Source organism: Xenopus laevis, chromosome 5L, assembly GCF_017654675.1.
Source record: "Xenopus laevis strain J_2021 chromosome 5L, Xenopus_laevis_v10.1, whole genome shotgun sequence".
Classification (NCBI taxonomy): Eukaryota; Metazoa; Chordata; class Amphibia; order Anura; family Pipidae; genus Xenopus; species Xenopus laevis.
The window spans coordinates 78,908,163-79,183,640 of record NC_054379.1 but is presented as its reverse complement, the minus strand read 5'-3'; the positions used below and the strand labels follow the sequence as shown (position 1 = coordinate 79,183,640).

The 275,478-nt window shown below is 37.3% G+C and overlaps 5 protein-coding genes across 7 annotated transcripts; 2 read left to right on the top strand and 3 right to left on the bottom strand.

Annotated features, from left to right (window-relative positions):
* Positions 1 to 15,327: 15,327 nt before the first annotated feature.
* On the bottom strand, positions 15,328 to 18,212 carry LOC121393709 (serine/threonine-protein kinase dst1-like). The gene is made up of 4 exons (XM_041562983.1): positions 17,590 to 18,212; positions 16,690 to 16,768; positions 15,977 to 16,128; positions 15,328 to 15,604 (listed from the first exon to the last, which is right to left on the bottom strand). The coding sequence occupies exons 1-4, from the start codon at positions 17,606 to 17,608 to the stop codon at positions 15,591 to 15,593; spliced, it is 264 nt and encodes an 87-aa protein (XP_041418917.1). The 5' UTR covers positions 17,609 to 18,212; the 3' UTR covers positions 15,328 to 15,590.
* A 28-nt stretch (positions 18,213 to 18,240) lies between these two features.
* LOC108716162 (serine/threonine-protein kinase mig-15-like) lies at positions 18,241 to 23,381 on the bottom strand. The gene is made up of 7 exons (XM_041563747.1): positions 23,322 to 23,381; positions 20,407 to 20,442; positions 20,228 to 20,293; positions 19,896 to 19,952; positions 18,925 to 19,047; positions 18,574 to 18,684; positions 18,241 to 18,449 (listed from the first exon to the last, which is right to left on the bottom strand). The coding sequence occupies exons 1-7, from the start codon at positions 23,379 to 23,381 to the stop codon at positions 18,351 to 18,353; spliced, it is 552 nt and encodes a 183-aa protein (XP_041419681.1). The 3' UTR covers positions 18,241 to 18,350.
* A 14,576-nt stretch (positions 23,382 to 37,957) lies between these two features.
* On the bottom strand, positions 37,958 to 185,443 carry hs3st5.L (heparan sulfate-glucosamine 3-sulfotransferase 5 L homeolog). Its single transcript, XM_018263288.2, has 4 exons — positions 185,242 to 185,443; positions 113,745 to 113,876; positions 42,932 to 43,070; positions 37,958 to 39,638 (listed from the first exon to the last, which is right to left on the bottom strand). Exons 3-4 carry the CDS (start codon positions 43,036 to 43,038, stop codon positions 38,708 to 38,710), a joined length of 1,038 nt encoding a protein of 345 aa, XP_018118777.1. The 5' UTR covers positions 43,039 to 43,070; positions 113,745 to 113,876; positions 185,242 to 185,443; the 3' UTR covers positions 37,958 to 38,707.
* A 13,850-nt stretch (positions 185,444 to 199,293) lies between these two features.
* Positions 199,294 to 205,862, top strand: LOC121393708. Of its 3 annotated transcripts, none has more exons than XM_041562982.1 (3): positions 199,294 to 199,797; positions 200,392 to 200,666; positions 205,325 to 205,862. In XM_041562982.1, the coding sequence occupies exons 1-3, from the start codon at positions 199,448 to 199,450 to the stop codon at positions 205,372 to 205,374; spliced, it is 675 nt and encodes a 224-aa protein (XP_041418916.1). In that variant the 5' UTR covers positions 199,294 to 199,447; the 3' UTR covers positions 205,375 to 205,862. The 3 variants fall into 3 exon arrangements, with proteins under 3 accessions (XP_041418916.1, XP_041418915.1, XP_041418914.1); XM_041562981.1 differs by having other exon boundaries at positions 199,307 to 199,797; positions 203,984 to 205,862; XM_041562980.1 differs by lacking the exon at positions 205,325 to 205,862 and having other exon boundaries at positions 199,307 to 199,797; positions 200,392 to 203,934.
* A 6,331-nt stretch (positions 205,863 to 212,193) lies between these two features.
* On the top strand, positions 212,194 to 216,028 carry LOC121393902. The gene is made up of 2 exons (XM_041563746.1): positions 212,194 to 213,041; positions 215,562 to 216,028. Exon 1 carries the CDS (start codon positions 212,194 to 212,196, stop codon positions 213,037 to 213,039), a length of 846 nt encoding a protein of 281 aa, XP_041419680.1. The 3' UTR covers positions 213,040 to 213,041; positions 215,562 to 216,028.
* The last annotated feature ends 59,450 nt before the right edge of the window (positions 216,029 to 275,478 follow it).

The window sequence follows — 275,478 nt, the reverse complement described above, 5'->3', positions numbered from 1 at the left end:
TTTGAGACGATGATGCCCTGTAGTCCCCCTCAAAAGGCCATCTCTATACATTTTAAGAGAAGCACTATTAACTACTTATGCTAAACAAGTTCCCAAAAAGTGACCATAATCTATAAAGGGGATATCCACAAATAGTAAAAGAAATGTCATTGTCAACAGAGGAGTTTGCAGAGAACTCCTCAGCTCCCCATTCACTTTGAATGGAATTTTTAGTGCCATATGTAACAAAAGGTAAAAAAAAGCTTGCTCTATTAATTTGGAATGTTGTCTGAAGGAGAGCTGACAACCCATACAGTATGTCAGTGGTATGGGTAGGAGGGGTGAAACTGTATTGTAAGAGACCGTCAGAACAGCTTTCAGTTGCAATTACATTACAATAAAATAAGTGGAAATTATGGTCAGTTCAAACTAAATTATACTATACTATCCAATTTATAAAAAGCCTGAAAGATCATTTTTTTGCATTAGGACTGACTCTCATCTTAATCTTAACTGACCAAACAGCATAGTAATTGAAAGATTATTTTGGCCATTAGGACTGACTGATTTACTGACAGATATAGTACAGATACCAAAATTACCAATGCGATTTCTATTTTATCTGTTCATGTACAGGAAGCCAGGGTGTTCTGCGACCTCCATTTATATTATTCCTGTTTGACTCAGATGCTAAAAGGCCACACAACTAGGATTGCCAACTTTGACTTGTGCAAAAATCGAACAAGGCGTGGGATGATGGTATTGGGTGGAGCAGTGACATATGGGGGTGAGGTTATGATATTTGGGGCATATTTGTGCTTTATGTGGGCTAGGTTTTGACGCAGAGTTTATTGGCCAGATTATTGTTTGGGTTTTACAAGGCTAAAAACCCAAACAGGCAGTTGTAGCTTGAACACCCCTAGGAAAAAACAAACTGTTCAGGTCAAAACCAAACAGGTGGCAACCCTACTAACAACTGTTACCATCTTTCATATATAAATATGGCCAGGCTGTTGTACCTACCAGTTTACATATGTAGGTGCATCTGGGGCCCGCAGTTATACAGTATTAATGATCCCAAGTTCATTTACCTTGTCTGTCTTAATATTTGGGTCAAGCATCCCCTTTACTATAGGGACAATTTCCTATTGAAAACGAGGTCCATAAATGTTTTCAAACCAATTATTGATTCATAGTACTTATTCCCAGACTTAATTGGGGTCCCCTGAGAAAAAGATTAAGAACCTTGATATATTCTCTATTCTTTCTATTCAACTCTCCCACTTCCACATTTTGCTTTGTACTGTTTTACTCCCTGTCCTATTGTTCAGTGCTGATACCTCATTTTCCCCTCAAGCAAGAGAAGGGACAAATCAAGATCGCTGAATTTGGTTCGACTGCTGAGAATGTATTTGGAAATAAGACCATCGAATGATTAGTAGGGACATTAGACATTATGGCACCTAAAGTAAGAGACCAAGTACCAATATATTTATATAAAACAGACTTTAGTAATGGGATGTATGAAAAAAATCTTTTTTAATGTGGCAGCACACTCTACATTGTGGCTGAGGAAAAGTATCCAGGTTTTTGGTTTGGGTGGTTGGTTTAGGATGGCCTGGGGATTGATCAAGGTCCTGCTTTGCTCCAATGATATGCAAATGTTTATTCCAAAATCAACATTGGATATGTAACTGTTTGCTTCCAGACACATTGGGTCCCATAATTTCCCATAATCCCAGCGTAATTGAAGGCCGCAAGGGGGGATGTGCCTGAAACATGTGCTCGCATTTGGGTTTGCACTTTGACATAAATTAAACACAATTGCGCAAAAATAGGGGCAATGGCACACAATTTGGGAACAGAGCAACTTTGAGGAGGTTCAAGTAATGACTTTGGTTGCAAGTATCTTTATTGCATGATGCCAATTTGCTCAAGGACTGCAGACATTTTTGGGAAACTGCATTATGAATCCTATAATCTCTCTCTAGATCAAAATCTGTTCATAGTCACTGACCAACCACTGGGCTAGTGTGTGGGTTACATCTTAGTATTTTCTATAGCACGCAAGAAAGGTGTCACCATTATTATCATTAGCTGGTATTTATAAAACGCCAGTATATTCTGCATCACTGTACTGTACTGTATATTGAACATATAAACTAAGTACAAAAAACAACAACCAATACACGAGTTGTAGAGGGCCCTGTCCAAAATAAAGTTCATTACGTTTTTCCAAAAATGCAGCAATTTTTCATTAATTCAAAGATGATTGCTGCAATATTTTACAAGCTTTCTATAATATTGTTTATCCTGTTTGTTAATATTGTGTGACATTATGGGCATAACACAAGATTTTGTAGGCACAAAAAAGAGTGTATGTGGACCCAGTGAACAAAGGGGTATGTGTACTTGTCAATGGTAAGAACGACATAAAAATGGCATAATTTTTAATACTCTTTTTCTTTGAGAAACTTCCGCCGGAACTTTCTTATAAAGGTCTGAAGCAAAGTAACATAACATTGGCAAATCTGACATTCGCATGGCGTAAAATAAAACACACCTTGATAAATGCGCCATTTATTTTACACAACTTTTACACCTTTCTTTGGTGAATTTCAAGCAGCATAATAAATAGGCCCCTTAAAGGAGAATTTAACCCTTTAAGAAATAAACCCGTACCCCCCCACCCCACGTAGACCCCCCCTCCCTCCTCCCCTACAACCTAACTGCCCCCCTGGGGAAATGCCCCATACTTTATACTTACCCCTAGGCGCAGTTCCTGGCATTCAAATTCCATGCAGCCATCTTCCGGGTCTTCAGCAAGCTGAGTGGGAGATTGATGTATTACATTTTACAAATCCTACATTTTAATAGGGAATAAATGTATTACAGGAGTTATTTGGACATTCTGTACATTTTACTGAATCTGTTGTTTCTATCCAAGATGCTGTTATGTGGATCCTACAATTTAGAAGATTGGTAGGCATTTGGAATTATCCTGTGCAAAATGGCCACCGGAAAATCACCTTTCTATAGCTGTCAGCACAGCTATGAAGAATGGCTAAACACAGAAATTCAAGATCTTTCTTCTGGGGAAGGTGGGTGCCAGCACATATTATTGCAAATAAGTGACTATTAGAATGCATGTTCCTACTATTCCTTATGTGCATATTTTGGCTGCTTGGCTTATTTGTAAAAAATCTGCCTTTCTGGGATGCCTATAAGACATTTATGACCTGTCACTACCTACTACACAAACTTATAGTTTTTAGATGCAGTTTTAGATACAGATTTAATGCACCTGTAGCTCCTCAAGAAAAAAACATACAAACATCAAAGTCCTTTAATATATTTATTAATTATGATGGAATATGCCCCATTGAGGTCCTGTTACAAGCATTGAAACACAATTGTGCTCCATTTGAAGAGCAGTTTATACATTGTTCCATACTGGCTATAGAGTCCATGTCGATAGTGATGCGCATCAGTGATTGGGTGATGGAACGCTAGTGCGTTTCACTTTCGTATGGTGCTTATTGGGGAGAGACTGGTATGGATCAGGGATGTGGTTGTGCAAGCAACATACATTTATTTTCATTAGGGCCCCACAAACTGAGGATGCCCAGGTAACCAGTAGGCTAACAATTGGGACTCACTGGTATCCCCTGATAATGATGGTGACCCCGGTACAAAGCCTGCTGATTTGATTGCTCCCAATATTACATTTTACATATAACTTATTAAATGAAATTTATTTTAAAGTTTAGACAGCATCTGAAGTTGCTGATCACCTAAATGCTGATTTGCAATGAATAATACTAAGATGCTGTATGTCGGGATGTGCAGGAAAACATGCAGTATATATATATTTGTATTTATTAGAAATAGCTTGCTAAGATGTTTTCTGCTGACAGCTTCCCTCAGTCTTCAGCTTGATGTTTCTTGTACATTATCTCTGTAACTTTTCACCCCACTATCCTGGAAGGAATTATTACCTAACTCATATTCTTTCTGAGATAGGATCAACAGGCAATCTGTCACAGAGAATGCTGACTCCCTGTCACTCTAAGAATACGCAATTAGAGGAATATCTGTGCCTTTCACGTTCGATGAGGCATAAATTATTTGTATCCACAAGATGGCAGCTCTACACTGCAGGCCAGGTAAGCTGTTCTTTCTTCTTCTTGCCATCTTCTTAGAAGGTAATAGTAGTTTACCACACAGCACCCGGCTCTGGATTAAAATGTATGTAAAGAAAAGATGATGGGTAGCACCTTCCACTGTGTGAGACATGGAAACAAGTTAGTGGTGTGCAGAGTCACAAAGAATATAAGTAAATAGGAGAGAGAAAGTATGTCCCATTAGTTGCACCTACCCACAAACTCCCACATGTGCTGATATTTGTCCTAACAACAAACATTAAAGTGTACTACTATTATTTAACACGCCGTTTTGCCCCCATCTGGCCGCATCATTGATTTAACAGTGACTAATTTAACTGCTACAATCAACCCAGCAATATATAGTGAATAAAGTACCCCCTCTTGTAAAATATAAAGATATTATAAGTTACCGAGGAGTTTCATGACCATATAAAAACACGAGGCCGAAGGCCGAGTGTTTTTATACAGGTCATGGAACTCCGAGGTAACTTCTAATATCCTCATATTTTACAACTGGGGGTACTTTATTTATTATAATACACAAGTTTCAGTGAGTCATGTGACAGAAATTACATCAGAACTCACCGTTTATAACTGATGACATCAGAACTCACCGTTTATAAGGATATAATTTACAAGATATTCATGGCTTTTGTGTATTATATATGTATTTACCATCTATAAACTGACGACCTTGTGTCTTAACAGCTTCTTCCTCCTAATCATTCTTTTAAAGGGGTTGTTCACCTTCCAAACACTTTTTTCAATTCAGTTGTTTTTAGATTGTTCCCCAGAAATAAAGACTTTTTTCAAATACTTTCCATTATTTATTTTTTACGTTTTTTCCAAAATCTAAGTATAAAGTTGAATGTTTGTGTCTGTGGTGTTTGAGTCTGGCAGCTCAGTAATTCAGGTGCAGACTCTGAACTGTTACAATTTTGCAACATCGAGTTGATCCATTTCTCAGCAGCATCTCTGGAGTATTAGCAACAATTGTATCAAGTCTAACAGCTGCCTGTAATGAAACCCAGAGATTCTGCTCAGCAGGGACAAAGATAAGAAATGTATCAACTAAATGTATCCATTTAGAACAGTTTACAGGATCGGCAACCCCCCTCCAGAGCTGCTTCAGAAGGAGAGAAATGACAATTTACACTTCAATATTAGAAAAACCATCACACATAGAAAATAGAAAGTCATTGGGAAAAGTCGTTATTTCTGGTGATCTATCTGAAACCAACTAGTTGTTTGAAGGTGAACAACCCCTTTAAGGGGAATAAACTTCCCAATCATAATTAACCATTACAATGCCGCTGCTTTGGAACAAGTTAAATCTTGTTACACACTTGATATAGGTAAATGTTGGGTATAAATTGAACAAGGTTATCTCTATCCTGTGACAATCCCCCAAATAATGGGATCTCTAACACCCATTTAAGCATGTAAATGTAAACCATGTCCCACCTATAGCATCCCATGTATTGATAGCATAGCAACTAAAAGCGCCTGTGTACCCCGTTAAATCTCCTGTGACCCCGTTTCAATGTTTGAGCGATTAAATTTGCATTTAAAGCTTTTTCGATGGGGTTCTTATAGACATGTACCATTTCAATGTCTGTATAAAGGGGGTACTACAGTCCTTCTGTGATCTTCAACAGCAGATGCATCTTCCTAAAAGTGTCTTTTATCAGTATCTTCAAGGTGGTATTTCACTCAGGCCCAGATTTCCTTTTTCGGCGCTCCTAGGCTGCCAGGTCCTAGCGCCCGCCCTCTTTTACATGCACCCGATACCCCACCACCACGCAGGTGTGCGCACATGTGGTGGGTCACTGGAGCTCCTCAGAATGCGGCTGAATGGTATGCCGCCCCTTAAATATTTACCGCCCTAGACCCGAGCCTTTGTAACCTTGCCACAAATCTGGGCCTTATTTCACTGTGGTATTGAACACTATTTCCCTCCTTAGAGAACAAGGAGCATATGTATAAAAATATACCCAATACTTGATGGAAAGACTGCCAATATAATTTGCATTGTGTTCCATTCCACCTGCATTTTGGGCTTGGATGCACCTTTGTTAGTACAGGCCCATAAGAAAGACTAGGCTGTGTTTTGTCCTGCGGTGGAATGCAGGAAAATGAAGGCACTAGCACTAGCATTTGATTTTTATTTGTTTAGTAATGGATGAATTCTCATTTCTACGGAAGAGCACTGGGGCCAGCAAAAAAAAAATCTAATGAATTATGACTTTTAAAACTCATAATTATGATTTTTAATCTCATAATTATGACTTTGATTTTTAATCTCAGTTAACAAAATTATGTATACCAATTACCTGCATTTATGTCATTTATTCATTAATGTTTACTTCAGCTCCTTATACACCTTGCCAGTAAAATTACTCCTTGTACATTTAGATCAGAAAAGCCTCTGCACCCCTCCTGCAAGGTCCTAATCTTACAAAAAAATCATACAAAAAATGTGTTTTGATTCCCTTACATTATGAATTTGCTCACAAGAGAGCGAGATACAATATTAGGAGAAGAAGTTGCAAAGAACAGGGGGTGTAGGGGGTAAAAGTGGGGCCACCATCAGTAATCATTGGGCCACATACTAATAATGTAGTAGGGACCACACCCTACAGTGGCCCAATTATTAGCCCACTAGTCTCCTAGGCCCCCTGGATGATCTGAATTTCCAATATATACATGCAGAATGGGGCCTCAATGAAACATAGGATTCCCCTCATATCTATGGCCATGCCTAGATCTACTTTGGTCACCCCTGAAGTATGATAAAACTCCACCCTGCACCGCCCAAACCCTTCCCATTGTGCTTTTTACCTTTGGGCCTCTGTTTGACTGACCCCTGACTGCAGTATCTCCTGTACTCCCCTGATGGTGGCCCGGGGTAGAAGAAAGTTGTTGTTTTTTAAAGGCACAAAAGCACTTTTCACCTTTCTGCTCAGACAGAAACAGGACAGTGCAGGCCAGCAAACAAGAACTAATTGAGCCTTCTGGCAGGTTGTAGAGGAGTTGGCAGAAGGGGCACTGAAGGAGCACAGGAGTAGGCATGGCACAGTGATGTCAACAGTGGGATTTCATGGGGGAGAGGATACTAGTCTTTTAGGCCCAAGGAAGGGAAGGCACTCACTCTTAAGCCATAAGCCAACAACTTCCTGTGGATTTGGTCTGCTGGCATATCTTCCAACTGTTCCGATTTTAACATATCAGCACACGGTCCAGGTTTGTTACTGAAATGTCCTACATTTCCCTTTGATCTCCTGCATTGAACAGCCAGAAAAAATTACAATGTTTCTGAAACGTAATTAAATAAGAAGCTTTTGGCAGAGAGCACAGAATACGCAGCACCTGCATTTAGATACAATTGTAACTATTTAAGATAAGCAGGTCTTTTGGGAGAACAGTGACTGGTAGCTTTAAGGGGACTCTCACCTACATTAACTGTTATAACACATAAAAAATGTACCTAAAATCCAGAGAAATTTGTTCAAACTTTGTATAACCTGCCACAGTTTATAAAATGGCCATGGTATTTAGGGGGCGTGGCCACAGATCTTTTTGTCCCTCTTTCCATTTTTCAAATGTGGGGAGGTATGTGCTGGATTCGGGAAGTATCAGAGGTTCTTGATTATTCTTTTTTTTTTACAGAACAGAGACAACAATTCTCTGGGTCAATTAAGGACGGGAGTGCAAGTTAGCAACAACTGGCATATCCTAGAAACAGTAGTGAGTAGTCATGACGACATGTAGGTAACAGCGACCCCTTGGAAGGTCAAGATGAAGCCACTAGCAGCCATTAATATTTAGGTGTAGAATTGGTACTTGGTTTTGACCTGGACAACCCGGTTGCCTGGATTCCCCTTGCTACATGTTACGTTGATCAGAGGCAGGCCCAGATTTGTGGAAAGGCAACCTAGGTCTGGGCCTAGGACGGCAGGATTTTAGGGGGGCAGCATGCTGTCCAACCACACCCACATTGGTCCAGATGATGAAAATTTGCACGAAAAAAGGGGAGTGGATAGGGGCGACAAACGACAGTGGGCCTAGGGGTGCCCACTATGTAAATCCGGCCCTGATCAGAGGGAGCTTCTTACTACTATATTTAAGCTACTGTTGTGCTGGGGCTAGCAGGCTCATCCATTTCATGGCTACTAGTTTTTTGGCATAAAACACTGACATCTTTAGTCATCACCAATCCCAGTAAACACACCACAGGGACATTGCTGAGACAGCCAGGGGTGTAACTACAGAGGAAGCAGATCCCACGGCTGCAGGGGGGCCCAGGAGGTATAGGGGCCCCATAAGGCCCTAATACATAAACAAGTCAACCTCTAGACATTTTAGGGGCCTAAAACATAATTTGCTGTGGGGCCCAGTAATATCTAGTTACGTCACTGGAGACAGCGCAATGTAATTGTAAATACTGGTTTTGGCATTTGGAGCCATTGATATTTGGCTTATGCACCATCGCTTTTAGTGTTAAGGGTGGTACAGACTAGAGTTCAAACCACAACATTGTCTCATTATCTGTGTCTAGTGGAGGAATCAAAGTTTCTCATTTGCTTCTTACCTGTCTGTGATTCATTTTACATTTTTTTAGTAGAGTGATGGTACGGTGATCAGCATTACTGAAAGATCCATTATCAAAAAAAATGTCAGTTCCCAAGCATTCCGGATAATATTACCCATACCTGTATTTCTTAACAGATAAACACATCACAAAATGGTAACGTGACATGATACTGCTACTGACACAAACAGGACAGGTGCTGCTTTAGTGCCCAGGTTTGCTGCCTCATACTGTAGATAGCACCAATCTTAATTTACACTATAACTTAACTAGGTTAAGTCTGGCTACTTATGTGTCATACTTTACTACAGTCAGACTGGGGCACGTAGGGGCCATATAGACCTATGGTGGGAATAAGAAAAAGCTGATGGGAATTGTCCTTGGGTGGGACACACTGGGAGATCTCCAATACTCTCGCAAGGCCAGTAACGGTTTCCAAATACATAACCTTTACAGATTAAGTTTGTAAATCATTTTAGGGACCAAAAAATGGTTAGAACCATAAATGCAGCATGTTTTCTAGGAAGAAAGGGATCTTGGAGACTCATGTTTGGTTGCTGTGCCAAAGTTTCAGAATCCCTGCTCATTTTGATTAAAAACCAGTCCACAACTTGAATCATGTCTGGCCAATAACTGCTTGCGTGGAGCAAAATCTTTTAGCTTCCAAGTTCAAATCAGCTGAAAGAGATGGGTGGTAGGTAGCCATCATCTGAGCAAAATGTGGGTTGTGATAAAACAAAACACACACAGACACACTGACATGATTGCTTTAGAGCAGGAGTCCCCAACCTTTTATACCTGGGAACCACATTCATATGTAAAAAGATTTTGGGAGCAACAAGCATGAAAAAGTCCCAAATAAGTGCTGTGATTGGCTATTTGTAGTATTTATTCTCTCTTTCTCCGTCTCTCTTTTTCTCTGTCTCTTTCTCTGTCTCTATCTATGTCTCTCTGTCTTTATCTCTCTCTCTGTCTCTCTCTTTCTCAGCCTCTCTGTGTAAGTGGTATTTATTCTCTCTCTCTCTCTCTCTCTCTCTCTCTCTCTCTGCATCTCTGTGTTATGGGTATTTATTCTCTGTCTTTAGCTGTCTCTCTCTCTGTCTCTCTCTCTCTTTTTCTGCCTCTCTGTGTTAGACGTATTTATTCTCTGCTGTCTCTCTCTCTGTCTTTCTCTCTTCCTCTCTTTTTGTCTCTCTTTCTCTGCCTCTCTGTGTTAGGGGTATTTATTCTCTGTCTTTACCTCTCTCTCTTTCTCTGCCTCTCTGTGTTAGGGGTATTTATTCTCTGTCTCTCTGTCTTTACCTCTCTCTCTCTCTCTCTCTCTCTCTCTCTCTCTCTCTCTCTCTCTCTCTCTCTTTCTCTGCCTCTCTGTGTTAGGGGTATTTATTCTCTGTCTCTCTGTCTTTACCTCTCTCTCTCTCTTTCTCTGCCTCTCTGTATAAGGGGTATTTATTCTCTGTCTCTCTTTCTTTCTCTGTCTCTCTGTCTTTATCTTTCTCTCTCTCAATTTCTGTCTCTCTTTCTCTGTCTCTCTGCCTTTCAACAGGATCACTTCAAGCACAGAGCTGGGGTTTCACCGTGAAAGGCTTTGGCACCATGAAGTGGTGGGGGGAGCAGTATATAATAAGGCTTATTTGTGTGGGGGAAAAGATGTAACGGTTTTGTGGTCCCAATTAATGTTTTCAATAGAGCAAATTAACTCTTTATTGTGGGAAGATCCATAAGGAATCATGATTGGTCGTTTGTGTTGCACTCTACGTCTGGCAGGAGTCCGCCTCCATAACGGAAACCGTCTTAAAACACTACGTTAAGATCTCCCCGCAATATTTTATTTCCTAATTTCTCACTGATTTCCTGCGAATCCCATTATTTTATTGTCCATGGAATGCACTAGGTTTTTTTTGTTGATATTTAAGATGTATTTTTTTAGTTTTTTTTCTGTGATTCTATTTTAGCCCTAATGTAACTGCTGCTGACTTTCCCAAGCAGAGGATGATGACATTATATTGGAATAAATTATTTGTACAAATAATAATGGCAGGGCTTGGAGTAAACAAAGAGCAATGAAATATATAAATAAATATAAGTATATCTTCTCTGGTGGCCTGGGGCTGGAATCACTAGGCAAACCCTGCTCTCGTCTGCTGTTAATGTTACGTTCTTTTGTTTGATGTAGATTTCACTCTGTACAGATATTAGTGTTACATCACGGATCGGCCTCGTTTTGCCTAAGGAAAGGGAAAGTGATTGGGAACTCCCGCTACTCTGAATGGTGCTCCGGCAGGAAGGAGGTAACGGTTGCAGCTGACAAGCATTCCTTATTGCAGTGGATGTAGAGATTGTAAAGTTTTCTATGTAAAAATTCTGTACAACTTTCTGTACGATATCGGTTCTCATCTGGCATATTATAATCAGGTTGTAGGTCAATAAAGTTTTTGAATTCTTTCATCATTGCAAACTCAACAATGCCCCAGTTTCTCATGTATGTATATAAATATGTACAGTGCAACCACCACCCGAGAGCAGGGGACCAGAAGTTAAGCGGCAACATTATTACAGGGGGTAGAGCCATATTGGTGGAGAGGGGGCAGTGCAGGGGACTCTTTGTCTTTCTTTTAAATTAATTCTGTCATGAGTTAGGGAGCTGCTATCTGGTTACCTTCCCATTGCTCTGTTAGGCTGAGGGGGGGGGGCTTGCTGTAAAGAGTGACTGAAGTTTATCAGAGCACAAGTCGCATGACTGGGGGCAGCTGGGAAACTGGCAATATGTCTAAACCCATGTCAGATTTCAAAATTAAATATAAAAACATTTGTTTGCTCTTTTGAGAAACGGATTTCAGCGCAGAATTCTGCTGGAGCAGCACTATTGACTGATCCATATTAGGGGGAAAAAAACATTCTTTCCCATGACAGTATCCCTTAAACTAGGAAAATTCGATCATACTTTTTGTATGTAGTGTAATTTCTCTTTCCGGGATTCTGGAGAAAGGGCAGACACAATGGACTGATCTCCACTTTCAATCTTCACAGTTTCAAATAGAACAGGCTGCCTTCCTTTCCCTCATTCCTGCTATGCATAAACAGCATGCACAATAGAAATTACCAAAATTAGTTTGGGATTGGAAAAGGGGTGAAGTTCCGCACAGGCCAGATTATTGGTTAAAATCTGAAATCTTTATTAATCCATATTAAGAACACGCTGCATGGTTAACTTGACGTGTTTCGGGCACAGCTGCCCTTAATCATAAGCACAATTATTAGTGTATTCCAAAAACATATCCAGTTTAGCCTGTGATCCACGACATATAAATATGAGGTAATCAATGTAGCGACCGTACCAAATGATACAGTCGCTACTGGGATTTTCATCTCCAATGACCTGGATCTGTTCCCACCAACCCATGTATAAATACATTTCATATGAATTACTTTTTTGCATTTGATTCCCGAGAATTTTTAATGTGTGTGTAACTAATCATGTTTCATTGTTTTATTGATAATATGGTTGTACAGTGATTTTGTATCCATTCACATTTCCTTTTAGAGCAGGTAGATACATTTTGTAATGTAATACCTAATTCTGCCATTGGAGGTCACTGTGAGGTCTAACGATTTAAACTGATGTTCTTACCGTTGCTTAATTTTGTGCTTATGATTGAGGGCGAAACGTGTCAAGCTAACCATGCAGCGTGTTCTTAATATGGATTAATAAAGATTTCAGCTTTTTACCAATAATCTGGCATGCAGAACTTCACCCTTTTTTCTTCAACTATTTTGTGCGGCCTGAGACGCCAACAGTTTCCTGCACCCAGATAAATGCTAAGTGCTGCCGGCCTTAAACCACAAGATCGCGTTGAGTCAAAGTGGTTATGTCTTGTCTTAGCTTGGGATTATACTAAGGGACAGAGTATTGGACAGAGTATTATTAACGTTGTTTATAGAGAGAGAGAGATGAATGTGTCTGTTCAGGACCGCGTTGCAGCTCTACTACCACCTCAAAGGAACCCTCCTCCCCTTTAACTACCCAAGAAGTAAACATAGCACTGACTATTAATTGTGCCCTTACATCTGATTAGTCTAGCTGACACAATAACGATGTAGAAAGTTATGTCCCTTGGTAACTTAGTGTGAACATCTTGTAATGGTATAGTCGAAGTTCTGGTAATAACCTAAATATTGTTATCAAGTCCCATGGAGGCTTTAGCTTTTCCATTGTCATGCCAGAATTTTTAATACGTTCGGCGGTCAACAGACTTTTGTCTGTTTTGGCAAAAATTCGTAGTCTCTACTCTAAAGGCACCTGTAATAAGACCTCCATCCAGACCGGATTGTACAAAGTCTATAAATCCTATGGTTTCTCACTTAAATGAATTTCTTCCCGAAAACCATTCCACCAATTTGTTCCAAATTCTGTAGCATGTATTTCTAGAAGTTCACTTTGTAGCTCAGAGAGTCAAAATAACCTACTCATTGAACCCTTGTCTCACCGTAAGTCTTGCAACTTGCAAATGATATGACTGAGGATCAAGATGGAGAAGATGAACTTGGAGTAGAAGTTGGTATCCAATCATTATATTGGAGGCTTGGGAGTCTACATTGTCAGCCACCAATATGGCACAGAAATTTACTTGATGTTTTGCAAAGTTTACGACAAATTAAGAATCCTGCTTTTTGGACCATAATATTTCCATTTAAACATCTTCATTTATGTTTTCTGTAGCTCAGGGGTCACTATGCTATGCCTCTCCGAGTGTTACTGATTACAGTTCATAGGATCCTAGATCAACTGTTGTAAATTTCTCTTTTTAGTGCACTTGTTTCACTTAAGAACCATTTTGTTGGTCCTTTTAAAATTTACTGCCACCTAAAATTTATTCTACAGGAAAAACTGTACACGGTGACCTGTCTCTTGCCGGAGTTGACTTTACAGCTAAACAATGTGTAAATGTTTAAATGCAATTGCTTGGGTGGAGAGCAAATGTCCTTTCCAGACACATCTGTTCTCATTTTATCCTGGCTTAAATATTGTATAGGACAAAAAAGCTTCAACCAGGGCTTTGGAAATGTGGATAATGTAAATTGGTTCAAGAATCCACTTCAGCAATCTTATTCTGATTTTTGGATAACCTAAAAGCAAATTTTTCACTGTCACAGATAATTCACCTCAATCGAGGGATGGTAAAAACATGGGTTTTTAGTTACTCTCACTGTCCACAGCATTACAATAGTGCTCTCATCAAAATGTACTTAGGCTGTGTACATTGTATTGTAAAGAGTGAGGCACAATGTGCTCCGGCTCATTGAAATCTTACACCTAATACCTGCCTTGTCCATCTGCCTCATTAAATACAGGGCAGGGTCTCGTTGCTTTCATTACTGTAGGGGGTAGATATGTTCAAGCCTGGTATAGGGCAGGCTACAGTGAACACAGAACCCTGGGGTAAAACCAGACCTAAGTGAAAGCCATGGAAATCAGAACCCGCTGAATGAGGACTAGCTAATGGTAGGATCTTATAAGACATATTTGTACAGAGAGACTATTGGTATCTCTTGATCAGGGACTAATTTACATGTTTTGCGCAGTACTGCAGTTTGGTCTTTAGAGCTTCAAGTGTAGCAACTAAGTCTGTTATGAGAAAACATAAATTAAGTTTGTTTTTTGTTACTTGTTTTTTGCTTGCTGCCTCCAGAGCCGCTCCTGCAATGAGGCAAGGTGAGAAACTTGCCTCAGGCTGCATGGAATGGCCAAATACCAGGGGCGGCAAAAAGCCACCTCTGGTAAATTTAAGATCCAAATTTCTGTTTTTTAACACAGACATTCGGCTCTGCTAGGTCAGGGGGTGGTGGCATCTCAGCCCCTGAAATGCTGCTGGCTGCCTCCCAGTGTGGGAAGTGAGACCCGGTATATACAAGTAATTATGCCCCATAAAATCTTATTTGTATTTTTCCATGATAAATGATGCCATCCTGTATGTTTCAGTCATTGTATTAAGAGGAGCTGCCACTTTGCACATAAAAGTGTTGTATCAACACTTTATCTACCTATTTGTCATCTACCTATTTTGCCTGTATACCAGTGCCATCAACATGTGTTTCTTTCATTCATTCATTGGGTACTTTCATAACATTTATTTGTCTGACTGATTCTTTAAAATTATACTGACAATAAAAAACTACACTTCACAATATTAATTAAAATAAAAGTCATGTTGCTTGTTTTTTTGCTGATAGGTCTGACAACCTTACTGTCCCTTCTCAATCTGTCAGTTAGAGTTTCTAATGCAAATGGACCACTGCAGCACAAACATTACTATATAATTTACAGAAGGTGTTTAAAATCCCTAACTATCATAAGCTGTTGAAAGTACAACATTTTCCCGAAGATTATAAAACAAGTACTAGCAGTTGTTTATATCCACAATAATATTCTCCTAATTGATTTTTTCCCAGTTGATATTTTCTAAAACATTTCCCTCTCCTGTACAATTAATGCAACTCTTCAACAGCCCATTTTCTTACACTATATATTAATTATTCAAACGTCAAACATCAGCTTATCTTTTATTATTTTTTATTTATTATATTAATATATAAAAATAAATATACATTTAAATAGATTATATAAAAATAAACATTTGGTAAAGTATCCAAAGTAGATGGACTGTGGCTCCTACATTGTGTTCCCAACCCTTTCCCTCCTTTCCCTTTTGGGAATATAATGAAGGAGCCACATTTCAGATCTTGCAAGGGTAGAATCCATTTTGGGATTTATATATTGTTCTTCCATTTCCTTCCTAAGTCTTGACAAAGTCTTCTTAATGAGGTGTTGCGAGAGAATCTTTAACTTGAATGTCTTATTTCTTTGCTCCTAGGAGAAAGAAAATGTTTTTAATGTTAGACAAGAAGATCTGTGTTTTATATCTATGCACATGATAGGGCACTGTAAAAATGGTTATAATGTGATTCCTTAACTGGCTAGCTAAGTTAGTAATTGATAGAAACTTTCACAATTTAATGCAGAACTGGTTGGAGCTAAAACCATTAGTAATTAAAAAAAACTAATTACACCTGAAAATGAAAATTCCCTCTGAAAATGAAAATTCCCTAAAATCCCTAATTTTTTGGATAGTGATCAAAATATGAATCCTTAAATACATAAAGCCTTGAATAACCACATAGGCATTAAAGATTTCCCAGTCATTGCTTTTCGATTGTAGAGAATATGAGTCATTTGCATTACCTTTCTGTATATGCTCTGCTATGCTATATTGCACCTCGTCTTCATCTCGATTATATGTGATGAATCGGTTTAATAGGAGTTCCTTTGCGAATGGTCTTTTGGCTGGATCCTTCTGAAGGCATTTATTAATAAATCTGTGGAATTTATTACTCCTGGGGGGAAAGAAACAAGGCAGAAGTGTTACTGATGATGTAATAAAACACAGAGCCAGAATTATTCAAAAAGGACACTGAAGTCTGTTGGGTGATAGGGAATTAAAATGGGAGATGTTTCTTTTCATTGAATAATTTGGGCCAACAAAGTTTAAGCTCTTGAATTTATAAAAAGCGTGATGTCTCTTAAAGAATACTAATAACTTGAACACAGCCCATCATCACAGCAATGGATAGAGTGGATACAGTAGTAACATTTGAGCTCATTGAACTTATCTCTTTTCTTAACACCTTCCTCGGCCTTATGATTCAGTGTCTCTTTCCCCATTCCCCCACCCTCACTGCTTAAGGTGGCCATAGACGCATCAATAATATTGTACAAAAAAAATTCTGGTACCATATTCGGTGCGTGTATGGTGGGAAACGAGCCAACCGATATTGGCAGAAGACTTGGATATGGGTTGGCTTATCGATCAAAAAGATCTTTTCCAGGAAAGATTGTAATTGTAACATCTATGGCCACCTTAAGTCCTATTTCTGTAAAAAAAAAAAATGACTCACCATATATCCTCTTTTAGAGCTGGAGCTGGACCATTCATAATCCTTTCGGAAAGCTCAGTACCACGGAGTTTAATGTGTGCTGTAAGTGTAAGAGAACACAATATTATTATTGTTATTCTTACAAATTTACAAGGGGCCAACATATTTTGCTGCATTGTACAGTAGAGGGTGACTACATCAAATATTCTGATGAGTTTCTATTATCAGAACCAATCGATGATTTATTTTAACTTTTTGAGATAATAATTTCCTTTTTTAAGGGTAAGGCCACACTGGCTTTGTTTTCCAAAGTCGCCCGAAGGGTGGAAACTTCGGGCTACTGCGAAAAATGAATTAGCGCTGGCATTTTTTTATTTTAGCCGGCGCAGAGTGAGGGAAGGCATTTGGGGAGATTGGTCACCGCAAAGACGAGGCGATTAGTCGCTAGGCGACCAAATCTTCCCAAAATTCCCAGTGTGGCCTTACCCTCATACATAACAAATAAACAAATGCAGTCTGGTTGGAATTATTGTAGCGTGTGCAAAATGGCAGACAGATATTGGACATATAGGGCAGTATATAGCTGTATCTGCATTTTCTCAGCAGCAGAGAAAACACATTATTTGCCATTAGCCTACTAAGGGGATACAGGAAAGACACAGTCTATATCTTTTATCTGATTGCTCCTGTCTCTGAAACAAGAAGTTATATCTTGCTTTCCAGTGTATCACTAAAAAGAAAAGTAACTAATGCAAATTACAGAAGACACCATTATAATAAAAGCACAGAAAAGATTCTCTGATTCATGGCCAATTTATATGTTTCATTGTTATAGTATAGGTGATACCCCCTGACCTTCCTAAAAACACTCCTCCATAAATGAACATAAATGCACGCAAAATGTTATTTAAGATTACTTACGAGGATTGTATTCTGCCATTTCTATGGCTGTGATTCCTAAAGACCACACATCCACCTAGAAAATAAAAACAAAAAGCAACACCCATTTAGCAAACAAATTATAATCATTGTTAGAGATGATAAAGGTACTTCTACTGACTATCCCTCCTCATCCTGTCTCAGGGTCAATATGGGATGCTAAATGACTAATACTTTAGAACCAAGCTACGTTGTATTACTATGAAACATTTCCAGTAGCCGACTTCAACTATAAACATTTATGATTTTACATTTTCAAGAGTCTCTACTGGGAGAAAAAAGCTCTACAATTTACATTTGGCATGGATCTGTTATTCCTGCCTTAAGAGTGCATTTTGTTTAATCACTTTAATGAAAACTGAACTAAATGACAACTATTTTATTAATTATACCTTGTAGTTATAATGTACACTTCGTGTAAAACATGCATGGACTTCAGGTGCCATCCAACAGCGGGTTCCTGCATTACTTGTACTGATGGGCCCTATTGTGGCAAGGCCAAAATCAACTGAAATTGAAAGAAACAAGCATGAATTTACTTTGTACAACACAGTAATAACATCTATGACAATACAGAAAGGTGCTACAGTTATTACAAATGGAAATATATTTGTGAAGCAGTATTTTTTGGGTAGAGATCCCCTTTAAAGTTTTATGATGCCTAAGAAAAGCTAGGCATTGAGATGAGCAATAAATGTACCCTTTGCTTTTGTGGCACCCATTCTTCCTATAGATAATAAACGTCACTTACTTATCTTCACATGGGCCGTAGAAGTTAACATTATATTGGCGCCCTTGAGATCATGATGTATCACGTTCAGTTCCTGTAAGTAATCCAGGCCCTAGAAAGATGAATAAAGCAAACATGATGAACATGTATATATTTTTATATTCTAGAATTAATAGGATACAAAGTCGGTGAGCAGAGATTATGAAAAACAATGAAGGGGTTAATATCTGTCTTACCTGTAAAACTTTCTTGCATATGTATGAAATCCAGGTCTCTTCCAAGGATCTATTGGGCGTGCTCCTAATTAAGGCGTCTACGGAGCCACCAGCACACATTGTCATAGCAATCTAGAATAGAAATAAAATGTTTTTATTTATAGTGTATAGAAATATTATAGTGTATATATATATGTTGCCTAAAATCTATCTATCTGTCTGTGTGTCTGTGTAACATTCCTAGTAATCAGTAGCAGTAACGGATCTGAAATAATCAGTGTTATATTTATTAACTTTGATTGAGATTTTCTCCTTCTTGGCATGTGCAATGCAAGACCATTGTGTGCTTTTATTTAAGAAGTATATCCTTACCCATAGCGCCTCTTCATTTGAAATGCTGGGCCGTAGATAATAGGCTCCATAAAAGGCAGGGAAGTTGTCGTGGCCAGAAACGCGTTCAAGTACGTACAGTTCAGCAAGGATCTCTTCATTATCCTAGATACAGAAATACTGATCATTAAATTATTCTTGATAACTATTTAATCCTTGTTGTAAAACATAGAATTCATTAGTTTGCCATCAGTGTACCACAGTGCCAACACCACAGATACTAACTTCCCAAACAAACTTGATAGTAGGGATGACCTCACCGGATCAGAACTCGAGGAAACCAAACTTGGATAGAGCCAGTTAACTTTATTAATCCATGTTAAGAATACAAAAGTGTAAGCGGGCAGGGGAACTAGCTTTATGCATTTCGTGACTGGAGTCACTTCATCAGAAGCTTCTGAATGCGTAAAGCTAGTAAAGGTTATCAGTTCTCTCAAGTCTCTCTGTGATGTGCTGTAATGGCGTCCACTCTCAATCATAGATACTAACTTCCCCTCTTTCTCTTCTATGTCGCTCCATGTGTTTACTTGCAATGTGTTGAACTGGGTTATGATTTTTTTGTTATAATTTGGTGTGATTTAAATCCCCTTCTGTTAGGGGTGGTTACTTTATAGCATTGTTACATAGAGATTAATGAATATAAGTCTCATGATTGCCTTTTATAAGCTGCAAATATTACAAGCGGATGATATAGTTAGTTTTGCATTTATTAAATAATTAAACCTCCAGTGAATATTTCACTGGGCTGAGCAGAGCTTGGGGCATTTAAAGAAGTCCATTTCTAATCATTACAAATTCCATTTTGCATTATGACTATCCATTATATAAGGGGGCGACTTGCTAATCATGGTTTATAAAGTCTCTTTTTACTGGTAGTTGATTTGTATGTGTAACACAACACTTTCTGCAATATTCTCATTATAATAAATTAAATAGTAAAAAATATACATTACCCTAAGGTCTTTTATCACTTTTATGGCCACTTCTTTCTTTTCCTTAAAATGCCATGCCTGAAAGAAAACAGATTTGTGGTGAATTTTGACTTGAATTTGATAAAGTACATGGGTCTTTGCAGTCTCAGAAACAAAAAACAAACTCCAAAAGGAAATATGAATCCTGCTTAAAATGTGGCATATGTGGCAATTTAGTGATACATGACATATGTATGAATATTTATATACTAGATAGATAAATATATACAATATATAGAATTACATTGAGATGTTAAGGGCCACAAAAGGTAGGTCATTCCTGCACCTTACAATCTTAAAATCTCATATCTGACCTTATGGATTACTCCAAATCCTCCTGATCCAACACATTGTTCGAGGTCTATCCAGCCAGTTGGGTCCTAAAAAAAAGTAAAATTTGAAAATAAGACAATATAATGCTAGGTGGTGGGGGGGAGAATAGAGGGAGAAGGCTGAAAACAGGGATAATAATGTAAACATTTTTTTTGCTTACCGGGCATAGTTTGTCAAATCCATGTTCATTGCAGACCTGGTAAAGGAAAACATTATTTTAGATTAACTCAGTAAATAGACAAAAAGAATAAATATTGCAAGCTTTTCTTTTTAGTTTGTTGCTCATTTAGTTTGTTCAGGTTGAGAGGCATCCCCATAAGATTCCTCACTGTGTTCCTTGTTAAGCAGTTTTTTAATTTATATTTAGTATAGCAAAGAGGCCTTGTGTCCAAACAGTGTTGTTAATGGTGGACATAACTATTACAAAGATTATTATTCTTATGTATATGGGTTATGGTTTGTCCTAATAGAACTAATGTGTGTGAGACTTTTAGTGGGTTATTTAATAAAACTCGAATTTCTCATATTTGTATTAAATCCACAATTTTATCTTATTTATCAATAAAATAACTTGAAACAGTCAGGTCGGGGAAAAAATTGCAAAAAACGGGGAAAACCCCAAATTATTTGGATTTGAATCCTGAATTGCTTATTTTTTTCAGGTTATTGCCTGAAAACCCCAATTTTTTTGGTTTACCAGACAAAATCCAATGCAGACCACGATACCTTCAAATTGTAAAAAGGACATCTCCCATTGACCTATATACAACAGTGACAGGTTTGAAATGGTGAGCGTTTTTTTCTCCTCCTTAACATTTTTGCCCAAAAAAAATGAGTTTAGTAAATAACACCTTTAAACTTTGTGCAATGTATTCCAGAGCTGTAAAGAAAAAATGACCTATTTGTGGGGGTCCCCATGTAATGTGTGCAGCATGGTGTTGTAGTGATAAGCTACAAAGGCTTCCCTCTGGGCACTGCAGTTTATGTGGATACTCCAAAAACATTAGTTCTTAAAGGGGTATATTTATCAAAGAGTGAAGTTCCGCCACTAGAGTGAAATTCCGCCACTATCCATTCATTTCTATGGGATTTTTATAGGCGTATTTATCAAAGGGTGAACTTTCACTTCACCCATTGATAAATATGCCTTTCAAAATCCCATAGCAATGAATTGAGAGCTGCGGAACTTCACTCTTTGATAAATTTACCCTAAAGTGTTTTAGCATAACCTGGACTGGTTATTTAAACTGCAGTTTGGTTTTTAGGTTCCCAGACATTAGTGGGCCTAAACGAAGCCATACTAAATAAACATTATGCTAAACATGTCCCAATAAATCAATCCGTTCAATGCACAAAATGTCTTAATGTCCTTGATAGCAAATCATACCTCAAGTGATGGAAACAGATTATCACTATTGCTTTCTTCTTCCCCACTAGATATAAGCATGTCATCACTATTGTTTTCTTCTTCCTCTTGTTCTTGTAGATTATGTTCTTCCTCTGAGGCATTACCCTGGCTGATCTCTGTGCCAGGCTCCTCAGGTTGCTCCTGGAAATGGCCAATATTTGTCTCAGGATTTTCCTGGCAATTGTCATGGGCAATGATTTCCTCAGGTTGTTTCTGTTTAAGAATAAAAACATACAATTAATCCATTTGTTGCTATACTAATATATATATTACATATGGCAATGTGACACAGTATTGGAAAATAAAGTTAGTAATCTGTTATGTGAATATCTTGTTTGTAGGGGTGGGCAAATTTGACCCATTTTGTCCGTCAGTGAAAATTTACCAAAATGCATAAAAGTCGAGGGCTTCAAAAATGTGCTCATCCCTACAATGTCCCATGTAATTGTGCAGCATGATGTTGTAGTGATAAGCATTGATGGCTTCCCTCTGAGCACTGCAGTTTATGTGGATACTCCAAAAACATATAGTTCTTAAAGTGTTTTACCATGAGCTGGACTGGTGATTTAAACTGCAGTTTGGTTTTTAGGTTCCCAGACATGAGTGGGCCTAAACAAAGCCATACTAAATAAACTTTATTCTAAACATGTCCCAATAAATCAATAAGTTCAATGCACAAAATGTCTTAATGTCCTTGATAGAAAATCATACCTCAAGTGATGGAAACAGATAATCAATAATGCTTTCTTCTTCATCACTACATATAACCATGTCATCACTATTGTTTTCTTTTTCTGCTTGTTCTTCTAGCTTTTCTTCTTCCTCTGGGGCATTACTCTGGCTGATCTCTGTGCCAGGCTCCTCATGTTGCTCCTGGAAATGGCCAATATTTGTCTCAGGTTCCTCCTGGCAGATGTCATGGGCAATGATTTCCTCAAGTTGTTTCTGTTTAAGAATAAAAACATACAATGAATCCATTTGTTGCTATACTAATATCTATTGCATATGGCAATGCGACACAGTATTGGAGAATAAAGTTGGTAATGTGTTATGAGAATATCTTGATTGCAGGGGTGGGCGAATTTGAACTATTTCACTTCGCCAAAAATTGCCGGCAGTAGAAATTGGCCAAAATATATTAAAGTCTATGGGCGTTAAAAATCCTCTCATCTCTACCGTATGTTTTCCTCTCAAGCATCAATACTGTCATTATCTGGTTGATGATGGTTAAGAGAGAGAGTGAATGACAAAGATCATTTCAGATTAATTCTGATTTATAGAGAAGTTTAATAAAAGTAAAATGTATTTTCAAAGTTTTCAATGTATTCCAGAGCTGCAAAGAAAAAAATATGACCTGTTTGTGGGTTTCCCCATGTAATGTGTGCAGCATGGTGTTGTAGTGATAAGCATTGATGGCTTCCCTCTGAGCACTGCAGTTTATGTGGACACTCCAAAAATATATAGTTCTTAAAGTGTTTTAGCATGAGAGCTGGACTGGTGATTTAAACTGCAGTTTGGTTTTTAGGTTTTTTTTTAGGTTTTTAGGTTCCCAGACATTAGTGGGCCTAAACAAAGCCATACTAAATAAACGTTACGCTAAACATGTCCCAATAAATCAATCAGTTCAATGCACAAAATGTCTTAATGTCTTTGATAGTAAATCATACCTCAAGTGATGGAAACAGATCATCACAAATGCTTTCTTCTTCCCCACTAGATATAAGCATGTCATCACTATTGTTTTCTTCTTCCTCTTGTTCTTCTAGAATTTCTTCTTCCTCTGAGGCATTACCCTGGCTGATCTCTGTGCCAGGCTCCTCAGGTTGCTCCTGGAAAAGAGATAGAAGATTATTGATCACATGGATCACATGATTGATTCTGTTAAGCAAATGTAAGATAATTAATTGAGCTCTATAAAGAATGAAAACTTTATAAAGAAGGCTTTAAAATATATTAAGCAAAAAGCCATGTATTGTTGGGGAAGAGGCATGTTGTGTTTTTTTTTTAATTCATTTAAAACTACTTACCTGATAGCTGTGATGGCTAATATTGTCTTCAGGTTCTTCCTGGCAGATTTCATGACCATTGTTTTCATCAGGTTCTTCTTGGCAGCTGTTATGGCCAATATTTGTCTCCTGGTAAATGTCATGGGCAATGATTTCCTCAGGTTGTTTCTGTTTAAGAATAAAAACATACAATTAATCCATTTGTTGCTATACTAATATCTATTGCATATGGCAATGTGACAAAGTATTTTCAAAGTTTTATGTTTTCCTACTTACCTCACTGATATTAACATTGGTTTCTACTGGTTCCTAGTTGAAAGAAAAAAAAAATGAAATCAAATATTTGTTGGAAAATGCGAAAATATACTTCCCATGATAATATGGGTTTGTTTTGTTTTAATTGTGTTAGCCTCTTTAAAATATTTACCTGGCAGAGGAGATTGCCATATCCAGTCTGTTGCACCTGTTTAAGCCAGCAAAGTAGAACAGTTCATATATGTAATGTTGCTTTATTTAATTTAATATTATTTAAATATAACTAATAATAAACTATTATTTGCTTACCAAACAGGGCATTTCTGTGTACATCTTCGGTAGTACCTGTTTTTTAAATAAAAAAAGGAGGGTAAGAGATTATTGATCAAGATAAATAAAGGCACATTATACTATGAGATATAGTTTTGAGTATAAATGAATGCAGGGTTGGCATCTATTTTCTCATAAAAATGCAAGGGGTTACTGGACTGCCCCTTGCTGGAAAAGAAAAGGATAATTATAAATTAGCAATGAAATGGGTTCTTAGCAATCAGGTCAATGTTGGTATGTAAGTGGCAATGGCCAATCTGTAAATCAACTGAAATGTTAGATACATTTGTGTAGAGTTGGTGTCTAAGGCTACTGATCCACAGATAAGTCCGATTTGTAATTTAACAAAATCTAATTAACAAACTGAACAAATGTGGCCCCTTGGGAGTAACATATGCTAGGCTATGCATCATAGTTCAAGAAGAGTGTGATATCTGCTAGACGGTTTGGAGTGTTTTAAGTTTTATTATATTTTACGACATTGTTACATTATCCTCCATCTTTAACAAAACGTATATGTATGACAAGTTTCTCTACTTACCAAAATGACTTCATTTTTCTCTTCTTTAACTTTTTTAACCTGGCAAAAGAAAATAGGTTTGAATATTAGAGGCAATGATCAAGGTGTAACTAAATGAATAGGTCCATTAGAAGTTAGAATTAGGAAACATAGCAGTTCCCAACCTCTAAGACCATTTTCCTTATAAAGCAATGCAGAAAACAAGGTATGATTTAATATTAGATATGCAGAAAGTGTACAAAATATAAGGCTATTATAAGCTGTTTCTTACAGTGAGTAATGAAAGGATTTGGTTTAGATCTAGCCAAAACCAACGATATATGAAATTTGTAATTAGAGATGCACCAAATCCACTATTTTGGATTCGGCCGAACCCCCGAATCCTTTGTGAAAGATTTGGCCAAATACCAGACCGAATCCGAATCCTAATTTGCACTTGCATCTATATATAATTAGGGGTTGGAAGTGGAAAAAAAATTCTACTTCCTTGTTTTGTAACAAAAAGTGATGCATTTTCCTACCCCGCCCCTAATTTGTATATGCAAATTTGGATTTGATTTGGCCAGGCAGAAAGACCCTGCTGAATCTGAATCTTGCTGAAAAAAGACGAATCCTGTCCGAATCCCCAACCGAATCCTGGATTCAGTGCATCCCTATTTGTAATATTATTTTTCTATTAGATATGCAAAATTATCATAAAGTAAAGCTACATCCCACCATGGAGCTGTTATAGCTTCAACATGGGGAAACAAATTCACTAAATCGATCAAAGAATGACGTAACTTTCTGGCTCCGGGCCCCCCTGCAAATAAATCTTTGGAGGGACCAGCGCAGAGCTATACCTACCCAGAAATACCCGCCCACCCACTCACCACCCCTGGCTGACATTTCCTGCCACCACTGATGTCCCCCATCCATCTGCTTCCCCTGCTCCCTGGTTGGAAGTAGGAGAGCGGCTGGGGGATTACTTCGGCCTTAAACAGCTATAGAGAAAGAGGACCCCATGGTCCGGGCCCCCCCTGTTCCTTGGGCCACGACTGCGGGGTCTGCTTCCTCTATAGTTATGCCAGTGAACTCAAATTTGAATCTGTTAACACAGGGGTCCCCAAACTTTTTTGGCCCGGGGACTAAAAAAGAGGCAATTTTTTTCCAAGTATGGAGGGGTCAGGGAGTGGTCAGAGGGGTTGTGAGGGGTCGGCGTCCAATTTGGGTACGCCAGTGTCCTATTCGGCTCGCTGGCATCCAATTTGGGTGTGGGTTAATTATTCAGCGGGCCAGTTCAGGTTGGGGACCCCTGAGTTAACAGGAAAATAACATTTATAGCACTTTCATTTTCAAAGGTATATTTGATGAAATTTTCATTTTCATCACATGCATTTTAGTTTGTCATTAACAGTTTACACAGTTTTTCCATACAAACTAAAAATCTAGGATATGAGTATAAAAAAAAACCTTACTTTCTTAAAACAATTGAAAATACTGCATATGCGTCGAAACATGATGGTTTTTGTATGTCGATAAGTCTTTCTGTTGATTTTTATGTCAAATACTCTTTCTGTTGATTTGTTTGTCACTCTTTCTGTTGATTTGTATTTCAAAAATTCTTTTTGGTGATTTATAAGTAGAATATTCTTTCTGTGGAGAGAGAAAAATCATTGGTTACACACTATGTAATAATCCTATGAATTGGTTATAAATAAGGTTGGTAACTGAAAATGAATGGCCAGTAACATTAAAGTAACATTAGAGTGACAATTAATGACTAGAAAAAACTATCAGCATTTTGAAGCACACTAATATCTTTTCAGATCCCCATAATTACTCCACTAGCAGAACTTAGGCCTATACAACAACTATATCCAGCTATATTGCTATATGTAGATGAAAATAGAGAATGTATAATATATGTACATATGTATACCATTAGTAAAGGGAATGCGACCATAATTGTCTGTAGGGCCAAGCACTTCATCCCCTTCAAACTCAAATGGTTTGCAATTACCCCACTAACAGCTACTAAGCCCTACTCAGCAGCTATATGAATATGAATATTAATTTTTCTAACATTTTCCCCAGTGTATGATGATGAGCTCCACTCACCTCAGTTGCCTGATACAGAATGAGGCAGTTAGAGCTTGTTTTCAAACATTAACTCTGTGTGCACTGTGACATCACAATGTATCATGTGTCCCATTATGACATCACACCTGCAAACTACAGTCAGCGAATTCAGGTTTAGCAGATAATCTGCTCTTTTAAGGACAGTTATAAATTAATAGAAAGACTGTATTGAGATATGTTGTTTGTTGGCGGCGCTATGATATTATCATAACTCTATTGCATTGCTATATGTATGTTAAATGAAAATAAGGAATGTGCTAATATTATATATAGGCTATTAGTACAGGCAATGCCACCATTGTTGTTTGTTGGGTCAAGCAACCCCCCCTGCATTTACCCCACTAGCAGACACTAATAAGGCCTATCCAGCAGCTACCTTTATATTTATATTAATATTGTTATTTTAAAAATTTCCCCAGCGTGTCATGAGCTCCACTCACCTCAGTTGCCTGATACAGAATGAGGCAGTTAGAGCTTGTTTTCAAACATTAACTCTGTGTGCACTGTGACATCACAATGTATTATGTGTCACATTATGACATCACACCTGCAAACTACAGTCAGCAAATTCAGACTTAGCAGATAATCTGCTCTTTTAAGGATAGTTAGAAATTAATGCAAATAGAAAGAATGTATTGAGATTGTGTTTAAAATGGAATATGTCTTTTGTTGGCGGCGCTATGATATTATAATAACTCTATTGCATTGCTATATGTATGTTAAATGAAAATAAGGAATGTGCTAATATTATATATAGGCTATTAGTACAGGCGATGCCACCATTGTTGTTTGTTGGGCCAAGCAACCCCCCCTGCATTTAACCCACTAGCAGACACTAATAAGGCCTATCCAGCAGCTACCTTTATACAGTATTTATATTAATATTGTTATTTTAATATTTTCCCCAGCGTGTCATGAGCTCCACTCACCTCAGTCTCCTGATCAAGAATGAGACAGTCTGGGCTGGTTATGAACAGCTGTGATAATGTCCATTATGACATCACAATGATATGTCACATGACTAGCTGCTGATCAGAGGATACAAAATGAGCATAAAAACTGTACATAGTTCTACAATTATTTCAAAGAGATTATGGTTAAAATGCTGTTTGTTTATTTTTTGACCCTTTTATTTTTATGTAGACAGTGTAAATATATGAATGTATAATACACTGGTATAAAGTATGGAGGTATAATACATAAGTAACACACAGGTATAGAGAATGGCCCAGATATTTGTACAGCATTCGAAATATATCAATAATGATAATTGCACCATTACTGTATGTGCTCTATACTATATCATCAGAGGGGATTCATTCATTATTATGGGTATCAGTACAGGGAATGACATTACTGTATGTATAATACATCATTAAAGGGGTTGTTCACCTTCCAAACACTTTTTTTAATTCAGTTGTATTTAGATTGTTCCCCAGAAATAAAGACTTTTTTCAAATACTTTCCATTATTTATTTTTTAAGTTTTTTCCAAAATCTAAGTGTAAAGTTGAATGTTTGTGTCTGTGGTGTTTAAGTCTGGCAGCTCAGTTATTCAGGTGCAGACTCTGAACTGTTACAATTTTGCAACATTGAGTTGATCCATTTCTCAGCAGCATCTCTGGAGTATTAGCAACAATTGTATCAAGTCTAACAGCTGCCTGTAATGAAACCCAGAGATTCTGCTCATCAGGGACAAAGATAAGAAATGTATCAACTAAATGTATCCATTTAGAATAGTTTACAGGATCGGCGACCACCCCTCCCAGAGCTGCTTCAGAAGGAGAGAAATGACAATTTACACTTCAATATTAGAAAAACCGTCACACATAGAAAATAGAAAGTAATTGGAAAAAGTCGTTATTTCTGGTGATCTATCTGAAACCAACTAGTTGTTTGAAGGTGAACAACCCCTTTAAAAAAATTCCGGTTTATTTCTATTATATTTTAACTATTAAGAAGTAAAAGTTAAGTTTTATTTCATCAATTTGAGAATTTCAGATTGAGTTTGTGGGTAGGTGCAACTAATGGGACATACTTTCTCTCTCCTATTTACTGGATTAAAATGTACCCCCCAATTTATTTATATGGGTCCTGGGGGATAGCTCTTATTTTTATTATTTACCAAGAAAAAAAAATATGCAGACAGGCGGAGAACATACAAACACCAGGAAAATGGTGCTCCGGCTGGAATCAAATGTAAGACCCAGTAGTAGTAACAGTAGGGACGCAGGAACAGGTAATTTAGATTGCAAGCTCCACTGGAGCAGGGACTAATATGAATGACCAATCTATCTAAAGGGCTGTGTAATTTGTTGGTGCTATATATATAAAATATAATATTGGGCTTTTATTGGCAGAGGTTGACAAGTGTGTTTGAGAGGGTTAATTAATCAAGCCTGTGTGTTTTGAGACTTTTAAGACAGTAGAAATTTTGCAGCCTCATTAGAAGGGGGGGATCAACTAGTTTTCCACATTTACTTTTTCAAGTTTAGTCCTATGAAATGAATCAATTAATGTGTTCTTTGTTAATCTATGATCTATTTGTAAAATAAATTAAATAAACCAGATAGGCTGGTTTTGCTTCCAATAAGGATTAATTATATCTTATTTTGGACAAATTACAATGTACTGTTTTATTATTACACAGAAAAGGGAAATCATTTTTAAACATTTGGATTATTTTATTATAATGAAGTCTATGGGAGACAGCCATTCAGTAATTCGTAGCTTTCTGGATAATGGGTTTCCGGATAACGGATCCAAATACCTGTACATGATTAAACTGGCAGAACACAGGGGCATACATATAATCACATAGTACACAGGAATGCAATTAAATTTTTTTTATAAAATAAAGCAAAACAATGTGGCATAATTAGTGTAGTTATAGCATAAATGGCAGCTTATTTGCATAATGCCCAGGTAAATTCATTAAAATTGGACTTAGACGACAGAAAATAACACTTGGGGGCAGATTTATCAAGGGTCGAATTGAAAATTTGAAATTCAAATTTTCGATTTTGATTTTTGTTCTATTGGGGAGTTATTCAGATTAGATTTTCAAAAAATTCTAATTAGAGTTTCAAGATTAATAATACTCTGGCCCTTTAGCAACTCAAATTCGACTATTTGTCAACAAAAACCTGCCGAATTGCTGCTTAAGTCAATGGGAGACATCCAGGGAGTTGTTTGCAGCCTTCCTGACATTCGAAATTCGAAGTTTTTTACATTCGAATTCTTCACTCGAATTTTGTAAATCTGCCCCTTGGAGTTGTTTGCAGCCTTCCTGACATTTTTCAGAGAAAAAGTTTTTAACATTCAAATCTAATCGATTCGAATTTGATTAGAGTTTTCAGGTCGATCCTATTCAATCGAGTTTAAAAAATTAGATTTTTATAATAAATTTTGATTGGTCAAATTTCGAGTTCATGGGATTTTATGGGCGTTTTCAAAAACTCACATGAATTCAAAATTCGACCTTTGATAAATTTGTCTCCCAATATGCAAAGGGGAACATAAATACAATGCTCTGCCCTCCACAGTGTAACAGCATAGATTCTCACTGATCTTTCCACCACCCATGTCTCCTTATAACTGCTCCTCTCATAGTTACATATTTGAGTTAAACAAGTCTATGGAGTTCAAGCTTTCTAAATAAACCCCAGTGCACATATATATACATATACTTATACAGACCTATCTCTATACTGAGATATATACTAAGCTAACTTCCAGTTCCTTAAAGGACAAGGAAAGTTAAACTTAAGAAGTAGGTAGAAATGTTTTACATTATGTTTTGGGTTTCTGTACCAGCCCAAGGCAACCATAGCCCTTTAGCAGTAAAGATCTGTGTCTCTAAAGATGCCCCAGTAGCTCCCCATCTTTTTTTCTGCTGATTCACTGCACATGCTCTGTGCTGCTGTCATTTACGGAGCTTAGGGACCCACTCACAATATACAGTACACATAGAATAGAAATGTCACAATATAAGGTTGATTAGTAATTAATACAGATAATTACTACATGGCAGCAGAGAAACCAGTGCAATTAGCATCAGAATATAATAATCAGCCCTGTAGCATCATCTTATATTACAGACCAAACTCATTTTTGCTTGCTAATTAGTGACAATCCCTAATCTTAGTTTCTGAACAGCTGCTCAGAGCCCACTGTGAATGTGAGTGTCAGAGACACTTTCCAAGGTGGTGACCTCATGTGATAAGTTTGAAGTCCTGGATTGTTGCTGCTATTGAAAAGCTAAAACTTTAGGTTGGTACAAAAAGTTCAGTAATTAATATATGGCATTTTTAGCCCTATTCATTCTTAGGGTTTAGTTTTCCTTTAAGTCTAAAGGGTTGGCCTCTGGTGCATTGATCCTTTTTATGGGAAAATATCCCCCACTATCTGTCTGTAATGCCCTCTACTTGTAATCATGTAATCATGTCCCCTCACAAACATCTTTTTCCCAGAGAAAACACCCATAACCTTGACAGTCTACCCTCATAATTTAAGTCTTCCACCCCAATTACCAGTTTAGTTGCACATCTCTACACTCTCTCCAGTATCACTCTTAAGGCCTGGAGCCCGAAACTGCACTACCGCCTTACATACTCAAGTTACTTATAAAGTGACAAAATAATGCCTCAGCAATTTTCAAAGGTTTGGTTCACCTCTAAGTTAACTTTTAGTATGTTATAGAATTCTAAGCAACATTTCAATTGGTCTTTATTACTTATTTTTTTTATAGTTTTTGAATTATTTGTCTTCTTCTTTTGACTCTTTCCAGCTTTCAAATGGGGGTCACTGACCCCATCTAAAAACAAATGCTCTGTAAGGCTACACATGTATTGTTTTTGCTACTTTTTATTATTTAAAACCACAAATAATAAATAATAAAAACCAGTCAGTCAGTTGATTCAGTTGTCCAAAGATAGTTCTGTACATCTTCTGCTAACACACTATATTCATTTACAACAAAACATTAAAATAAAGCTGCAATCATGCAGCCGCCATCTTTTCTAGATCATCACTTCTCCTTGCCAGCAGATTTGTCCATTTAGCTGGGACCGAGACATCCAGTGCAATGGCAGATGAACTGTTCATTCAGAGGACTTGGCTGTGGAGCACTGAGCATGGTTCTCGTCCAATGAAGGGGTGGTGGAAACCAGATTCCTAAGTGGGCTGACGTCCCCAAACAATAAACAAGGCAAATCCAGGAACACAGTAGTACTTTACAAGGAATGAGAGATTCACAGGCACAGTGAGTTAGGAAAGAAAAAATGGCAGAAACCTTTTAGATCAGGAATACATCTGAATTACATTCCCTAGTTCTTTAATAAAATTACTATATCTTATGTGTCCTTAGCCCATTTATGGATAGATATGAAATATCAATGAAGTTTCAGATTTTTTCTCCAGAACCAGAACATCTCAAAACTGCTCATCTGCTGTCAGGTCTATAACCAGGACTGTATTTAAATATAGACACCCGAGGACATGTGCCTAGGGAGTTAGCTTTAAAGGGGCAGTGCCCCTATATAACAATTTAAACTTTTTTTAATAAAAAAAAATCTCCCATACGTGCCAGAGACTTTTGGGCAAATCCAGTGGCTAAAATGGGAGATTAGGAGCACAGATTTTGTACTTATCTGCGGAAGTGCCGTCATATGTCGTGCACATGATGTCACTTCCGCAATAGGGGGAGCGCTGAGGTCTGGTGCCTTGGGCAGCACTGAACCTAAATACAGCGCTGTCTATAATCACCCAGTTTTAATGAATGGTGTTCGATTAATGAGGCCAATTAAAGACAGAATCGGTTATAGTTTTCAATAATCATTCATCCAATGAAATGTCTCACAGCTACATCTTATATTTATTCCTGTAATGATCCTCACAAACTTCCTTATTGGAACTATACAAAGTAAAAAGTGTTTAAGAATATTTCATTCTGCTAAAAATGACTTAACCATTAATAAAACCCAATAGGATTGTTATGTCTCCGAAAAGGATTAGTTTGGCTTAAGTACAACAGAGTTTTATTATTTCAGAGAAAAAGGAAATGCTTTTAAAAAAAAATAATTATGTTATTATAGTGGAGTCTATGGAGATGGCCTTCTGTAATTCTGAGCTTTCTGGATAATTTTGTTTTAGATAACAGATCCCATACCTATATTATTTATATTAGTTATTTTCTCTAATTATGTTCAATCAGTTCCATTGTGCTGCTTTTCAAGACTGGATATAGAGCAGTACAGGAACATAAGTTGTGGCATACTACAGCACTGTTCTATAAGCATTTGTAAAGAACTAATATGATTATAGCTCATTTAATGACATTTACATGCTAAAGCAGGGCTTTCCCATCTTTTATTTAACCCAGGTATCACCTACTTCTCATTATTATCGCCCAGTCCTCAGAAATGTCTATATTATGTATTTGTAAGCATTGCCTACAATTATAATTATTACAGGGTAAATTCTTTTGAACTAATTCCAGTGTAAAAATATTAAAGTAGAATAAAAACCTAGAAATGTTGTATTTTCATATACTGAACTTGTTGTACCAGATCAACAATTCACACATTTTATTGAAGTTATACAATACTAAGACATGAAAGTTTAGGTGATGTATATAACACGTAGTACCAATAAACAGTGATTTAAATGACACTGTGGGGCAGATTTATCAAGGGTCGAACAGGAAACTTGAAGTTTTATCAAACCTTTACTCTGGGAATAATTCGAATTCGACTATTCGCCACCTAAAACCTGCCCAGTTCATTTATAAGTCAATGGTCCAGTGACCCATTTGAAGATGTTAATTGCCTTCCTGACATTCAAATTTTTTTCTGAGAAAAAACTCGAATTGAGTTTAGTAGAATTCGAATCGGATCTGATTCGAGTTGGTAAAATTCGTTCACCTTTCAGACGTTCTAATTTTTTCTTGAATAACCCCCCAATCGAATTTCGAGGTTTATTTGAATTTATTAGAGTAAAAAAAATTCACATGAATTTGAAATTTGACCTTTGATAAATGGGCCTCCCCATTTGATAAATTTTCAAATTAGAGGAATAACAAAAAGATTAAAAAGAGCTCAGCCATTCAGTAGCCCTATAACAGTATCTACACAGCTTCCCATCCTATGATTTTGTTGGATTATCTTTTGATTATCAGTGACACTGCACATGCTCAGTGGGCTCTGGGGCACTGTTATGCAACTAGGCTTAGGGATCATAGCTGACATTAGGTTACATCTGTCATTGTTAATCAGTTTAGATGAAGAAGTTTCTATGCTGCAGTGCAATGTGCATCCTCCTTTGGAGGGCCTCCAATTGGACAGCCCTGATCTACAGTATATTGTTTTTCAACTGAAAATGTTATGCTCGTCCCCTTCCAGTCAGGCCTTACCAAAATTGCACGGGAGCCTCACAAACAAGGATATACTTATAGTTTGAGAAATGCTGATCTAAGAGAATAAATGGAGCTAATGTTTTGGACATGAATGTATTACACATCGGTGTTCCCCAACCAGTGGCTCATGAGCAACATGTTGCTCATCAACGCCCTTAGCTGTTGCTCACAGTAGCATCAAAGCAGGTGCTTATTTTTGAATCCCAGGTTTGGAGGCAAGTTTTAGTTGCATGAAATCCAGCCATTATTTGACACCACCAGGAATATTATTTACTCTTCTGTTTCTCCTCAATTTTTTTTCAACTGAATATTGATCACTGGAAAAAAAACATTTGGTAGCCTGACTGTACACCATAACAGGAGACACCCAGGAGAATCCTTCACTATGTAAAACAAGAGCTTGATCCTATGGGCTACATATTGGCATGTGGAGAGTGTTAAGACTTTGTTTTCTCCTTGAATACATATATACCGTATTTACACTCTCCCACCATAACATATCCATATAAGGACTTTCCATATACTGCTTAGTCCACTACATTCCAGATGGTGTATGTCAATGAAGGTGTGGAATGGCCAAAGGCCGGGTCCGGTACCAGCGGAATACCCACAAAGTGGTTGGGTTAGGGCAAAAGGTCCCAGATTACCTGGCCGTGTGGGCAGTCCGCGGGAAACTCGGCTGGATACCTGGCAAAGGTGCAGACTTCAGCTTCAGTGCTTTTTCTATTTTCTTTCGGATTTCACTCCAGAGTAACGTCACTTGCGGTTTCATGTGCCCCCGGGTTGGAAGGTAACTTGGCCTATTGGCGGTGGGGTAGCAGATCAGGGGGGGAAAATTCTGGGTTGCGGGTCAAGGGTATTAGTCGGGTACGGGTATAAGAAAATGGGCCCGTGCAGAACTGCATTGAACCCATTCGGCCCTGGTACATGTATATAACCTATACCTTATATACTTACTTACCTTTCTACTAATAGCAGGGCAAAACTTTACTGGTTTGACCTTGTGACTAATATCCACACAAAGTTGTGTGCTGTTTTAGTGGATTTTCCTCCTTCCTTGCTCAAGCCTAAGATTCATATTTTCAGCCAACTGATTTGTTGGATGGAGACTGGTCTACTTTTCTTTTGTTTTTGAAAGTATACAGTAATAACACTTCTGGTTCAAACCAGCAAATCCTTAAAACATGCCCAATAATATTAGCAGGAACTGAAGATGAGACACTATAGTGTAGACGATCACACCTCCAAAATCATCAAGCCCACACCAAATTCAAAATAAATAAAGAGCCACATTTAGTGATTTTTAATTCATTCCATTTTTAAATACCACAATAAAACTTTTCACAATAATTTAAAGAGCCATACTCAGTTTACAAAATATAGGTACTTATTGTGAAACCAGTATGTACAACAAAATATACATTATTTACAGAATGATCCTTCTCACAAACATAAGGGGAAAATGTATCAAACTTCTTATTTTGCTATTGTCAGCATGCTAAGAGTGACAAATACATGTGCAACAAATTAATAGTGCAAATTCACCACCATAACTTTGGAATAACATTTTTAGAATTAGAATTTAGTAGTTTTGCAATAATATGAAATTAGTTCAATTAGCTTTTTTTGCCCAGAACAACAGTTTTGGATACAGACTGGAAAACAGAACTGTAAATGGTTACATCTGCTTGGTAAATTCACTTTTGTGCTGTAGTGTGTAGATGGCACAAGTTCAAAACTGGGAGGAGTACAATATGAAATGACCTGGGATTATAGTGCATAAATGGTACCTGATGCTCTTCTATACGTTTAGGCTTTAGGATTCATTTGCAATAAAGGCGGCTTTTCTTTTCATGCATCAAAATATCAGTGGCCATCAAAGTGGCTAGCCTAGGAGCTGACTTTTTGATTCAGATTTTTGTTCTATTTTATCGAGTTTGTCCCCGATCCGAATAAATCATGCTTTTTTATTAATAAATAAGGTCACATCGTAGATTCTAGTTTGGCCGGAAATTTTTAATTTAAATACTAGGATTTTGATTAATAAGTGCCCCAAAAGTCAAAATTCTTTCTTAGTGGAGTGGTAATAGCGTTACTTAAATGATGCAGTTATTTTTTATGGCATTATAAAATACCCCCTTGGACCTGGCATAACCCACTGAAGTCGGTGGATTAAATTATGAAGTGGTGTTAAAGGCAGTTTTATGCAACTTTCTTCAAACTAAAACTTGTTTTGTTTACTATAATTTTACGCTGAGCTACACATATGCATAAAATCATAACACGGCTTTATAAATATGCATGATGTTACATGGTATACCATGCCATTAACTTGTATTTCAACTCTGTCTTAGCCCTGATAAAGTGACCTTCATTTCCAGGATGGCTGCAACGTTTCTCTGTGCCTGTTCTGCAATGGTTTTATTTTCAGACAAAATTTAATAATAAACTTAATAGCATCTTGGATCAATAGCAAATATATAAACTAAAATCTATACAATCTAAATAAATACAAATCTACAAAACTGATTGGCCAAATTTGTATGTGCATTTAAACATAGATTTAACATTTAAGAGATTTCCTGCCATAAAAGCTAGAACTGAGCACCAAGAACAAGACAACGACCATTTTTGACAGGATGTTCAGATGCAATCCCAGCAGAGTATATCTGATGAGTCTGTATACCCTCCTAGCTTATTTATGCCAATCTGGAGTAGAACGGGGCTACACTGCCCATAGTCTAAAGTCTGAATTGGATCAATTCTTCCATCCCCACTTGTACAGTCATTTGAAAAATTTTGGGAACCCCTCTCAGCCTGAATAATAATTTACTCCACTTACAACAAAAAAGATAACAGTGGTATGTCTTTCATTTCCCAGGAACAATTTACACAAAGAACATCTGTATGGCAGGGTGATGAGAAAGAAGCACAAAGTGCTTTGGACTGATGAAACAAACATTTAGTTATTTGGTCATAACAAAAAGGGCTTTGCATGGCGGAAGAAGAACACCGCATTCCAAGAAAAACACCTGCTACCTACTGTCAAATTTGGTGGAGGGTTGTGTGGCTAATTCAGGGACTGGGGCCCTTGTTAAAGTCAAGGGTCGGATGAATTCAACCCAATATCAACAAATTCTTCAGGTTAATGTTCAAGCATCAGTCACAAGTTGGAGTTACGCAGGGGTTGGATATTCCAACAAGATAATGACCCTAAACACACTTTTAAATCTACAAAGGCATTTATGCAGAAGGATAAGTACAATATTCTGGAATGGCCGTCACAGTCCCCCGACTTAAATATCATGGGAAATCTATGGGATGATTTGAAGCAGGCTGTCTATGCTCGGCAGCCATCAAGTTTAACTGAACTGGAGAGATTTTGTATGGACGAATGGTCAAAAATACCGCCATCCAGAAATCCAGACACTCATCAAAGGCTATAGGAGGCATCTAGAGGCTGTTACATTTGCAAAATAAGGCTCAACTAAGTATTGATGTAATATCTCTGTTGGGGGGCCCAAATTTATATGCACCTGTCTAATTTTGTTATGATGCATATTGCATATTTTCTGTTAATTCGATATACTTTATGTGGCTGCTGAAATACTACTGTTTCCATAAGAAATGTTATATATCAAAAGGAAGTTGCTACTTTGAAAGCTCAGCCAATGATAAACAAAACTCCAAAGAATTAAGAGGGGTTCCCAAACTTTTTCATATGACTGTATGTGGCCCAAGCATATGCCATGCAGGCCGAATATCAGATATTCCAAAAGTAAACCCACTTATGGCTTTCTTAATTGCTAAGCTGACATTATTTAATGTGTGGCTAGCATATTAAACCAAAACGCACAAATAGGTTTGACCAGTGTTGCATAATCAGTTACAGTTGATGTTGTTTGTTGAATTCACCGTGAACATAAAATAAATATTTATAACTATACTCATGTTAAAAGGGAAGGTATGAAGGACCAGTGGCGTAACTACTGGGGTGAATACCCCTTGGGGCCCATTGCATCACAATAAGCATATCATGGGCAATAGGGCAGGGGAATTCTTTTCACAGCCTGTGTCCAGAGGGTGGTGGGCGCAGGTTCTGAGGGAAAAGGGATGGACCCGGGTTCACATCATGCGCTCAGGCCCGGCTTTGGCTAGTTAGTTACGCCACTGTGAAGAACTATTGTAATGCTTATACTACAGGTCTATTTACTTCTCAGTAGAAAAGGAAAATTGATCCCTTCCTTTATTTGGTCACACATATCTATGTATATTTATATATAATCAATATATATGCAACAAATAAAATAACATTAGCAACAGGAAAGATATCCCAGGAAAAGTGCATAATCATCCGATTACATTACAGAAAGCAGTGTGCAACACATGGTGTTGTAGACAATAGTAACTATGGCCAATTAAATGTCCTTCCAGTGATCTGGTAAAACTTTTGATTAAAAGGATGAAAGAATTTGTGCAATTTGGTAATGACCGAGGGATCGACTTCCGGATGTATACGACCCTTGCTGCCTGCCAGGCACTTGTTGAAGACAATGTTAAATCGCAAGCAGTAAAACCCTCTGGTCGAATTAAAGTACAGGTTGTATTGACTTATCCTGGGTGGAAGATTGAGAAATTTTTCCACCAACTGAAGCTCTGGCAATGGCTCTGTGATAAGTCGATCCCCATCTACAATGTGGAACTGTTCGATGGGAAAATATTTCAACCATCTTTCTAAATGTTTGGTGTAGATACTGGTCCTCACAGCCTTGTACTTGGTGTTCACCTCATAGGTGTTAGAATCCACGGCCATTTTCTCAAATTTATAGTAGGTTTTATTTTTCCTTTCCTTTCCCTCTAGCACCTGGGTGTAGTCAGAAATAGCTCTGGTTGTTGGTTCTCTAACAATGATGAGCAACTTAATTGAAGAGTTCATTTTGTAAATCCTTTCAGGGACCTCATCTGTTATGAAGTATGCTGGGCTCTTCTCAATTGTTATTTGGTGCGGATGGGAAAAGGGCATTTTTTTCCTGTACCATTCAATTCCTTTTGCGTAGTTTTCATCATTATCAAAAAAATGAATTTCTTGGGATGCCTTGACCACAGCAGGATGTAAATTTAACATCTCCAGTAGTGCTCTGGTTCCTCCTTTTCGCACCCCAATGATAATGGCCTTTGGAAGCTGCTGAACCAAATTGTGAAGTCGGATTTGCTCTTTAGTGGCATTGCCTTTCCGAAATTCATGGAGGAGTCCTCTCTTAAACTGCATAGCTCTGAGAGTGATTGCATCCTGGCTATGTGATCCAAATCTCCCTTCAACTGGACATATCGGTGGCAGTCTGCAAGGAAAACACATGAAAATGTACGAATATCGCCATAGCTTTTTCCTGGAGTCAGCTAGTTATGCTTAACACATGCCCTTCCATGCTTTTCTTAAATAAATTTCTCCCCTTAGTGCTACTGTATCTCCACTTGTACCATGCCAGCTCTTCCTATGTTCATTAACTGGACAACACAATGGCATCTCTTCAGCACTTGTATAAACTTAAATAATTTTTTTTGTGAAAGGGGTGGTTCACCTTTAAATTAACTTTAAACGTTATAGAATTGCTAATTCTAAGTAACGTTTCAATTGGTTGTCATTATTTATTTTTTTATAATTTTTAAATTATCTGTTGTCTTTTGACTCTTTCCAGGTTTCAAATAGGGGTCACTAACCCCATCTAAAAACAAATGCTTTGTATGGCTACAAATTTATTGTTATTGCTAATTTTTGTCAGTCATCTTTCTATTCAGACCCACTCCTATTCATATTCCAGTCTTTTATTCAAATCAGTACATAGTTGCTATGGTAATTTGGACCTTAGCAACCAGATGGCTGAACCTGCAAACTGGAGAGCTGCTGAATAAAAAGCTAAATAACTCAAACCACAAATAATAAAAAATGAAAACCAATTGCAAATTGTCTCACTCTACATGATACTAAAAGATCATTTAAAGGTGAAAAAATCCCTTTAAGTCATGGTGCTATCATATATATATATATATATATATATATATATATATATATATATATATATATATATATATATATATATATATATATATATATAAATACTGTATATATATATGTAAGTATATAGGATAACTCATGAAAGTAAAAGAAGCACTACAAAGGGTTGCAAATAGAACAAAGCCACCACTAAAATGTCATTGGTAAAACCCATTACATGAATAGATATAGACTAGGATAAAAAGTAAAATACAAATACTTATAAAAATAAAATACATGCAGCCATAGTAAGCTCTTAAAAATAGCATGCATTAAAATGATCTATAGATCTTATCACTAAATAGATGCCAGTTGGAGCACAGGCGCCCGGAGCGGTGCCTACAGATGAACCACAATCAGATTAACAATAAGCTTATCATAACACAGACAAAAGCTTCACAGCAGCACTCAATGTTAGGTAAAGCAGCAGGAGGGGTGTTACTGACAGCAACATAACAGGCATTCATACAAGTAAAACACTACACAGCTTTATACACAAGAATAATGCTATTAATTTATAACTGCAGTTCAAAAATGAAAATAAAACATAGACAACAGAGGTATATGAGTGCATGTCCATAATTATAATAGTCATTCTCTGCTCTATTACAACACTATACAGAGAGTATTAAGTATAATGTGCAAGAGATCCATGGTGATGAAATTACCAAGGGGTTTATTATCCTGAGTGCTTAGGGTTTTCTGCATAAAAAAATATCATAAATAAATATATATACAGTATATATATATATGATTAACAGTCCCAGGGTTACGTATGAGATAGGGTCTGTAGCAGTGTAGGTTTGTTCTTAAATTGAATTTGTATGTAACAAATACGTTTACTCATGCAATAAGACAGATGTGGTGTGTGTGTGTGTGTGTGTGTGTGTGTGTGTGTGTGTGTGTGTGTGTGTGTGTGTGTGTGTGTGTGTGTGTGTGTGTGTGTGTGTGTGTGTGTGTGTGTGTGTGTGTGTGTGTGTGTGTGTGTGTGTGTGTGTGTGTGTGTGTGTGTGTGTGTGTGTGTGTGTGTGTGTGTGTGTGTGTGTGTGTGTGTGTGTGTGTGTGTGTGTGTGTGTATATAATTTAAATATATAAGTAGGATATATAAGTAGGATCAAGCACAAGGTTCTCTTTGCTCTTTTACTATAGACAAAAAGTAAATAAAACAATTAAATATTTGCTTAACATGAACTCTATCAGTATATACAGTATGTATAAGTTATACATATAGACTTTATATATATATATATATATATTTCTGTCTATATATATATATATATATATATATATATATATATATATATTTATATATACACATAGAGAGAGAGAGAGAGAGAATAAACTTACACAAAAAGAGGGAGAGAAAGAGAGTGCATGTGTATAAGAGACAGAAACAGTAGACTTACAAGATTTTATAGAGAAGCCACATCGGGCAATCTATTTAAACACAAATTTACTCATTGTGGCCCATCATATAACTGGCCTCAGGGTGCAGTGCTGGGCTGAAACTCATAGATCCTCCATGTTTAAATAAATTACCTGGCCTGGCTGTTATGTGAATCCCACGAGTGTGGCTCCCTCTGTACATATTTTCAAACCCAGACACATGCACACTGTTACAGAATATGCTATTCATTTAGGAGCAGTTTCTATTTCAAAATTTTCAGAATTTCCTATACATATCACAGTGTGGGCTTATGAAAGCCTTGTTTCCTCATGGGTTCTTATATTATTCTATAATGAAAAGGGCAGAATAACTATATAAATGAAATCAAAACAGGTTTCTGCTTTGTTTGGCCAACAACAAAATGTCAATGGGCATTGCTTGATTTTTCCTGCAAAGTAATGTTTCCATTCCGTACATTCAAGGCTCTCAGTATTCGAGTCTGCTCAAGAAACTCCTAGGTAATTAACGTGGCGAGAACTCTCAGAGCCCGGAGCAATCTATCAAGTGCAATAGGAATTCAGAACTTGATTAGCTACTCAACAGATTTATGCATAATGTGAAGTACAGCTAGAGCACAGTAATTGCCCACTTGTATATTTCTCAGCTCTATAAACATGACCACAGCTTTCCTGGCCATGAGCACGGGGTCAGCCTGTTCTCCAACAAACAATGCTGCTTAACCTGTTTTCTCTTTACATTGTTGCCTGTGTAAATGTTCCATATGTGCTACAGAAGTGAAATAGAATTCCATTGAAACATCACAAAATTAAATAAAAGGTATGGGCTGGAAGAAATAGCACACTGATTCTGCAATACAGGGCAAGCAGAAGATGCATGTCTATATTACTAAATAAAAGAGCAATAATATCAGGAGTCACATTCAGTTTGGGAGGAAAATGTGCCCCAAACATGTGTCTCTATCTATCTATCTATCTATCTATCTATCTATCTATCTATCATCTAATCTATTAAGTTATGTATCTATCAATATATCTATCAATATATCTATCAATATATCTATCAATATATCTATCAATATATCTATCAATATATCTATCTTTCTCTGTGCTTTTTCTCCATGTATATGTTTAAATCAACACTTAATACAGAACGTGCCATTTGAATGCACTTACCTATCCAAGCTCCCAACTCTGGCAACTAGATACAGGAGGCTTCCAACAGCAAGACTGCCTAGAACAAAGAGCTTCTGTCTCAGCAACGCCTGCTGTTTGAATAGCATGGCCCTCCATCAATCTTCAGGACTTCTTCAGTCTGAGGAGAACACCACACATAAAACAGTCCATCAGCACAAGCAGCAGTATGCAAGCTAATGTTTATTAACAGGCAGGCAGTCAATTCTTACAAGTGATTAGGAAACCCTCAGAAGACAGAATTCTGTGTGCAGTCACTGCCATTCGACAGATGTTCCTCTATGAACAGACTGAAACTATTGAGATCAATTGAATATTGTTTTATGGAACATGAGGTTAAATTTAAAGCTGTATGTAATAATAGCTAAGGACACATGACATATATTACATAGATTTTTTCCTTTAGTCTCCTAGCACTGCTGTGATGATAAATTGAGTTCAGCACAGTAGAACTCTTTATGGGTGGGATTTTTAGGGGCATCTAAATAAGTGGATGAGCTCTATTTTTTCTTATTTTTTGAAAATATGCCCCTAAATAGCATATACAAGTGAATACAGAGCTGGGGAATTCTCTGCTGGTCAACTGTATTAAGCTCTATTTTCACTCTATGATAAATATTTTTATTTTATGGTGTTATAGTACGTGAAGAGTTGCCAGATATGATAACTCTCTAGAATGTAAGCAATCCATTAAATGGTGTTTCATTTTTTCTTGTGCTGCACCTATGACACAAAGGGCAAATTTGGGGTTCCAAAGTGTTACTTATCAATTGCTTGAAAGCTCCAGTACTAGAAAATTTTCTTGTGGCCATATGGTCTGGATTTAAATAATTAACCACTTACGAATCCCACTGCCTTCCATAACCAGAACCTTTTTGTTAATTTGGGGCTTAATTTCCAAAGTTCTCTTAACTTTCTCACCTTGCCAGATGTCCCCCATCAGATCTAATCTTCATGTAGTCCCTCCATCACTCATAATCTGCACTATCCTCCTCCCATCTCACTCCTACAACACACATTACCTGCAGGTACCATCACCAAGGCAGATCTCAAACTTATACATACTACAGGGCCACCTCGTTACATACAAGGAACCAGAATTGTATTGTGTGAAAGGTCAACATTTTCCAATTTCAGCTCTTGAAATGTTGAAGTTCGTGTGAAAACCAAATGTCTCTCTTAAAAATGACAGATATAGCATGTCAGTCATACTTTGATCTATTGCTTTTAATTTCAAACCTGTGTTCATCATTTCACATACTTGCTGTCATTTTTTGGCATCAAGTGTGATCTTGCTTTCTATATGAACATAAATCACATTCTTTAAGGCTGGATAATGAACAGCAAGGCATGCTGGTAATATGCAACGTTCTAGGTATAGAATTATTGACTTCTCAGTAAAAAGTTCAGCATGCTGCATCACAAATATACTGTTGCTAACTTTCTAGGGAAATCAACATCTCTTATACAGGTGCGGGATCTGTTATCCAGAAACCCATTATCCAGAAAGCTCAGAATAACAGAAAGCCCATCTCCAATAGACTCCCATTTTATCCAAATAATTAAAATATTTAAAAATTATTTCCTTTTTCTATGTAACTATTAAACAGTACCTTGTACTTGATCCAAACTAAGATATAATTAATCCTTATTGGAAACAAAACCAGTCTATTGAGTTTATATAATGTTTACATGATTGATTTTCTAGTAGACTTAAGGTATGAAGCTCCAAATTACAGAAAGATCCATTATCTGTAAAACCCCAGCATTCTGGATAACAGGTCCCATACCTGTACTTAGTAATATATTTTATAATTTATTTGTGAGTTCCTCAACCAAACATTTTCCTTCTGGCTGAAATCAATACACTCATGCTGTGAGTCACTGACAGATTTCCCTTGTTCTAATTGGCTGATTCCAAAATGAGTAAGCAAGTCTGCAATGCACTACATGGCTACAGGTGCTGATATGCTGTGCTCTTCACTGCTGGATTGCTGTATTTTTGCATTGGGGTGCAAGTGATCCTAGAATGAGCACTGAGGGTTGCACTCTTGCATTTGCGCCCAGTGTTGGACGGCCACCAGGATACCGGGAATATTCCTGGTGGGCCCAGCCACCAATGTGTCAGTGGGCCTTCCTACTCTTTGGACTATTTCCTGGTCATTACCTATTATTACATGGAAACAAAGAGAAGAAATAAAGTAAATAATAGATTATAATATGTGCATAAAAGAGACTGGCCATTTATTGTAGAAAAAAGAGGCTGAGTAGGGGCAGGAGGAGAAATGGTTTAGAGACTGGTCCTATGGTCCAAGGTTTTCTAGTGGGCCCCTGGCATCACAGTCCGACACTTCTTTCACCACTCTGACCCCTATTCTAGAATGACCCCTGTTAGGTTAGGTTTGGTTTGGGAAGCACACACATAAACCGTTTATATCTCTAAAACAAACAAACAAGCAAAAAAACGTATTTCTGAGAAAAACAAGAATCATTATGCATCAATAAAAGTCAGTGGAGTTTATATAGTAGCAATGGTTTCCCTTTAATAAAGCACCAGATCGCATACATCCGCCATATGCACTTTTATAGTCTTTACGGGTTATGGGTGATGTCCGAAAATATAATCTGCAACTGCATTGGAGAGTTTTTTATTACTGATCTTTTTGTGTCCATCAAAGACAAAGAGCATGTTAATCGTTGAGATATTGCATACAAACTGCCAGCAATGAATTTGTTAACTCACAAATGAGGGACTAGTAACATCGACAAGGTATTCTCTGATAGCTACAGGAAAATGTATTTCGGCAACAGATGGAACAGTTGCAGGTAACAAGGATAGGATAACCTTTTTGAAGTGATGTTAATGAATCCCAGAGCTGGTTCCGCTGCCAGAGGTGATACTGATACAGTGCTTCCCTGTTAAAGGGGACCCGTCACCCAAAAAAATTATTCAAAATACCATTTTATCACATTAGTAAAGCAAAATGAACTTTAATTACACAATATAAATTATTTGAATCTTGCTTCCTTCAGTCTGGGATTTCAAAATGATAGCAAGCAGGTAGCAGCCATTTTGTGGACACTGTTATTAAGACAAGCCTTGAATCATCTCAGAATCTTGTTTGTGCACCAGAATGTGGGACCCGATGTCCATCCCCATGACCTGGCTACGCAATTAAATGGTAAAGAGAACGGGGGAATGTGGGGAGACCAGTGACATCTAGGAAGTGTTGAATGGAAGGTGAAAATAATTGTCTGCCCCGCCTCTATGCTACTGGCATAGAGGAGTGGCAGACAATATTTGATTGACAGCTGAGATTTTTAAACAAGCTTACAACAGCTATGAATGCTTTAATAAAAAATAGAAATTGGATTTCATGTTTAATTGGAAAAGGACTTTTATTATACAGATTTTTGTGTCTGGGTGACAGGTCCACTTTAAGCATACAAACCAACCTCACCAAAAGGGATATCATTGTATACCACTTCCTAGAAATAAGTTGCAGTAAAGAAAAGTTGTTCATTGTTAAAACGTAAGTAGGCTATGTAGTAAAAGAAGCATAAACCCTCTTGCTGAGAAAATGCTTTGTCCAATATGTCAGAAAAGAGAGTAACCACAGTTAGGATAATTCACCAGCAGGGGTCACTGAGAAACTACTACATAGTCTGCATTCAATTTTTTCTAAAGCTGCAGGATCCTAATTTATTATAATATATAACAGAGAATATACATAAAAAAGTAATTGCATGTAGCTATATGTCGGGATAGACATTATATCAGAATAAGGTGTAAGTTCCACCCACCCATTCACTTTCATGAAATAAATAAGCCTGCAACTAGAAACACTCTCTCTATGCCTGCTCAAAATATAACATGTTTAATTAGGAAGTAGCCCTAAGCACAGTATGATACATTGAGCCAAAGTCGTTTCATGGCACTTTGCTTAAACTTTTTAAAATGATATAAGATACAGGCTGTGCCTTAGGGTTGAGTATGGTTCAGTAAAGATGATTTTGAGGAAACATTCAGAAAATGTTCACAAATCACCAAATAAACTTATTGTGGATTTCCTCCCCTGGGACGTCCCCATTTTTATGGCTATTGGAGTTCATATGGGACCTCTGCAAAAACCCTCAGCAATGTACAAGTGATGCCCTGCCTTCTAATGAAATGGGTATCAATGTGAGAGCTTCATGGCGAATCAGGAAGACAAAGGTGATATGCAGATGCCGTTCATTTAACCTAATAAAAAGGTTTTGCCTTTTGCCAGCAAGGAACTCAGTGTTTCATTTGTGCATGCTAAATGCCATGCATCAAGTGGTTGAGCCTTTGTATTCTGCACGCCATTGCACCTATTAATGCTACCAATGCAGTTCATCTAAACAGAGGTGCCAAAAGCACCCACACAAGTTTTGTGTTCAAATCACATTCAGCACCCCGTTTAGCCTATTGGTTTTATGTCAGTTTTTTCTGGATTAATGCCTGCCAATGCAGCTGGATGCTGCAGCACTATAATGCATTAGAACTGGTAAACAATATACCCAGCTATATTAATCAATGCTAATACATTTATGAGAGAGACCCGACTAGGTACTTATGTAGAGCTGGACATAGAAATTTACAGCGTGCAACAGTTAGTCACTTGCTTAAATAAAGTCATTCCACAGAAAGGGTGTAAATGCTAATGGTGGGAATGGCTTTGGAGGCACATTTCTAGAATAATGACCTTGGTCAATGTCTCTCTTTTTCATCTATGCTGGGTATATACATATAAGAGCTTTAAGTAAATGAAGAAATTGCTTTCTTTTATTCACGGTACATCATTGCTGGCAAACCTAGCTCCCTATACAATGTATGAACCTATATTTGAATCTATGATAGAAATGATCTTCTAGCAGAAATTGTAGGTACATGAATATTTAGCAGTACAGGTATGGGATCCGTTATCCGGGAACCTGTTATCCAGAATGCTCCGAAGTATGGAAAGGCCATCTGCTATAGACTCCATTTTATCCAAATAATCCAATTTTTTAAAATAATTTCTTTTTCTCTGTAATAATAAAACAGTAGCTTGTACTTGATCCCAACTAAGATATAATTAATCCTTATTGGAAGCAGAACCAGCCTATTGGGTTTATTTAATGTTTAAATGAATTTCTAGTAGACGTATGAAGATCTAGTAGTATGAAGATCCAAATTACAGAAAGATCCGTTATCTGAGAAAACCCCAGGTCCCGAGCATTCTGGATAACAGGTCCCATACATGTATTCCAAAAATTATAATGCTTTGTGCTTTTTAAGTTAATGCAAAAACTTCACCAGAACAAATACTGTAATTCTAAATGATAAATAAAAGCCACTGTATAGCAAGAGTGATGTAAATATTCTCTGTTTATGTTGCAAGAAGAGTTGTGCTATACAGGTCTAGGGATCTATTCTCCAGAATGCTTGGGGGCTAGGTGTTCCAGATAAGGGATCTTTCTATAATTTAGATCACTATACCTAAAGTCTGCTAAAAATCATTTAAACATACTATTTATCATAGGTTGAATTATAGAGTTTTTAGACCTCTAGTTTAAAGAAAAAACTTGAATGGAAAAAAACACAAATCAGCAAGTTGGGTGTTAACAACACGAAAACACGATTTGAGTTTTCAGAGTTTTCGGTGAAAAAAATCAGTCAAATGATTGAGTTTTTGGGCAGAACCCTCCCAAAAAAACTTCATGCAGGCTATTAACATCTTCAATAGGTTCAAGGGACCTCTACCATTGACTTCTACATGACTTTGACAGGTTTTAGATGGTGTATTTTTAGATTTGAGCTATTTCCAGGGTCGGGATGTAACAAATCTCAAAAAGTTGAGGTTTTTTTTTTAACCTGAAAAATACCCTCGAAAACTCAAATTTTTCGTGGAAAACACAACTCGATCTTTGATAAATAACCCACTAAATATACCCAATAAGATTGATTTTCACCAATATGAATTCACACAGCTTATTTACCATCAAGTACAAGGTAAAGTTTTATTATTACAGAGTAAAAGTAAATTGTTTGCAAGTATTACAATTGTTTGCCTAAAGTGAGCTCTATGGAAGATGCCCTTGCAGTGTTATTCTAAGATTTCTGGATAACATGTTTCTGGATAAGGAAACCCATTTTATAGTAGAGGGTTTTGCTTTCCCCCTCCCCCTCATCTTATCCTATTGTCAGTGACCCTAATAGATTTCTATCATTGTAAAAAAGAAAAAAAAAACATTAAAAATTGTTTTCAATTACCATTGTGTACACATCTTAAAGGTTAGGTGTACTTTTTCTTTAAAAACCTCGGTCATGTGGCCCCTGGCTATACTGACATTTTCATATTACATGTACTAGTTTGATGTCTGCCGGGAATGGCTGCATTTATACAGACAGAGGTCTGTATTAGTCATGCAGAAATCCCACCGCAAGGAGCTACAAGGGCAGTGCACTGGCTGGCGAGACTAGTCCTATTTGTATGCACAGCTCAGGTTGTGGGCCTTTGACCCAGGTCCCTCGGAGGATCCTGTCTGCATAATCGAGGAGCTGTTTGAGCTTAGCTAAATAAATATAACTGCAAAAAGAATAATAAAAAAAATAACTTACTGCAAAAGAACTAAGCAGATATTAACGGTCTCTTATAGATATTGAAGAGTGGCATTTCAGGCAGTTTATATCTAATATTGCACAAAGAACTGACAGGAATACTAACACAGACTTCCTCAGTTCCCTGTAACAGATCTAATAAATGCTGAGAGAATGTGTTGCAGAGAAGTTTACTAATTCATATTCAATATATATGTAAAAAAGGAAGGGAATCCGTGGCAGGAGCCATTTCATAAGTTTAAACTAGGTTGGCACCGAATAACTAGCTTCCTTTGATTCTAATGGGCAATGCCAATTAGTTGGGCAATGCTACGGAGGCAACAAAAGTCAAATCCACTGAAACACTGTCATGTGATATTGGCAGTTGCAAATGGATTTCCCAGCCAACTGAGAAAAAGAGCTTAATATTGTACTGCCCCATGCACACTGTAAATATACCCCTGTGGGGTTCTTTGGTTGCTGTCTAAAAAGAAAATGCTGGTTTTCTGTTTTTCTACATCTATCTATGAAGCTGTTCTTTCTGCAGTGTGGGTACTGACATTATCAAGATCATGCCAGTAGGCTGCCCCCAATGCAAGTGTATGAGATGTCAGCACAGAGTCATGAGTCAATGTCACGGTGACTTTGGTTCACATTTTATCTATTTTAAGCCCCATTGTCACCAGAGCTGATTTTCTGATAGCAGGTCCATATATCCTCTTCCTGCTTAATACTGGATCCCTATTGTTTGATTCTTTCCTATATTTTTAAAGGAGAACTAAACCCCCTGATATATACAACACCCCCCCCTCAACTGCTCTCAATCTGCCCCCTTTGCAACACGGAGTCTGTAGGCGCAGTTGAAGCAGATCCCTGACTAGCCCAAACTGTGCATGCGCCTGAAGACTCCGTGTTGGCAAACAGACCTGAAGAGGATACAAATGGACAGAGGATGGCACAGAGTGGCTCTGCTGCTCTTTTTTTTTTGATCTCAGGAATCCAAATAGGAGCACTAATCTAGGTAATACACTGCGCAGGAAGGGAGAGGTAAAGGGGTCAGATTGAGAGCAGTTTAGGGGGGGCTGTTGTAAATTGGGGGGTTAAGTTCTCCTTTAAAGGGATTTTGTCATGGGAAAACAAGTTTTTTACAAAATGCACCAGTTAATACCTCTCCTTCAGCGTAATCCTGCATTGAAATTGATTTTCAAAAGAGCAAACACAATTTTTTCCCTGGTGCCCCCATTCATGTGACTTGTGCTCTGATAAACTTGCACTGCAAGTTGGAGTGATATCACCTTCTTCCCTTTCCAGCAGCAGCCTATCAACAGAACAATGGAAATGTAACAGAACAACAGCTCCCAGACACTTGCATTGCTAAAAATGCTCTGATGCCCCTAGTAGTAGATATGAGGAAAGCAGCACTCAATAGTAAATATCCAAATCCAGCTAACCCAAGTAGACTTCTTCAGTTAAGGTAGCCGTACACAATAAGATTCACTCATTTGGCAGCCTTTCGGATCTTGATATGCCCACCAAAGGCAAGGTGATATCGGGTTAATCCGATTGTTAGGCACTAGGGCCAAATGATCTGAGTACTTCGAAACGCCCCATACACGGGCAGATAAGATGCTGAATTGGTCTAAAGGACTAATATCTGCAACATTAATCTGCCCATGTATGGCCACCCTTACACTGAGTATGAGAAACAATAGCTTAAGCGCAAGCAATTCCAAAGTAAAGTGCTGGCTCTTTCTGAAAGAACATGACCAGGCACAATGACATGAGATGGCTGCCTACACACCAATATTGTAACTAAAAATCATTTATTGGTTCAAGAATAACACTTTAAAAGGTAGAATGAATTACATGCAATGTACATAGTGTAATTTAATAATGAAAACTGTACCATATCATAACAGAATCCCTTTAACCTTGCCTGGACTTTAAATCAAATCTATATCTATTGGGAAGCATTTTGCTATGCCAGTATTTCAGGTTTGCTGAACATGATGTGAGTACAGCAGCAAGCAGGAGGATGTATAGTAAATTCAGAGGTTTGCATAAACACAAGCAGAGTGGGGAAACATGCAAGTGGTTAAGATAAAAGGTATAATTAGAAGTAATGTGCGAGATTTTGTAAAGGCCAATTAGCCTGACTCGAAAGATATGCTTGTTAAATTGCAAAATAGCAAAGTGCAAAGTATGCAAATTGGCTGTTGACAAAGATACAGTAGTTATTACTGTAGTATATATTGCATCAAGCTGATTAGCGATGTCATGAGCTAGAATTTTTTTTATATCATACACAATAGCAGGGATAAGTGAATGATGTAATCGAGGAGCAAACTGGGGAAACATAATTATTGAAGCAAATTAACTAGCATAGATTCAATTTGGCATCAATGCAGTAACTTGTAACTACCAATCAGCAGTTGGTTTGATTATTTTAGTGTAGACAGAATAATGAAAATAAAATATCTGATTAGTTGCCACTGGTTGCCTCACTCGTGCAAATTGCACATATATTTGTGATTTCCCTGCCCTGTTATATGGATAAACACATAATGCCTGTACCTTTATAAACTTCCTATTTTACACGAAAGCAAAGTTTTACTCTATCACTGGCTGAATCTGCCCCTGGCCCCATTCCCTCACTCAGCACATGGCCTACATTATATGCATCTCGTACAGGGAGGGGGCAGATCTTATCCACATGGTGCTGTCAAAATGGGACAGTAGAACAGGAGCTAGAGCCTATGTCCCTGGTAATACTGCAGAAATAACAAGATCATCCATTCATAGGAAATATATGCCATCCGGTTAAAGATTTCACGTACAGGAATTAGAGGCTCTGACTTAAAGAAATTCATTAAAAACTAGAAGATATATTTCATTTCAAATTGGTATGTCAGCTACAAAATGATACTGCACTTCAGTATTGCTCTCTGTGATATGGGACAGATTGATTGCAAATTAAACACACACAGTTGAGCTTGCTTGTACTTGCATTCAAGGAAAATCTCCAGTTTGCCTTAGAATTAACACAGAAGAGATATAATACAGCTACTGGTCAAGAGGGGAACGGATGACAGAAAGATGATAAATGTTGCACTTCATCATTAGAGCTTTTAAAGATCAATTGCAAAGGGATTATGTCAGCCTGAAAAATGTCTACAGCTCCTGCCCAAAATCTTGGCAGATGGCACCGTGCACTGTTCCCTTTCTCGGAGTACTTGTAAATGGCTATTTTGCATTTCTGAAGAAAATTAGTGTGTTAGTTTCAGTCTTATCTAATTCACTGCTTGCTGCTCAGTGTTAAATGTTGCATGTTAAGGGGAAAACATTAAAAAGCGAATTTTTCATCATTAGAGCAGATATTTTTGAAGTATCTTTTAAAAGGTGACTCAAGTCCTTAAAATGTTGGCATATTTTGATAAATTGCCCCCTAGCGTTTGTTTTCTCTTTTATAAAATCAATAGCTTTTCTGAGACTCTATGCTATATTTCATGGCTGAGTCTATTCCAGTTTCTCAGTAGGTTAAGGTGTGACATATATGCAGCATGAGAGACATGGAATTCAGTCAAACAACCACTGGAAAGCACCTATAAAATTGCTATACTGCATTGATGCAAAAGAGTACTGTTCCTAAATCAGCTCCATTGTCTCCATTTCAGTGTTTATTGCAAATTATATGTGTTTTTGTATTACTGTGTACGTACAGTGTACTTGCATTTTTTTTAATGACAGCTGAAGCCTTCCCCCTTAACATTTAACTTTACCTCTATACGTAAGAGGAATTATCACTGCAACATATAATTGCTGTTGTGTAAATATATATATATATATATATATATTGTATTGGGATTGCCATTCATTTTTGCTTGCCAATATCAGACCTTAGAAGGAGGTATATACTGTAATGATGTTAATGTGTTTAGAACTAGAAAAAAGGAGTTCAATGCATTTGCCTATGATCATGTGAAACCAAGAAGAGAGATAAATGTGAATAGAAATTGTCATTGCAAGATACTGTTGCACAAATCAGTCATGATTTGTGGAGTGTTGCTTTAAGATTCCATTACAATGGCTGCTGGACTACAGTTCCCATCAAGCATTAACTCACAGTGTTATTCACTATACTGAAGAATTGAGTGTCAGATTATAATAAAATGAAATAATCTAAAATGGTCAGTGGAGCTCAAGACAAGAGTCCTAAAAGCTTATTGGCAGGCCAGCTGTGAGCCTCTAGTTAGACAGCCGCGCTTTAACTCATAATAATATGATGTATAATGAGAACAGCAGTTTAAAGGGGACCCGTCACCCAAAAAAATTATTCAAAATCCTATTTTATAACATTAGTCAAGCAAAATGAACTTTAATTACACTGTATAAATTATTTGAATCTTGTTTCCTTCAGTCTGGGAATTCAAAATGATAGCAAGCAGGCAGCAGCCATTTTGTGGACACTGTTTTTAAGGAAAGCCTTGCATCATCTCAAAATCTTGTTTATATACCAGAATGGGGGACCTGATGTTCATTCTCATTCACTGGCTGCACAAATAAATGGTGAAGAGAACGAGGGAATGTGGGGAGAGCAGTGACATCTAGGAAGTGCTGAATGGAAAGTGAAAGCAATTGTCTGCCCCGCCTCTATGCCTAGGCATAGAGGAGGGGCATACAATATTTGATTGACAGCTGAGATTTTTAAATGAGCTTACAGCAGCTATGAATGCTTTAATAAAAAATAGAAATTGGATTTCATGTTTAATTTGAAAATGACTTTTATTATACAGATTTTTGTGTTTGGGTGACAGGTCCACTTTAATAACATGATATGATATAACTGAGAACTGCAGTCTAGCAACATTTGGGAGAGTGCAGAGGCGTGCAACTAAATTGGTTAGAGGGATGGAAGACTTAAATTATGATGGTAGACTGTCAAGTTTGGGGTTGTTTTCTCTGGAAAAAAGGCACTTGCGAGGGGACATGATTATACATTAGAAGTACATTAGAGGACATTATAGACAAATAGCAGGGGACCTTTTTACCCATAAAGAGGATCACCCTACCAGAGGCCACCCCTTTAGACTAGAAGAAAAGAACTTTAATTTGAAGCAATGTAGGGGGTTCTTCACAGTGAGGACAGTGAGGTTGTGGAATGCACTGGCGGTTGATGTTGTGATGGCTGATTCAGTTAATGCCTTTAAGAATGGCTTGGATGATTTTTTGGACAGACATAATATCAAAGGCTATTGTGATACTAAACTCTACAGTTAGTATAGGTATGGGTATATAGAATTTAATTAAATGTATGGAGGGGTGTGTGTATGGATGCTGGGTTTTCATTTGGAGGGGTTGAACTTGATGGACTTTGTCTTTTTTCAACCCAATTTAACTATGTAACTATGTTATGGTTGTTATATTGCCCCTTTTATTGAAATGTTTTTCTTAGGGTTACTGTATTTGCCTGGAGGTAACACTGCCCTGTGATACTAAATAAACCCCCCAACCCCTAACCAGAGTTTTTTGCTTCCAATATTTGCAGTGCCCTTTCCATTTCTTTGCCACAAATTGTGTCTGGATCTATTATATAAACAAAGTATTCATGAATTGACAAAGATTCCTTGCATTACTTACAAATAGATCATTCTGCTATTAAATACGTAGCTGCATCAACAAAGGGGGGACATGTGGGGAACACAAGTGAGCTTGCACTTTCAGGCTGCATACACCTATACCTCAAGCTGAATACAGAAGCTTTATGAAAGATACAGCATAATACGCTAAGCAGAATGTAAATGTAATGCTGATATTGAAGTATTATGCCTCTCTTAAATATACATTCTTGCAAATCAGTATTCTTTGTACTCAGACCAAAATTTTGTTTGAAGAAATGAAATATGTCTTGGAAATGGAAATTACATAAAGAATATGTTAAGGCCTCAGTCCCTGGTGCTTTGTCCTTTTGGGTGTTTGAATTTTTATTTCTTTAGAAAAAGAGGACCAGATTCACATTTCAGTGCCGAGCCAAGCCAACTGGGCGCCCTAGGCAACCCGGCCGGCCTGCACGCTTCAACACCCTCCCTCTAAATGTGAGTGCGCCTGACTGAGACCTGAGAGTATTTTCAGAGGCAAATGCGAGGAGGGCATCTGATAGGAGGGGAGCGTCGTAAGGGGTGGGAAAAATATCTGATGGGATGGGAGAGCCACAGAGGGGAGAGAGGAGAGCGCAACACAGGGCAGTGAACAGGAACAAGAATCTTCTGCCTACCTACTAGAGGTAGGCATAAGATGGTTTTAGAGGTACGTGTATGGCGCCCCTCTGTGGTTGCGCCCTAGGCTGGTGCTTCTTCTGCCTACCCCTAGTTCCGGCCCTGCCAAATTCACTTACTGTTTCTGAGGCACCAAACTAACTGTATGGATCAGGCATGGCCATTGAGAGTGATGAAAGTAAATTGTCTTTGCTAGTGTATGCATAGTAACAATGGGAGTTGGATTCACATTCAGAAAATGGATAGTGGGATCCCATCACATGGTTCCATGATATTGTTGTTCAGATTTTGTAAATGTCATGTTCGTTATATTTCCCTTTTTGTGTGTGTTTCTGATGCTTGACCTGGACACTCAACATTCAGCTGGCAGCATCATATGCAGTTTAGAAACAATGTGGTGATGTTCTGTCAGTGATCAGACCTCCAACTGAAAACTGTATCACTGTCAATCTATCCTGAGACTTGTTAGGTGCATGTCAGTGTCAGTTGTCATGGGCTGTACTTCAAGTAGGGCACCATACTGATTTGTGATTGAGAGGCTATACAATATATCTCCTTAAATGCTGTAACAGGAACAGTGATTAGCAATGTAATGGCATGTGTGCAGGAATCTGGTAAAAATACTGTGATATGTATGATTTAAGAACTTACTGCAGAAAAGACATTTCCATAGTCACAAAGAGTCTCAGCATCATAATTTATGGGGCTGGCACCATTCAAAAATGTAAGTCTAATATTTACTTTGTAGGTTTCTTTTTTTTAATGATTTTTATAGAAAATATTACCCGTGGGCATTTGGAAACATTATCATTTTGATTAAATAGTACTCACACTTAATCCCGAATAGTCTAAGGCCAGCTTTCCTATACCTGTTATCTATGTTTCCTATAAATTATATTGGCACCAAGCACTATTTTTGCCAATGGGCTAGGTGGTGACTGTCTAAGCAAGAACATAGCATCCACCAGTCTGGGTTCAAAACTTCAATTTCTTTGAAGAATTTGCATATATGTTATGGATGTGCTAATTTCCACTTTCAAGATCATTTTTTTTCTTTAGGGTGCAATCTCAGTCCTTCATTAAACTGCTGTACACTAGCCATGTCTTAATGTAAGATTCTCTGATTATTGAGCATCCATTATCTATTTAATACACTTTAGGAGAGCAATTATAAATCTGAACAAGGTAAATAAATAGAAGTAAATTAAATTTGTCAAGTCTTATAGAATATTGCTAATTTACATAATCAGTTTGATGATTCAACACAGGCCATTCTTTTAGCCAATTTAAAAAGCCTCCTTAGTAAATGTGTGCACTTTGTTCAGGAAAATGCAATTAAGATTCAGTGCAAGTATATTTAAATATTAATGACTCCTCCTAATGCATGTTGTCCTCTGAGGCAGATTGAATGGCTGGTGTTCGATATAGTAAGTTTAATGTATAATCGCAGGCATCTTACACCAAAGGGATTTAAACACATGATTGTCTCAGTTTTATTAATTAAAATACATGCATTACAGCATTGTAACTTTTTTAAAATATTTATCCAGCATTTAATTGAAGAGATAGAATTATGTTTTCTATTATTAGGGAAAAAAGTATTCTTTGGGTTGACATTACCTTTAATGGTAACAAAGCACTATGAATCCATATTGGTGGCAAAACAATCCTACTGGTTTTATTTATTGTTTAAATTATTGTAGCGGACACAGGGGCCCGTTTATTAAACATTGTTTTCTTCTGGTTGAGGTTTTTAGGGGGCAAGCACACATTTTTCTTGGAAAAGTAAAAACTTGAATCTTTAGAGATTTATTATACTCCAAATCTGCTGAAAATCCAAATCTGAAAATACAAACCTCAAACCTGTCGGGGTCATGTAGAAATCAATGGCAGATGTCCCTGAAATTGTTTCTGGGCTGAATTTTTTAGAGAAAATGTATTGATGAATGAGTTAAAAATCATTGTGGAAGGGAGTTTGGTTTGGACTTTTTTTTTTTTTTTTTTAAAAAGAGAGATTCATTTTAGTTTTAGTAAATGTGCCCCTACAGGTATAGTGGAAATCCCCAGGTTCCAAGCATTCTTAATAACATATCCCATGCCTAGTGTAGTTGAGTCCATATGTACAAGTCATTATTCTCAGAAATTAATTGATCATATCACACAAAGTATTTTGGCAGCCACTGTCAAAACTCCCATCAAGGTTACCAGCACTATTGGGGGCAAATTCACTAAGATCCGAAGTTGCGTGAGCGACCACTTCGCCGCACTTTGCCAGGTGTAGTTTCACCAGCGCTACGCAATTTCACTAAAATGCAAGGTTGCGCTAGCGTTAATTCGTCAAGCAAAGCGAAGTTACGCTAGCGATGCCTAATTTGCATACAGCGCCAAGTTAAAGTACAATGGACGTATATGCAGCAGCAAATACATTACACTACACAAGCCTGGAAAGCTTCATAAAATAAAATAGAGTTGTTATTTTGCCCTATAAATGTGCCCACTGTATAGTTTAGGTGCCATATGTTATGAAATGTAGGGGGGAAGGAGGGTACCCCCAAAAAAATTTACGATCTTTTTCAGCCTATCACCCTTAAAAAAGGAAAAGACGACAGCGTTTTTTGGGACTTTTGATAAGCAATCCCTATCTACTGTGTTGCACTTCGCCTGGTCTGAGGTGGCGAAGGCAAGTCTGGCACAAAAGGTAACGTTCAGTAAAATGCGCAAGTTAGCGAATTTGCGTAGTAGTCCATTCGCCATAGCGCAACTTCGCCTGGTGTAAGGGTGCAAAGTAGCGCTAGAGTAGGTCCACTTCGCTAGCGAATTCACGCCAGCGCCCCTTAGTAAATCAGCAAAGTAAAGAAATGACGTCACGCTGGCGAATCTGCGCTAGTGTTAGCTGCTTCGCACTTAGTGAATTTGCCCCTTGGTATTTAACTTATGGAGATTACTGCGCTACTTAACAGTCCAATCAAGCTGATGATGATGATGATCATGTGGGTAGTAACAATGTTTTATAGAAGCTCTGTGCTAGAACTTTACATTTAATGTTTCCAACTTCAGTTGCAAAGAACAGGGGAATAGTTGTACACAAAACTGATAGGCTTGCCACTGGAGCTCACAAGGAATGTGGCATGGAAGAGCTTGGGTACATTTTATCAAGTAATGTTGCTGCGTGTTTGTATTCATCCCTAGATCAATGGTGTTTATATTTTCTTTAGCTATAAGGAAAGAATGTTTGAGTGTTTATGTGAAGGAAAGACAGTTTGAGTGAGATGTTGGGTGCAGTTTAGCTCTAGAACAGATTGCTTGGAGCAGTGCTACAAAAAGAGAGAGCTTCATGCATCCCCACTGCTAAGCCAAGGAAATAGGACCCCAGTATATAGATGGACCTCATGTGGATTCTCCATTTAAAAACAAAACAAAATAACATTGTACATGATACGGCCCACAAAAAGAAGTATTTTTCTGAAACACAATTTTGTATAATGGACAGGACCTTCTCATAATTCTAAACAGGACCTTCTCATAATTCTAAACAGGACCCTTAAGGTTGAAACTGCTTGGGTTTGTGTGCACATAATGGTCAGGACTTTGTTCCTTAATAACAAAATCTTTCAGCAAAAGTTCTACTTTTCTACTACGTTGATTTTTGTTTGAAAGCCCTTAGCAGCAACCTTCCCCTCAATCTATTTTGAGTGATAAAGTTTGTCCTACAATAAATATACATTTTCTTCTTTTTTGGGGGAGGGGGTTGGCGAGGTGATTGCAAACATTTAGCTCATTTTAAAGACATTTAAAAATATAGTTACAAAATGATTAAAGCATTTAAAATAAGTAGAAAAAATATTAAAACATTGGGGTCTAACAGAATACGAGAGTGAACATCTGTTTATAGCTGGACATAATGTATCGTTATTGAAAAATATGAAAAAAAGACTATTTTATCCACTGACAAGGACTGGCTCTATGGTCAGCAGGATTTCCCAAAGGGTTATCTTGTCTAAAAAAAAAAAAGAAAGGAAAAAAAAAATCAATATTGACTTTTGACACATTTCATTTACATCAGTGCAGGCCTTTCAGTCTGGGCACAAATCAATAGGTAGCTTTTAAAGCTACTCAACTGGTTTATTGTATGTAAAATAAGAAAGCTCTGTTTTACAAAGCTCAGATTTTAGGTGCCCACTATTGGCTTGTTTTCTTTTTACTGGGAGTGCACTTTGGTTTTATTCTTTATGAGTGATCAGAACGGTCCTTGCACTGTTACAGCTATGTAGTCAGTCAAAGCAGTTGAATAATTTGGCACATGAGATTTAAACTAAGAACCCCCATCCCCTATGTTATGGAACAAATATTAGTGAGTGAAAAAAAAAAAAAATGATTACAAGATTTGATACAAAAACATATGTTTGTATACATGTCACAGTAAATAAATAAATTTTTCCTACATATAAACATAAACATAATTTATTATATAGATACTGTACATAATATATAATGTATATACGCACAACATTTTTTATAGGCAATCATGTTTATACTGATGAACAATTACTAATTATACAGTAATAAAGGGGTCTGGCAGTAAGAGGTCAAATATATTGGTTTCAAAACTCACCTGATGTTTGCTAGTTATAAGTACAACTAAAGAACCTGTTATCCAGAATGCTCAGGACCTTGGGTTTTCTGGATAAGGGGTATACTAAAAATATTTTCAACATTAAAGAAACCAAATAGGATTGTTTGCTCCAATAAAGTTTGAGTATATCTTAGTTGGAATCACGTACAAGATACCATTTTTAATTTTACAGAGAAAGGTTAAATCATTTTTAAAAAGGAGAATTGCAAATAATATAGTCTATGGGAGATGGCCTTCCCGTAAAGCAAAGCTTTCTGAATAACAGGTTTCCGTATAATGGATCCCATCCCTGTACCAGAATAAAATGGATTGATTGTCCTTTTAAATTATAAGATGCATGAATTCTTCAACAGGTAAAGCTTGGTACTCCTCCTTAACTAGACAGGTGGGATTAAAATACAGGGGTTGAACTACCAGCGGTGCAGGAAGGGCGATTGCACCAGGGCCCGCACCCCCTCAGGGCCTTTAGAACGCTCGCAACGGCGCAAAGCCACTTGAAAAAATGCTTCCAGAGGGGGGGGGTGGGGGGCCCGGATGCATGGCCTGCACCCAGGCACAGAAACTACTTGTCCCATTACTGCAGACGCCTTTAATATAGCAGTTAATAAAGTTTAAAAAAATGTTGGGGTATTTCTTAAAATGCTTCAAATTTGGCTTCCATTTTTAAATAAAGGCAAAAAAGTTAGAGTTTATCTTATCTTATGCATATTTGGTAAAATAAGGGAAATTATACATTTGTGGAATACAAAACTAAAATAAGTAAAATGAATGTTCAGCTGTAGCTTTAATAAATGGCTTTTATTACATGATTTTTTTACAATTCAAATCCCAGGAATGTCGTAAAGGTGTCAACAGACCCGTGCCTTGCTACCATTAAGTCACTGACAAAGTTATGTATTTTGTGAAAGTGAGAAGATTAATTGTGGATAACTGCTTTGTTATTTAAATTGAAATAATTGATCAGTCTGTTAACTCTCATTTTGTTCAAGCCTATTGTGTTTACTGTACAGGGGCATCTACTGTATGTTGCACAGCCCTACAGAAAAGATAAAGGCTATTTAAATGAAAATGTTTTAGTTTTTAGAGCACATACAGTAATATCCATTAGGTTATTATACAGAGAAATATAAGAATGTTTCTTACTTTGAAACAATACTGGGGAATATTATTTAGGGTGCTTGGGCCCTAAGCAAAACTATTTTAAAGTCTCAAAATTTGGAAAGATGGCATATCAAAATACAGGACCCTTACACTTATACCCTTACACTAAGGGGCACATTTACTTAGCTCGAGTGAAGGATTAGAAAATAAAATACTTCGAATTTCGAAGTATTTTTTTGGCTACTTCGACCATCGAATTGGCTACTTTGACCTTCGACTACGACTTCGAAACGAACGATTCGAACTAAAAATCATTCGACTATTCGACCATTCGATAGTCGAAGTACTGTCTCTTCGATCAAAGGAATTGCGGTAAATCCTTCGACTTCGATATTCGAAGTCAAAGGATTTAACTTCGATGTTCGAATATCGTGGGTTAATTAACCCTCGATATTCAACCAATAGTAAATGTGCCTCTCACACTTTTGGGCCCATCAGTGATTGAATAAACATCTAATAAAAAATGAGGTTACATTTTTAAAATAAACATCTATGATTGTTTTTTAGGTTATTTGTGATGAAAAAAGTGGTGGTGCTCTGCTTTGAGTATATCACATGTAACATATATATATATATACACACACGCAAATAATCTACTCCTCTGTGTCCAAAAACAGAATCCTGAAGGCTCAGACCAAAATGTTAATAGTCAATACTGTTCAGATGGATTAATTCCTAAACATTCCTTTAAAGCACTTATGCTAGGGAAACCTGCGGTAGAACTTTGATAAATCAGCCCCATAGTTTTTTAACCAACAGAAACAATATAAATAATTTGTGTATTTTTTTGTTTGTCCAACAAATAGAGAACAATTCTTAACATTGTATAACCAGATAAGAGAAAACCAGCAGAACTATGTCATTTTATTGAGCACTTCAGTATAAACACAATGGGGCTTATTTATCAACACTGGGCAAATTTGCCCATGGGCAGTTACCTATAGCAACAAATCAGTGATTAGCTTTTTAAAGCCAGCTGCAAGTAGAACAATGAATGCAGCAATTTGATTGGTTGCCATGGGTTACTGCCCATGGGCTAATTTGCCCAGTGTTGATAAATTACCTCCAATATATCTACTGAACTGAAATGAGAATTTAATATTATAATCACTTTATATGCAGAATGGCCCTCATGCCCCCATACTGAATACGAAACAAACCATAAACTATAGAAATAAACTATAAACATATGTATAACTAATATAACTGTGTCAAAGAAATATTGTCACAAATGTCCACTTTATAGTCCATGCATCTACTATTTCCATGGCTGGGATCTATTCTACCATAGTTAAAAAACATAATTGAAGGCAAACATTTCCTTATTTATTCATGCATCTTCACAAACATTCTTCTAATCATTGTTCCATGTGTCCATTACTTCTGTGAAGTAGTAACAACTGCAGTGGGTCATGGCTGGAAGCTAATGTGTCTCTCTTGACCTGTGGATCCAAGCTATGGATCCTACATGTTTCAAGTTCTACAGTTTAATCCTCAGGGCAAAGTGCACTTTAATGTCAACTTGCCAAAAATGTATAATATTACATTTACAGTGCTGCACTCTTATATTATTTCAAATTAAAGTAATAAAATACATCAAAGAGCACATGCTGCTAGCATTTGTTTGTTCTTTGGATCTGCATGCAGAGAGAAGAAAATGGCATCAGCCTCCAGCTGTTCCCTGCTGCAGAGACAGAGCAAAGGTAATTGGACTGTTGTCTATGTACACTTTATTTATAACGGTACACTTTATTAACAAAAATATACAGATATCTGCCTGTTCATTATCAAATAATAGAATCCTAATGGATTTCAAACCCAAAAGTTATTTTAACTAATTGTCACATTTATCAAATCAGTTTGTCATAGCTAATTAGGCTGTTTGAACAGACACTTTCAATCCTTTGTTATTGGGAGTTTATTGGCAGTTCAGAACTACAACCGCACAGATTCAGTAACTCCTTAAAAATGGCTTGTCTATTGGGGACTAACTGAATTAGTACAGGTATGGTATCCATTTTACAGAAACCCATAATCCAAAAAGCTCAGAAATACGGAATGCCCGTTTCCCATAGACTCAATTTTATCCAAATAATCCACTTTTTTTAAAAATGATTTCCTTTTTCTCTGTAATGATAAAACAGTACCTTGTACTTGAGCCAAACTAAGATATAATTAATTCTTATTAGAAGCAAAAGCAGCCTATTGGGTTTATTTAACATTTACATGATTTGAAGATATGAAGATCCAAATTACAGAAAGATCTGTTAACTGGAAAACCCTAGGTCCCAGGCATTCTGGATAACAGGTTCCATACCTGTACAAATTATATTCTTCTTTACTACAAATTGGTATTGATTTGATTATTGCTGTGTAAAATTTAATCTCATCATCATTTATATATACAGTATAGTGCCAGCAAGTTATGCAGCGCTTGACATTACATTTATAACAAACAGGGAGGGGTCCCGAAACAAGCCTTGAGACCAATAAAAGAATTTAGCAGCAAAGCTTCGCAGATTGCTCCCTTCATTCTTTGCTTTGATGTTATACTGCATATTAAAATGTAATATCTTTAATGACTTATAATCGATCTGATATTTTAATATACTGTAATGTTTTCATTTTAATGGCGCCGCTACAGAGAAACAAAGAAAAAAGGTTGATAATTTACATCAGAAAAATTGCCATTTCAAGAAAATACATTAAAATGCTTTAAATGCTGTATGAGTCAATAGGATAAATTAGTTGGGCCTATATGAATCACTAGGGATGGGCGAATAAATTCGCCAGGCAGGAATTTTCCGGTGAATTTCCATGTTTCGACGCCAGTGAATCAATTCAGAAAGTCAGAATAGTCACGCACATAAAATTGTTGCGTGTCTAAATAATTCGGACGTCAGTTGACTTGAATGCATTTGGACAAAATAGTCCCGCGTATAAAATTTGAATCTCGTGTCAAAATTGATACGTATCAAAACTAATTTGACTCCCATTGACTTCATTTTTTCACCGAAGCAAAATGGCACAGATTCACCCATCACTATGAATCACCCATCTAAAAAAACAGCAACAAGAAGAGTAAAAATGTCAGTGTTAAATTACTTTTTTGGATATCTGAATTTGGACACCAAACAGCTGAAAGTAGCAAATACAATGAATAAATAAAAGGATGCTAACAGTTGCCTTTAAAAAAATTGTTGGGCAGGTGTCAGATGACTGAAAAGAGAAAATTTTAAATTGCATCCTATACATAAAAATTTTAATTCATAACATTTGTAAAAAGAGAATATAATTTATTCCCAGATTTCTCACTTAAATTTCTCCAGTTCCGCTCACTATTTGCTTGTAATCGTAATCGTGAAACAGCTCATTTATATCTCATACATATTTATGTGTACTGTATGTGCATGTTGTTACCCTTGAACATGCATTTATTAAGATTGCCACGTGTACAAAGATAATAAAGTGTTACGTTACAAAAAGACAATATACTTTAATTGTATTGTCATGATAAAAGGACTTCCCATTTATATTGAGCAATTTGTGATGAATCAAGCTATACTAAAATCGATAAACTTTTCCCTAAAACTTAAAATGATGGTACATCCTAAATAAAGTGCTTTATATGTTAATCATAATGACTTCACCTCAACATGTCAAAGTAAATATTTCTATTTCATTGTGCTGAAAGCAGGAAACATGTTCTCAGCTTTGACTTTGTATTTAATTATTCATTTACTTATATAAGATCTCATCTATTTAACATGGTTCTCACCATCTGGGTGCATTTACACACTTGACATGACTTTTAGGACTGAAAAGTCTCAAAGTGCCAAATTAAGCATGCTATAGGAACGTCACATACTTATTGCCCAAGTGCACACATGAAAAGGTATGTAAGTTCAATCATAAGGCGTGAAAGCTCACTTAGGCAGCTGTTTAACCTCTAACTTATTTTGTAATTCAGATAAATAACATTTCTTAATGCAGGTCAATTACAACTGTAGAAAATTATCCTGCAACATCCCAATGTTAGGGCCTTATTTATGAAAATAATTACATTTGTGTAATTCTAGTTTATTTTACCGATAATAAATTCACAATTCTAGAAAACACAAGTGTCTGCGTATTAATTTAAAAAAAATCTATATATAAAAATACAAATGAATTAAAGTGTTGAACAACATTACAAGCCAAAAGAAACCCCAGAAAAACAAAGAACATGAATATTTTACAATTAGTCAAGGACAGGTCCCATTGACATCTACATGACCTCACTTTATTTTAGATGGCATAGTTTATAGGGTTTTTTCGGGAGTTTTACACTTAATAAACTCGTGGTTATTTAAATTCATGATTTTTAGAGCTACAAAGTTTAATTCTCTGAAAATCAAAATACAAACATGAATAAATCGCCCCTTAGGGGGTTATTTATCAAAGTCCAATTTTATCTCAACATTTTCTGCTACAAACTCAGATCAAATCCGCTTGAGTTTTTACACTTATTTATTATTACATTTTCCTGAAAATTTGATTTGCGTGAAAAAATCAGATATAACGATTTTTTCAGATTTTTCACCGAAAACTCAGATTTCTTATGCTCCGAAAACTTCTGGGTATTGCACGAAACCCAGTACACATCAAAATCATTAGGACTTCTCCCATTGACTTGTATGCAAACTCGACAGGTCTGAAATGCTGAATTTTCTGATGTGGACTTTTCCATCCTCTGGGCTTAATAAATTCAGAAAAATTCATGATTTTTTAAAAGTCTGATTTTATAAAAATAAAAAATCTAAATTTTTTCGGGATTTTTGAATTCAGAGTTTAGTAAATAACCCCCTTAATGTCTTGTATATGTGTGAGCTGGGTGTTTATATTTAAATTATGGCATTTAAACATTGCAATATTGGAAACTAAACTAATTTATCCACTAATACATTTTGGCACATGGTTGACTTGTCCACAGGGGAGTAAAGAAAACGTGTCCCTTGAGTAAATGTTTTACACTTCTTTTTACTCCAGAATTTCTTCTCAGCTCCATTGACTTTAATGGATTACACCAAGCTCTGTGGTGGTGTAAAGTGACAGTTTACATTTCTGGAGTTAATAAGAACACCCACCTTCAAGTATCACCACTTTGCAATGGATTCTGCCTGCTACTTTCAAAAATGGTGATGGATGGTGTTAAGTCATGAGCGAGGAGAATAGCACAGCTCAATAAATATCACTTTTATTTTATTGCCTATAAAACCTCTGTTACTACTTGCTTTAAACTACCACAAGGGACTGGGAGATCAATGTGGATTTTAATAGTATTACATAATATACAAAGATCAAGAATTTATTGATAAGCGATTTGTAGAATGTGGTAATCAACGAATGATCAGTTGGAACTATCATGAAAGCTAATGACCATCTGCAACTATGATGAGCATAGGCATTTTAATATTAATATGTTACTGAAAACCATGGTCCATGGTGTTATAATAAGTGATTCGTACCATGTGCCTATCTTAAATCTGATGACCAACTGCAATTGATAATGATTATTATCAGTGCCCATTTACAAATGATAGTTAGACATTTTTTATGTATACAAATTTGTTGTTGTACAAGTACAATCTGCTACTGAGATTGCATTCTAGCCCTGAAGACATGCTGGCTTTTGCACAGTATGAAACATCATGATTAGGCACGTATGTATTAGATTTTTATAGCAGTTTGGTAGCGGTGAATTCCTAGTTATCAGAATCAGAACTTTAATAAATAAAAGTAAATATAAAGGGATTGAAAGGGAAATGACCCTGGATTTCATACTTCAAAATCCAACCCATCATCTGGTGTTTAGGGAAACTGGAGTTTTAGAATTATAGGACTGCAGGTTGAATAAACATCATTGTTAGCATAAATTCCAAAATATAAACCAAACCTTGTTAAATAATGTTTAATCCACTGTTTATTAAAAAAATATTTGTTATCTATTTACAAATATGCACTTAAAAAGCATAATTTAATTAAAAGTGTTATTTGCACAGCATGTCACGGTAGTGAAGAGGTGATATTTGATACAATTATCAAGTTGGATAGTGAACAGGTGTTAAATGTACAGAAATATCAAAGATCTTGAATATGAATCATATAAATTTGCCTATTAAGTCATTGCTCAGAAGCAAGGAACGTTTAAAACATGAGATAATTTACACACAGTATATGGGTAGGTGATCAAAACTGTCTAGAATATGCACAGGCCCATAAATATTGATGGATATACAGTCATATGAAAAATTTTGGGAACCCCTCTCAGCCTGCATAATAATTTACTTTCAACAAAAAAGATAACAGTGGTATGTCTTTCATTTCCCAGGCACATTTGAGTACTGGGGTGTTTTCTGAACAAAGATTTTTAGTGAAGCATTATTCAGTTGTATGGAATGAAATCAAATCGGAAAAACTGGATGTGGGTACCCTTGTAATTTTGCTAATTTAAAACATGTAACTGCTCAATACTGATTACTGCCAACACCAAATTGGTTGGATTAGCTCGTTAAGCATTGAACTTCATAGGCAGGTGTGTCCAATCATGAGAAAAGGTATTTAAGGTGGCCAATTGCAAGTTGTGCTTCTGTTTGACTCTCCTCTGAAGAGTGACAGCATGGGATCCTCAAAGCAACTCACAAAAGATCTGTTGGGCTTAATGAAGTCGTTTGCACATGGATAGGAAACTGGCTAAAGGATCGGGTACAGAGGGTGGTGGTTAATGGTACATTCTCTACTTGGAATAAGGTTCTTAGTGGGGTCCCTCGGGGCTCGGAATTGGGTTCACTTTTATTTAACTTGTTCATTAATGACTTAGGGGAGGGTGTTGTAAGTAATGTATCAGTGTTTGCAGATGACACAAAACTATCCAGCCCAATAAATTCCATCCAGGATGTGGCATCCTTGCAACAGGATCTTGACAAACTGGCAATCTGTGCAGCTAAGTGGCAAATGAGATTCAATGTTGATAAATGTAAAGTCATGCATCCACTTTCTACCATCAAATCTCCAACATAGTAATAGGTACCAAGATAAAACATCCTAAATATTAATGCCAGAGGTCCACTGAACAGTTTCATGCTCATTGTGGATAGGATTACCAAAGAATCTGGAGTTTAGAGACCCCAAAATTAAGTTAGCGCATACAAATTGTCCTGGAAATCACTTCAGCTACTGAATATTCAAATAAACTGCAATTTTAGCAAGGTAAAAACACAAAAAATATAATAACCCCCAAGGTACCAAGTGAAACCTCCCCAATCCCCCAAAATGTGTTGTGTGTGTGTAAGTGTAAATATGTGTATTTTTGTAAAAAGTGTGTGATTATGTATTTTGCATTTGTGTTACACTTTTCCCCCCCCTCGGCTTATTGTCTAGGGGCTGAAGAGAAAGTGCATACAAAGCGAGCAGCTTTAAAATACGATCTTCTGCTGTGTTCTGTGGCACTTAAAGGATTAAAGCAGATAAATACATATTTTGTTCCTATTTGTTTGGAACTAAAATCAAGATTGTAATTAATGGAAATACTATATGCTTTACAGAATATCTATTTGTTCAACATCTTCTTGTGCATTGAACACATATTTCCTGTTGTGTTAATTAAGACATATTTATGTGTTTTTGTCATTTCTTGTACTGAAATGGTTAAATTGTTACAGTAAAATTTATGTAGAATCTCGTTGTTTTTTAGAGCAATTGTGAAAGAGAGAGAAGCTAGTACATCAAATTACCAGCACACAAACAAACTCAATGTATAATAAACCCCTCCATTTCTGTAAAACCGAGACTAAACCTGCAGTTGGGGGAAGGAGGGACCTTTTTATGGGGCTTGGTTGTCATCATTATCCAAGCAAACTCTCTATGCAGGGGGGTTCTAAAGGTAAAAACAATGATTACCTGGTGCTGTTATAATAAAGAAAAAGAAAATAAGGATGTTTTCAATGGAAATATTAGGCAGAATTGGGCAGAATACTACAGTTTGCAACTGAATCTGATAAGTTGACAAATGACATCTGGTCCAAGTTTTGGAAATTTCTGAATCAGCCCTGCTTCTTCAGATTCTGCATTAATTTAAAACCCTTTCGAGGGAATGTAATAAAAGTCGCAAAGAGCAAAACAATTTGCACCAATAAGAATAAAAATCCACTCTCGCCATATAATATTGTTCCTTAAACTGTTAATAGATCACAAATTTTAATTGCGCATTGCGAATTTTAATTGCGCATTCTTCAGAAGTGCTTGAAGGTGGCGTAATCTTTTGGAGCAAACATAACTTTTTCAGTAAGAAGTTTTATTACATTGACTGCGCATTGGCGCAAACTATAAGATTCGCAAATGGTCTTCCACTGTCGGAAGTGGTCGCTAAACAGTTTCCGTGTTCGCAAAAGCTATAAATAATATAAATGCAAGTTATATACTAAATGGCAGTGTGTTGGGAGTTTCCTTAACTGAGAAGGATCTAGGGGTTTTTGTAGACAACAAGTTGTCTAATTCTGGGCAGTGTCATTGCTACTAAAGCAAATAAAGTTCTGTCTTGCATAAAAAAGGGCATTAACTCAAGGGATGAAAACATAATTATGCCTCTTTATAGGTCCCTGGTAAGGCCTCATCTGGAGTATGCAGTGCAGTTTTGGACTCCAGTCCTTAAGAGTGATATAAATGAGCTGGAGAGAGTGCAGAGATATGCAACTAAACTGGTTAGAGGGACGGAAGACTTAAAATATGAGGGGCGACTGTTAAGGCTGGGGTTGTTTTCTCTGGAAAAAAGGCGCTTGCGAGGGGACATGATTACACTTTACAAGTACATTAGGGGACATTATAGACAAATGGCAGGGGACTTTTTTACCCATAAAGTGGATCACCGTACCAGAGGCCACCTCTTTAGACTAGAAGAAAAGAACTTTGATTTGAAGCAACGTAGGGGGTTCTTCACAGTCAGGACAGTGAGGTTGTGGAATGCACTGCCGGGTGATGTTGTGATGACTGATTCTGCTTTTAAGAGTTTGGATGATTTCTTGGACAGACATAATATCAAAGGCTATTGTTATACTAAACTCTATAGTTAGTATAGATATGGGTATATAGAATTTACATGTAAAAAGTATAGAGGGGTGTGTGTATGGATGCCGGGTTTCAATTGGAATGGTTGAACTTGATGGACTTTGTCTTTTTGCAACCCAATTTAACCATGTAAATATGAAGGCAGGGTATACATACCTTCCAATACCTTCAGTGAGATCAGTTTCAAACAGAGATTGCCTGTTATTCTGGTGAGTAGTAGACAGTACAGCCAGCAGTCCTCATAGCAAGAGGATCAAAATGTGTTTGGGGCATGTGGCTGATTGGACACGATGTTTTATGATGAAAATATATTAAATAAATAATGTATATTACAAAGTGCATTGCTTTAAGTAGCGCAAGCAATACAGCCTATAAATCCCCTTTAAAATAATTACAAAAATGTCAGTTATCTCCCATCAATCACAATGCAAAGTTTTAATCTAAAAATTCTAATTAGCAGTAACTATTAATCTTGCCATAGGCACTGTCTCTCTCTTAAGAAGAACTCACAGTAGCAGAAAAATAACATGTCTGAAGGCTTCTAAATAATGTATGTATGCATCTTTAAAGCAGCTTCTGTTTACTCTGGGGAAGTTATAAAATATACTTAAGCTTCATGTATTCCAGTACTTTAAAAAAAGATGAATTCTTTTTATGTTACAAGGAAGCCTTTCTTACATCATTTCTAGTCTAGCGTTTGTTCTCACCGAGTATTAAAAGCCTGTATTACACAGCTGAAAGAGTTAATGATGTGAAGTGCTTGTGTACTGGGGATCTTGATATGGAGTGCAATTTGCATGGTGCCTTCATACATTAAATTGCTCTTTTTCATTATTATACGTGGAAAAGGAATGAGAAATCCCTGCTCTGGTAGTGTTGTGGTGGTAAAGCTGCACAATGTACTCAGAGCAAGAGAAAAACGTATTCTATTGAGTAAAAGTTTGAGTTTAATTGCTACACAATTGCACTTTAAGTCAGCCAAGAAGGGGGGGTCACAGGGCAGCCACACTTAAGTAACCCCATGACTTCCATTTTTCAAACTGACAGCTGCATTAATCATTTTCTGTACCTTTTAAATGTATCCCTCCCTATCCAGAATGTTGCATGGAAAAGTTTTCTGATTATTACTTAGTTCACACTGGAAATTACAGTAAATTTGAGGGCTGTCAACCCTGTAGCCCTCTAGCTATTGAACTTCAGCTAACATCATGAAAAAAACAACTTCCAGAAGAGAGAGATTTTGGAAGACGTATTTCTTAAACATCTTGTAGGTGTCGGCTGCAAATTACTAAAAATAACTAAACTAGTGTTCATTAAAAATCATTAAAAATTAAGATTATTTTCCATGCCTCTAGGATTTTTTATTCCATACCAGTCAAAAGATAACTTTCTTGGATTGGATCGATATAAGCGTTGATCGAATACACTGTACTGGAGGGACAAACATTGGTAAGATGGAAATCAATTTGTATTGGTAAAATTATATCAACACTTAATACACTGATCCAATTAATTATAGGTCAATTTTGTGGTAATAAATACCAGTGATTGTTATGGACCAAACACCATCATTCCATAATGATAATTAGTAAATCTGTCCCTGACATTTTTAAACACAGGTTTACTGTAACTGAAGAATCTGGCACACAGAAACAACGCAATATTTTTCCATCTCACATATAGGTAGCAGCAGATTGAGTAGGAAATGTAAATTTATATATACAGGTAAGGGATTCGTTATTCGGAAACTCGTTATCTAGAAAGCTTTGAATTACAGGAAGATTATCACCCACAGACTCCATTTTATCCAACTTATCCAATTTTCTTTAATGATTTCCTTTTTCTCTGTAATAATAAAACAGTACCTTGTACTTGATTCCAACTAAGATATAATTAATCCTTATTGGCGGCAAAACAATCCTATTGGGTCAAATTAATATTGAAATGATTTGTTAGTAGATTTAACATATGGAGATCCAAATTATGGAGACACCTATTATCTGGAAAACCCCAGATCACAAGCATTCTGGAAAACAGGTCCCATACCTGTGCATGCAACATAGAAGTGACTCTCTTGGACTCATGTGATGCTTAATTTTTCATTCATTTACTGAGCCCACAGCTCATAGCAATGGTAAATGAGCCCTTGTGTATGCTAGAGCGGGGAAGGAGAAAAACAATCAAGGACCAACATTAACAGAACAGAGGTGGAACTGACAGATAAAGCAGAGTATAATCAGTGCAAGGAAGAATTGGAAATCCTAATAAATTATTAACTAGCAATTATAAGGCACATAGTAAATAGTATGTATTCTAGGAAACTGGCTCAAGATCCTCTACTGAGAATATGTGTATGGGGAGATAATTTGCTCCACCTCCACTGTAAGATAATATTTGAGTTGCAAACAGCTGTAGCTAAATAATCATTATAAGCAAACATTATCATGCTTAGTTTGTTTTTATAGAATATTTTGTATCTGATTTTTATCTAAATAAAAAGGAAGCCACGTTCTCAGGTTCAACTATGCCGTTCCCAATGCCAAAATATCAGATCTGCACTATTTTATCCCACTACACAAACAATGCATCAGAGCTGTTACAAAAATGATGGTACCAACGTGCAAGAAATACAGTGAATTCCTGATGAAACCAGAACTTATTTACAATGCTCATGACACGTGCATAAGATGCCTTAATACCAAAAAGTAGAAGTTTTAACCCTCAAAAGGAATTATGGGCAATAATATGCAAATTACCTTATATCCATCTGACCAAGTATGCATCAAGAACCACTGGATTATGAGCACAGATACAGCATTTTAATGCATAATCTTTTTACATCTCATCAGTTTAACATACTGAACATGCCTTCTGAGGAGTAGGGCTTGGTGATCAACCAAATGGAAAAGATATAGGTTAGTGAAAGAAGGGATAATAAGAGCCGAAATTCCCTCCACAATGCAAGAAATGCAGTGAAACACTTCCTATTATAGAAATACATAACATGTTTTTATTACATATATTGCATTAAAACCAAAAATAAAAAGGCTAGTTTTATCCCAGTTTTAGTTGGTGATATGAAAATAACTCCTTTAAGGTAAGGTCACACTGGGAGATTCGGGGAGATTTAGTCGCCTGGCGACTAATCGCCTCTTCTTTGGGACGACTAATCTTCCCGAACTGCTTCCCTCTGTCTTCCACCTGCTAATGACTTTGGAAAACGAAGCGACACGAGTGCCATGTTGCAGGCGATTTTTCATTCTAGCAGGCAGAAGACAGGGGGAAGCAGTTCGGGGAGATTAGTCGATCTACATCGTGTGACCTTACCCTTATATCTCTGAGACTAACTATCCATCCAGAAGAAGTGCTTTTACAGCACAGATTCAGCCTTAAAATTCAGAACCATAAAGTCAATAAAAAAAGAATAAACTACTGCTTAAGTTCCTCCCCTCTTGTATACGTCACCAGTCCCACTTAGCCCATCTCCATCATCTAATTTTTAATTCCTAAGGCAAAAGTAAATAAATGAATGCTGTCACAAGGAGGTTAGTTAATAGATCAAGGAGCTGTCATATGTAATGGATTTCATGATGGGGCTCATTTATGTCTCCAAGTGCAGTTGCAGCCAACACAATTTCCCCACAGCCGGTTTTGCTGAAAACCACTTTCAAGATGCACTCCGTGAACTACCTTACAGTTGAGCTTGGCGCCGCTCAGTCCTTCCTGCCTTCCATTTTGAATTGAGCGGAGCTACCACCACCTCCAGACCAGGCAGTAGCACCATGGTTCTCTTCGTTCCCAGCATCAACACTTGCAGCTAACAAATCAGACTTTAGGGGGACTATTGCGACTAAATGTGTGCTGTGTGCACAGCTCTGTTAATTTTGGTGAATGTAACCCAGAGGCACAGTGCAGACACTTGAGCACCTCACCCTCTTGCGACTGCAATGACACTGGAATTCTGGGAAAAAACCATTGCAATATTGCTCAAAACTGCATTTGCGGATATAAATGTACCCTTATATCTATTAATAGCATGGATGTATTTGAACAAAATGTGAAGAAGTTTCTTGGTGGAAAGTCTTCTATAATAATTACTGCAGCCTTTTTATGCACTCACTCAACATAAACTGTTTATATCTTTATCGCCAGCAATATAGTTTTCTGTTTTACAACATCGAGTCACAGCTTCTTGCTAGATAATAAAAAGAGATCTCTTTCGAGCATTCTTTATGATTGGATTATGAAGACATTTACTTTTTGTACAACTATAAATACTCTGGGGTATCTTCAATAAAATCACAATGTGGTGCCTGAAATATTCCTAGTTGTTAATTCATAAGCACTGACAGTAATTTCACCATCTAGTTTTTAGATGAAGTGGTTAGTGACTAAAGATGGGGGTTTAGTAAAGTTCAAAATCTTTTAACTGACTCCAGGAAGCTGGAAGTTCTCATTAATAAATTCAGAAAATGAATTTCAGTCCTTTGAAGGACTCGAACCAAATAAACCATTTATGTCAGCTGACTTTAAAGCGCTGGCCAACAGAATGTTGCAAATTTTAATATAAAGATCATGCCAATTTTTGGATTTTACAGAAATGCACGTTATGGGTCAGAGTAACTGATATTCAATTGAATAAAAATAAATGTGAATTTGATGAATTGGTATTTACAATATGATGTGATATGCTGTATATTATTATATAATGGTTCCTTGACATGTATTAAAGCACTTGTGCCTTTATACTGTATACTGTATGTGTGTCTATATATAGTATAGCAATAAATCCAGAAGCACTCCGATAGGTGAATCAAATGTTTATTTGTGCCACTAGCAAAGCAACATTTCCGGCTATTCCATCCCTTTATCAAGCCTTGATATCAGGCTTGATAAAGGGCTGGAATAGCCCGAAACGTTGCTTTGCTAGTGGCATGAATAAACATTTGATTCACCTATCGGAGTGCTGCTGGATTTATTGCTATACTGTGGATACATTCCTTGTCAGAGAGGAACACAGCTGTGCACCCAATGCTTCAAAAAGCGATATAGTGTGGCTGATATACTGAATTTATTATTGCGTCTATATATATATATATATATATATATATATATATATATATATATATATATATATATATATATTGATAAAGGCCCTAGATTGAGAATTTGGAGTGCTGGTCCATTTTGAACATATATATATATGTATATATATATATATATATATATATATATATATATCTGATTTAACAACGGTGGGTGCATTAGTCTCTGTATTTTAGGGAACATTAAATATAAAATATCACTGTATTATGTAACATAGTTACAAGTATGATTCATAAATATATTTATGATGACATTGGCTCACAAGGTGATCTGATAGCTGCAGTATCTAAGTGAACCACAGCAGTCACTACACAGCCACAGGCAAATAAATGCATGAATCTACAAAGTCTGCCATAGGTAGTTGAGTACAGATCTTTTTGAGAATAAGGCACTGATCAATAGCCTTATGAAGTACACATATGCAGTACACATATAAAGTGCACACAAATACTAAAGGGTTTGTTTACAAATGCAAGAGCGGTTGTGGTATTTCTTCATAGTTTTGTGAATAAATCCCCATTCATTAAGACACTCACATCAAAATAGGCTCCTTGCACTTCTGTATGGTTACTCTTGTCCTTCATGCCTCCTGTTCCGAATTCGAGCACATGGGAACCATGGAACTACCTCTGGACCAGGTGGTACCTCTAGGTCTCCCTCAGCACCCTGCTTCCATAGGCAAAGCACAATTGCGCGTGCATGCATCACTCTCATGCTGAACACCGGAAATGATGCCAACCAGATTTGGAATACTTTTAGTACAATATTGTCCTGTTATGGCAAAGGGAGGGCACAACTGCGTTCATTTTGACACATGGGGGTCATTTATCAACACCGGGCAAATTTGCCCATGGGCAGTAACCCATGGCAACCAATCATATTGCTGCATTCATTGTTCGACTTGCTGCTGGCTTTAAAAAGCTATTCACTGATTGGTTGTTATGGGTAACTGCCCATGGGCAAATTTGCCCAGTGTTGATAAATGAGCCCCAATATTATCTGCATTTCTGTCAGGTGCAGTGTTCCCTTTGACTGTAACAATGTAGAGATTATGGAAAACTGCATTATGGGAAGAAAGCATGCTGATTGCACTTACAATTGCCATTTGCTCACTGTAAATGAGCCATTTAATGTTGGGAGCATTATATGGACTTACAGTGGCAAAATTTCAAAATAATGCTGATACTGGACACATGACCATGTCCCTATAAGTCCAAAAAATGCAAGCAAAGCCCTAACCTACTGGAGGAGATGTGATTTAGCCAGTTTTGCTGTTTGTCAGGTCCTTGTTTGTTGTATAATTTCAGTGAATCTGAACACTGTTGACTAACTGGAGAACCCAACTTAACTATGTTTAAGTAGAGCAGTGTACAGATTTATGCTTCCAACCAGGAATAAAGTTACCGTCTGTATGTTCCTGTCACTAAAGCTAATGATGCACACACTGTCAGATTGTGAGACAGGCTCATTACAGAACAGTTGTTGCAGAGTAGATTAGAATACAGCATGAAACAAATTAAGGGGAAAAGAATATGCACTCAATTACAAACAATCTACTTTACTACACCTTTCAGAATGTAGTTATTGAGTGGGATAGTTGCCATATTGTTTTTTCTGATAAAGTCAAATTAAAAAGCATCTATACCCAAATTAAACACTACCTCCTAGCAGCAAAATTACCATAAAAAACGCTGAATGACTAACCATAAAATAACTTATGTTTAAGGTTAGTGCGCCTTTAAACTGGGAATGGCACGGTTTTGTTTGATTTGATTGATTGGTTTATAAACATAAGCTACTAACTTTTCTAAATTGCTCTGAAGTCTTGCAAGCTAAAACCTATGCTTACTGCACATTCCAAGCGTTTAGCGAGAACACTTTGAGGTAAACTGCAAATGTAATGAACTGATTGGTAAATGACTGCTGCATTACACTGGCTAAATCACTTCCCAGGCTGTTGAGAGAATGCATATCCCTCTAATCACCTTGTGCACAAGGAGTCTGCTGAGGATGCATTTTTGGGTTTAACTATGTCATGCCAGACTATGGGAAATTTTAATTTCTTGCTACAGAAGGGGATAGCAAAATTCACGAAATGCAGTTTAATGCTTATAATTGGTGTTCTGTGATGATTAGCACTGCGTGCATTATCACAGAATCTCATTTTGGGACATTTTATTCAATCTGGCAGTTATAATTATAATAGTTATAATTATAATCTACAGGCATAAGGTAACTTGCCCACCTGCATTCCCCTGTGCCCCACTGACCTGCTCATGCTCTCATTAAATCCATTTTATAGTTTCTGATTAAAAGGAAAATGACATTTTAGTATAATAATACAATTTGTAGTTAATGTTTTTCTATTTCTTTTTGTTTTCTTTAATGTTTCACCTTTCTATTCTGCCTCACTTTCACCTAAAATCGAAAATACTGGGGCCAGCAACACCTCTAATCAGAAAGCAAACGGCTTCTGAGGCTTTTTTTATTATAATTTTTTATTATAATTTTTTATTTTTATTTATCATTCTAGTGAGATCCACTTTTTATTCTTTACTACAGTCATTCTGTCCTCTTCTTGGTTGTTGGAGTCAGAGTGACCTTAGCAATCCATTAAGGACCCATTTATTAAACCTTGATTTTTTTCTGGTCAAGGTTTTTAGGGGGAAACCTCAATTTTTTTCTTGGAAAAAAAACTTGAACTTTATACTTTAGAAATTTATCATACCTTGCTAAAGATCCTAATCCTAAAATCTCAAACCTGTCGAGGTCATGTCGAAGTTAATGGCAGATGTCTCTGAAGTTGTTTCTTGACATTGTGATCTGCGCTGGATAATCCAAAAAAGTAGGGGCTTTCGGCCGATAATCCGTTTATAATAAACGATAATAAGTTTATAGTTCCTCAGCTCTTGCTGAATAGTTACCAGACTAAGCATTTTTGAGTGGTAGACCTTGGCTGTATGTTGCCTATTTGCCAACAAAGTTAACTCGGCTCAGATATGTATCCCAGTGATAAAACTTTTGTAATGATAGATTAGTGGCTGTGATATTTATAAAACGTATATATATTAATATTATTATGATTAAATCAGAATGGGCCACAGTAATTTTTTGTATGGGATGTCCCCATATTAATCAGTTAAACTAAGCTTTAGTGCTCAGTTAGTGTTACAATAAAATCTCGTTATGGTCACACGTGTAGTAAATGATGGGTTTGTCATAAAAACTAACTGTTCATTAAGAATGATTATGCTTACAGACCACCCTGTCTATGGACTTGAGGATGACAGGAATCCCATTTCTGCAAAGTCAGGTCACAGTTGGATAAATTAATTGCCAACAATGGAGAGTCACATCATTGGCATTTTAATGAAATGTCCTCTTCAGCAGTGTTCATTCTAGACAAGAAGGTCAGAACTCATGACTTCAATTAGAAGGTCTATAAATTTATCGGTATATTCAAATTTTCTGTCATTGTGCTGAACATACAGCAGGAGATCAGAAGACAGCCTCGGTCCTGTAGAAGTTCAATTCTAAGATCAATAGACACAGGTCAGGAAGGAAGACATTTCTTGACAAGCCATCACCTATATATTTATTTTGATTTGTATGATCAAAAACAAAAAAGTTCAATTGCCGATGCAACATAATGCTCTCATTATTGCATAGTTTAATGGTGAAGTTTTTGACCCCCTTCTTATCTCAAGGATCTGTGAATTAAAAAAATACATTTGGAGAAACAATTCCCTTGAATAAATATATTTATCCCCAATAGTTACAAGCAGTATTATTGTATAGCAACTTGGTGACTTGGACACTGTTCATCTGAATAAAAACAGTGCACCCAATTCTGGATACGGTACAACCCCATTTATGGGTACATTTGTTACTAACTATATAACCCACTTTCATTTTTACTTTGTCCTCAGAATGACAGTTCAGAAACAGGCAAGTATTACAAAGTGATGCACAAATGCTATCCTCGTCTGCCAATGTTATGGCTATCGTCTACATACAAATAACATATCCACAAACCAAAGCCCCCTCCACTGCCCTCCATCGGCCCCTTTCACTGCACTGCACTAAATAGAATAGCATCCTTATTTGTGTTACTTCACGGACAGACAGAGCCTGGACTAGCTGCAAGTTTGCATGCACCAGAAAGCACTGTGTTGGTGAAATCTTAGGTCATCTTTTATGATGATCTGAAATATACTATTATTTTATTCATTATAACATTTTAATCTGTTGCAAAGAGCTATCACAATAAATACAATAGCTGCTCATTACATTTAATAAATTGTGCAAGGTCACATTTGGGTACACTGAAAATGCACTCCAACTCTATCTAAACACATAGGGGCAGATTTATCAAGGGTCGAATTTTGAGTTCATGGGAGTTTGTTTGGTGGTAAGAAAAGAGGCTACAAATGTGTAAGGACTGCAAAAGGGCTTATTAACAGTAAGTATGGGAGTTTGTTTGGTGGTGAGATGGGGTAAGAAAAGAGGCTACAAATGTGTAAGGACTGCAGAAGGGCTTATTACAGTAGGTAGCAGCCCAAGCATGAGTCCAAGCAATGTATGCAGTCCTATATATAAACAAAACAAAAGTGTTGTTCAAGAGAAGGGCCAATAAATGTTGGCAGCATAAACACCAATCACTAATAATCTCCCATGAAATGTCTTTATGGGATACTTGTGTTACTTTTTTACTATAGTGATAAATTATACAATATGATAAAATGTTACTTTTAAAAATGTTTGTTATATATTAAAATAAATGTTACTTTTATAAACATACAAGCTTTACTGGGTATGAGAAAATGTTAAACTGAAACATGGTGTATTATCTTTTACTTGGACACAACAATTATTGGATAAGCGATTTTCACTTTTTGTCAGACCTATATAAAGCCCGAAATATTTTCTAGATTTGCTAGTTTTCATTCTCTGTAAGGGCAACTCTATGGTTAACATAACCACTTCTAAATTCATGACTTACAAACTATCTCAAGGGCAGAGCTCATCACTAGGTGCAGATTTACACCTTCGGAAAAAACACTGACCTCCACCTTTTACTTTATAATAGCACAAAAGATCATTCAAAATAAAAGCAGTTTAATGAAGTGTATTAACTGCTCATGCAGAAGCGGCACATCAGTCTATGGTGTGTAATATATACCTATCATCAGATACACTTCAGGCTGCTTTGAGCATGGCAGATTTGTCAAAAATTCAATAGGCCTTGGCACAAATAACACACTAGTTGAATGGTCTCAGTAATCGGCTTTTCATGCACTGCTTGTTTGCTCTATAATCAAATTAACACTGGAAAGCCATATTTGCAGGATTTCCAGAACTAAAACATTATTCTCCTATATTTAAAACAGGCAGCTGCGGGTTATTAGACAATTACAGAAATAAAAACATGCATTTTCACTAGAAATCCAGTTACAAGGGTCTGTTGTATATTAATGCTGCTTTTATATGAATATATTGGAGAAAGCTACAAGCATATATGTTTTTATTTTAATTTAAGAAATACATTTTATACTGCTCTACTTTCTCTTTTCTGTAGTAAATTCTCACTTCTTTACTCCTCTCTTTGCCATAGCCTCTAACAGGGACACTGAATTGTAATGATGTCTGTACATATGGAGGTCTATTTATCAAAGGTTGGATTTTAGTGGTTTTAGAGGTTTTTGAAACCACAAATAAACTCACAAACTCTAAAACTATGAATGCCATGACATTTATCAAAAGATCAGAATAAATGAAGTTCAAATGGAAAATTACGCTGAACAGTGCGCTAAAAAATACAAATAGCTCTAAAACCTCTAACATTTTGAGTCAATTCAGACAATTACTAGAGAAAAAAAATCCAAAACCCGAATTGATTTCAAATGGTCCAACAGGATCAGCCCAGCTCCCATTGACTTCTATAGGAGCTTGACAACTACCTGGCAAAGCTTTGTATTAGCGGTTTTCATGTTTTTCACACTTAATAAATATCACATTTTTTTTAGCTTTTGGAAAAAAAATAGGAAAACCACATATTTTTAGAGATTCATGGAAAAAAATAGAAATCTGATTAGTAAATGGGCCCCATAATCTGTACTTTTAAAAAAGGTGATGTCATATACAGGTACAACTCTGGAAAATCAATAAAAATACAGTTTAAAAAAATAAATAAATACATTTTGGTTTAGATTAGTTGATTCTCGATTCTCAGTTCTAATATATTCACAATCAATATGCAACAAAGAATCAGATCAAATTTGTTCTGGACCAGTCTAATTCAGATATCTCAACTAGAAACACAAATACCTGCAGTTTAGTTTGATCAATATCAATACGGATGCAAAAGTGAACAGGTAGAATAACAGAGATAAAGGTAAGACAGTATGGGGCATATTTATCAAGGGTTGAATTTCGAATTGAAAAAACTTCGAAATTCTAATTCAAAAAGACCAACAGAAATTAAGCCGAAGGTTTTTTTTTGGTCGAAGAGGTCTGTTTTTGATCAAATAGGTTCACATTTGGCCAAATTCGAATCGTGCGAATCACAAAGTCCACCAATTGACTCCAAATAAGTTCTAGGAGTTCCCCCATAGGCTAAAACAGCAATTCGGCAGTTTTTAGATGGCGAATGGTCAAAGTAGAATTTTTAAAGAAACAGCACATGATAAATTTCAATATTCGAATTATTGAATTTTTTTCAAATTCGAATAAATTAGGACTATTCCCTAGTCGAAGTACACAAAAAAATAGCTCAAAATTCAAATTTTTTTCATTCGAAAATTCACCACGACCTTTGATAAATCTGCCCCTATGTATTGCACATAATTCAACCCTGGGTTTAATTTAGAAGATCACCCTTGAGTTACTGTTGTGTCACCATCAACTAAGGAAAGCTGCATACTTACATAACTTACTCTGTTAACATCAACAATTGACCAATAAAATTACTGTAGCCCTTCTTAAACTTTATCTATATATAAATATCTCACAGTGTCAGACAGCAGATTCATAAAACGCACGTTCTGAAAAATAGATTCTATTTTTCTGGGACCAGTACATAACTCTGTTGAAAAATAATCTATTGGCCATTCTCCCTAACGCCTCAATATTATGGTTCAATTTCTAGAAAAGCTGTATTGAAATATAATAGCTTTATAAACTAATTTATCATAATGCGCAAAAGAAAACCAATGGGAAGCGTTGCAATAACTTTTCAAACCCAACAGCTTTTAAAAGTATTAATTTCTGCTTCAGATAATTGGATAGGACGACTAGATCGCTGTGCTATATATTTTATAGGATTGTTCTGTCAGTAGCACAGATTGTCTTTGGAGGCAGGAACAATTGCATTGCACTGAATGACAGTGAATCTTGCAAATCGGTCTTCTGTGACAGAATTTCCTATAAATTCCTAAACTGAACTTCACTCCCAAGGTCAGTTATAAAGGGAGGCAGGTATGAAATGGCCTCTCTTGAAACCTGTAGAAAGCTATGGGCTTCACAGAAATGAGCCTTGGTTGGATGTCATAAAATCAGCTTAATAGGCTGACAAAATAAATTACAGTCCAGCGTTGATGGTGCCTTCCTCCGTATACAGTAGCAGAACAAATGGAATATCTGCTTTTCGCCAAGGCAATGGAAGAGATAATGGCAAAGATTTATATGTGCACAATTGTAGTTTTCAATATTGTCAGTTTGAGATTAGCTTTTCCGCTAAATGTGGAATCATTATTGTGGCAAATTAATGATCATTGGTAAAAAGGTGTGCTTGCTGTTTAACATGACATAGCATGAAGATCAAATATACTGTGGATTTTATATATCCCTACAAATGAAATTAATGATAAAAGTCAGTCAAATCAATTAAAGATCTGAAACAATAACATTAATGCTACATTTTATAAAGCATATGTTACAGATATGAAAACCTGTTATCCAGAAAGCTCAGAATAATGGTATGGCCATCTCTCATAGACTCCATTTTAATCAAGTTTTTAAAAATGATTTCCTTCCAATCTGTAATAATAAAACAGTACCTTGTACTTGATCCCAACTAAGATATAATTAACCTTTATTATAGGCAAAACGAGCCTATTGGGTTTATTTAATATTTAAATAAATTTTTTAGTAGACATGGGGGGCAAATTTACTTATGGTCGAATATCGAGGGTTAATTAACCCTCGATATTCGACTGCCGAATGGAAATCCTTTGACTTCGAATATCGAAGTCGAAGGATTTACCGCAATTCGTTTTTAATCCATCGATCAAACGATTTTTCTTTGACCAAAAATACTTAGAAAGCCTATGGGGACCTTCCCCATCGGCTAACATTGACTTTGGTGGGTTTTAGGTGGCGAACTAGGGGGTCGAAGTTTTTTTTTAAAGAGACAGTAATTCGACTATGGAATGGTCGAATAGTCGAACGATTTTTAGTTTGAATCGTTCGATTTGAAGTCGAAGGTCGAAATAGCCAATTCGATGATCGAAGTAGCCAAAAAAACATTCGAAATTCGAAGTTTTTTATTCTATTTCTTCACTCAAACTATAAATGGGCCCCCTTAAGGTATGGTGATCCAATATATGAAGATATCCTTTATCTGGAAAACCCCAGGTCCCAAGATAACAGAACCAGTATCTGTATAACATTTATAGATATAACAGTTTGAATTCTATCATTGAACTTAATAAAACTAGAGCAGTGTTGTTTTTTTTCCATGTGGTAGGGTAATTAGCCACTAATTTTAGGTAGTTGGGATACGATGTTGATGATAATATCAAGTCAATGGATACACTGCTGTCAGTTTCATCAGAAACTAATGATCCTGTCAAATGTGAGAGGAAAGCCACACAGATGGGGGGGAGCATACAAACACCTTGCAGATAGTGCCCAGGCTGGAACAAATCTAAGGACCCCAGCACTGAGAGAAGGGTGCCCACCAAGCCATCATGCTGTTGAGATAACTCCTATAGATTGATTTAAACCCTAGGCAGCCCTGAATTTATTTAGGTTAATTTGCCTTGCAGCTTGATGGGTGTTTGCAGTGGAGCTACACCAATGAGGCAAATTTAAAAAAAAAGGTGGCAGAGCTGATGGGTTACCAGGGGTAGCAAAAAAGCCTATTTTTGCTCCACACTCTAGACGGGCAAGGGGGGGCAGCATTGCCTCAAATACCCCCTGGGTGTTTGTGTTCAGTCTTAAAGAAATAAAGTGAGAATGTTGAACTGTCTAGTTTGGTTATCCTGAATCCATGTGATATGCATCTAAGCAAATTATTCATCAGCTATATACAACATGGATTTTTTCATATTTCAATGTATAAAACATATCAACATTCTGTAAGGAAGGATTAGTAATCACCTATAATTGACTTTTTATAGTGGGTTCATGCCATTCATTAATATCAGTGACTTTACAACCATCCCTCAGTTTCTCTTTCAAATCTCACTATATTACGGCATTTACACAGAATTAGCAACACGGGATTTGATTTACATACTATCATTAATTTTTGATATTGCCGGTGAAGTGAAATGCACAGTACTTGCTGTTTATAGTCATATTTTGAAAAGCGTTGCTTTAATCCAGCAGCGGCTGAGTAAAATAAATTAGCAGGTATGTGACATTCAAGTAACCAAGTTAGAGAGCAATGAACGATGCTCATTAACTGTGAGATGCAAGACAGGAGATGGAACTAGAAGTGACTCCGCTCATTTATTGTATATTGAGGTGAGCTGATGATCACTGACTTTGAATCAGTTCTTTTTGCATGCCTTCAGCATAAATAATAATGAAGTGTATCTTAATTGGTTTTGTCCTGTAAGGCATTTTATATTACAGCAACTAAACTACTGTATTTTGCCTAAAATCATGGATTTTGTGTTTCAATCTATAAATATGCAGCCCTTGTGCGTACGATTGGCCAATGGGCACTACCTTTGCTAATGTAGCATAAAGATTGAGCATCCTAATAAAGAATGCAAAGATAAAAAAAAAAGTTTAGCAAAACACTATGGGGCTGATTTTCCCACAGAAAAATTCACTCACGTTCTATTCATTTCTATGGGAAGTGTATTTATGAGTGGGTGAAAGTTAGAGAGTTCACCATTTGATAAATACACTTCTAAAGATCCCTATACCCTAGGGATAGAAATGAATAGAAAGTTTTTTGGTATTAAACTTACATTTTGATAAATCAGCCCCATATAGTGTTTTGCTATTATTTCTTTTTTCTTTGAATTTTTTATTAAGATGCTCAATCTTTATGCTACATTAGCCCCATACACCACCTATGTGGTGGCCACATTTTGGATAAGTTTTAAATAATAAAATATATAGTACCAAGGTCAAACAATGGTAGATGTTTCAGATCTTTAGCACAAGGACAGAGAAGCAAGGTTTAGGGTGTGTCTATGCTGTCATGGTTTTATGGTGAACAAATGTACAGGCCATAGCTGTGCCTCAATATTGTTCTGGTGTATACTGCTTACTCCCCCAACTTCTAGTGTTATCTACTGCCTCTTTTGCTGGGATATGTGCATGAAGAGGGAATTGGCACGGTAAGTCGGAGGATATAGCTGCATGAGCACCACCATTGTCTTTCTGCTGCATATTCTAATCAGCTACCCTTGCTGTCTGTTAATCTGGCAGTAATTCCACCTGGCAACTTTGCGCTATAATTATTGGCACCAGTGGCAGCTTGTCCCAAGCCAAAGTGGTGTACTGTGATGGGGGTGGTGCTGTGGGTTATGTAGTCATCAGGGAGCATGGGGCAGTGATCCTTGCCTGCACAAGCATGCCAAATTTTTTCATATTGACGATCAGCACCCTACTTAGAAGGTTACTGAACATGTGTAAATAGACAGTTAATATACGGAGATATTCCCTTTCATATCAAAGGGGGCATACACCTTTAAAAAACACATAAACAGTTTTGCTTCACCCAAATGTTTCAACTTCAATATAAACCAATGTATGGTAAGAGTTAAAGCATGCTGGCAACTAACAGAAAGAGAAAGTATGACAAGAAAAACAGGGCTATCCAGCACTCAGAGGAACCCACAAGGCCCAAGGGCTACCCTTGGGGTAAAAATCGCATTGGGCCCATGGAGATGTAAGAATATTTTTAACTTTGACTAATAATTTTTTTTTAGGCCTTGTGGATTCCTCTGAGTGCCGGATAACCCTGTTTTTCTTGTCATACTTTCTGGTTTGCCATTTCCTGAAGCTTAGGGTCTGGGGCTTGAGCACCTGGCCCACATGATCTACTTGCTGAGCTATTTACATTGATGTTCTGCAGCACACTTTTTTTCCTCTTGTTGCAGCTAAAGTCCAGCAACATCAAGGATAAATTCAAAAAGCAACTCTACACATTAACCAGTCTCAGTTTTCAAAGGCCAGTGACACAATTCAATATGATGTTGTCTGTTTTGTGGATTCCAGCTCCCTATTCTTTGCTCATACAATCTTCACTTTAGGCATGACATTTTTTTTTGGTAGGAACACTCAGCAGTACTTTGTCTATCCTTCCAAGTTTGATTACAGTGTAATATCAACAAACTGTAATATTAACTGGCCAGTAATCTACCTATGTTAGATAACAGCAAGATTATGGATGTAGTGCTCGCAGGAAGGATTCTCATAGGATCTATAATTCAATTTAGGCTGCCTACTTTGAAGAACAATGGAAGGTTTATGACTAGTTAAATAGGCCGAATGCTGGAGATTATGTTATAATGTCCTTGAGGAGTACAGAATAGAAATGTGGTAACAAGAGCAGCTTGGTGGCTCAAATGAAGACAGAGAGAGAATTAAAAAATTCACTCCCTGTAAAGAAAACAAAAAAAGTGTAGGGAAACATTGTAGGACAAGGGCTCAACAGAACTTCTGTATGAGTCTGTGGGAAACCTGATGTGGTAATTAATTCTAACTCCCATGATGCAATTAAATGTACAAGCCTATATACATTAACATACAGAAACACTATAAGCTATGACCTACAGCTGACTTACTGAGTCCCTTCCAAGTTGAAATGTAAAGCACTTACTCTGCCGAAGTAAAGCAAATTTTGATTTGTTTCTTACTAGTAAGCATCAGCTAAATGTTTTTTTCTTTTGTAATTCTGCACATCCACTAAGAGTACAGTTCAACTCTCTTATTATTTAGATAAAGATATATCAAGTGTAATTTCTAAAAGATGCTTTACCACGAATATATTTATTCAAGGACAATATATACACAAATTACTCTGTTAGCCCATCTAGGCTGCCTGTTTCTATGTGTTCATTATTATTAAAAAGATGCAAATAATTATAATACAGCCCAACTTTGTCCCAATTATCTCTGAATCAAAATATATAATATTTCCATTTATTTCACCTAAAATAGTAAATTATGAAAGTACAGAACATTCCTTCTCCACTAACCTACAAATGAATGGGATGTGCCATTTTGCTTTCTCAGCAGAGTGAGTCTCCTTGGGCACCACTGAAACAGTATTCGTGGTCATAATGAGCTGTTGCAATGGAGCCTAGGGAAAATGCTCTTCAGAGGGAAGAGATGAGATTGACCCATATACATATAAAGGCAAATAGGCAAAGACGCAGGGTATTATTTTGTACTGTAATAGTGTTCCTAAGATGTCTGCTAGAATTTATTAGAATTGCCTACAACCCTTTCATTACATTCTTTCATTCTAATATTTGTATTCTGTACTACTTCGGCCTAAATTACTAGCCAATAAAATTTACTTCAATGCATTACAAAGTAAAACGACCTGTCCTGAGATATTGATTATTTTAAACATCTTTGTCAATGGGATTTTGAGATTCCTGCATGTTCCTTCACATTTTCTAGTTTCCAGGCTGTGCTTAGAGAAAACCAGTGCAATATTTTAACAATGTCCATCTACCACAACATGTCATTCTTACAAGGCTGTGATGACACATTATAAGGCTATTTATCAGCTAGAGGAAAAGTAAACTCCTCTAGGTCGGATGAATAAGAATAATAAATAAGAAAATGTCAAGGTCAAGCTACTTAGTGATTGATATTGGTAAAAGGACTGGCGGTGAAGGTTGTGCCTTTCTAACTAACAGTGGTATGTAAAAATCTTACTTGAATTTATAATGGCTTTAATTGCTATTGATCCCAGACATTGCTCATGGCATGGTACAAATTATGCACATTTTTATTTTTGAGAGTAAAATATGGGAGCATGTAATAAAAGTTGTAAATGAAAAAAATATATGCAATGCAAACAATTTTTCCTTTGTCCATATTATTGTCTCTGCCAGAGAAATAAAAATTGTGTATTTCATATTATGCACCAGTGCGTAAATTCTTTTTATGCTAAAGAAATATATCTCCTTCAAAAAGGTTTAAAAAAATATGCTCTGAAAAATTCCATTTGCAATTTAGTAACTAATGAAGAATATTACACAGCAAAATCAGAATTTGTTGCTAATTTTGAGAATTTTGTTTCAGTTTATGATATTTCTTCATGCTAAAAGTCACTAAAGTCAGAATGAAGATGGTACATTAATTCAGTGTGCATGGGAATCATCAGATGCTGTAGCACAAAAAGCTTTTGGTGGGTCCAATTTAGCCAAATCATATAGGCCTACTTCCTTCTCATTCATTTAGAAAATACAACTACTTCACCTACTGTACCCTAAAACAGTACCCCCTAATACTTATTAATCTCTCAGCTGCTTTTGACATTGTGGATTAATGTGGATCACCCTCTCCTCTTCCAGTCCCTCCATTATTTTGGCCTTCATGACACTGCCTTGTGCTGGTTTTTATCTTAACTCACAAATATTTATTTTGGTGTCTATTACAATAGAGCATCATTTTCTTCCTGTTGGAGTGTCTGGTTTTGCCCATTCCCACATCTTGTGTCTCAACTCTCAACCCCTTCTCCTTTTAGACTGCAAGTTCTTTTGGGCAGGACCCTCTTCAATTCTTGCATTGGTTATTGGTTGCTCGGTATGTAAACCCATTTATTGTACAGCATAGCAAAATATGCTGATGCTTTATAAATAAATGTTAATAATAATAATATGGACATTAATGGGATTATTTACTAAACCTCGATTGTTTCTGATTTGTAATGCCCCAAAGATGCAAAAGGTCAGAATCTGAAAATTCATCATCTCAAACCTTCCGAGGTCATGTAGAAGTCAATGGCAGATATCCCTTTTACATTATGAAGATATTGTGATCTGCATTGGGTTTGGTCTGGTTATCCAAAAATTTCTGTTTTTTGGCAGATAACCCAAAAAAATCAGGCAATTCGGGAGGCAAATCCAAAAAATTCTCGACCCAAATTTTTTGAGTTATTTTATTGATAAGTAACATAAAATCATGGATGCGAGTTTTGTCGAACTTGGTTTAAGAAACATATGTGATAAATTAGATTTTTCGCAAATAACATGGACAATTCACCGTCTATCAAACTGATGTAGGCAATGAACTATAGAAATGTTCACAGGTGAAATAGAATGTTTGATAAACTTGATAAACATATACTGCTATTTCTCTTTTTCTTCTGCTATTTCTTTTTTTTGTTCAAATGTAATGCAAAATCGATTGCAGGAGACACAAGAGAATTATTTAACACCCTCTTTTTTTCTGCAATTGATTATTCTTTTTTCTTTGCCCAGGATTACTTTTAACAATCTTTTTAAAAAAAAATAGAAAGTTTGCCATATTCTATGTAGCAAGCTTATTCTTTTTTGAAAAATCACAATTGTGCAAAAAAAAGTATCACACTCAAAAGGAAAAAAGCAATTGGCAATAGCTAAAAAAGCCATCAAAAACACTTTTTTTTGCAAGCATTTACACTAAATTGGGTAGTCATCTGGCATTCTTCTGAGACATCTTCTACACTTGTATAGAATAATCTCCAGAGCTGTGTTATTGATTCTTCAGCAATCACCACTTTATTGTAAATGCTTTTTATAGTACAGGTATGGGATCTGTTATCCAGGATGCTCAGAAACTAGAGTTTTCCCAGATAATGGATCTTTCTGTAATTTGGATCTTCCTACCTTAGGTCTACTAGAAAATCTTAGTTGGGATCAAGTACAAGGTACTATTTATTACTACAGAGAAAAATGAAATCATTTTTAAAAATTTGGAATCTTTGGATAAAATGGAGTCTATGGGAGACAGCCAATCCCTAATATTTTATTAATGTGCGAGCAACCCAACCAGTTATCTCCATTATACTACAGTGTCTGGAATATTTCACTTTAGAGATGGTAAAATATGTCAGCAAATAGCATAGTAATACAAAAATAGCCATTGTGGAATGTTGTCAGATATATGATTTTGTTGCTATGAAGGCTTGAAGTTTTATTTAAATTAAATCACAGCACCAGAGGTTTCTGACAGTTTACATTTCCTAGCATACTGAACACAGGTCAATGTTTCTAAAGGCTGCACATGATTTCATGACTGTTCAGACCTGAGCTAATCAATCAAAAAACAAGTTGAACCAAAGATGTTGTTTTGCAGTGTATTTGTTATTGTACTGTTACAGCTACATTATTTTTGTCCATTAATTTCCAATAAATCAAATATAGGATTAAAGAATATTAACATTCTCAAGTTCTAAATCCAAGTGCTTCTTCACATATTAACAAACAACCCTGTCATAATCATTGTCAAAATTACTGAATAATATGCAATGCATTTAATTTATAGCAACCATCTTTGTTTATCAATATATACAACAATATTCTATAACCAAAATTTACATCATTTTCTTTCATCAGCCCCATAATTGTATGCATTGCCAAGACAATAGAGCTGGAATAACCAGAATTATCGAGGATTACATTTGCGTGTTCTTGAATCATTAGTGGAGAAACTATTATTATTTTAGTGCAGGAAAATCAGACAATTGTTGGACTGCACTGCCCAAAGTGAGATTTTCCTCAGTAGAAGCTAACCAGGCATAGGAATAGAGGAAAGGGCATGCTTCAAGTAGCTCAAATACTAGACAAGGAACACAAATATTCAAGGTTAAATAAAGAATTTGTAGTAATGGTGAATGTAGCAATTCAGTTATCTGCAGTACAGAGGATGCAGTAGGAGATTTTAAAAGAGGATAAAATAACAAAATAAAAAATTCATGGCAGTAAAGAGCTTAGATAAAAAAAAAAGACTCTGGCCAAGTGTATTTTTATGTAAAGAGGGTCACAGGCTTGGGGGTAGAAAAGTAAATAATTGAATTTACTGGGTGTCTAACAATTTGTCATTCCCTCTGTGAATTGGGCTTCCTTGTTAACCTTATATTTCTCCTGACCTTCTCATGCTGAGAAACATTACATTACATAGATCCATAGACCTTAACACAATTAGGCCTCAGTGTAGTCACACCCTTTTATTTATAATACCTGTGCATAGCAGCAATGATAAAGTCTAACTTCAGTAAAAAGTTTTTTCTGAGAACACACACATCCTTTTATTTTAACACTTTAGCATTCAATTACATACCCCCAACTGCCATTTCTTCTTATGAGCACTTAAGAACTTACTTAAGATGCAAAGTATGCCTCCAGCTTTAGGCTGCTCACTACCACTTATAGAGAAAATTACAACCCTTCAATGACCTCTTTGGTTATTAAAGGTCTTTCTACTTACACAGTAATTTGACATAATTCCTTCCTTTGTAAAAAGAAAAACAATTTTATGTCATGACAACCATCAGCACTACACTTTTAACACAGTTATATATTATGTATTATCCAAATTCCCAACAAAGCTCTATTAAAATTATTAATGTTGCGTCATGCTTTATTTTTATGTAACTGAGCATTCAAAATATGTTCTTATGTTAATCGATCTCACAATTTCTTTATTTCTTATCATGTAATTTGATAGATATGAGTACATTTGCAGCACTAAAATATTTAAAATGCCATATATTCTCACTCATGAAAATGCCACTTATTCTGTAAATATTTAGAACTTGGAAAATCCAGGCAAAATCTGTGCTGTGAAATTACTGTAATTATACATCAAAATCTGATAAAATGGATTATAAACAAAGCACAGAGGGCATCATTAACTTCATATACCAAAAGCAAACATTAAGAAATGCTAGAGCAATTCATAGATATGCAATTTAATACAATATATTTCTTCTCTTTCTTTTCTTTTTACATTAAGAACAAATAGCAGTAGATCAGTGAAATACTAAAGCCATATAAATGCAATTTCCCAAACAATATATTTGCTCTATCTTCTAACATCTACTCTTTAGGATGAAACAACTTGCTTTCTATTACTGGCTAGGGACAAATAACTTATACCATACAATGACATGGTACTGAATTGGTTCATTTTCTCCTGCAATTGTAGGTCACACAATTGCCAGTAAGACTGAATACCTGCCGTGCGATAGAGCACTTCACTTAGCTCTATTGTATGGCATTTGTCATGTTTTATTTTAATCCAAAAGAAGCGTGACCCTGAACAAAAGAAGCTAATTGTGTGTAGCATATCTTGTTATGTCCCATGCAAGCATTTTTGTCTTGGCCAAGACTGACCTTATAAGCAATGATTCAGATGAATAAAAAGGGCAGAGCAATTTTAACTGAATATTTTTCACCATGGTATAAACCAGTATGCTCTTGTATTGTTTAATACATGAACACCATTTCAAGTCTCAATACCATGTGCCAGCATGGTTTTATGCATACAAGATCTTGCCAGACTAATCTAGAAGCCTTCTGTGAGGAGGTGAGCAGAATCCTAGACTCTGGGGTGGCAGTGGATGTAATCTACACAGAAGGTTACTGATTATAGTAATGAATATTTGGCCCGGAACATATCATTTGTACTTGGATAGAGAATTGGCTGACGGGTACAGTTTGTGGTGATAAGTGGAACATTTAATTGGGCCAGTGTTGTTAGTAGGGTACAACAGGGGTCTGTCCATCACCCTTTGCTTTTTAACTTGTCTATTAATGACTTGGAGGTGGGCATTGAAATCAATTTCTCTATTTTTGCTGATGATACTAAATTGTGTGATCCTTTTCAATTATGAATTACACATCCAGTCAATCCAGCCTTTATACATTACATTTTTGCCTAACTATATTAGAAACATTTTTTATTTTGCACAGTTTTTATTTTAACACTGAACTGTTCCTCTATGAAAGAAAACATAATTCTGCTTTATGGGTCCCTTGTTATGCCTAACCTTCAGTATGCAGTGCAGTTTTAGGCTTCAGTCCTTAAAAAGGAGCTAGAGAGAGGTGCAGCTAACCTGGTAAAGAATTAAAATATGATGAGAGATTGTCACGGTTGGGGTTGTTTTCTTTGGAGAAAATGCACTTGCAAGGGAACATGATTACACTTTACAACTACATTAGAGGACATTATAGACAAATAGTGGAGTATATTTTCCCCCATATAAAAGATCAAAGAACGAGAGGCCGCCCCTAGACTTAAGGAACTTTTCATTTGAAGCAGCGTCTCTAGCGCTACTTTGCACTCTTACGCCAGGCAAAGTTTTGCTCTGGCGAAAAAGAGCATTACTTCTCAAATTCACTAAGATGCGCATTTTTACCTGTTCCGTCAGACTTGTTCAGCTCAGACCAGGCAAAATGCAATGGAATGTATAGGGCTTCTACAATTTTAAGTTTGAAAATTTTCCAAGTCCCAAAAAAACGCTGGCGTCTTTTAGTTCTTTCAGGGTAATAGGCTGCAAAAATCTGTAAAAAAAATTTTGGGTACCCGGGCTCCCCCATACATTTCCTACCATATGGCACATAAACTATAGACTGGGCACATGTGTAGGGCAATATAACAACTCTATTTAATTTTATTAAGGTTTCATTGGGCTTGTGTAGTGTAATGTATTTGCTGCAACATATACGTCCATTCAACTTTAACTTCCCACCATATGCAAATTAGCCAACACTAGCACAACTTCGCTTTGCATGGCGAAGTAACGCTAGCGCAACTTCGCCAGACTTAGGTGCCCTGGACGCAACTTTGGATTTTAGTGAATTAGCGTTTTCCTGGCGAATCTATGCCTGGCTAAGTGTTGCAATTTGAGCGAAGCCGTTGTTGGCAAATTTACGGAGGTTAGTGAATTTGACCCATGCTGGGTGTATACAGCTTGTATATGTAAAGGTATAGATAGGTCTAAAGATGTGTGTGATACTTGTGCATTGGGGTTCATTTATAGAGGGTATGAAACAATGACAAGTATTTTGCTAGATTCTGCTCTGTCTAAATGGGTTAGAATAAACAGGTCATTCTGTAACTTAAATACTTGAAACAGTGACACATAGCAAGCAATTCATATGTAGCATTAACTAGTCTGTTGTTTGAAAGTATTATGGGAAAAGTAGTGAACATCACTGGTATCCAATAAATTGTAAAAAAAACGTATTACATTACCTTACTATGTACCTTTAATCCTTTGAGTGTCAACCACCAGAGCTGGCACTACTTACTGCCTAGTACTGTAAGGGAAATGTAAACTCAGAGCTGCAGTCAGAGTGGTACTTTGATGACAGGCCAGTCATTTCTAAGATCTATGGCACATACTGTAAAAGGTTTAAAATGAAAGAAAAAGCAGGTGCTAGTGATATTTACAGTTAAAGGTTCCCAGGTGCAATCCATATATTTTGTGTGAGAAGCCATTGATCAGTGTGTTAACACTGGTGTTGAACACGTTTAAAATCAGTTTGTTTTTATTTCCCAGATATTGTATATTCCGCCAGTTAATTATTCTTGATAATAACTAAAGAGGGATAAAATTTTACATGAAAATACTTTTACAGTTAATCGAGGTGTGAAAGGGGCTTTGTTTAATATGTTATATTGTGCCTTTTAACATTAAGTGAAGTTACAAACAATTATACTGTGCAGCAGAGATACGCCAGAGATGTTAATGTCATGATGCTTGCATTTTAATTAGCATGGAATTATTCATTCAAACTCTGTTCTGCAATTTGTAGATAGTACAGTATATCCCATATTCCCAAATCAAATTTTTCTTAAGGTATATTTGCTTTGTGCAAAAGGAAAGCCATGATGAGGTACTGCTGCATGTTACTACAAAGAAGCAAACTGACCAGGGCATTATGCATTCAAAAGAACACAATTAAGGAACTCTATTTATTTCTCTGTATACTTTTTAAGTAAAAACTTACTTTTTAAGTGAACAACTTTGTTTTAATAGTAACAGTGCACATAAGTAAAGTTAGTACAAATTACTGCTTTATTATTACAGATAAAAGGACATCTTTTAAATGTTCAATTATTTTATCAAAATGGAGTCTATTGGAGATGGCCTTCCCGGAATTTGGAGCTTTCTGGATAACAGACTGCCCGATAAGGGATCCCTTACCTGTATTACAGAAGAACACAATACAATACAGGATTTTAAAGTAGTTAGAGGAGAGAGAAAAAAATTAGGCATGTTTTTCTTTTGTGGACATGGTCACAACCAATTATTATTATTATTATTATTAAAAAATGTACCTATTGCTCAAAATCAGGACACTAGTTACTATCAGCATTAAAGGTGAGAGCCAATGACCACTGCAATGAAATTACAGATTGCCTGCAAGGTTTATATTTACTGTTCATTTTTTATTGTCTTTCTTTTCAGGCCCTCTACTATTCATCTTCAAAGGTGATTTTAAAACATCCAGATTACTTAATTAAGCCCTTGCAAACAGATTATTTAAATTTAAGGGGTTATCTTTTAAAAACTGAATGTTAAAATCTCAAAAAAATCAAGTTTTTTTCACTAGAAATTTTAAGAGATTTATTATACTTAGATGCTGCAAAAAGCCAGAATCTGAAAATCCACAATCTCAGAACCTCTGAGAACCTGTAAAAGTCAATAGAAGAGGCACCTTTTTTTTTAAACGGAGACCAACTCCAAATAGGCTTAAAATTCTGCTCTCTGGGGGGCAGATTTATCATGGTTCATATTGAAAATTCTTGGTAGAATTTACACATTTTTCTTATGGTCAAAACTGTTAAATTTGAGTAGGGAGTTATTCAAATTCGATTTGAGTTTTTTTTTTAAATTCTAATTTCTGAGATTTTTCCAACTCTGGGCCTTTAAGAATTCTATTCTACAGTATTTGCCACAGTATTTGAGTCAAAGGGAAAGGATCTAGGGATCAATTTGGAGCTGTTTGCAGCCTTCCTGAAAAAAAAAAAAGAGAAAAAAATCGAATCGTGTTTGATCAAATTGGCTTAGAATTGGATTTGAATTTTCAGGTCGTTTCAATTGTATTTTATTAATAAATTTTGAATTTATGGGAATTTAGGGGAGTTTTAAAAAAACTCACATGAATTTGAAATTCTAACTTTGATAAATGTGCCTTCAAATATAGTGGTGGAATACAGCCCTGATACTAAAATATATATTTTTTAATAATATGTACCATAGGGTAATCTGAAAGGAACACTGCCATTTTATATGCTAAAGTCCATCCCTCTGGGTTGCACAATGCACCCTGCTCAAACACAAACTAAGGGCAAACATATATTCCAGGTTACAGCAAATCATGCAATAACAGGACATAGGTGTTCCTTTTCCTCCCACATTTTTACTGTCAAGCACTGTGACGGAATACAAAGAATATAAAAAAAAACTGTGGTTTAAAGTTAAATACATACAATGAATATTAATTGATAGGTATGAAGTTGATAAATCACATATTAGGATATAGGCCCAGTATGTTAGCTAAAATTTAATTCAAAATCTATAAAATCCTTTTTATGGGCCATGTTATTTCTAGCACTATAGGAATACAAATTACCCTCACTCTACACAATTAAATAACTCTGCCTCTACCCCTGCAGACGTCTACCTAAGAATAAATATATAGGGAACACATTCAGATTTTCAAAGTCCTGGGACATAAAGGGATTGGAATCTGTTCCTCATATCAAGATTGAAATAGTTCTTAGGTTTCTTTCTCTGTGGCTAATGAGATTAGTTCATTCTATTTTCATTCAGGACAATCCAATTTTAGATAAGAATTAGGAAGGAAATTTTATGTTTGAGGTTTCAGGCTCTAAGGTGCTTACAAAGAACAATATATTTTTATGTGGTGAGAAGTACTATTAAATAACCACACTGCAACCATTACAGCTACTTTATCATTCACCACAATATGGCATATATAACATTACTGTAAAAGTGCTACTTCCAATAGTCTCAAAAGTATTGTTTTCACGAAGCCGTAGCTTTAGGTAATGCATTTTTTTTTTCAGTTAACCTCTAAATTAAAGCTCTTCACCGATATGAAATACAATTACAATGAATCATGTGTAATATAGTGATATTAGAGTTTCAGGTACAATAAACACTATCAGCACATATGTTTATTTGTAATAATGAGAAGAAGTTATCTATATTAGTAACATTTTTATGAAGGTGCTTTTGCTCTAATGGAAAAGGATTTTCATTGGAAATGTGAAAAAACAGGAAAGAAAGTTCAAAATATTATAATCCTTTTTATATTACATATGGATATTTATAAATGTACTGTGAATGTGAAGCCCAAAATAAAAAATTCCTTAGAGCAGAATTTACAATATACTGAACATAATCAAGAACATGCTGCGATACATTATTTCAGTCCAGGAACCCCAATGCTAAGAGCATCAAGAGGCCAGCCCTTCTTTCTGTTCTTTGTATGCTTGGCTTCTTTAAAAGTACATGGGGAATACTACTGCTTTAAAAATAAAGAATAGTCAAAACCACTTAAGCAAAATTGTACAATTTGTTAACAATGTACAGTAGATATCCAAAATCTGTGTGACCCAGTCTATAACACTGAAAAAGTGATACACTTATTTCATATTTCTGACTTCATAAAGGACAGATTTGTGTTCTTGCTACAAATGCCTTCAATTCAAGCCACTGACCTCTCGCTTCCCCTGATATCTACATCTGGCAAAGAATATTCTCATCGAGTTCAGGTGGATTGTAAAACTATGCTTCCAGACTATTCTCAAAACCTCCTAGGACTTCATGATATTCATGATATTCTGTTTGGAGAGTCAGTTGAGTCTTGAGAAGCTTTACATCAGGCTAAAAGAAGTGTATTTAGCATCACTGCTATAGATATATTATTTTTACATGCAAACCAGCATGATACTGGTTTAGCAATCAACTAAATACACTGGCTCCATATTTGAACTGAGACACCTTAAACCTGATTTACTAAAAAGTCTATATTTATGTCTCTGGTCTTTGTTCTATGCTAACAGAAAATGGTTAAAAGGTTAAAAGCTGTAACAAAATATGAACCCCAAAATCAGCCTTTAAACTAAAAAAAAAGATTCCTGATCTAGCTACATAAGTGAAAGTGTGCTGTGGTTTCCATGTCATCCTACATTAAGAGGCAAATTTATTAACATTCATAGCTAGATTAAGAATCTTAGTAGGACAGGTGAATTTTTTTAAATTTTATCCTGGTAATAAGAAGACAGTACCCTGTACTTGATCCATAATAAGATGAAATCCTATTGGGTTTATATGATTTTTTAGTATGGAGATTTACAAATTACAGAAAGACCATTATCCAGAAAACCCAAGGTCCCAAGCATTTTGGATAACAGGCTCCACACCCCTACATACGTTTCAGTGAGTTAGGTGACACAAATTACCTCACTAAGCACCAGTTATAACTAATGGTATCACTAAGCACCATTTTATGATATCCTGATATAATTTACAGGATAATCATGGCTCTTGTGTATTATATTATATATTTACAGACAATATACACACACACATCATTGCCGGGCCAACCCAGCCAGGCTCCTAGGCAACCTGGCCGGGCATGTCGCCGGCTGAGTGCGTATACACGAAACCATGCTCTGGTGAGCATGCGCTAAAAAATGCGCATGAGTGTGCATGCTCGAAAATGTGCAAAACTGTGTGCGCACATGCGCAGAAGCGCAATTACAAAAATATATGCATGGCAGTCGGGGAGAGACGGGACCGGATAATGGGGTAGGCGTCAGAGCAGGTACGTGCCTGGCGCCCCCCCAGCTTTGCGCTCTAGGCACGTGCCTACTCTGCCTACCCCTAGTTCCGGCCCTGACACACATTAGCTAGATATGGCTGATATATATGCTATAAAGACAACATCAAAATAGCACACCAAGTGGTCATTATCCTTCCTTACAGTTTTTCATTAAAACACTTTTATTAAATCAAGGGCAATTAAAGGGACAATACATTTTAATATTTTCTGGCACAAAAAATTGCCAATTACAGACTTAATTCTAACATGATGTTAACTCTCTCTCTCTCTCTCTCTGCAGGCTATAGGGAAACAAAAGATTTTGCTCCTATAGCTACTTTACTTGCTCTTGAATGAAAATGCATTACATTATTTTTTTCATTATTTAAACTAATTGCTGTGCACCAGAATTACTTCCTAACCTGATGAACTTCACCAACATTCTATAACAAGGTATAATGTTTTCCCCAATTCCTTCTTACCTTTAAATGATAAAATCTGCTTTTTAAAAAAACATTCTAAGTGCTGATGACCTTTTTAGTCTTGACTAACATTTTCCAACACAGGAACAGATGGTGTTTGGGCTGGAAACAGCAAATTGCTTCTTGTCTCAACCACTGTTTTCTATATCAGTATATGATTTGCCAGGTTATTGCTGAATGTTACTTCACAGCAAGAATGAGGTTCATATTAGCTGACAAATATGCTGCTATTATCTAATGTTTTATCACACTCTTCCTCACTTCTTCCATCAAAATTCTTATCTATATAACAGACTTACTACATGTATCAATAATGGATTAGATAGGGTAAGGATACCAGGGTAAATCTTGGTGGGCATTATTCCTGGTTTGTCTGTATAGTCACATTTTTCCCCATTTGTGTTTCTCTAAATAAAGTTTCTGGCCATGCAAAGATTCAGGACAGGCCAATCACACTACCAAATTGCCTCGTGAGGCAAAATCGCCGTCTATATAGATTCTAGCCGGCGGGAAGACTTTTCGGGGAGATTAGTCGTCCGAAGAAGAGGCAATTTGTTGCCGGGCGACTCAATCTCCCCGAATCTTAGTATGTGCCCTGTAGACTCCCATCTGTCTTTTACACCGCTCATCCAAACACTTGTCAAGTCTGGTTGTATTTATCATAAATGGGTCCTCCAGGAATTTAGGAATTAATTGCAAAAAGAAAAAAATCTTGAATGCAAAGATTTGGCATCTAAAAGTTGCAGAGTTTATGTAGAAGCCAATTCAAGTTTTTTTAAGTTTTACACATTTTTTTTGAGAGTTGGTAGATCCATTGGAAATAATGATTAGAATACAAATAAGCTTTGTTCTGATTTTTTTGTTCTTTAAGTTTCTTTTATAAATTAACACACATTTGTGTTTGCTAAGTTTTCAAGTTTATTCGAAAGAATATGAGTTTAGAATGTGAGGCAAGTTCACATTTCCAGCATATATCATTTGACTACAGTGGGCATCTCCAATGTGCTGTGTTTGGTTACATATAGTGATTGTGTGCCTGCCTTATTTCATAGTGGGAGTCTGTATTTATCTCTGCTGTTTCTGTTTATCGGCTTGTCCATCCGTGATAAAGCTTGGCTTAATCTAAATTGTCTCTGCATGACTGTAACTGACTATGTTGCAGGCTTGTGTATTTATCCAAGAAAAGCATTCTAGCGTAGTTTGGATGGCCTTAGGAGCAAACAATTTAAGAAAACAAATCGGTTCGAGTTTCTCTGTAACCTGATTGGTGACTTTAGAAACTAAGTCACGCTTTCTGTATGTCATACAGGGTGTGTGAACCTTCTTGGCTCTGCAACAAACATTGAAAAGTATATCTTACAACTTATTACTTCTAAATTAGCAAGTTACTTGATTACATTCTTTAATGGGGAGAAAGGGCCCTAATCAACAGTACGGCTGATGTACCAATTTGAAATGCTGGCTATTCATTTAATGATGGAAAGGACAATGAATTCAGCAGTGAACAAAAGGTAATACACATTATTGACTTTATTATATCTAAACTGAATTTCCCATATTTTTTAAATATCAGGGACAACAAATACATTACCAAAGAAAATAAATCTAGAGGCATATTTATTAAAAGGTAAACAGATTCAGGTGTTCTGTTCTGATGAATTGTTCATTATTTGAGAACCTTTCCCCCTAATTTTCTCCAAACCTTAAGATTTCAAACATATCTTTTAAATGTACCACCAAGACTTTTGCTTATTTTATTTTTACTTGAGAAAAATTATATTTTTATAAAAGCAGTGCTGAGATGATTGTTTGTACAACAGTCTACATTGCCTTCTTAAACCACTTTTACCGACAGCATCATTAAACATCAATAGTTTTGTGATCATTCACTCTGACAATTCTAAAACAGGTCACCTACAATATAATCACATCTGTTCATGAAATTTCGTAATTGCTGGAGAAAAAAGAATTAAACGTATATGAAGAAAATTGTTCATTTTAGCGTCAACTGTAAAACAATGTACAAGCTAACAATATTTTCATTGAATAAGAAGGGATCTCTACGGAATTGAATGTTTAAAAAAATGGCAGTTCAGGAAATCATCATTAGAGAGGATCATAGTGATCTAGGGATCTAGCTGAAACTGTGGGCCAATCAAGGCTTACATATACTTAGATATTTCATTATATTTAGTCTAGGTGGTTTTGTATGCATTTTTTCTGCTGGCAAAAATGGTCAGTTTGCAAATATGATGCAGACTTAACCTGCATCAAAGGCCAGTAACCCTGTCTAGTGACAGTAAAAGCTTAAAGATTGTACAGCAGGGGCTCACTCTGGGGCAGATTTACTAAAGTGCAAATTGATTAACGCTAGCGAAAATTCGCCATTGTGGCGTCATTTAGTTGCTTCGCCGATCTACTAACGGTTGCTGGCGTAACTTCGCTAGTGAAAGAGTTAGACTCTAGCGGTACTTCACTACCTTACGCCTGGAGAAGTTACGCTCTGGCAAAGGGACGTAGCTACGCAAATTCACTAAGATGCGGATTTAACTGAGCGTTACCTCTTGTGCCAGACTTGCCTTCGCCACCTCAGACCAGGCAAAGTGCAATAGAGTAGATAGGAGTTCCTCGAAAAATAGTTGAACATTTTTCTAAGTCCCAAAAAACGCTGGCGACTTTTCATTTTTCAGGGTGATAGGCTGCAAAAGATTTTTTTCTGTGGTACCCGGCTTCCCCTCTACATTTCCTAACATATGGCACATAAACTATACACTGGGCTCATGTGTAGGACAATATAACAACTCTATTTTATATTTTATTTTATGAAGGTTTCCCGGGCTTGTGTAATGTAATGTATTGGCTACAACATATACATCCATTCAACTTAAACTTCCCGCCGTATGCAGATTAGCCAACGATAGCGCAACTTCGCTTTGCTTGCCGCAGTAACGCTAGCACTACTTCGCCAGCATTTGGCACTCTGGACGCAACTTCAGATTTTAGTGAATTAGCGTTGTCCTGGCGAATCTACGCCTGGCGAAGTGTTGCGATGTGAGCGAAACTGTCGCTGGGGGATTTTCAGAGGTTAGTAAATTTGCCCCTAGGACTCTATTCAGTAAAATTAAATTCTGCACTGTTGGCCACTTGTCCCTTAATTAGATATTTATCATCATAATTTTGCATGAATATATATATATATATATATATATATATATATATATATATATATATATATATTATATAATAAGTGTCCCCTTGTGCCAAAGTCACAGCACTTTTACTGCACTTGCTCAGTCATCAAAAAGTATGCTATTGTGTAAAAGTACAAGTTGGTCATGCTAAATAGGAATAAACACATAGTGCATATTTAACACTTATGATATACAGTGGCGGAACTACCGGGGGAGCAGGGGGTGCGAACGGGCCAGGGCCCGCACCCCCTCAGGGCCCCACGGCAGTTCACGAGCCGCTAATTCCCGGCCAGTTCCGGGTGTACGGAGGGGGTCGGGGGGCCTGGCTGCGCGTCCTGCGCCAGGGCCCGCCCCCCTCTAGTTACGTTTCTGATGATATATTAGTAGTAACGATATGGAACCTGTCATCCAGAATGCTCAGGACCTGGGGTTTTCCGTAATTTGGATCTTCATACCTTAAGTCTTCTAGAAAATCATGTCAACTTTAAATAAACCCAATAAGGATTAATTATATCTTAGTATGGATCAAGTGCAAGGTACTGTTTTATTATTACAGAGAAAAAGGAAATTATTTTTAAAAATTTGGATTATTTGAATAAAATGGAGTCTAGGGAGATGGCCTTTCTGTAATTTGGAGCTTTTTGGATAATGGGTTTCCGGATAACAGATCCCATGCCTATACTGAATACATTGTATAAAAACTCTATTACTAAAGGGTATTATCAGCTTTTGTCACCTGTCATATGCATGCAATTATTTTTTTTCCCTTGGGACCATAGATTTGTCGTATGACAAACTCCTTAATACACAGAAATGTTCCACTTTTAATATCACTGCTAAACAAACAAAATATTCCAGGCAGAGCATAAAGAATAATTAAAATATTTATATGCACTGTTAATTACCAACAAAATTGTTTCGTAGCCAAAGTGATTAGAAAACAGAGTGGATTTTATAACCTCCAGTAATTTTGCATTATGTTTTAGTGATATATCTTTAAAAATGGACTTTAATTGTTCCTGCAATAGGGTAGGATTTTTTTTTCAAGTTATGATCTTATTGAAGTACCTTGAGGGGCTTCTGTTTTCATTTGGCTGATCAGAACATCTGTTAACATTAAAAAAAAAGCCTGCTTTGAAAAGTGAGCAGAACAAAGCCAATGTGAAGCAGATGGAAACCCCCATGCTATTAACAACAGAAATGAGCCAATGCCAAGCTGCCATATTTGTAACAATATCGTCCATACGGGACTGTATTGGAAATAGTCATTGTAAAATAATATCCTTATAATGGCTACAAGTTTAGCTAGATATGACATACACACGTCAATACCATGGAGCTTCCATGGATCAAAATGCTGTGAAAACAGCTTCTCTACTGCCTGAAGAGAAGAACAGCATGTTCTTTCAAGTGCTATTCTAAAATGAGAAAACTGAAACTGCTAGCAGCATAAGAGGTCATTACCAATAGCAAAATATAGTGCAACAGTATTTATTTTAGGATCTCTTTAACAGCTCAAGTAGCACGACACACTGTACTGTGGAAGTTGTAAATTGTACTGAAAGCTGGTAAGTGGGGGCTAAGTACAAAATAGCTGCATATTTAGTATATTTTCAGAAGATGTATTGCTTTTGTAAAAAGCCTGCTCCTATTGCTTATATTAAGCATACAAACTCAAAGAAAAACAGTAATATATACAAAATGATATTAAAGGCTTCTTTTTAAAACCTTTATATACTGTATATGAAACTCTTCCACTTATTTAGTATATACAGATAGGATAAAGGTACTTCCCAAGGAAGGAACCAACCAATGTACCACTTACCAGCATTGGTACATTGTATTGTATGTATTTATTTATTGATAGAGCAGAAATATTTTAAGGGCTTTACAAGATGTCAACACAAACATGAGTACAATATATATATATATATATATATATATATATAGATAGATATATATATATATATAAATACTGATAATAAATGTGTAAATTCTATAATACGCAACACACAGGACACTGATTCAACAATATACACGAAATTGAAATGAAAACAAAAAAGAGGGAGGAACAAGTGCAATAATCTATGCTCCATACAATGCTGTGATTTATTATTGGAATAACAGTAAATAAAAAAATATAAAACTCATGCTTTATTAAAGCAGGTACAAATTATGATCGCATGGGTCTTTATGAACCCTTTGCCATTGCTATGAAACCACAAGGTTTATCAGATTATGAGCTGCAGTGGGAAGAAATTGTGATAAATTATCGGGCCTGCTTCATAAAATGCAGAGGATAACAAATAATCTGTTATGAGGCTATGAAACTTTCCTCTGTTTGAAAATCTGAAGAAAAAGGAACATTTCCAAGTAAAGGCAGACATTTCTAAAGAAATATCAATGAACATTTCAATTAAACTAGGAATGATAATTCACCAAAAAAGAACAAATGACTTTCCCAAGGTGTTTACCTTTAACACTAACATTTAATTCATTTAACATTTAATTAAATTCTGGAGTTTACTTTATAAACTTCCAAAAACTGATATCATTCTGGTACCACATTTACAGTATATCCTATATTTTCTTTAGGCTGTAATGCTGTATGTTACTGTACACATTTTCTACCACTTAGAGGTGAGCTTATTTTCCCAGAAGCTGCAGATTTATAGACACATGCAATGCAAACATCACCTACTGATTCCCATATGTGCAGTTAGTTAAATTCAAAGGTGTTGTTCACTGTCCAGACCTTTTTTCAGTTCATCTCTTTCCAGATTGTTCACCAGAAGTAAAGACTTTTTTCAATTACTTCAATTTTAGTATGATGCAGAGAGTGATATTCTGAGACAATTTGCAATTGATATTTAGCTTTTTATTCAGCAGCTCTCTAGTCTGCAATTTCAGCAATCTAGTTGCTATGGTTCAAATTACTGTAGCAACCATGCACTGATTTGAAATAGAGACTTGAATTCGAATAAGAGGAAGCCTGAATAGAAAGAGGAGTAATAAAACGTAGCAATAACAATACATTTGTAGCCTTAGAGAGCATTTGTTTTTAGATAGGGTCAGTGACCCCCATTTGAAACCACTTAGCAATTTGCACTGCTTTGTCTATACATTGGTCAACTTATAGATGAATAGTATGTATGGGTCGAGAAAACCTCGAACCGCACCCGACCCACGAGAACCCACACCCGACCATAACCTGCCGTGTGCTCCTACTTATATACCAGCCGCTGACCCACCCTGCTGTGAGGTAACCAAAGGGGGTGGGGCACACCAGCGCATGAGTATATAAAAAGGAGCATGTCTAGGGGAAGAGAGGCACTAGGAGATTGTGCAAACATTCAATATACATTTACTGGAATAGTCAGTTTTTAATGTTATTTCTAAATCCAATTGCTATCTGTCTGGCTGCTTATATTCTCTTCATTACTGGTTCTGACTCTGGAAACAATATAACAGAAGTCAGATCTAAAAGATAAGAATTGACTTCTGCTACATTGTTTCAAAGGTTAGAACCAGAGAAAAGAAAAGCAATACACAAATACTGCTTTCAACTGAAATTACACTTTTTTACAGTATGTTTTACAGAGGTTGTCCAATCTCTCTTTCAAACCATTGCCAAACTGCACCAAAACTGTCAGTATAACAGCCTTGATACCAGGCATCATCATACTAGGAATTCAGGTAAAGGTTACGTCTTCTGCATTCTGTGTTTCTCCTTCCTCTTGCAACACATCAGCAAATCTACAATATTTATTAGATGAGCATTAAGGGGGTTATTTATCATAGTCCGATTTTATCCCAACATTTTCTGCTACAGACTCTGCTCAAATCTGCTCTGGTTTTTTACGCTTATTTATTATTACATTTTCCCGAAAAGTTGCTTTGCAGGAGAAAAAATCAGATTTTCATGATTTTTTTGGATTTTTCAACCGAAAAAGCTTTTTTACCTCAAAACTCAGGGGTGTTGCATGAAACCCAGCGCACATCAACTTCTCCCATTGACTTATATGCAACCTCGACAAGTCTGAGATGCCGGATTTTCTGATTCTGACTTTACCATCCTGAAAAATTCTTGATTTTTTAAAAGTCCAATTTTATAAAAAAATTAATAATTTTTGCATTCAGAGTTTAGTAAATAACCCCCTAAATGTTATTTTGAAAAAGGCACAAAGCAAAAAGTATGAAACTACAGGACAAAGTAAAAGAGAGAAAGAAAAGGCACTACACTATATCTATATGCATAAAACTAGATTCCACGAAATTGCTACTTCATAGATGAAAATTCTATCACCAGAACTTGAGATCTAGAATACATTTCATGCTCATAATGCATTCCCTGAGGCATTTGTAATGTTCTATTGCTGCAAGTTGTGGGCATCCACACAGTCATCTCCCCAGCCATAATGAACCATCGCGTCCCATCATTTCACTGCATGAATCTTGAGTGGGAAAATGAATGTATATGTATTTTGTCCTGTATGCAATCTGCTATGTGGATATGGGCTTAGAAGATTGCAAAAATATGGAAATCAGATAAATGTTGAATGAGAGCTTGATTATCCATAGCCATTAACCCAACCAAATCTACTGTACATTTAGTAAGGATTTCTCATATGGCATCCTTACTCCTAAAGAAACAAATTAAGAAGTACCATTGAGCTTGAAAAATGTTTACTGTACAGGCTGGTAGATGTGTTGGTAACAAACCTGAAGAAGAAACACATACTACTACATCTTGTTAGCGTTTACAATTTGGCAATGAAAGGAATCACACAGCCCATTTTTTTTCATTGCATCTATGGTTAACGAGGTGCATCCGTCTACCACTCCTGAATTCCCAAAGGCAAGCTATTTTAAAAATTCAAGAGCAGTTATTTATTTATAATATTCCTATTGTTGCAGCACATTCTCCCTGTGGTTCTGATGCAATGTAATAAGCTTCTGTTTGGTAACAGATATATCTGACTTGTATTAAATATATCTCAATACATTTCATAATGGGACTTTGTTTCTTTTGTTCATGCAGAGAAACTGCACATGGGAGCCCTGCCTTAAATGCTAAAACTGGGACACAAATGACAAATGTGTATATAAAGAGTTGTGTTTATTTAACCATTTCGGCACCACAGATAATAAATACACACCCTGCATTATTCATTAATAATATACAAAGGTGAAAAATGTTATAATGTTTTGTAATAAATCAAACTCCCTCTGCAGTGCATTTTATATCATATGTCAGCATCCCATTCCCTTGTGATAAATAAGATCTGCATTCATTATATACCGTTGCTCTGCCCTTTGGAACAATATTAAATCTGGGCTGGTAACTTAATTGATCTAGCAGCAAATGCAATCATTCTACCTCACTTAGCATGAATTGAGTTTTGGAGAGAAACAATGTATCAAGATGGGAAATATACAGACCTAAATTACAAAACAAGGCAAACTATTAATTGCTGAAATGAATCAAAAGTAATATCTTATTTGGTTACAAACCTGGGATGGCATACAGCTAAATGCAGGGGGGAGAAAAATTACACCACTGGCCTGATATGCAAAATAGCGACTTTTTATAAAGAAAAAAATCGAACATATCTGTTTTACAAATAGATGATATGCTTCAAAATCTACAAAACAATATTTAAGTCATATCATGTTCTGTTACTGTGGTCCCTCAAACTGAAAAATGTTCTCTCCCCCAATACAACCCGACACAATCATATATTACATTAGCAGGCAGTTGTTTGAACTGTGACCTTCTCAGGCAGTTCATTGCAGCGGAGAACAATTACGGTATTAGGTGTAGGATACCTTAGTCTTTTGGTTTTTCTGTTAGTAGAGAACACCTCGTATTCTTTATAAATTTAAAGCAAAGCCTAAGGGGTTGGTACAGTTTGGCTGCAGAAACAGAGATTGGCAAAAGTGAAGCTTTCAGTGTCTTTCTTCAATTACTGACACATTTATGACATAGCAAAAGCTGACTGGCTGTCCCTACATGTCTGTCTGCCTAGAAATATGGGTTTAAGTGACATGACAGAATGTATTAAAATATCGCGAAATGGAATAAAAATGACATAAATAAGAACAAGTACTGCATTCAACAAGATAATATTCCTAATAGGTAATTAGATGATAGAAATTATTACGTTGCAAATCCTAATAGTCAGTGATGTAACTACCAGGGGAGTAGGGAGTGCAATTGCACCCAGGTCCGCCATAGACCACACCTCATCGAATGTGGTAAGGAAAATGTGCGTCTGGAGGGGTGGGGCCCAGTTACACATCCTGGAAGAGCATAGTTATGTTAATAGTGGAAAGGGCCATATTTCTTCCTGAAAATATAGTGAATTTTCATAATGTAGTTTTGTTACATACACTCCACACTGCAAATTATAACATTTGCTAACTTTTTTCCTCCACTGACAGATAAGGCATTACAGATTGAAAAGGGAAACAGAATAGAATAGACGTTTGTATTGCACGTTAACGACTTTTATGACATTCCCCTAACAGAGCCTCAAAAACAGTGCTCTTATATAATGAAACCTCAATTTTACATCCCCTAATTTTATTTTTTGCTCACTGTGTTTGTGGTCCCACCAATATATTATACATGATCCATTTCATGATTTTATATTTCTATATATTTTACGCAATTTTTTCTGGTTCCCTGAAAAACATAAAATGGGGGTTCTCCTGTATTCTACCGAATACATGAACAAATGCTGACATGCTTACATCCAATGCCCCTGAAATTCTATGTAGATATATACAATTAGCAAAATAATGAAGCTGAACCTGCTGAAGTTTACGCTACATTACCATCAATTATTATTATAATTATACTGTATGTCCTGCGGTAAAAACGCTGCTGCTAAACTGCTACTTTAATTTTTACAAATTTTGCTAGTTCACAAGTTCCAACATACTCCAACTCCAACATATCATGCAGGGTTAAATCATTATAGAAACTGTAGTCAAGCAACATCAGGGCTGTAGAAAAAACATTGCTGTACCACACATTTCTCCAGCTCTGCAGGGTCAGTGACCCAATGAATACAAGATAATCCTCCAATGAGAATTGCACCTGATCTGTGTAAATCCATGTTCTTTGTTCCTGCAATTTGAACTGGAAACATTAACACATTTTTTTCAAGCACGGCACAGCTAAACATCAGTATGGCTTTTCTTTCTCATATGTGATTACAATGCAGTATCAAGAAGTAAAAACATGCACAGAAATCTCGAATTAACATAAAAGGGACCTGCCACCCAGACATAAAAAACTGTATAAAAGTCTGTGTCAGATTAAACACAAAACCCCATACCGGTTATAAAGATATTTAAAACTCTGAGCTGTCAGAATAGGGCAGGCAATTACTTTCACTTTGCATTCTGCACTTCCTAGATGTCATTGTACTACTTACATTCCGCCTCCCTCCAAACCTTCTATAACTGTATAGGCAGTCCATTAGAATGGGCATCACCCCCCCATTCTGGTGCAACAAAATTTTTGGAGAATACAAAGCTTGCCTTAATAACAGTGTTCACAAAAATGGTGGCTGCCTGCTTGATGTGACTGTGAATTCCAAGACGGAGAAAAAGGAAACAAGCTTTAAATAATTTATATGTGTCAAAAAAGTTTATTTTGCTTGACAAACACAATAAAAAAGAATTTGAAATTATTTCTTAGGGTGACAGGTCCCCTTTAATAACAGGAAGATGACAAAAGGTGTGCTGGTAAGCAGAATACTGATGAATACTGTAAATATTTGCATCTGTAATTACAGTAGATCTGGACAACCTAGTTAGGGTTAGATCCCTGGTTAAGGAAGTCTGAAGTCTTCTGGTCTAACATAATGTTTAAAACCATTTTGATATACCAATGTACATGTAATGAGACAGATTACTAATTTAAGTATTATTTATATCTCCATTACTTTTAAGAATAGCAGTTCAATTATTACCAGAACAGTCCAGCCAAAACAAGCTACTTCATTGATTCATATCAGTATGGTCAGTATGGGGATATAGGTGAAATAATTTTCTACGCAGTTGAAAAGGTACATAGATTTGTGCCCAAATGCAAATGGCAGATGGACATTGTAATTACCATAGTGGTCTGAATGGTGTAAATCTCCTGTGTGTCATTTACAGCTCCAGATGCAGTGGCAAGTGTTAGTTATGAGGGGAAAAAAGATTCTGCAATGTGCCCCTAAGCATCTCTTCTTGTTTTGAACTTAGCCCTTTAACAATATTTTGTGCTAAGTTAATTGCCATTTGCAAACACAATAATAGTAGTCTTGGCATTGCAAGGACTATTGCAATAGAATAACCTTTGCTATACTGTATTAGCATAAAATATATATGTATATATACTCTCCGTAACCTATGTTACTAAATCCAGACACCTACTTAAAGGGATTCTTCACCTTTAAATGAACTTTTAGTATGATATAGAGCAGTGCTGTCCAACATCAGTGGTACTGAGGGCTGGAATTTTTCTGGCTTATGTGGTGGAGGGCCGATAATGGAAACCAGTGTTGACCACTCCCCATTTTAAACCACACCCCTTCAAACCACACCCACTTTAAACCACACGCATGTTACCACAAGCACTTTTAAGATCATATCCACATTAAAGGTGGTAGCACGAAAAAAAACAAATGGTTGTTGCTTACTGCAGGGATATCACTCATCACATTAAAAAGTTAATTAAGCTATAGTAAGACATATCCTTAAATCCAGAACAAACCCCCACCATGCTCACATCCCACAGACAGAGTATGGCAAGCAGGGAGCCTAGAGTAGGCAGAGTACGGCACACACACATGCAGCATAAGGTAGGCAAAGTATGGCACACACATAGCAAAGGTAGGCAATGTATGGCACACACAGGAAGCTCAGAGAATGGCACAGGTAGGCAGAGTATGGTGCACATACAGGGAACATAGGGCAGGCAGACTATGGCACGCATAGGGAGCATAGGAGAGGCAGATTATAGCACACACAGGGAACATAGGGCAGGCAGAGTATGGCACACATAGGGAGCATAGGAGAGGCAGATTATAGCACACACATGGAACATAGGGCAGGCAGAGTATGGCACACCTATGGAAGCATAGGGCAGAGTATGGCACACATAGGGAGCATAGGGCAGGCAGATTATGGTAAACACAGGGATCATAGGGCAGGCAGAGTGTGGCACACAAGGACTATAGGGCAGGTAGAGTATGACACACAGGTAGCATAGGGTATGCAGAATATGGTACAGGTAGGCAGAGTATAGTACACACACAGGGAACATAGGGCAGAATATGGTACACACCGGCAGAGCAGGGCAGGAGACAGGGAAACCTATCAGGACAACTCTAAGAACAGTAAGTACTGCACTATGTACAGTGACACAATGCCTGTGCCCCATCCACAGTCTGTATAAGGTGTGAACAGGTGAACAATGTGGACATTTATAGTCTGGGTCTGAGGTGTGAACAATGCAGAGGGGATTACAGGTGTGACCAACACAGGAGGATTACAAGTGTGATCAATGCAGGTGATATTAATCTGTATCTGGGGAATGAACCATGCCATTTACACAAAATAAACACATCACAACAGCCAGACTTTAATGTGTGGGTCACACAATGGTGGTCGCTGGACAGACTCAAGCCAGACAAAGAAATGCAGATAGTTAGAAGAAGGCACATTATTAAAAAAAACTATAAAAAATAATGAAGCCCAACTGAAAAGTTCCTTAGAATTGGACATTTTAAAACATACTAAAAATTAACTGAAAGATGAAACACCCATTTAAAAAAAATCAATTGTGTTCCAAAATTTATGCAATGAATTTAATCAATTTTAAACATTTAAAATTAAATACAGTTAATTTTTAAACTTTGATATTGGAAAAAATGGCATTGATCAATGTAAGAAAAGAAAAAAAAAAAGGCAATGAATATCTTTACACTGCTAGACTGATATATTGGAGGTTATGTGAATTTCTTCAAACACAATATGAAGAATAATGTAGAAATTTGTGGAGCACACATGGGATTATATTTTACTGGTGAACTCAAGGCTTCTTGATCTATATATTCATTAACTATCTATATATAATACATTTATAATATCATATATACATATCACATATCAATACATACATCATCTCACCTTTGTGTTCTTCTGCACAACCAGATAGTCAGATACATCACGGTGGAGTTAGTAGAAAGTAGAAATGTGATCCACCTGGCCTCCTGCTTGTTGGAAAGCCATTTATATTAAACCCATTTTCATGCGGACTGTCTGAAAAACAAAATAAAGTGCCTTTGTAGCCAAATAAAATATGGTAATTGACTTATATACATGACAAATAAATTGTGCATATGATATAGAAATTACATTTCCTAATTATTTTTTCAAAAACAATTTGTAAAAGCAAGAATAATAGCTTAGTGGCAAATTATAATCAACACCAAATGCATAGGTGCATGTTGCATTTCACAGCGGTGGGTTAGGGCACATAGGAGTGAGTATCATTAATTAATTCCTGAGAGTGTATTGTGTTCAGATATCCATTCTCATGTGAATGAATAGCCAAATATTTTGAGAATACCCACAACCATTTCACTTGGTGTGACGATTTAAAGGAGTATACACAACCTCGTTCCATTTACCAGTTATAATAAACGTTGATGAATAAATATAAAAATATTTTATAGAAAAAATAAATGCAGGACTTTTCTTACAATTTTAATCATGCACCAATAAAACTTTAAATTAATTGCTGCAAAAGAATTACGTTTTCTTCCATCATAGCAGACTGATGATTGCATCTAAGGTACACTGATACAACTATACTCAAGAATCATATAATAAAAACATTATCATCTGTTCTACATAGATTTTTGCACCATTTCAAAGTGTTATGATCCTTGTGCATTGTACGTTGAAGCTTGCCCCTATATAATAACTATCATCACAACCCTTCAATTAAGACACCAGGAAACAAAAGCAACATGCTTTCAGGTCAACATGTTTCCATTACAGCTGAACACTAGCAAAGAATGAGAACTGTGGTATCCTCTATACAGAACAGATGCAAATGCTTAATTAAAGTCAGAACTGAATTAATTCAGGAACACAATCTTTCCATGTTAAGTGATGCTAGTTTCCAAAATTGGTTATGCATGCAAGTTTCACCTTTTGGTTCTGCACTGAAACTTGCTAAATAATGTTCTTACAATCAGAAAAGCCAAATACAGATTCAGCGTGGTACCAATCAAAATTAAAACAGCTTCAGCCATAAAAAAAATATGATTAAAATGTAGATGAGCAGATGCTAAATGCAACTAACAATTTCAGCGATCTTCAAAGCCACCGATTCCAGTAATTTAACATATCCATTTTTTACTGAAAGCATTCAATAACATAAGTAATGCTGGCAGTGTTTCCCTTCAGCCTCCCATTATAGTAATGCATTGCTTTACAATCACAACTATCATGGAATTGTTTTAGTGTTAGCATTATACCAATGATAAAAGTACACTGCTTGTTCACATTGCTCCGATTTTTGTGCCTATGTAATTATGTTAATATGCTTAGCAACTTGCTAAGCACTAATCATAACTAAGAAAATATATGCCTAATCATTAATTGAGCTTTATGTTTTTAAATACACACTGCACTCAAAACATTTGTTTGGTCTACATGCCGCATTTTGCTGCCTCTCTGTTCTGTTGGTAAATTGGCAAGGGTTTCTCTTAGCATTGTCTGTGGGTGGAGACTGTTCTGTGCACCAAAGATGGACATAGACAAAGGACTGAAAATCAATATAACAAAGCCACTAGAGTAAATACTTTTATTTGTTAGTTCATATAGTGCCTAAATTATTTCAGTGACTGCGGTACTCACAGCAAAATTAGGTATTCTTAGGCTGACCAACAAATCACTAACCACAATAATATATTGTATATGTTAGGGTGCCAAACACCTACAAAACAATCTATCATCTATCTATCTATCTATCTATCTATCTATCTATCATCTATCATTCATCTATCTATCATTTATCCTATCTAGCTATCGTTTTCTGTAATAAAACAATAATAAAGATATAATGAATACTTTATAAAGGCAAAACAATCCTACTGGGTTTATTTAATGTTTAAATGATTTTTTAGAAGTCTAAAGTCATGGAGATCCAAATTGCAGAAAGACCCCCTCATCCACAAAACACCAGGTCCCAATCATTCCTCATAATAGGTCCCCTACCTGTAGTTGTATTTGCCTGATAATGGCTAGTGATTGAGTTCTATAATGATCACTGGCTAATTCTTAGATGGTCTCTAAAGCAATCAATATGGGGTAATAGAAACAGAACAAATATCTGGCTCCATAGGAAACCAGAGATGGCTAATTATAAGTACACAGGGAAAGAAAGCTTATATTCACATAGCTGTACCTTAACTTGGTGTCATACTCAATGACACTCAAAGTTAATTCTTCCTCTTATTATACTGTATGTTTCTTGTCTAGTTTCTGCAATGCTATTGTGTCCCTTCATTATATCATCATCCAATTTGTTCCTTTTAGAAAAACTCACACAGTACATTTACAATGGCCACAAACAAGGCATGCATGACTCACTGATAATATGGTCTATATTATATGGATCAATGTAGTTCACCCTGAAATTTGTGATATAAACAAATTTCTGTCATCCAAATTTAAAAACATTTTCTTATCTTTTATAGTTACATTTATAGAAACAGTTTTGAAATTTTCATACACATGCAAGAGTGCGCCTCTTAGTGGTCACTTAACAGGAATTTGCACCCTGGGGATTGCTGAACTCTTCACTGAGTACCAGATTAAGTACTTATGAATAAAAGTCAGATGTGAACTGCTAAAATGGACACATACAGTACTTGCGTCCATTCAGGCTCAATTAGAATTTACAGCAAATACCCATTCAGCCTGGCCTGATGAATTATACCCAAGTACATTCCTTTATTACTAGTAAAAACGGATCCCATACCTGTAACACATATTTATACAGCACCGACAATGATGAAATAATAAGAATCGCGATTACTCTCCAGATGTTAAAAATCTGATGAACCTCCAATTACAGACGTATTTCAGTGGCTGTCCATTCCCCACATTAAGCAAAAATATACCAGTTATGTCACACTGTTGGTTTAGTTGATAACTTTGTAACCATTGAATTTTTAAAAAATATATGAATAACAGTAGGGATAACTATGGTACCTACTTTAGGTTTCCCATACTACATTTGGAATGCACAAATATTATTTCTAATGGGGTAAGTGATCTAAGTAGCAATAAAACCAATGATTTGTCATGCTGCTTTTGTGTCTATATGCATTTTTCAGTAAAGTACTGCCTTTGCTTATCTTTCCTATATCAGATCCTGCTGTTTAGATTGATAGGGACACAAGAGTGATCCTTATTTTAGAAAAAAGAAATTGAGACCATCAGGAAACACAAATAACAGACCAAGCAAGGTCAGTACTTTCTGCTTTTGCTGCTTGTCACAGTAAGATGCTTCAACATGAAATGCCATATATCAAATTCAAATGTTAATCAGATATGAAACAAAATGCATTATAGATGGATATACCAACATATGCATGTAAATCAGAGAGCCCATAATATAAGGCAGTGTTTTCCTATATTTTTTTACATCAGTTCCTGTTTATATTATCATGTTTATATTTTGCTGCAAAGTGTTCAGCACCAGTAATACTAAAATGTAATTAATTAATTATTATTTATTGAATAAAATCAGCAGTATTTAATCATGTTGTGGTAGAATGATCAAAGAAAAGTGTCAACAGGTGAATTTTGCCTTTCATTTCTCCCCAATCTTACATGTAAGCTGCAAAGGAGATGTTATTAAACAGGGAATGGTTTCTCTGTTTAAAAGATATTGCTGTCTAGCCCTGGAAGCTATAGTGAACCTCTGTCTGTCCACATTACTGTGTATTTACCGGTCGCAGAAGAGCTAGCATGCTCGATCCACTCTGTTGCCTTATTTAGCACATGACTGGGGATTTTTCTGTGTGCAAATTTTAATTTATCATAAAGGCCCCAAGTTCCCCCACCCCACAGATGGTGCCCTAGGCACAAGACCTCAGGTGCCTTTATGGTAAATACAACCCTGCCTACAACCAATCTGGCATATGTGATGGTACAGCCCCTGCTTAAGCCTTTTTGGTCTGGCACTTGGCCTGTCCTTGGATTTTTGACAAATTGCTGCCTGTTCTGACCTCTACCTGGTATAGTGATTCCACCCTTTGCTGCCATAGCTGATCTCTGGCTATAAATGTAATTATGCCTTTAGCCTCCCAAATCTGCTGTTATAATTGTCTGGTGCTGGGATGGAGTTACAGAGGTGCGCCTGCAGAAATGGTATTGTGGAACTCTAGAACCCGAGAAGCTATTCAGGCAGACAAATTGTAGCCTATGGTTTGGGTCTGATCTTCCCCTGAGGTTTCACACAGTAAGTCATTTATTATTTACAATATTGATACTTCCACAGACTCATTTATGAACTCACTTCTATTTATAAAGCATTAAAGGGGTAGTTCACTTTTAAGTAAACTTTTAGTATGTTATAGAATGTCCTATTCCTAGCAACTCTGCAGTTGGTCTGTATTATTTATTCTTTATAGTTTTTGCATTATTTGCCTTTTCCTTCTTCTTCCTGTTTTAAAATGGGGGTCACTGACCCCAGCAGGCAAACACTATTGCAGTGTGAGGCTAGAATTTTAAAGGTATTGTTACTTTTTATTATTTATTTGACTATTTTCCTATTTAGCCCCCTTTTCCTATTTAGCCCCCATTCTCTCATTCAAACCATTGCCTAGTTGCTATAGAAAAATAAGACGCTAATAACAAGACAACTGCTGAAATATCAAACTGGAGAGCTGCTGAATAAATTGCTAAACAACTGAAAGACCATAAAAAAGAAGACCAACTGCAAATTGTCTCAGAATATGACCTACTACTTTCTAATAAATAAACAATATATTTGTATGTTATAATATTCATGATTCAGTCAGTATTTTCCTCAAAATGCATCTGGTATGAAATTACATCAATATCTATTTACGACGAAAAAAAAATCTCTATTAACGTGGCTTTACCAAAAATATATCCTGCTATATTTAGTCTAAACAGCAAACATGAGGATGATGATGCACAAATGCTCATCATTCATTGGACGAAGAAAGCTTTTCTCCCTAGGGTGCAGTGTTTATCTTGAATTTTTATACAGTAACATTCCATTATAGTCATACATACAGACTCTAAGGCACCTGTAAATAATGAAGGAATAATAGATCAATACGAATTTAAAATTTTACTGTGTACTTTACATTGAACCTGTTCTTAAAAGTTCTTTAATATCAATTCTCTCGCGGATTCTAGTATTGACTTTGTGTACAATATAATGGGCATAATGGATAATGTGCATCTTATAAGCAGTGTCGGAGAGTTTTTGTTTTAGCTCAATGGCAGCAATTAACATACAGTATTCTATTACAATAGTGTTACCTCTTATATTTTAGGAATAGATAACAAAAAAGAATAGCATTAAGGATAAGATTGCAGCTCATGAAAGGCCAAAGGTTTAGGCAACCAAAAGTATACCTAATAAGAGAATTAGTTCTCATGTTTGACATTTCGCTGGTGTTTTTTACTTTCTAAAGGGTGATATTTTTAATTTTTTTTAGGGTGCCCATCTTCCCCCCTACATTTGATAACATATGGCACCTAAACTATACTGTGGTCACATGTGTAGGGCATTAGAACACCTCTATATCATTTTATTAAGTTTCCCTGGGCGTGTGTAGTGTTATTTATTTGCTGCAGCATATACGTCCATTCAAACTTCTATTTTGTGCTTTATGCAAATTTCCAATCACTAGCGTAAATTCGAACCACTGATCATAACATCGCTAGCGCAAGTTCGCAAACGATCGGTAACTTGTGCGCAACTTGGGACCTTCGTGAATTTGCGCAGCCCTGATGAATCTACACCTTGCGAAGTGCGGCAAAGGCAACGCTGGCGCAAATTCGGAGTTAAGTAAATAGTGCATACTTAGTTTATTTGTTGTTTCATTCTTAAATGAATACTTAGTTTATTTGTTGTTTTGTTGTACAATAGCAATCATGAACTAGAAAATATTAAAATTCTAAGGTTGAAATACTATTGCTATATCTTCATGTAAAATTTTGTGAGTCAGCAAAAACTTCAAAGTAATGCTGGCTGAGCAACTAATTATTTGTGCATTGGCTTCTACTAGGTGGAAACACTACAAACTATTATTATACAGTCAGGGGAAATGCTAATTATTCTGTTTATCAGCACATTCTATTAATGTATACTGCTGCTTAAGCTGTTCTGTCTCATTACTTCCCAAATATTAAGAAAATCCCTAAGGATATACAGTATCTACAGAGAGAGAGAGATGGAGATGGCATCGTCTGTTATAGGGCCGTATTTTTTACAAACTTTCAAGGCCCACACCCAGGTAGCCCATAAATACCTATACTGTATGTAAAAAAAACATCCCCCCTACCCACAACAGGACACTTGCTGCATAATTCAGTAGTACAGGTATGTGCATATGAATTTATCAGTCTACTAACTAATATGTGTAGATTATACAAAGCATGCAAATAGGGTAAGATTGGGGGTGAGCCTAGGGTAGTGCCTGTTCTTATTCTGATGCTGCTTGGCCAGGAAATGCATGGACATGTTAAATTTTGCTATGTTTGTGGATAATGGAAAGGGCTGTGCTTACTCTGGGTCTTATATATATATATATATATATATATATATATATATATATATATATATATATATATATATATATATATATATATATATATATATATATATATATATATATATATATATATATATATATATACCTGAATATATACTTGACTGGGGGCTATAAACCAAAACAGCTACAGGTGGTGCAACTGTAACAGGTGGAGAGCATAATACCAATTGTTCATTGGTGAGACATCCATAATTTCCCTTTATATTAATTATAGTACTTTAATTACTACTTCAGCACGAATACTATCTCCATATGCAATGGAACAGTCACTGTGAAATCCCCTTAGCACAAGAAAAGCAGCAAGTGAATAACTGAATCCAAACCAACTATAGGTATAAATTATTACTTAAGGACATGTTTTAAAAGCCCTTTACTATTTATAATTTTATGCAGCACAATTGCTTAGTAGTGCAAATAGAATTCTTAAGGGGGAATGTAAATAAATCGCAAGCATTGTTTAAAATTGCGGCTTTGCAAATGTTCTTTTGCTGGCCAATATTACATCGCTCATTATCAGTAGAAACACCTGCTCTAAAGTTTTGTTAAATATTTTGATGCAAAAAAACAGAAACAAAAGGGATTGTGATTTTATTACATACACTACGCATGTTTGCAAAAGCCATTTGTTCACAAACTTTGCAAGGAAGTCATTGAGGTCTGAAATCAGTAAAACAAAAAGGACACAAACAATGAAAATCTTGGTCGCTAATGTTGGCAATGGTATTTGTGACCATTTTTTGTGCTAACAAAACATATTTTCCCCATAACATCTTATTTTTAAAAGAAACACAGTCAGATTTGAGAGTTTTTGTGTGTCTCATGGCATTGTAATTTATAGGGAGCAAAAACTTAAAAGTTGAATATAACAAATTATTTTCTCTCTCACTCTCTGCTAAGCTTGCACCATTAAAAGATTGAGTAGACCTTATGGATGACAAAAAATGGATAACAATGTTAAGAAACTGTGCAAGTTTACTTCGGTCTTGCATGCATTCTTGCACAGCAAAAAAAACAAAAACAAAAGACTAAACAAAATTTGGAGTAGACCTGCATGTTTTTGCCACATATAGATGGTTTTTACCTCCTCAAAGCTAGGCAAAGCTAGTAAAAACATGACCACTGAGAAAAAAATTTGGATGGTTAAAGGGGAACTAAACTCAACAACAGATACAGAAAAGGCTAAATCAGTTCTTTTCTTCCATGCATACAATAGAGGAGTCTGAGTTCCCAGGCTCACTTTATAGCTGCACTTATGGCTCAGCTCAATCTAGTCAGTGACTGACTCAGGATATGATTCATAAAGCTTTAATAAAAATTAATGTAAACAGGGCCTGATGGCATACACCCCTGGGTTCTAAGAGAGCTTAGTTCAGTTTTAGACCAGCCCCTATTTCTGATTTTCTCAGATTCACTTTCATCTGATATGGTGCCTATGGATTGGAGAAAAGCTGATGTTATTCCAATATTTAAAAAGGGATTAAGATCTCAGTCTGGCAATTATAGGCCAGTAAATTTGACATCTGTGGTGGGCAAAATATTTGAAGGCTTGTTAAGGGATCACATTCAAAATTTTGTCCTAGTGAATGGCATTATGAGCAGCAATCAGCATGGCTTTATGAAGGATAGCCGTTTGTAGAAATTGAGCAGGCACTTCTAGGAACCAGTCTTCCAGACAGACTTTTCAATTAAAAGTATATTTTTATTGGAGAACACTAGGACACAGCCTAACCCGTTTCATATCAACAGGACTTAATCATAGGCTTACCAGGCAAATCCATTATGGACCTTGGAGTCCTTGTAGATAATAAACTTGGCTGTAGCAAGCAATGCCAGTCAGCAGCATCAAGGGCAAATAAGGTCTTGAGCTGTATTAAAAGGGGCATTGATTCACGGGAGGAGGGGGTCATTCTTCCACTGTATAGAGCACTTGTAAGGCCCCATCTAGAATATGCCATACAGTTTTGGTCTCCATCACTCAAATAGGACATTATTGAATAAGAGAGGGTACAGAGAAGGGCAACTAAGCTGGTAAAAGGTATGGGAAATTTTAGCTATGAGGAAAGACTGGCCAAATTGGGGATGTTCACGCTGGAGAAGAGGCACTTAAGGGGTGATATGATAACTATGTATAAATATATAAGGGGATCATATAATAATCTCTCTAATGCTTTATTTACCAGTAGGTCTTTCCAGTGACACAAGGTCAGCCATTCCGATTAGAAGGTTCCGCCTAAATATTCGGAAGGGGTTTTTTACAGTGAGAGCTGTGAAGATGTGGAATTCTCTCCCTGAATCAGTTGTACAGGCTGATACATTAGATAGATTTAAGAAGGGGTTGGATGGCTTTTTAGCAAGTGAGGGAATACATGGTTATGGGAGATAGCTCATAGTATAAGTTGATCCAGAAACTAGTCCGATTGCCATTTTGGAGTCAGGAAGGAATTTCTTCCAAATTGGAGAGGCTTCAGATGTTCTTTTGCCTTCCTCTGGATCAACAAGCAATTAGGCAGATTAAAAAAGTTGAACTTGATGGACGTGTGTCTTTTTTCAACCTTCCTTGCTATGTTACTATGTTACTTCAGGCTATAAATGCTGCAATCTTTGTTTTGAGCTTCTAAAGGAGCATTATTGTTACAGAGCTGTTGAACCTCTGAGCTGGAATAATTAGTTTAATATATAAAAAACTGCATTTATAGCCATATTCTTTTTAAGGCCTCAGTTCTCCTTTAATTCTGCAGACAATGCCAAATTATCAGTATGGAAAAATGGCTGTGACATCAGTAAGTATTATTTCATAACATGAACAGAAAATGTGTTTGTCCAAAGTAATAATTTGTTAGTGGCAATTAACCAGATTTGCAAAGGGCCTGATTATTAATCTCAGCTGTTAGTTTTCAACTAATTTAGAAGATCAAATGGCGAATTACAGCAAATTTGTATTGATATAAGCGGTCAGGTTCAATAAACCAGAAAGGGCATTCATGCTAAGCAGTTTTAAGCTCTGGTTTTGTGAATATGTCAGCAGCAGGTTCTCTCAACTAAACATACTGGCAAAGCAGAACAGAAAAAAGAAAGAAGAGAAACTAACTGCATTATTATTGAACTGTATACACATGTAATTTACTTTTTTTCCCCTAATAGTGCAACCTACAGTCTAACGGCAAACCTCTGACAGACTTTGCTGATGTATGAGATGCTACAAGCTATAGTTCAACAAATAAAGAAGACATGCTAGTGAACCAGTAAAAATAATATAAAAGGCATTTTTTGCGGAAAATATTAAACCTTGCAAAGGGCTACTATACTCACATTATCCTGCAGAATTCTGCTAATAACAGAGGAGTACATAAGATGGGGTAATTTACTTTATTGTATAGGCAATTAGAAAATCATTGGACTGCTAGGCCACCACCATCTGGCTTTGTATTAGGGAAACACAAGAAGAGGACTGCAAGAGTTGATGTTTCATTAACTTTTGTATGTATCCTTTTGGTGCAAATAAAGACATTGAAAAAAATCACCCATGGCAAAAACTGCTGCATGTGGGTACTGCAAGATAAATTCTCCAAGTACAGGGGGGACATAAACACTGGCTACTACAATTTCTTGCACTTGTGGTAATCCATGTATAAAAAAGAATCTCACCTTCCTCACCTTCGCCATCCTAGTTCCATAGAGCTAACTCTTGTGTTTTTAAAGAGATGGTTCTCAAAGTTTTTGGAGGCCTTGCTTGATGATAAATCAACTTTTATTTCATTCATTTTAGAGTAGGTTAGTACACGGGTATTTGGAAGACCTTATTTTAGCCAGTAGGTCTGATAGAATAGGCTTGATTACTGCAGGGTTATCCGACCCTTAATTCTTACTAGCTGGAAATGTAAAACTTCTCAAGCCAAACCACTGCCTCATAAGCCCATTTCTGACCTTTATTTTGCCCCATCAGCATTCTTTGAAGTAATGGCTACCAGTTTTGGTCCCAAGGCTACTTTTTATGGTAAAGGTTGCTGATATTTTTAGGATATTGCATAGTGGGGAACAGAGCAAAGCTCAAGTACTTCCACGCACATTCAAGCCATGTCAACATAAAACGTTGAATTTTATAATACCATTATTACTGTGGACAACAGACAGTTAGAGACATTTTAGACTTTTATTATTATTATAGACTTGACAGGCTGCTAGACTGATGGAAGACTGAGTCAGTAGAGAAATCATAAAGAAAAGACAGATCTATAATCGGAAGCTGCTAAGTGGTGATGAAGGAAAGACATGTGCTGGCTGTTGTGTGAAAGGAAGCCAGATGCCAATTTTTTAACATCAACAATTTTCCTAAGATGATGTCTATAATGTATGCATTCCAAAAGTGAACCAAATTTCATTGTTGTTTAATTAGACCTTACTTGCAATTTGTTAGTATAGATTACATTATGTCATCTACTATTAAATGTATCGAAAATGACATATTGGAAATTTGAACATGTATAATGGTTCTCTCTAAATGTTTTCTGCATGTTTCCTCTTTAAAAGAAAACCACCTTTACTAAACCTTCCTCTGTAGTGGATGTACTGTTTCTATTTCACGTGAATAAATTGTGGATTTAAAAAAAGCTGTTTTGGGGTTGTTTTTGAGTTTGATATACTTGCATTGTATGACCTAGCAATGAAAATGAATCATATTTGTAAACATATGTATGATTTGACCATTCTTGTGTCTAAGCCTTTGTTATAAATATGATGATTGGCAGAGGTAAAATGGAAATGTTTGCCTCAATCAATGAAATCTTGCTATGCAATGTTTTCAGATGTACTAAATACTTTAAAACATCTATTTGAAAAGCAGTTATTAATGCAGAATAGTCATTGCACAGAACACACTACTACTCATTTGAGATGAACTATTTTGCTAATCTGTACTGGAGGTCTGTGAGCTTGGCTAATGCCTAAAGATTGAGCAACTCTAGGGTATATAATCTATCTATCTATCTATCTATCTATCTATCTATCTATCTATCTATCTATCTATCATCTCTATTTATCATCTGTGTATCTATAGTTTAGTTTAGTGTTAAACACATGTGCCAGTTTAAGTGCTTTTACAGTACACGAGTACAAGAGTATGGTTCACTCCTGATCATCAACTATAAGAAACCCCATGTTACAAGTATTTGGAAGCCTAGTAGCTGGGAGTCAGGGAGGTTTAAAGGGGATGTAAAGGCAAAAAAATTAAATCCAGTTTTTACTATCTTTAATGAAAAAGAAATCTATCTCCAATATACTTTGATTAAAAAATGTGTACTGTTTTTATAAGAAACCTGACTGTATGCAGTGAAATTCCCCCTTTGTTTTACTTGCTCTGACTGCTAAGGATCTGGAAACTTCAGACGGCCCCTAACTGCTCTACAGGGAAACGATCATACTTTCAAATGGCAGGGGGGAACCCCCCCCACCTTACTTCCCAGAATTCAAGCAGCTCTGTTTGTTTTTCTGTAGAGCAGTCGGCGACTGTGTAGAGATTTGTATCCAGAGACCCAGTGCAGTCTGCATATTCTGATTATTAATCAGTCTTGCTGTATCAGCTTCTATGGCAGATATTATTTGACTTGTGCTGTCTTGATAATTTATGACCATCTCTAAGCTTAGCCTCCCAACGGCAGCCCAGACAACACTGAGCATGTGCGTAGTCTTGGTCTTGCAAAGATGTTTAACAAAGTTACAAGAATATGTCCCCCTGCGGCCAACTTTGAAAACATAAATCATTTGTTTTATTAAGGTTCTGGTGCAGACAGTTCATGTTTATGTTTACAAAATACAGCATTTCTAGCATTAGTCTATTTTAGACTTTAGTTCCCCTTTAAAGCTGTGAATCTAACAGATTTTAGAAGCAGCAGTGCAAGTGGATTATGCCACACTGCCATACTCAGTTATAAAGTATCAAGTGTGTATAGCAACTTCCTTGGGAAGAAGACACAGCAGAACGACACTGAACACAAAACCAGGTTGAGATAAGAGTGGAGACTATACAGGCAGGGCATACACAGTAGGGCTGAAAGCAAGTACCAAGGGGTAGACAGAAATCAGATCACAGGCGGGGGTCATACACAGGAGATCACACGCCAAAGTATATTACAACAAAGGCCAATATTTACAGACAGGCCAAGATGCAAACACTAACTAGATTACTAGAACACCCTGACTTCCTTACACTAACATGCTGGGGCACCCTAGCTTTAAAGCAGAAACCTGTTTGCTTAGGCAGTGAGCAAGTGGGGATGGGACAATAAAAGCCTCAGAAGCTGATTGGACATGCCCCCAGAACAAATTAACCCTTCCTGGCAAAATCCATCAACTCCGTCCAATTTTTATTGTGTTACTCTTGTTTGTTAAATCATTGTAAGCCACAATTTGTTAGACATTATTATAAAGTGCTATATAACTTGCCGGCACTATATACATAAATAATTATGATGATTGGAAATATTTCCCTCTGCAGTACAAAAAATTGTAAGATCCCCAAAGCTCTTTAGGTTTAAAGAGCTAGGTTTAGGCCTGGTAGGAAATTAGGGTTGCCTAGGAAGACAGGGAGGAGTGTTGATCCATTTTGACCAGATGATCCAATATATGTAATGTATAAATTTTAGAATATCAATGTTTACATCATATTAAACGTTAATTTTAAAGGGAACTATGCATTTAATGGTGCTGTTGGACAGTGGTGGCATAGCATTTTGATGTATGGCCACACTGGAGTCCAACAGGACCTAACAAATGCAAAGGAGAATAGGGTATAGCTCCTACAAAAAAATGTATGTGTAAAATGTATAGGATTTGTATTTTTGACTTGCTCCAGCAATGACAATAGTAGCCTTTGTGTCTGTTAACCATCTTGATAAATGCATTTTAATGAGACATGAAAATGTGTACATTTTACATTTACCTCATGAAATTCTTGCTAGTGTGTATTTTCAGCTAAGAACAGTTTGGTACTTTACTTTGGTACTTTGGTAGCTAAGAAATTCTTGGTAGTGTGTATTTTCAGCTAAGAACAGTTTTCTACTTTACTTTGTACTTCCTACACATTATCAAAATAACAATACATATACATAGGTTTTGGTGTGGGATCTGACAGACACTCAAGTTCTGTGAACATATGTTTAAGTTAATTCAAAAGATATACAGGTGGTAAGAGGATATGAAACTGTAAGCAAATGTGGAGAGGACATATGGAGATTTGCAATAGGCATGACAAAAATGAGAGTTCTTAACAGTAGGGAGAAAATGATAACTGTATATAAAAGATGAAAAAAATATGCATTGCCTGGAGGGATGACCTAAACACATACTTTATGATATCTAAATTACAGCTATGGTATCTGGAATTCTTGGTTTTCATTTTTTCATTATTTGTTTTTGGATTATTTAACTTTTTGTACTGCAGCTCTCCAGTTTGCTATTTCAGCAATCAGGTTGCTAGGGTCCAAATCAGACTAGCGACCATGTATTGATTTGAGAGTGTTTTTAATCACAGAATTAACTGAAATGGATCTTTCTGTAATTTGGATTATTATGGTGGGCCCCTAAGGCTCCAGTCCTACCCTGCCTGTACTGCTTGCCACATATGTAATCAGAAGGAATGTAACATGAAGCAGTGCTTTTATTCAGCCTTGTAAACATTTGTTTAACTGTTAGTAATAGAAATGAGAAAAAACAGCATCAACAAGGGCAATGCTGGATACAGAAATCTAATAAGCAAAACAACTGCAGACTGCTATATTACCAAGGCAACTGGTAATTTTTATGTATTTATTTAGTTGGAAACCTCAGTATATTCATATGCACACACGTGTGCTACGCTAGTGCTGTTGATAATTGTGGTAAACATACAGGTATGGGACCTGTTATCCAGAATGCTCAGGAACAGGGTTATCTGGATAAGGAGTCTTTCTGTTATTTGGATCTTCATACCTTAATTCTTTGAAAAAATAATTTAAACATTAAATAAAACCAATAGGATTGTTTTGCCTCCAACAAGGATTGCTTATATCTCAGCTGGGATCAAGTGCAAAGTACTGTTTTATTATTACGGAGAAAAGGGAAATAAGTTATAAAAAAAATGATATTATTTAATTAAAATGGAATTTTTGGGGAGATGGCCTTCCTGTAATTCTAAGCTTCTGGATAATGGTCCTCCGGATAACGAATCCCGTTCCTGAATACACTTTATTTTATGCATGAAGCACACAGTAGGTGAAATTTTAAATTATTTATTTTTATATTTAGATGACAATTCAGTGTTGGTTTATTATATTTATGTATGTGAACTACCAATAAATATAAATAGTATATTTAATGCTTAATATAAAGCCCAATTTTTCCCTCTAGGAAGCAAAGGCTCAAAAAAACAAAAACTGCTGTTTTGATACAACATCATTTTAGTTCATTTGCTGTTTTTATTTTACCATTGTAACTCCATTCACTCTCATAGGCATGTCTGTCTTGTAGAACTAATGAAACGAATTTTCATAGCTTGGTCGTAATGCCAAACTGCTGATATTTCCAATGTCAGCATTGTTAATACACTTGTAATTGCTTTTCTTTCATTTTTATTACAGTCAATAATTAGAGTGCCAGGAGTGAGATTAAACTGAACTTGATACCTTCATAACCTTAAAAGATATAATTACCAAAGATAATCTTTTACATATGATAATGCAATGTTACAGCACATTCTAAATAAGTCTTCACAAATGGCAAAAAAAACCTGAAATACTTTAATTTATTGCATTTTGAGGAATAAATAATAAGATTTCATGCTGTGCGTAATATAGTGTATAAAGTACCCCCCAATTAAAACTAAATTATAAAGATATTATAACTTACGAAGGAACTCCTTGAATGAAGGCTGGGTGCTGAGTGCTTTTATACAGGCACTATATAATTATATATATATATATATATATATATATATATGTATATATGTATATATATATATATATATATATATATATATATATATATATATATATATATATATATACACACTATATAAACTCAGTGAGTCATGTGACAGGATAACAAGAATCTCTATGCACCCATTCTAATGGATGAGGACATCAACAAGCACTATTTATAAGGATATACAGTGGAACCTCCATTTTACATCCTTTGATTTTAACTTTTCCCTCATTTTACATTGTTGCATTGTGGTCCCACCTATATATTATGCAGAATACATTTCCCTGATTTTATATTTTCCTGGATTTTACTGGTCCCCTGAAAAACGTAAAAGGGGAGTTCTACTATAGTTTTCAGTATTTAACTGTAATATTAACCTTTATGTTTAGATGCTCTCTATAAGGGACACAGAGCAAAAAAGCAGGAACACTACAGTGGAAGGAGCTCCCAGATGGGTTTTGGGGTTCTATCTGTCACTGTAGGTTTGGAAGGCCAGTAAGACTGGAGTAAGCTCATTTTTGGGAGAGAATGATTTAATGTATGGTATAAAACTCAAAACAAGATATTTCAAGGGCATGCAGGTCAAACTGATTTATTATTATTATTGAGAATTATTCAATCACCAACATATTCCGCATATGTGTTTTACAAGTTGATGGGGATATATCCTGGATGGCAGATATATATCCCCATTCTTTAGGTTTTGAGCTATCCCTTTTAGAGTCACCACAGGGTTAACCAGGCAGTGGGCTGGACATCCTAGAGGTGTTTGTAGTGAGCAGCAGGTGAATGGGGTTGTGAGTAGAAGCTACACTTGGGAGCTGCTGTGCACTTCACCTGCTGTATTTACTGAGACCAGAGTGTTTGGGTCTGACAGAGAGAACAGCCTGTTTAGTCTCTGTGTGCACTGGATGCTAGAACTACTAAAGTAAGCAACTGTATGCTTTGGTTGGACTTTTTGTTGCTGATTGCAAGCTATATTCAGTTTTCTGCTGCTGGAAAAGCTTGTTTGAGTTGAAAAATAAACATATTGTCTTTCCTTCGGTCTGGAGTGGCCTGCATTTATGGTGCAAATCCCAGTGTGATCCCCTAAACTTTACGCTGTACAAAAAAAGGACATAAATCTCAAACACACAGATAACATAACAACCGACTGATAAAAGAAGTTGCCTCAGTGGCTGTTATTATGAGTTACACTTATTCTAGTAATAAGTGATCGGTCCTAAACCATTCTGATTCTCTGCTACCCAAAAAGACTTTCTCTAATACCGTGCCTGAATGATCAGGAGATTCAACTGTACAAATCAAAAGAACAGTAACAAGAGAGAGTCAATACTTTCCAAAGTTAATTATGTCTAACTTATGTTTTAGGCCTACTTTGCTTTAAGCAATCAATGCTTTTTTTCCTGCACACAATAAACAGTCTGCAAATATGTCCATTAAAGGGAGCTTTTTCTACTGTACTTTGTTGTCAATCAATGTTAAGTATCAAGCATACAATTCATCACAGTGAATGCGGAAGTAGTTTGCTTTGGGGGGAAATCATGCATTTTTAAACAGAAGCTTCAGATAGTCAAAATCAATGGTGAAGCACCTACAAAAGTCACAGAAAAGCTGATAATCAGCATTTTCACACTGGAGAGTTACAATTACAGAGACTATTGTCTAGCTGTATATAAAAAATACAGAAACAGATAGGATGATGTTCATTTTATCAAGGGTAGCAGCATGCAAAGCCATCAAACTGCTGGCAATACAGATGAGATCTGAATGGACTTCATGCTTAAGAGCCATAATGGATTCATTATTGAAGTATGTATGCCATAGTGAATGATACAAATGATTTCCTTTGTGTTAAGATAAAACATTGCATTCCTATTGTTCAGGTTACATTTTTTGTGGTGTTAGTGGAAATCCCTATAACCCCTAATTTTGAGTCTGATACATAAACCAGGTTAAGCCTGGGAGTTGAGTACTGTATGATAAACAATTAAGGTCTTGTTGAGAAAATGCTGCGAACAACCCTCCTTATGCGTCAGTTTTCGTGAGAGCTGTCTAGGTGAATCTGCCTGTCTATATTTCCAAATTAGGATATCTGGACAGGTCTTTAAAATTAATGGTGCAGTGATCAGCCAATCTGTGACTGCAACATCATAAACCCACCCCCAACATCACTGGCCCATCCCTTACTGTTGCCCTCTCCAACATTTTCCGCCCGCCAATGACGTCACCAGGATTCCCCCCTGCCTGGTCTCCCTGTCTACAGTAGGTGGTAACCATAGTAGCATTACCAAGTTATTAGGAGTAAATGGTTCTATAACTGATATTTGTTGTTATTTTGCTGAAACTTTTTAAGCGGTGTGTGGTGTTAGCTTAACACTGTAAGATGAGAAAGCTAACTTTTTGAGAAGGTAGCAAGTAAGAACTAACACCAGTGAATTTTAAAGCTGAGAGCAACATTTTGAAAACGTGATTAATAAGCACCATCATGACTGAAGTATTCCTAGTGAAAATATGCAGCAATAAACATAAGAAGACACAAGTGTATGGGATCAGATGGGAGATGAATCTCACCCACCCCCAATGACAATAAAAAACAGTGCTTCTTTTTCTAAAATTTCATTTGTAAATTAGAAGCCATTAAATTAGTTTGCTCTTGTGTGGCCTAACTACTTTATTGTTTTGGTAGAACTTCACTTGTATATAATAATTGGGTTAGGAAATACTAATATAAAATACCAATATGTAGTTGTCAGCGAGCCGGGAGCTCCCTCCAGGGAGGTAGTCTGGATCAAGGAGGAAGCCCACTGTGGAATCAAGGTCGCGGTATCCAAAGGGTAATCAAACGGTTTATCAAAGTCCAGGCAGAGTTCAAAAGGCAGGCAGAGTTCAAAAGGCAGGCAGAATAACAAGCGAAGTCCAAAGTCCAGGCAAGGGGTCAGGCAACGATCAGAAGCAAGGTAATATCTTAATAGTTCACAGGAAACCCAGGAAACATGTAGGAAATGGATCCTATACTTGGGCGCCATTCAGGCGTCTTGGTGGCGTTTAAATATTTGAATTTGGTGCCAACGTGACGTCACTGGCGTCCGTACGCCGACGTCGACGCGCTGGCGTCATTGCGCCGGCGCCGCTACCCACGTGGCGGCCCTGGGCGCCGCCATTTTGGAATCGCCGCCGGCAGGGAAGGACGCGCCGCCCGGAGCTCCTGAAACTGCTCCGGGCGGCGATCGTGACAGTAGTAATCTTTTAAATAAAAATGTCATTACTTTTAGTATTGATGGAGAGCTTCTGAATGTTCAAATACAGTAAGAGGGTGATTTATTTACTGTAACAAAAATACAAATATTTAACAGTTTAATTACTAAATCAGTAAGTCTACCATTAACTCGTTATGACTGTTAAAGAACTCCGGAATGTCAGGGCCCGAAGGCTCTGCTTAGGATTTTGCGGACCTAGGAGGAAGCAGCAGGCACCAAACACAGTTCACGGTATCCAAGGGGTTAAGAAGTAGCGAAGTCAAATCCTGGCAGAGGTCGGTTCAGGCTGCAAGGTTCTTAGTCAATATAACAGGCCGAGGTCAAGATCAGGAATCAAGGTCAGAATCAGTAATAATGCACCCAGGAACACACTAGCTATCTCTACTGAGCATAGCCCTAAAAAAAGGGGTGGTAAATATTCACCCATCATCATCTTTCCTATCCAAGGGATTCCTCATTTAACCATGATATAGACAAGAAATTGGTGAGGTATCTTATGCTTCATTTCATGATGCAACAAGGCTTGTCCAGAAGACCAGCTCAAGGGCCCTAAATGCATCCTGACTGCTTCTTCTTTATGGGTCGTAGCTTTACTGGAAACATGTACATTGATGATAAATCAATGATGGTTGTGCATGGGCTAGTGGGTGCTGAAGGAAGGAGAGGTTATCTATTACTTTGACAAGTTCTTTTGTGTAGGCAAAGTGGACTACTTTGCAAATTTTACTAGCAGTGTTTCAGCAGTTGGCAGCCCCGTAGCTAAATAGAAGAGCGAGGGTCCTTCCCTTGTGGATATCGTGATTGACTCCCAGGACATTATGTTAAAAACTTGGAAAGGGGGAAGAGCATAGGTGAAAAAGATCATGATTGTTGGTTCATGAGACCTAAATAGTAGTGTCTAATTTTCAGTACACAGAAGTGTAAAGCTGGCCATAGATGTAAAGATTTTTAAAAGATTCGATCGTCATCGTGAGACCACAATTATCTCGAAACGATCGTAAGAATTGTCCATCATCTAAAAAGACCATTTGCCAGGAAAACAAAGGGGAGCTGCCTGCTTGTCCCTGCAAACATAGATAGATGGCACTGGGGCCGATAAAGATTTATTAACCTGGCCAATCAATTTTCTGACAGATGTCGGCCGAAAAATTGTAAGATGTACGATCGTTCGAATCCCACTAACCGCACGATAATTTTGAAGGATTGGTCGGACTTCACTAAAATCAGTCGTTCGGCAAGAAAAATCTTTGCGTCTCTGGGGACCTTTAGTCAATGTTTGTCTTGGAGTGGAGAGGCTTAGTAGTCCAACTAAAGATGGTGTTTGATTCTGTTCCTGTTAAGGCCATACTACGGGGTCTATTTATCGTGCTGTGTAAAAATCGGAGTGAAACATTACTGATGGTGTTGCTCATAGCAACCATTCAGATCTTTACTTTTGTTTTCTAATTGTTGAAATCAAATTGCTGATTGGCTGCTGTGGGCAACTTCCCCAGTAATGAATCACTCCACTTTTTACACAGCATGGTAAATAGGCCTCTTACAGGGGAATGTAATTAAAGTCGCAAAGAGCAAAACAATTCGCACCAATAAGACTAAAAATCCACATCTCACAATGCAATATTGTTCCTTAAACTGTTATTGCATTGCGAATTTTAATTGTGCACTCCTAAGAAGTGTTTGAATGTGTCGTAATCTTTTGGAGCATACATAACGACTTTTTCATTAAGAAGTTTTATTACATTGACTGCGCATTGGCGCAAATTATAAAATACGCAAATGGTCTTCCACTGTAGGATGTGGAAGTTTCTGAGTTCGCAAAAAGCTATATTAAATTTTTGCAAAGCAAAATTTGTTCGCTCAAAGGCATAATTTTTCGCATTGCGAATAGTTTGTCCTTTAGAGACTTTTATTACATTCCCCCGTTAGTGTGAAATGAATTGGGGGGGGGGCAGGATGTGCCAAATATTACATGGTAATGTTTGCTCAGTGTTGTTATGCCATGTATAAAGTCCTGTTGTTCATTTTAGGCACAAACTGTGTGTTGGTTTTTTTATTGTTTGAGGCCCGGCAGTAGGCACTTTGGAATGTCCTGACAGGAGATTGAAGTGCACTGATGAGGGTTTAAAGGTATGGCATTGGTCGAGGTCTGCCCTCAGTTGGAAAGTATGTTTGACTTGGAAACCTCAGCACAGGTTGGTCTACCATGTGGTAATGATGCAAGGAAGACACCAATGCATTCATTGATTAAGTTAATGATTCTCAGGTTTCAACACTGGAATGTAAAAAAAAATATATATTAGCTACAAACTGCTGAAATGAATGGTCTTTTTACCAGAAGATGGAGTAAACCTGAATAAGTTGAATAACACTGTATTTAATTTTGGTTTAAGGTCAGTTGTTGAATTTTCCCTGCTGGTGTGGAGAGATGTGTGGGCATCAAGTAAAAAGTTTGCATATGTTGGTAGATCCCTGGCAATGGACATTCTGTTGGGTATTACCCAAAAAACATTTATTTTCATGATATTAATCTACATTAAAAGTTTGCAGCTAGCAGTAAAAAAAATCCAAAATTATTTTTTAAATATGTTAATAGTAAAAAAATGAAGCAGGAAGGGGTGGGACCCTTACTATCAGAGGGGGGTCAGCTGGTTGATGAAAACAAAATAAAAGCGCAGATTCTGAACTCATATTTTTTATCTGTCCACACAAATGAGGAACCAGTAAGTGAAGGTTTCCTTCTTAACAGTCCCAATTCTAGTAATACAACTAATGATGCATGGTTCACACATGAAGAAATTCAAAAGAGACTAGAACATGTTAAGATTAACAAAGGTCCAGGGCCAGATGGTATTCATCCCAGGGTAATTAGCGAGCTTAGCTCTGTGATTGCCAAACCTCTTTACTTAATTTTTCAGGATTCATTGAGATCTGGCATAGTGCCGAGAGACTGGCGAATTGCTAATGTGGTGCCTCTATTCAAAAAAGGATCCCGTTCTCAGCCTCAAAACTATAGGCCAGTTAGTCTGACGTCAATGGTAGGAAAGCTTTTCGAAGGGTTAATAAAGGATAAAATACTGGACTTCATAGCAAATCATAATACTATGAGTTTGTGCCAGCATGGTTTTATGCGTAATAGATCTTGCCAGATTAACTTAATTTCTTTTTATGAGAATGTAAGTAGAGACCTCGATTCTGGGATGGCAGTGGATGTGATTTACTTAGACTTTGCTAAAGCATTTGATACAGTGGCACACAAAAGGTTACTGGTTAAATTAAGGAATGTTGGCCTGGAACATAGTATTTGTACCAGGATAGAGAACTGGCTAAAATATAGACTACAAAGAGTGGTGGTAAATGGAACATTTTCTAATTGGACCAGTGTTGTTAGTGGAGTACCGCAGGGCTCTGTACTAGGTCCCTTGCTTTTCAACTTGTTTATTAATGACCTGGAGGTGGGCATTGAAAGTACTGTTTCTATTTTTGCAGATGATACTAAATTGTGCAGAACTATAGGTTCCATGCAGGATGCTGCCGCTTTGCAGAGTGATTTGTCTAAACTGGAAAACTGGGCAGTAAACTGGAAAATGAGGTTCAATGTTGATAAATGCAAGGTTATGCACTTTGGCAAAAATAATATAAATGCAAGTTATACACTAAATGGCAGTGTGTTGGGAGTTTCCTTAAATGATAAGGATCTAGGGGTCTTTGTAGATAACACGTTGTCTAATTCTGGGCAGTGTGATTCTGTGGCTACTAAAGCAAATAAAGTTCTGTCTTGCATAAAAAAGGGCATTAACTCAAGGGATGAAAACATAATTATGCCTCTTTATAAGTCCCTGGTAAGGCCTCATCTGGAGTATGCAGTTCAGTTTTGGACTCCAGTCCTTAAGAGGGATATAAATGAGCTGGAGAGAGTGCAGAGACGTGCAACTAAATTGGTTAGAGGGACGGAAGACTTAAATTATGAGGGTAGACTGTCAAGGTTGGGGTTGTTTTCTCTGGGAAAAAAGGTGCTTGCGAGGGGACATGATTATACTTTACAAGTACATTAGAGGACATTATAGACAAATGGCAGGGGACCTTTTTACCCATAAAGTGGATCACCGTACCAGAGGCCACCCCTTTAGACTAGAAGAAAAGAACTTTGAAGCAACGTAGGGGGTTCTTCACAGTCAGGACAGTGAGGTTGTGGAATGCACTGCCGGGTGATGTTGTGATGGCTGGTTCAGTTAATGCCTTTAAGAATGGCTTGGATGATTTTTTGGACAGACGTAATATCAAAGGCTATTCTGATACTAAGCTCTATAGTTAGTATAGGTATGGGTATATAGAATTTAATTAAAAGTAGGGATGGGTGTATGTATGGATGCTGGCTTTTCATTTGGAGGGGTTGAACTTGATGGACTTTGTCTTTTTTCAACCCAATTTAACTATGTAACTAACTATGTAACAGGTCATGTTGATCATTTTTTGCTAATAGGTCTGCTTTTGTAAGTAATTCAAAGTTCATAAACCTGACTGTCCCTTTTCAGTCTGTCAGTTAGAGTTTCTAATGCTAACCGACTACTGCTGCACAAATATGGCAGCCCCCTCATAGAGGAACATGGGGGAAAGAAAGGTAATGTAAAAACAAGAGGCAAATACTTTTACGGCAAAATTATAAATAGCATTCAAAGATAATGTTATGATGGATATAAAAAAAGATTATTTTCTGGTGTCAGTATCTCTTTAAGAGCCTTAGGGAGGTGGTTGGTTTTACATATACCATGCATACAACCCTACATACCATCATGCTGGAAGAGTTCAGGCATCTGGTGGCTGGTACATTAATATTGCATTTATGATGAGTCACTGCCATAGATTTAGGGATTACACAGTTAACAGTTAATTGGTATTTTACCCACTATGTGGCACTTATCAATAAATTGCTATTTGTGTTGTTAAGAATTGCGACTGTATGTAATCAACTAAGCTGTAGTAATGCTCATTTCATCGGAAATGTTCAAATAAGTCTGTTATTCCAAGGGCAGCAGTTAAGGTTGGGCAGTGGTGCCAATATTTGTCACTACCCTTGTCATGTATATCTGCATGTAAGGCAATTTCATTTTCTGGAGTTACTGGCCTTTTAAGATCATTATGGATTTGGCGATGAAGGGAAAGAAGACTCTGAAGGGCATATATAGGTTAATGGAATTATCTTTAATCTTGTAAATGTCATTTTGTTAACTGAATTAGGTTTACAGATCCGTGTCTTAGAACAAAACTATAGGGGCAGGGTTTCCGTTTAAAACGCTGTGACAGAAAGCAGACACTTTCATAAAGTTCAGAGATTAATAGTCAGCAGAATAATTAAGAGTGCATCCACACCCCTGTTTTTTGTATAAAAATAAATCAGTTTCTGACATGTGCTTTATATTATGTCTGCTATATACTATAGTAGACACTTGTTGAGCTAACAAAAACAACCTTTGTACACAGCTGACTGAGCTCACATAGGAATATTGAAGTTTATAGGCAAGTTATTTAATTAATCATTGTATCATAAAATGCAATTAAGCCCTCTCCCACATACAACAAACAGCTGTCCTGTTAATAAGTAAAAGTTAATTAAACCTTGTATTACAGTTCATCACCTTAAAGGAGAAGGAAAGGTACCAAAGCAGTTTATTAACAATAGATTAGCCACAAAAGTGCAAGATATAACACTATATTTATTCTGCAGAATGCTTTACCACACCTGAGTAAACAGCTCTAGAAGCTCTCTCTGTTTGTTTAGGATAACAGCTGCCATATTAGCTTGGTGAAATATACTATGCCTTTCATATTCATGTATGATATCTAAAGGGAAATTTGCTCATAAAGCATTCCAGTAATTATTTAATTAAGACTGGCTGTTCTAATACCAATACAATTTAATTTAAACCCTGGGATAACAGTACAAAAAATATAATAATAATGAAAAGTCCCAACTACTTCAGCTGGTACAGTTTATACAATATGGTGCCTCTTTTGCATAATGAGGTGCCATGACTTCTCGGTGCGCATGACCTCTCCCGATCTATGCTGGTCGTGCCCCCCCCCTCTGCCGCCACATGCTTGCAAAGGCGTGTGAGAGTGTCAATTTAAAGGAGAAGAGCTACGAGGAGAGGGGATTTTAATACTATAGAGGAAGCAAACCTCTGCTTCCTTTATAGCAGGGGTGCCCAACTACCGGGCTGTCATGAACTAGGCCGCCTCTGGTCCCAGCTGCATTCTATAATAGTTGCAAAAGCAGAAGACCTTAATTACTTGCAAATCCAGCTCCCTGACGCACTATTGCCATGACAGCAGCTGTGCAAAAGCCCAGGAAGCTTTCTACTAAGTACCATTATACCGACAGTTTTTTTTTGGTAAGCCTGAAATGCACCCACGCATCTACATGCCCCGCTCCCCGCTAAGACTCCTGCTTGAAACTGGTCCATGGTGCAAAAAGGTTGGGGACCGTTGCTCTATTGTTACACCACTGGAGAGAGATATGTCAATTTAGGGGCTGTTTAGAGTCTTTTTAGGGATTTTAAAATAAAGGCTTACTTATTAGTTAAGGAACTAATTTCTCAAGCTTATATGTGCAACATTTTACTGCAACATGATACATAATACATGGATCACTTGGCATTTCACATAGGTATCTACAGTATTGCTGCATGCCTCTATTCTATTTTATTTCCTCTATTTTATTTCCATTGCATGCATTGGCAGAAGGGTGGATATAATAATTGGTGAGACATCACTAAAGTTTACTTTTCTATGGGGCCTCTTCTAGTTGTATAGTGGTCTTTGTGTAATGGACTTCCCAACAAACACTACAGAGCTTCCAACCTCAAGTGAAGTACACTAGCTTCTATCTTAAAGCCTTAAAGATGTTGCCAGTGTTACTGAATCATTTATGTAAGAGAAAAAAAAGAAGCTCTTTGTCTGTCAGATAATTTACTTGTTGCCTGTGGCATCTTAAATCAATGTTGCATAATCACTGGTGCGAAAATCTAAAATTGACACAAAAATGGCGTGCAGACACAGGTTATATGTACATAAAAGTCCTTTACGTATATGACCTTCTTCAGAGACCTCATACATTTTTGATGATAATCTTAAAGCTGACTGTTCCCCTTTTATCCGCTACATACATCACAGCCTTCAGATGAGCAAGAACATCTCAGTGGTTCAAATCTTTTGATAAAGCCAGTATGCATTTGACTTATATGGAAAAGGTTGCTAATATCACACACAGATATTCAAATGGAATGCAACAATATAATACTATACAAAGGATTCTGTATACAGTATTATCAAATTCCTCATGAAGGACCACAACAATGTGAATAGCAGGCATTTTGCTGCTGTCGTTTTCCCTGCTATAAATGCAATCAAAACACTTTGGGGGTAATGCAATACAGGTATGTTTTGAGCAAAACAATGGTCCAACGACGATTGCAAATATTAGCGACCATGTGTGTGTCCTTTTCAGCTGATTAAAGACCTCAACAACTTCATTGCAAAGTGTACGACCAAAAAGCTTTTGCAATTTCGCAGTGTATGTAATTATAGTTCGCAAGCGAATGTGTTTTTTGCAACAGATTATTTGACTAAAACCAGAGCAGGTGTAAACGCTAAACCTTTTCTTAGTGATATTGCGCAATGTAATATTTGCCAGCGAATGATTTTACATTGTGAAATAACGCTTACAAATTTTAATTACATTCCCCATTTTATGTGCTATAAGCCTAAAAATGTATTTTTGGGTGAAAACATTCTTTTTGCGCACATTTTCAACCCATGTGTAGATTTTTTAAAACTGTATGCTCAGGTCAGAATTAAATAAAATCTTTTGTATGCACCACAATTTGGTGAGCGTGCAGGCCTCCCAATCTGTGTGAGCAAGAACTGGGGCACAACATAGAGAGAAACAGTGGTGCCAAGAGAACACTACCTGTTTGCATGAATAATGCAGAGGGTAAAGTTTCATGGATAAAGAAAAATTATCCTGGGCTGTTTTCCATTTTGAAGCTCCTAGTTCCATTGAAAGTATTTAACCTTAAAGGATAATTCAACCCTAAAGTAAAAAAAATCATACCCCCCACCCTACATAGATCACCCTCCCTCCTCCACCCCCCAACCTAGCTGCTACCCCGGGCAAATGCCCTTAACTCTTCACTTACCCTTCGTTGCAGATTCTGTCCAGTGTAATTCACGGCAGCCATCTTCTTCTCTTCAGTAATCTTCGGGTAAGTAAGTGCAGTACGTTTTGCACAACTGCACATGCACTGAAAGTCACGGAAATTACTGAAGCAACGTTCTCATTCCGAAGACTACTGAAGAGCTGGAAGTTGGCTGCTGTGAACTCCGCTGGAAACAATCTGCACTAAGGGGTAAGCAAAGAGTTAGGGACATTTGCCCGGGGTAGCAGCTAGGCTGGGGGGGAGGGAGGTCTATGTAGGGTAGGTTTTTTTTTACTTTGTACTTTGTTGAATTCTCCTTTAAGGCTATGTTATTCTTGACAATTCTATGCTACCTACTTTGTGGCAACAGCTTGAGGAAGGTGCTTTCCTATTTCAGCACAATAATGCCCCCATGCACAAAACCTGTGCAAGAACTTGACTAGCCTGCACAGAGCTCTGATCTGAAACCAACTGAACATCTGTAGGCTGATCAGGTTAACATTATTGGTGGATTAAAGAGGATGCAAATGCAAAATGAATAAGTATAAACTTACAGTATAGTTTAGATGGTTTCATCTAAAATGGTCTATGTGCTTCCTGTATTTAGTTAACCCTTGGTTTGTTGACTCTGAACAAGTCCACTACTAGCAGTCTAAAAATGCAAAGGTGGGGATCAGCCAGAACCTGCTTACATGTGCATTGTGTAGCCAAAATCCACTCCATGGGGCATATTATGCAACAATAAACAATTGAGTTTTTATAACAGGGAGTGCTGGTCTGAAGATAATTGGTGTATACAAAATTACCGTGCACCCCTCCTTTTGCTGAAGCTTGGAGTGCGGATACGCATTTGAAAGTATATATATATATATATATACATATGTGTGTGTTTGTTAAAATGGGGGTGCATTTACATCAAGGGGCAGATTTATTAAGGGTCAAATTGAAAATTTGAATTCTAGAATTTTTTTATGGTCCAATTGGACTAGGGAATTATCGATTCAAGTTTTTTTAAAAAAGTTTTAAAAAATTGGAATTTGATTTTCGAAATTTTTCATACTCTGGGCCTTTAAATTTTTTGAATTTCACTATTCGCCACCTAAAACCTGCCAAATTGCTGTATAAGTCAATAGGAGAGGTCCAGTGAGCAATTTAGAGATGTTTGCAGCCTTCCTGACACTCGAGTTTTTCTCGGAGAAAAAACTCAAATCGAGTTTGATCTAATTCAAATCGAATTCAATTTGAGTTTTTAGGGTTGTTTAAATTCATCCGAGTTTTTACAATTTGATTTTATTAATACATTTCCCTAAGTTTAGTTTCGAATTCAATCTAATTCAAGAGAGTTTTAGAAAAACTCACATGAATTCGAAATTCGACCCTTGATAAATGTGCCTCCCCATTTCTATTAACACCAAAGTTCCTCCTGTCAAATGCATTGGAGTTAATGAATGGTTTTCTCAAGTTTTTTCTCATGCTAAATGCAATAAAGTCAAGGGGTGTTGAAATGAATGTAGGACTAAAGTGGGGGGGGGGGGTATTAGACTCTAAATATCTTCATACTGGAAAAAGAAACAAGTTATTTTCATAGAAATGGAACCAAAATATCTTTGTTAAGTACCACTTTGCCTTTAAATAATTATGTATCTGGCAGTTACCACAGCAAATGCAGCAGTTATATGGAGACAGATGTTAAGAACAAAAATCACAAATATATATTATACACAGTTGCAAATTTGATGCTCCCTGCCAAAACACTGCCTCTCCAAGCCATTCTCTGCATACATAAATTTCATGTTAAGTGTGGGATTCAACTAATCCATGCAAAATACTGTTTCTGACAAATTCACGGTATTCTGCCAAACGAAATGGTCCCTGAATATCAGACAACGTTATAATTGGATAAAAGAATGTGACATCATTTGAATTGTGAATATGCAAATTGTTGTATTCTGGTGTATCTTTTGTGGAGGATATGGTATTTCTCTATTTCACAGTGTAAAGGCGCCTCTTTGAGAAATACATTATATGGCCAAAGCATCCATACACATTTTTAGACAAACATATCCAGACTCTGCATCTGAAATGACATGTTCCCAGTAGAAATACTGATTGCTGAGTTAAAAATTGTCTACAACAATTTGTAGGGTGTGTGAAGTTTTTATGGGCAATCAGAGGCAAATCTTATATAACTATATGCAATGCTAGTTGGCGTTAGCAGTTTTAGGAGTAGTTTTAAGGTAACCACCACTGTAGCAGTGGAAATGCATCTGGGTTTGGAAGGTGCCACTGACAACACCTACCAATATTCATAAACAGGATGCAAATAGTAACCAGTTGTATACGTAGGTTCAGTTAATAGGTGGAATTCTATTTACTCAAGTGCTTGGGCTATATATTCTATTTACTTATATAATTTTATTATACAAAAAGACTGGTCACAGCATTCTCAAGACAATAGTCAGTACTAAAATTAATTTTTCTTCTTAGTTACGATCTGTTGATACTATTTATGCCTGTCACTAATTGTGCTAGTCATGAAGTAATCCCCTTGCAGGATTTTGCTTATTGTATCAATTACTTCTGAGGCATATGGATGAAATAAATGAGGCAGTAGCACTAGACTGTAGACTTGCCTGCTTTCCATATGTTAGCTTGGAAAGGGACCATTGTTTTGCCTCAGTGCCGCACAATTTAGCAGACGCTGCCAGGCAAGGACCTACCTTTACAGCTGTGGGAAAGAATAAGGTGTTGTCAATGTTCTAATTTATATTTTGTAAACTTCCACGGCCTGTTTGGAATGGAAAAAACAGAATCCTCCTGGGGATGACTGCAATATGCTTCTTTCCCCTGGGCATTTTGTTTTCACAATTAGCAATTAGTTCTTTATGGGACAAAACAGCACCTATGTATCAGATTATTTAAATAATAAAAGCAACAAAATGAATTTATAATGCAAATTAATGATAATAATGTACATGAAAATCATGATTGTAAACTCCACGTGGGCAGAATGTGCATTCTTTTTTTCTAAAAACGTTAGCAGTCACCTGTGATCCAACTGCAGTTTCAGGGTTGCTTAACTGGCCACAAAAAAAATAGATTCATTAAAGATTCCTGTGTAACATGGTTCTTGTGTCAGAAATAAGCACAAGTGCGTCCAATACAGGCTGTGATAATATATGTAGCAGATTTGTACTTAAAAATGTACCACACAGGCAAAGTGACAGCCAGAACTGATAGCAACCAAACTTTGTTTTCAGCACAACTGGTACACTGGAATTATGGCGAAATTGCTGCAATCTGGGTAGAAAAACATGGCAATTGTCCTCAAAACTGCACTTTGCACACAGCACGTACGGTCATAAAAGATCCCTTTTGTAAAATGGCAATGCTATATCAATAAAGGAAAACGTAAAATGAATAAAGAACTAGATTATACTGCACAAATTTCAGTAGCTGAACTAAAGGCTCTGGAGCAAATTTTACAACTACCCTTCACCCCTCCCCCATAAAAATTAGGCTAAATACCCACCGCATCACTGCTGATGTGAGCTGCATAGCTACATGTTAAGTTAAAGTTTCCAAGTAGCCTACTGCCTGGCCTGTCAAAGAAAATATATTTTTCCTTTAATTGTCCATACACTACATTTTTATTGGATGCAATATTCCTAGACAACTAGTAGCACCCTTTAAGTGTTATAGATTTGTAATGGATATGGTATTACAAACATGGAGAACTGGGGTGTCCTTTCAGCTTTCTGCAGGATTAAGTGTCACATTTTATTCTAACACAAGGCAATGCCAAAGTTAATGAATCTTCCAAGCAAATCATACTTAGCTGTTTAAGGAATAAATATGCTGACTCCCAGGTTGCCGTTAAAGTCTGCCATCACTGTATGTGACGTGAATTATTCAAATCCCCATTAACAAACTGTTCTCTTCTGCTTGGCTTACTGTAGTGCACCTGGGTCTGATCTGTGCTTTCCTTCTTTTCTCATGGGCAGTTGCTAAAAAGCTCATAGGCCTTTTTTTCCTGTATGCTAGCTGGCACTGAAGGAACAAGCTACAGCTGATTTGTCACGCATCCACTGGGAAAATACAAACAAGTCAAGCACTGACTCGCCAGTGTTGGAATCAAAGTCATTACTGCCCCTATGCTTCTTAAATGTGCAAGCCCACTAAATGAAAAACATCTTGGCCTTACTGTACCAGGGCCATTTCATTTTTCATAATTTATACATGCTATTTAGCAATAAGGGTCATAAGGACATATATATATATATATATATATATATATATATATATATATATATACTGTATATATATACTGTATATATATACAGTATATTTGCATGTGTGTCAGTACAAGAACAATTATGATGAAATATATAGCTGATGAGAATTGTTTGTTATTTGCTAGCAATAAAAGCAGTGGGTAAAAAAAGAGCCCATGCCGCCATATTATGAAAAACATATTTATATTCTCAATTTATAGTATTTGCTGCCAACTACCAGTTTATGGCATCACATGTCTATATAATTACTGTAGATTGTGAAAATATGTCTTAAAAATACTGTTTTTCATATATATAAAAGGAACTTTTGCCTTATTGAGATTTCGCTGAAAAAATATACATCCATATTTTCAACTGACACTGGAAACACTAGTAAAGTACTACCATGGTCTTGAAAAGGCCATTTTTGAAAATCAACATTAAAACATTCATTTGAAATGGTATCTTTGAAAAACAAGTTCCACTCTGAAGTATATCTACAGAAAATTTGTTGAAACATGAATTTTACCAAAAATTAACCAATTTAAATAGATTCCTAATCCCTAATAAAGTCTATAGCCAAAACAAAAGTTTAGAAACCCCAATAAAACATTAATATTTTCAACTGACACTAGAAACAATTGTAAAGTTCTATCATGGTCATGAAAAGGCTATTTTTGAAAAGCAACATTGCAACATTTATTTCAAAAGGTTCCTTTGAAAAACAAGTTCAATTTTGAAGAGCCGCTTCAGAAAATGTGTTCACACATGAATTTTACCAAAAACTAACCAATGTAAATAGATTCCTAATCCCTAATAAAAGTCTATAGCCTATACAAAAGTCTATAATCCCTAATAAAAGTCTATAGCCAATTACAGAAGAAATTAACCTGTCACAAAAGACCTCCATTATACATAAAACCATTTCAATTTTATTGTAAGATCTACTAGGCATGGACCTCTCCCACTGTGTCATAACATGTCATTTTTTTAATTTGCTTCAATCAATTATAACAAGTACTTAGGAGTAGGCCAACTGATACAAATGTGAATACTGCCCTAGACCCTGAATAAACAATATAGAAATACAAGTAATTGGCAGTATCGCACATGCAACATTTATGTGGTGCATAAAACAATCATAATTTTATCCAAAATTCTAAAAAACCCAACCATACCTAAAATGACAGAGGTCCTCAATGACCCCTGAGCTCCTCCCTACTAATGAATTTAGTGTCATTGGATGCTTTATCAGAGCTTCCCCTCCCTAGACTAAAGTAAATTAAAGTAAAAATCTGCAGAGCTGCATAAAACAGTTATACTATTCATACAGTACATACATACTTTTTAATATATTAAACACTACTTCTTTTCAACAAATAACAAATAATAACAAATATAGTAAAGTAAAATATCAATTGTGATCACTATTAAAAGTCAATATCAATATATTAATAAACAGAACTGGAGACATATAACAGTATTGCAGCTCCAACCTCTAGCCTTCACCCAGTTCTTGGTACATTGCCATCCTTACAGTCAACATGGGAGGCATATGGTAATCAATGACATGCCTTAATGACTTATTATGCATTAGGTTAGAGTATACTGTAAAAGTGAACACATATTCTGTTTTAAAACTCTGGTTTAATTAAAATGTCTCTATAGCTGTATCAGGGAGTCAAAGTCTAATCAGGAAAGCAAGCACATAGTAAATGTGTAAGATAATCGTTGTAAAGTGATCTGTTCATTGATTCCCCAGCACAGTCATTTTTGCATAAATTCCCCATCAGTAGATGCTTTGTAAAGTAACCATCTGCCTAACTGAAGTGGTTTAATGGTGTGAATCTCATTACAGTGTTTGTGGTACTTTGAAGGAAAAAAAACAATTTGAAAGTACTCCTGGAGCATTTATCTACATTTTTAAAAAATCTTGTCAGCCACTAAACTTCTTTCAGTCCTATGGCCACCAAAATGTATTTTTGTCTTTCTTTTAAAGAGACCAACTTCATCACAGATAAAGGTCAGCGTTGGACTGGGGGGCCCAAGGCCCACCAGGCCTGCACCCTCAGGGTTTCCCCCCCCCACACCATCCCCCAACCGCAAATTGGATTTTTTTGCCATATTTCTGCCCAATAATATTATTTAGATTGTAAGTCATAATTAGTGATACTACCAATTTATATCAACTCCCTGAATAATTTGAATATATGCCCCATCTTTTACAATTTATTTCAAATGTTGGTGTCTGCTTAGAAGAAGGGGTCCATAATGGTTCTGAAACTTTAAAATAAGAATTAACTTCAGTGAAGGATTTATTGCAAAGTTCCAGAGTCCCTTAGTGAATTAATCTAGAAATTTTTCTTGGGGGTAGACAGAATCTAAAGGGCACATTTATTAATAAATTTTTTGGAAAAAAAAAACTTGAGGGGGGGGGAGCCAAGGATAAATTATGGGACAAAACTGCAAAAAATCAGAATCTGAAAATACTCCAATGGCAGATGTCTCTTTTATAATTGGAAGATGTTTCTTGCCATCATGATCTTTGAGTATTTCGGGAATTTTGACACTGGTTTTTGTGCGACAATCCGAAAAAGTTGTGGTTTTGAGTGACAATTCGAAAAAAAGTTGCACAATTAAAACTGGTCGCACAATTTTGACACAATATTTTTTACTAAATTAGTGGTTTTAATAAATACCCCCTAAAATATTTAGAGGAACATTTATTAAGGGTCAAATTTCATATTCATATGAGATTTTTTTAGGGATGCACCGAATCCACTATTTTGGATTCGTCCGAATCCCTGAATCCTCTGCGAAAGATTCTGCTGAATACCAAAACAAATCCTAATTTATGTATCCATTTGCATATGCAAATTAGGGGTGGGAAGGGGAAACATTTTTTACTTTTTGTGACAAAAAGTCATGTGATTTCCCTTCCCGCCCTTAATTTGCATATTGCATATTTCTGAATCATCAAAACCTCATCTGAAGTTACATCTGCATAGTACAATGCTAATTTTGAATCAAATCTAATGCAGAATGCTCTGAAATGTGACTCTGAATTAATTACTTATCAGTTGTATAATTAGAATTTTAGATTGTGTGTATACTGTATATTCTGTCCAAGTGTGGGAACAATGTCACAGCCCAACCACAATGCTTATTACCCTGCCCCCAAGCATCACTTGTCCAACTCTGCCATCCCACCCTAACATCATTGCCCCACCCCCTCTTTCTGGCTTTTGCTGCTGACAAAGTGGCAAAATACAAAGACAGAATATGTATTTAACAGACTGCCCAAACAACCTGAAAAACTGAAGAGCAGCTAATGGCAAATCATGCCATTGCCCATTATGATCAAAACTTTTGATCAATTAATGTGAGTATTTTTAAAAAATTGGATATGAACTGAAATTCCTTTGTAAATCTGATTTAACAGATAAAAGCAAAATATATAACAAAGTACAGTGCAAAAACTCTTTACCAAACATTATACAGCATGCAACATGTAGACAAACTTCTGTATTTTGTTAAAAGAACAATGGTGTTATGCTAAGATGTCATAAATGATTTTTGTCAAAGCAGCAAATAGTAAGTATAAATAAGTCTTATGTTTATATGATAAATAGAGTATCCGTCATGTTGTAAGCGTGTGTGAAGATGGGAGCACCGTACTACAGATATGGGATCCCTGATCCGGAAACCTATTATCTACAAAGCTCCATATTACAGGAAGGTCATCTCCCATAGTAACATAGTAAGTTAGGTTGAAAAAAGACACACGTCCATCAAGTTCAACCTTTTAACTCTATTTTAACCTGCCTAACTGCTAGTTGATCCAGCGGAAGGCAAAAAAAAACATTTAAAGCCTCTCTAATTTGCCTCAGAGGGGGGAAAAAACCCTTCTCGGATTAGTCTCTGGATCAGTACTATGAGCTATCTTCCATAACCCTGTATTCCCTCACTTGCTCAAAAAAGCAATCCAACCACTTCTTAAAGCTATCTAATGTATCAGCCTGTATTACTGATTGAGAGAGAGAATTCCACATCTTCACAGCTCTCACTGTAAAAAACCCCTTCCGAATATTTAGGCGGAACCTCATTTCTTCTAATCGGAATGGGTGACCTTGTGTCAGCTGAAAAGACAACTGGTAAATAAAGCATTAGAGAGATTATTATATGATCCCCGTATATATTTATAAATAGTTATTATATCACCCCTTTAGGGCCTCTTCTCCAGCGTGAACAAACCCAATCTGGCCAGTCTTTCCTCATAGCTAATATTTTCCATACCTTTTACCAGCTTAGTTGCCCTTCTCTGTACCCTCTCTAATTCAATTATGTCCTGTTTGAGCGTTGGAGACCAAAACTGTACGGCATATTCTAGATGGGGCCCTACCAGTGCTCTATACAGTGGAAGAATGACTCCTTCCTGCCGTAAATCAATTCTCCTTGTAATACAGCTCAAGACCTTTTTTGTCCTTGATGCTGCTGACTTGTATTGCATGCTGCATTTACTCCATTTAATATAATATACTTGCAGGTTCTGCACTTTGGCATTTCTGTATTCCATTTTGTTTTATTTTACATGACATTTCTTTGAGAGACTATAGTGAACACATAATATTATATTGAGTGTACACTGAGGACATTTACAATCTGTTAGAATTTTAAGTTTTCATTTTTAGAATATGTTGCTGCAAGACTGTAACTGCACAGTCATGATTTACAGCTGAAGCTTTGCTAAGCTTGGCATTTCATTAAACCGTTACCCAGCGAGAATTCCATTTTTTAACATGTAAAGTATATTGTGTTAGAATATCAAGATAATACACAGTTCAATTTAGATGACATTTCCTACACCTAAACTTGCACACTTATAGTATGTGCTTTGAAGCCTTTCTAACTGAGAAACTATAAGAACACAAATACAAGTAAATCACGCTTGATGTATCTTACTCTCTAAAAAAGGGTGCATGTCTAGGATTTGTCTTATTCATACAGTGTAATCTAGAAACTATAAAAAATGTTTTTGTATTCAAAGAATAATAGATGAATAACAATGTCAATAATTATCATAAATTAATAGCACCTCATTTATATTCCAGATCTTCAGGGCATCTTACTAAAGAAGGGATGATGATGTTTAATCTCCTTAAACCATTTTATGCACCATTTTAATCAATGTATAACCTACTTGCTCAAATTGACTTAAATTACAGTACTTACTTAAATTACAAAAACCATTGTTTACATTAACATTGTTTTTAAATTTTAAAGGAGATCTAACAAAGTGCTCATCTTGTAAACAAAACTTCCTGGCTCCAAATGTTAATGACCTTTCAGTTTCTGCCTTGCCAAGAACCCCTTCTTGAAACAATGTCTAGGCCCCATTCAATGAATGTTCTTATTTCTTTAGGTGAAAGTAAGACTTTCTAATACATTCTATAAATCAGGCACCCTTGTCTCTTCTTTGCAGACCTAGTTGTGCATGATTTGAGTTTTTTAAATCAAAACAAACTTATCATTGATCCAGGAATGTTGAGAATTAATTACATTGTAAGATGATATAAAATGCTAGTAATTAAAATATGTTGAACTATAATATAAACCCTATTACTGTAAATATTAGCTAGTACCAAAGGACATGCAACCTATACTGTACATGATCATTTTTTCCTATGTTCAGGAAAGCATGGAAATGTATTTAATGGAACAGGATCACATCTTTTCTGCCTGGATACTATTCACAAAACATTAACGTTCAGTCATTCAGAGGCATTACATTCATTTTCTTTTTATATGAAAGCATCTGGAACAATATTGCCATTTGAACCCCATTTTACAGTTATAGAAATCCTTTGTTGTGAATTGTAGGTAAAAATAGACCATGGACATACCATACATTGATATTTAATGTTTTTCATTTTCAACCTCCATGTTGACACTGTTAACAACTAAAATATTCAGTATAAATTCTTATAGGGCATAAGCTTTATGCATTCTGCCTCTTATGCAGCAAGTCTGATAATTATGTTCAGACATCAGCTAGCTCTATTTAGCACAATATAACAATTAAAATGATTGCTTTTGTTCTGAGGTATGCAATTGCTCTATGCTTGGATATGGAAACCAACAATAACAGCGGTTATGCCCCTTAGAGAAATTACTTTTCCTATTTCTGAGGTTCCATCCTGATAAAATAAATAGCATCATACAGAGATTTAACATTATTTGTCTGCCTCTATATTGCTTTTACTAAAACTATGACTCATGGGAACTATTTTTATGTCTTCTGATTATGATGCCCAATGGAATGAAATATTTTTCAGAAAAGTCAGCAATTAGGATTTAAACTATAAAAATCAGACTTACTGTAAAACATTGGCATACAATTTACAGTTAAAGTAACTGAGAATATCACAAAGTTGTTTCCTGGGTCAACACAATCTGTTTTTTTTTTTCAACTAAAGCACTGATTCCATTCTGTTCAATGAATAGAGCTACCTATGCAGTCACCCAATGGGCACCCTGGAGGTCTAAAAATGTTGCCTTGAGTAAATGCATGCAGTTATTTATAGAGATACTTCATTATTCACCCCAGCCCTTGCATCAGTGGACTTACAATCTAAAAGGCTAATAAATAAAAGGCTCAATGTTAGTAATACTCAACTAACCCATAACACCCAATCCAGTGTGGTTTTAAACAGCTAACAAGTATACGCTACCTGCTGACTGGTGCCATGGGTTACTAGTCTAATGGAAAGCTTTGCACCTTTTACTACATTATCCCCTAAGTTTCTCATCTTATTTACATGTTGCGAAAAAACATTAGAGATTTTACAGATAGCAAATATTTTCCACAATTAATAGCGAATATTCTTTATTCTAAATTTTTTAAATTTAACTAGTTTTCATTGAAACAAGATTTTACATTTCATATACTGTAGATTAGTGATGGGCGAATTTATTCGCCAGGCGTGAATTCGCGGCGAATTTGCGCGTCCAAATTTTTTTTCCGAAAAAACGGACGCCGGCGCCAAAAACGGGCGCCGGCGTCAAAAACGAGACGCCGGCGCCGTTTCGCGAATTTTTCGACGTTTCGCGAAATTCGCAAATTTTTCGGCGAAGCAAAACGGCGCAAATTCGCCCATCACTACTGTAGATATATTTAGCCTTGAATTAGTCCACATTTCTTTTTCTTGGCACTGGAAATTACAAGTTCGGTTAAATTAATAAAGGAGAGAATAGAGCTTTGGTCCATCACCAAGAACAAGTGATCCCTGAAATATAAAGCAAAGTGCTGTAAATGTTTGCATGCAATGGGGTGTAAGTTTAGATGCATTGTGCAATCCTTGTATTCTGCATGACTATCCTTGTAGCGTGTATTGCGGTCTCCAAATAAAATACAAAGATTTCTTTATTATTGGTCATTTTTAAAATCCTTTAGGAGAATATATAATTTCACCTCCATGCTCTAAAACCATTTATCAGGCTTTGATTATGAACAGTTGCAAATACAATCATTTACATTATTCCTAATTTATATAAATGCCTAAATATATATTTAGCAGGCCTGGATAAGGGCAACAAAAATGAAAGAGTACTCCGTTAGCAAACCTGTGCTGTGACTTGTCAGGTTACAGAGCATTTCCAAAATCCATCTTTTGTACATTTGTAGTAAAAATTTCCCAGATTAATGGAATATGCCAAACGTTTATGGCTTAAACATTTCCTAAGAGCTAGATAAATTGGAAAAAATCATTCAGCTGCCAGATAAAGATGGTCTCATATCTAAAAGAAATCCTGTAATTGCTTCTGTATCACTGAGCACTTTGAGCAGATATACATTTAAAAAGAAATGCATATGTTAGCAATGTTTTTTTTATCATATATTAATATGATTAAATTATAAATATTGAAGTTCCTTTTCTTAGCTTGCTAACTCTCATGTACAAATCCTATTACTTGCTACCCCATTTCCTGCTTCACTATAAGTTTCACTGACCCTAGAATCTGGATATCTGACCAATTTCCCTTTATGGTTTCTAAGATTCACAAATTCCAATATCTCTTCCCCCCCCCCAAGTCTTGCCCATGATGGAACCTCTGATATATGACACATCATCATCATCATCATCAGTATTTTCACACAGTACTTTTTAATCAATGAACTCCCTCTAGGTATAGCAGCTTAGAAAACTATTGCCATGATAAGAGACGGGTGCCTATAGCAGCCCAGCACTGCAGATGGTGCATTCTGAGACCCCCCTCATTTCTACTGTGACTCCCAAAATTTAGTGTCACAGTGATCCTTAGGGTCAAATTGCACAGAATATGCCATATGGGCAAGAAAAAGGTTAAATACAACATACTGTATTTTAAGAGAAGCTTGGAAATTCAGACACCGATAAAGGGGTCCGTTTACTAAAGTGCGTTAAAAATATTTGCACAAAATATAGACAGAATTTTCGCCAAATATGTTATCGCCAGTTTACTAACCTGTGGTAAATATAAATTTGCGAATTTTCTTGCGCAAGAATAATTGTTCGCCAGTTATCGCATTCACTGAAAATAACGCTACGTACACATTAACGCATGGTTTACTAAACATCGAAATGTGCTAAAGACAAAATTAACGCCAGAATATTCGCAAACTTTTACCGCCACCTATGTAGTGGCGTAAAAGTATTTTTTTCACCATAAAATTCTCAAGGGGCAGGAAATATCCCATAATACTTTTTTTTTTTACCCATCATTCTTTGCTGACAGGAGAGAGATATGTAGCTATTGCTGACAGGATGTTTTGGCTTCTGCTTCTATCTGTTGCAAAAGCAGCAGTTTCAGCTCAGAGCCGTATTATTGGCAGCGGGCATCACAGTCCAAGGATTCGTCAGCCTCTATGCTTTTTTGGTTTCATTGTGATTGGCTACATTAAACTGTGCATTTCTATAAAGCAAAGAGATTGACTGGTATGATTTCTTGTTCCTATGATTCTATTGGCACTCTGGTAATGTTGCTGGATGGTATAATTATCAGTTAATAAAGTTTATAAGTTTTGAAGATGCATTTCTGGCCATAAATGTCACAGTAAAAATTGCCATAATAACCACCATAAAACAAGACTATTTTATAGCATAAATATTCGCAAAAATTAACTTTTTCCCCAGAAAATTCGCAACTCGCTAAACTTACGCTAACGTAAGCTGGTTCCTTAACGTAGTTACCGCAAGTGATCGCAATGACTTCTGAGCGCATCGCTGTTTAGTAAACTTAGTCGCTGCGAATATTCTGGCGTAAAAATATTCTCAGCGATAACATGCGGAAACATAGGGGTCCGTTTACTAAAGTGCGGTAAATCTGACTTTAAGTTTCCGCATGTTATCGCTGAGAATATTTTTACGCCATAAAATTCGCAGCGACTAAGTTTACTAAACAGCGATACGCTCAGAAGTCATTGCGATCACTTGCGGTAACTCTGTTAAGGAACCAGCTTACGTTAGCGGTAATTTTAGCGAGTTGCGAATTTTCTGGCGAAAAATTACGTTTTTGCGAATATTTATACTATAAAATAGTCTTGTTTTATGGCGGTTATTATGGCAATTTTTACTGTGACATTTATGGCCAGAAATGCATCTTCAAAACTCATAAACTTTATTGACTGATGATTATACCATCCAAAACATCACCAGAGTAACACCAATCAAACATGTCTGCATCATATAAACCCTTCTGCCAATAGAATCATAGGAACAAGAAATGATACCAGTCAATCTCTTTGCTTCATAGATATGCACAGTTTAATGTAACCAATCACAATGAAACCAAAAAAGCGTAGAGGCTGACGAATCCTTGGACTGTGATCCCCGCTGCCAATAATCCGCCTCTGAGCTGAAACTGCTGCTGTTGCAACAGATAGAAGCAGAAGCCAAAACATCCTGTCAGCAATAACTACAGATCTGTCTCTTGTCAGCAAAGAATGATGGGTAAAAAAAATAGTATTATGGGATATTTCCTGCCCCTTGAGAATTTTCTGGCGAAAAAAATACTTTTACGCCACTACACAGGTGGCGGTAAAAGTTTGCGAATATTCTGGCGTTAATTTTGTCTTTAGCATATTTCGCTGTTTAGTAAACCATGCGTTAATGTGTACGTAGTGTTATTTTCAGCGAATGCAATAACTGGCGAACAATTATTTTTGCGCAAGAAAATCCGCAAATTTATATTTACCGCAGGTTAGTAAACTGGCGATAACATATTTGGCGAAAATTCTGTCTATATATTGTGCGAATATTTTTAACGCACTTTAGTAAACGGACCCCTTAAAGTCAGATTTAACGCACTTTAGTAAACGGACCCCAAAATCCCTTGATTTGCAGAGATATACTGTGCACTAGTTACATAAAACCAATGGAAGACATTTCAAGTTAACCAAAGTTTCAAGTGAAGTACCACAATTGCTGTTACAAGCCTTTGCTGACTATAAAAATAAAATGATATTGCATGTGGTCAAAATAAGGGCCTTGTTTGTAGATGTCACAAATGTAGGTCGGACCTATTATCCAGAATGCTTGAGACCTGAGGTTTTCCAGATAGGGGAAAGGATCTTTCCATAATTTGGAACCTCATCACTTAAAGAGATCCAGACATCAACAATTATTTTATTGCAGTGTCTTTGCTTGCTATTTATAATTTGGCCAAAAAAGTATTTGCCTGATACTTTTACATTACCTATTCTACCCCCATGTTCCTCAATAAGGGGGCTGCCATATTTGAGCAGCGATAGTATGTAAGAATTAGAAACTCTAACTGACAGGTTAAGAAGGGACAGCCAGGTTGGCAAAACAGTCAGGTTTAGGAACTTCAAGTAACAATTACTTACAAAAGCAAATATATAGATGAAAAACGATCAACATGACCTAAAGGCTACTTTTAATATACACTAATATTGTGAGTAGTTTATTTAGTGTCAGTAATTAAATAACCCAATTGGATTTTTTATCCACCAATAAGGATTAATTATATCTTAGTTGGGATCAAGTACGAGGTTCTGTTTTGTTATTGAAGAAGAAAATGCAATCGATTTTAACATTTTCGGGATAACGGATCATATACCTATATACTATATATAAATGTATATATATGTGTAAATGCAAAAATAATCATGTATACGTGTAAAAGAATTTTGGCTAAATCAGAGTTACTGTGCCAGAAGTGGCCTCCTACTCATTTAAAGTCTCTAACTTTTTGTGGGCTCTATAAACTTTGCCGTATGACACCATAATTTCAGTTTCATCTACCTGACATATATACAAAAAAATGGACTTCACACATGGAAAAATTTGCCACCACATCCAAATTTCTTTGTGCTGCACTTGGTGTTCTGGGCAGCTTTCTGTTGACTGCACCAGCCTGGAGAGGGATTGTAAATGTTTTACTTAATTCCCTTATTGTGTAATTATATATGGCTATTACTGCTTTGTTGCCTGTGATGAAAACATGCATTTTTATTCAACTAAATACTTTATGGATTTTCAATCGGAGATGAACACATTTAAGACAAAGAAAAACGTACAGTAATCTGAAACTCCAGTATGAGAATCTGTGCCTCAGGGATAGGAAACTAAAGCACTGGAAGTCATAAAGATCTATTGGAATTAGAAGCCTGTGCTGACTACAGCAATATACACAACAACTATAAATGAGTTGGCAGATTATTGCAGCCCTTTAAGAAAGAAATAACTTGGCTGTACTAGCAGCAATGTGGTATAACCAAAATTGTGTATATATTTTTTGAGAAGCTTTTATCGACATGTCCAGTATTGTTTCTAATGGTCCTAAACTCCTGATTAGGTGGTTATTAAATATACTTCTCGACTGCTCCATCCAACAGTACAGGGTGACCTACATAGACCTAAGTAAAGAGAACCTTGGTGTATATGATAATGAAAGGGAGTCGTTTACTGCCGGAGAATCTTCAAGTGGCCAATGGTGACTTTGAAGCAACGGTTCACCCAGATACATGGAACCTCATTAAAACTACAAAAAAATAAGTTTATTTAGGCAATTCATTAAAACATTTGCTAAATAAATTTTCAAGAATGATGGCATATCTTTTGAAGAACTACAAATTTGTAGCATTACAGAACACGGCACTCAATTATTGATAAACCCAATCTACATATTTGTTTTTAGAGTAACGGTATTCTAAATAAATTGCCATCCGTTTTCCAAATAAGACACTTCAGATCTACAGTATATTTATATACAGTTTATCCGAAAACCCGTTTTCCAGAAAGTTCCAAATTACGGAAAGCCTATCTCCCATAGACTCCATTATAATCAAATAATCTAAATCTTTAAAAAATATTTCCTTTTTCTCTGTAATAATAAAACAGTACTTTGTACTTGATCCCAACTAAAATATAATGAATCCTTATTGGAAGCAAAACCAGCCTATTGGGTTTATTTAATGTTTACATGATTTTCTAGAAGACTTAAGGTATGTAGATCCAAATTACGGAAAGATCTGTTATCCGGCAAACCCCAGGTCCCGAGTATTCTGGATAACAGGTTCCATACCTGTGTGTGTGTGTGTGTGTATATATATATATACACACACACATATATTGCATTGTATAGTAGTGTAAACGGGGCCTTACCAGTGCTTTCCCCTTAGGGGATCCGCTAAGGTAAGTTATTAATTATTGAAACCAATTACAACTAATTATAATCAGCTTTGCATTGTAAATGTGTAAATGTTACATATTTACGTAGATCTTCACTGCTTATATATTTAGATCTTCACTAATTGCTTTTAACTGCTACAGAAACCAAAAATATAAGTGGGGGCTATTTTTCATGCTGTGTAAATTTTGTTGATGCAAAAAAACAACAATACAGGTATGGGACCTGTTATCCAGAATCTTCGGGATCTGGAGTTCTCAGGATAATATATCTTTCCGTAATTTGGATCTTCATGCCTTAAGCCTACTAAAAAAAAGAATTTAAATATTAAATAAACCCAATAGGCTTGTTTTGCCTCCAATACTGATTAATTATATCTCCGTTTGGATCAAGTACAAGGTACTGTTTTTTATTACACAGAAAAAGAAAATAATATTTTACAAAGCATGATAAATGGACCCCAAGTGTAGCATTTTTAGCTTTAATTATTTGTGATCTGCACTGGGTTTAGCCAGAAATTCGAATTTTTGGGGGAAATACTCGTACAATTTGTCCAATTCAGGAAAAAAAGCCTAAAAAATTTGAGCAAATCAGGTTTTGGCTCAATTTTATTGAGTTTATCTGCAATCCGATTGAATCAAGTTTTTTTTATTAATAAAGAAGCTAAAATTTGTATGTGGGAGTTTTTTAAAACAAAATATGAGATAAATTCAGATTTTAATAGGTAACCCCCTTAATGTTTCAATGATTTTTTGGTACACTTGAGTATGAAGATCCAAATAATGGAAAAGATCTTCTATTCAGAAAACCCTAGGTCCCAAGCATTCTGGATGACTTCCTACTTCATTTAGAAACACAGCCCTGTATTTCTGTGGATGTACACATGTAACGGCATTATAACCATACAGTGAGAGTTAGATTTACTATAGTTTCAATATAAATTACCCTGAATTCTTTTTACATTTATATCTGGATCGTTAGGTGCAAAGCTAGAGCTCTTGTGTAAATAATACAAGCACATTCAAAACGATGGTTTCCTTGTTCTATAAATAAATATATATTTATATCTATCTATCTATATATATATCTATATCTATATATATATATATATATATATATATATATATATATATATATATATATATATATATATATATATATATATACATACATATATAACATTATCCATACATCACATGGTATAACAAATGATGCTTTTGTACTTGCTTTATCCAGTATATTTAAACATATACACACACTGCTACAACTTGCAGGGCAACAACAGATTTATTGTTCTTTATTAGAGCAAAATAGACTTGAAAACCCATTTGCTCATTTTCCCCAAACAGCAGGGGCACAGCAAAGAAAAGCATTCATTTTGAGCAGCAATAAAGAGAAAAAACAATGGATTTGATTATGCAGTTACTCAGAACGCATAATAGCAATTGTGGGCCTTGTGGGTCTTTTAGAGATAGAAACGAAACCAACAATATTTACTCCCTAGATGCAACGAAACACTTCCTGCAATGCAGGACATTAGCTGCCACTTCAAGTAACATCAAGCCAAAGTGTGCCCAGGAGCTCTGCTACTAGGACCTTGCGGATAATTGCAGCATCCATTAAGGTCTCTCTCATTGGCACAAACATCTGTGCTAGCTCATTAAAATATTAATGTTCAAGGCTTTCTTTAGAATTACTTTTTCATGTAGTCGAAATTCATAAAACATATATTTACCCTTTTCATACCAGTGAAATATTTATGGTTTTTATATTATTGCACACCATGAAACAACAAACACAAATGAAGTTATATAGCAGGGATGCTGTGCAGAATTAGAATTTTATTGCTTTAAGTGTGGGAATGTTGAAAAAGGACTTTATCAAATAATAAATTTAGCTTTCCATAGAGTAAGAAAAGAAATAGAATTTGTGAATTTGTGTTAATAAAAACTCTTCCTGATTATAAGGCAAATATGCCTGACAATGAGAATTGCTTTGATAAATGGCGAACATAATAGACTGGGGGATCCTAAAGCATAATCTGCCCCTATATCTGTACAGCTACAGTATACACAGAAGTTGCAGTACCAATGCACTGGTAGTGCTGCAGGAATTCACAGTTTATTTCATGGCTTCAAGAAGGCCAAAAACATGAGCTAAATATTCAAGTCCTCTGTATGAACTGATGTGTAGAGTGTTCTGCCCTTTACTGCTAAATGAAAGAAATCACCATTATCACATGACTTGCTACTTTAATTTTGCTGGCATGAAAACATAATATATGCCATGTTTTGACAAATTAAAGAATGATACCATTTGGGTATGACAATTTTCCTGTGATTTGGTTACTTTAATAGATCATACACCCTATTATCATTTTCTATTTAAAATCAGGCGATTTGCAGAAGTGACTTACACACTGTACATTAATACAGGTTTACATCTAGATCATTATTAAAAATGACATGGCATGTTAGGACTTATTTACAATAAACGGCACAGAAATGTGCAACCTGCTTGCATTGTAATGCTATAAAGGATTTGCTCTGAGGCTACATGGTTTTTATGGGAATGTTCCACAATAGCAGGTGAGTCCTGTGCACAAATGCATTGTGTAAACCACTTAACACAGCAAAGGCAATGGATGAAGGCACACACACACAATATACAGGTATGGGACCTGTTATCCAGAATGCTCGGGACCTGGGGTTTTCCAAATAATGTGTCTTTCTGTAATTTGGATCTCCATACCTTAAGTCTACTAGAAAATCATTTAAACATTAAATAAACCCAATAGGTTGGCTTTGCCTCCAGTAAAGATTAATTATATCTTAGTTTAGATAAAAGTATAATGTACTATTTTATTATCACAGAGATAAAGGAAATAGATTTTTAAAAAATGGATTATTTAGTCTATAGGAGATATCATTCCCATTATTCAGAGCTTTCTGAAAATTGGGTTTCCGGATAATGGATGCCATACCTGTACCAGCAAAGAAGAAAAAGATCTTGCTTATACAAATGTTTTTGCATTATAACTTCACAAAACACTATGAGGGTTATGTAATAAAAGTAGGGATGCACCGAATCCAGGATTCGGTTCGGGATTCGGCCAGGATTCGGCCTTTTTCAGCAGGATTCGGATTCGGCTGAATCCTTCTGCCTGGCCGAACCAAATTCTAATTTGCATATGCAAATTAGGGGCGGGGAGGGAAATGGCGTGACGTTTTGTCACAAAACAAGAAAGTAAAAAATGTTTTCCCCTTCCCACTCCTAATTTACATATGCAAATTAGGGTTCGGATTCGGTTCGGTATTCGGCCGAATGTTTTGTGAAGGATTCGGGGGTTCGGCCGAATCCAAAATAGTGGATTCGGTGCATCCCTAAATAAAAGGCACAAAGCATTAGCCCATAGCAACCAATCAGCAGGTAAAGGTTACTGCTAATCTGTTTGAAAGCAAACATCTTGTTGCATTGGGTTGCCCCAGGAATACTAAGGGGCAGATTTATCAAGGGTTGAAGTGAATTTGAAGGAATTTTCTAAGTAAAAAAATTCGAAATTCAAAGTAATTTTTTTGGATACTTCGACCTTCAATACTATGAATCCGAATTTACTTCGAATTCGATTCGAAGTAAAATAGTTTGAATATTTGACCATTCGATAATCAAAGTACTGTCTCTTTAAAAAAACTTCGACTTCTATACTTCGCCAAATTAAACTAAGTTTTTTAAAGTCAAAGTAAAATCGTTCGATCATACGATAAAATCGTTTGAATCGTTCGATTCGAAGGATTTAATAGTTCAATCGAACGATTTTACTTCGACTGCAGAATACCCAAATTCAATGAAAAAAGTTTGAATTCGATATTCGAATTATTTCAATTCGACCCTTGATAAATCTGCCCCTAAGTGTCTTTTATTACATAAAGGGGTATATTTATTTTAATTTTTCCATTGTTATTTTCTATTTTATACTACTATTGTATTCTAAGGAAAACAAACCAAAAAATTAAGAAATTACAATATGCATTAGTGCATTCAAGGCACAAACATAAGACGAAATTATGCAATGTTACTTTAACATTACAAAAGATGTTGCTGAACTGCAGCTCACAGCGTGTTTTAACTCTTGTAATCCTTCAACCCTAGTATGCAAAAGTGAGCTGGAATATGTCATTTGAGTAAGAATAGTTAAGGAACATACTTAAAATATACATACTTATAAAATAAAGGCAAACTTGTATCCAAATCCAACTTTTTTTCATCTTTAGCTACAAGGGACATTAGCACAAAAAGCTCTGAATTAATGTTTTCCTATAGCAAGTGTCTGTCAAAGTCTGCAATATATTCTAGTGCAGAAAGGCACTTGCAAGAAAGACTAAGACTCTGACTGTGCAGACACTGTATATTCAGCACCACTGACTGTGTTTCAACCAGTAAAAGCTGTTTAAATTGTAAAGAGTAGAAAAAGAATTTGTCTACAGCTGGGAAAATGGAAGTATCTACTCAGATTAGTTACTTGTTAGTTAGGGTTGTTTTCTCTGGAAAAAAGGCGCTTGCGAGGGGACATGATTACACTTTACAAGTACATTAGAGGACATTATAGACAAATGGCAGGGGACCTTTTTACCCATAAAGTGGATCACCGTACCAGAGGCCACCCCTTTAGACTAGAAGAAAAGAACTTTCATTTGAAGCAACGTAGAGGGTTCTTCACAGTCAGGACAGTGAGGTTGTGGAATGCACTGCCGGGTGATGTTGTGATGGCTGATTCAGTTAATGCCTTTAAGAATGGCTTGGATGATTTTTTGGACAGACATAATATTAAAGGCTATTGTGATACTAAACTCTATAGTTAATATAGGTATGGGTATATAGAATTTTAATTAAAAGTAGGGAGGGGTGTGTGTATGGATGCTGGGTTTTCATTTGGAGGGGTTGAACTTGATGGACTTTGTCTTTTTTCAACCCAATTTAACTATGTAACTAACTATGTAACTTTAATAGTGCACACTTCCAGGGCAGATTACCGTCTTCACTGGAAAATCAATTTACTATGTATTGCCAAATATACAATTTAAGGTATATGGGTAACAGGCGTGTGTGCTCACATGCTTCTGTCTATGGAGCATTTCTTTGCATCTCCATCTGCTTGTAAGTAATGTAACTATTTCACACCTCATTATTTCTCTGTTTCTCTTTACACTTCAATTTCTGTTGTTAGTATGGCTTACTGTTGGCTTACTTTTCCATTGGCTCCATTGCAAACAACAAGATAGATTTACTGTATACTTAAGGCACACAGGAAATGTCCCTAGACAGCTGTAATAACTACAAATTATGAAAGGAAAAATAAGGTGAAGGTAAGAGATACGATTCTGAAAGAGGTTCATAGGGTGCCCCTCATTGGCATCCTTCTGAAGTCCTGTGATTGATATTTTCTATGAACCTATAAACCTAAGAGAACCCAAGGGGGATAGACACAACTGAAACAGCCTTGGTGAAACCTTGCTAGAAATGCGTAAGTACTAACATCAACAAAAATACACTCAGCATCTGTTCCTACATAGGTGCCTTGAAACACCTGCGAATGTAAACTGAAAGCCTGTGATTAAGTCCCTCTAGGAATGAAAGATGGTTATGCTGTGGAAATTTTTCATGCTTCTTAACTCCCTTCTTGCTCTTTTGACTTTAAGTGTGCAGTTTCCGCTTATTCTTATTTTCTAAATTATACTGTATAAAATATACAGTAATATATAGGCTTACGGAGACTTAAAAAAAATAAGTTATGTAATTACTGGGACCTGATTTACTGGAGATGACACTTTTTTTTCTTTGAAAACATCCTGTTAAAGTTAAAGTGCTCCTTAATGAGTCATGCTGTTATTGTGACATAAATGTACCATTTTAAAGTGAAACTGACACTATAAACTACTCTTCAAAATATTAAAGGAGAACTATACCCCCCAAACAATGTAGGTCTCTATAAAAAGATATTGCATAAAACAGCTCATATGTAAAACCCTGCTTCATGTAAACAAACCATTTTCATAATTATATACTTTTCTAGTAGTATTAGGTAATCATAAATAGAAAATTGCCATTTTAAAAAATAAGGGCAGCCCCCTGGAATCTACTATACCTGTTAGGTCACATGAGCCAATTAACAGACAGAGTTGTGTCTTTTGCTTCAAAACTTCTTCTTGTTACAGTTAGAGTTGTAGTATTTCTTGTCAGGTGATCTATGAGACAGCACACAGACCATCACAAAATGGTGGCTCAAGGTAAGAGATGTAAAAGGGCAATATTTACTTAAATATATATCCCGGTTTGGTAAGATTCTTTAATATGCCACTTAATTTGTTGCCTGAGTTTTTATTTTGGGGGTATAGTTTTCCTTTAGTGTACATTTAAAGGGTTATTTATTAAAAGTGGAATGTTTTTATACCTCGAATTAACTCACAATTCGAGTAGTATCTTATTTAAGAAAAAACTGGAATGGAGAAACCTCGATTCTCTGAGTTCGAGTTGTGAAACCTGAAAACTCGAATTGATTGAGTTTTCTGTGGGAAAAAACTGGAATCACTCAAATTATTTGAAAATCTTCAAATGGTTCATGGGACCTCTGCCATTGACTCCTACATAACCTCGACAGGCTTTAGATGGTGTATTTTCGGATTCCAGCTATTTCCAGGGTCGGGGTATAATAATTCTCGAAAAAATGTAGGTTTTTTAAACACGAAAATGTGATTTTTGACCAAAAAAAAACACCTTGAAAACTAAAATTTAACATACCCTCTAAATATATCAATCTCTAAAAGTTAGCTATAGGTCACATTGGTCGTTTTTTGCAAATATGTTTGCTTTGTAAGTACAGCTGCACAAATATGGCAGTCCCCTCATACAGGAACATGGTGGATCAGATATGTAACGTAAAAGCGTTGGGAAAATACTTTTACTGGAAAATTATAAATAGCATGCAAAGACAATATTATTATAAAAAGGTTTAATTTCTGATGTCAGTGTTCTGATGTGCACAGGTCACAGATTGCCCTTTTTTAAGTGCATCAGATAAAAGGAACACTGTGTGCAAAACACGTTGCGAATGTAATAAGAACAGAGTACAGAATAAAGAGTAATATAGGTACAGATGCCCTTTTCAACAAGCAGAGGTGCAGATGTGGCCTTAAAGGATAAAGAAAGCCACAGAGGCATTTTATTGCCAATAGATTAGCTGCAATAGTGCAAGCTAGAATGCTTTATCATACACGAGTAAAAAGCTCTAGCAGCGCTCTGTTTGTATAGGATAGCAGCTGCAGTATTAGCTTGGTGTGACGTTACTACCTGCCTGAGTCACTCCCTGCTCTGGGCTCAGATTACAGCAGAGAAGGGAGGGAGGGGGGAGGGGAGCAAACTGAGCATGCTCACGCCCGGGGCAAGGAGGTTTAAGCTGAAGACAGGAAGTCTGCAGTGTTTCTTTCGGTGGACCTTTCTAATAAGGCTTACTTAATTTTAACCTTTCCTTCTCTTTTAAAAGCACCACATTGCTAGCACCCCTTGAAGTGAATAATACACCAGAGTACTTTCTTGAATATTGGCATTGCTGCTCACAAATGAATAAACTATGTCTAAAACCCCCCATGTAGAACACTGCTTAGGTGACTGAAAAATACTATAAGTTCATTTTAACATTTTTAAAATCTCCTTTGGGGAAAATTCTGCACTCAAATTCTGCACTCTGCAACATCCTCAATCAACAGTTGGAGTCATACCCCCATATGTTATAAAAGACACTAAGGGGGTTATTTATCAAAATCCAAATTTATAAAAAAAAAATCTGAAATATACTAATTTTCCCTGAAAAATATGAGTGTGTGAAAAAATCGAAAAAAATGTCAGAAAAATTCGAATCATACACATTTTTTGGATTTCCTGCCAAAAATTCAGATTTTTTCAGATTTTTGCCTGAAAACCACAAAATCTTCGGGTTTTTGCACAAAACCCAAGGCATATCAGGATATTTTCAGGACTTCTACCATTGATATACTGTATACAACCTCGGCAGGTCCGAGATGCCGGATTATCAGATTCTGACTTTTTCCATCCTCAGGGTATAATAAATCAAGAAAAAAAATTCACAAAAAATTCAGATTTTGTAGTAAAATCTTTTTTAATTTTTTTTCGAGTTTTGGGCATCCTGTTTGCCCAGGAGTAGTAACCTATAGCAACCAATAATATATTTGTTTTCAAACAAGTGACTAGTTAATGCTACCTACTGATTGGTTGCTATGGGTTACTGCTCCTGGGCAAACTTAGTGCCTTTAATTAAATAACCCTTTGTTAAAACCCAGTACAATGTTAAGTCTATGTAACTAAGCAGAAGACGCTCCAAGCTGAGAAGAAACATTGTTAATTAAAAGCAGTAACACACCAGAAAATTCTGTTGATATATTTCAGATGTATTACTTTAGTTTCAGTAATAGAGGTGCTGGGGCTATAACAATTGCTGTGAGGCTTAGAAATAATTATATGCTATTGTCATGCTTTCTGACTACTGTTGCCTTCTAATGCATCAGTTTCGCTGTAGTTTTGCATCTGAAGAGGGTACCGTGTTTATTGCTTGTGGCTTCACAGTCACCAGACCTGAAAAAGAACTCATGTAATCTTTGCTCAGTTAGATGGTTACAAGTAGTATTCTACTGCAAACCACTAAGCTGTGTCACTAATAGGAAATGAGTACATTACAAATTACATTGCTGACAAATGAGCTTCTGCTACAAGACTTGGCGCTGCTGATGTGTCTGTGTGCAGATTTCTTTTTCATAATATTTGAAAATAATTACAAGCTGCAAGTCTCTGGGCCTGTCCCGCATTATGTTACTCCTATGCACACTGCTAGAAAAATTAGTAAATTGTGAATTGTAGTTCATGTAAGGGAGGAGACAGCCCACATAGCTGCAGTCTGAAAAATTGCATCCAAATGATAAAAAGGTATTCCAAACAGGATATGATTTTGTTCTATGGATAAAGCATCTGCTTTGAGGCGCATATTTTCATTGCACAATACAAGCAAAACTATACCCCCGAACAATGTAGGTCTCTATAAATAGTTATTGCATAAAACAGCTCAAATGTAAAACCCTGCTTCATGTAAATAAACCATCCTCATGATAATATACTTCTTTAGTAGTATGTGCCATTGGGTAATCATAAATAGAAAACTGCCATTTTAAAAAATAAGGGCCGTCCCCTGGGATCATATGATTCACTGTGCGCACAAACAAACCAAACAAACCATTCATGTTAGGTCACATGAGCCAATTAACAGACAAAGTTATGTCTAGTGCTTCCACACTTCCTGTTACTGTTAGGGTTGTAGTATTTCTGGTCAGGTGATCTCTGAGGCAACACACAGACCATCACAAAATGGTGGCTCAAGGCAAGACATGTAAAAGGGCAATATTTACTTAAATATTTATTCCAGTTGGATAAGATTATTTTATATGTCAATTCATTTTATATAAACTATCTTTCAATTGGCTGCTAAGTTGACTGCTATAAAGTGCGTGCCAATGCTAAAACAAACAAAATCCCATGTAAATCCCATGACACTGGGCAATGCTGAACAGAGAATAAGAAGGGATATACTGTATGTATATTGTTGCCCAATACCAGATCAGCGACAGGTAAGGCAGGTTACATAGTTACTTAGTTAAATTGGGTTGAAAAAAGACAAAGTCCATCAAGTTCAACCCCTCCAAATGAAAACCCAGCATCCATACAAACACCCTCCCTACTTTTAATTAAATTCAATATACCCATACCTATACTAACTATAGAGTTTAGTATCACAATAGCCTTTGATATTATGTCTGTCCAAAAAATCATCCAAGCCATTCTTAAAGGCATTAACTGAATCAGCCAGTGCATTCCACAACCTCACTGTCCTGACTGTGAAGAACCCCCTACGTTGCTTCAAATGAAAGTTCTTTTCTTCTAGTCTAAAGTGGTGGCCTCTGGTACGGTGATCCACTTTATGGGTAAAAAGTTTCCCTGCTATTTGTCTATAATGTCCTCTGATGTACTTGTAAAGCGTAATCATGTCCCCTCGCAAGCACCTTTTTTCCAGAGAAAACAACCCCAACCTTGACAGTCTACCGTCATAATTTAAGTCTTCAATCCCTCTAACCAATTTAGTTGCACGTCTCTGCACTCTCCAGCTTATTTATATCCCTCTTAAGGACTGGAGTCCAAAACTGCACTGCATACTCCAGATGAGGCCTCACCAGGGACCTATAAAGAGGCATAATTATGTTTTCATCCCTTGAGTTAATGCCCTTTTTTATGAAAGACAGAACTTTATTTGCTTTAGTAACTTAAAATTATTATAAAACTGTATACAAAATCTACTGGTATGAGTCAAAAATAGTGAAATATTCAGGGGTCCTTAACTAGAAAATAGTCATATCAATACTATTCTATGTCTAACTAACAGTGGGGAAGAGGCTACTGTACCATAAAATAATAAGTATTCAACTAAGTTGCATTAATGAATAATTCTCTTCTGACATGTCCACCCCCCCAAACATTACTATAGCCAATTATTTTAATTTAGGCCTGGGACGAGTAATTTAAGATGGGTTTACCACTGCCAGCATTAAGAGAAGACTGCATTCTTCTGCAAAGCCATTCAAAGCCAACCTTAGTTACTACAAAAAGATTTTATCTTTAATTTTATTAAAATTCAGTGAGGGAGTTAGTGACTACAGAACAGCTGCAGTATTTGTATACAAGTTATATAACCACAGTGATTTCTGATATCCTATATAATATGTGCTTATAGTGAAAGAAGCAGCTACTAAAATACAAATATTTTAATTAAGAGGGAAAAATGGTGTTTCAGCTGTTAGCGAAAGTTAAAAATTTGGATGGATATTAATTAGGCTTTTTCCAGTTATAGCCATTTAATTGTATTTCAAGCTTAATCTGTTTTGTCCTTCATGAATTTGAGCATCTATTGTTTTTGAGCCTTTTGTCTGAGGAGTGTAGGCTCTGTTTAGCCAATTAGAATGTGGGATGTTTTTTAAGCTGTTCGAGTCAGCATGGCAGGAACATGAAAAGGGCAAGAACTTTGAAAGATCAGAATGTAACAAATATGAGGACACATTCCATTGGCAGAACACTTTAAAATAACAAGCTGTATTTTATCTGCAGTGTTAAAGGAGTGGTTTACCTTTGAGTTAACTTTTAGTATGATGCAGAGAGTTATATTCTTAAACAGTCTGCAATTGGTTTTAATTTTTTTTTTATTTATGTTTTTGAGTTATTATAGCTTTTTATTGAGCAGCTCCAATTCATGCATTGATCTGAATAAGAGACTGGGATATGAATCAGAGAGGGCCTGACTAGAAAGATGTTTAATTAAATATAGCAATAATACATTTGTAACATTAATTAGCATTTGATTTTTAGATGGGGTCAGTGACCCCCCCTCCTATTTGAAAGCTCTAAAGAATCAGAAAAAGGAACATAATTAAAAAAAACACAAAAAATTAAAGACAATTGAAAAGTTGCTTAGAATTTGCCATATTTATTTTGTCCATTAAAAATAGGCAAACACCAGACCAAAGGCTTATGTGTTTCAGGTGTTACCACCTATGATTAAGGGCGGTGATGCTTGAAATGTGCAGGTTAGAGCTGAGAGTGGCTGTCCCATATTGCATGGCCCAAAGGATATAACAAGACATATTACTGAGCATATATGGCTAACTGCACTAGGTTATATCAATGGAATGTCCAGTCATTGCTTTGAATGAATCTTAGTTGCTTTGATCTCCTGAATGTGAGCAAGCAAGCAAGAGAATTTGATAAATAGCATAATTAATTTACAGGAAAAGAGATTTTCTAAAGATGCAAATACATTTTCATATCGATCTTTGTTAAATCAACCATTTGTTTTTCTTAGAATATATGCACTGTATATGTGCATGGCAGTAGGAAGGGGTTAACAGCTAAGTTGGTTGCATCACCTTTGCTATGAATTTTAAAGTAAAGTTAGATACATATATATATAAATATTATAGCGTTGTCATCATCCTCTAATATTACTGATACATTTACAGTTGCATACAAAACTTGATGATGACATATTTGATAATTGTTGTTGCACTGTAGACAAGGCACACAGTGAGCAAATTTATATAACTGTGCATCTGAGCAAGTGGAGTCTTCTATTGAATGTTGCTTCATTTACCTAACATCTTATATAACTGCATGAATAGCATTAGATCCAATGTTTCCCCTTTTTAAATGAATGATTAAATGGATTTGAAGCTATATTCCATAATTGTGAACTGAAATAACATTTAGTTTGATTCCAATAACTTTAAATACAGCAGTTCCATTTTTTAAATAAATATAATAATTCTAATAATAATAGATAATAACGCAATAAATAAAGAAAACAAGGATTTGTTTATAGAATGTAACTTAAAGTGTTTAAAAGTGATGGCTGATTCTGTTTGTGCTTTTAAGAGGGGCTTGGATGTTTTCTTGGACAAGCATAATATCCAAGGCTATTGTGATACTAAAATCTACAATTAGTATAGGTATAGTTATATATAGTTTATGTGAGTGTATGGAGGGGTCGGTGTGATTGTATATGTATGGACACTAGGCTTCATTTGAAGGGGTTGAACTTGCTTGACTTTGGTATTTTTTCAACCTGATTTAACTATGCAACTATGTTATGGTAGGGAGCTACAACCTCAGTATAAATCAACAATACATTGAGAACAGCAGCCTTCACACTGGGTATATAGATAAAGACAGGACTGACCAAAATAGGGATCAATAAAGGCCTAAAATGCTGATCAAATTGTATATAGGGTTGCCAACCAGGTAGGGTTGCCACCTGTCCGGTTTGCCAAATAAGGCTTGTCATAGCCCCACCCCTTGATTTCATGACCCGTGCCCTCCCCATCACGGCCCCGCCTGGTCTCCACCGGGGGAAAAGGTGGCAACCCTACAACCAGGTGACATTTTACCAGCCTAATTCACATTGATAGCAAAACAGTTGGGCAAGGTTGTACATTTTTACCATAAACCAGGTCCCGAGTCCCCTTTGCAAGGTGTCAGGCTCTTTTGGAGACTTAAGTAAGAAGAGCAGTTAGAACTGCTGTTAGTGTACAGCTTGCTGGACTTGACACGATGGAATGAATGCAAGTTTCAGAAAGCGTGGTCGTAGGACAGGCAAAGGGTCGGTAGGCGGGCAGCAGTAAACGTAGTCAGGGACAGGCCGAGGTCAGAGGCAGGCAGAAGATATTCGTAACGATAATCAGGCAGAAGGTCGGTAGGCAGGCAGAAGAGAATCGAAGTCCAAAGTCAGGCCGAGGTCGGTAACAAGAAAAGCAAATCCAAGAGATAATCAGAGAACACAGTAACAATTACTAGCAAGGGAAATCACCAAGCACTGTTTGCTCTTGCTGACGTCTTTTTAGAGGGACAAGTTTGGCGCCAAAACGTAACGACGCTGCGTCAATGCGCCCGCGTCCATCGCGACGCGCCCGCGACCATCGCGACTCGCGCGCGTCCGAGTGAACGGACGCGCGCCCGCGCAAAGACGCGTGCCCGTGCGACAGACGCCGGAAATACTCAGGACTGTGCCCGTGCACCAGCTGCAGCTACAGGTACCTTACATTGCCCCCCCCTGAGGGGCGGCCTCAGGACGTCTTTAGCAGGCTTCTCAGGGTGACTCCTATGGAAAGCTGAAACCAACCTCGGAGCATGAACGTTTTCCACTGGTTCCCAGGAATTCTCTTCGTTAGGAAATCCTCTCCACTTGACAAGGTACTGTAATATCCTGCCTCGAAGCCTCGAATCTAGAATCTTCTCCACCTCAAATTCCGCTTCGCCTTGACAAGAAACCACTGGAGGAGGAGGAGGAATACGACCAGGAAAAGTATTTGGTAAAACCCCCTTGAGTAGAGCAGAATGGAACACAGGATAAACCTTCAAATACTTTGGTAAATCAAGTTCAAACGAAACAGGATTAACAACTCTTTTAACAGAAAAGGGTCCCAAAAACTTCGGAGCCAGCTTCTTGGAAGGGTTAGAAAGGCGTAGATTCAAGGTAGATAGCCAAACTTTATCACCCACCTTGAATTCCGGATCCTCTCCTCGTCTTCGATCTGCGAAGATCTTAAAGTTTTGTTGGGCCTTGCTGATGTGTGTCTTCAGAGTCTCAGAGTTTTGCTTCAAAAACTTCAAGCGATCCTGAAGCGAAGGAAGAGTTATTTCAGGCAAGATCTCTGGGAACATAATGGGATGGAATCCCACGTTAGAGAAAAACGGTGTTTGACCTGTGGAAGAATGTATAGAGTTGTTATAACAGAACTCAGCACAGGGAAGAAGGGAAAACCAATTGTCCTGAAGATATGAAGAAAAAGTGCGAATATATTGTTCAAGAGTCTGATTGGTTCTCTCGGTTTGACCATTAGTCTGTGGATGATAGGCAGAAGACCGGATAATGAGATACCTAAAGCCTTACATAAAGCAGTCCAGAACCTTGAGGTAAATTGTGACCCTCGATCAGAGATAACTTCATTGGGCAGGCCATGTAGCCTCACAATCTCTTTAATAAACACCTCTGCGGTAACTGCTGCAGAAGGTAATCGAAGAAGCGGGATAAAGTGAGCCATCTTAGTAAGACGATCTACTACCACAAGGATAGTGTTATATTTGTCAGAAGGAGGAAGTTCCACAATAAAATCCATCGAAATAGAACTCCATGGTCTCTCAGGTAAAGGTAAGGGGCGAAGTAACCCTACCGGTTTGTTACAAGATGGTTTAGACCTTGCACAGGATTCACATGAACGTACAAAAGAGACACACTCTTTTACTAAAGAAGGCCACCAAAAAAATCATCTAGCCAAATCTAAAGATCTTCGAATCCCAGAATGTCCAGCCAAAGGATGGTCATGAATAAGCTTAAGAGCCTCTAAACGAAGACTAGGAGGAACAACCAACTTGTTGTTTCGTAAAAAAGATTATCTTGAAGAGACAAGTCATTAACCCCAGGATAATCTGTTAGTGACTGAGGAAAATTTCTTAAACTTTCGATAAAAGAAGATTGTAAAAGTAAAAAATGTCCAGGCTGAAGAATCGTGTCAGGTACCAAATCATTCTTTTCTACAGGAAAAATTCTGGAAAGAGCATCCGCCTTCATATTCTTGGAACCTGGCTTGTATGTGATATGGAACTGAAAACGGGAGAAAAAGAGTGCCCATCTTGCTTGGCGAGGATTTAATCTTTTTGCTGTGCGTAAATATTCCAAATTTTTATGGTCAGTAAAAATGATCATCAGATGCACAGCTCCCTCTAAAAGATGTCGCCATTCTTCTAAGGCTCCATTAATGGCTAACAGTTCCCGATCTCCCACGTCATAATTTCTTTCAGTAGGAGATAATTTCTTAGAAAAGAAGGCTACTGGGTGTAAAATATCCTTAAGTCCTGTGCGTTGGGAAAGAATTGCTCCAATGGCCACCTCCGAGGCATCAACTTCAAGAATAAAAGGTTTGGACACATCAGCATGTACGAGAATAGGGGCAGAGACAAACAGCTTCTTTAAACATTCAAAAGCTTGTTGAGCAGCCGGAGACCAACAAAATTTAATCTTATTGCTTGTAAGATCGGTGAGAGGTTTGATAATAGCAGAAAAACCTTTAATAAATCTTCTGTAAAAATTAGCAAATCCCACAAAACGTTGAACACCCTTACGATCCACAGGAGGGGGCCAATTAACAACTGCCTCCACTTTCTTGGAATCCATCTTGAAACCTTGATCGGATACTAAAAAGCCCAAAAATTCAATGCTGGATTTCTCAAACTCACATTTGGAGGCCTTGGCATACAGTTGATGTTGTCTGAGGCGAAGTAATACTTCCTTTACATGAAGACGGTGTTCCTCCAAAGAATTAGAGAAAATTAGGATGTCATCAAGATAAACAATGACGAACTGGTCCAACAGATCATGAAAGATGTCGTTGACAAAGTGTTGAAAAGTGGCAGGAGCGTTACAAAGACCGAAGGGCATAACGGTATATTCGAAGTGACCATAACGAGAACGGAAAGCAGTCTTCCACTCATCTCCCTCACGAATACGAACCAAATTATAGGCTCCTCTGAGATCAAACTTTGAAAAGATCTTAGCACGACAAAGTCTTTGAAAAAGATCAGGAATGAGGGGTAATGGGTAACGATTCTTGATAGTTACTTTATTGAGTTCTCGGAAGTCGATGCATGGTCTTAAAGAATGATCTTTCTTCTCGACAAAGAAGATGCCTGCTCCAGCTGGGGAAGTAGAATGTTGGATAAAACCCTTAGCAAGGTTTTCATTGATGTAATCTTTTAAAGTAGCCAGCTCAGGTTCAGATAAAGGATAAATTCTTCCGAAAGGGATGGCTGCACCGGGGAGTAAATCGATAGGGCAATCATAACTTCTGTGAGGAGGAAGAGAGTCCGCCGCTTTCTTACTGAAGACATCTGAAAAATCGTGATACACTGCTGCCGACTATGTCATGACAACCTGTGATAATGTAACCAGTTCTACAACTTACATGACCATACATGTTCTAATGCTATGCTTGTTGAAATTTAACAGAAAATAAAAATCTTTAAATAAAAAAAAAAAAGAAAAATCGTGATACACTTGAGGGACCAACTGAAGAGTCTCATCATCCACAGTGGTAAGGCCTAAAACTTGCGGGGATGGAAGACAATTTTCACGGCAGTAGTTAGAATTAAAAACAAGTGTTCCAGACTGCCAATCAATACAAGGATTGTGACTTCTTAACCAAGGAATTCCAAGAATGACAGGGAAGAGAAGATTTTCCATCACATCAAATTTTAATAACTCAAAATGCCCCTGAACAGAAAAGGTCAAAATATGCGGTGTCTCCACCCGGATCTGATCGGTAGCATGAGACTGAGGTTTTAATGTGAACAGAAGACGGCAACTATTAATAAAGGTTCTAAAAGTCTTTCGGTCTCCAGAAAACTTATCAGGCATAGCTACCTTGGGTTCATGGAAAGGAGAGGAAGAAGTTGCTCCTCCGGCGGCAGCTACCGATTGCCCAGAGGTGGAAGCGACTGGAGGAATTGCAGACATCTGTAAATCTTGCAGCTGCTCCTGCACCTGCAAATAATCTCCCCGGAGTTCTCTCACCACCTGGGTGAGTGAAGCGATCTGTTGGGACAAGTCGACCAGGGTAGGCAGCTCTTCCGAATGCTCCATCTTGGCTTGGTGATTCTGTCAGGCTCTTTTGGAGACTTAAGTAGGAAGAGCAGTTAGAACTGCTGTTAGTGTACAGCTTGCTGGACTTGACACGATGGAATGAATGCAAGTTGCAGAAAGCGTGGACGTAGGACAGGCAAAGGGTCGGTAGGCGGGCAGCAGTAAACATGGTCAGGGACAGGCCGAGGTCAGAGGCAGGCAGAAGATATTCGTAACGATAATCAGGCAGAAGGTCGGTATGCAGGCAGAAGAGAATCGAAGTCCAAAGTCAGGCCGAGGTCGGTAACAAGAAAAGCAAATCCAAGAGATAATCAGAGAACACAGTAACAATTACTAGCAAGGGAAATCACCAAGCACTGTTTGCTCTTGCTGACGTCTTTTTACAGGGACAAGTTTGGCGCCAAAACGTAACAGCGTCAATGCGCCCGCGTCCATCGCGGCGCGCGCGCGTCCGAATGAACGGACGCGCGCCCGTGCGACAGACGCCGGAAATACTCAGGACTGTGCCCGCGCACCAGCTGCAGCTACAGGTACCTTACACAAGGTAAAAAGGTACTGGGAATTACCTCTCATGGCAGTGCCTCTACCTAATGGAATCTGGGAATACACCTGCGGGTGGCTCCATTAGGAAAACATTCAAACACACACACAGTGCTGTATAACAAATATAAACTTTATAATAAAGAGAAAGTGCAGGCATAAATATGCATTCAAATAACAATGACCCATTACCCTGGGGAACCTGTAGCAGTCCAATCCTGGCACCTCCCTGCCAGGCAAAGTCTCCCACTCCACTCTTGGCAAGCAAAGAGTACCTTTTCCCCAAAGAGCATTCCTTCCCCAGGTAGCACTACCTGCCCAAATACCTCTCTGGCTGGACAGAGGTAATTAGCTCCCACGTGGCAGGCACAACAACAAAGCCTGTTCACAAACAGGTGACACGCTGGATCCTTTCTCTTTCTACCCTCCCTCAGGCAAATTCGCCAGTGGCTTCACACAGATGGGTAGGCTCATCCAGAGCTGGAACTGGCATCCACATGACATACTCAGAAGCTCCTAGCTATTCTAGCCGAGCACATAACTTGCTTTATCTTCTGCTGCTGAACTATAGCTCCCAGCACTCTTCATAGTGCGAGCATGTAAAAGTCCAGTTTTGCATTTAGGAGCTTTAGACCCTCCTGGTTTAGCTCCCAGGCTTGGGGCTGCCACACCCCAGTCATCCAGGGGCTCCTCCAGCTTTTGCCCCTTACATTTTGCAGCCAGATTCTTATTCCACTCTGTCCTCAGTGAAGTAAAATCAGCAATGGCTGTGAGCACATGGCTCTGCATATATCAACTCAGTTAAGCAGCAGCGACACCTTGTGAGACCCTCTAGTATCTGCCAGATACACTCCACAGGAAAAAGGCTCTAGCCCCTCCCTTCACTCTATGTTGAACCTGTAGCTGCATAGGCAGGGGATTTACACTATGTGGTTTCACATTTTAAGGAACAGAGGGTAATTAACCCTCTGTATCCGTACAATAATGTTTCAATGTTTTTGGTAGACTAGAGTGAAATTGCAGAAAAACCCCTTATGCAGAAAACACCAGCCCACTTATACTGTATTTTAATAATAATAGATCCCATACCATATTACATGGCAAGATCCCTTCTTGACTGCAAACCCGATTAATCCCTCCCTCCTGATGCATTTCAAATAGCACTGCTCCAAACAACTGGCATTTGAAAAGAACATTTCTTTAAAGGGAGAACACACACATACATATTTTGTATATAACAAAGAGAGAAAGAGGTTGGAGGCAGCTGTGCATGGGGGCTAGAATTTAAAACAACAAAATGGAGGTTTAGTTCTTTAATTATTTTTTCTTAAGCATTTATTTACTAATGGCAAAGGCAAAAGTGCTAAGGGGCAGTTAACCAATGTTCAAGGGGTTGGGGGAGAGCTCCAAGGGATTATCAATTCCACCCACCTACTGGCCATCCTATATGCAGTGAATGCTGAACCCCAAGAATGCAAATATTTGTGCCTGTCAGTGCAAATCACATAGCAAGATGCAAAGAGCAAAACACAGAAAATGCTGCAATTTTTTTAATACATTGCCCGATACATTGTAAAAGAGGTGCTTTATATTTAGCTAGTGCTAATTAAGTGGAGAAAGTATAGTTATACATTTTTACAACTATTCATGTTTCTGTCTCTATTGTTCTATCCCTTCTGAAATCCTTATTTCTCTCCTTTTAAAAAATTCTTGTTAGTTTAACTAATATTCAATAATCCTATATAAAAGTATTAACTGGCAACATTGATTAGTAGGTGGGGTGTTGGCAATGGGGAGATGGCCAAAGCCAAAGGACAGGCAACATCAAAGAGCACACACAGGAAAATCTTTTAGATACATGCTACTGCTCATTAACTTTGACAAACAGTAGCATTACCTATAATAAGTGGAAATGCATGTAGATCGTTACTGAAATAATTCACACTTCACACTAAAATAATTTCACACTTTTTGATACTTTGCTAGAAATAACTTGACAGAGAGAATTCACAAAAAGTGAAATACACTGTGCAGTAATAAACCACAGCAGCCAATCAGAATTATGTCTTACGTAAGAATTAGTTACTAATTCAGTAATATTGGTTAAAAATCTAGGGTAAAGTTACTCGAGAGTTTTACTTCCCTCCAAATGTGAATAGAACTTTTGACAATAAATATTTTTTTCTACTGTCTGTGAGTAAGCCTAGTCAATAGAATAACTATTAAGTGTGGAAAGTTTATCATTCTGTCTTGGTTCAAGATTTTCTCATTACCTAGATTAATATGTTCAAATAGAAAAATACTAATCCTATAATGTAATAAAAGGTTAATTAGCAAAAATGTCTGATTTAGATTATTAACGCAATAAGAAATTCTTTAAGCCTCTCTAATTGTTATACAGCCTACAAGCACTGTGCCAAATACAGAAAAGCAAATATTGGCAAAATGTTTTATTATTTATACCTGAAACTATTCAGATTATTGTTCATGTTTGTTTTATATAAAAAGACAATTGATTTTTATCTTGCTTTAGCAGCAGACGTATATTTAGGTATATACATTTGTCTGCGGTAAGATCTGCCCAATATTTTTTTATTCTGCAGATCAAAATATTTAGGGTGCTGCTTATATAAATGTGTGAAACATTCTACATCATCAAAGACTGAAAATCCCATAGAGTACTAAGAAGAGAAAATAAAGAAATGAATCCCTGTGAACATTATGATAAAGAATGATGTATCCTATAATCCCAGGGCAGCCACTGTTTTACAGATAACAGACGAAGAGCGGGAAAGCTGACGTTAGCAAAAAACATCAAACAGCCAAAAAAAGTCAAAAGTTCAAGTAACATTTATTTGTTGGGCCTTTGTTGGTTGGAAATATGGCTGCCTTAAAAACATTGGTACAACTGTTGTGCTTGCATGAATAGCATAGTTAAGCAAAAGAGTTTTATGGGATTTGTTCCAAAATTACCTCCTCCCCATTTTGGTCAATTTGGTTACAGCCAAGTGCTGCAATGGGAAAAAAAAGAACAGAAGATTAGTGGCCAAAAGTAGAAATCAGGTATATTGATAAAGAAAAAAAGCATCTGAAGCTAGGCTTCTGACTTCATAACTGGGGTGGGCCATTCTTCTGCCTTTTGGCTATAACTAGACACCTGTCAGGAACTCTTAGCCTGGTGGTCTAGTGGTGCGGCGGGGACGCCTGCCACGCCACTCCTCTTGCCGGCTTCCTCCCTAGTACGCGCGCCGCACACATTCTCGATATTTAAAGGCCCAGGTGTGCTGACGTATGACATCAGCGTGCAATGGCGCCAAATTCAAATATTTAAAGGGGGTATTGGTTAATTTATGGTTGCCCGTGATAGGTTTTGTTCCTGGTGCCTTGTACTTTGTGCTGTTAAGCTTCTTGTCTGTTTGATTCCTGTGTTTGACCCTGCCTGGCTGTTTTACTACTCTGATCTCTGGAACCTGACCCTTGCCTGTTATTTGATACCGATTCTGCCTCATCCCATCTGATTGATCTTCCGGTTTTGACCCTTGCCTGCCTGACCTCGCTTTGAACGCTGCCTGCCCAGACCCGGCCTGAATTGTTACGCTGACTTTCTGCCTGCCTCGACCCAGCCTGATCTGACTACTCTATTGCCTCACGCCTTGCATTACGACGATAACAGACGAAAAGCTGGAAAGCTGACGTAAGCAAAAAACATCAAACAGCCAAAAAAAGTCAAATAGTTCAAGTAACATTTATTTGTTGGGCCTTTGTTGGTTGGAAATATGGCTGCCTTAAAAACATTGGTACAACTGTTGTGCTTCCATGAATAGCATAGTTAAGCAAAAGAGTTTTATGGGATTTGTTCCAAATTTTGACCCTTGCCTGCCTGACCTCGCTTTGAACGCTGCCTGCCCAGACCCGGCCTGAATTGTTACGCTGACTTTCTGCCTGCCTCGGCCCCTCTGCCTATCCAGAACCCTCATCTTGCACCTCTCGTTTAAGTCCAGGTGGCATCCAAGTAAGCCGAGGGCTCCTCCTAAGGCCCAAAGGAGGTCACACTACTGGTGAGGCACGAGCCGAGACCAGGGTGCCTGGTGTTTATTCTGGTGTTGGGTGCCGACCATTAAAACACCATCCATATCCATGAGGGACTGTGTGAGTCTACACAAGATGCAGTCTTAAAATCAGTATAGAGTTAGGGAACATTTCTTGAGGTCAGAGATTCATGTTCAATAAGGCAATGCAGCTAATCTATTTCCACTTGATTGCCTAGTCCAGATTTCATCTCATCAACTCATAAAAGGATACCATTAAAATCAATGGAATTAGATATTCACATTTTTTTAACTGGAGACTTACATTTTTTGTTTGTTTCTCAAATATTCTCCAATACTCAAGTTTTTTTCGAGATGTCACCTGACTCCTCAAATGTACTTTAGAAACAGGTAAATCTGAGTAAATTCAAGGTTAATATGGGCACTGGTGAAAGGGAGACTACTCAACATTATGAAGGATAATTATATAATATATACATTATTAATTATATAATAAATAATATTATATAATATAATTGTAAAAAAATGTGCCCCTTAGTGACCACTATATTGTTACAAACTTACTAGAGGTTATGTTCAGTTGATTGGACAGAGTCATGGATAGGTAGTCATTCTGACAAAGCTAATATAGCGATAATACAATACTACAGATACAAGATCTCTACAGACATGTAGGTTAAGTCTGTGAGGGTAATCCTCAAAAGTGCTTGGTGGTCCAAAATACACAAATAATGCATATTACAATTTAGGATGGGACAAAACTGAATAGGGTAAAAGGGCATATTAGTCAGTTTATTGCCAAAATATGCAATTAAACAAGTTCCATTTTCAGGCATGTACTCAACTGCTTGTTTTCTTTGCCTGGCTAATAGCTAATACAATATGTACTGTTTTTTTTTTATATTTTACATTTTTATTTGAAACAACTTTTCTGTGAACTGCAGTATATATATATTTTCCTTTTTTTTTTAAATACTAGCTATCGTATACCATTTATAGATATAAAGATTTGTTTGACCTCAAATGGTTTAGTCAATGCAAAGTTGCACATATTATGAGGGAAATTATTCTGGCTATATCATTACGATAAAACAATATTATGTCATTAATCATAGCCACATTTTTGCAGGTCAACTAGGTAAAAGTCCTTTGTCAAAAACAATCCAAATACAATATTTTAATGGCAATGAATAACATTTACATACATATAGGGAACATCCCTACATGATTGAAATACATAAGCAAGGTATATGTCACACATGTAATTATGGGCATGAATATTTCCAAAGAACTTGCCCATAATAACTGCTAATACTAAAGGTCACATTTGGGAAGTGAGAGATGTCATAACTGCCAGAATAAATAAAAAAGTTTTTTCTTACATACGATGAATAATGCCTGCCCAGATGAGCAGCATTGTAGTCTTTAGTATTACACAGTCAGATGAAATCATGACCTCTGTGCAAAGATCACAACAGCAATTATAAATTGTAGCTTGATAGATTTGCTTTGTAACTGGACAATTTTTAATTATCTCTATGTGTCACAACTGAATGGGGAGAAAAATCTATTATTAGAGCTAAGGTTATCCATTGAAAATGATGTGTTGTACAGCTCAAGTGCTAGGAGAATAATACTAGCGGATGAATGATACAAGCACATTAATCAATGCTGCTACAAACCGCCAAAGAATTGAGTTAGGAAACTCTGCCCCCAGAAATCCTTTTTTTATTTAATTATCCATTTCATCTAACACTTCTTCGGTTTCCATGCTATTTCACATTCATCTAACAAACACTTAGCTTCTAAAGTTACTCTAAAAGTTAATGCAGCGCTGTATACAACAAATTCAATTACAAAAACAGTATCTACCTCAAGGGGCTTTATTATTTTCTAATGTAAAGAACAAAGTGGTTTCTTCAAGATTTAAATCACAAGTTCTTAAACATATAAAGCATATGCCTGATCTTTCATAGAAGACTTAACTGGGTCATAATTTATTTACAGGAACAAAGAGAGTTACAAAAACACACAAGAAGTAATTCACGGCAACATGTGATCATCCCATTAAATATTTAAGACATTGTTCGAAGTCACAATTCACAAAGTATTTTCAATTTTGAGTGTATGCACCACTAACCATAGATTCAGTGCACACATATATGGAATCCATTATCCAGAAACCCATTATCCAGAAAGCTCTGAAGTACTGGCATTCATTTTCATGAAATAATTAAAATCTTTAAAAAATATCTTCTTTTTCTTTGTAATATTAAGACAGGACCTTGTACTTGATCCAAACTAAGATAAAATGAATCCTTATTGGAGGCAAAAGAATGCGATTGGGTTTAATTAATGTTTAAATTATCATTAAGTATGAAAGGTAGCGAGCATTCTGGATAACAGGTCCCATACCCATATATACATTTTCAAATTCAAGTTTTCATCTAAATTTACAGGGAAAAAAGAGGATTCAACTCAACATGATTCTTTTTCAATTATTGTGAAATTGCGAGCAGAAATAAAAAAAACAGATGCACTGTTCCATTCATTTTTACAAATTTTAAAAAAGTTTAGAAAAAAATGTGAGGAATACACCTTCTATTGATTTTTAAAGAAGCTCACCAGGTGTTAGTTGCCAAATCTTTTTAATAAAAAGATTTTTTTTTTTTTTTGATTGATTAATCTCGAAAATTCAAATTCGGAAAACTCAAATTCAAAAAATTCAGGATAGCAGTTTATTCACCACAAACGTTAACAAATACCCCCCCTAGAGTTTACATAACCTGCTTCAGCTTGTAAACTTGACAATCAGGGACCTGACTCCTGACGCCATATAATAGCAATATCCAAGAAGAACAGCAGGGAATAGAAAAACACATTTAACAATTTATTCTGCTTGCTCCTCATTGTTGCACATTTAAAAACTATCAAGCTATTATTTGAATACTGGTATTACAATACCTCTTTAATCATTTATAAAGATCCCTTTTGCATTTGTGAGCGTGTGAGAATATAATCTCTTTTAATTTCACAGCACAATACATTTCAGCTTTATTATTACTGTGTGTTTTGCTGTTTCTGTCCTCACGCTGGGCTAAGTGTTTTGGAATACAGAGATAGATGTCTACACTGATGGGGCAGTTAAAGATCCATAAAGAAAAGCATAAATGTCTAAGGAACATAATGATGCTTTGTAGTTATCATTTACTGGTCTTCAGCAAGTTACTTGAAAACATGCCTTCTGTCACCGAGCACTCACTTGACCAATGCATTTCATTTTGCTTCTGATAGTGGTCATATTTCTGAAATACTGTGCAGCAATGTGGATGGAAGGCTGTTCTGAACCTGCAGCAAAGGTCATATAAAATCCATTGCTAACTTCATGGTAGCCAGATTTTCATCCATCAACAGCCATGACTGTGAAATATAGCAGACATTATATACTAGCCACAGAACTTTAAACACCTCAAGTATATGATGTATTATCTATAATATTTCCCAAACTAGCTGTGAGTTAAGTTCTGCTGTCTTCTTTTAATTCATCCTGCAGCATCCCATTTCTTTGGGAAGCTGGGGTCTAGTTCACAGGTTTATTAAACCAGAATCTGAGTACATATATTAAATATATGAGCACTGCAGTTGGTGGTGGTGTAATGGTGGGTTAGGGGGTTTTGCTGCAAACAGGAGCCTGGAACCACCCTAGGAAATCAAAATGAGTATAGTTGTAATACAAAAGTCATACAGAAGATGGGGTTGTGTATGTGCTCCATTTGCTTTGCTCAATAGTCCAGTTCTTTCTAAGCTTTTCCAGGGCACATACAAAATGATAAATGTATACAGAACATGTATAGTTTGCCTCATGGGTTGTGTATATGTTGTTCAAAATATTTTGCCTATCTCTATGATTTGTATTGTGACAGTCCTTGCAATTAAAGGATGCTTAAAATGCTTTCCCACTATCATTTTCATATTGAAAGTAACTGTTCTCCCATTACAATTAGATTTTTTTGTTAAATGTCTCTGTAGCCTTTCATTGCCTTTGTATGTCTGCACAGTACATCTGTACCACATACCTCCCCACACACAAGGTAAAACATGTGCCCATCAGTATACAGTTCTTAAGCAAATCCCATTTGCAGTTGCTCATATTTACAGAACGGAAGACCTCAAACACTGCTACTTCCCATTCCAAAATATACATTAGAACATGTATTATAAAGCATTCAAATATACATAGCAACAGTGCCCATTGTGGGTAATAAGAATCTGTAAATAATCGACTTCTACATTAACATGCTATAATTATAACTGCAACAGTCAGCATTATATATGCTTCCTAAACTGCTCCATGAGAAAACTATAAATCATGCAGTCAGTTGTGCATTCCCTCTAGGCGCTATAACACCTGAGTTTTACTTAATCCATATATTTCTATGGATAGTGCATGCCCTAGCTCCAGCATTTGCATATCCAACGTTCTCATTGCGCCCTGCCACTGAGTACATTTCGGTTAATAAAGGTAAACTTTGCATGCTATTCGTTACATTAATCAACCTGCACTTTCCTGCCTGTCTTTTAGCTCTTACAGCGACTATAATAAAAGGTTTGTTTCAGTCCCAGAGCTTAGACAAGACTGCAGCAGCAGTTGGTGATTTTCAATTCACACCGTAGCCTTACATAAACTAATTTAATTAGCACGCATATTTTCTAGCTTACAAATTCGGCACACAAAAACTGCACTGCCAATAACAGCACTGTACCAGCACAGGTAATTGGACTTTTATTGGCTTTATGGGTCGGCAGAAAACAAATATTAGAAGAGAAAAGTATAAGAGTATACATTGCAGCAGTATATCTCAATCATGTTGTCTGTATATTAGAAATAGTTGGGATTGAGCAAAAACGAAACCTGTACAAAATGCCCAATGAAAGGAAACTCCATCTATGTATGTGCAGGTATTATTTCCATATTAAATAAATTGCACCTCTTCAATACAGCTGCAGTGTGTTGGGCAGAGGGTGTTTGTGGTTATTTGTGTGTCCATATGGTATATGGTAAATATAGGAAAGTGAGTGTGTTTGTAAGTGCAGGTATATGTAGATGCAGATATGTATGTTTGCTATACAACATGAGAGTTTGCATTCACATGCATTAGAAAGGTGGAAAGTATATGCGTTAGTGTCCAGGGCAAAAAGGCTGACAGCCCCCTCCAGTATCAGTACCTGCAGCATTACCCAAGGACAGTCCATCAGCAAGTCACCGACCCCGTAACTGCAACAATACCCAACTTAAGCCAGTAGGATTGTGTCTGCATGAGCAAGGAACACACAAAACTGTGCCAACTGCAACAAATATCCAAGCTGTCAGCAGTGTAACAGCTGTTTCAGGCAACTCTGAAGAAAAGGCTAAAAGGCTTTTCTGAAATCTCCCTACTTGCAAATGCCTAGGCAAAACTGAAGCAAATGACATAAGAGAGAGAGAGGGAAAAGAAGGTGTGCATAGCAGAATAGGGCTGCCGTGGACTCTCACTTACCAGCAGTCCGCAACTAACACACACAGCAGAGCTTGTTGCAGCTTCAGTATATGCTTGTACGGAAACCATTTTAGGACATCCTCAGGAAAAGTCAGGCTGCTCCATGCAATATAACATTGCTTGTACCTCAGCTCTGTCTCACTCTGCCTCAAGTCTGTTGTCACAGAAATCTTCACCCGCACCTCAGCTCTCCTCCCTCAGTCATTCTCCCTCCTCCCTCAGTTATCGGACATCCTCCCTCCTCCCTCAGTCATTCTCCCTCCTCCCTTAGTTATCAACTGTCCTCCGTTCCTTTTTTCAACAAAATCCCTGTTAGTGTGCAAATTAAATGACTTAAATGATGGATATGTCATTAAACCTTTATGCAAACGCAACCCCAATACTAAATGTAATAAGTATAACAATCGAGTGAAAACTCAGATTGTACAAATTTTTCAGGCTTGTTTCCCAAAGCAAATCCCATAACTTCAAATTAAGATAGGTGCCTCTCCCATTGACTTATACAGGACCTCAACAGGTGTATAATAAATCTTGAAAAATGTACGTTTTTTTTACAAGAATAATGTGAGTTTTTGGCAAAAAAAAACTTGTCAATAACCCCTTAAGGGTTGCATGGCACACTCAGGTTTATAGCGATGATGTCCGAAAATGGTTTCCGCACACGCTACTTATTGTCATTTTCTACGTTACGTGACTTTCCCCCTGCTCTGACTGACTGAATATACATACACACTCATATGTCTATACCTTTACTGATACAAAAGTGAGGCACCGTGGAGCAGGTTCAGCTGTATTGGGCGCAATAAAACCTACAACTTTATTGGTGTGTATGCTTGTACTGGTACCTGTATATGAATTCCCCCTGACACGACGATAGAAAAGCATGTGTGCTCTAAGCATGTAATGTGTAATAAGCATGAAGAGCGAAAAATACTTCTCTGCTGCCCCAGATTAATGCATTACAAAGGGGCTCCTCAATTTGACCCTTCGCCATGAGCTATCCCACTGAACCCCATTATTATATAACCTAATGAAACCAGGAGATAGAGGTGGGTGTAAAATGGCCACAGCGTTTATTCACATTTTATCAAATAGGACCTTGCCAGCTTAACCCAATGCAATATTCTAAAGCCAGAATTGAAGAGATTTATACTATGTTCTGCCACCAACATGAGAGAAGTTCAGCAGCCCTGCTGCCAGATCTGCTTCTGCAGTGTGTCGATTATAGGAAATCCAAGCAGGCTGCCCCCTATCACAAGCAGTAGTAGCGTCTGTATCAATCAATCCACCGTGCAGTCACAGGAGAGAACCTCCTTTCTCCCTCTTCTAAACTTACCTGTGCAGTACTCTGGCAAGGTCCTACCACCAAAACAAGCCCAACTGAAAACCTTCGGTTGGGCTCTTACCCACCATACCTTACATTATGCTGATTTCTTAATAAATGACAACATAGTAAATTAATTAAAACACAAATAATTGTAAAACATAAAAAACTATTTATATTTATCAAACATACCGTACCACAGGATGGAATAAAAATGGCCAATAGCCTTATGATATACATATTTGTAACATTCTCTGTGTACAAAACAAAAATTCCTTTTTGAAATACTTTAAAATAATTAAAAAGTGTGTAACTGCCTGCTCTGGATGTATATTGCTTGGACAAGTTAAAGCCATGCAAACTTACAAGTAGATTGCTTACCATACCGGACCACGCAGTTCACTGCTAGAGATCTGGAAAAGTATGAAAAGTCACTAAAGCATTACATTGGCCAGGAGACTTGACCTAGGAAATCATAGCATTATCTTGCTACAAATTACCATTTATTCTGCCCATGTGCTAAACTAGGATGCTTACACAGACATTCATTTTATTTCATCCTGGATACCAAACTTACTTTCTTTAGATAATAATGGAGTGATGGTCAACCTGCTGTGTTTCAGAGGCCCTAAACTGCACGTGCCCAGCTCAGAGGGTAAAGTTACTAAACCACCTTGCTGTGTTTCTTTCATAGAAGCCCCTCCACTCTGTAGTGGCCTCCTTCCAGCCACAAGTGTCCATCTCAGAGGGCCCAGCCTAGAGCGTAAGGTCAACCAACCCCTTTCCCATGCTGCTTCCTTAGCAACCCATCCTAACTATAGAGACCTCCCTCCAGCCGAAAGTGCCCAGTTCAGAGGGCCCAGCATAGAAGGTTAGGTCTCCCAGCCACTTTGCCTAAAGTCTTGATATTATGGTCACTGTAGTGACAACTAATCATAAAGAATACTTGATAACCCTGTCATGAGGATGGGGCTATTAATTTCTCGCTTGCGTGTACCCTCATCCACCCCTCCCATATAACTTGAGCTTTCCCAGTAGACTACGACCCAATCTAGTGATTCCATATCAGAGTGGTAGTAACCCTAAGTGTAAAAGTACTACTGGTGGTTACATGCTCGTTGTAACTCATTTCAAACTATGAATTAACTTTAACTTAGAAGCGGCCTCTAAATGTGTTAGCTGTTGTACTATGCTACCTTATTCCACCCAGGGTAGCATAATATATGCAGGACCCATAGTACAATGCCACCAGTGCTTATGCTCTCCAGCATGGTAGGAACAGCAGATTGTATGCTTTGACCCTGGTATCTTCATGTAACAGAACACCTCCCAGAGACCTGCGATCTTAGAAAAGAAACAGACAAACATGGGCCCCTGTAACATATGCATGATCCATGTAACATTTACAGGATTTACAGGACCAGCCACCAGTCCCTTGTGTTCTCCAGCATGGTGGGTACAGATAGTACACTTCCTTCTGCCAGAAGCTCCCAAAGTCAAGCTTAAGCAAGTAGGCCCTGTATGATATAATCTTGGGGGCTATTGAATTCCATATAACTGCACAGGTATGATGAAATTGTATGTACCCCAAGTGATGGTATACCATCTGTGGATTATCTAACTACTTATCATAGAACTGTAATTTCCCCAGACACAAAAGGCAAGTAAAGAGTTTATAGCCTAAGGTCCCTTTCATGTATACAGTAGGGCCACTTTTATCATCAGCCAGTTAATCTGCCTCTACATACCTCCCAACATTTGAAAAATGGAAGGAGGGACAAAAAGTTCTGCCACCCAAAAAACATAAACATTTTTCCCCATACTGATTTTATGGCCACACAGGTTATAGAAAGTTTAGGACCATGTTTTATGTGTTATAACAGTTTTGCTGTTGAAAGTAAAATTGCCCTTTAAACTGTGAGTCACAGTTCCCTCAAAAGACCTTCTTATCTTATTATTTACCAAAAATCTCTTATTTAATTACGTTTCAGAAACATTGTATATTTTTTTGGCGTCAGTGCAGAAGATCAAAAGAAAATGCAGGACATTTCAGTAAGAAACTGGGACTGTGGGCTGAGCTGTCAAAATCGCCGCAAAAAAGGACAGTTGGGAGGCATGCCTGTATGTTATTGGAATGTTGTAGAAAACCAGAGTATCCAGAGAAAAAACCCACACAGACACAGGGGAACATACAGACTCCTTGCAAGTAGTGTCCTGGTAGGAATTTAATGTAACTTCAAGGTTTCTCTTGCATGGAATTGCTTCTGTTTTTCCTTGATCACATGTATTTTTGGTGCACTGCTGTGTGTTGCTTAACTCAGCAACTAATTTAGAACTGCATTGGGGCTGATAATTGTTATGGGCTGCCGACCATAGAAAAGAAACGGCAACCATCCCTGACAGAACTCAAAGTTGCAATACAGGACATTCAATGAATGAAATACTCGGTGACCTTACACCGCTCTTAAGCATCTGACAAAGTCTGGAGACAGTGGGACCTGCTGCACCCCCTCAGCAGATGCCTAGTTCTCAAGGAACTTTCACTCCAGATGGTGAACTTTTATACCCCAACAAATCTTTAGCGGCATATAGTTTTTCTTCCCATGCTGGTATTTTTTTTGGCAGGACAATTTAATCACATATGTTCATTACATAAGCAATTACAGCATAATATAGGCAATCTTGTGTGCTACTGCATTGGCTAAAACCCCCAAGTTCATGTTCTCGAGTTTCTTTTTTTCTTTCTCTTCTTTTCTTCTTCTCACTACTTTTTTCTCTAATACTCTTTTGGCATTATTTTTATAGTTATGATTCCTCAAATCACTTTCTGTGACACACTGTGCAATTAGCCATTCCTGGCTGGTTTTGCTTTCTCATGACATGTCACTTAAATTGATAAAACTTTACAATTAAGGTTTGAATAACTGAAAAGACTGGAATAGGAGAGGGTCTTAATAGAAAGATGAGGAATAAAAAGTAGCAATAACAGTACATTCGCAGATTTACAGAGCATTGGTTTTTAGATGGGGTCATTGACCCCCATTTGCAAGCTGGAAAGAGTCAGAAGAAGAAACTATAAAAATAATGAAGACCAATTAAAAAGTTGCTTAGAATTAGTCATTCTATAACATACTACAAGTTAGAAGAAGCGCCAAAGCATGAAGGGGCGCAAGGGTGCACCCCTTAATACTCATTCACCCAGCACTTCAGCCTGGAGCAGGCCAGCCCTTTACTTAACACCTGCCATAGGGCATGCGCTAAGGACAGCAGTGAACAAAGTGAAAAAAAGACCAATTGTTATTTGCACACTGCATTTTTTATAGTAAATGACCCCTTATACATAGAAGAGATCACAAAAGTATATCACCTGCTTAAATAGTTAAGGGATTGGCTATAAGGACTATGCTAAACCTAACCCTAATCGATGCTGAAGGCTGAAAGCAGATGGAGAGCCCCAAAGGACCCCTTTTATATGGTGATTGAGTAGATGGGTCAAAGGTAGAATTGCTCCCAAGACTAACATTTTTACATATAAGAAATCAAGGGGCAAATTTATTAAGATTTGAGATTTCAAATTTTCAGGTTAAAAAAAACCTTGCATTTTTTAAGTTTTGTTATACACCGACCCTGGAAATACAGGTATGGGACCTGTTATCCAGAATTCTCGGGACCTGTACAGAATGCTTGGGACCTGGGTTTTCCTGATAACAGATCTTTCCATAATTTGGATCTTCATGCCTTAAGTCTATTAGAAAATTATGTCAACATCAAATAAACCCAATATGCTGGTTTTGCTTCCTATAATGATTAATTATATCTCTGTTTGGATCAAGTGCAAGGTACTTTTTTTAAAAAAATAAATCATTTTTAAAAATTTGGAGTATTTGGATAAAATGGAATCTATGGGCGATGGCCTTTCTGTAGTTTGGAGCTTTCTTGAGAATTTCCAGATAACGAATGCTATACCTGTAGCTCAAATCCAAAAATACACCATCTAAAACCTGTCAAGTTCATGTAGGAGTCAAAGGCAGACAGTGTTGGACTGGGATGCCAGGGGCCCACCATAAAACCTTAGACTGTGGGCCCACCAGAAAACCTTAGACCATGGGCCCATCAGAAAACCTTACACTATGGGCACACCAGAAAACCTTACATGGTGGGCCCACTGGAAAACCTTAGACCATGGGCCCACCAGAAAACATTAGACTGTGGGCCCACTTTCCATTATTGTTGCTCCTCTCCTCACTCAACCTCCTTATTCTCCTAGTCTCTTTTCTCTACATACTATACTTTATTCTTCCATTATGGAGCCTCTTTTTTACCATAAAGACATAGGGAATGACCATGAAATAGGCCCAGAGGACCCACTAACACCTGGACCCACAGGGAGTTTTCCTGGTGTCCCAGTGAGCCAGTATGATACTGAAGGCAGAGGTCCCTTAAAAAATGTGAAGATTATAGCATGATGTTTTTTTCCAGAGGGTTTTGCCCGAAAACTCAAATAATTAGAGTGATTTGAGTGTTTTTCCATCAGAAAACTTGATTCATTCAAGTTTTGAGGTTTCAAACTCGCACAATCTGTTTTTTCCTATTCTAGTTTCTCTTAATTAAGATACTATTCGAGTTGTGAGTTCATTTGAATTAATTTGAGGTATAAAAAAACTTTAACACTCAACCTTTTATAAATAACCCCCCCTAATGTTTGTCAGTTGGAATATGTATACAAAGTTCAAATTATTTATGCATATATGTATATGTCTTTATCTAGGTGTGTTTGGTCAGAACCCTTAAAGGGGACCTGTCCCCTTAAGAAATAATTCCAATTTCTTATCATGTTAGCTGAGCAAAATTAACTTTACTTACACTATATGTATTATTTAAATTGTGTTTCCTTCAGTCTTAGAATTACACTATCACAGCAAGCGGCAGGAACCATTTTGAGGACACTGTTATTAAGATAAATTTTGTATCACCCCAAAATCTTGTGTATGCACCAGAAAGGGGAACGTAATGCCCATGCACATTGCCCTACATAATTGTAGAGCCTGAGCAGGGAAAGGGCAATGTGAAAAGTGCAGTGATATGTAGGAAGTGCTGAAATGAAAGTGACAGTAATTAACTGACCCACCTCTATGCCTCTGCACTAAGGGGTAGGTAAAAAGTAAGGGGCATTTACCCGGGGTAGCAGCTAGGCCGGGGGAGAGGAGGGTGGGTGGTCTAATGTATGTAGGGTAGGGGGGTAGGGTTTTTTTTTTAAGAAATGCAATTTAAGGCTCACTTAGGACTTAGTGGACTTAAAATTCAGAGCACAATGACACTATTCAGAGAGGCAATTTGCTATGAGACCACCCAGCCTGCTCTTATGAAATGTTGCAGGATGCAGGGGAACTCTGAAATTACCACCAGCATACATTTGGCAGCAATTCCAGGGTTCCTTTAGTGGCTTGTGTTCATAGCCAAAATTGACTTGTCATTATTGCTGGTGGAAGTGATGCCATTTACAGACAAGCTTATATTACAACTTGTATATTATTTTCCATCACAGACCACACTGAATCAATTTGCATTCATATTGGTGCATCAAGTACATACATTGTTGGCAAAAAAAAACATGGTTATTTGTATCTGAATTCAAGGCCGTGATACAAGCCCATGAACTTTAGTTGTTGTTTAACACTTCTTGGTTCCTGATAGGCTAAAATGTGTTTAAGCCTTACTATATGCTACAGCCTGTGGCTTCTTGTGAAGGTGCAAAACTCATGCTAGACAAAGCAAAGTGAGAATAAAATCAGAAAGCTTTGCTCACCAACATTTTTTTAATGCCTTGAGGATATTTTTGACTTTACCAATGCAAACAATATATATTGTTCTATCAAATCATTTTATTCATTACACTTTTGTTTAGTTAAATAATAAAGCCAGTAATGGTAGCTATATAAGGCCACTGACATTAATATTTATGTATATTACAGATATGGGATCCGTTATGCAGAATAAGTATAGACAAATGTACAGTACTATGTGCTTGGCAATCTGCAGAGCATTTTCAACTTAACCTGATGCTGTCACAGCATTATGCAGGTCAGTAACCCGAATCAACATTGTCCAGTAGATTATCGGTTTCAAGAAAGGTTGTATTAAAAAAACAAGATATTCTAGGAGTTTAAAGGATAGCTTTAAAAGAGAGGCAGTTGAGATGGCAAGAGGGAGATACAAGACTAGTACATATTGGTCTTTGTAGTATTGTATTTGACATGTCCAATTTGAATGGCAGGTTGTCACAATGGGGTAAACAAACCCCTTTCTACCAAATGTATATTTTAACTACATTAATAGTTTAGACTTTTGTAATTTTTTCGAAGTTAAAACCAAATGCACATAATTCCCCCAAATGCATTGTCAGAACTGATAACGATTGCTATAACAAACAAGAAACAGTGAAAACGGTTGGGGGCCAAAATTAATTAAAAGCACGAGAAGTGTTTGGGGATTGCAAAACACCAGTTTGACATGCCTGTTCTAGCAGATCATGCTCAATTTTAAAAAAAAACACACAGGCTGTGACATTTTAAATTTTGCTGTAGGGGCTGAGGTCAATAGGAATAACTTTTGCAAAAGAACTGAGTGAAGTTGTTTGTGATATAAACAGTTGTCATTTATGGAAAAAATACACTCAGACTGGTGTCGGCCATATCATTAAATGGCGGATTTATTCATATATATATATATATATATATATATATATATATATATATATGTATATATATATAAATTCAATGAAAAAAGAGACCGCACTCACAGGACTTGTCATGAAAAAAAAAAGCCACAAGGGCTGTGATTTTATTCCTCAACGTTTCGGCTAGAGTTGGATAGCCGAAACGTTGAGGAATAAAATCACAGCCCTTGTGGCTTTTTTTTTTCATGACAAGTCCTGTGAGTGCGGTCTCTTTTTTCATTGAATATACGTAAGTTTTACCAGCACCAAGGCATTCAACCATTTATTGTGGAGTGCACCAGTTTGGACTCTTTATATATATATATATATATATATATATATATATATATATATATATATATATATATATATATATATATATATATATATATATAGTGAAATTGTACCTGCAGCTGAAGCCATAATCAAGTCAAGTAAACAGCTTGAGAGCCAAACTGATATGGCAAAGAAATAGATTAATAATAATGGATTTTTTTTTATTTTTTATAAAGGATAACCTTGTTTAGTTTTTGCTCTAGTTTTGCAGCTGGAAAAGCCTCACAAATAAAGCCTTTGTTTTCTCGAAGGAACAGTTGTACACTCTGACTAATGTATCAGAGCCAACTACATTTCTGCATACTCATATTGCTGTATTGCATTTTGCATTAAAGTGCATGAATCATCTTCCCCTTGCTATTTTGCTTGTTCAACAAAGTCTGTTTTTCAGGCACCCTGTTGTCTTTTATTTTTCTCTGCAGAATAAACTTCTGGGCACTTGACAGGAACATATTATATATGATACAAAAGTAAATGTGTTGCATATTGCTGGATGCTAATAGAAGGCATTACAAGCCATTATTTAGCAATTGACATGCAGGAGGGAGTACACCAATCGCCCCCTAGTGTCTGAAAATATGTCATAGACAAAAATGTTCATATACTGCACATGAGAGCATAGTTATTATTTCAAAATAAAGCCACAGACGTAGGTTTAAAATGTTCCAATTACATAATCCATGCCATAATAATATAAAATAATGATAGCAGTAGTTTATTTGAGAAGGAAGAGAAAGCATATTTTAATACTGAGAACAACAGTATAGAATTACTTTTTCTACTGACACTCTCCCAAGGGACAGTCTATGAGACATACATTGCATCATTCTCTTTTCCCTATTCTTTGCAAAGGTAAATTGGGAATACTTATTTTGCTTTATTAATTCTATGCATTTATTTTTTTGCAAACTCCATTTCTTTCATTATTGGAAAATTTAGGGGGTTATTTATCAAAGGTCGAGTTGTGTTTTTCTAGGATAGTTTGAGTAAAACTTGAATTTTTCCAGTTTGGTATACAATAATTGTAGGTCTTATTTACCAACTTGTAAAAGTGTCCCAGCTTGGTATACAAAAGTAACCAATCAATATTTATTTCAATATAAGAGTGCATGCATTTTAAATGGGTTTCAGCGCTAGTTAGATTGTTATAGGTAAATGAAAGCAATTGGATGGTCTATAACAAAATGTATTATGCAAAAAAACGGTATAAATGTATATATAACTGTATTTAAAGTACAAGTACATGGATTAATGCACAGCCATGGGAGTACCTAGCATTGTAGGCACAAACTTCCAACAGCTGCATGTTAAGCTCACACCACTGTCCTAGTCCCAACAGTTCTGAAGAGTTTGTGCAGTTTCCAAAGATACTGCACATATTAGAGGTCATTCTACTCCTTTGTACTCATCCTGGGAGCACTTCTGCCTGGGGTAATGGCTGTGCACATTTTATCTGCCACAAGGTACACAGTGTGGTGTCAGGGGGCACAGGCTAACCTTTGTCTTACCACCTGCCAAAATAGACCTGCAGCAATTCTACATGAAAGTAAGGCATTGCACTATTGTGTCCTATTGTGTCCTCTAAACTGTCTTCAAGCCAAGCAATGCGTGTGCAGAGGGCTATTTGTGCTGAAAGGTCTTCAGTCCTCTCCTACTGCTCATTTGTTTTACATGACATTTACGTCTTTGAAATGGAATGTACAAGCAAACTGTTTTTATTTTGCTTAAAGAAAGAAAATGTAATTCCAGAATACATATATTAGACATGTCATTTGTTTTAACGTTTTTTGTAAGTGTAATTGTTTTTGAGAGCAGTATCCAACAACTCAAAATATTGGGTCTCTGAAAATATCCAGTACCAGAATTAAACAGGAATAACTACAGCAAGAATAACCTCCTAACTCTGTCCATAGACTACAGAGAAGTACTCAACAGTATGCCACATGTGGTATTCTCCTTCACAAAGCAGGAATATGTTAGGGGGTTATTTATCTAAGGTCGTGTTATAGAGTTTTTTATACCTCAAATGAACTCTCAACTTAAATGGTTTCTAATTTAAGAAAAAACTGGAATGGAAAAAACTCTGAAAACTCACCCTAAAACTTGAATTAATCGAAAAACTGCTCAAATTGTTTTGGGCAAAACCCTCCAAACAAAAAATCCAACATCATGAAGGCTATCAACATCTTCAAATGGTTCAAGGGACCTCTGCCATTGACTCCTACATGACCTCAAAAGGTTTTAGATGGTGGTTTTCTTTCATATCTGAACCATTTCCAGGGTCGGGGTACTATAATTCTCTAAAAATCAGAGGTTTTTTTAACTGACCAGAAATAAAACCTTGAAAACTCGAATTTTCTTGGAAAACACAACTCGAACCTTAATAAATCTTCCCCTTAATGTCCCTTTCCTTTATGAGTGGACAAACACAATATGTAGAAACTCTAGTAGCCCAGTATATACACAGATATTAGTGCTGATTGCTGATGTTAGTGGTACACTTTTTAAAACTAGGATGCTTGAGTCTGTGCATATTTTGGACCAAGAAGATGGTCTGGATGAGGTGTAAAGGAGGCCATTTATGACAAACTGGGAAAACAATCCTTGAACAAAGGAGGGACACCGCTTGTCAGAAATATACAATGCCAATTTGACATCCTTGCCCCAGTGGTTTCATAAAAATTCTCACTACCACTACCACTCATGTAAATTGAATAATGAACACATGATTCTATGGGGCAAATTTACTAAAGGGTGAAGTGACAAACGCGGGCGAAAATTCGCCAGAGTAACGGCATTTCGGTACTTCATCGATTTACTAACGGTCGCCGTTAGTGAAGGAAATAGGGAGTGAAGTACTGCTAGAGTCTAACACCTGGCGAATTTGCACTCTGGCGAATGGATGTAACTACGCAAATTCACTAAGATGCGGATTTTACTGAACGTTACCTCTTGCGCCAGACTTGCCTTCACCACCTCAGACCAGACGAAGTGCAATAGAGTAGATAGGATTTCCTAAACAAATAGTTGAAAATTTTTCTAAGTCCCAAAAAACGCTAGCTTTTTCAGGGCGATAGGCTGAAAAATAGCGTAAATATTTTGTTGCGGTAACCAGCTTCCCCCCTACATTTCCTAACATATGGCACATAAACTATACACTGGGCTCATGTGTAGGGCAATATAACAACTTTATTTTATTATTAAGGTTTCACAGGCTTGTGTAATGTAATGTATTTGCTGCAACATACAGTATACGTCCATTGAACTTTCGGAGGTTAGTGAATTTGAATGTAAGGATGTGTGCTTCTTCCCATATATGAACTGTTGTTGGATGTGTAGTCATGGAAGCAGTCTGGGGATTGAATGTAACTTTAAATGAGACTATTACATGGTGTAAAAGGTTTGGTATTATTGTACACCAGCATATTCATTATTCAACTTACGAATACAGGTAATATTACACAGTACAGGTAATGGATCTGTTATCCGGGAACCCGTTATACAGAAAGCTCTAAATTACAGGAAGGCCATCTCCCATAGACTCCATTTAATCCAAATAATCCAAATTGTTAAAATCATTTCCTTTTTCTCTGTAATATTAAAACAGTACTTGCATTGATCCAAACGAATATATTATTAGTCATTTTAGGTTAATTTTATGGTTAAATGATTTTCTAGTAGACTTAAGGTATGAAGATCCAAATTACGGAAAGATATGTTGTGCAGATAACCCCAGGTCCCGTGCATTCTGGATAACAGTTCCCATATCTGTACATATAATGAAGTAGTAAAGAGTGATGTAGTTTAACACCACATCTACTGTGCTGGGCCGCCATCAGGGGGGCACAGGGGGTACTCCTGTACCGGGCCCAGGCTTAAAGGGGGGCCCGGATGTGCTGCACTTTTTGAAATAGTCGGGCCCCCCTTAACAGTGCCAAAGCCTTGCCGACCTCTACTGAAGTCCTGAACCACAGAAGAGCTGAAACACCAAAGTCCCGAACAGCCAAAGTCCTGAAGCCACGTAAAGACCCGAAGCCAGGAAATGAGCCAAAGTTGAAGTCCCGAAGCCGCAAAAAGAGCTGAAATCACAAAAAGAGCCGAGCTTGAAGTACCGAAGCCTCAAAGAGATCCAAAATCACTGAAAGAATCGAATTTGAAGTCCCGAAGCCGCGAAAAGACCCAAAGTCATGAAAAGAGCTGAAGTTGAAGTCCTGAAGCCACGAGTTGAGTTCTACTGAACACTAATGTGTTTTTTTTTTTTAAAACTCCTAGCCACTAATGTATTATTTTAATACTCTATAGGCCCCTGCCACCAAAGTTTTTTTTGAAAAAATATTCTCTGGGGCCCCAATGATTTTTTAACTTGTAAGAGGGGCCCTGGTGCCAGCATTTTTTTTAAAAAAAAACTTTTATGGAGGAAACGGCGACAACAGTACAGTAGCTCTAATATGTCAACTAAGTAAAGGGAGCATGGGACAGTGATTTATTTGACCTAACTGACTGACTGGATTACTGAGAGGGGGGAGTCATTTGGCTATTTCAGAAATGGTACAGATTTTTTTATTGATTATATTTAGAAATATTTGTCTTCTTCCTTATTTTACTTATATGATGCTATACTTGATTATGTAGAATAGAAGCCTGATATTAAGGCAAACATCTCAGGATTATTCAGTGTTGCCCTAGAATGATAGACATATTTGAAAAATACCTACAATGGCAACATGAATATTATGGATTTAAATTGGCATGTTAACAAAAGCCAGTTAACAGATGATGGTTTCATTGTCCTTACTTTGCTGCCAAAATGTAGGTTTCTTTCACACACCCATTACAGTGTGTATATCTCACTAATTAGAACTAGTTAGTCTATTGGTATATTGACAGTGTCTAATAGGGAATATTGCTAGCATAGTGCAATGAGTTTTTATTTGACTTTATATACACTACTGGATAGTTATGTTCATGACATAATTGTTATTTTTAGTGAAAGATTTAATTTTTATTGCTTTGTGTTTGCTTAACTGCTCTAGTATCTGTCTCAGATATTTTTTTATAAGAATCCTGTAGAATACTTTTAAATGACAGTTTCACAACTGTACTTGCTTGCCAGTAGTAAGATGGGGCACTTAGTCCAACAGTAGTGCAGCAACAAATTCCTAACCCAACTAGAACTATTTTATCATTACATACAGTGTCCCCATTGTGTCACCTAGCTCTCTAAATGAGATGCAAAAAGGATACAAAAGGAATATCAAATGAGAATCCTCCTTACAAGGGCTACATTAATTACCTTGTTGCAGCTAACATGGGAATGTTTCTTTGCAAATACGGCTTATCATTTATTGTAGTTTAATTAAATATTAGGAAGGTAGAGGCCCCCCACACACAAAGGAAAGAACATGGGGCTGAGTTTATACTGATTTAACAGGATACTCATTAGTGGATGATTTTGTAAAACAGTAGCTGTTGAACATAGAGGGAACGAAACCTGTATAGGGGAGAGTGGGACTTAGGCAAGGGACCCCTTCCCCCAGGGCTTTAGGTACTTTGTCACGCAGCTGGGGCTGTTTGCCACCCCAGCCCCCCCTTTCCCTCCCCCTGGACACATACAAAGGGAACAAAGGGAGAGATACCTGGTGGCTGGAAAAAGGGGGCGGGCTGGGGGAGGTAAAGGGGGCTGGGGCAGAGAAGGGACAGATGCTTAAGGAGGAAACCAAGCCAGGAGCAGCAGACTAATTTTTGTTTTTGTTTCAGGCAGATCGCTAAGAGCTGTGCGGCAAGAACTCACCAGGAAATCTGCAGCTTGAAGAGATCCGGTCATCGCTGAGATGGAGGCGAATGCGGCCCAAGGGGTGGAAATCGGAGCGACGAAGAGGAAAGCCCTGATGCCCAGGAGGTTCCGGGAAGAGACAGAAGGCTCGGCAGGGGACATCGCTAGGCCCAAGAAGAGGGTAAGTTGTTCCCTGCAGGTCAGGAGTCGGTCAGCGAGCGGTGGATGCGGCAGAAGAGACGGCCTCGTCAGCGAAGAGGAGGAAGCATCGCGAGAACGAGAACCGGATCAAGATGACGTCACTTCCGGATCGACGAACAGCGCTGGACCGGCGGTGCGAAAAATGAAGAAGTTTGGAGGCGCACAGAGGATCGGGGAGCAGCACAACAAGGAGCATCCAAGGAAGAGGTTTGGAGGTTCAAGGGGGAGGCGGGTGGGGGGCTCGGAGGGGGTCCCCACTGCCACCAATGTTTTTCCCACGGCCACCAATGCCCCCCCCTATGCCACCAACGAGTCTCCCACGGCCACCAATGCATTACACCCCATAAGCAATAAGGCACCAGCCACCACCAAGGGGACGGGGGGGGGCACGAGGGGCATAGTCAATAGGGCCCCACAGATACCCTCAGGGGGCAGATCCAGCACCAACGACCCCTGTTCCCTCCAGGGTGGCAGAGCAAGCATAGAGGAGCTTCCAGGGGAAGAGGATTGGGGGAGGGAAGCTGCCCCCAACCCTGAGGAGGAGGGATGCAGAGGATCAGAACATGGCCATGCATGGGGAGCTGAACATTTCCAAGCCCCAGCGACCAGGGGAGGGGGGAGTTTCAGATTTAGGGGAAACAACAGACCTGTTTTTGAGCAACGGAACCCCCAGAGGGGATGGGGTCATAGAGGCTGCCAACAGTGGAACGGAAACGGTTTTAATGCCATGTGGGAGGGGGATGGTTGTAATACTGAGTATGGAGGTTATGACAATAATTATGAGTTTTTTCCTGCACATAGGCAATGGTATAACCAGAGGATACCTGGATGGGCAGTGGGACAGGAGTTTCCATATTGGGATGGTTATCAGGTGCCGAGTCTCCATTTTAGAAACAGGGAGGAAGAGGAGAGCTGGTTGCAGTGGAGGAGAGAAAGAACGCAAAGACAAGAGGAGGAGGCAGGCCCATCAACAAGGAGGGAAAAAGAAGCCTATCCAGCAAATACAAGGGTGCAGAAAGAGGATACAAGCACACAGAGACCAATCGTGGCAATCGCTGCAAAGGAGGCACCTATGGGTGAGTTGAATGTGCAACATGACATACCAATTGATTTGGATTCTGATTCAGAGGATTCAGATAGTGAGTCAGAAGGGGGTAAAATGGTGGCCATACTTAAGAAGTATCTGAAAGGCAAAGAGAAAGGTGGGGGTATAGAGAAAAATTCAAAAGAAACCACTCCGGTAATGGTCCTAGCTGGGGCTGGGGATACATATGCATGCGCACTTACAGAGACTGCAGCACATTTACCTAAGAAAGCGAGAAAGTCTATAGAAGAGGGTAAATTTGTGGATATTTACAGTTTAACTAGGGAAGCAGTTCAAGAAAAGGAAGAAGGGGTGAAACAGGAGGAAAAAGGGAGAAGGGGAAAATCGATATTTGATTGGTTGAAAGGTTTTTTTTGTTTTTTTCAAGCGTATACCTAGTTAAAAAGCCGGAGCAGAGTTTGAATATCATAAAGTACATTGATACAATAATTGACACATATCTGTTTTACAAGGGTACTTCATGGTATGATTATGACCAGGCTTTCAGGAAAAAGATTGTAAATAGTAAAATGTTATCTTTTGGGCAGAAGGACATAGATTTATGGACAAGATTGGTGTCTAAAGAGAGTAGTACAAGCCATAATGTGAACAAAGGGAGCTATACGGTCAAACCAAGGAACGTGTGTTTCGCATACAACGAGAGGAGATGTAATAGAGGGTATGCATGCAAATTTAGGCATGCATGCTCTGCATGTGGATCTTCTCATATTGTAAGTGAATGTAACAGGAAAAGGGAGACCCAAGCAAACAGGCAGCCCTTTCGAGGCGCTCAGCAAAAGAGCGGCAACGCCAGTGCAGATGGGCAAGCTAAGTGAGTCATTACTTGGTTACCCAGATAAAGAGGCAGCAGTATTTTTAGCAAAGGGTTTTTTGGATGGTTTTAAGATTCCAGTAGCGCAAACACCCCCCCCTAGTAAAATCTATAAAAATTTAAAATCAGCTGGCCAGCATGAGGATGTTTTAAAACAAAAAATTGAAAAAGAAGTAAAAGCAGGTAGGATGGCAGGGCCATTTGAAGTCCTCCCCATAGAGGGCCTGGTGGTATCTCCACTAGGCGTAGTGCCCAAAAAAGAGCAGGGTAAATTCAGGATGATACAGCACCTTTCATATCCAGTAGGGGCATCAGTGAATGATGCACTAGATAAAGAACAGTGCAAGGTGCAGTACCAGTCTTTCGACGAAGCTTTAGAAATCGTAAAGGGACAAGGGGACAGGGCATTGTTAGCAAAGGTGGACATAGAGTCTGCATTTAGGCTTTTACCTTTACACCCAGAGAGTTTTAAGTTGACCGGGTGTTATTTTCAGGGAGCATTTTTTGTGGATTTATGCTTACCTATGGGATGTGCAATTTCATGTTCATATTTTGAGATGTTTAGCACATTTTTGCATTGGCTTATATGCCAATGGTCGGGGAATGCGGCCATAGCCCACTACCTAGATGATTTTTTAATCATAGGGCCCAAACAAACAGGGAAATGCCAGGAAACCTTGTTAATATTTTTACAGATGCTAAAAGAGTTAGGTGTCCCAGTAGCGGACGAAAAGACAGTGCAGCCAACTACAAAGTTGACCTTTTTGGGAATTGAGATAGATACAAAAGCCAGGAGGTGCAGGTTGCCAAGGGATAAAGTAGAAAAAAGCAAGCAGGCAATACATAATTTAATGGGGACTAAAAAAGTAACGTTGAGAGAAATGCAACAGACTTTGGGGCTGCTGAACTTTGCATGTAGAATAATTCCAATGGGTCGGATATTTAAGAGAAGGTTGGAAAAGGCTACGACAGGGGTTAAAAAACCATTCCACAAAATAAGGATAACTAAGGAGTTAAGAGCAGATTTGGGTGTTTGGGATAGTTTTTTGACAGAATTTAACGGAATAAGGTTATGGTTATCTGAGACAAGGAATAACAGAGAATTGGAATTGTTAACAGATGCGTCAGGTAGCATTGGTTATGGAGCTTACTTTGCAGGAAAGTGGTGTGCTGGCAGGTGGCCGCAAGCATGGCGTGAGTTGGGTTTAACTAAGAATTTGACTTTGCTAGAGTTATTCCCCATAGTAGTAGCACTGGAGCTATGGGCAGGAGATTTTAGGGATAAAGCAATTCGGTTCATATCAGACAATATGGGGGTGGTGTGTGCAGTTAATAATTTATCATCGGATTCAGCCCCAGTAATCAATCTATTGAGACAGTTAGTTTTAATTTGCATGAGGTTTAACATCTCATTTAGAGCGCAGCACATCCCAGGTGTAGAGAACACATTGGCAGACGCATTGTCAAGGGAAAAATGGGATCTTTTCTTTAAATTGGCACCCAACGCAGCAAAAACACCTCATAATTGCCCTGATAATTTATGGCAGTTGGTGAACCTCTCTTAGAAGAGCTGTACGGGAAATCTGTATCCGAGAGAACTCTTGCCGCATACAAAAAGGCATGGAAAAGATGGCAACTATTCTGCGAAAGCGGTAAGAGGGAGGGCAGCACTAAGGATTTGTTGTCATTTCTGGCGTTAATGTATAGGGAGGGAAAATCAAAAGCAGGCGCCAGCGCCACGCTAGCGGCGATTTCCCATTTTTCAGTAGCAGAAGGTAGACCTGAGATAGTACGCAGCCCAGTAATTAGGAAAGTTATAAAAGGATGGGCAAGAGCGGAGGGCCCTAGAGTAGATGAGAGAGAACCAATAGTGGAAAGCAGGCTGACTCTGGTCATAAGGGCATTAAAAAAGGTCTGTTTTGATCAATTTGAATATATGCTGTTCAGGGCAGCATTCACATTAGCATTTGGGGGGGCGTTGCGGTTAAGTGAATTGGTCCCCCCATCAAAAAAGGCAGCAGGGAAAGGTTTAATGGACAAGCACGTAGTTATACAAGAGGGGAAAGCATTGGTCTATGTTAGTAGATCTAAAACTGATCAGGAAGGGAAAGGGAGGTGGATAGGTATAGAGGCCACAGGTAAAATAACATGTACGGTCAAGGCACTGGTGAATTATAGGACAGTCCGGCCCGGGGGTGGGCAGCTGCTACTACTGCACAAAGACTCATCCCCCCTTTCTGCTTTCCAGTTTAGCCAGGTGCTGAAGAAGGCAGTAATAGTCAATGGTTGGGACCCAAAGAAATTTAGTTCACATTCTTTCAGAATAGGTGCAGCAACAGAGGCAGCAATGAGGGGGGAGTGTATAGAGAAGATAAAAAAGAGGGGGAGATGGAAATCAGAGGCATATAGGAAGTATATACGGCCCGTGGAAAAAATGAGAAATGGAAGCTAACCCTGCATATGTATTTACTTCGCAGCAAGGTGTGGATCTGTTGTCAACATATTGGTCATAGGGCACTCATTTATTTTTTGGGCCAAAAAGCATGCAGCAGGGCAACAGCTGGGGTTACCAAAGGAACACATGAAGTTGGCATGGCAGGGTTGGAGAGGTATGAGATGGGAGCAGCTAAAAGGTAGGTTCTATAACGCGCTCCATCGAGTTAATTTCGTGCATTTAGTTATAATTCATACAGGGGGAAACGATCTCACGTCAAAAAAGACTCCAGCACTCATAGAGAACATGAGGGCCGACTTGTCGGAGATGCTGGAAAACAGGAAGGTCGGGGGGTTAGCTTGGTCAGACATTATACAGAGGAGCAATTGGAGGGGGGCAATTTCACCCAAAGGCGTGGAGAAAGCTAGAAAGAAAGTGAACCGGGCCATGCATAAATTCATGTGTTCCTTTGGGAAAGGTATCATAAGGCACGACAACATAAGAAGTAAGCAACACCAGTTCTTTAGGGAAGATGGAGTTCATCTGTCAAGTGAGGGTTTGGATCTGTTTTTAGGGAACATCGGGTCATTTATTCAGGAGTGGTGGAAGTCACAGGAGGTATAGGTGGGCCATGGAAAAGGACAGGTGGTACCCCTCCCCCCTTTTCCATTGGGTGGCGGCAGTGCGGCTCCAGGAGAAAAGACGGTTACAGTGCAGGCCTACCCTTTGGAGAGTCACTAGTGTGGAGCAGACTTTGACTGCACGGTCTTGTCTGAGTCATGCAAGGGGCTGGGGTTAGCGCCAGTTATGCACACGGTTGGGAGCAGGAGGATGGGCGACTGATTGGTCACAGAGGGCGCTTGGCCCCATGATCCCTGCTCCCTATGGTTGTCTATTACGGTGTGGGCACAATGCCCAGGTTGGTGATAGGAGCCGCAGCTGGGGGTCAGGGGGTACCTAGTCCTTTTTAGCAAAAAGTAATAAATAAAGAAAGTGACTTCCACACATATTTTGCACCAATTAAGTCTCTGTGTCATTCTTGAGGGGGATGAGAGATGCCCCAGGGGATAGGGGTATCCTTGGCCTAGAGGGAACGAAACCTGTATAGGGGAGAGTGGGACTTAGGCAAGGGACCCCTTCCCCCAGGGCTTTAGGTACTTTGTCACGCAGCTGGGGCTGTTTGCCACCCCAGCCCCCCCTTTCCCTCCCCCTGGACACATACAAAGGGAACAAAGGGAGAGATACCTGGTGGCTGGAAAAAAGGGGGCGGGCTGGGGGAGGTAAAGGGGGCTGGGGCAGAGAAGGGACAGATGCTTAAGGAGGAAACCAAGCCAGGAGCAGCAGACTAATTTTTGTTTTTGTTTCCCACCCTCCCACCCTGTAGGTGGATGGAGGCTAAGAAGGTGCTCCAGGGTCTTCGGACCGATCGCCTAGATGGGGTCAGGAAGGAATTTTCCCCTGCGGTGCCAATTGGAAACACACACCGAAGGGTTTTTTCGCCTTCCTCTGGAGCATTATTATATGTGAAGTCAAAGGTACTCCCTGAAATCAGCTGCGGCTACAAATGTGTGGGGGTCAGCGGCAGTGCGGCTCCAGGAGAAAAGACGGTTACAGTGCAGGCCTACCCTTTGGAGAGTCACTAGTGTGGAGCAGACTTTGACTGCACGGTCTTGTCTGAGTCATGCAAGGGGCTGGGGTTAGCGCCAGTTATGCACACGGTTGGGAGCAGGAGGATGGGCGACTGATTGGTCACAGAGGGCGCTTGGCCCCATGATCCCTGCTCCCTATGGTTGTCTATTACGGTGTGGGCACAATGCCCAGGTTGGTGATAGGAGCCGCAGCTGGGGGTCAGGGGGTACCTAGTCCTTTTTAGCAAAAAGTAATAAATAAAGAAAGTGACTTCCACACATATTTTGCACCAATTAAGTCTCTGTGTCATTCTTGAGGGGGATGAGAGATGCCCCAGGGGATAGGGGTATCCTTGGCCTAGAGAATTGGGGAAGTTTTTATAAAATTGTTTCTTTTGAATCTATTGCTGATATTGCTCAAGGTTAATGAATGTGGGTATAAATTCAGTACGGGCAACTATGTATCTTTCCTGATAAATGGATTATTCACCTGATTGTAATACATGAGGGATCAAAAGAACTTGATCTAGAGGTTGTGATCTACCTCTGACATGGGATCTCATTCAACACCCAGTGATCGTAACCATCCATCTTATTTAGTTTGCATCACATACAAGTATATATATATACTTCACCTTAAAATAAAAACATATACAGTATATGATCACCTGATTGCACAAGCTAAGATACAGGCAAAATATGTCAAATAATTCCATATTCATCCAGTTACCAGTCAAAAGTATAATTGGGCAAGAAGGTAGAAGCTATAATCATTATCTATACTTACATCACTATAATCTTACTATTATCATCTTACTATAAACTTATTATAACCATCATTCTATACTTACATTATCAAAGACTGCATCATTATAGTACTGATTCCTAATACAGTTATTTAGCTGCTCTTCAGTTTGTAAGTTTACTAATCTGGTTGCTAGGTTGTAAATTACCCTAGCAATCATACATTGATTTGAATATAAGACTGGAATAAAAAGTAAACACATAATATAGATGTAGCCTTACACAGATTTTGTTTCTTAGATGGGGGTCAGTGACCCCCTCCCCCACATTTGGAAGCTGGAAAGAGTCAGAAGAAGGCAAATAATCCAAAAACTATAAAGAAGAAAAAATGAAGGCCAATTTAAAATTGCTTAGAATTAGCCACTCTATAACACACTAAAAGTTAACTGAAAGGTTGGGCACCCCTTTAACAATAGACCTCTCTGTTTAAAAAGGCATATGAAAACATTACACACTAGCAAACATTTTGTAGTTTTGGTGAATTTTTACTAAGAAACATAAGCACATATCCAAAAATGTCATGGAATGTAGATATTTTCAAGCAAACTGTCCCGTGAAGTCCTTTTTCCTCCACTAGCTTTTAAATACTCCTGCAATAATCCTTTATCTGAGCCTTCTGGTAAATAAAAAACAGCCATTACAAAATCATAGCAGAAAATGACAAGATCAGCTGATTCATCTTTAAGTCTAAATCAATACTTGATCAAGCTTCCAAGAGAAGCAATTGATTTCATAGTGCAACAAAGTACATGTCGTAAGGAGTGCAAAAGATACATACAGCTAGCAGCAGAGATGAAATTAAGAAGATCTCGATAGCATGGAAACATTATTATTTTCTTGAAAAAAACCCCACTGTAGCTTTCCATTTCACAGAAGTTTTCCAATTTTTATTCCAACATAAATCATTTGTTATTGTTTTAACAATTATGCCTGTGTAGAATCATAGAATTTGTAGCAGCCCTGTGCATTGCCACCTACTTACTGTGGCTTTCAATCATACTTCATCATTCTTCATACCAAACGTGTTCAAAGGAAATATACCGTAACCCTAGAATTCATTCATGTAATAAAATGTATAAATATGCCTTCATTTTATGATTTCACATCTCTTCATCCCACTAAAGAAATTATATTTCTGACTCTATAGTTGAATTTGCATATTAGGTATGCTTATTTCTATATATACATTCCTCTTTTTAAGTTGCTGGTTTCAGGAGAATACATCACATCCTCAAGGCACAAAATACACATGCATACATGGCCTCCTGTTTCCAGCAAGTTAGCCATTATAGGTTCTGTTTTCTTTCTATATTCTCTCATATTTTGTCTGTACTGTATATTTGCTTCAGTTTTTATTTTCAAGAGACCAAACACCATTCTCATGAAAGCAACACCAAATTAAGAAATGAACCAGCGCTAAACAGCTTGAGGATAGACAAAACAAAATAGCCTGATGTAGACACTATATTAGGATATTTTGTTTTTGTATTTTCTATCCTCAAGCTGTTTAACGCTGGTTCATCTCTTAATTTCGTGTGGCTGTTATATCCGTGGGAGAACGGAATTTGGACGTCTGAAGAAGTGAACTGCCTAGACATTTCTTTATATTTTGACCATTCTCATGATGTCCGGACATTTAGGAAACATGAAATATGTACATTCATGCGTTAGTAAATAATTATCTCACATGTGTTCAGTCAATATTTAGTTGGACTATAATTATGTTTTTAATTATGTTTTCAATTGTGCTTTAAGGATATGTACAGCATATCTTTTCTTTTTACAGAAATATACGTTATTAACTGATATTTAGGGGGTCATTTATTAGGGATGCCCCGAATCCACTATTTTGGATTCGGCCGAACCCCCGAATCCTTTACCAAAGATTCGGCCGAATACCGAACTAAATCCTAATTTGCATATACAAATTAGGGGTGGGAAGGGGAAAACATTTATTACTTCCTTGTTTTGTGACAAAAAGTCATGAAATTTCCCTCCCCACATTTGCATATGCAAATTAGGATTTGGATTCGGTTCGGCCGGGCAGAAGGATTCGGTCGAAAAAGGATGAATCCTGGCCGAATTCCAAACCGAATCCTGCATTCGGTGCATTCCCTATTATTTATCAAAGTCCATATTTATCTCAATATTTTCTGCTACAAACTCTGATCAAATCCTTATTATTACATTTTCCTGAAAATTTGCTGTGCGGGAAAAAAATCTGATTTTCACAATCTTTCGGATTTGATCATCCGATCTTCACGAATTTCACATTTTTTTCAGAATTTTCGACCGAAAACTCAGAAACCTTCGGGGTATTGCTTGAAACCCAGCGCACATCAAAAAATCATTGGGACTTCTCCCAACGACTTATATGCAATCTCAACAGTTCTAAGATGCTGGATTTTCAGATTCTGACTTTTCCATCCTCAGGGTTTAATCAATTCCGAAAAATTCGTGATTTTTTAAAAGTCAGATTTTAAAAAAAACAAAATCTCTAATTTTTAGCGATTTTTTTTTCGGAGTTTAGTAGATCACCCCCTAAGTATAAACAATTTTGCATCACACACAGATTTTCTTATACAGGTATGGGATCCTTTATTTGGCACATATTTGAAGAAGTGGCACAGTCCTCCCATCTGTTAAAACCTTCAGCTATTTTTTTCTTTTGGGGAGAACGCTGCATAAATTTATTGAGTTTATATTAAGGATTTGCAAAAAATTGATTAAGCAGTTGCCCAAATCTAGCCCTAAGTGTCATTTAAGCAATGTTCAGCTGGCTTACAAGTAGAGTTTCTAATGTGAAAAGAGTAAACAACCAAATTGCAATTAATGTGGCAGTTAGCCAAGCATCAGCAAAAGCATACAGATATCAGCAGTAAACTTGTGGAACAATATAAGGCCATGATAATAAATTACCGTATTCTAAAGCTAATTACTTGAAGTGTTGTACCACACATAATTCTTTCTTTCACAGGAGTGCCCTCTCATGTTCAAGTGAAAAAAAAATCAATTTGCATCCCAGTCTTTAATTTCACTTATGCTGCTGTACATAATATGCAAAAAACATGGGGGCCCCAGGATGGCAGCCCTGAGAGAGTCCCTGGTGGTGTGGTTTAGATGGAAGGAGAATTGTACATGGGGCAGGAGTTTCATTCTCTTTCATAATGACAATATCAAGCTAATTATAAGTTTGACCCAAAAAATAGTGAAATGTTCTGGGTATTATCTGATTTTGATACACTTATTGCTAAAGTATTTTTGAACTAAAGAACATCTATCATGTTCTTAGGATTCCTTTCCATTTATAATTATATATACTCATGGACCATGGATCAAAATTTGTCCCCTTCTCATGGGCCAGCAAGTACTGATGTCCTAATTATATTCATAGTTCAGCTTTCTCCCGCCACTCGTATCTTGCTTTCCTTATATGAGAGTATCTCTGTTCTGTTATTACATTTCTCTTTGTGCCTATAAGCTCCTCTGGTTGGTCTCCTTAGACAAGTTCACATCCCTAAAAGCTGCTGTGGTCAGGCCTGGATTTGTGGAAAGGCCACCAAGGCCCGGGCCTAGGGCAGCAGGATTTTAGGGGGCGGCATGCTGCCCAACCACACCCACATTGGTTCAGAAACACTGGGAATGTGCAGGAGATACAATAATTTTTTTAAACTTCCTGTGCACCAATCCCCATTGCTCCAAAAATTTGCTAAAATAAAGGGGAGGGGACAGCAACGAACATCAGCAGGCCTAGGGGCACCTGATATGTAAATCCGGCCCTGGCTGTGGTATATTTACAAAGGCAGCACAGAGGTATTTTTAGCATTATATAGCACCACCAATGTTCCCAACACTTTCAGAGTTAGTAGGGTGAGTACATGGTTAGTGTTGCCAAAGTAAGGTCTAGACTAAAGAAACTGTACAGATACAGTAATTCTAGGTACACTGATAATATGCCCATGTAATTCATTTTCTGTTGCTTTTTTTACAGTCACTACTAGATAACCATATTTGTAATTGTTAATACTACTTACAGTATTTATTACAGATATAAGGGACAATTTGGTAGGTGGCAGCTTTCTTTTGCAACAGTAGCCTGGTTCAGCTACGTTCATATGTTAGAAGCCAGTCAGTTGACATGAAAGGAGGAAAAACTGTATTTACCGTCCTTATCACCAATCTACTCACTTTATCATTGTGTGATGATTGACCTGTCAAATATGCTATACACATAATGCCTATAATATATTTCCATGGCTGAGTCTTTTATCAGCAAAATCTATATCAGGCTTGCTGCATATAACAGGGAGAATGCTGTAGGATGACAGGCTGTCATTCATAATTGCAAACTTAGTTATTCTAAATGTGTTCGCAATTCCTAATGTACTAGTATAGCCATAAGGATGCTGCAGATGTTGGCTGACCTAGTAAGGTATAGTAGTAGCTGTATAGTAACAAAACCTAGGGTGGCACATATCGATTGCATGCTTAAATTAGGGAAATGTTTGTTTGAAGCTCGACAAAAGCTTGTTTCGACGTTTTGATGCTGAAAACCCGAAAAAAGTTGCGGTAAAAAAGATGAGATTTTTTTCATGATTTATTATGCCCTGAAGCTGTTCCAAATCCAAAAACACTCCATCTAAAATCTGCCGAATTCATGTATATCTGTAGTAATGAGTCAAATCAACTGGACTTGCTGTATTTTCTTTTTCCTTGAAGACGTTTCGCTAGTCATCCAACTGGCTTTCTCAATTCAGAATAATAAAGATATTTGTGGTTATATACCGTGGAATCTTACTCCAGTCAGCATAATGATAAGATTCCAGGGTATGAAACCACAAATATTTTTGTACATGTCATTCTGAAATGAGAAAGCCGGTCTTGAAGATGAAATGTCTTCAAATTCAAGAAAAAAGAAAATACTAGTTTTGGTTTGGGAGGCTTGCTGGTCTGACCTGCGGTTTTACCAATGGTGAGTTCCAAGCCATTAACCATTCCAGGCTTCTTATATTTGAAGCTTCTTCCATGTTTATTCACCACTTATCAACAATAGTTTATAAAAGCATTAATACAGGCATTCAAGGCACTCTATTTAAATTGTGCAGCAAGTGGCCATTTAGATGAAAGATGGTCTAGTTTTTCAATGAAGAGGTACATTCAAATATTCAATTCAAATAGTTCAAAAATATTTTGAATTCAAATATTTTGCAAGTTTATAAATAACAGCATCTGGTTCTATACAAAGTCAAAGGTAAAGTGCCACACTCACACAACTCACTGTTTGTAGTCTCGGGTGCACGCTGAACTCCTCTCTGCACAGGTTCTTTACACGTGGATAAACAATTACAGCAGCACTCCGATATGTGAAAAAAACTTTTTATTCGTGCAACAACGGCAACGTTTCGGACTATTCCAGTCCTTTATCAAGCCAAACAAAATGTGTAACAAACGTGTTTTTAAAGGTGATTACCAGGTGCTTAGTGGGAAGATCTAACAATCAATCACCACCTCCCAATTAAGAGACTCAATTCCCAGCAGTCTCTGTAAAGTGTCCATGAAAATTTGTGCAAAATAGCTCAATACATTAATAGTAAAATAATCCATTGTGTTATTAACGTTGCCGTTGTTGCACGAATAAAAAGTTTTTTTCACATATCGGAGTGCTGCTGTAATTGTTTATCCACGTGTAAAGAACCTGTGCAGAGAGGAGTTCAGCGTGTACCCGAGACTACAAACAGTGAGTTGTGTGAGTGTGGCACTTTACCTTTGACTTTGTATAGATTGTATATTCTGCATATAAAGTGCCCCCACACTATATACAATGTCTCAACCTACAACTCAAGAAATACCATTGACTTTTGCTTATAGTGAAATTGAAGCAAATAGAATTATACAGCAGAACAAAGGCAATAGTTCCTTTTTACAAGTGTCTACTGATACAACTTTATTACGAGAGATTGAAAGGGAGAAACGGAAATGGATCGGGTTGGATCTACATGCCATAACCCTTACAGAATATTATAAAGTTGGCAGAATACCCAGGGGCTTACGAGTTAATTTGCGACCAACCATTTTCAAAGAGAATAAAGATTTTTCACAGAAATATGAAAGAATTATCAACAAATGCTCATTTGATATAATCCTATTGAACATTGAATTCTTACAGCATGAAATCTTGGAGTCCTCAAAACATATTGAAGCTATGAGTGACAAATTGAGAGAATGTTCCCCTATAGAGACATATAGAGCGCAATTGCGACAAATGGAAGAGAACCTGGACAAGCACAGACGGGAGATCGAGGAGAGGAAGAGAAGCAAATTCCGCAGAGACGAATCCGACTACAGCTCAGGTCAGGTATACAGCTGGCAACGGACCGATACTGACAGGCGAGGAGCGTACATGCAGCTACGTCGCATACGACGACGTCATCAGCAGGAGACATCCGATCAGAGGCAGCGTGATCACAGTGAGCATGGGAGAGACCGCTCCACCGATAGCGTGCAGACGGATACATCAGCACAGGAGTCGTCAACATCAGCTTCTTTTTTAGAACTGGGCAACAAAAAATACACACGAAGAAAAGGAGAGGAGGGAGACACCACAGACGCAACATGGGACAAGTGCAGACAGCCAGAACGACAGACACGGACCCAAAAGAGACATTAGTGGTAAATATATCTTCTAAAGAATTGACTCAAGCGAATGTTATGTTGTTGAGTAAAGGTGTTTCATTTTTTCCCACTAATAGATGTGATCCTTTTCAATTGGACATTGAATTAGAAATTTTTTTTCGTAACTTAAGATTGAAATCATATTTTTCTGGTCCCCATTCAGCTATAGAGACACAAAGGGTAACTGCCAAAAAAGAACTTACCTTGAAAGAATCAGGTTTACGCAATAAAAGTCGGTTTACACCACCACCTACGGATGTAGTGGTAGAATCATATATTAAACTGGTTAAAAATGATGTTATAAAACTGTATCCGAAACTGAAGACTAGCCCCTTGTTAGGGTTGAGATCTAATTTGAGTAAACAAGAGAAAATACAACTTGATACATTATTGGCGCAGGATGATTTGATTTTTAAACCGGCAGATAAAGGGGGAGCCCTTGTCGTGTTAGATAAGGTTTATTATGTCAATGAGATCAAGACACAACTTGCAGATACAAAAATATACCTTAAATTGGCATCGGATCCGCTTAATAATATACAAAGTAAGATTCAAACTATTGTGGATAAGGCAGTGGAGGTGGGTCTAATTGATGAAGCTTTACAACATTTTCTCCTACAACAGTACCCGGTAACTCCCGTCTTTTATACCTTACCAAAAATCCACAAGGATTTGAAACATCCACCTGGTCGACCCATAGTGGCCAGTAGCGATTCAGTATTCACTCCCCTTTCAATATACTTGGATAAGATTTTACAGCCCTTTGTGACACAAACTAAATCTTATTTAAAAGACACAACCCAGTTATTGGGAATTCTCAAGACGTTGAGAATACCAGAGGAGGGGACTCTAGTTACGATGGATATCCAGAGCCTCTATACATCAATTATGCATGAAGAGGGGTTATACGCCATTAAGAAGGTTCTTGATTCCAATGATGCTTATTCACAGGAGGCTAAAGAATTTCTCTTGTCTCTGTTAACTATTGTCTTGAGAGAGAACTATTTCCTTTTTCAGGACAGCTTCTTTCAACAGTTACAGGGGACCGCAATGGGGAGCAATGTGGCCCCTACATATGCGAACCTATATATGGATTTCTTTGAGCATATGCATGTATACACTAACTCGAATTTTATACAATATTGTCAATTGTACAAGAGATATATTGACGATATAGTCATGATATGGACAGGTACAATAGACAGCTTGATGGTTTTTTGTGGACAGCTGAATTCAGCTGTACCGACTATCAAATTCACAATGATACATGATTCTGCGAGAATTAATTTTCTCGATGTAACAATACAAAGAGATAATGGTTTCCTCACAACTGATTTATATAAAAAAGAGACGGACCGTAATAGTTTGTTGCAATACTCTAGTTTCCACCCAACCCCATTGAGAAATAATCTACCTAAAACACAATTTATGAGAGTAAAATGCATAACCTCAGATGAACATACAGCTAATATGAGAATGGGTGAGATGAAAAATAGATTTTTGGAGAGGGGTTATCCTGAAACACTCCTTAATACCTGTATGCAGGAAGTGAAAGATATGCCCAAGAATAAACTAATGGAAAAGAAAGAGAAAAAAGAGACACAGAGATTGGCTTTTGTTAGCAAATTTAATGTGGCCAGTAACCATGTACGTAAAATAATTACAAAACACTGGCACATTCTGCAGACGTGTGCTCCACAAGTCCCAGCATTCAGAGAAGTTCCCCTAATGGCATACCAATGAGGTAGAAATCTGAGAGATGTGGTCATAAAAGCAGATGTGGGACCCACAAAGAAAGGAATACAAAGGTTTTTGGGAACAGCAAGAAGATAGTGAAAGGATGCCATAGACTGCAGAGCTCTGCTGCGTTAGTGCTTTATTGTACACACGCAAAGGTTTTTGGGAACTCCTAGAATGGGAACTTTCCCATGCCTGAATTGTGCTAATTGTAATAACATTACAAAAGGAACAACTTTTACACATCCACACACGGGAAAGGCGATTAAAGTTAACAACTTTTATACATGTAATTCAACATATGTCATATATTTAATTAAGTGCCCATGTGGATTGGCATATGTGGGAGAAACAACACAAAAGGTCAAAGACAGAATTAAGCAACATAAGTCTAATATTAGATGCCAATATACACATTTGCCTATTCCGGCACATTTCGTGGAAGCCCGACATACAGTAAGCCAATTAAGATATCAAGTGATTGATAGTGTGGACCCTCTGAGACGTGGGGGAAATAGAGTGCAACTGTTAAAGAAAATGGAAATGAAATGGATATTAAGATTGGGTACATTGACCCCTGGGGGATTAAATAGAGAATATACTCCCGAACTATTTATTTGAGATGGTATTTTCTTGCATCGTGCTTTTAGTATAAGAAAATGTATTTTTACTATGTATACAATGTTTCTTAATGTATTAGACAATGTTTCAACTATTAAGCAACTTTTATTAGCTTTGAATTGCTCATACTCATGTATTTTCACTTTTCTTATATTTTAGAAGTATATTGCTCCTATCCAGGGAATTGCTGGTGTCCTGACAAACGTAGACATCCAGAACTCCAGTGACAGAGCAAATATGTGAGTCACACGAGATTTTAAAACTTATCACTACGGATTATAATGTTATAGTAACACATTGTGTTTCATAAAAATGTTTTTTAAAATGTTCACAGTACACTTGATTTTTATTACAATTTTTAACTTTTATATAACTCTGAATGATTATTAACACAATGGATTATTTTACTATTAATGTATTGAGCTATTTTGCACAAATTTTCATGGACACTTTACAGAGACTGCTGGGAATTGAGTCTCTTAATTGGGAGGTGGTGATTGATTGTTAGATCCTCCCACTAAGCACCTGGTAATCACCTTTAAAAACACGTTTGTTACACATTTTGTTTGGCTTGATAAAGGACTGGAATAGTCTGAAACGTTGCCGTTGTTGCACGAATAAAAAGTTTTTTTCACATATCGGAGTGCTGCTGTAATTGTTTATCCAAGCATCTGGTTCTATAGATACAGTAAGATATTTCTGCAACTCCTTGGTCAATTAAATGAGGTCAGAAGGTAATGGTTTGTACAGTCTCACAAGAATGTATTCAATGACACAGAATAGTCCAAATGATAGAGACCAACAACAGAACAAGCAAAGCTCATTATTTCAGTTTACTCAAGTAATATTGGTTTGATTCTTGTACTGCATCCCAAGCACAAGGCCTTTAGGAAAAATGATAATTATATTTTTAATTTGATATACCAATGAAATTTATGATACTGAAATATTCAGTTAGCCCATCGGTGTACAGTATAATTAGCTTTACTGCATATATTAAGGCAAATACACATTATGCCAATACGTTCTGTGTAGTACAAGATAATATTCAAGACGTGTAAATCTCTTGGAAAAAAAACAGACAATCGAACACTAAAGTGTCTAATCAATGTCATGGAATTAGCAGTACAAAAGATCAACAATCATTGGTATTTGATGCACAACAGTGGGTTAGCCACTCAACTACTGTACAGTACATCTCTGTTATAATGAATGTAATTTAACACAGAGTGAAGATTGTCTGCTTCTACAATATCATCCTAACGCTCTAAACACTATAGAATATATATACTTGCATTTCTGTTGCTCTAAGAATGACATTATGGAATTGTAACTAAGCATAAGTAGGTATGTAAAAAAAAACAGTGTCTAGGAAATAAAAAAGGAACTATACAATAGCAAACATTACAGTAACAATAAAATCATATGACTGGTAAAAGAAAAGATAATAGTAAAAATAACCAGGGGACAATAACACTTGTAAAAACATACCACATAAAGTAACTTGCAACTAGTTTTTGGCCTACCGTGTTCTTATCTTTAAAATTATATTAGTTGCAGTCCATTTGGTGGTCTGCCCTCTGATGTTGTACCTGCAAACCCTAAACTTAAGCTCTGTTAGAGATGTAAGCAACATGTGTAGACTTTTCCAATTGACATTCGATCTTTGGCTGTGTTTTGGCACCACCTTAATTGCATGAATACATCATTAGGGGGCAGATTTATTAAGGGTCGAAGTGAAAATTCGAATTCAAATTTTTGATTTTTTTTTTGTTCAAAATTCAAATTCGAATTGTGTATCATCCAAACGATTTGAGTATTAAGTTGAATTCGAATTTCAAGATTTATCATACTCTGGCCCTCTAAGAACTCAAAATTGACTATTAACCACCTTAAACCTGCCAAATTACTGTATAAGTCAATGGTAGAGGTCCAGGGATCAATTTGGTGATGTTTACAGCCTTCCTGACATTCGTGTTTTTTTCGGATCAAGTTTTACTAATTCAAATCAAATTCGACTTGAGCTTTCGGGTTGACGAAATCTGTTCAAGTTGACATAATTTGATTTTATTAATAAATTCCAACTGGTCGAATTTTGAATTTATGGGAGGTTTAAAAAACTCCCATAAATATTAAATTGGACCCTTGATAAATGTGCGTCCGGGCGTGGCAAGGATGTGTATGCTCTGCATCTTGTGTACAGAGCCCCTCTATGTGCAAAATTACAACAATCAACACAAAGAGGCACATTACATAAGGTTCGAATTTCGAATTCATGTGAGGTTTTTTTTAAACTCTACAAACAGCATAAAAATGGTCACTGGAACTCTCTCATTGAATTTACACGAAATTGGCAGTTTTTAGGTGGTGAATAGTCGAATTCGAGTTCTTAAAGAGCCAGAGTATCAAAACTCTCATTTTGAATTAAAAATCAAATCGAGTTTCTTATGAATTATATGAATTCAGGTTCAGGTTATTGCCTGAATACCATAAATTTTTCAAATTATCAGACGAAATTTAGCACATATCTTCAAATCGTCTACCATTGACTTATACATGTCCTTGACAGATTTGAGATGGCAGATTTTTGTGTTTAGACTTTTGGCAGTTTCGAAATAAATAAATCTCCAAAAATTCAAGTTTTTTTAACACAAAAATTTGAGTTTTGACCAAAAATCAACTCAAATTCTCATGGAAAACACAACTAAAGCCTTAATAAATCTGCCCCTGAGTCTGCTAAAAATAATTGTAAAAAACTCCAATAGTTTTGCCAGCAATATGGATCCATGTAGACCAAGAGATTCAAGTAGATACAGAGAAGTTACAGATACAGTGAAAAAGGAAATCACTTTAAATTTTTTTTAATTATTTTCTTAAAACAGACTTTATGGGAGATGCTCTTCTTGTAATTTGCAGCTCTCTAGATAATGGGTATCCCAATAACGGATCCTATTCCTGTACCTATATATACAGACCAGTCACCAGAACTTGGGACTTGATACCATGTTCGAGTTTTTTTTTTACCTAAATAACTAAAAGAGTACATTTTAGAATTGCATATTCTGCAGACAACTAAGTGCTCCAACAGTGTATTTCTGTCTCTGTTTCAAGGAGTGAATTGGTTTGTTATAGCAAATCTGCTACATATATCACCCATTTCTTAAGTCATGTAGAAATAGTATAACAAAAATCAATTATGGGGTAGCTGCTGTCTATACAGCGAGTACTGTGCACAGGCCCAATTAAACCAAGGTAAATATCAAAGACATGCACAGTTTCTCGCTTAAAAACATTTATTGGTGCATATAAACCACAAAAAATAACATATCAATATTCAATTCACACACACCACAAAGCAGTGTCTCCCCCCCAGTCTGCCTACCTGTAGTTAGCCACACCCTCCTGACGCGTTTCGCGCTATTGGGCGCTTCATCAGAGGAGGTGAAATAGTATGGGGCAATATGGTTTGCTCATAGCTGTCAGTTGGGGCCCTTAAGGCTGTTTTTCTTGTGTGATGTTTGTTTGATATGCAGGATTCAGTGTACCTAACAGCATGAGTTAACTGATTTTGATGTGCATTTTAGCAAATATAAATTGCATTTTTAAACACAAATGCTGCATTTCTATCAATTTAATGCACTGATGATAAATGTGGCGTGATGTTGTATGATTCATCCTACATTTTAGTACACATATATTCACACCCTTGTGTGTAAGTGCCTTTAGCAAGATGGCTTATAAACAACAACTGCAGGAACCACATGCTTTCACTATTTAAAGGAGTTGTTCACCTTCCAACACTTTTACATTTCAGAGATTTTCAGATAGTATAATAAAAACTTTTCTCAATTAATTACTATTTTTTATTTGTGACCGTTTTTCTAATATTGAGGTTTAAACCCAAGAATTCCGCTCAGCAGCTTATAAAGCAGCTCTGGGAAGGGGTGTCCGACTCTGTAAACTGTTCTAAATGATACATTAGTTCAGGGGTCCCATACTTAACTGTGAGCCATATGCAAATGTAAAAAAAGAGTTGGCGAGCAATACAAGCATGAAGAAAATCCCAGGCGATGCCAAATAAGGGCTGTAATTGTCTATTTAGTAGACCCTGTGTGGACTGGCAGCTTACAGGAGGCTCTACTTTACAGTACACCTAGTTTTTTTTCAATTAAAACTTGCTTGGAATTCAAAAGAAGCACCTGCTTTGAGGCCACTCAGAGAAACATCGAAATGGTTGGTGAGCAACATGTTGCTTGTGTGCCACTGGTTGGGATCACTACTTTAGTTGATACATTTATTATCTTTGGCTGTGCTGAGCAGAGTCCCTGAGTTCTGTTAAAGGCATCTGTTATAAATGATTAATACTAGTTGCTAATATTTCACAGATGCTGCTGAGAAATGTATCAACTAATGTAGCAAATTGTAACAGTTCAGAATCTGTACCTGGATTTCTGAGCTGCCAGACTGAAACACCAGAGACAGGAACATTAAACTTTATACTCCAAAAACAGTCATAAATAAAACATGAAGGTAATTGAAAAACTTTTTAATTTCTGTCGATCTGAAAACAAGTGAACTGAAAAAAGTTTGGAAAAGTTTGGAAAGTAAACAACCCCTTTAAATCAATTGAATAAGATAAACGTGTCCCTAAAAAATCCCAGAAGCTTTGAATATATTTATTTTATTAAACTAAAGGTATCAATTTTATCTTGAAATCAGTACCGACTTTTCTTACATGGGAACTCATTGACTAAATATAGACCAGAAGAAATTTTTTTTTTTTTTTTACAGCTGCTCAAAGGAAAGTGTCACATTTTGGTTACTTCACACAAGCTATTTCATAATAGATATATCTATACAAAACTTAGCCTACAAGTATTATGTAGTTCATTCCTTTCTATAAGTCACAAGGGGCACATCAGACATCATTGTATTTCTTTTCTTGAATTCATTGCAGAGTGTGCTGGCTAATGAATGGTTTGACAGCACAGAGCATTTTCGTGCATATTTAATTTATTGTGATGAACATACCAGCTAAGCATTACACTAATACAGATATGGGATCCATTATCTGATTTTCTTGTAGACTTAAGTTATGAAAATCCAAATTACAGAAAGATCCCTTATCTGGACAACCCTGAGCATTCTGGATTACAGGTCCCATACCAGTTTTCTCTTTTTAGATCTCATTATTTCAGAAAAGGGGTTTTCTAAAATGTGCTTCTTAGGAATCAAAGCAGTGACTGCCAATGGCAGGTGAAAAGGGGAATAGTGCTGTATAGAAATTTCTAAGGCATCCCAATCCTAATGATGGTCACCACCCTAAAAAACATTACTAAATCTTTTCAAAAGATTTAGTAAAACACTGAATTTTAACAATCTGCTACTGTCAAGAAAATCTGATTGTTTGCTATGTGCAACTGCACTGTTGCATTTTAGTACCTGCGAAATTAAATCAGCCTAATTATTCGTAATGATCTAATATTTTGATCATGTAAAGCAGAACACACAGGTATGAGATCCGTTATCTGAAAACCCATTATCCAGAAAGCTCACGAATTACAGAAAGGCCATCTCCCATAGGGGCAAATTCACTAACCGGCTAAAATTGGCAAGGCAAAAATTTGCCAGGACAACTCTATTTCGCTAAAATGCGAAGTTGTGTCCAGGGGGCCGAATGATGGCAAATTAAAAACGATAGAGTTGTTACAATACCCTACACATGAGCCCAGTGTATAGTTTATGTGCCATATATAAGGAAATATAGGGGGTGAGCCAGTTACCCTAAGAAAAAAAAATTATGCTCTTTTGCAGCCTATCACCCTGAAAAACAGAAAAGTCGCCAGCGTTTTTGGGACTTTGAAAAATTTTCAACTTTTTTTTGAGGAATGCCTATCTACTCTATTGCACTTCTCCTGGTCTGATTGAGCGAACTCAAGTCTAATGCAAAGGTAACGTTCAGTAAAATCTGCATCTTAGTGAATTTGCATATTTCCGTCCGTTCGCCAGAGCGCAACTTCACCAGGCATAAGGGAGCGAATTACCGCTAGAGTCTATCTCCTTTGCTAGCGAAGTTACGCCAGCGACCGTTAGTAAATCGGCAAAGTAATGAAATGACGTCACGCTGGCAAATTTTCGCGTTAGTCACTTCGCCCTTTAGTAAATCTGTCCAAATATTCGAAATGTTTAAAAATTATTTTTTCTCTATAATAATAAAACAGTACCTTGTACTTGATTCCAACTAAAATATAATTAATCCTTACTGGAAGCAAAACCAGCCTATTGGATTTATTTAATATTTAAATGATTTTCTAGTAGACTTAAGGTATAAAGAGATCCAAATTACAGAAACATCCTTTATCCAGAAAACTCCAGGTCCTGAGCATTCTGTATAACAGGTCCCAAACCTGTACCAATTGCATTTAATCAATTCTTAAATCTGGTTGCTACTTTGTGTGGCAGGTATCACAGGTGCCACATGTAACTGCATTAATTTCAGTAGAACAATAACAGGCATATACTTTATTTATTTATTTGGTATGACATGGTGGATTTGGATTTGTGAGCCAAATGTCCAGAAAAAGTGACATGCAGAAAATCCTCTCTGTCAGATTGTGTTGAAATTAATAGAGAATAAAAAGGATTTAGGCATCTTGTTCCGGTTGGGAGGGAATTTTATTTTGTAGACTGAGTTTATTAGAACTCTTACGCCTTTATCTCTGAAAGCAAATAGAATTATCAACGTTATTTGACAGCCAAGATGTAAAGTGAATTGAGAGAGTAAGGTTGGTGTCAGATATGTTAATTTCTGCTGCCATTGTGCGGATCAATATAATAAACTTTATATGCAAAGCACTAACAAGAGATGCAACACAGCCAGGCAGAAATGCAGGACAGCAGCAATTTATAAGAAAAGCCAGCAGGTGAATGTTAAGATAAATGTCCTGGCTTGCAGAGGATTTTTTCTTCTTTACACAGCTTTGGCCTTGTTGTAGCTATCACTGCAAAATGAAAAATGATAACATGAAAGATTACGAGGCATGCATACAGAGGTAAAAGAGTAGGTTTGAGGGGAGCAGTTTAAATGCAACATTTAGTTGAAAATAGTACTAATTTGTTACATTTATTTACACAATATTTGCTTAATTCTCATTATTTTAGTTTTTGATGAATTGCTGCCTATTGACTCACATTTTATTTGCTGTGCAGGCTCCAGCAATTTGTCAGGTGAAATACAGTATATAAGAAAAAGGCATACTCTTGAGGGTTTACAATCCCTTCTTTTTCACTTTTATCCATCATAGTCAAGATTATGGAGTTTGAGGACCTGTTATTTAGAAATCCATTATCCAGAAGCCCCAGAAATACAGGACATGCTATTTAAGTCTTATTTAAACAAACATCTTATTTTTTGACTGATTTCTCTATTTAACTTTATGGTAACTAAGCTGCCTAAATCCATGTTTTAACAAAACTATTGCATTTTAAGCAACAATAAACATGAGAGAAAGAAAGGTGTACGCTATACCTTCATGTCAAATAGTATATAAGTCATTTTTAGTATTTATAGGTGTCATAAACCACCTCTATTGCATGAATTAGGGTGCTGGGCATCAAGGCCTGCAAAAACTTTTACTAAGATGCATTGCCTTTAAAATCATGCTCTGACGTTGCTACATTACAGCTCCACTATGATTTATGTGTTAGAGTATGCTGAGAATTGTAACAGCAATAGCAACCTCTGGGTTTGGGGAAAACACATTTAAAATATAGGTATGGGATCTGTTATCCAGAAACTCTCTATCTAGAAAGCTCCAAATTATGGAAAGGCCATATTCCAAAACCAACTCCATTTTATCCAAATAATCGACATTTTTTGATGATTTTCTTTTTCTCTGTAATAATAAAAACAGTGCCTTGTACTTGATCCAAACTAAGATATAATTAATCCATATTGGAAGCAAACCCAACTGATTGGGTTTATTTAATGTTTACATGATTTTCTAGTAGACCTATGGTTTGAAGATGCAAATTACAGAAAGATCCATCATCCGGAAAACCGCAGGTCCAGTGCATTCTGGATAAAGGTCCCATGCCTGTATTTTATCTAAAAAATAAATTGGATTAATTAAAGCAAATTAGAAGAAATGGAAGAGATAACATTATTCGTCCCCAAAGATATAAAAGAATAACATACCCAATAAATCTATGACATGACCTCTGAGGCCCATTACCAAGTTACCTTAAAATACAAACATACTAAGCATTTCATAGGACATACTGTAGTACTAACTTTGTTATTTGCTGACTCTTGCTGAGATATATCACATTGTTTATAAAGCTAGTTTTATGGTTAAAAATTATGATTATGGACAGTTTAGAGCAGGAGATATAATAAGCCGGTGCAGTTTTCTGCTGATAGGAGCACCGGCCCGGGGTTTCAGGTAAGTAAATACAATCACTTGGGGGTGCCTAACATTTTGCACCCCCAAGTGCACAAAGCCTTTCCTTCTCCTTTAAGAAAGATATAAAACTGAGTATACATTTTGGGCAACAAATCAGATGCTAACTTTTTGTGGTTTTTAATCAAGTACTAAAATGTACTTCCTAAAAAGATTAAAGTCGTCTTGCTTCAACATAGGTTATTGTATGACAAATTTATAGTTTTACTAATCTTCAGCATTAACAATCATATAATAAAACCTGGATGATTTAAAAATGCTAAAAATCATTTTAAAAAGAGACATAAAATGGTACAGTATACGGTTTTAAAAATTGAGGCATAAGAGCTGTTATAAAATCTTCTGCAGAATCATAAATGCTCACTATGAGAAAGAAATGTAAATGCATAAAAAAAAATCTCCAAACTGAAGTTATAAAAGTCACCAAGAATGATGGGTTGATTGGCGCATTCTGTTTTAGGACCTCTGCATCCTCTTGATGCAGCACAAATGATACCTTTTATCTTTAAACTCCTCAATTACTCTGCCCTGATAAAATGAGTCCAAATTATGACCTTTATTAACAAATATTATTTAAAAATAGACGTCTTTTTATTGCATGCAAATTGTTAGATTTGTAATATTTGTTAAGTAACCAGTATCCCATCTCTCTGTGTTTTTATTGCTAAAACTGTGACTTTTTTTTATTTAATGCCACATTTACTGTAGCTACGTATTCCACTTACAACATCTAGGAATACACCTCACTGCAACAGAAGGGCTCTTGTATTATTATTAGGCTCTTGGTAGCCTTATGATGATGGAGTACTGGGTAAGACTGAAACTACTAGCCAAGCCATTACCATACATAGTAAAGAACAAAGCAAGAATGGCTAATTCTAAGCAACTTTCAATTGGGCTTTATATTCTTTTTTTAATAGTTTTTAAATTATTTGCCTTCAACTTCTGACTTTTTATGGCATTCAAATGAGATTACTGACCCAAGCATCTAAATCACAGATGATATGTAAGGCTACAATATTATTTTTGATCTTTGATTTTATTGTGATATGGTTTGCCAGTTGATTCCATGGCAGCAACATACCTAACACTGGTGGGCCCGGGTGCAGGACATACAGACGGGCTCTGCCCCTCAACTAAATCTTCGCTGCACTTTTGGGTGCGCCCCACACCCCCAGTTGTTCCACCACTGCTTCATGGACTTTGTTTTACAATTGTTTTTTACGACTTCAACATTTTAACATAATTTACAACAATTAACTAACAAAACATATGGGCATAGATTTTGATATACAGTTTAGGGCTTGATATCGGATGTTATTATTAAAGATGTTATCTTGTTCTTGTGACACCTTTACTGTCACTATTAAAATACTATACAGTTTTTTGAATTCTTATTGTAGAAATATACCTTTCAGGCTCTGTATTATTATAATAATAATAATATCACAAAGCTGTCAACTAATCACTAGCAACATCTTGATAGTGGGCAACGGAAAACTAATTGGCCTGTGGCTTTCCTCAAGCACAATATTTTGCTTACAGTTTGTCAGAAAATAATGTTTCTACTGAGTCCTCTCTGGCAAAGCCTTTTATAAATGAAGTAAACTTCACCAAAACATGTCGAAACGAAATTACATTTGCAGCTGATCTAATTAAAGTTGACATGCAGACAAGGCTGACCCATTGCTTTGAGAGAAACATCTTAAGTGCTGCTGAGTCTTGCACATAATGCATATAATGTCTCAACAGAGCATATGTGGACATTAAGAGCCATGTCTAGTGGAAATACAGCAAACGCTGCTGTTTCAAGTAATTATATTACACTAATACTGATATAGACAACAACTAAAGAAGCACCATGCTGTACAATAATCCAAGACAATCAATGCACAGTTTAAACCTTTTGACAAGAGAAATTGAGTGATGAGTGTTTGAAATGTACAAATGTATTACTACATACATATTAGAAACCATACACTTGAATATTTTCTAGTCATGAGCATTTGTCTAGTACTTTAAAGGGTATATACATCCTCATTACAAAACTCCAATTTTGCCCCAAAAACCCAATGTACAAAACTGGCACTGACATAACTGCCGGAAAAGCAGACCCTGTGGTCCCAGGGTGGCAAGGGGAAGAGATGGCTAAGTGGATTGCAGATGTTTTACCTATGGAGATCTTCATTGTTTCAAGTGCACAAATATTCAGGCAAAATGTCATCTGCAGACATCCCAAATTTCAACAAGTTGTCCTGGGTGGCATCACCCTTAGGTGAACCATGGAAAAATAAGGGGAAGTTTTCATTAATTAATACATAATCGAAAATGCTTGAAATATAACACAAGGTATAAAGCAAGTTAATACATGCTCAATAGAGGGCCCTTCTTACAAGGACCCACATAAATGTCTTACAATATGTGACTAAAAATGTTTGTAAACAATAGCTCGAAATTGATTGAGTTTTCGAGTACAAATTACCGAAATAAGTGTCATGAAGGCTAAAAACATCTTCAAATGGTTTGAGGGACCCCTGCCTTCTACATGACCTCGACAGGTTTTGCTGGTGTATTTTTGGATTCAAGCTTTTTAATAATAATAAATATCGAATAATTTGAGGGGTTTTTTTAAACCAAAAAGTTTTTACTTGAGTTTTTACTGAAACTACCCTCGAAGGCTCGAATTGTTCTGGAAAATCACAGCTCGTGTAAGATCTATAAAAGTCCAGCTACTGGTATAAAAGCACAAAAAAACAGAAAGAAATTGCCAGCTCTTGTTCTGACCCATGCTGCTAGAAACACCCTTGTCCCAGCGCTCGGTCTAAACTACATTCTGCAGTTGATTGGCTGCTAGAAAAGATAAAAAGCCATTATTTGTACACAGAGGGAAGAATAATTTCCAGCGCACTGTTTCTACCTATAAAAACATAATATATTAATATATGGACTAATAATAATAATATATGGAATTCTTTAAAGCTGTGGGTGTTAGGCAAATTTAATTTACCCCCATACTAACATGAATATAATAATGATTGCTTAGAAAATGTGACCTTTTATCATGATTTAAGATTTATGCTGACAATTTCAAACTCTCTGACAACAGTAATGCAACATTATTCAAGGCATACAAAAAAATAGAGTACCATTTTATACCCTGGCAAACAGTTTTTCTAGACTACAGACATATACAAACCCCACATATATATATTTTCAATGGTTAAAGCATACAGGGAGCTGTTGGGTTTATTCTGAAAGGGGTAGCATACACTGTTGTTCAGCATGAGTTCAATGAATATGGCTTGTGCATAAAATACTGTTTTCCTAATGTTTTAATGATGTAAAATGTATGTATTTATATGACTTGAGCTAAATAGTGCAAACAGGAAAGTGCTACTCCATGTTTGGTCCTTGCAAGGCAGATAATTAGATTACCAGTCTACAACCTCCTCCCTTCATCCTCTATTGTGATTGCTTTTTTAGCACAAGTACAATATGCAGGGGAATTATTTGTGCACTCGTAATCTAATTATCTACTGCATTCATTCCTCACATCCAATCCCTTGCAAAATTTTGCCAATTATATCTTAAAATATAGCAAAAATATGGCCACTTTTAATCAGAAAACAAAACAAATAATAGTCCACTCTTATATCATCTCTAATTAATCTCTATTGTAATTATACTTTATATTTAACTGAATTGTATTTTAATAATGTACTGATTGGTATTTATTATTGCAATGACCCGCTGTTTGTTCTATTAATTTATTGTTCTTCTTTACAGTGCTTTGCTCTCAAGGAGCACTATACAAATATAAATATACATACATAGTATTGATAAGCATTATCCTCTTAAGATAATTCTCTCAAATTTGGTATTAGGCTTTGGGTGCTGGGGAGGCCTATTTATTAAAATTGTGAGATTATTTAAGTAAAAAAAAAAAAAAAATCACAAACTCACCAAACTCAAATGTGAGCTTATTTATAAATTAAAATAGAATTTTAAAAACCTAATGATATTTTTTTTAAAAAATCTGAACAAGGCAAAATTACATTCAACTCATCAGTTTCAATGGGCCTACCAAATTTAAAAAAATTTCAAACGCTCCAAAAACTTGAATCAAATTAGAAAATAATTGCCTAGGAAAACTCCCAATGACTTCTACATAACTTGGCAGCTTTTAGATGCTGAATTTTTGCATTTGAGTTTTTTGCACTTAAAAAATCTCAAAAATTCAAGTTCTGGTAAATCAAGTTAGTGGGTTTTAGCACAAAAAAACCCCAAAACTTACAACTGTACAAATGCAATCCAGGATTCGGCCAGGATTCGGCCTTTTTCAGCAGGATTCGGATTTGACCGAATCCTTCTGCTCGGCCGAACCGAATCCTAATTTGAATATATACAAATTAGGGGCAGGTAGGGAAATTGCGTGACTTTTTGTCACAAAACACGAAAGTAAAAAATGTGTTCGGTATTCGGCCGAATCTAAAATAGTGGATTCGGTGCATCCCTATCAATTACTGACACCAACTTTATTGGTGAAAGTGCCACTGAGGTTTGGCACAATATATTACATATCCACTAAAAATTGCAAGTCATGAAAATGCTGAACGCTGAATGAGAATAATGGCTTTACATATTCATTACAACTTTGCATATATAATATTGCTTTTCAAAATCACCTGCTAATTTGATTTATTGGGCCTACTTCAAATTCAAAATAACACATGCAAAACCTAATGGTTATTTACCAGAAACATGTAAGCATCAGCTCCATTATAAATTTACATGAAAAATGCAATTTACTAGCATTTTTTGTGAGTGATTGTTGAGAAAATGCTGTTAAATCTGCAATGTTCAGATTAAGCAAAAAGAAAACTGATTATGTATTCTTGCTCATACAGCCCCAAACTTTAATATTCATCTCAATATAGCATTATTGCTTCATTTCTCCATAAAACACTCGCTCTTATAATTGTATAACATGCTTGCTGTTGTTGTTCATGGTTTGTCTGTTTTGTGTTTCCTGAAATCAGCATGCCTACTATTGGCTTTAACTTTATTTCTTTTTCTCAATTCTAGCTTTTTCCGCTTCCTTGCTTTGTTTATTTGATTGTCTTTTTTTATCGACTTTGAGATACTCAGAATTGCCCTGTAGATAGTACAAATGGATAAATAAGTTTATAATGAGGTGATATAGTGTCTCTGGAGACCCAACAGCTTTGGGAGACAAAAAAACACATTATAGTTTGGACTAACAACTTCAGTTGAACATCAAGAAGACCCACTAAGGGGACCCTGAAATTAGTATCAAGTTCAGGCTGTATGCATTGTTGTTGTTTGCATTTCATTAGAAAAAAACTGGGCTGCATAGGTCAATTCACACTCAATTTTGCGAACATTTTAGAACTTGCGATTGCAAAAAAAGATTATTGCATCTTTTTAATTAATTTTGGTGTTCTTAGGTTGGAAAAATAGGCGGTGCAAACAAGAGCATTTTAGGGAACTTTTTAAAATTCAAAACGAAAACCACTAATAAAAAAAATAAAAATTTGCCATGTAAAAGCTCTCAAGGTCCTATAGAAGTCAAAGGGAGCTGCACTGATCCTATTGGACCATTTTCGATCAATTCAAACTTTTAGAGGTTCTTTTTTATTCGCTAGTAATTGTCAAAAAAAGTGAATTTTTAGAGGTTTTAGAGGTATTTGTATTTTTTATTTAAGCTTAATTTTCCATTCATACTTTTTTTATTCAGATCTTTTTAATAAATATCATTACATTTGTGGTTTTAGAGAAAGTGAGTTTATTTGTGGCTTCGAAAATACAACCTTTGATAAATCGGCCTCTACACATTTACACATCCAATCAAATATCATACATAAAAAGTTAGTTTTGTCTTTTATAAGTTGAATTATTTGACTAAAAGTACCAACATGCGAGCGCCATAAGAGGAAGCATCATGCGGTGGGTGTCCCCGCTGGCCCGCTAGACCACTAGGGTAAGTGCCCTTACAGGCTGATTTTTATGGTTTAAAGAAATATAGCTGGAAATGTTGTATTGTATATTGACTGTACTGTAGCAACCCTATAATAATTATTATCCATGGCTTCAAATTCGTCCACAATAGCTCCCTATCTTGGATATTATTGGGCCATCTTTTGAGTACCAGTGGTGCTGTACATAGTGTGCTCTGAGCTTAAGCATCAAAGCACTAGTAGACAGTTAATCTATAGCTATATATATATATATATATATATATATATATATATATATATATATATATATATATATATAACCTGCTTGTAAAGTATATTTTTGAAACACAATGCATTGATTTCTAAGGTACCATGTAATTTGAATCTAAGTTAAATAATCAGCAACCCTTAGCTGATTCTTGGTAGAAAAGTAAATGGGGAGCTACTGTGAGCATTTTCTTAAGGACAGATATTCACTGCTAAGGGGTTGTAATAATATATTTCAATTCTTTATTGGACTTTTCTTCCTGTGAAAGCAAACCTTACTTATAGAAACAGTTTGAGGAAGGTCCTTTCTTGTTTCAGAATAATGATCTTATACACAAGTCATGATCCGTTAAGAATGGGTTTGCTAAGATGGGAGTGATGGAAATAGTTGACTGGCCCATATAGCATCCTTGTGGATGAATATTCCTGGGCAAATCCTGAAGCAAATCCCACCAACAATGTTCAAATGTGTTAAGCCTACCCAGGATTGTTCAGTCCCTTATATCAGACCAAATCCATAATACACTTGGAATGAAATGTCAGACAGAAAAGAGTCTGGATACTTTTGAGAATATAGCTCATGACAAAGTGGCTCACCCTATTCTTTACATGAAGGGGCAAATTTATTAAGGTTCGAGTTGTTTTTTAAGAAAATTTTAATTAGGCTTTTGGGGTCAAAATTCAGATTTTCAGGTTCAACTTAAATTTTGAGGTTCATTATACCCCGACCCTGGAAATATCTTGAATCCAAAAATACACCATGTAAAACCTGTTGAGGTCATGTAGAAGTCAGTGGCAGAAATCCCTTGAACCATTTAAAGATGTTAATAGCCTGCATGATGTTCGAGGTTTTTTCGGAGGGTTTCACCCAAAAACTCAATCAATCAAGCGATTTGAGTTTTTGTTTGCCGAAAACTCGATCGATTTGAGTTTTCAGGTTGTTGAACTGGAACTCGACTTTAGTTTTTCCATTCAAGTTTTAAATTAGAAACCATTAGGAGTTGTGAGTTTATTCAAGTTCATTCAATGTATAATAAAACTCTAAAATTCAACCTTTGACAAATATCCCCCTAATGTCAATTGGAAAAGTTATGATGTTCAAGATTTCTTCAGAGAGTTTTGTCTGAAAACTTCATCAGTTCGAGCAATTTGAGTTTTTTCCTGCCGAAAACTCAATTAATTTGAGTGTTTGGGCTGTTAACCCAAAACTCGGTGATTCAAGTTTTTTCTTAAATTTGAAACCATTTGAGGTGTGAGTTCATTCGAAGTATAAGAAAATCTAAAATTCGACCTTTGATAAATAGCCCCGTAAGTTTGCTGATAATTTTATGTAAGGCATTGCCTGGATCAGACATGAAAGAACTATATATCAGAATTGTGAAAAAAAAAAACGAAAACTTCAAGAACTATTTTGTAGCTTTTTCCAAGTGCTTCTCTTTGTCAATCCATATATTATTTAAAAGATATTCATTGAATCTGTCCATTATTTAAAGAAGAGTAGACTAGCCTTCTTACTGTGTCTATAAATACTTGTCTTTTCTGTAAGATCTATGCACTGCACACTGTTTGAAGAGTATAAAAGACATATATCATAATGTTACAAGCTGTCAAGATTTCCAAGTACTTTACTTTGTGAAATCTGAATAGGCCTTGTGTTTTCTAGGACCTGTCTGCAATTCATGTCTATATTCATGTTTAGATGTGACTTATCTATCTGATGTCCAGAGAATGAAATGGAGAGATACTAAAGATCTCATATTCAGTCATTTGTTGCACCTGAGCAAAGTTTGCTTATGTCTAGCAACTCATAGCAACCAATCGGATGTTTGACTATTAAATCTAACTTTTTATTGTTGACTATAGATTAATAAATTGGTAACCAAATTTGCCCCTCTTATAACATTACTCTTTTATTTTTATTCAAAATATAGCACTACATACTTTTACAGTGCAAGTTTGGCACTGTGTCTTTGTCAAAGGGTATTGTCAGGTAATGTACATTTTTGTGTCCTTCTTCACCCTGACACCCTCCCCAAAGGGTTCTGGAAAGTAGGGATGCACCGAATCCCTGAATCCTTCATGAAAGATTCCTGAACTGAATCCTAATTTGCACATGCAAGATAGGGAAGAAGTGGACAAAAAACATTTTTTACCTCGTTTTGTGACACAAAGTTATGTGTAACTAATTTGCCCCTAATTTGCATATGAAAATTAGGATTCAGTTTGGCCAGGCACAAGGATTCGGCCGAATCCAAATCCTGCTGAAAAAGATAGAATCGTGGTCAAATCCTGAACCAAATCCTGGATTTGATGCATCCCTACTGGAATGCTAAATATAGACACAGTACCTCATGCCTCGCTATCTTACAGCTCACCAATATCATCCCTCAAAATAATATGGAGCATTAGAAGGATGATTTCAATGTTTAACCAAGAGCTGGTTGTTAACTACCTTAAAAGCTACTAGCAGCTCTTCTTTTTTGTAAAATAGAAGCCAACCTCTAAAACTTGTGAGTTGTTATATGGCTCCACCTTTATCAGTGACACTCCAGCATTGGGACATGTTTTGGGAGATTTTAATGCTGTTCAATAAAGAGTTGTGGCCTTTCCATCCCCTTGCAGTTTGTGCCCTTGGCATTCATGTAGTATAGAAAAACTGTCTGTCTTGACACTAAATCAGTTGATCAGTACAACTGCATCAGCAGAAGAGATCATACAGTGGATGCGCAGAAAAGCTTCTCATTACTGTCCAGGTTTAAATTTGTCCATTGTTTGTATATGAGCCCCTATTTCTCTCTAACAGCAAGTTTAGTTTAACTACAATCAACTGTCAGTCATACAAGCTGCAAACCACCACCCCACCATTGACATAATCCATAGACGCTATGTGCTGGTTATGTGAGGAATGAAGTATATAAGGTGCTTGGAGCACTACCTGGGCATAAAGAACTACCTGGGCATGAGTAGTGTAACTACAGCCTAAAGTTTCATTTATGGTTCAGCAAAGACTAGCAGACTGCAAATGCAATGGAGGGAAGAAAAGCAGGAGGTGGACTGTTAGTTAGTGAAAGAATTTTGTGTGTTGTGTGTGTGACAGAGATTAAGAGACAAGTGAGTGGGAAACAGCCATGTAGACATTCCCCACCCCTACTTCAGTTTCATTCAGACCTACTACCCCAGGGCCAGGTTACCCAACCATCCCTGGGTACAGCTTAATGAGTGCCTCAACACCAGCCTCAACCTCACATGTTTCTTTTGGGGTTTGATTATGATATGTGCAGTGTACAGTTTATTTCCTCATAGAACTGGCGCACAAGGCACCTAGGCAGCGCCATGCTCAGCAAACAATAACCTGAGATAGTGCAATTTATGATAAAGAAGACTAACAACTTGGCACACAAACATATTTCCTTCTTATCTTTCAGATTGATCAAATCCTGTAACTTGCAGTAGTGCTTGCTATTACAGGAGACAGACTGCCACTTACTAAATCCTCATTTGCAGGGTCCTTATCTCTAACTACCTGCCTACCTTAGTTTCCAGCCTACTGAAAATTTCTCCCGCCACAGGCTCTCAACACTTCCACACCCATTCTTAAGGTGGATTGCAAAGAGAAAGAACAATGTGACCCCGCACTTGTATGAATGAGTGAATGCCCATAACACACCTTGGCCAATGGTAGCACAACCCTTCCACAGGGCACAGACATAGCAAAGAGGAGCGTTTTACATCCCTTACATAGATATCTCTACAGCCCTGGGGTATCAAAGTAAAAGTCCAAACCCCCAATAAGTCCTAAGGGACAAAATGTGTTGCAATAGTGTCTTATAATAGGTTCGCTTGGGTAAAGTTAATGTAATACTGGCAGCAAAAGATATGATAAACATTTTGATAACTATTATTATTTGCTCCCGGAGTTTGGGTTCCACAGTAAGAAGCACACTGAAGATGCCATTGCAAACTACCATGGAGTGCGGTTTGTTTTGGGAGAGGAGCTGGAGAGATGAAGTCCCACAACTAAATGATGGCATGGTTACAGAGAGGTGAACTCTTGTTCAGCCAGCTGCAGGTGGAACAATTACAGCAACAATTTAACTGATTGACAGAAGTTGCTGTACGAGTGCTCAGTTTTGATAAAAGAACCCTAGTGGGTAACAACAACCCAATCACATTATCTACATTGAGAGAAAGTTGCATTTACTTGCACATTAGTAAATTATATTGTGAATAAAGAACCCCTATAGGGATATTATAAGTCACAGAGGAGTTCCATGACCATATAAAAGCACAAGACCGAAGGCCGAGTGCTTTTATACAGGTCATGTAACTCTGAGGTTACTTCTAATATCCTCATATTTTTCAACAAGGGGTACTTTATTTATTATAATACACACATTTTTGTAGATCATGTGTCAAAAATGACATCACTACTCACCTTTTATAACTGATGACATCACTAGTCACCATTTATAAGGATATAATTTATAGGATAGTCATGGCTTTTGTGTATTATATAAAGTAGTAACTACTAAGCCCCAAGGAGGATTATATATACTGAAAACTATGGATACTGGTATCTAAAGTTATTAAATGCAGAGACCCAATGTTTTCCCATGAAGCAAGGTATCTGGAGATAAAATACTGCTGCTTTCTAACTGGAATGGTGAAAAACCACACATCTGTCACTGAACCTCTCTCACTCCTGCTGGATAGAAAGCACACCTTTGCAAATGATTCAATAAAGTACAGTTCATATACACAGTATATTAATACATTACAGGAACAACAATTCATCCCACACTTGAACCTATTATAGATATTACATATGCACAAATCGGAACGTCCATCAGAAAAAGTAGACAATCTATTGCTATGCACAACTTGGCAAACATGGAAAATACTGAGAAAGCAACATAACCTACGTCTTCACTATTTCCTCTACCTACCCCCTCCTACTCAACTCAGACATCTAGAATGGACAAATACTTACTGTATATCGGGTTTCATAGCGAGTGACACTCATACGGCACTCATATGGCAGCTTACAAACATCAGAGACAGCAAACCACATACACAGGCGCAGTTACAGGTTAAATATCCTTCCCTGATTGGGGTCACTGACCCCAGCAGCCAAAAAAAACTATTGCTCTGTAAGGCTACAGTTGTATTGGTATTGTTACTATTTATTACTTATCTTCTGTTTAGGCCAACCCATATTTCAATTCCTGTTTTCCTGGTTGCTAAATTATATAAGACCTTACAAACCAGATGGATACCTTCTGAACTTCCAAACTGCAATGTTGCTGAACAAAAAACAAAATCATTCGAAGACCGCAAATAAAAAAAAATCAAATAAAATGAAGACCAGTAGCAGATTGTATCAAAATAGCATTCTCTTCATCGTATGAAAAGTTAATTTAAAGGTGAACAACCTCTTTAAAAAATCCCTGATTCCTACTGTGATTAAGCAGTAGAAACAAACTACTAATGATATTTGTACAGTACAATTAATACATATGTACGAGAAAATTGATATGCAATAGGCATATTTTATTTGTAGAATACTAGTTTCTTACTTATGTAGGACTTTCAGTTTTAATATCATTTATTTGAACATGTTTAGTATATTGAAAAGAAAACTAAAATTAAATTGCATATCTTGGATAAAAATATATATTGTATGGGATCCATTATCCAGAAAGCTGGAGGCCATCTCACATAGACTCCATTTTAAACAAATAATTCAAATTTTGTATCTGTACATATATGTTTTTCTCTTTCCATACATCCATATGTTTGGGTAAGTGATAAAGTGCAATTATGTGTAAAAGTATACAGGTTATTGTGCGGTAAAAGTTTAAATATACATTTTATGTTGGTCATTGCAATGCAGGAGGTTCAGGCAGGTTGTAGTTGTCATTTCATAAACAGAATAATAGAAATAATTTCTTTGCATTGCATAAAGCCAAAACATCAATATCCCATAAAAGCAAATGTCAGTTTGCCTACATTTGCAGGATAATAATACACATTAAAAGAAAGCCAGAAAATAGGATGCATATTGATCAATAATAAAAGCTATTGGCATATGACAAATCAAATAAAAGTCTAACATAAATCTCTTACTTGCTACATAGTATGTTTAACTAATTCTAATGAGAGAACTAGACACAAATGTTTCCTCTGGGTATTAAACAGATTTATATTGGCATAGCCACACATTTTCATTTTTTGCACCAGTTTTTTCCAGTGCCTTTCCTTAACTGTATCAGTAAATATATATATATATATATATATATATATATATATATATATATATATATTTTTTTTTTTTTTTTAATATAAATTCATGTTGTTCATATTTCATAAGCCCTCTATATACATAAAATATTAAATAGACTACAGGAATAATTCAGTATCTTTTGTGGTAAATATTACAGATCATGCAGTCTCTTTATTATAAAAGTTGTATAACAGATGATGTGTAGAGGACCTTAGGAATTTATGATTGTTTACTGCAGTGAGGTATCGAATATTCACAAATAAAATATGACGGTAGAATAGTCTTTCTTCAGCAGTATTTTATTCTCTTAAAAGGAAAAATATTAAGTGTCAAGAAAAGTGAAGCATTTTCTGACTATTGATGGATTGGTTTTAGATAACTATTTTTAATGCATAAATGAATGCTATAAAAAATGTTTAAATGGCCATTAAAAATGAAAAGTGTCTGTAGCTACGCAGTTATTCAGGTTATGGGTAAGATATTGGGTTTATCTGGTAAAGAACTTAACTATATGTACACTATTTCTGGTACTAAAAAAGTGCAGGGTTTTGCTTATGTTTGGAATTCCTGATGTATACCGTCAGCCTCCTCTGTTATATTCACTGTATTACCTATAGATCTGGATGGTTAAGAAAGTGTGTTCAGGCTGAAAAAAGAAGTCCATCAATTTCAGATGAGTCCGAGTGCACAGCAGTGTGCAGGGATATGATGCCCCTACCAAACCTAGCCAGAGCAGTAAATTGGGTAAAAAGGCTATAGGCTACAGGGACTTGCTATTGTGTGCAACAAGGAGATGCCAGTGATTGACCTTGCACCCTTGCCCTGGGGGATCAAATGTAAGTATTTAATTTCAAAACTCAAGAAACACTCCATGTTGCTGCCATACCATTAGCCAGAGCCATATGTGGCAATAAACCAAAGTAAGAAAGGGTCTGCACTAATAATGGTACGCACTTCCACGAATATCTACACTCTGCCAGGAAGAAGGACCTCCTCTTCCTTCTCGAGAAATACTTTCCTGCAACAAACACAAAAGAAACAGTACTTGTCAATGCAGGTATCAGGCCTGTTATCCATAATGCTTGGGACCAGGGTGTTTCCGTTGTCTTTCCATAATTTGGATCTCCATTCCTTTAGTTTGCAAAAAAAAATAATTTGAAAATTAATTAAACCCAGTAGGATTGTTCTGCCTCCTATAAAATTTAATGATATCTTAGTTAGGATCAATTACAAGGTACTGCTTTATTACTACAGAGAAAAGGGCGATCATTTAAAATATTCAAATTATTTAAATTTAATGGAGAAATGACCTTCCTGTAATTTGTAGCTTTCTGTATAATAGGTTTCTGGATAACGGATCCTATACCTGTATAGCTTTCTTGTGCCGCCAATTAAAAAAAATCATTCATCAAAAACACGTAACCATTGGTTTTGCTGGCAGAAATTATATAACAGAAAGTAACTAGATAATAAATAATTGAGTAGATGAGCGATATTTAATAATGTAGAACTGCTTCAGAGGTAATTGAGAGTATTAAATATATTAGAAAACAAGTCATATTAAAAATTGAGTAAATTAATATGAAATTGAATCTGGAAAGAAAACTGACGCAAATGTATCTAATCATGGTTAAAAAAATAAAAGAACATTTATCCAACTCAATATGAAATCTCTTCGTGGAATGAACTCTGACCTCTCCCCTCCTCCTTCCTTTAGGGCATTCAAATAAAATAATTTTAGAAATGGATGTGCATTTTATGCTCATGTTATTTTATAGCTGTGAGTGTATTTTTGATACCTCAGATAAGAAACTGTAATATATTTTATTGGACTAACGTGCATATCAGTATTTTTATATTAAGCTGTTTTAGTTTGCAGTGATGCAAATATTTTTACTCTAAAAAGGCAAATCAGTTTTATAGTTCTATTCCTCGATGTACTGTTACATGCATTGGGGCAAATCTACTAATGGGCCACTTTGGGAAACTTCACCATACTTTGCGCAACTTTGTCAGATGTTAATTTGCAGCAAATACAAGGTTATTGGCAGATGAACGCTGGCAAAACCTTGTCAGCACAATCATTTCTAAGCAAGTTTCTCTAGCGTTACTTTCTTCCTAGCAAAACTTCGGTAACATACTTACGCTTATGTCAATTTAAATATGGTGGGCGCATATAGGTCACATATGTCTTTATTAGTGATTGTTGGTAAAATTGCTAGACGTTCCCACTTATTATTATTTAAAATGTCAAAGGAAGCAAAATAAATACAAAAGAGATCCTTTATTGTCCTAGACATGAGCCTAGTAATTTGTAAATTAAGCAGTATCACCTGGGAGAGCTACCTCCAATCCTATGTTGGAGCTCACTGCTGCTCTTTTTAGCTGGCCTGTCACCTGTCACCTATAAACTGTCTAATTGCCTTGTTTACGGGTCCCTGTTGATAAATTTCACTAAAGGGATGGTTCCTTGAGGGCATTCTTCTTTACGTTGTTGTCCCAGGCTCCCCAGCAGATGAGGCATGAACCCTGGGCCCAATAGGGAAAACTATCCCACCCATGTATATAGACTACAGGTGCCAGGACTTAACAGGAAAGAGAGAAAATGAAAATAGTAGGGGAATTGCCAAACCAGATTTCACCCTATGGGTCCCTACAGCTTTAGGAAGGACAGATCATTTCAAACAATGTAATAGTTTTTCATGGTTAAGTATGAGCTTAGACTATAGGGTTGCAGTATATGTGCAGAGCTGTCAACTTTCAACTGTGGCTGTCTGGGGGATATGCAATTGTAAGTGACATCACTTGCATGCGCACAACCGATACCGAAGCCCAAATTCTGCACTGAACATGCACACATTGCTCAGCTGACATCACCTGAAGGTTGTGCGATGTTAGAAAAACATAGGAATGCTGGAAAATGACAGGAGGGAACCCAAATTCAGGAAACTCAGATAAGAATACAATTAGTGCACTGTCCTTAAACTCCAGTATTGCTACACTGGGGCTTTATTTATATCTAAGAACTAGGAAATAAGAAGGCTGTTATATTTTCTTGCATTTGAGAATTTGAGCCCTTGCATATGAGAGTGCTGTACAGCATTGAGAAGTCTTATAAAGAACTTTCCTTCTGTATCAGTTATTGGTTGCTTTGCATATAAATCTATATGCACACATTTATTGTACAGCGTTGTGGAATATGTTGGCACTTTAAAAATACATGTTAATAATACCTAGCAAATGTAGTGCCCCTTGGTCTATCAAAGTGCAACAGTGGCAGCTTCAGATTTTCTCTGTGAAGCTTGGCCCCTAACATTTCATAACAGGTATTGCATGGCCCCCTTATATTTCATAACAAGCACAGCATGGCCCCAGCGTTTTATAACAGGCACAGTGTGGCCCCCTAGCATTTCATGACAGGCATAGTGTGGCACCCAGCAGTCATAAAAGGCATTTCATAACAGACACAGCATGGCTCCCAGCATTTCATGAGTGTCAAAAGCATGGCTCCCAGTATTTCATGACAGGCACAGCGTGGCCCCCAGCATTTCATGACAGACACAGCATGACCCCACAACAAAAAAATTAGAGAGATTCTCCTTACCGCACTATAAGTAAAGTGTCTAGAAGCCAACTTCAGCCTAAGGAATAAGCTGACCTACAGATTGATTTATATGTGATACAGTTTACTGTGCCCCAATAAAACACAGCAGCTCTGGTATTATCTGTACATCTAGCTATCACTTTAGAAAGCTTTTATCTTGCTTGAGAACCCTGGTGGTTAGTGCTTCCCTTTCAGAACCTTCTGCTATAGCAGGTGAAGTACCTCTTTAGACAGAAGGGAAATCCAAACTCCATGTCAGCAACCCCTAACAGGAGACCCATGCGGCTCCAACAAACAAAGCCAGCTGGAGTTGCCACCTTTCCTCTCGACTAACTCTGGGCAGGGAGGCGGGGCCATGGCAGCCGGTACAAGACGGGGGCAGGATATGATTTTGGTGGCAGGGCTATGACATGGTGAACGGCCATTGGCCGATCGCTGTGTCAATCTCAGGCAATCATGCCCGGTTTTCCTATTTTGAAGTTTTGACCCGGACAGCCTGTCAAAAAAACAGGGCTGTCTGGGTCAAAACAGGATAGGAGGCAACCCTATGATTATTCTTATTATGGCCAGACAGGGCAGAATCTCCAATCTTGCCTGTCACTAATTCCTGCCCATTATAGTGTTTGCCCTATAGCAGCAGAACAGAGTGTGATGGATGTGTGAATGCGATGATTGCTATGCCTGCCTTTTTTTAAATAAACTTTTTTGCAGTGCAATACCATTTTATATTAATATATATGAGGACTACATTAATATATATATTATATAACAAGGAAAAGTTGTGCTCACCACTAGTTTTTAAAATCATTAGGCGGGGGTGCAATGGGGGTGTGACCACAAAATACATATAGACAAATACAAGAGGAATCTTGTATTTGTCTATATATATATATATATATATATATATATATATATATATATATATATATTATTGCTGTGTTTGGGGTAGTCACATGACACAAGGCGTGCTGACAATATTAGACCCAGTTCCAGTACAGAGCAGTAGAGTCCTGCAGCAGGTCGGGTACTTGTGGGTTACCTGCAAAAAAGACAGTATCCTGCAAGTTGTGGATTAAATGTTTAGGTGGGAGTATAGATGCGGGTTGTGGGTTAAGTTTCTGCTTGTCTTATGTATATTTCTTATCTTATATTACCTATATTGTACTATATTCTGAGCACCACCTTTTCTTGTCACACCCACTCATGCCAAAAGAAATGTTGCAGTGGTGTTATCTTGATGCCAAATGCCGCAAATTATGCAATTCCCACTCAGGAATTATGCCAAAACTGATGCATGGCATGATGACTTGCTTCAGACAGTGTACTCTGTGCACATACATTTCTCTTATTATTTTAATTATTAAGGAAAAACATATTTTATATATATATATATATATATATATATATATATATATATATATATATGTGTGTGTGTGTGTGTGTTTATTTAAACTTTAATCTAAAATGAATAATAATTGAATGACATGGCCTCAGATAACTCTGCATAGACTTTATATTATTATAAGTGGTAGCTGCAAGGCTGCTTGTTCTAACATGTTACAATAAAATAATAACCAAAGACTCCAGGAACATCCACTAAAAAAATGGAATGCTTGCCAGCCTTTAAAACTTTTTTAGAAGTGCTAGTATTCTACAAGGTAAGAAATACTATGGTTTTTTTAGATAACTGATCTTTCTCTAATTTGGATTGTCATACTATATGCTAAAATCATTTAAACATTAAATTAATGCAATATGTTTGTTTTGCCACTGTAAGTGCACAATATAATGTGTATTTCACAAGCATTAGGCTGGTGAAATAAGAAACTCCAGGGAAATGTGTAGTGCTGCAGCTAGTAAAGCTGTTTAAGTGGTGAACCATCTTAGGAAAAGATGGATTATAGGTCCCTGGAGTGGATGGAGAAAAAAGCAGGATGGGCTTCCATTCCTTGCTCCATGTAAGGGTAATTAACTACAGGTATATGGTAGTTAAAAGGAGGTGTGGAGCAACACCTCAGGGCTACTTCCCTCTAGAGACCTCCTGGAGTGGAGGAGAGTGAGGGGCCACATGTGCTTGTGAGCACCAGGGAACAAGAGTGATTCAAGAGGGGGGTTGTGGGTGCACTCCTAAGGCCATATAAAAAAATATATAAATACAATAATCCCCTGTTTAAAAAAAGAAAAACAGGGTTTTTTGTTACAAAGTTATGATCATAAAATTGATACGCCGCCATACCAAGTCAAGGTAAACCCCATACGGCGGTCCCTAACCTGTTTACCTGCGATCAAAATTTAAAACCTTGGTTTCAATCTGGACTAGATCCTCCCCCGCCACCTGCATATGCGGCTTTTGAAGGGGAGACTGCCCAGACCAACGCCCATTTAAAAAAAAAAAAAGTGATTGTGAAGAGACTATAATGAAGGAAAAGTAAAGTTGTATATATAAGTGCACACTTGTGTGTGTATGTGTGTGAGTATAAGTACAGGTGTGAGTATAGATTTAGAAGGAGATGAAAAAAGAAAAGCTAAATGTGGAGTGTAATAGGTGTAATGTGTGTGGGTCTGTGCAAGTGTTACCTAGTGATAAGTGCAGCAAATATAATGGGTGTCTCACAGGCGTTGGTAATAAAAAGGCCAAAGCCTCCCCAGCCGCTAGCATTTGTGGCTTTTAAGGGAGAGAAACTGCCCAAACCAAGGATTAATAAAAAACAACAAGGGCATAGGGCCACCGTTAATTTAAAGGGGTGGGTATGAGGGTGCACTAACCACATGAAGCTCAGCCACAGCTTCCGGCTACATTTCAGGTACAAGAGGGGGGTTGTGGGTGCACTCCTAAGGCCATATAAAAAAATATATAAATACAATAATCCCGTCTAAAAAAAAAAAAAAAAAAGGGGTTTTTGTTACAAAGTTATGATCATAAAATTGATAAGCCGCCATACCACGTCAAGGTAAACCCCATACGGCGGTCCCTAACCTGTTTACCTGCGATCAAAATTTAAAACCTTGGTTTCAATCTGGACTAGATCCTCCCCCGCCACCTGCATATGCGGCTTTTGAAGGGGAGACTGCCCAGACCAACGCCCATTTAAAAAAAAAAATGTGATTGTGAAGAGACTATAATGAAGGAAAAGTAAAGTTGTATATATAAGTGGCGGCTTACCAATTTTATGATCATAACTTTGTAACAAAAAACCCTGTTTTTCTCTTTTTAGACAGGGGATTATTGTATTTAAATATTTTTTATATGGCCTTAGGAGTGCACCCACAACCCCCCTCTTGTACCTGAAATGTAGCCGGAAGCTGTGGCTGAGCTTCATGTGGTTAGTGCACCCTCATACCCACCCCCTTAAATTAACGGTGGCCCTATGTCCTTGTTGTTTTTGATTAATCCTTGGTTTGGGCAATTTTTCTCCCTTAAAAGCCACAAATGCTAGCGGCTGGGGAGGCTTTGGCCTTTTTATTACCAACGCCTGTGAGACACTCATTATATTTGCTGCACTTATCACTAGGTAACACTTGCACAGACCCACACACATTACACCTATCACACTCCACATTTCGCTTTTCCTTTTTCATCTCCCTCTAAATCTATACTCACACCTGTACTTATACTTATACTCACACACATACACACACAAGTGTGCACTTATACATACAACTTTACTTTTCCTTCATTATAGTCTCTTCACAATCACATTTATTTTTTTAAATGGGCGTTGGTCTGGGCAGTCTCCCCTTCAAAAGCCGCATATGCAGGTGGCGGGGGAGGATCTAGTCCAGATTGAAACCAAGGTTTTAAATTTTGATCACAGTTAAACAGGTTAGGGACCGCCGTATGGGGTTTACATTGACGTGGTATGGCGGCTTACCAATTTTATGATCATAACTTTGTAACAAAAAACCCTGTTTTTCTCTTTTTAGACAGGGGATTATTGTATTTAAATATTTTTTATATGGCCTTAGGAGTGCACCCACAACCCCCCTCTTGAACAAGAGTGATTCCCCTGAACTGGAGAGAGGACCAGAGAAACCACTCCCAGGAGACAAGAGTGTCTCAAGTGTGCCCAGAGAGGATTCTGGGATCTGTGGTCTGCTGGAAGCCATTTAGGGCTAAACTCACCTGTGAGTAAAGTGAACACCAGTGAGGGTGTTAGAATTGGGACTGTTATTGCTATGATGTGAACCAGATGTGATTCCCCATGTGAAGCCAGTGATTCCCCATGTGAAGCCAGAGGGCTGAAGATTTTGTGTTTTGTGTAAATAAAAGCCTGCAAAGTGGCATTTTGAACTCTTTAAGGTGGTCAGTCTCATTTATGTGCTGAAATCTGTGCCAGGGCCTAGAGTTTTCACTACCGGAAGCTCACACTACTAATAAGGATTCACGCAGTTTAGATTGGGATCAAGTACAGGGTATTGGGTTATTAATACAGAGAAAAGGGAAATCATTTTCAAAAATTTAAATTACTGTATTAGCTAATAGAGTCTATAGGAGATGGCCTTCCTGCAATTCAGAGATTTCTGGATCAGTTTTTTTTAGATCCCATGGATCCCATACCTATCTTGTTTTTAATATTTTGCTTAAGTAAATGAATTTATTTTTTCTTAACATTGTTAAAGTATTTATTTTATTCACTAATTACAGCTGATATACTCTTTACAAGTTTGACACTGATACCCACAGTCATCTTTTATTTAGTTGGGAGATAACATTTGTTATGGTACAGATTTTTATATCAACTTATCACTTCTGGAATATACCCCATACAAAATACGTAAAATACTCATGGTATGTTTTGTGGTAGAGATAAAACACTGACGGAGTAATATAGGAAATAAAAATGTAAGCTGCAGATGGTTCTGGACCTCACATAAGATTAATAGATAGAGGGTTGCAACTCATTAAATTTGATAAGTCATCAATGATAAATTGATTTGATGCTAGTTGTCTTTATTGCTTTCTCTCTACTGAAGTGCAAAATTGATAGTGAACGTATAATGAGAATAGGGTTTGCCTCCTGTAGATTCTTCATTCTCTTTGGTGAAAGTATAAAAACTGTAAGACAAGATTGACTGTGTAATGAAACATGAATGGTATGGCTTGGGAGACAGGACTCATTATATATAAACTATCAATTTATTCAAGAGGTTTCTGATCTGAAATGTTGAAAGTTCCTACGTACCTGCAGTTATCCACTCACAGTGTGGGTGAATGATTAAATTGTTGTATTCTGAATTCAGTGGATCTGCAATCCCTGATCCAATGAATTAAGTATCAGTAAATATAGTTAAGGAATCCAGCACTTGACAGGACTTCATATGGTAAAGATTTATTAACAATTGTGAATCTTTAATAAATAACCATATGAAGTCATATTGAATGCTGGATTCCTTATCTATATTTATGGGGACAATTATTCAATACCCTAAGACAGGATATAAATGCAGATCCCAATGAATAATGCTCCCATAACATGTGACAGAGAGCTATCGTCAAACTATCCAATTTACTGGAAGCTTGTAGCCCAAAAGAGTTTGTATCAATGGCTCTCAAACACTGAAACACACAACAGTTGGGTCCAGATTCAGATAAACTCTGAATCTCAGCCACTAAAATATACATACACTAGAATTATCCATTCCCATGCACTGCTTCCCTTTCCTTCTTGTTCTTGTGGCCAGCATTCTGCTATGAATATTTTAAAATAGAAAGGTCTTTTTAACCTCACAAAAACTGATCAAGTGACAGTGTCCATTAAGGTAACTATGGGGCCAAAATAGCTGATGATACCTGCAAGGTTTTATAGTGATAACATCTGCTTTCTTACAGAAATACTAAATTTTTAAGCACATGGCTCCCAACCTTGAATTTTCAGCAAAGCAACTTCATTAACTATTAATTTATCTTAATGTCCTGAAGGCAAATGAGACATAAGGTCCCTTATAAATATTTAACTATGTTTCTGGAAAATAACAGCAAGTTTGGCTAAACTTCTAATTGGATACACCACATGCAACAATGACCATAAAAGAACGAAAAATAAGTAAATCCATTTTGCATTTATATATATATATATATATATATATATATATATATAATGCAACCATTTTGTTCTTTTGATCCCTGCTCTACAGCACTATTTTATTATGTTAATGTAATATGAATTTGGTAGGTTCTTTGTAATATGGGATAAGTGCAGCCATTATTGGTGTTTCAGAGAGTTCTATTATGGCTCATTTGGCACAGTACAATAGCCTTGAATATTTTGCTAAATGTCCTCAGGCTAAAATATAAAATGCATACATAGATGTAAAGACAAGAACAGTACATTTTATTTTGCAGAAATGAGCCAGTATTTTACTATTTAGAAAAAAGGTCAGAAAGAATACAATTGTTTTATATGGTCTGTTAATCCCTATAAAAGGAAAGTTTATAATTGTTTTTTTAAAAGAAAGAATTCAGTACTGTACCTATTGAATATTATAGCATATTAGTATAAGCAAAATGTTTTAAGTGTTTAACATGTTGTGTATTCTGACTTACTGAAAACAATATCATTTTTTAGATGTGTGTTATGCAAATAAACTAAATTTCACATTTTAAATACAAAAGCAGAGTATCTCAGCATTTACTAATATAGGGGAGCAATGTATACTTGTTTCTCCTCTGTGTTGGGAGGTAGATGTAGGGAGAGTAAGAGAAAGGTGCTGCAAGCTCCCACATATAACTGTGTGGTAAAAGTCAGTGAGGAACCCCAGTGGCATAAAAGTGCACTCTATTTAGGGTGCAGAAGGAAAGGAGGTCCTTGTCAGGGCTTTGAAGAGCAAACCGTGCTCTTCTTAGGGCACGGAAAGACAAAGGGAGTCTTTCTCAGGACTCTGATGAAACTGCTGAGGGATTTCCCTCAGCAGCTCAGAGGTCGCCATCTGCATTATTCTGTAACCCCATTGTGACACCCCTTGTGTTACAGGATATACATAATTAATATCTTACCATCCACAGATTCTGGAAATTTCTCTCAATGGCAATGCCTCCACCTAGTGGGATCCGGGATACACCTATGGGTGGCCCCACTAGGAAACTATAAGTACAAACACAAGGGCTGCAAACAACATGGAACTTTATATAATAAGGCAAAATGCAGTTACAGAATGCAATATAAATCTAGCCCTGATGTACCCATGTGGTCTTTCAAATCCTGGCAGTCTTTACCAGGACACAGTCTCCCACTCTTGCTGGACAAACACAGTCCCAGTCCTATGAATTTTATAACCCAGGTACTACTACCTGCCCCTTCTACCTCTCCTTTGGATAGAGGCAGTAAATGTATCAAAGTGTGAACTTTCCAATACGTTACCCTTTTTGCCAAAGTCTATTTTGCCCGGATCTACCTTGCAAATTGATGACTGTTATAGATGATATATATATAACATTATTGACATCATGTTTGAAAATCCCTAACTTCCTTCACTAGAAAGTCCTTGCACAATGGACGTGCTGTGCTTCAGTGAAATTTACTGCTCCCATTTCATGATGTACACCTCCAATAGAAATGATTGCACATAGTTTTCCATAGCGACATGATCACTGTGCCTCAAAGGACTTTGTTCAGGACATAAGCATTTTAATTAACAAGCAGAGAGAAAGTGGTGTGCTGGTTGGGAAGATGGCGTCTGCAAGTTTGGGCTATATTTAAAAGATAAAGAGATCATTACTGGTAACGTTCTTCATTATATTATTTTTTGATCCAGCATTTCAGGAGGGTGACCCATAATCATTTGAGGACAATCTTTTCATGTAAGGTTTTCTTCTCCTTTAAGTCAACTTTTAGTATGATGTAGTACTCCGTTCTTGTCTGAGACAATTTGTAATTGGCTTTAATTTTTCCTTTTTTTATGTTTTTTTGTTTTATTATTTCACATTCTATTCAGCAGCTCCACAATCTGAAATTTCAGCAGCTATCTGGTTGCTAGGGTCCAAATTACCTTAGCAAACAGGGAGTGGTTAGAATGAGAGACTGATATATGAATAGAAAGATGAGTGAACTACCCCTTTAATGCACAAGAACGCGATTCTGTTTGTTTAAACAGAGAAAAAGACACAATAGAATAGAGTCGACAACCTGATGACTCAACAGACACCTTCATTTAGTGTCCACAATCAGACTAACATGGTTGTTCATCTAATAGGGAACTGCTATTTCTGACAACCTCTGGACACCCTGCAAATTGGTCTGGTTCCATTTGACTTTACGTACTGTACATCCTTTGGGGAATGGGGTGAGCTGCAGTTATGGTACATTTAAATCCTATATAAAATAGCAGCACTGGCAGCTCTGAATAGGAAAAGAAGAAGCTGCTCCCTCAGCATACAGGAAACCCTATAGAAGTAAGGTGCAGTAATGCTGCTGCTGAACTGACAATATACCCTCTCTATATAGGCACAGAGGAGGAGCAGACAATTACTTTCACTTTCCATTCAGCACTTCCTAGATGTCACTGCCTTTCCCACATTCCCCTGTTCTCTTCACCATTTAATTGTGTAGCCAGGGCATGGGGATGGACATCAGGTCCCCCATTCTGGTGCACAAACAAGATTCTGAGATGATACAAGGCTTGCCTTAATAACAGAGTCCACAGAATGGCTCCTGCCTGCTTGCTATTATTGTGAGTTTGCAGACTGCAGGAAATAAGATTCAAATAATTTATATAGTGTAATTAAAGTTCATTGCTTGACTAACATGATAATAGGATTTTCAATCATTTTTTTGTTGTCCCCTTTAAGGTATTGTGAAAAGTATTGTGAAGTAGAGAAGCCCTTTTAACTGAAACCTTTGCATTAAAGTTCATTATAATATTATTTTCTGGAACTGAGTCACTGAGTCAAATAGATTCAGCTGGGCGATCTGGCTACTGACAAACATCCTGCATTAAAGTCATGTCCATTATTCTGTTTTGTCTAGTATGAGTTAACTTTCCCCACATGCCTTGTAAACTGTTGTAATAATCAGTATGGGAATGAATAATCTCATACATAAATAGTTTACTGAACTGAGATGCACATTCTAATCAAACCAAATTGCCACCTTTCCTTTAGTAAGTGTATAAAATATAAAACTGCAATATCATCTATAATATTTTGTACAGTATTCAGGAATTTCAATTAACATTTATACACACAGCTGGTTTATTAAAAAAACACCATTTACACTTCATAAAAAAACAGTAGCTAAAGTGACTGCACTTAAAGATTTATAAAACAGATATTAAAGTCTATTCAACTGCACACGATTACAGTCATGATTAAAGTAGTGCTACTATTTAATTTTTGTAACTCATTTATTCGCAGCATATTTTCGGCTATTAAATGACTGCTTAAAGAGTGCTAAGGAAACAAAATATAATATTATCATCTTTCTGTACCTTGGCTGTACTGTTCATAACTTCAGCCTGAGTATATTGAAATTAATTACTCTATAAGCTAACACATTTCTAAAATAGCAAAATGCTTCTAAATTTGCTTCCGCATCCACCCAATCTTGTTTAGGACAGGTTTCATTGGTATTAATATGTCAGTGTGCTAATTGACATATTTGTTTCTACCCATTTTCTCTGCAGGCATACATTGGTTTCAGGTTTAGGTTTTGGGATTCAAATCATCTTAAAGTGACTTTAAAGCTCTAGATAACCAGATATGCATCCCGTTGTCTTGAATTATCCATCTCCATATCCATCTATTTTAAATCTTAACTAGGATATTTTTAGAAATTTGTTCTTTAAAACTTTGTTATAATAGTTGATCGAAAACATATAAAATAAGGAATACATCAATGTTTTCTTGTTTTTCAAGAGCAGGGTTTTTTAGTTACAAGGTTATGATCATAAAATTACCAAGCTATCATACCATATTAAGGTAAACCCCCATATGGTGGTCCTACTTATTAATAGAGATGTCGCGAACTGTTCGCCGGCGAACTTGTTCGCGCGAACATCGGGTGTTCGCGCTCGCCGGAAGTTCGCGAACGTCGCGCGACGTTCGCCATTTTGGGTTCGCCATTGTTGGCGCTTTTTTTTGCCCTCTCACCCCAGACCAGCAGGTACATGGCAGCCAATCAGGAAGCTCTCCCCTGGACCACTCCCCTTCCCTATAAAAACCGAAGCCCTGCAGCGTTTTTTCACTCTGCCTGTGTGTGCTGAAGAGATAGTGTAGGGAGAGAGCTGCTGCCTGTTAGTGATTTCAGGGACAGTTGAAAGTTTGCTGGCTAGTAATCGTTTTGATACTGCTCTGTTATTGGAGGGACAGAAGTCTGCAGGGGTTTGAGGGACATTTAAGCTTAGGTAGCTTTGCTGGCTAGTAATCTACCTTCTACTGCAGTGCTCTGTATGTAGCTGCAGTGGGCAGCTGTCCTGCTTCTGATCTCATCTGCTGACTGCTGCAATAACAGTAGTCCTTGTAAGGACTGCTTTTATTTATTTTTTTGTTGTTTTACTACTACTACTACTACTACTATAAGAGCCCAGTGCTATTAGTCTAGCAGTGTTGGGGAGTGGGACTGGTGTGCTAATCTGCTGCTCCTAGTAGTTCAGCAGCACCAACTTTAATTTTTTTTTTTAATATTCATTTTTTTTTATTTTACTTTTTTTTATTTTACTACCGCTGTAGTAGTGTATAAGTTGACCTTTTAGGCATTATTTGCCCTGTAGGCATTATTTGCACACTGTTTTCTTCAACCCGCCATCTAGCTGTGTGACCTTGTTCACATTCTGTCTAAATATCCATAATATTACCGTCTCCAGAAAAAACACCGGAGTGACTTTTTTCAAGCAGCCATAATATATTTTACGTAATCCGTATCCACCGCTGTAGTAGTGTATACGTTGACCTTGTAGGCATTATTTGCACACTGTTTTCTTCAACCCGCCATCTAGCTGTGTGAGCTTGTTCACATTTTGTCTAAATATTGATAATATTATCGTCTCTAGAAAAACCACTTGAGTTACTTTTTTTCAAGCAGCATTCATATATTTTACGTAATCCGTATCCACCGCTGTAGTAGTGTATACGTTGACCTTGTAGGCATTATTTGCACAGTGTTTTCTTCAACCCGCCATCTAGCTGTGTGACCTTGTTCACATTCTGTCTAAATATCCATAATATTACTGTCTCCAGAAAAAACACCGGAGTGACTTTTTTCAAGCAGCCATAATATATTTTACGTAATCCGTATCCACCGCTGTAGTAGTGTATACGTTGACCTTGTAGGCATTATTTGCACACTGTTTTCTTCAACCCGCCATCTAGCTGTGTGACCTTGTTCACATTCTGTCTAAATATCCATAATATTACCGTCTCCAGAAAAAACACCGGAGTGACTTTTTTCAAGCAGCCATAATATATTTTACGTAATCCGTATCCACCGCTGTAGTAGTGTATACGTTGACCTTGTAGGCATTATTTGCACACTGTTTTCTTCAACCCGCCATCTAGCTGTGTGAGCTTGTTCACATTTTGTCTAAATATTGATAATATTATCGTCTCTCGAAAAACCACTTGAGTTACTTTTTTTCAAGCAGCATTCATATATTTTACGTAATCCGTATCCACCGCTGTAGTAGTGTATACGTTGACCTTGTAGGCATTATTTGCACACTGTTTTCTTCAACCCGCCATCTAGCTGTGTGAGCTTGTTCACATTTTGTCTAAATATTGATAATATTATCGTCTCTAGAAAAACCACTTGAGTTACTTTTTTTCAAGCAGCATTCATATATTTTACGTAATCCGTATCCACCGCTGTAGTAGTGTATACGTTGACCTTGTAGGCATTATTTGCACAGTGTTTTCTTCAACCCGCCATCTAGCTGTGTGACCTTGTTCACATTCTGTCTAAATATCCATAATATTACCGTCTCCAGAAAAAACACCGGAGTGACTTTTTTCAAGCAGCCATAATATATTTACGTAATCCGTATCCACCGCTGTAGTAGTGTATACGTTGACCTTGTAGGCATTATTTGCACACTGTTTTCTTCAACCCGCCATCTAGCTGTGTGACCTTGTTCACATTCTGTCTAAATATCCATAATATTACCGTCTCCAGAAAAAACACCGGGAGTGACTTTTTTCAAGCAGCCATAATATATTTTACGTAATCCGTATCCACCGCTGTAGTAGTGTATACGTTGACCTTGTAGGCATTATTTGCACACTGTTTTCTTCAACCCGCCATCTAGCTGTGTGAGCTTGTTCACATTTTGTCTAAATATTGATAATATTATCGTCTCTAGAAAAACCACTTGAGTTACTTTTTTTCAAGCAGCATTCATATATTTTACGTAATCCGTATCCACCGCTGTAGTAGTGTATACGTTGACCTTGTAGGCATTATTTGCACAGTGTTTTCTTCAACCCGCCATCTAGCTGTGTGACCTTGTTCACATTCTGTCTAAATATCCATAATATTACCGTCTCCAGAAAAAACACCGGAGTGACTTTTTTCAAGCAGCCATAATATATTTTACGTAATCCGTATCCACCGCTGTAGTAGTGTATACGTTGACCTTGTAGGCATTATTTGCACACTGTTTTCTTCAACCCGCCATCTAGCTGTGTGACCTTGTTCACATTCTGTCTAAATATCCATAATATTACCGTCTCCAGAAAAACACCGGAGTGACTTTTTCAAGCAGCATTCATATATTTTACGTAATCCGTATCCACCGCTGTAGTAGTGTATACGTTGACCTTGTAGGCATTATTTGCACAGTGTTTTCTTCAACCCGCCATCGAGCTGTGTGAGCTTGTTCACATTTTGTCTAAATATTGATAATATTATCGTCTCTAGAAAACCACTTGAGTTACTTTTTTTCAAGCAGCATTCATATATTTTACGTAATCCGTATCCACCGCTGTAGTAGTGTATACGTTGACCTTGTAGGCATTATTTGCACAGTGTTTTCTTCAACCCGCCATCTAGCTGTGTGAGCTTGTTCACATTTTGTCTAAATATTGATAATATTATCGTCTCTCGAAAAACCACTTGAGTTACTTTTTTTCAAGCAGCATTCATATATTTTACGTAATCCGTATCCACCGCTGTAGTAGTGTATACGTTGACCTTGTAGGCATTATTTGCACACTGTTTTCTTCAACCCGCCATCTAGCTGTGTGTATTATCGTTTCCAGAAAAACCAACTGAGTTTTTGTTGTTGTTGTTGTTTTTTTAAAAATAATGCCAGGCAAAGGCAGGCCGCCACGCAGAGGCCGTGCTAGGGGCCGTGCTGCTATGCAATCCTGTGGCCCTAGCAAATTGCCCAGTTTTAAAAAGCCAATGACCCTGAACTCCCAAAATGCTGAAGAGGTAGTTGACTGGCTTACACAGCACACCCATCCTCTACCGTTTCTAACTTTACCACAACATCCTCCTCATCCTCCACTGCTATGGCCACCCCACGTAACACTTCCTCCACCACCGGTGCCCCTTCTTCACTGGGGTCAGAGGAGTTATTTTCCCATGAGTTTCTTGAACTGAGTAATGCGCAACCATTATTGCCAGAAGAAGATGAAGGAGATGAGGACCTTACACCAGATTTAATTCTGGCAGAGAACACGATAGAGATGGACATAATGAGTGATGAGGAGGAGGTCCCCGCTGCTGCTTCCTTCTGTGATGTGTCAGAAGAAATTGATGCATCTGAGGAGAATGATGATGAGGAGATTGATGTTTTGTGGGTGCCTAGTAGAAGAGAGCAAGAGGAGGGTAGTTCAGATGGAGAGACGGAGAGTCAGAGAGGCAGTAGGAGAATAAGACTTAGAAGAAGCAGGGAGGACAGCCCGCAGGGATCAGTAGGGCAACAACATGTATCGGCACCTGTGTTCAGCCGGCCAACGCACCCGCCATTGCCGCCAATGCCGCCAACTTCTACTGTTACCGCCAGATCGCACACTTCCAAAAAGTCAGCAGTGTGGGATTTTTTTAATGTGTGTGCCTCTGACAAAAGCATTGTAATTTGCAATGAGTGCAGTCAGAAACTGAGCCTTGGTAAGCCCAACAGCCACATAGGTACAACTTCTATGCGAAGGCACATGAGCGGCAAGCACAAAGCACTTTGGGAGCAACACCTCAAAGGCAACAGGCAAACTAAAAGCCACACTCCTTCTGGTCCAGCATCTTACTGCTCTACCTCTGCTCTCCTTGACCCGTCTGAACCACCCTCCACTCCGCCTTCCACCTTGACCACCTGTTCCCATTCCCAGTCATCTGCCACCAGCCAAGTTTCTGTGAAGGCCATGTTTGAGCGTAAGAAGCCAATGTCTGACTGTCACCCCCTTGCCCGGCGTCTGACAGCTGGCTTGTCTGCACTCTTAGCCCGCCAGCTTTTACCATACCAGCTGGTGGACTCTGAGGCCTTCCGCAAATTTGTAGCAATTGGGACACCGCAGTGGAAGGTACCCAGCCGCAATTTTTTTTCTAAAAAGGGAATACCACACCTGTACCAACATGTGCAGAGCCAAGTTACCGCATCTCTGTCACTTAGTGTTGGGCCAAAGGTCCATATGACTACTGACGCATGGTCCTCCAAGCATGGTCAGGGCAGGTATGTCACCTACACTGCCCACTGGGTGAACTTGGTAATGGCTGGGAAGCAGGGAATGGGTAGCTCAACAACAACAGTGGAGTTGGTGTCACCGCCACGGATTGCACGCGGTTCTGCCACCACCTCTACTCCTCCATCGCTCTCTACCTCGTCTTCTTCTTCTTCTTACTCTGCTGCTGGGTCCTCCTTCTCCTCCTCCACACCTGTGCACCCCAGCTCCCCCTAGGCTATTCGACGTGCCAGGTACGCCGTTGTCACGCTGTCTTGGGGATGACGTGCCTGGAAAGCAAAAACCATACCGGATCTGTACTCCTGTCATCTCTGCAGTCACAGGCCGATCGGTGGCTGACCCCACACCAACTGCAGATCGGAAAAGTGGTGTGTGACAATGGAAGCAATCTGTTGGCAGCGTTGAGACTAGGCAATTTAACACATGTGCCCTGCATGGCACATGTGTTAAATTTAATAGTCCAACGTTTTGTCTCCAAGTACCCAGGATTCCAGGACGTTCTCACCCAGTCCAGAAAGGTGTCGGCCCATTTCAGACGTTCCTACACAGCCATGGCACGCCTTGCTGACATTCAGCAGCGCTACAACATGCCAGTCAGGCGTTTGATTTCTGACAGCCAGACTCGCTGGAATTCAACGCTCCTTATGTTGGAACGTCTGCTGCAACAACAAAGGGCCGTCAACGAGTACCTTTTTGAACTGGGTGGTAGGACTGGATCTGCACAGCTGGGGATTTTTTTCCCCCGTTACTGGGTGCTTATGCGCGATGCCTGCAGTCTCATGCGACCTTTTGAAGAGGTGACAAATATGGTCAGTCGCACCGAAGGCACCATCAGCGACCTAATACCCTTCGCTTTATTCCTGGAGCGTGCCGTGCGACGAGTGACAGATGAGGCTGTAGACCAGCGTGACGAGGAGCTGGAAGCGCACGATTTCTGGTCGGAATCACCAGAACGAACCCAGGCACCTGCTGCAACGCAGGGAGAGGTGCCAGAAGTGGAGTCAGAGGAGGAAGGTGGCTTTGTGGAGGAGGAGGAGGAGGACCAACAGGAGCAGGCTTCCCAGGGGGCTAGTGGTGACCTTTTGGGGACCCCTGGTCTTGTACGTGGCTGGGGGAGGAGACCGTGGATGATGCAGTCCTTGATAATGAGGAAGCGGAGATGGATAGCTCTGCATCCAACCTTGTGAGAATGGGGTCTTTCATGCTGTCATGCCTGTTGAAGGACCCCGTATCAAGAGGCTTAAGGAGAAGGACCTGTACTGGGTCGCAACGCTACTAGACCCTCGGTACAAGCATAAAGTGTCAGAAATGTTACCAACATACCACAAGTCCGAAAAGATGCGGCATTTACAAACCAGCCTGCAAAACATGTTGTACAATGCTTTTAAGGGTGATGTCACTTCAGGAACTCATCAACATTCCAGGGGCAGAGGTGCCAGTAATCCTGCCACGAGCACACCTGCAAGGACAAAGCCCTTTGGCCAGTCTGTAACGTCAGACATGCAAATGTTTTTCTGTCCAAGGCAGCGCCACAACCCTTCTGGATCCACCCTCAAAGAACGCCTCGACCGGCAGGTAGCGGACTACCTGGCATTAACTGCAGATATCGACACTCTGAGGAGCGATGAACCCCTGGACTACTGGGTGCGCAGGCTTGATCTGTGGCCAGAGCTGTCACAATTTGCCATGAACCTCTTGTCTTGCCCAGCCTCAAGTGTGCTCTCAGAAAGGACCTTCAGTGCAGCAGGAGGGATTGTAACTGAGAAGAGAACTCGCCTAGGTCACAAAAGTGTCGATTACCTGACCTTTATTAAAATGAATGAGGGGTGGATCTCGGAGGGTTACTGCACGCCGGAAGACTTGTTCTGACTTCTATGCAGCTGTCCTTCTCTTCAAGCCTCATGACTCCACACACAGCTGTCCTTTAGCGTCCTCCTCCTCCCTCCGCCACCGTTACAAACTAGGGTGCAAACCCTACTGGTTTAATTTTTTCTGGCCTCTGTGCTTCAGTGGCTGCAACCAAAAAAAATGGGCAAACAATGTCTACAAGGTCAACGTATGGCAAAAAATTACTATTTTCAGCATTTATATGGCATATTTTTTCTGGCAACTGTGCTTCAGTGGCTGCGTCCAAAAAAATGCATATTTTCTGCATTTATATGGCATAATTTTTCTGGCCTCTGTGCTTCAGTGGCTGCAACCAAAAAAATGCATATTTTCAGCATTTATATGGCATAATTTTTCTGGCCTCTGTGCTTCAGTGGCTGCAACCAAAAAAATTTATATTTTCAGCATTTATATGGCATAATTTTTCTGGCCTCTGTGCTTCAGTGGCTGCAACCAAAAAAATGCATATTTTCAGCATTTATATGGCATAATTTTTCTGGCAACTGTGCTTCAGTGGCTGCGACCAAAAAAATGACTATTTTCAGCATTTATATGGCATATTTTTTCTGGCCTCTGTGCTTCAGTGGCTGCGGCCAAAAAAACTGGGCAAACAATGCCTACAAGGTCAACGACGTTGACCTTGTAGGCATTGTTTGCCCAGTTTTTTTGGCCGCAGCCACTGAAGCACAGAGGCCAGAAAAAATATGCCATATAAATGCTGAAAATAGTAATTTTTTGCCATACGTTGACTCAACGTATATGGCAAAAAATGACTATTTTCAGCATTTATATGGCATATTTTTTCTGGCAACTGTGCTTCAGTGGCTGCGACCAAAAAAACTGGGCAAACAATGCCTACAAGGTCAACGTATGGCAAAAAATGACTATTTTCAGCATTTATATGGCATATTTTTTCTGGCAACTGTGCTTCAGTGGCTGCAACCAAAAAAACTGGGCAAACAATGTCTACAAGGTCAACGTATGGCGAAAAATTACTATTTTCAGCATTTATATGGCATATTTTTTATGGCAACTGTGCTTCAGTGGCTGCGTCCAAAAAAACTGGGCAAACAATGCCTACAAGGTCAACGTATGGCAGTTGTTTAAAGAGAACAGTAGATTACTAGCCAGCAAAGCTACCTAAGCTAAAATGTCCCTCAAATCCCTGCAGACTTCTGTCCCTCCAATACAGAGCAGTATCAAGCAGATTACTAGCCAGCAAACTTACTATCATCTGTCCCTGAAATCACTAACAGCTCTCCCCCTACACTATCTCTTCCAAGCACACACAGGCAGATTTTTCAGATACATTTTTGCCCTTGATCCCCCTCTGGCATGCCACTGTCCAGGTCGTTGCACCCTTTAAACAACTTTAAAATCATTTTTCTGGCCAGAAATGTCTTTTCTAGATGTTAAAGTTCGCCTTCCCATTGAAGTCTATGGGGTTCGCGAACCGTTCGCGAACCGCTCGCGTTTTTGCGCAAGTTCGCGAATATGTTCGCGAACTTTTTTTCCGACGTTCGCTACATCCCTACTTATTAATATCTGGTCATATTTTTTGTTGACTGGTACCTTCCTGCATGGCTGCATTTCTTGTAAAAATTCTCCTGACCAAAGCATTGGTCCCACAGGTTAATTGTCCCCTGCTGTAGCTTTTTTGAGGGAAAGATCTCCAAGACCAGCACCCATTTGGTATTTGATTATTATTAGTGTGGGGGATATATAGACTTTCTCTTTTAACTTCACTTTAGGAGGGTGTGGATGCTGATGCAGAGCCTAAGGCAGGAGGCCTCAGTAAAAATGTAGCCCTAAGGTAACTTGATCTTTAGTTCTTTAGTTTAGCTACCTGCCCCTTTCCGGTACATCTATGTTGTGTGTAGCACCATGGTCCTAGAGGAACTTTGTTTAGTTTCACTGTGTACTGTACAAACGTATATGGATGAAATGACAATAAATTCACTCTTGACTCTTGACTCTCTTGACTCTTATACCTCTCCTTTGGATAGAGGCAGAAAATTTATCAAAGTGTGAACTTTCCAGTACGTTACCCTTTTTGCCAAAGTCTATTTTGCCAGGATCTACCTTGCAAATTGATAACTGTTAAATATATATCATTATATGTGATATATTGACATCATGTTTGAAAATCCCTAACTTCCTTCACTAGAAAGTCCTTGCACAATGAACGTGCTGTGCTTCGGTGAAGTTTACTGCTCCCATTTCATGATGTGCACCTCCAATAGAAATGATTGCACATAGTTTTCCATAGCGACATGATCACTGTGCCTCAAAGGACTTTGTTCAGGACATACGCATTTTTATTTACAAGGAAAGGGAAAGTGATGTGCTGGTGGGGAAGATGGTGTCCGCAAGTTTGCTATCACAGCTATCTAGGTGCCAATTCACTAGCGAAAGAGATAGGCACTAGTGCTCATTCACACTCTATCGCCTGGTGACAATTCGCTCTGGTGAATGGACGTTACTCCGCAAAAATTTGAAGCCATGCATTTTTAACAGAGATTTATTGTCGAAGAGCAATACAAGGCAACACTCTATTTAGGGTTAAAATGTTGCATCCCCTCCCAGGGAGGTTTTTTTTGTATTTGCTGTATTTTAACAGTAGTTGGACGGGCAGAGCTAAGGTGGAAATTGGGGAAACTGCCCTGGACCTTGCAGTAGGATCAGTAGTAGGGATGTAGCGAACTGTTCTGCGGCGAACTTGTTCGCGCGAACATCGGCTGTTCGCGTCCGCCGCAAGTTCGCGAACGTCGCGCGACGTTCGCGTCAAAATCGTTCGACCATTCGATCGCTAAAATCGAACGATTTTCGTTCGATTCGAACGAAAATCGTTCGATCGAACGATTAAAAATCCTACGATCGTTCGAATCGAACGATTTTCGGATGTTCGAAGTTCGCGAACAGTTTGCGAACTGTTCGCATTTTTTGCCGGTGTTCGCGAACGGCGTTCGCGAACACATACTCGGCGGTTCGCTACATCCCTAATCAGTAGCTGCAATACCTATGCTTTTGTGGCTTTCCTTTTGGTGATCTCGGCCCCCCACACTGGATAGCTTGCCCTGGCACCCTTGGCTCTTAGGACTGACCTAAAGATGGGACCTTACAATTATTTTTTTTGTGACAATTTTATGCTGGCTTGGTTACAATATGTATGCTGAATTGCAGGGAAATTGTTGGGAACAACTAGGTTGCATGCTATGTAATGCAATTTATTCTGCTTCCTGTTGATCTGGAAGCCCCACCTGCAGCCCCTTGCCTCTGTTGTACACACAATATATACATGGCCCGCTAGCCATGCTGAATTTAGTGTAATATAATTAACTCTGCTTTCTATAAGTCTGTGAATATTTGGTGCAATATGTATTGTATATATATTGTGTAATATCTGTTATCTGGAAACCCATTGTCTAGAAAGCTCCAATGTATGTGAAATTTTAAAAATGGTTTCCTTCTGCAGAATAATATTAATTCTATGTAATTTGGTGTAATTCAATGACTAGGCTGTTTTTGTTATATGTTATATGCTTGTTCATCCCAAACATTTGTGCAATACTACATTTCTGAGATCGTGTTCATGTGTGCTTTGTTGCTTATAATAAACTGGGAAACAGTCCCAGCACTCTGGTATAATCTACACCACTCCTGTTTAGCATACCTGGCTTACACTTTCACCCATGTTGTTCCAAAATGATCTGATATTTTTTTTAATTCTCAAGCAATGAGATTCCAAAATTCATAACATTTTCTAACGTTACTTATTGTCTTGCTCATGTATGTAAGTATGCAATTACTTATTTCAGTTAAATACAATAAAATAATGCTTTTATAAAAACAGATGTGATTTGTTTTTGTGTGTGCTTTTAGGTGTGCAAGCCTGCCTAATTAAAGCAGACAGCATTATGTGAAAACCATATGATTTACTCAACAGACCTGCAATGTTAATTTAAAATGCAGCCAAAAGATGATTTGCCAGATGTTACTTTCCTTCAAGATCAGGTGTATTTATTTTGAAAAATTCATGGCTACCACACATTTAGTTTACTGGAAGTTACCTGAATATTAACAAATAATATTATGTAATTAATATTAATATAGGTTTGTTTATGATGCAATGCCTTTGAGAACTACAGTTAGGAGCTATCTTTTAAAAAGGAGTTTAAATGCAGTAAATTAGGACAATGGGAACAATAAATATAACAGACCTGGGGATGCCTACTCCTCACAACTTACAAAATGAACTATTTATGTAACCATTCATTTTAAGATAAGAAATGGGAATATTTATATAGTTTAAAGCCTTTGGGTAGGTGTGGATTCTACTGCATTGCATTCCTTTGTCATGAAATTTGATAGTGTAAAAATGGCTAAGCAGTGATTTATGTCCCTGTTGTTCTTACCCCAGATAAAACCAGAGTTCAAATAGTGGGGATTGTTATGGGCCTATCTTTGCAGCAGTTTTAAGTAGAAAGAATTAGGGATGGCAGACACAGCAAGGCAATATAGTTATAATTATGCCTTATATCGGTGTAGCCCTTCAGATGATAATGCCAAACACACAACATCATTTACACCAGAGATACTTTTCTATCTTCTCCTCATTGGGATAAATTGTCTTTTGTGAAGTTCTTTAAACCTGCAGAACACCCCTTTTACCCACCTTTACATACTACCGATCTCTTTAAATTAAATTCTACATTCTGTCAGCATTCCAAACACAATTCGTGAAAACCCCACTGCCTGTGGGGAGAAATGTTTTACACATGCACAGTATTTACTAGCGCTGAACAGCTGCAGTTCAGAATGTGTTCTCTGATATTTCTGCTCTTCTCTTCCACTTGAGGGTTTTGTTTTGACCCATGTGTTTTATTCCAAAATTCACTTTAAGCTTTAAGTGCACCTTGCTGTGCATGTAAAACGGCTTCACTGGAATGTCTCCACTCTGTAAAACAGCTTCACTGGAATGTCTGTACCCTGCTCTATTAGGCTGAAAAGCTAATCTTAACTGAAAAGCTAATCTAAACTGATCTTCCTTCCACCTTATTAAATTAAATGCAATAAACTGCTCCCTAGGTTTTTCTGCTCACTTGTGTTCCAAGGCAAACCTAATTCTACACCCAGTCACTGACAACAACACACAACAAAACTAAGAAGGTTTTTTTTTCTATTATTTCAATGCACCCTTGTACCGGGTCCCTAGTGCTCTGGAAGTAAGCAAACTTCACGTGTGACTGGGCAGCATGACATAAATTGTGATGCCCTAGACCTGAGCCTTTGTGGCCTTGCTGCAAATCCGGGCCTGCTTGTTTGGCACTAGTTCTGTTGAAGCCAAGTGTTAGAAAACATGGCAAGCTAATGAAAAAGGGGCACTACATCTAATACTCCTTTAACCTTTAAAACATGTGTTGAAGTACAGCATGTCTTAAACATACAAGGGTACCTTGCCTACAACTGACTCCCATTCTCCCATAAGCTCTTCAGTGCAGCTATCTTAAATTTATTACTGATGCTAAGAATACTCTATTGAGATTTATACCTACCAGCACCACATCAGTCATCTTAGTGATATCCAGCTTAGCAAAATCACTGTGCTATTTCTGCTTGCCATTATTAAAACATACAGTATGCAATCAGCACAAGGGTGAATGTAGTACTATTTACTTGCTGAGTGCCTTTGGTAATGATTGCATATAGCCAACGGTCTGAGAGTAGGCAGGATTTTTAATGGAGGATACTTTTGCATTATTTAGGTTACTGACATTTGGGAGTTTCTTGTCCAGTAAAGATTCCTTCTAGACTACTAGTCTACTACAACTGCATGTTCAATACAGCTGTTTTTAAAGAAGATATCCAGTGTAGTTAACAACATTTCTCTTCAGTAATCTTCGGGAATAGATCGGCGTAACGGTGCATGCGCAGTTGGAGCAATCATCTGTTTTGCAACAACTGCGCATGCAACGAAAGACGCGGAAATTGGCGAAGTGCAGGAAGAAGACCCAAAGATTACCGAAGAGAAGAAGATGGTGCCCGTGAACTCCGATGCCCTGAATCTGCACCGAGGGGTAAGTAAAGAGTCAGGGGCATTTACCATATGTACCACCTAGGTTGGGGGGGGCAGGGAGGGAGTCTATGTAGGGTAGGGGTTTTTATTAGCAAGGGTTTGGTTCTCCTTTAAGGCAGTTTAATTACACACAGGGGTGACCATTTCAGGGTACAATACACAAATCATAAAAATAAATCCTGCCCACTGGGCGCTACCTTCACACATGAAGAGTTCCATTACTAAACTGGGCCCCTTGTGGACTACCAGTAAGAATACATTTGTATTGGGGTTACCACTGTACTCTCAATTCTTATGGGGGATTTCTCAGCCTCCTGGCATTCCTGAGTCAGACAGACTCTCACTTGGTCTCAGCTCTCTCTGCACCTTGCAGTGGAAAGCAGAACCCCCAGCCCCTCTGGGAGTTCCTCACACAGGCAGGTAGCCATCCTACCGTTTTTTTCCCGGTGTCCCACCGGCCCAGTCCGACCCTGATAAATACCTATTCACAGGACAGCCTTCCTGTGGAAATTGAGCTGTAATCCGTGAACTGGCCTACTGGATCGGAAAACCTGGCTTGCCTGTTCCTTCCAGAATACTCCATTCTCCAGGACTTGGCCACCAAAGCCTTTAAACAGAGCAGCTCTTCTCTGTTTATTAACATCCTCCCTGGTGCCTACATCTTCTACTGGGAAGACATCAAAGAAAAAACACAAATTTTTAACCAATTCCTCTGTCACTCTACCACACTATCTACGACAGTACTGACAGCAGTTGCAGAAATCCATACTGGTGCCAAAATAATGCTATTGGGTTTATTTAAAGTCTAAAATAGAATAATGCTAGAAATGCTGTATTTTGTATACTAAACATAAACATGAACTTACTGCACCAGAAGCCTAATTAAACAAATGATGTATGCTTTCAAAGTTGTCCATAGGGGGTCACCATCTTGTAACTTTGTTATACATCTTTGCAAGACCAAGACTAAGCACATGCTCAGTGTGGTCTGGGCTGCTGCTTAGGGATCATCATAAATGATCAAAACAGCACAAGTTAAATATCTGCCAGAAGCCAATACAGCAAGACTGATTAATAATTATAATATGCAGACTGCACTGGGTCTGTGTCGTCATGTAATCTAATGTGGATTTTATAGTTTTTGTATTGTTTAATATAAACTTCCTCTAACTCTCCATAAATAGTGGCTGCAGCAAAAAAAATCTTCAATAATCCTTAAATCTGGCTCCATGATCTTTGTCCCTGCAACTGGAGTTGGAAACAGAGGATGTAAAGGCAAAAATAAAATCCCATTTTTACTATATTAACTGAAAAACAAACCTATACCCAATAATAAATCTGTACGGTTTTTATAAGCAACCTGACTGTATGGAGTGAAATTGCCTCTTCATTTACTTGGTTTGACTGCCATGGATACAAATCTCTACACGGTCGCCAGCTGCTCTACAGGGAAACAAACAAAGCTGCTCAAGTTCTGGGAAGTAAAGTGGGGAGGGCTCCCCCCTGCCGTTTGAAAGTATGATCCTTTCCCTGCAGAGCAGTTAGGGACTGTCTGAAGTGTCCTATCCACAGCAGTCAGAGCAAGTGAATGAAGGGGGAATTTCACAACATAAAGCCAGGTTTCTTATAAAAACTGTACAATTTTTTTTAATTAAAGTATATTGGAGATAGATTGCTTTTTCATTAAAGAAAGTAAATATGGGATTTTATTTTTTTGCCTTTACATTCCCTTTAAGTTGCCTTTTCGTATGTTATAGAATGGCTAATTCTAAACAACTTTTCAATCAGCCTTCATTTTTTTCTTTTTTGTAGTTTTCAAACTTTGAAATTGCACAAGTATTTCAAATTTCCTTTAAAGGAGTGGTTCACCTTTAAGTTACATTTTAGTATGTTATTGAATGGCCAGTTATAAGCAACTTTCAATTAGTGTTCATTATTTATATTTTATAGGTTTTTTATTTATTTGCCTTCTTCTAACCATTTCCATCTTTCAAATGGGGTCACTGACCCCATCTAAAAACAAATGTTCCGTAAGGCTACAAATATATTATTGATACTTTTTATTACTTGTTTCTATTCAAGCCTCTCCTATTCATATTCCAGTATATTATTCAAATCAATGCATTGTTGCTAGTATAATATGGACCCTAGCAACCAGATTGCTGAAATTGCAAACTGGAGAGCTGCAACTACAAGTTGTCTCAGAATAGCACTCTCTACGTAATAGTAAAAGTTAATTTAAAGGTGAACAAGCCCTTTAAGGTATGGTGATCTAAATTATGGAAACAAACCTTATCCAAAAAACCCTGGTCCCAAGCATTCCAGATAATAGCTCTCTTACCTGTACCTTCATTAAGGATTTTATAGAAAAAAGTAAAGAAAATGGCAAGAGTAAGAACAGCAGACAGAATTCTCTAATGGTACTGAAGGATTTGTATGTATGTATGTCTGTATGTATATGTTGATAATGCTGCGTTTGGCACACCATAGAAGTCCAACATCTGATTAGGTTAGAAGTGGAATGTGCAATATAACTCCAAGGACATATTTAAGCTGGCCAACTACGTCAAAGTCATCCAATATCTGGCCAGTCCTATGCTCAATTTTCATCTGATTCATTAAGAATTCTATTGCTTCATTATACATTTTACAAAGGGACTAAGTTTTACCTGCAACTTACTTGCTGCTTTCAAAGTAAAACTCCCAAACTTGGCTGCCCTTTTATTAGACACCAGTGGGATCACCTGACTATAGCTGGGAAGGGTGGGAGCAACAACATGAAGCTGGTCACTGCTCCTGTATAACTAGGTGAATTGCCGTTTAAGATGCAAGTCACAGTTTCCCCAATAGACTTGCTTATCTTAAATAGTTACAATTGTATCTTTGCTTATCTTAAATAGTTACAAATGTGCAGCTGCCGTGTATTCTGGGTTCTCTGCCAAAAGCCTCCTATTTAATTAAGTTTTAGACACTTTGTATCTTCTTCTGGCTGTTCAGTGCAAGAGACCAAAGAGAAAGTCAGGCCATTTCAGTAACAATCTGGGACTGCAGGATGACCTGTCAAAAACGGGACAGTTAGAAGGTATAATTGAAGTTAATGGCATGGTGATCAGCCACTCACTGTCGTCATGTCATCAGTCCCGCCCCTGATGTAATCAGCCCCGCCTCTGACATCACTTGTCCCATCCCTGATGTCACCCGTCCAGCCCATGATGTCACCAGCCTGCCCTCTGACATCATCCACTTAGGCCCCTGCTTGGAGCCGACAAAAAGCTGGCAACCCAAGTTGTATTTAGAAACTTTTTAGCCCATGACTCTTTAAGTGGATTATTAATTTTGTGATAGTTCCCCTCTAAGAAGGTTTATTTCTATAATTTTTTCTGCTTGTCTGTAGCCAAAGAGAAAGAGAGCAGGGTTAAATGTGTAATATAATGTGGTCAGTCTGAAAGTATGAGAAACCCTACAGAATGTAGGTAGTTCTCTCTATGCTGGATAACAGCAAGACAAACATTTGGTTCCCTTTAACAAACATTCCTGAGAACATAGCCTTTAAAAATAAATGATATCTTCATCATTATTCCACTCCTGTACAATATGTTCACCTTTTTTCTGTGCAAATCAGCTGCTGGGCTCACTGAAATATTTAGTAGCATCTATAGCATTGACACCAAAACCTGAATCTGTCATGTTTATATTTGCTAGTTATATAACACTGCATTGCTAAAAGACTTCATAATAATAATAAACCCAAAGAGGACTCAAGTTAGTCTAGATATTCAATGCAGTTTAAAACAAGATCCTTTTAAATGTTTTCTAGTGCATATTTAACCACATGCATAATGTATACAGCTCTGCACTTTGATACTGACACTAAAAAAATTATTTTCAAAATATTAATCTACATTAAAAGTTATATTTACTGTAGGTTACAGTGATCGTATTTTGCTGAGTGTCCCTTCTCAAGCAGTTAGAGTTTCTAATGCTAACGGACTACTGCTGCACAAATATGGCAGCCCCCTCATAGAGGAGCATAGGAGTAAGAAAGGTAATTTAAAAGCATCAGGCAAATACAAAATGATAAATAGCATTCAAAGACAATGTTATGATAGATATAAAAAAGTTATTTTCTGGTGTCAGTATCTCTTTAATGTAAGCTGCATTTTTAAATTATATTCATGTAGTGTACCAAATTATCGGTTACCTTCTCTTCTGGGTAGCCTGGCAAGGTATGGAAGATGTCACACTTGCTGTACTTATAATAAAATGATTGCAAACTCTCTGTTTTACTAGAACAGGTAAATCGCAACCGCTAAAGAACAAATACAAAACATTTTACATTGGTGCACGCTTATCTGTATCTGTAATCCCTGGTGGTGCATCCATGAAATCAAGTACTTTTAGGTTTGTAATCAGTTAATGTTTATCTATTCAGTATTCCCAGAGATTACAGTGTTCAGTATATAGTCTTGACTCTCCCCTTGTGTAGAACTGGACCACTAGCTGCTCTTGCAGTAATGCTTTACCCTGGCTACTGAATTACACCTGCGGTTTCCTTATAAGCAGACCATGCTCCTGGGCTGGGGGAGGCAGTGGATCCCCAGCCACTTCTTCTTGCCTGCAACTACACTGTCAGGTCTATAAGCCACAATAATATCACTAAAGTCTTATCACTGTTACTTTTTTTTTTTTTTTTAATAAATTCTTTATTTTCGTGTTTTGCAAAATACAGAGAATACTTTGGCACAAGATTTCTGCAGTGAAGAGTTCTAGCATATGATACAGTTCTTGATCTCATATTACTCCATCACAAGGATTATTATATGTTATCTGTGGTTTACATGTCTTGTAACCGCTTTTTGTAAACAATAAACCATGGAATATAAAAACAAACTGTGTTGGGCATATCTCTATCATCGCAGACAATGTCAAAGTGGGGTTTGGAGGAGTGAGCACATGTAGGACATGTAGTCAATTACTATAGAGTAATTGAATATATTAATTGCATATCAATTGAATATCAAGGGTCTCGCTAATGCTATGGATAATCATTGGTCTTTTCACGTTGTAAGGGTAAGGTACTCAGGCGATTCAGTAAATTGGAGCCAGTACAACCATTTCTGAGTCAAGCTTTCTTGGTGTTGCGGATTACTCGCCTCTGTCTTGTATTGTTCGAATTGGTAAATCTCGTTTACTTTGAGTGCCCAGTCTTTATGTGTAGGGATTACTTTCGATTTCCAGAATAAAGGTATCAATGATTTTGCTACTGTAATTAGTGTTGAGATAAGTGCTTTTCGATATCGTACTGGGGACATTTCGTTGCAATGTAATAAGAAGAATGATGCTGAGTCAGGTATTGCCATATCTGTGAATCTGGGTAATATCTGTTTGATTTGGTTCCAATAAGGTTGTAAATTAGGGCAATGCCACATAATGTGGCTGAGAGTTCCATTGGATTGTTCACATCTCCAGCATACATCTGTAACATTTGGGAATATTCTGGATAGTACACTTGGTACCCTGTACCATTGCGAAAGTAATTTATAGTTGTTCTCCTGTAGTCTGGCACATTTGGTGGATCTATAAGAATTTGTTATAATGGTCTTCCATTCCACGTCGGTGAAAGTGCATTGCAGTTTTTTTTCCTATTTTCGTTTGAAATTACTTGCTGGTGTAGAGGGACGGTTTATCAACATTTTATAAACAATGGCAATTTTATACGGAGTGCGTTCTGTTCTAGTGAACAATTGTTCAAATGGGGTATCCTCTCATCCTGTAGCATCAGTAATCATTTTAGTGTTTAAGAAATGCTGTATTTGGTGCAGTCGCAATCACTCAAGTGAGGCGTTTTTTATGTTTCAGTGCATCCCAAGTGTTGGTGATTTCTTTGATGATTGGGTTTGGTGATTTTGGTGTGCAACGGCAATTTTTGGGCAACCATGTATATGTTTCCAGTGGGTATTCATATCCATCTTTTGCCATATAGTGGCCACAATTTAAGAGTTGTAGGCATCATTAAGTCAATCATCCTTTGTAAGACCGCAGCTTTGTAATATGCCCAAAAGTCTGGTAGACCCACGCCTCCTGCGTCTTTTGGTTGAGTAAGGGTGTCGAATTTCTGTCTGGCTTTCTGGTGCTTCCAGATGTAGCCGGAGATGATAGTTTGTAGCTATTTAAAAAACGGTCTGGGTATCTGGAATGGGATCGTCTGGAACAGGTATAGAAAATGAGGGAGTATATTCATTTTAATGATACTGATACGGCCAAACCAGGAAAAGCCCGGTTTGTCCCGACTCTGTAAATCGGATTTCACTTCTTTGAGAGGTGGGTATACGTTCAAAGGAATCCTGGTTGCAATTTTTGCCGAAATCTTGAGACCCAGATAAGTAATATGTTTAGGTTCTATCATAAAAGTACAAGTGTGTCTTATATGCTGTAGTTCTTGCTGTGGTAAAGAGATATTAAGGAGGCTGGATTTCTGTTGATTTATTTTTAGGTTGCTTAAAGAGCCATAAGCATCCAGTTCAAGCAAGATCTCCGGTAACGTGGTTTTTGGTTTCGTTATAAAAAACAACATATCATCCGCGTAGGCTGCTGTTTTGTGTACATGATCTCGTATATTCACCCCAAGGATATTCGCATTTTGTCTAATGTTCTGTAGAAATGGTTCAAGTGTGATGACAAAGAGGAGGGTAGACAATGGGTCACAGTTACTTTTAATATTTAGTTCAGGCAACCATGATAGCCCTGTGATATCACCTCTGATATAACAATACATCAAAACCCTAGATAATTGTTTATTTTATACACACCTTGATAAATAAACCCCTACAAATCCTGTACATCTGTGGCAGGCTTAAGGTGGCCATACACAATAAGATCCTCTCGTTTGGCACCCGATATGCCCACCAAAGGCAGGGCGATATCAGGTTAATCAAAACGTTCTGCCCTAGGGCCAAATGATCAGATTACAAAAACGGAAATGGAAATGGGCTCTGACAGGAGTCGACTAGCCAATGTGGCCAAGAAAAATCAAACCAGCCCAACTGATATCTTCCCATCGGAACACCCCATACATGGGCAAAAAAGATGCCGAATTGGTATAAAGGACCAATATTTATATAAGCTTTAATCTGCCTGTGTATTGCCAGTTTTAGTTGTCACCCTTTCATAAATTTGCAGTTTTTTCTAACTTGCTCCCGCTCCACTGGAAGACTGCAAACCCCAGGAATCCAATATAACTCTAACAGCTTCACTATTACTTCCTCCACAGTTAGGGAGCCAAAAAGTCATTCTGCCTTTCCCTTTTATAAACTTCTTTACACCATCTATGTTTCCTTTTCAAAAGGAACCTGTCACCTTAATAAATAATTTCAAATCCATTCTATTGTATTTGTCAAATAAAATAAACTTTACTTGCACTTTATTATTTGAATCTTGTTTCCTTCAGTCTTTGAATTCCCCTGCGCTTGAGCAAATGTGCATGCATGCACAATGTGACAATGCATGGGGGGGAGCACGCACAGAGGTGCACCGGAGAAAGGTGCCAGAGGGGGGACAAGATTCGGACCAGGAGTAGGAGAAAGAAGAGGTATATGCTTGGTGCCCCCACTTTGTTGCTCCCCTAGGCCCATGCCTCTTCTGCCTACCCCTAGTTCTGGCCCTGTTTGAATTATACAATCAAAGCAGGCAGGCAGCCGCCATTTTGTGAGTGCTGTTATTAATGCAAGCTTTGAATCATGCCAAAATCTTGTTTATGTGCCAGAATATGGGACTTTCTGAACATGCTCATGCAAAGGCTACACAATTAGGCAGCAAGAAGTTAGGGGGAATAAGCAGGGTCAGACTGGCCCGGGTCAGGGCCAGAACCCCTCTCACAATATTCGGATTGTACAAAAACAACATTTTTGTCCTTTATTTTTAAAGGAGAACCCCCTACACTCCACCCCACGTAAACCCCTTAGCCATTGGAGTTCATCGCAGCCATCATCCGGGTCTTTGTGTCTTCTTCCGGCAATTTCCGTCCATGTTGGCACATGCGCAGTTGTCGCAAGTTTCTCCATCTCTGTCTCAGCTTACCAAAGACCCAGAAGATGGCTGCGGTGCACTCCGATGCCTGAATTGAGGGGTAAGTAAAAAGTTTGGGGCATTTCCCAGGGGGGGGGTTACGTGGTGTGGCGGGTTGGGGTTTCTCCTTAAAAAATAGTAACTGTCAACATGTATTACCTGCCCCGCTTCTATGTCTAAAGCGTAGAGGCCAGTGTTTTTTTTTTTGGAATTCTCCTTTTAAATACATTTTATAACAGGTATGGATGTTTTAATGCAAAAAGAATTTGGGTTTCATGTTTAATTTGAAAAGGGCTTTTATTAAACAGCTTTATATGTCTGGTATGAAATTCTACTTTAGGATTTTTTTACTTTATTTTCTTGGCTAAAAATGTATGGAATGCTTGCTGTTTTTTCACCAAAGCATTAGCTCAAATTGCAAATTTTTCTTATTTCAGTCTTTCTCAGATGTTTAGCTTACAAGTTGAAACTCAGTACTCTGTAACAGGCACATAGAGTCATTTACTATTGTCTTAGGCAAAAATTTGTGCTTCGTAGTGTCCAAGCATAGAGCATTGCATTTGTGGCAATGACAAAAGGTGCAAAAAGAGATCAAGGCACAGCCATGGGCTTTCCTGCACCTTGCAACCCCTGGTGCTTCCTTGCTTGAACATTTGCATAACATACAAATTAAGGGTCTTTTCAGCCCCATCACCCCCCTGAATGTAGTTCAGGCAAATTCAGGGTACATTACCTTCCACAAATTACTTCCATGGGTCAAAATTTAAGTATATACCTGAAAAATATAAGTGTGGTTCCCATTGCTCCCATTGTATAATTCGAAGCAGCAAAAAAGGAGGTTTCCATGGTAGTCTAAGACAGTGGTCCCCAACCTTTTTTGCCCCAAGGACCAGTTTCAAGCAAGAACATTTTATCCAAATGTTTGATGCATCATACGTGTGGCGCTGCATCACATCCGGGAATGAGATTGCAGGTAATTGAGAGTTTAGCCAGGGCTAGTAAATGGAAGAAGGAAACGATTTAGCAGCATGTACAGAGACATCCAAAAAGCACCTGGATCCAGCACTGCCTGGCACTTTCTTTATCTACTTTGGATCCCATACCTTTAAGTTTTGCCTTACCAAGCATAAAGCTGGTAATTCTACAAATATTCACTTTGTTTGCATAAACCCTTCTAAGTGGGGCAAACTGGCATACTAAACAACTGACAGTTAGCCTTTAACTATCTACGCTTCATTTAGCTTGTTGTTTTCATATTTTTGTTAACGCAATTGTAAGAATATAAAAACCGCTCCAATTTTATTTCTTTTTAGCTTATGTAATATAGAAGATTGGGGTGAGTAAAGAATGCTTTGTTAAGCAGCATTACATTTACAGACTAATTAAAGAAACTGCTCAAAAGATACTGTACATTTAGCAGGATTAAGTGCTGTTAAATTTAAATGCGGTTACATTATGTAAGACTTGCCTTTGCCTTGCTTTATCAATGGTGGCAACAATTAGAAACATAGAAAAACTAAGCTCAGCAATGTTTGAGATGATTAGGCTACATTTACATTGGCATTCCAAGGTAAGCATGCTGTGAATTCATTAACTGCTGTTACACTGAGGAATCGAACATGTAGTAGGATTGTCAAGCATCTCGATGTGAGTAGCTCATACAGATTCAATTATATTTATGGTTATCAGTTTTGGGCACCACATTTTTGATGCAGCAACCCTAAAGCATAAGAATCTTGTGATCTCTTAATACTAGTACAGGTATGGAACTATTATGTGGAAAGCCAGCATCCAGAAAGCTCTGATTACAGAAAGACCATCTTAAATATTATTTTAAGCTAAATAAATCTAATATTTTGAAATGATTTCCCTTTCCTCTGTAACATTAAAACAGCACAGTGTACTCTGTTCAAACTCGATCAAACTCGATTCAAGTTTATTTCTCCAAACTTGAATGTCAGGTAGGCTGCAAACAGCTCCAAATTGATCCCTAGACCTCTCCATTGCATTAAACAACAATTCGGCAGGTTGTAGGTGGCAATTAGTCAAATTCTAATTCTAGAGACTAATTCTAGAGTGCCAGAGTATGAGAAATCTCGAAAATTGAACTTGAACTTTTTTAAAAAATCGAATTTTAATAACTTCCTAGTTGAATTTGACAGAATGTAAAATTCTAATTTGAGTTTTAAATTCAACCCTTAATAAATCTGCCCCTAATTATTTAAATAGGTATAGGATCTATTAAGCTACCCTTGTTGCGGTCATCAGTATACTGAGTTAAGATTTCCTTAATTAGTCTTTTACTTGTAGAACATACAATATGTATGCTTAATGCTTGGAAATATTTGGCATACTAGGTAACACTCTTCTTCTAATATTCACCAGTAAGCTTGGTGCCCATTGTTTGGAGGATACGACAACCTCCCAATCCTAGTAGAAAAGAATCACATTGGCACACAAGCAGTGTAGTTGCAGGGCAAGCCCTTGCAAAACCTTTTTACTGTGGAAGTGCAACGTTTCGGGGCTCCACCCCTTTTGCTTGACAAAAGGCAGAGCCCCGAAACATTGCACTTCCGCAGTAAAGTTTTTGCAAGGGAAACCCAGCTGTTTAACAGTTCTTCTCTTTCTGCATCATTTAAAATCCTGGTAGGGAAGGAGGGACTAAAACACTAATGTTACAAATTGTAACAACTTCTCCACAGTTTGTAGACAGCATGCAGGAACTATATAACCCACAATGCGCTGCACTCTGATGTTCTGTTCCTTATTGAAATCATGTGTGCAGGGAATTGTGCGGTTTGGAGGATGCAGGCTAAGGACAGCTGGCTGTTGATACAAAGTAACAGTAGTCAGCCAGCTCAGCAAAGTAGTCAGATAGATCATCAGGAGAGCAAGGGGCTAGGTTTAGGGAACTGTCAGAAACCATTTAAAATCATGAAAAGTGCATATTTTTTAAATGATGTATATTGCAAAGTTGCTTGAAATTATGTTTACTTTTCAAAAAGCTTAAGTTGTGTTTTTGTGGCATTCCCCTTTAATTAGATTTCATTCTAGGACTTCTGGATCCAAGATTAAGGAATGTTTTTATTTCTGCAATCTCTTTTTTTGCAACTTTATATTAGCTGTTTTTTTTTAAAATTTAATTTGTTTCCTACAAAGAGCTAGAAAGTCGTAGTACAGTTTCTGCCTCCATCCTATTATTTTGTTCTAAATGCCTAGTATTTTTCCAGTATATTTACAGCAATACTCATTTAGCCTTATCAAACCCAAAATGACCTTAAAGGAATTGTCAGTGTAAAAATAAAAACTGGGTAAATAGATAGGCTGTGCAAAATAAAAAATGTTTCTAATATAGTTAGTTAGCCAAAAATGTAATGTATAAAGACTGGAGTGATTTGATGTATAACATGTCAGTCTGAACACTACTTCCTGCTTTTCAGCTCTCTTGGGGGCAAATTCACTAAGCGCCGAAGCGCCGAACGCTAGCGTTAATTCGCTAGCGTTTGGCATTTTCGTTACTGCGCAAATTCACTAACGAACGCTGGCGTAGTTTCGCTAGTGTTACTTCGCACCCTTACGCCAGGCGAATTTTCGCTAGCGACATAACTACGCAAATTCACTAACTTGCGCAGTGTACTGAACGCTACCTTTTACGCTAGACTTCCTTCGCCACCTCAGACCTGGCGAAGCGCAATAGAGTAGATAGGGATTGTTTGAAAAAAAGTCAAAATTTTTTCTAAGTCCCAAAAAACGCTGGCATGTTTTCTACATGATGGGTGATAGGCTGAAAAAGATCGAAAAATTTTTTGGGGCTCCCCTCCTTCCCCCCTACATTTCCTGACTCATGGCAACTTACCTAGACAGTGGGCACATGTGTAGGGCAAAATAAAAATTTTATTTGCTGATTTGAAGGTTTTCTAGGCATTTGTAGTGCTGATACGTATTCCTCCATTGAAATTTGAATTTCGCGCCGTATGCAAATTAGCCTTCGCTAGCGTAACTTCGCTTTACATAGCGAATCAACGCTAGCGCAACATCGCAACCTTACGATACCCCTGAGCACAACTTCGGATTTTAGTGAATTTGCGGAGCGCTGGCAAAACTACGCCTGGCGAAGTGCGGCGAAGTGCGGTGAAGTTGCGCCTGGCGCAACTTCGCATCTTAGTGAATTTGCCCTTGGTTTACACTGACTGGTTACCCTGGCTACCAGGCAGGAACCAATCAGAGACTTGAGGGGGGGGCACATGGGTCATTTCTGTTGCTTTTGAATCTGAGCTGAATGCTGAGGATCAATTGCAAACTCACTGAACAGAAATGTACCATGTGGCCCCCCTTCAAGTCGCTGACTAGCTCAGAGTTATAGAGCTGAAAAGCAGGAAGTTGGATTCTGGCTGTTTTATTAGACATCTATTCACTCCAGCCCAGCCTTTATAGATTACATATTTGGCCTACTAACTATATTAGAAGCATTTTTTATTTTGCACAGCCTATCTATTTACACAGTTTTTATTTTCACACTGAACTGTTCCTTTAACAGGTGCTTTTCTGAAACATCAGCTGCAATTCTGGCTCAAAAATATCTGTGCTTTAAAGCATTAACAGAATTGTATTTCTACACCAATAAGTGATTTGCAACCTTTTCTGTAATAATATTCATGGCATTGTCATTCCAAATCAGAAATAACAAAGCCTAATGCCTCATCACTTCAAATTTAAGTTACAAGCCCTTCAGCTGGTTATGAGAGCTACAAGATCATGATAACAATGGCTCTGTTGCGTGAGCACCATGCTTGAATACTGCTCTTCTGGCAAATCGCATCTTGTTTTTTGATCACTGCTGCTGAGTA

Excerpts from the sequence above, each read along its gene's own strand:
- LOC121393709 (XM_041562983.1), bottom strand. Across the intron at positions 16,129-16,689 it reads GCTCTAAAAGAGGATATATG|GAGTAATAAATTCCACAGAT; the intron begins GTGAGTCATTTT and ends CTTTCCCCCCAG.
- LOC108716162 (XM_041563747.1), bottom strand. The coding sequence starts at position 23,381 with ATGCTTATATCTAGTGGGGAAGAAGAAAGCATTTGTGATGATCTGTTT. Across the intron at positions 19,048-19,895 it reads AAGTGATAAAAGACCTTAGG|GATAATGAAGAGATCCTTGC; the intron begins GTAATGTATATT and ends TTCTGTATCTAG. Across the intron at positions 18,450-18,573 it reads TATGCAAGAAAGTTTTACAG|GGCCTGGATTACTTACAGGA; the intron begins GTAAGACAGATA and ends TCATCTTTCTAG.
- hs3st5.L (XM_018263288.2), bottom strand. The coding sequence starts at position 43,038 with ATGCTATTCAAACAGCAGGCGTTGCTGAGACAGAAGCTCTTTGTTCTA. Across the intron at positions 39,639-42,931 it reads AGAGTTGGGAGCTTGGATAG|ACTGCCACCGATATGTCCAG; the intron begins GTAAGTGCATTC and ends TTTTCCTTGCAG.
- LOC121393708 (XM_041562980.1), top strand. The coding sequence starts at position 201,494 with ATGGGCAAGCTAAGTGAGTCATTACTTGGTTACCCAGATAAAGAGGCA.
- LOC121393902 (XM_041563746.1), top strand. The coding sequence starts at position 212,194 with ATGTCTCAACCTACAACTCAAGAAATACCATTGACTTTTGCTTATAGT.